At 36.1% G+C, this 251,184-nt stretch overlaps 1 long non-coding RNA gene across 1 annotated transcript; it reads left to right on the plus strand.

The window, feature by feature from the left end:
• The first annotated feature begins 45,659 nt into the window (after window positions 1–45,659).
• LOC141278899 (uncharacterized) lies at window positions 45,660–242,003 on the plus strand. The gene is made up of 4 exons (XR_012332300.1): window positions 45,660–45,776; window positions 207,106–207,179; window positions 219,019–219,105; window positions 239,829–242,003. It is a non-coding gene; the product is annotated as an uncharacterized lncRNA (long non-coding RNA).
• The last annotated feature ends 9,181 nt before the right edge of the window (window positions 242,004–251,184 follow it).

The following is a 251,184-nucleotide window of genomic DNA, read 5'->3' on the forward strand; positions in this document are numbered from 1 at the left end:
AACCCACTGACTATTGAAAAATATATCTGATAAACCTCTGTAATAATAGATTAGCAAATATGTGAAGTAACAAGGAGGCACAACTAAACTTCTTTTGGAGGTGAGAGAGATCAAGGAAGTATTTTCTGGAGTCCTGTAATGTCTACTGGTGTGGTCATGAAGGGATGGAAGTTGGGGATGGACAGCATCTCCGCAGAAGAGATTACTTATCAAAGTCTTTCAGAATTTTTTTCTAACAAGTACAATATTTTTACTAGTATTTCTAAATTTCCTTTCCCAGTATCAAATGAGATATATCTTATTGTCAAGAGCATGTCCAGTGCAGTGACCGAAACAGATGTTGTAGTTTTATTGAATCCAGCAGATCTAAACAAACTCCTGCACGAGCCTTGCTCAGCTGTGTTTTGCTGCTGGTAGCAGGTGAATTTTAACTGCTTCCTGGCTGTGTACAACAGACCTCTGACCAAATCGTTCCACTTTGGCTTACCAGTTTAGAGACCTTGAGAAACTGATTTAATCTTCCTGAAAATATTTGACTCTGGCATTAATAGTATTACTTAGCACAGAGACTTGATATGTTATTTAAATGAAATATTTAAATCATCTGGAACAGTTCAAGGCACATAGCAGGCACCCAGTAATTAAATACTAATGTTAGTATTATTGTTCTCTAAATATCAAGTCTAGAAAAATACAACTTACAGTAGACATTGACAAATATGTAAATTGTATCATTCTTATTTCTCACTAGCTATTTAAAAGGCAATGTTGGTTAATTTAAGAGTTAATCAAATGTTCTTATATGACTCAGTTGTTTTTTTTTAATGCCCTCCAGAAAACTGTCTGTATTATAAGCAGAAATTCATTTTAACTGAAGACTACATCATAGCTGATCTTTCCTTGTGCACTTTGCAATAGTCTTTGTGCCAAAGCAATAAAATACAACATAGATATGTAAATGAAAATAAATAAATAAAATAAAAAACTAAATGCTAATTAGCCTATCAATAAAAAGTAAGCAACATACAAATACAAACTAACCTATCAATAAAAAGTAAACAAGGGCTTCCCTGGTGGCGCAGTGGTTGAGAGTCCGCCTGCCGATTCAGGGGACATGGGTTCGTGCCCCGGTCCGGGAGGATCCCACATGCCGCGGAGCGGTGGGGCCCGTGAGCCATGGCCGCTGAGCCTGCGCATCCGGAGCCTGTGCTCCCCAACGGGAGAGGCCACAACAGTGAGAGGCCCGCATACCGAGAAAAAAACAAAAATAAATAAATAAAAAGAAAAAGTAAACAAAATACACAAAACTGGAAATAAGGGAGAGGGTATGTGGTATAATGTCCTATAAAGGGCTGAAGAAACACACTCCTAAAACCATGTATTACTAAAGGATGCAAGGTAAAATACAGGATGCCCAGTTAAATTTAAATTTCAGGTAAACAAAAATTTTTTTTGGTAAATGTATATCCAAAATATTAAATGGACATACTTACATTAAAATATCATATTTGTGCTTTACCTGAAAGTATATCTAAAATTATCTACTTAAAATTCAAATTTAACTATATTTTTACTTGCTAAATCTACCAATTCTACATACAGTACAGTACACATACAAAATTGGGTTTATTGGGTGAAAACTTAGAAGTAGAGAAGTGGTAGAGGGTACACAATTTTCTGAAGTTGCATTTATCTATACCTGAAGCCAGGCATAAGTGATCCACATGCACCATTTCCAATATTATAGTGAAATAGTCCTGCCCCTAAATATTCTACATTTATATACCTGTGGGAGGTGGAGAGGTAGGAGCAAAGAAGAGCTATGCCACTCTGTAACAAAGGAAGCTTCCAGATCAGTGAAGTGGCCTTGCTAGGGATAGTGAAATTCCAGGGCTCAGCATGTCTGTAAACCTACTCTTCTAGTGAGATAACTCAGACTTGGTAAGCTACCAAAAACCCGTAAGCCAATTTTGGAATACACACCTTTCCTGCAAAATTCTCTATTGTTTTCCTGGATTTTACTTTATTAATATATAGTTGTATGATTTCCTTATAATTATTTTAATTTTATCTGTAGTTATGTTTTTCCCTCCCAAACAAAAGAAAGACATATCAAAATAACCATGGAGTCTCATTTGTTTCCTCATTTTTGGTATCTTCAATGCAACTGACTTACTACACACAGATCATGAATACTTTTGTGAAAAAAATCCAAAAGAACCTATAGCTAAAGTATTAGAAGTAACTGAATTTAGCAAGGACACTGATACAAGGCCAGTGCGTATAACTATATTGTGTAACTATAGACAAGCAATAAAGCAATAGAAAATAAAAAATTTTTAATGATACCAATTATAGTGACATCAAAAACATAAAATGCCTAGAAATAAATCTGAAAACATGATAGGCAAGACCACAATACTAGAAATTACAAAACAATGAGAGAATTGAAAGAGTAGCTAAATAAATGGAAGGATATACCACTTTCATGGATGCAATATTATAAAGATATCAGGCATCCCCAAATTGATCTTCAGGGTCAATGAAAAACTGATCAGAATCCCAGAATTATTTTGTAGAAGTTGACAAGCTGGTTCCAAAATTGATATGAAAATGCAAGGGGCCAATGATAACCAAGGCAATCTTAATAATAACAAAGCTGGAGAATATATACTAATAGTTATCAAAATATATTACAAAACCATAGTAATTAGGACAGTGTGATATTGACATGTAGACAGATAGACCCATGGCACATTATAGAAACTCTAGAAATAGACAAATGTATATACAACCAATGAACAATTTATGACAAACACATCACTTAAATATAATTTAAAAAATGTTCTTAATAAATAGTGTCATAAATTGAATATACATTTGGAAAACAATGAATATTGACACTACCTCCTAACATATAAAAACTTAAACTTCAGATGAAGTTAATATCAAAATGTGAAAGGTGAAATAATAACATTTTTTGAAGGAAACATGGGTGACTGTCTTCACTACATTGGACTATGCAAAGAAAACATAAATAGGATACAGAAAGCACTAACCATAAAGAACAACCATCAGGAGGTGAAAAGACAAGCCACAAAGTGAAGAAAACATTTTCAGTACATATATCTGATAAAGGATCCATGCCCTTCGCTTCCTGCCTGCCCAGCCTATGGATTTCAGTCTTGCTTGGCCAGCCCCCTCAATTGCATAAGCCACATCCTACTGCTTCTGCTTCTCTGGCTGAACCTTAACTAATACAGATTTAGTTGCCTAATGCTATGTAATATATTACCACAAATGCAGAGGCTTAAGACAACATGCATGTATTTATTATCTCATGATCTCCCTGGGTCAGGGGTTCAGGCACAGCTTAAGTGGGTCTTCTGCTAGGGTCTGACGAGGCTGTAATGAAAGTGTTAGCCAGGCTGCATTCCTTTAGGGAGCTCAAGGTTCTCTTCCAAGCTCATATGGTTGTTGGGAGAATTCCATTCTTTTCAATTGTGAGACTGAGGACCCCATTTCCTTGCTAGCTGTCATCTGGGGCTGCTCTCCATAACTTGAGACCAACCTCAGGTCCTTGCTACCTTGCCGTCTCACAGGTTCTTTCACAACATAGTACCTCGCTTCTTTAAGGCCAATAGGAGAAGCTCTCTGACCTCTAGGCCCTCTTTTAAAGGGATCCCCTGATTAGGTCAGGCCCACCCAGGGTAATCTCCCTTCAGATTAATTTAGAATCAACTGATTGAGAACTTTAATTACATCTCCAAAAATCACTATATAATGTAACCTAATAATTAGGGTGGCATTCATCATAATCACAGGTTCTGCCCACATTCAAAGGAGCCATTTTAGAATTTGCTCTAGCCCCCAGTGATTCACATTCCTCACACATAGAAAATGCATTAATCTCTTCCAAAGGTTCCTAAGTGTCTCATCCAATTTTAGCATCAGCTCAAAGGTCAAAATCTCATCATCTAAATCAACCAGGTGAGCATGAGGCTCCCAAATGTAATCTCTTAAGTACAGTATGTGGGGCTCAATTCCTCTCCATCTGCACACCTATAAAACTAGAGAGACAAGTTATCAACCCCTAGTGGTGAATGTACAATGGTGAGACAGGCATAGTGTAATAGCTATAAACATTCCAGTTTTTTTTTAAAAGGAGGGAAATGGAAGGTAGAAAAGAGTCACTGGTCCACAGCAGTTCTGAAGTCCAGCCAGAGTTCCTTGATTAGGTTTCAAAGCCTTGGAATGATCTCCCATGGTTTTTAGATTCACCCTTGGGACTCTCTGTTCTGCCCACTGAGTTGTTATTCCTTTTATGTGAAAGAACATGTTTTCAACTGAGTGGTTGTATTATCCTGCTTCCTTCCAGCAGAATCTTGGGATTTTGACAGCCTCCTTTTATTGTATAAAATAAAATTTTAGTCCAATTAGTCCTTTTAGTCCAAGCTGGCAGTGTTTCTGCTGAAACAATTTTCTCAAGAACTCTGAGGATCTTGCATGGATTTTCACTGGGTTTCACTCCATTAAATAAAAGCCACACCCACAAATCTTTTTGAGATAGTCCCTTCTCTCTCATTTGCTCCTGCTGAGATGGCTGAGGGTCAAATACTCTTAAATTTCCTAGAGGCCTCTGGTTTGACTGAGGGGATCTGTGAGACACACACTTAATCTCAGTGAAAGGGCCCTTAGTGTGACTGAATATTATGACCTTTTGATCTTTCAGATTTGTACAGTCATACCCACTCAACCTTTTCTGTATGCCACAGGTTCAGCTGACATTTCTGACTTTTACCATCTTTTTATCCATCCACAGAGGCTGAGAATTTTCAAAATAATCTGGCCCTAGCTCCTTTTGTTTAAGAATTGTCCCCTCAACTTATCTTTCCTCTCATATTCTACAGTAAGCCTCAAGAAGATACCAGGCAGCAGCGTCAACACTTTGTTGGGAAATCGTCCTACCTACATAACCAGTTTCATTGTTTACAAGTTATGTTTTCCACATAACTGCAGGAGAAAATTTGGCTAAGTTTTCTGCTACTGCATAACAAGGATCCTCTTTCTTCCATCTTCCAATAACATGTTTCTTGCTTCTCTCTAAACCCTCAGCAGTACTCCTATGGTCTGTAATTCCACTAACAGCCAGTTCAAGTCTATTTACATATTCTCTATCATGCTCTTTAGAACTACTGTAGCTTTCACCCACTGCCTAGTACCAAAGCCACACCCACACTTTAGGTATTTTTTTAATAGCAGTATCTCACTTTCAGTAATAGTTATCTATTGTTGCATAACAAATTACCACAAATTTAGGAGCTTAAAACATATATTTATTACCTCACAGTTCTTATGGGTCAAGTGTCTGAGCGTGGCTTAGTTGGATCTTTTGCTGAGGGTCTCACAAACCTGAACTGAAGATGTCAGCTGGGGCTGTGGTCACATCCAATGTTTGAGGCTTGAGGTCCTCTTCCAAGTTCTTGTGGTTGTTGGCAGAATTCATTTCCTTGCAGCTATAGATCTCATGGCAGCTTGCTTCTTCAAAGCCAGCAACTGAGAGAGAGAAAGAGAATCTGCTATCTCAAGTCTCTTATCTCTCTACACCCTTTTTTAAAGGGCTCACCTGTTATGCTAGGCCCACCCATGATAATCTCCCTTTTGATTAACTTCAAGTCAACTGATTAGTGAGCTTAATCACATCTGTTAAAATTCCTTTCCCTTTGCTATAAAACGTAACCTAATCATGGAAGTAACATCAGTCATATTTGTGTGCTCCATGCTCACTCAAGGGGAGAAAATTATACAGGGTGTGTACCCTGGAGCAGGTTGGGGGTGGATGTGGGGGAACAAGTGGGAATTTTAAGGTCATCTTAGAAGCCTGCCTACAACAGTTTGGGGAGGTGCAATGTTAGGCATGTTAAGAAAATGTTGGATGGTGCTCTTTTCAAGAAAGGAATGAATCTTTCTTCCTATTTTTATTGGTAGTTTGGTAACTATAACCTTGTCTATGGAAGTAATTTGATTTGGATTTTTGATAGGTGGAAAGGATTCTAGTAGGATTCAGTTTTTCATTAATCCGTCATATGTACCCCTCAATACTGGAAGCATCATTCCTGTAACCTTTGTAATATTAAGTCCAGAAAGTCAAAACCAGGCAGTGAGTAGCAGAATTGGAAAATCTCCTTGTAAACATTTTTAAAGACTTGCCAGAGTTTGAACCCTTGTCATTTATAACTTAAAGAATTAGAAACTTGCTCTAAGTTTATATGAAATAATTGTATGCAATTTGAGCTAGGACTGGAGGGCATTGTTAAAATTATTACAATCATTCAACAAACCAAAGAAAGCTCTACAATTTGAGTAGAACTTAAACTCACAGAGGATTATGCTCTAACAACTGCTGGTGGGAACAAGGAGTTCCACATGCATGGAAAGGTCCACTTATGTAACTGACTCCTCATAAACTATTGTACATTACAAATTCCTGTCCTGTTGTGGAGACTAGCATTGCCAAAAGAGAGCAGAGTTAATGAAACTGACCTTAAGAATGATAAAGTTCCAAAAGTATAAGAAGCTGAATTTACAGAAAAAACTGTTAATCATTAAGAATAGTTTCCTTTGCTAAATAGTCTTTCCAACTTCTTAGGCATTCTTAGTTTCCCTGATCAAATTTCTCAATTAAGACATAAACATTTGCTTCAGAACCACTGTTTTTTTTTTTTTTTTTTGTAGATGCCCATGCTCACTCATTTCCACTCTCTGTGTGTGCGTGTGTGTGTGTGTGTATGCAGTAATTTCACTGAATCATCCTATACTTCTCTGTCCTAAAACATTGAAAATGTTGGGGTCATACACTTTTCCACAAAGTTGTCATAGTCTAATTCTAGAGCCCTGGTCAAGCATGGGTTGGGATGTAGCATGATATAAGCCTCCCCAGGCCCCAGAACGCACATTTAATTAGGGAGGAGGAGTAAATCCTTCATCAAGCATGGCACTCTCACAGAAGGCTGACCAGAGGAATTTGGTATAGCGCCCAAGGTGTGGTCCCCAGCAGCTCAGCAAATGGCTGGCTCTGAAACAGAGCCAGAGACAAAACTAATAAATAAGACAGCAATGGGGAATCAAGCTAAATAGTACTCTATGGCCAGGCAGGCAGAATCTGCAATGCCTGACACTAGAAATAATTACATCAACCTTAGTGCTTGGTATTCAGGGATTCGGCAGGGCTCTAATCCCCAGAGTGATACTGGCCTCAGCCAAATCAACTTCCAATTAGAAAATAAGTTGGGAGAACAAGTTAATTTACTAGAACAGGAATTCAAATTAAAGATCAGAGCAAAAACTATACCTTGTGGACTAATAACACTAATCATTGCAAAAACACATTCTAAGTTAAATATTTTCACAGCCATTATTTTATTCAGTCCTCATAAGATAGTTTGTTTGTGGTAGGCAGCTTTTGAAATGGCTCCCAATGACCTTTGTCTCATATTCTCATGGAATCCTCCCCCTTGTGTATGAGCCGGACCTAGTCACTTGCTTCTAACAAATAGAGAATGGCAAAAGGATGGGATGTCAGTTCCAAAATCAGACCATAAAACACTGTGACTTTTATCTTGCTGGTAGTCTCTTTCTGGCTCTTCTCCTGTGCTTTCTCTGATAAAGCAAGATGCCATGTTTTGAGCTGCCCTAGGGGAGGCCATGGGGAAAGGAACTAAAGGTGGATTCCAGCCAATAGCCAGTAAGGAAATGAGTCCTTCAGTCCAACAACCCTTGAGACAGTTAATCCTGTCAAGAATCATGTGAATGAGCTTGGAAACACTTGAGCCTTCACTTGAGACCATGATCTCAACTTGTACTTTTTTACAGTCTTGTGAGAGACTCTGAAGCAGGGGACTCAGTTAAGCCTTGCTCAGATTCCTGACCTGCAGAAACTGTGAGATAATAAATATATGTGGTTTCAAACTGCTAAGTTTTGTGGTGGTTTGTTATGTAGCAATAGATAGCTAATAAATATGAGAGTTTAGAAGGTCAGTGAGGCCCGCCTCCTGCCTAACTTGAGCTGTTATGCTCATGGTTATGGTTTATTACAAAAAAGGATACAGGTCAAAATCGGCAATGGGAAAAGGTACATAGAATAGGTGCCAGGGAAAATCAGGTGCAGGGTTCCACTTCTCATGTTGCAGTGGAGTTCTTTAGACAGAGCTTATTTCTTCCATCAATGATGTGTGACAACAAGAACAGCATATTGCCAACCACAGAGGCTCACACAATTCTTGGTATCTAGAATTTTTCCTGTGGGGAATCCATAGACATGGCTAACTACTTGCTTGGCTGACCTTTAGCCTCCAGCACCTCCAGAGGTCAAGCTGATACTGCTTGACCTAAGGCCTCCACGACAGATCACATCATTAGCATAGACTGTCCAGTGTGGTCCAGGGTCGCCACATAAGCAAAGACACTTATCAGGTAGAACATTGCAAAGGCCTAGAGGTTCCCTCCCAGGAGCTGGGAGCAAAGGCAAAACTTCTCTTTTGGAAGGTTAATCCTTTAGTGTACACAGTATTACCTGTACTCTATATTCTTACTTTAGCTCTAAGTTTATTCCACTTCTCAGTCTTCAGACTTCTGTTAATTTTCAAAATTCACTGCAACCAACCCAGATTTCCAGAGGATAAAAGTTTTTAATGGCCTTTGTGCCAGTTTTCAATGTTTTGCCTCTCAACAACAAATCCATCCTTTACTGCCCTGCTTTGTGATACCAGAGTCAGACCCTGTAAACATTTCTCTTGCCAGCTGGCATGATGTTAAACTTTGTCAGCAGAGCTGGAGGGACACTACAGAGGAAGGGGCTTCTCCTTCTGACCCCACTGTGCTCCTCTTTTCTTGCTGCTACAGTGCTGGTCAGCATGCAGGGCACCCAGGGGTGTTTACCACCCAGGGAGTTTCACTGATACCCCAGAGTCTGTCAGCACCCGAGCTGGATTTCTAGGGAGTTCAATGCAATTCCAGCAGGCATCCTTTTCAGAAAATTCCACCAGCAGTTTCCCAGGAAATTCAGTACAAACTTCACAGTGGGATTCCCTGCAAGTTCCACTGGCGCCACAACTGGTTTCCCAGCCAGTCTTTAAGGTGCCCTAGTGGGCTGCTTGCCTGGATGTTTCAGCAGCACCCCAGAAGGCAGCCTCCTGGAATGTTTTGTGGGCACTCCAGTGGGCAATTTCCTGTTTTCCAGTCTCAGCCTGTGGCACCTCCACTTACCTCTCAACCATCCACAAGGCCACAGCCAGTGTCACTCCTCCAGTGAGATCTAGATCTCAGCCTTGAGTGTGGTGGTGGCCTCTTCTAAATTTTTTCTTCCCTTGAGTATTCTGCATCAGCCCTAAGCGTACTGTCTGCTCCCTGTATCTGCTTTTCCTGTATTTTTTAAGAATTATCTTTAACACATAGTAGTTAATCCCCTATTATTTGGCTAATAATTCTTTAAATGAAATTTCCTATTCAAATTAATCAGTGGTGTCTGTTTCCTGACTGGGCCCCAACTGATACAGTCTTCAATTTAAAAGGATTTAAAAATAATTGTGTTATGTGTCTTCCCCGTGTTTAAAAGAAAAAAAAAAAAACTGAAAATTTTCTTTTATAGAATATTTCCTAACAAATTTGCTGAGGACATGTGAACTTGTTATGCTAAAATTCTCCCTCAAGCACTCATGTAAATTTAAGGGAAAAAAAGATATATAAAAATTCAGTCAGATAAAAAGAAGAAAATAAAACTTTTTTTTTTTTTTTTTTGTGGTACGCGGGCCTCTCACTGCTGTGGCCTCTCCCGTTGCAGAGCACAGGCTCCGGACGCGCAGGCTCAGAGGCCATGGTTCACGGGCCCAGCCGCTCCGTGGCATGTGGGATCCTCCAGAACCGGGGCACGAACCCGTGTGCCCTGCATCTGCAGGCGAACGCTCAACCACTGCGCCACCAGGGAAGCCCAGGTAAAACTTTTATTTTCACTTTAAGGACAGCAGTGGTATAATACATATTAATGTACTTCCTACAAAGAGACAATTTTAAAGTAATTAGGCATGATGCTCCCTTGCTGCAATAATCTTCACCAGGAAGATGTTGAAAGCAAGAGTAAGATTAATTTTAAATCTAGAGAAGAGCAGCCAAAATTTGAGGTAGACTTTAAAATCTTAATTCATTATTTTTCATGCTACCTCAGGGCTATAGTTATTTTTTTTCTAAATTTATTAGGGATGGGATTCAGTGTCTGGCTCCTAGTAGGCACTCAACAAATCTATGTGAACTGCATGCCTGATGCATTTCTATCGTCTATTGGTTAATTTAGTAACTGACATATGAACCAAGATACCAGGAATCTGCTTGTTATGATTTTGACAATTTTATCCTGGCACAGACAGGATTAGAAAAAGAAAAAACACATGGTAGTGCAGAGCGCTGCTTACTGTCAATTGTATCCTGCAAATTCATGTCTCCCATATTTCTATCTCTTCTCCTAGTTTATATTGCTGCTTGGGTAAAAACTGTCCCAGAATCAACACCTATGGATTAATGGGAAGATCCATTCAGTACATACTATGTCCTAGGTGCTTCATTTATTCTCTGATTTTACCCTCATTTCCCCGTGGGTTGACATTATTATCACCACCATTTACAGATGAAAGAAATGAGACTGAGCGAGCTTACATTACTTGCTCAAAGTCACATTCCTAATTAATAACAGAGCTAGGAATTGATGACAGCTTTTCTGACTCAAAATCTGGTACTCTTTTCCATTATACTTCACCGACTCTCTTTAAACCATAGAAATTGGAACCCAAAGCGTTTTGTTTTGTTTGTCCAACCCAACAACTACCTAATAAAGAAGTATTGTCTACAACATTCCTAACTGGCAGCCTCTACTTAAACTTTCTAGTGATGAAGAAGACCATTATTTCACAAGTTCAAATTTTTATACCCTACAAATTATCAGGAAGTTCTTAGGCATATGGGTTTATAATCTTTCTTCTTACTGACTTCCACCCATTGGTTGTAACTGTGCTCTCTCAAGGTTGTAACTGGGCTCTCTGTTTTCTCCCAGAACAAGTACGATTTCTCTTCCACGCAGGCCTTCAATCAGCAGAAAGGGATACTCTTTTTGTGCCTAGAATTTCCCTCTCTCCACTTTTTAAAATTAGAACTCAATCTAGAGTGGACTCTTTCATGTTCTCAATATTTGATAGTACTTATTATTGCTGCTGGGATGTATATAAGCCTTCTAATCTTTATTGCTTATCTGGAAATACTATACATTATATATTTTGGTATATACTCCTATGAATATAGATAATAAATATTGATTTAGTGGAAACCCCCACTCCTAAATTCATTCATCCAGACTCATAAAAATCAGCCTGCTTCTATACAGTTATGCTTTTGGAAAGTGCCAAGAAGATCTTCTGTGAAAATAAGTCATCATGGAACTTTAGCATAAAAGCAAACTATGGGGTGGGGGGGTAGGACGATGATGAGGAAGAGGGACAGTCAGTGTGGGACCCAGGGAGAGAGAGCTGTTGGAGAGAAGTCCAAGCATAGTGCAGAGACAGGGCAACATTTCTAACTCTGGAATTGAAGAGCAGGGACCACATTATAGAAATAGGAATCCCGGTTGCTACTGAATCTTTGAGACTCAAGCAAGTGCCATTCCCACTGAATAAGACTGCTCTCTATAAGGCTAGCGAATAATCGTACAATCCAGTTATGAGGTCTTGGAGAAGTAGAAAGAGTCCAATGCTCTGTCCAAATGCATGGAGTTAAAATGAGAGGTTAGCATTTGTAAAACAAAACTAAACAAAATTGAAGTGTTGGGAAGAAGTTGCTTTCCCATAAGAAGAGAGAAATGTTTTACTTGCTAGCCAAAATCATAGAGGAGAAGCATGTTCGTCAAACCGCAGTGTTTTATCAAGCATTCAAACAGACATAAACCAAATAATTTCACTCATCCTAAGAATTCACTTGGTGAACAATAACACTACACAAATTAGCAAACAATTTCAGTGAAGTAACTGCAAAAGACAGAGGAAACAATCATGTTGGAGTATCAGTAAAATATCTTTGGCACTGTGAAGTGAAAACAAGGCTTATTCTAGACTAAGAACACCACATGAAAATAGGCAGTCTAATACTTTAAGTGTGGTTTTGAAGGGAAATCATAGATATTGCAACAGCCTCTAATCTCTAAACTGAAGTCAATGTGAGTTGATTCTGGGCAAAGGTTATCAAGTTAAACTGAAAGCTGGTTTCCACAGTCAGTAGTGATATGGTTTCCTGTTTGATGAGAGATATACATAAAATAGGAAGGAAAGTGGTTTCAGTAATAAATGTCTGCCAAGCAGTTACCTGAATCTTTACTTCTTCAACTCAATTCCCAGAAGCCTCTGTTCTCCCAGTAGGGATAGATAAATCAGAACATAAAGGGTTAGAGGTCCCTCACCCTACTGTGCCTACTTCATTAGCATCAGGTTTCTAAAAACCGTGACACCAGGGATGTTCCTTCCAAATGCCTCCTCTGTTTCCATAGCTAAAGTTTGTTTCCACTCACCTACCCCCTTTCTTACCATAATAACTAGAAGGAAATCTATAGGATTTCTTAAATCTTTCTCATATCCTTAAAACCAGTCTCTTAGGAAAGTGCTAGCTGGACTCAATGTTAATGTTCTTTCTCCTATAGAGCATGAACTCAGCTGGGTCGTCTCTTTTCATTCCAGTTAACCTTTCCTACTCTATCCTCTGGGCTCCTATTCTCACTAAGACTGCCTGCAGGGGAAATGCTGTCTCTCGTCACATCTTCTTACTTACTGATCTCAAAATAACTACAGAGGCATGTTCATTCTATGGCTTCGTTGATGATCACAGTGGTAAAATGGATTGGGAAAATCAAACAACAAAAATAAGGAAGTGACAAAGTTTTGAGACTTGTATAAGACCAATCATTCAGAATCTCTGAGTTATGGTTTTTGTTCCTCTCTGTGTTGGTAACTGGGACCCCTCATGGTACTGTGCCCTAAGCCTCCCCACCACCCCACCCCCACTGCAGTGTGCCCTAAGCTTTTATTCTTTAAAACCAGGCTTACATTCTGCCATTCGCCTTCTTCCAACTCCTGTCTTTACCTCTTTCCGCTCTTCTTTATGTTCCATCTATGGCTCATTTCTTTTCTCATTCTCCATATTTTCCAAAAAGTACTTATTCGCTCCCATGACCATCCTAGAACCAGATGATTTCCAATTATAAATCTCCAGTCTAGATATGTCTTCTGAGCTGTAGTATCCATGTATCTACTAGACAACTCTACCTTGACATTAGTGCACACGTCAGGCCAAGCCTAGTTCTCTCCTCTCCATGCCCACAACCACTGCCTAATTATCTCTATTCTCTTTTCTCTAATTCAAGTCTCTCCCCCTATAATTCATTCTTCACATGGTAAGCAGACTGATATTGCTTCAACCATGTCTGATACGTCATTAACCTGCCAAGAAATTCTTCATTGGCTCCTATTTGCCTTTAAGATAAAATCCAGACTCTTCAGCCTGATTCACAATGGATGAATTATATGTATTGTTTCACACTTTCTCTCCCCGATCCCTGCCTGTGATGGGCCACGGGGTGTCTATTGTTTGGATAAACATTATTCTGGGTATGTCTGTGAGGGTGTTTCTGGATGAGATTAACATTTGAATCAGTGGACTGAATAAAGCAGATTGCCCTCCCCAGTGTGGATTTGCTTCATGATCCACTGGAGGCCAGGATAGAACAAAAGGAAGAGTAAGGGAGAATTCATTCTTTCTGCCTCTTTTTCGTAGCTGAGGTCTTCTGCACTTGTACTGGAATTTTCACCATCAGCTCTCCTGATTCTCAAGCCTTCAGGCTTGAACTGGAATTTACACCAGTAACTCTCTTGGGTCTCCAGCTTGCAGATGGCAGATTGTGGGATTTCTCAGCCCCCATAACTGTGTGAGGCAGTTTCTTATAATAAATCATATATATATATATATATATATATATATTTACACACACACACACACACACATATATATATATATATATATATATATATATATATATATATATTTTAATCTTACTGGCTCTGTTTCTCTGGAGAACCATGAGATAACTTCCCATTATCAAACTTTAAACTTCAACTAAACTGAACTATTTTCAGTTTCCCCAAAATATCTTATTCTCACACATGTGAGCTTGAACATGTTTTTCTTGCTATTTATGACAGGTTTTCAAATATTCACACACACACACACACACACACACACACACACACACACACAGCCACACATCCCTCCTTGATTAGCTAATATTCTACTTAGTGTCCCCACACTCCCACTCTCCAGAAAAATATAAACCTCAGCTTATTCATTAATCTCCCCTAAGGACTGCAATTTTCTTTTGAATTTAGCATATCTTCAGACTAAATGCCAGGTTGAGTATCAAGTAATTCATGCTTTACTCAACAAATAAGGTAATGATGATGATGTTAACAACGATAACTTCTGTCATTTACTGAGTGCAAGGCTCCCTGCTAAGTAGTCTTTATACATTATTTTAATCTGCCAAGCAATTTGAAGGATATTATCCCCATTTTTTTGGATGTGGAAACTGAGATTTTAAAAGTTTAAATATCTTGCTCAAAATTTTGAAGTTAATAAATGGTAAAGGTGGAACTGAAACCTAAGTCTAGTCTCATTTTAGCTTGTGCTTTGAACCATTTTATGTACTGTCATTTTCCACCCAAAACTAAAATGGCAGCTCTTAAACTTGCCATTTATATGGTAACTCTTGCCTTTCTTTCCATATATATTCTGCTTGAATTTGGAAACAATGATAAATAATACAAAGAAAATTAGTAATCCAATTTATCGGTATGTTTAGGGTAATTTGGGCAGGCACGTGACAGGGTCTGTCATCCATTCAGCATAAGCCCTGTGCAACATCTACTGCAAGACAAAATAGAAAACCTGATCTTATTCTCTTGGAATCCTGTTTCCAGTATGGTTTCCCGTGAGATTCTATCAATGAAAAGCATTTGAGGAAGACTTGGAAGGATAAAGGAGGAGGGACAAAGCATTATCCTCAGGTGGCACCTGCAAGCTGACTGCAGCTTCCCTAGGTTTCCAGGGATTTTCATGAGAATCCTCCATTTCTGTGCTACAAGAAGGTGATATTTTCAGTGGTAGCTTTCCTGAACTCTGCTTCTACAGACCTAAAAATATTGCAAAAACCTCTCCTTCCCTGTTTTAAACCCTTCTCTCAACTCAAAACACTTAGCATGGTATCTGTATTCCCAACTAGCCCCTGATTAATATATTTTTGTGTCAATGACTTATACCTTATTTCATACCTTATTCAATTATCGAAGGAAACATTTGATAAAATTATACAAAGATAGACTCTAATGGTTTGTCTTTAAATTATTTTGTTAACAAAAGGGAAACATATCCAGGTATCCAGTTCTAAAGTCAAGAGTTTAACAGCATTCTTAGATGGGGTACTCCAATTTTTTCCAGGGTCTGAAACATCAGAATGATATGTTATGTCCCAAGGAAACCTCAGCATACTGGTATGTATAGTTGGTGCTTTGTAATTCAGTGAAGCACTCTGTGGAATAAGTATGATTTTCAGCCCCAGACTGCTCCACGTGATGAAGGGAGTTAAGTGGGGCTCAGTGTGGAAGCTGTTTCTTCCATAGTTTTGCCATTCTCTTCTTACCATCTATGTCTTGCACATATTTCTCTTGTACTTACCAGACTTAGTTTGTTTACCTGCCTATTTCTCTTATTAGATGATAAAATACTTGAAGGCAGGGGCCTTGGGTTATTCACTGTTATGCTGCCAGCCTTACCAAGTGTCTGGTGTATAGTAGATAAGAAGTAAGTGTTTGCTAACTTGAACCGAAATCAAGTTTCTGAAAGTCAAAAGTACACACAGAGTAGCAGAAGGGATCCAGATTTTACTTAGACTTCTGATCTGCCTCACAGGCTCCTGGGAATCTTATAATAATCTTAGAATTCTGGAAAACCATCTGGCATAACATGGAACTTTCTAAAGCAGCCTTAGAGACTTCAAACTTTCCTGAGCATCCTAACTAGCAGTTCCCTGGAGTACCTTATCTGGAGATATTCAATATGTTACATACATAAAAATGGAAAGGAACTTAATAAATCAATTGTCCTAATTCATTTTGTAGATACAATGCCTTCTAAGTGGCTAAAGTGTTTTAAGAATCATGAAACAATAAGAGATTTGCTATTTAATCTTTTATATTTATCTGCAGGTAAAAAATTTATTATCAGACTTGGAAAGATATTATGTCTTTTTTGGACTACAGCAGTTAGCTCAATAATTAATTAGTCAGAAGAGTATTCAAGGTACTTAAAACCCCAGAGTACAGTAAGTTTACTCAGTTGTTGGTATATGCAATAAAACATGAGTTCATTATCATAGATAATATACTGCCTAGTGGAAAAATATATAAAAGTACTAGAAAATGAAGCCTATTATATTTCTCTATAGGCATGGGAACACTTATTATAAAGTACAGAAATTTACAAAGTCTCCTACTATATAAGGTTAATTAATTCACAGTTCTGGAGGCATTTTCAGATGATAAAGAATCCTAATAGCTTGGAGACAGTACGAGAAGTAAAAATAGACTAAAGATAGAAATCAAGGGTCCTGAGTAAAGTTACAGTTTGACCATTTACTGTCCTTCTGGTATCTGAATGGACACAATACCTTTAAATGTCATGGAATCATTAGTAAAATAAGGATGTTTAAAAACTACCTGTCTACATTACAATGCTGATGAAAGAATCAAATGAAAAATAGGTATGTGGAAATTCTTTAAAAAATGTGAAATGCCAACAAATATATAGCACCAAGACAATAAAGGAGATTTTGTTGGTACCCATACAATAAATAAAAAAGATGAGTTCTGTCATCCTTAAGTAGTTCTTCTAGAAGATTATACTTGTTTCAATGATGCTTAAAAATTATTAAAATCCCCTGTTAAGTACTTCAGATTCAGACACCTTTCTTTTAGCATTCATAATTTGAAGGTATGCTTAACTTTTGGGCAGTTAGAATATGACTTGGTCAACAATGCAAATTATCAGTTTGGTGATCAATTTTTTAGTAGGAAAAAAAGAAGGATAAATGTAAAATAATGACTTTAGTTAGTGTGTCTTCAAAGACTGTTCCAAAGAAGAAGTCGAAGTCAAAAATTATTTGAGTAATGGAAGCGTCTTTGGATCTCTAACCATTTATTCAAGATACAAATTTTGACATGTGACAATCATCTAAGGATGTAAATTCCAATGTATTTGCTTTAGAGGGTAAAGTATATTATTTGTGCATCATTAAACCTTTCTTGCATAAAACCTTTCTTGGTTTAGAGAAATCAAACTCTCAAAATGAGCAAGATGGAACAGCTGCTGGGAAGATATCATACAGATGGTTATCGTCTTAAATTGAACATCCTTTATATAGCAAAAAACAAACTTAAGACTAAAATAGAAAGAAATGTGATTATTTATATTGCATTAATACCCTTTGATTCACAAGTGAGTAGCTTCTTTAAAGTTCCAGACACTTCAATGTATTTGAATATTAGTCAAATTAACAATATGACAGAAAATAGATACAAATAATGCAATGTTGACTCAGTAATTCAACCTCTGTCATTTATCTTAAAATTACATGCGCAAACATGTCTGACAGAAAAAGTTATAAAAAGCAAAACACATTTATACAATATAAAAATGCTTAAGTAAATTGAACATTTCACATATTGTCATACTCTTTTGTCATAAGAAAATGTTAGTATAAAGATTAATATTTTTGTTAATTATAGAAAAGGCATATATATGTTTTCGGAACCTAGAAGAGGCAAGTGCTCCCTCTGCCTAGGAAAATCAGAAAGGCTTTATGAAAGTAGGTATTTTTAAATGCATTCTTGAAACATGAATTTGCCAGGCAAAGAAAAGAGAGCAACAGAACTGCAAACATGGAGAGAAAAATGTGCATGTGCGGAATTGTGGCAGCAAGAGGGAGCTTAACATTTATGTGAAACGGTGAGCAGTCGGTTTGGTTGGAGAACAGGGTTTATGAAAGGCACAGGGGGATAAATTAAAATAAGACTGAAAGATAGATTTAAATTTGACTTTAAAGGGTCTTGCTCTTTAGCATATGAAATTTGAACGTCACCTTCAGATGAAGCTAGATCTCAAGGTTTTGAAAACAACAAAGCATTTGCTGCTAGCATATTTGTAAATGATGTAGAAAAATATGGATGTAATTGATTGATGCTATATCTTGCTTGATAATGCAAGTGCTTTAATTTGACTTTTTGTTTATCTGTCTCTCATAATTAATTGGAAACTTGAAAATGCATCTTAATGTTCCTGAGATCTGTAGGCTTTGGTACAATACTTGGAATAGAGTTGTATTCAATAGACATTTGAACAATAGGTCAATAATAACTAGAAAGGATGACTCTGGCCCTTTGTCATAGTTTGGTGGTTAGTTAATTAATGTGTCAGGAACTTTGAATACAATAAGAGAATATCAGTTTAATTGTCACATAAGCCCCCAGAGATAAATATTATGTTTACTACTTTGCATATGATCAGACTAAAGATAAAAGCAGTTTGGTAAAACTTCTCTACATTTTACTGATTATAATTTGAGGAGAAGAAATTCTGCTTGACTACAAAATCACAAAACTATGCTGCTGAACTGTTTATCACTTACTTCAATGATAATATAAATGAAATAGCTATGAATTTTATAGATGAAATAAGTTGATGGGAGCAAAGGAAAGAAGAAGACACAGCAGCTAATATAGTGGATGACAAAATCAGGATTTCAAATTATTTTCACAGGCCAGGAAATGCAGCCAAAATCAACAGGATGAGCGTTAAATAGGACATATACATATATATATGCCAGCTTGTAGGTTCAGCAAACTATTTACATAAATTCAATATTTTTTTTAAAAGTCTTCTCCACTAGAACATGAGATGTGTATCACTGGAGTCTCCAATGCCTACCAGAGTACCTAGCACTTAAGATGCTCAAGAAATATTTGGTGAATGCAAGTACAGATGAAACCCATCTCAGGAATTCGCTGGCAGTCCAGTGGTTAGGACTCTGTGCTTTCACCATGAACTCATGGAAAAATAACAACCATTACGTAGATGCCACTATCCCTCTGCAGTTGCTGAGATTATCAGGACCCCATACCCATAATCAGCATTAGCATTACAAATCAAATTTAACAATTATAGTTCCTATACCTGATTGAAAACTTACTTTAAGCATTTAATTGTGGTAATAAATCCAATTAGCTACTATAATTTCACAATTCTTTCTGAATATGACCTCCTTCTCAGAAAGAAAATGTAACAATCAGTAGCTCAAGGGAATGGCATTTGGGCCCATCACTTGATACTCTTGTTAGAATTATCAACTGTTTGGCACTATAGTCCTCCAATTTAATCTTTAATACCATCCATGTCTTTATGTTTGTCAGCAAAGTAATTTCCATGCATCTGAGTAAACCCTTCCTGTAAATTTTTTTTTCCTTCTATAATCTTTTAATTTCTTATTTTTCTTTTTGTTAACATAAAAACCTAAAGGTGTCACCTTTTGAAAAGGAACTATATGTTACTCAACCCTAGGAATTTAATGCTGATATTTTTCTTTCTTGACCTTTTTCTCCCAAGAATATATTTATGAATTCTATATAAAGTCTCCTTTACTATTCTAATATCCATAGAGACAGCAATAGCTGGAGAACTTCAGCATTCATTACCTATGGGATATAGAGTCTGGACTGGGTAGCAGTTTCTTCCCCCTTCTGTGAGCCTTCCCTTGGCCCTCGATGAAGGATATGGTAGTGATGTTATGAAGCCACAGGTTAACGCCACATTCTGATATGGGACCAAGTGATGGCCTTATGGAATAGCCTGGTCCCTTGGAAAGTAAGACATTTTTCTCTGTCTCATTTGAATCCCTGTTGGATGCTGCCTTCTGATGTTTGTAGAATATACTTGTTTTCTGATACAGTTCTTAGTCTGAACAAAACATCTTGCTGCACTACCCAGTGCTGAAAACTGGAGAATATCTTCATCCCAGCGCAATGTATAGAATTACAGTGAATGGACACTGAGACTCCAGATAAAAAGGTTGATAAAAGATTGAGGTTGGCAAATGGGAGATGATTTACACAAGGACAGGCATGTAATGGCATGGTACAGAACCTGTGTGTTGCTATGTGTTTATTTGCCTTTACTTTGGTATTTACCTATAAAAGCATCCAGTTCTGTGCTCTTCCCCTGTACCCCAATCACACCTTCTCAAAAGACTGTGTATGTGTAGTAACTGGGATGGTCATGACATGATTGGCATTACAGAATTTAGGATTAAATTCTCACATAGGTGGCCTAGGTGCCTATTACTCAAGTGTGGGGGTTAGGGTGTTAAAGCTACACACACATTATTCTCAGTAAAACTTTTAAAGTATTTCGACACACAGTTACCAGTTGAGATCCTTAGCGATCAAAACCGTTTATAATACAAAAATTAAATACCAAGAATCATCAGGTGGATATTGGTGCGTGTTTATGACAACAGTTGTTTGGACATTTAAAACTACTAAAACTATTCAAGGGAAGTAACCCAGAGATAGACATAAACTGAATGTACTTTTGTTAACTTGAACCAAATAGGCTGCCAGATATTTCTCCAGCAAAGATGGGTTTATTCGGGATCAGCAGAGAATTGCACTCATGGTCTGCAACCACGGCAAGCCACAAACAAGGGGCTCCCTACATGGCAAGAGGATGAGAATGCTTTTGTAGAGAGGAAAGGAAGGTGGGAGGGCTATAGTAAACACAGAGTTCATGGTTTTCCATTGGCTGAGTCCTTGACAACACTTCCTGTTGTGTTCAGCTATTGTCACAGGGTAGGGAGCTCCTTCTGGTCTCCCAACTTCATTTAGTTTAGGTTTTTCTTTGTTAATTTTTTACACTATTAACCTGAAAAATGTTTAATATTGTTTTTTTAAGTAAGTGCTAGCTTTTCCTTATGAAAAAGAAAAAGCAAATAGGATACTTGAGGAAATCAGTGGGGGTGAGGGCTTGAATGTTGATGAAAGAGTCCTTTCTAAGGGCTCTCAGACATGATGAGAACCAGTATTGCAAGCTGCTGGGTCTACCAGCCAGTGACTCTGTGGTGCTGAAGAACAGGAATGCTGAGCAGAACCTAACAGATAAATATCACTTTCATGATGACTCAGCCTTACCTGAGTACATTCTAAACCAAGAAAAACCATGATAACAGTGTATTTAATCAGTGGTGAACAGCTCAGCCTATAATCTGGATTCTGTCAGTTATACCATTATTCCAAGTCTTAGGTTTGGAGTTAAAAAAAAAAAAAAGTTAAAAAGATTCCAGTGTGGTAGAAAAACAGACTAGGCTAAGTAGCAAACTGAGAGTAATGTTTAGACAAAATATTCATAATCTTCAGTAATGTGTAAACATAACTAATCCCTTATTTCAATCCTATCAACATAGGTATCTATGCTTCTCTATAAGTAGCCAAGGAAAGAAATTGGTGACAGTACTTGATCGCTAGCTATAATTCATAGATAGTTTAGTATGGGCATTTTTTAGATTAAATCTTGCCTCTGTTCTCCCATATTCATATCAATTCATTATCTCCCATAATTTCTGCAATGATAAACTGTTCATCTTATCGTCACTGGACTTACATGAATACCAATAGTGACCATATTGACATCAAACCGTGACCTAGCATCATCACTACAGTCAAGAGATGCCCCAACGTCTATCCTGCTTCTTCCTCACATGAAGGAATGTAACAAAAGTGATCTAGTCATTCCTTTCTAAAGATGACATTCCTGAAACTCAGGTTCCTACATCTAGAATTTATATTGTGATATTAACATTGTTAGAATAACTACAACTTTAACCTAAAAACAAACATTAATGTTTATAGGCATTATATCTTCCAGAGATTCTTCACTATGTCCACACCCAAACATGTAGAATGAGGACTTCAGGGTTGTATTTTGGCGTGTGCTATCCCTAGAACTTGTGTTCTCTAAGGGCATGCTAGCAAAATATCAGAAATGACAACTAAATGTTCTCAAAGTGTTAGTAATTTTTATCATTTTATAAAGAGACTTCTTCCAGTGGCAAGGACATGACATTCACCCTATCGATCATCTATTTCTTTCTTTCTATCTATCATCTATCTCCCTAAAAACCCATCTTAAAAAATAGACAGGGACTTCCCCAGCAGTTCAGTGGTTAAGACTCTGTGCTTCCACTGCAGGGGGCGCGGGTTTGATCCCTGGTCTGGGAAATAAAATCTCATATGCCACACAGCGCAGCAAAAAGTAAAAGTAAAAAAAAAAACACAAAAAACAGAAATATTAAAACAGTGAAATAAAGCCAAAACAAATATATGTGACATCTTAGACAGAATTAGGTGACAAATAATCCTCACAAACTCAAAATATGGATGAACATGATCAATACTCCCCAAGCATCGTGAGCAACTGGACAGTATTAAAAACAGTGAGAACAGGAAGAGGGGAGGAACCCTGGTAAATTTGCAACATTCAACCCTAAAGGAGATCATGTATTGAGTGGGAATCTGAGAACAACTGGGAACATTTGGAAAAAGTCCTTATAAACTCCAAGTGTGGGGAAAACAGAAAAGAATAAGGAGAATCACAAAGGAGATTGTGGGGAGTTCAAACAATGCTATAGCAGTTTAGCTGTCAAAGACCCTAGCATTATTAAACAAATATGCACTTTCAAAAAATAAAATTCACCTTGAAATAAATGATATCCCAAGAGATGATCAGCACACATGTGGAAAATGTGGCCATAAGAAGAGATGAAAACAGTAACCCAAAAGTTAAAATGAACTAAAAGAATTTCAGAAAAGGTCTAAATTTGAAAGATACAGTGGAATTTGTACAGGTCCTAAGGCAATTCTCTCTGCTTTAAAAATTGTATTTTGTTGTTACTGTACTTTCTGAGATAGGCCTCCTCTTTTTCACCCTCACCCTTCACAACTGGTTCTTTTCCTGAAATCTACGACATTCTTCTTCTGTCTTGCTTTCATCAAATTTACCTCAAGGATATAAAACTAGAATAAAACAATTAAAAGTTTTCATATATAAAATAGAAACATGTTAGAAGATATAATGGACTTTAAGAAGATGCTGATTTTAAGAAAAAGTAACATTTTTAAACAACCAGAGAACTTGGAATATGTATTGGGTATTAAATTTTATTAAACATTTTTGTTAATAATTAAGATATGATAAAACCCTATGGATTTGCAAACTGTCCTTTTTCTTGAGAGGCAGATTGAAGAATTTAAGAATGAAGTGCTTCAACATATCTCAGCAAAAGAAAAAAGAGGGAGGAATAAGAAAAATGTGTATAGAAAAATGTTGATAGCTTTTAAAGCTGGGTGATGGTCATGGTACTACTTATTTCCTTATGCGTGGAAATGTTCATAATTAAAAAGTAAAAAAAATGTAAAAGGAATTGCACATGAGTATGTAACAACACAGTCTATTAAACTGTTCATGACTTTGCTAAAATAATTATTTTTATGAAGTATTTCTAGGTAGCTAAGTCCCTATTTCCAACACTTCTGAGAATTTCGCCACATCAAGCACTTTTTCATGTTTCAGGTTTTTATCTTAAAATGTAAATAGAAAATTGCTTTTTTTTTTTTTTTTTTTTTTTTTTTTTGCGGTACGCGGGCCTCTCACTGCTGTGGCCCTTCCCGCCGCGGAGCACAGGCCCCGGACGCGCAGGCCCAGCGGTCACGGCCCACAAGCCAGCCGCTTCGCGGCACGCAGGATCCTCCCGGCCCGGGGCACGAACCCGCGTCCCCCGCATCGGTAGGCGAACTCCCAACCACTGCACTACCAGGGAAGCCCGAAAATTGCATCATTTTAACAGCTAATATAGTTTATCTTATGAGAAATGTCTCAGAAGGCTTCCTTAGGTAGACACAGTAGCCAGCACCAAAACATTAAAGAAGGAGAAAGTTCTTCTCCATTATGAAATATGAAAATTGAGAGCTTACAGGAGGAAAGCAGAGGGTGAGAAGTGGAGTGAGAAAGAGTGGAAACTGTGTCTTACGTGTAGTTACTGGGCCAGAAGGAGTCCTTCCAAACATCCACCTGGTTCTTTAGTAAAGTTTAAGAAACTCACTAAATTCTACCGTGTGATAGGTTATCTTGTGAAAGCCAGTGAAGAGACTGAATTCTGGGTCAAGGTTGATGTAGGAAAGTGCAAGAGGTGAGCAAGCAAGCCTTCTTCCAATTGCCCTGAGTCAGAGACATACCAAATATTTTCTGTGACTTTTAAAAGGCCTAAAAGACTTCTTTATCTACTACCCTTGAAAATTTAGTACCTGGGCACACAGAATTTGCCACTACTCTCATCTATGTCCATTTTACTAAGGTTTTCTAGGGCTAATTTAGTGACAAGTCTGAGAAGATGCCAGAAATTCAGTTCTTCCCAGATGACAAGCTCACCTCTCCCCTCCTCAGACCCTAAGCCTTTTCTTTTGGGCTGAATGAATGGGGCTGGCCAATTTTCACTGAAGTCTGTTTATATCAAAGGCACAAAATGCAGAGGCAAGAGAATCCCAGGAACCCTTTTCTCTTTTGCCTTGAGGAAGAATAATTAACCCCTACACTGGTGGCCACTATAGCTTCTCTTCCCTTCCCTTTATCACTCCTCTTGTATTGTTCAGAGTCACCTTTGAACTCCAGTTTTCTAGTGTCTCTATTTAGTACATCTTTGTATTGAAATCCCATGCTTTGTACAAATATAATGAAAAGTAATTTGTATGAGTCCAAAAAAAAAAAAAAAAAAGAAAAGAAAAGAAACAGGAAATGAAGAAAATAAGTAAATATAGATGTGTTGTAAAAATTATTCATACCATGAATATTATGAAATACATTATCAATTGAGAACAGATAACATGTCACTATTAGGAAGCTTTAGTAAATCTGCATGTATTATAACCCCTCAGAATATAACTGAAAACATGGGATTTAAATGAAATTTAAACAAACTCTTAATCACAATGTTAACATTTTTTTTTTTTTGCATTAAGTCTTGTGCATTTTAACTCAAGGAAATTCTCAAATTCTCAACTCTAACTACGTCTCCCTTACTTTGAAAACAAACAGTGAAGGGGAGCAGAATTTGTCATCCCCAAATATGCCTCTTTGGGATAAGGATTATTTGGGGCTGATTATTTTTAAGAAACAGCAGACACAGGAGAAGCTCTGAAAACCAAGTAGAAGTTACCCTCTTTTTTGTAAGAGAAATTTACATTTATAAGGGAAATCTCCATTTGTAAGAGTGACTCCTCCCTATTAGACAGAAGAGGTTGACTAAATTTCTTGACTCTTATCAATAGAGAAGGCAATAACTGAAATCTGCGTAACAACAACATACCTTTATTTACCTTGCTTTTCCTGATAACCTCCTGTAACTTGCTCCCACCCACCCCTCCAACATCTTTTGTCTTTAACTGGAGATAATATTATAAGGTGGTGGCTTGAACCATTTCAGGAAGTTAGTTTTCCTGGATAATGTAACTCCCATATATACAGGAATTATACATGTTATTAAATATCTGGTTTTCTCTGGTTAATCTGTATTTTATTAGAGGGGCATCTCAGCTGAGAATCTTGAAGGGTAGAGGAATTATTTTTTTTTCCTCCCCTACAACAGCAAGTAGAAAGACTGGGATTGGTGATAAAAGGAGGGAGGAATGTTATGTCCTAAATAGACAAGTGGGAAAGCAGACAATAATTTAGCAGCAGAAAAATTCATTCTGCTCAATATAAAAACACAGCAGACCATTCACTGTAGAGGCAAACAACACTTCACTTCCCATGTAATTCTAAAGGCATTTTTGAATTTAAGCCCACTGGTCTTCATGATAACAATGAGCTATCAAGGAAAAGAGAAAGTAAATATTAAATTCATCTCTAATACACTTTCTTCCAAGTGCTAAAATTAAAGATTTAGATGTCAGGGATATGAAAGAATAAAAATTCATTACCTGGAAATTTGGTTGTATGAAATGTCTAACTGAAACAGGAGGGAAGGGGGCAGGGCACAACCTTTAAAAGAATGACATAGCCCGAGGACACGAAATAAACTGATTAGAACCAAACAGGTCCAAGATGGCGGATGAGTTGACTTCCACTATATACTCATCGTAATGCATCAGCAAGCTAAATGACAAACCCATAGGTGCCATGACAGTTCCAAGGCCGACCATAAAGGTCAAAAGTGGGCAGTGGCCCAATCCCTGGAAATCCCCAGCCCTTCCCCAAAATAGCTAGAATACTCCTCCCACTCATTAGCCTATGAAATTACCCACCCCTATAAAACCTGACAACCCCATACCCTCCTGCCTTTCTCACCTTCTGAGATGGCCCACACTCTGTCTGAGGAGTGTGTTTCTCTCTAAATAAATCCACTTCTTACCTATCACTTTGTCTCTCACTGAATTCTTCCTGTGATGAGACATCAAGAACCTGAGCTTCATCAAGTCCTGAGACCAGGTGTGTGATCTCAGCTAAAAGACCGTGGGTTCAAGTCCCAGTCTGGGTTTTGGCTGGGTTTGAGTCTCAGCTCATGCGTTCAAGTCCCAGTCTGAACTGCACAGTTTCATAACTTCCCAATAAATTCATTAAAATGAAGTTTCTCTGAATATACAAAGATATTAGTACATATAAAATTCTTCCCCCTCCTTTCCTCACATATATTTGAATCCTGACTTTAATAATCTATAACTGTGTGACATTAAGAAAACATATAATCTCTGAGCCTCAGTTTTCTTATCTGTTTATCAGGAGTATGTTTGTCTTTCTCTCTCTACAAGGTTTCTCAACAAGCTATACAATATGCAATATATTTCTAATATTATTTTAACATTTATCTTTTTATCTTATTATTTTAAACATATTTGAGAATATGTGAGACCTATTGTTACCCTCATAAAAATTCCCTCACTCAACAGAATTTTTCAATCATATATTTAAATTTACCTGCAAAATACAAACATATATCATATCTATTCTTCAAAAATAATTATTTTAAAGCACATGTAAGTACATGGAAACCAAGATGGCTAACTATACATGAAGTCAACAAAATAGCCAAAAGAACATCTTTACTTTTAAAAACTTTTCCCTTGGTTAAATACAAACCATTTTAACCTCCATCCTGACTTGGCAAAATCTCCACTTTCACACTTAACAGTGGCCACCAGGTATTCTATCAGCATGGATGGGCAAAGTCAGTACTTCTGCAGTATAGGGTAACCTGCAGTAAATGTAAGGCAAATTTTTTCGTCTTTCATGTTGGCAGGTTGTTTTTACAACTTTGTAAGCTAAAAGATACAGACCTCTGCAGATAAATGCTGCTTGACGCTGAACAGCTTCACTCATTCATCAGAATTTTGATGCTAGTGAACTAAGGTTGAAAATTCAGAGGAGTATTATCAATTCACAGAAACCGTGGATGAGTGGATAGGGATTAGGGAGCATTCATTTTAGCCTGCTGTTATCTTTCCCTTGTCAGGCAGAACTCTGTAACGCTTGACTGTGTTTAAGTGCTAAATGTGATGGTAAAACTTGGTGATGATGACTACTTTAAGAGGATATAAATAATATCTAACAGTATTGCACAGTATGATTTTAAAAGCACTTCCACATTCATTCTCCAATTTCACCCTTACACCAATTTTATCAGAGAGGTAATAACCGTTTTTTTTTTTTCTTTTAAACAAATGCAGAAACTAAGACTCAGGGGTTACAAATAACTTGACAAAGTAAACAATGTCTAAAAATAGAAAGTGAGGTTCAACACACTCTCCAAGTTTGGATTAAAATGAAGGCTCTGAATTTACTGGTTGTGTGACCTTGATCAAGTGAGTGAATGCTTCAGTTGAGTATTTTTCTTGCCTTTCAATTGGGGAAATATTACATTCTACAGGGTAGTTGTTATTACTAGGTAAAATGATTTTAACATGCCCTCACAGTGTATAACATGTGATATATGCTCATCACTTGAGTTTCCTCCCTGTATTTCAAACTCCTTGTTTTTTCACAGTTACATTTAAGTCTGAGTAGAGTTAGCTTCCAGTATAATTTACTTGGCCAACCAAAAAATCATGTGATGATGTTAGAAGTATAGGGGTAGAAATTTTTTTCTTTTACCCTTCTAGGTTCCTTGGCTCGTCTAATAATGAAATTGATATAAGACAGATTAATAGAAGAAAAACAAAAGTTTAATAACATGCCTACCTTCTTCATCCATGGGAGATACCCAGGAAAACTCAGTAACTCCCTGATATGTCTAAAGCCATTACCTTAAATGCCATCTTCAGCTAAGGACAGATGTTGGGGGTTGAGAGTCACTTATGGGAGGTTATCAGGAAGAGCACAGAAAAGAAGGATATGTCATACAGACTGTTATACAGATTTAAGTTGTTGCCTTCCCCACTGATAAGTTCCTAGAGGTTTAGATACCCTCTTTTTTTTGGTACAGCAAGGGAGACACCCTTACATATTGAGATTTCCCTTATAAATGTAAATAGTTTTTACAAAAGTATAACTTCTACTCAGTTTTCAGAGCTTTACTTATGTCTTCTGTTTCTTAAAAATAATCAGCCTAAAATAATAAATATACCAAAGAGACATATTTTGGGGTGTTGGGGTGGTATGTTTTGCTCTTATTCAGCCCCACCTTTGAAACTTTAAAGACGTTTCATAATCCAGAAGCAACATTGATTGCTCCATATCTCATTGAACCTATTCTTAAGAATAGGTCATTTCAGTTAAACAGTTGTGTCTCATTTCAGGAAGCAGGTGATGCCAGTGAGCGCCCAAGATTTGTCCTGAATTGCATAAACCAGGTGGTAATAAGTGGTACTTCTATGGAAACAAAAAACAAAGCAAAACAAAGGTTAATGATTAGAGCAACTTATAAACCCAGGGTCTGAGTCCTGAGAACTACCAGTTGAGGGAAGATTTCTAGATGTCAGGCTCGAAGCATCTTCAGATGGAGGGAGAGCAGGCAGTGGCAATCTGACAGATTTTCCTGGTTTGCAGTTTGAATGTCTCTGATGATGTCATCAGGTAGACTGGTACTTTCTGAGTGGCCCACACAGCAACAGGCACAAAGATTGTCTAAACATGAGCTCTTGTGACAATTTCTCTGAAGTTTATATCAAGTCATATAGCTTCAGTTTGCAGGACTTTAGGGGATTAAAAGGCAATTTTTGGTCTTAGTGATTCCAAGTCAAAAGAATGGGATAAAATTGAAAACATTAGTTTGGAGAGTCATAAACAGATATTTGGAGGAGACAAGAATTTAGGATCCAGACCAGTTTACAAGTAAATAATAAAATCTCAAAGACAATGAACAGTACTGAAATCTAATATCCACAAGTGTGTATTATAGTTTCTACAGGTACATAATTTCTCTCTCCAATATCACTCTCATTTCTACCAAAGAGAGACTAATTTGTTTGAAAAATAAGTCTAGATTCAATAAAGTTGGTCTGGTAATTTACATAAGTGCAGCAAGAATAGCCATTAACCATATAGGCTCTTTTAAATCTGCTTTTCTAGAACTTTTCATAAGGAGCCTCAGATTGAACTTTTAAAAGCCTCTCAAGGCCAGGAGCCATGCCAAGGACTTGCCATCAGACTTTGCCTGCAATACCTATGGATTTGGGTTAATTAATTCTCTCTTCTCAAGGTCCCCAGAATATCCTGAGGTTCTTTTACCTGCCAGGAAGTGACCTCCCTTACTCACCTGGGTAGGCTGCTGGGAACTCTGTAAGCAAGGAACCAGGCCAATATCTTTAAGGGACTTAATTGGCTCTATAATGTCAACCTTAGTTTCTTAAAGCTGTCTGGTCATATCTGAGTCTACACACATTCTCAAATCTGACATTCCAGTCAAAGCCTTGATAATATATCCAATTTTATTATCCAATTGTGTCTTATTACAAAGAGAACAGATTCTTATTGAACGTATGTGAATAACTATATTGCCATGAAAATAAGAATATTCACTAAGAGTTTCTGAATTCTGGAGAGATCAGGTAGGTAGAAAAAAGGATAAATGTTTCATCTTTATTTATAAAAGTATATCTTACCAAATTGCTGTAAGTCATAGATAGCCTAAGAGCAAAGAGAAAAAGTTTCCTTAAATCTGGAAAAATAAAACATTAAAAAAAAAGCAATATTTCAAACAAAAGTCATAAAAATTATAATAATCCTCCTCAGTTTATTCAGTCCATGTTATTAATTCTTGTGCTGCTTGAATCTTGTTTTTTCATTAATTCTGTAAATTCTTACCAGTTAAGTTTTGACACAACTTCTTTACTTAATACCTGCTTAAACATTTTGACTTTCATAATCCTGTCAACCCTTAGACTTTTACATTTTCTAAATCTAATTGTAGCCAGAGTCACAGTTTCAACAATGGGTTTTGGTTACCCAGTTCATGGGGTTCCTGTATCCCCTAATCATTTTACTCACTCTTGTGGAAAAGGCTTTGGATCCCCAGTGAGGGGTCAAGTCAAGGAACCCTGGCCCTTGTATCAATCTTTAACTTGATTAATCTCTCTAACCTTTGCCAACTGGTTGCTGGTCAGGCTTCTCATAGCAACATTTGCCCTTCCAGCTTTTAAATTTCTCCAAACTGGGGTAAATAGAGCAGACTTGTTTGGGCTCCTTATGGTGGAGGATCAGCAGGGGGTCCATTTTGACTCATCCAACCTTTGCTAGTGCTATATTAAGACCTTTGTTTTAACCCTATCAATGTCCATTTTATTCATCCCATTTCTTAATAACCATATAACGATATCCTTTGCTGAGATGAATCCCATGATTCTTTCTTTTCTGTTTCCTCTTTGTTTTGTTCCAATCCATATTCATATTATTCACCTTATTTATTAATATGAGCAGCTATTTTGCCCCTTTTCTGTTTGCTTATTTCTGTTCCCCTTAAACCTTAATTATAAAAATGAGATCACTAGGTAACATTTAATGTAATTCCTAATTTCTGCTCTACTGGATGTGCACAATGCCTTGCTTAACCTGTTGGTTCTTTTTCTGGATTAAAAAGAGTAAGGATGAAGAATTAAGTAGTTAAAGAATGACTGACTAGCTACCCCCAGCTTCCCCCTTTAGCAAATTTGCAGGCAGACCACATTGGCAAGATAGCATCCAAAGGAAGATTAGGAGAAGTCAGAAGGCCTGTATACAATAGAAACATGATGAAGAATCTGACCTCCTATGTTAATAATTAACTGAGATCGTTTGCCATATTTCCCTTTAAAAATTGTCATGGCTGAGCAAAGTCTTTGGAGTTGGTCTTGGGACATGAGTCCAACTTCTCCCTAGATTGCCAGCTTTCTGATTAAAGTAACTTTCCTTTCTACCAACATTTGCCTCTTGATTATTGACTTTTGAGTGGTGAGAAGCCGAACCTGAGTTAGGTAACCTTAATAACTGTTAAGAAAATTTCCACCTTGTTGGGAAGAGTCCCTGATTCTCCTCTTGGCTTATTCCCATTATCTTGTTGATTAACCTAATGTTTTTATTAGCATCTGTAAGACCCTTGAGGGGAAGTTGAAAAGGAAATTTGAGAAGTCTTCCTGAACTATTTTCCAGTTTTGGAACAGTAAGTTTATATAGGGTGCCCATGTGAAATAAGGCTCTTTAATCACAGCATTTACAATGACCTGGGTAGTGACCTGTGGGCTTTGTATCAACCCAAACATTCTCTTTAACTCTGCAGCACTCAAATCTAAAGACATGGCCCTGAAATCAGTTACTCTTATAATCCACTTCAATAAATGGACAGTCTAAGAAAGTAAAAGCCCTTTATTGCTACAGGCAGTAAGAATGGTAGTGTGAAAATAGTGTCTCTAGTTTCCCATAAGAATGTGAGGTGCCTCCAGTTATAGACCCACTAATCTGTAACACCAGGCAGGCACTACTGGGATGGGATTTTTCCAGCACTAAATAATGAAGATTGAGATAACAAAGGACCCTTATGGACTGAAGCGCCTTATGACAAACTCCCTTGAGAGCATTCACAATCAGACAAAGAGAGATTCTGTCACAAGCCACGTTGTTACATGTGCTTCTGACTAACTGGCTTATCAGATCCACAGCCTATTTGGCTGTCCACCAGATCCATGCTGGTACATGTATCCACCAGCTGGCAGAGGCCAGAGAGAATATTATCACTAATCACAAAGTGAAGCTCTTAGAACATAGAACAAGATGGCAGAGAAAAAAGAAAATAATAACCATCTCCGGCAAGAAAAGTATCAATAGAAAACAAGAGTACTCATAGAAAATTTTTACCAAAGTCTCTATACACAATTTGTTTACATGAACAAATTCATGTAAATATTTTCTACTGCTACTCTAAATTTAGAAAAAGAAAAGGACTGTCACCATTTTCACTTCCAAAAGACCCTGCAGGCAGAGATCCAGGAGACTGACATGGTAAGATTCTTACCTTCTGCCAGCTTTTGTCAGAGGTCTCAGGATCTCTCAGCTGCAGCAATCCTGGAGTGAAAAGTGTCCAACTGGTTTATAGTCCCTTTGTGGCTGCCAAAATTGTAGGGGTGGAAAAATTTTCCTCCTACATTTTTAGGTTCTTTGGCTGGTCTTGTTACCAAATGTGAGTTTGTGTGCCTGACACAGAGTGAGGCCAAACAAACTGAAACGTTTGAGTTTGGAGCAGAGGTAAGTTTATTGCAGGGCCAAGCAAAGAGAATGGGTGGCTCATGCTCAGAAAAATCCTTAACTCCCTAATGGTTTGGGGGGAGAAGTTTTTATAGGCAAAATTTGGAGTGAGGGCTGCAGGGTGCGTGACTTTCTTCTGATTGGTTGGTGGGAGGTAAAAGGGCGGTGTTTCAGGAATCTTGTGCTCAGCCTAAAGTTACCATTTTCCACCTAGGTGGGGGAAAAGAAGATGTTAGGGATGGGAAGTCAGTTATGGGAAGTTACTAAGAAAAGCACAGTAAAGAAGGATATGGTTATGCAGATTTAAGTCATTGCCTCTCAATTGATAACAGTTTCTAGAGATTTGGTTGTCTTCCTCTTCCTGGTACAGAGAGGGAGACATGGTTACAAATGCAGATTTCCCTTGTAAATGTAAATGTTTCTTACAAAAGGATAACTTCTATCAGTTTTTCCTATGTCTACTCTTTCTTAAAACTAATTAGCCTAAAATAATCAATATGCCAAAGAGGCATATTTTGGGGTGATATATTTTGCTCCTCTTCAGTAGCAATTTGGATTAATTGATGTGTTGCCTAAATTTTAGTCCTTTCTTTAACAGTAACTTGTTTGTCTTAAGGCAAACTATTAGCCCTCATCTATAAAGTGAAGAAGATGACCTACTAATTCCTAAGGTTTTTCAGCTCTAAAACTCCCAAAGCAATTAAAAAGAGGTAAGTTAACAGTGGTATTTTTGCTCTCCAAACACTATTGTGAGATTACTGAATTAATACTTAAAATATTTATTGATCATGGAAGACAGGACAGGTAGTCACAGTGAAAACAAGGTTAGTAGAATACTAAAATGACAGCATAACTCAAAGAAAACTTCAGACCTCCAGTTAACAGGATATCTGTCTATCTACCCCTGAAATAGACTCTGCTATCTTTCCACTAATATGTGTTTTGCTACCTAGAAACAAATAAAAATTTAAACTTGGGAAAATTCTACTCCAGTATCTGGAAGACAATAACTCTACCCATGAGGCATGTGGAAATGTGCTATTTTTTTCTTTGAATTTTATTTTATTTATTTTTTATATGGAACTATGCTGTTAAAACCATATTCTGGTTTTACCTCAGGGCAACACACTGCACTTAAAAACAGAAATTTTCAGGAAAAATAAAAGGTTGGAGGTCAGTTTGTTTCTTACACATTTTCTGCCTTCTGATTTAGCTACAAAAGCTGTGCTTTAATCAGAAATATGGATAACCATGACTCTGCTAAAAAGGTGATGATTTTGAAGAGATGACAAAATTTCACTGATAAAATTTCTAAATGCTTTCAGAAACAAAAATATACTCACTGCTCCAGAGCAGAATTAGAAATAATATTTAGAATCTCTTTTGGAATAGAATTCCAACAAATTATGGAGATAATAGGAGCAGAAAATATGTGTGTGTTTGTGTGTACGTGTGTGTGTGAGTGTGTGTGTGTGTTATACCTATTAGATCAGAAATTGAGAGAATAAGGCTATGGAAAGAAAATAATTTCAGCTCAGAACAAAAGATTCACTTAAAATGAATAGCTGCTAAAATATGGGAATTAGGCTGGAAACTGTGGATAATAAACATTTCTTCTGCCTTAGATCTGAGAGACAGACTTAACCTTCACCCAAGTAGACATTAGAGGGTGTCCAAGGGCAGTCTATAGGTTCTGAGTCTGTATATTTCCTTCCTCACTCAAAGACAATTAAAGAATACAGAAAAAGAAATAATGAGGCTATGGAAAGAAAATAGAGCAGTAGTTATAGGAAATTTCATCCCACAGACTCAAAAGAACAAATACTTCTAAGAAATCATCTACTAAGGAATCCAGAAAAAAATTTCAAGAACTTGTTAATCTAAATAGGATGAGAGAAGGCACTGATTCAATAGAATAGTAGTAGAAAATAGTAAAGGCAAAAATAGAGAACATTTAATATTAAAATACTAGTAATATAATATTTAGTAATTATATTAAAAATATACTATATACTAATTACATATTAAAACATGTCCATTATTTTCACATTTCTGCTAATCCTGTCTGCTAACAAAGGCATCAGTCTTTGTTATCAATATGCTTAGGGGAATTTTTCTTATCAGTACAAGTGTTTAAAAAGAGAAATAAATAAACTCTATAAACATATCTGTTGTAGTTTTTGAGTTTGTTGTAAGAAGAATGGAATCCAAATATTACTAGAGCTGAATTATTTAGGTTCAAATTCCACCTTTACTCTTCTTTAGCAGAGTGATTCCTTGCAAATCATTTAATCTGTGTTCCAATTTCCTCCACTATTAAATGGGGATAATAATAGTACCTTACTGTATCAGTCAACACTGATAAAACAATGATATGTAACAAAAAAACACAAAATCTCAATGGTGTACAGTATAATAAACATTTACTGTTGACCCTTGAACAATATGGGAGTTAGGGGTGCTGACACCTCCCCCCAACTCACGTAGCCAAAAATCTCCCTCCATACCCACAGTTCTGCGTTCGCAGATTCAACCAACTGTGGATTGTGTAGTGCTATAGTACATATTAATTGAAAAAAAAATCCTTATATAAGTGTACAGGTGCAGCTCAAACCTGCGTCGTTCAAGGGTCAACTGTATTTAGTTCACATTTCTGTGGTCAGCTGGGAATATGGCTGATCAGATGAGACCCAGCTAATGACAGTTCATTTGGAGTATCTCTGTTCCACATATTTATTACCCTCCTCCTGGGATCGCAGACAAGTTCCTTCTGTGTAACAGAAGCACGACAATCATGCAAGAACTTTTCAAGCTTTTGTTCACATTATACCTGCTAACATTCTATTTGTTAAAGCCAGTCACAGCACCAACCTCAAACTCAAGTCAAAAAACAGTAGAATAAATTTCACCAATAGAGGCAGAGTGAGGAGAGTAAATAATTTTCAGTAGTACTTGGGTTATAGAGAAAACTTCATTAGTTAATATGTTAAAACACTTAGTATCTGGCACAGAGAAAGTACTCAATAGTTAACTATTATTACTTTGATTATTTATATTATTTCCTTTTCATGCTAAACTTGGTTGATATAAAGAAAAAAATTATCAAATGAGCCCCAGTAGTTATTTTCCTCAGAAAGCACAAGAGATCTAAAAGATTGAATCTTTAGTCTGGAAAGGTTAGAAGAGGACATATACTTAGTCTACATTTTTTCCAACCTAAGTTTAAAACTATGCAGAATCAGTGACAGAAACCAGACTAGATCCAAAAAAAGGAAGGTGGAAGGTATAGAAATGAGAACATAGAACATAGCTACAATTACTCCTCTTAATAGTTGTCATACACTGAGCTTCTAGTGCACTTTTCTGATTGTAACAGCTTCACACTCTTACTGTTGTATTGTTTTAGAATCTCACATCCTTTCATATATGATGGCTTTGGCATGCAGAGTCACTATTTAGTTGATAAGGCAGGTATAATTATTTGTGATTTATACATGAGGTAATTAAGATTCAGACAGCTTTTACCTTGACAAAGATCTTAGGCTAATTAGCAATGGAGCTGTTATTACAGCCTGGATGTCCTGCTTCTTAAACCAGTTCTTTCCATTAAATGCAGAACAACCTGGATCTGGCTTAATTGTGGAATAAAGTCCATCTAAAGGCCTTGCTGATTAACAAGTTGCCACACAATTTTCATCAGTCTTCCTCACCAATCTGTTCTAGATATATAATTGTCAAGTGTTTATAAGTATTGACTTTTGAGGCAGACATTGTGGACCCAAGTTTAAAGCAAAAGTATTTAATTTTGTGGGTAATCTAGTCCAAAAAATGAGATAAAAAATTATGTTTCTCCTGAATTGTTTTCATAGATAATTAATACAGCATAATTATTTCTCCAGTTTTATAGTTATTCATTTACAGAAAACCTGGCCTAAGATTTCAGTTGGTCTCATAATTATAGTAAAAATCCTCATAGTATTAACTAATTGATCTTTCCTTTGTTCTTTAATTAATGGTGGGTTCACGTAATAGCCAAATCCATTAAGTTAATTACATATTGGATCTACTTGCTGCTCAATTAGAGTGCACGTAAACATGCAATTTGATAATTTAACTTCCAATTATAAATATTAATAAAGTAAGATATGTAACTTAATTTATAGATTAATTTGAAGTACCTTATGAAGGGAGACATTTATGTATTAAAATGTATGATTTCTAAGAGGCTAAACAATAACAATAAAAATGATATCTTTCTACACTGCATCTTTGCCTCACATCTTAAGATCAGAAGATATTTTATTTTTTACTATCTTCTTGAGTTTTCCAGTTTTAGAAACTTCACCTATTCTCTATTTCTGCCTCTCCTTATCACTCCATATTCACAAAGCCCACATATATTTAGTCAATAAATCCCATCAAGTCTGGAAGAGTCTTGCTAATGCTTGGCCTCCATTCCATCCCCATCACTGGTGCTATATTGAATCAACATCATTTCTCACAGTAAAAAGTACAGAAGCAAATATTTCTCTATTCTAGCTTAACTTCAGTGCTATCATTTAATTTTAGTCAAAATTAAATGGGATGGGGGAAAAAAAGCAAAGGGAGGGTAATTCCAAAGCAATGGCACTGTACCGATAGACTTGACATTGGGGAAAATCACAAAATATGTCAGTCTAAATATAAGGTATATTGTTTATTAATATATAATTTGCAATAAAGGAAACATTGGATTGCCTATTGAAAAAAATTAATGGAATGATTTCACTTGCCTCTAATGTCTCATTGCTTACAAATTAAGGTCAGACTCCTTAATATGGTACAAAATCTTCTCCAGAACCAGACAAACTCTCCAGCCCATTCTTCCCCAGAGGAATTCTTTTCTCCAGATATGAATCCATTCATGCCCTATTTAAATTGTTCCTAGAACTCTCTCTTCCTATTTAAGGATACCTCCTCATCTTCTAAGTTACATGCCTAATACCATTACTTCTGCGAACCCTTTTTCAAATCCTCAAGGCATAGCTAGTTAATTCCCTCTATGCAGTCATGTTGTAAATTTATCTATTTTACAACCTATGTTATACTGTTGCTGTTGAAGGGTATCTATGCCCAAGATGTTGAGTTCTTGTTTTTTATTCATGAGCTCCTGACACAGAATCCATCACATAGTAGTGTTTGATAGATAGATGATAGATAGTTAGACAGATATATGAATAAAGTGGTTGAGAAAAGCATATCAGCTAATAAAAATGTCATCAAATCCCCTCAAAGCTCTCACATTTGAGCTGACCTCATACTGTTTCATTTTCAGCCCTGTATTTATGAGATACCGTATACCAAGGATCAATTATATAATAATTTGCAGTACAGTATCCTATATTGAAACTTTTGTGGTTTCCCATGAACCAGAATAGTATTGTGGACAAAGAATGTGATTTGAAGTTAAAGACCATGGATTTCTCTCCACTTTGACATTTTCTTGTATGTGACCTTGTAAAAGGTGACCTTATAACTTCTCTGAGCCTCAGTCCTCTCCTCAGAGAAGAGGATGATAACATGGGCTCTAACTCATGGACATTTTTATAACAGATTGTTGTAACCCCAGGGCAGGTCTGAGTCACTAATGAAGACTTATAACTCTCAGCCCCTTGCTAAGATCTCTGATTTCCTTCCTAACTTGTATGAGGTGATCACATTAAACATGCTTGACATTCAAGCTCTTAAAGCAGAAATTGTGTGGTGGGAACTGGGATGCAGTTATCAAAATTAGAATTATGGTTTATGCTATTGCTAACATCGTCCCCTGCCTTAGGTATGGGAATTCTCACCAGCAAGGCTCTGCAGGAGTCTCTTTAATACAGAAATGGTTAAATGAGATAGCTTGGGGAAAGGTTTATTTTATCCTACATGGGAGTCTATAACTCTTCATCCAGAGGGAGGAAACAAAAACCAAGGTCAAAACTCAATAGCTCAGTGAGTATCTCTGTGATAACCAGAAACTTAGAAAGAGACCCCTTTTATAACCACACATCTCGAGCATCCAAAGAGCTTCACCAACCTGCTTAGCCTTTGTTGCTTCTCTTTTTTCTATCAGATGGGATAGGTTTACTATTGCACAAGTTACAAATCCTCTGACCGTATACCTCTTGAAATTCTGTATGTACCTGGTTAGGCTAGCAAAGTTCTCTATTTTGGGGATGGGGGAGTTGTTGCCTCTCTTTCTCTTGCTCTATCTCTCTTTTTGTATGTCTCTGTGTCTCTGTCTCTTTACCTGTCTCTCTCTTTCTCTTTTTGTCCTTTAAAACAAATTCCCTGTACACAGGCAGTTTGAGCTTAACACTTCTATCCAGCATATGACCTTTGATACAGAAAAAGTTTATAATGACTGGTCGATATTTCCAAACAGTGGGTTCAAATCCTGACCCTGCTCTTTTACATATAACTTGTTATATAACTTGCAGTCAATGAAGTTAGTCACTCTCAAACCACAGGAGCTTACCTGAAAATGGGGGCAATAATAATCTCTTCTTCATATGGTTTTTGTGATGTCTATAAAGCCCTTAGCACAGTGTCTAGTACACAATAAACACTCCAGTAATATTATCTATTATGAATGACACTGCCCCTAATATGTGCCTGCGTACGAGGGTGTGTTGGAGCCAGCTCAATACCGGCTTAAGAGAGCCAATTGGTACATACTCAGAAATTTTACTAACAAATTGTTAAACTGTTGGTAGCTTGAAATTACCCATAGTGTGAGTAAATAGACCAAGGAAACTAGCAACTGTTACAAATCAAGGTTTGTTATTATTATTTTTTTTTTGAGAGCTGGTTACCAACTTATAACTACTTATATATAATATACTGTATGAATTTGACAAAAAAAGTAATAATGTTTAACATTGTTAATATATGACACTGTGTATAAACCCCAAACTACATCTGATAGTAAGCACTTCTCGATATAGATTTCTTCTGTTATAGTTGTAGTGATGATGAAACAAGCAAAATTGTGTAAAAGAACACTGTAAACTCTAAGTTGTAAGAGCATTTCCTATTCTTATATTAGTGACAATTCAAAAAGGCACATGATTATACAATCTAAAAGAAACCAGTGATTACCTCTTTCTTCTTTCATTAGAGTTCCAAAAAAAATTTGTGTTGTGACATTCCTAAGTTTATATTGATCAATGTGCCCACAAGTTTTGTTCAGACGAGGAGGAGATTGAGCAATTGACAAAGAGGCAAGACCACAGGTCTTTCCTCTAAGGAACATGCCTTTATGTTATTTCATTCTACCTTTCCATTGTTGGGACTATGGAAAAAGCTTTTTATTAGCTAATTAGCTCACCAACTGAGACTTCTTATCTTCCTCATTTTTATATGAACCCTATAATTAGCTCACCAGGTTTCTCAGTTACCCAAACTCAGAATAATATTAATTTCCTTGGATAATTTGCATATGGTGATCTCTATCTGAAATGTCCTTTTTCTTGTCCCATCCAGGAAAATTTGCCTCACTCCTTCCCCTTATAAACTCTATAATACCCTGGACCCCTCACTATTGAATGCATTATTACATGAATTTCAATTACTTACACACCTGCTTGTCATTTTGGGGGGAGATTCTGAACACCGTAAATGTTTTAGAACGAATAAATGTTTACGAGTACCCATATTCTCTTTAAGATTCTGCTGATATCTTTCTTTTCTATACTTTATTATATAAGGATTCTAAAGATAATTGTCTTTCTGAGCAAGAACGTTGAATGGAAGGGATACTTTCTGGAAACTATTTTACTAACCCAGAAAGTTACAGTATTAAAGGACAAAAAAATAAAACCACTTGTGAAATCATCTTAGGTTTTACCCAGTTATAAAACATGCCAGTCAGTATAGGCATAATTCCCATCTGCTAATCTCTAAGCACAAAGGATTCATCAGGAATCTTGCCACAGTACCTGAAAATGGTGGGAATATCAGGATAGGTTTAATCTCTACCAGTCAGCTGATGGAGGATGGTGCAAATGAAGCCAATATCCACAGCTGGTTTCCTTTATGATCCAGTTAATTTTGCTTAAGCAATTTGACAGAGAGGTAAGATCTCACACCTTCTGATTTATATTCACTAGATAATTATGATATAGAGGAGGAAAATCAAACCTCTCAGTTAGTTATACTACATCCATTTTCCTTATTGATTACAGTGACATCTCCCATATCACTTTAGCTTTACTAATACTTACATTCATTTTAATCAAAACCACTCATCAACAATCACTCACTGGCAGGAAATGCACAGTTGTGTTACAACCATATCACTGGGCCTTTGACTACTCTTTGAGTATATGGGGTTGGTATCCCCTGAGTTTGTAGAGAGCTGTCCATACCATGTGCATTCCCTTAAATCCCGAGTACCGAGTCTTTTCCTGTCCATCTCCCAAGGTCTCTGACTAACTATATCCTCTTTCTGTTTTTTGGAAAACTGCACCATTGTTATTAGTGCCTGACTGAGTCCTCTAGAGTCCTCTTTGAAGCACCTTTTAGGGGGAATAATTGTCACAGTTGCCACCTCATGCTCCTCTGAACACACACACACACACACAATTCTGCTGTAACATAACACAGCAAAGAGTGGCCAGCAGTTGGGGATCCAGGTTTTCCACAGCCTTGCATAAAAGTACAAAATGTTCTGATAATGGTGATATTGGTTGAACTCTTACACTTCAAAGTGATGCTCTCTCTAGGAATTGCAAAATATAATCAATTTCTCTCTCCTATTTTTGATCAAACTCAGGGCCTTGAAGCAATCCTAAATTTATTTTATTTATATTTTTATTGTTCTTTTTACCTCCAGAATATAAACACACAACATGAGGACAGAAACTTTGCCTATTTTGTTCATTTTCTATGCCTGGTGCCTAGAATAAAGCTTGTAAGTTGTAGGTACTCAACAGTATCTTTTGAGTGAATGAATAAAAGAATGCTATTTAATCCTCAAAACAACACTGAAGGGTAGGTACTGCTATTATCCCCACAGTGAAGATGAGAACACTGAGTCATGGAGAGGCTCCCTAGATAAAAAAAAAAGTTCATATAGCTGGTTGGCTGTCTAGTCAGGATATGAAACCATATCAGCTAGCTGCAGAACCTGTGTTCTTAACAATCTAGAAGTATAACAAATCCTAAAGAATGCAAAGCATGTGAACATGCAAAAATATTTCATATGTATATAAAAATTCATTTCCATACTCAATGATGATTGTGAACAGATAAAGATGAAAATCATATTTTAAAGGATATCATTTTAATAAAAAGGAGAAAAGCAATTATGTTGTATCTGAGATTAAATACAGTTGCTAAGGCAAGCAAACAAAGAAACAATAATGACAAGCATGCTCTGAGCATTATGACAGCCAAGGTCTATGGAAACACAATTGCAATTACATTAGAGGGGAAAAATATTCTCTTTATTTTAATGGGTGAAAGAGTGTTATGTGATGTTAAATTTCACATGTGGAAATATGTGGAAATTCCAGAAAACACTGGAATTATCTGATAGACAACATTACCATGAGAAATATAAAAGTAATATTAAAGTACACATTAAGTATAGTCAACAAAGAATTGATTCTTCAGACTGTTGAGTTAGTGATGCAACCTGCAATTTTGACAGTGGCATAATTCAGATGAAATTTCTATGCAAATGAATAATGTGAAATAAGATGATAAAATAAGGAAAACAAAAGGAAAGCAATAATATGAGTAATCTGATATTATTGGAGTAAGAAAAAAAGATAGAAGGAATAACCAAAAATATAAATGAAAAAGTTCTTGGTCAAAAGAACTATCATAAAAAATGTAAGGAATTGTCATATCCCAGGATAAATCAATTTTAAATAAAGAACTATATTCAGGTAAATACTGGAATAATGCTTGAACCACAAATGAAAGCAGGAAGAGAATGAACACAGATTATCTATAAAAGGACACAAATAAGATTTACTTCTATATTACTTCTCTGCATCACTAAATATGAGACATATATGGAAAAAATATCTCTAATTTTGAAGGAAGAAAATGGGGGAACAAGAATATTAAATGAAATCAAGCTACATTTCACATGTGAAGCCAATAGAACAACTCTACTAGACAAGGAAATATTAAAAATATGCTCATCTTTATATAATTTTTGAAAGAAAAATGAAGATATGAACAGAGAAAGAATAATATGAGCACAAGAATGGGGAATTCATAGATTAAAAGGACTTATGACAAGCACTGAAACCTGGAAAAGTGTGATGTATGTCTATATGAACACATATACACTTACATACATACATAGAGACATATATATACAGATGTATATACAAATTTTTTCAAACTAATAATTAAACTTAATGTAAAGGCACAATTAATCTTGAATGGAACATATATAATATAAAATATATATTTAAATGAATATAAAATTCATATTATATCCAAAGAATATTGAAGTATGTGTGAGGGGAGGAGAGAAAAATGATGTAGGAAAAACAAAAGCCAACATGAACTACTTGTCTTAAAGAAGTGTGATAGAAAGGATACCAGCTCACTCTTGATGCTGACATTTAGAGAAACAGAGTAGAGAATACATGGTGGCATCCAGTTCAGGGCAAAAAAAAGGCAGATCAATGAAACAAGATAGAAAATACAAAAACTACTTGAGAATATAATAAACAGCTTATGATAAAGGTGACATATTATATCACATTGGAGAAAATGATGGATGTTTTAATGAATGCTTTGGGGACAAATAGCCATTTGGAAAGAAAAGTAACATTAGATTCACATTTCACATCCTACATAATAGTAAGTGCCAGATAAATTAAAACTTTAAATATAACAAATGAAACCACTTCTGGAAGAAAATGTTAGTGAAAAGAAATCTAATCTTGGTATAGTACAGCATGTCTAAGCATGACACCAGAGAGGCAAAGAAAACAAAACACCAAGTTAAATAGACCAACACTAGGTAAATTTTAAAATGTTTTATCACCAAAAAATGTACCATCAACAAAATGCAAGCTCAACCTGTAAACATATTTGCAACATATATGACAGAAGATTATGTCTCAAAATGTGTAAGTTCTTACATTTGAATAAACATACCCAGATTGAGCAATGGACAAAATCTTGAGAAAATTGTCACAAAAGGAGGAATACAAACGTCCAAAAAGCCCAGAGAAAGGTTTTTAATTTCATAAGCAATTAAGAAACAATGACCTTTGATACTGGATTATAAGAAGAGTCATGTAATATCTAATTTCCAGTTTTTAGGAATTTTTTCCTCTTTAGATTTATAACCACCTTCAATTGTTTCCATAATTTCTTAATATCTATTACCTCAGAGAAACTTGTAAGCTTGGTGCTATGGGAAATAAGGAATTCTGAAACCATTCCTCATCCACTGGCCTGGCTATACTAAACAGAAGTAAGCAAGTCCAGGTGTCTGGAATTTGAACTGCCCCCAAGTGAAGTGAATTAAAAAAAATGAGGTTCACTGTAGTTGTTAGTCATCAAACCTCTTTCATCTTCAAACGAAACAGAGGACATGCTTTTAAATGGGAGTGAACTATTTATTCCCTTTTATTTGAGCGCCCCATCCAGACCTCAGCCATATACTTACAGAATTAAAATGTAACAAAGGAGAATAAAGACAAAAAGAACTCAACTCACATAGCACCTTCCATCATTGAATTGTCAAATATGGTAGCTATTAGCCACATGTGGCTCCTTAAATTTAAATGTACATTAACTAAGAGTAAATGAAATTAAAATTTCAGTTTTTCTGTCATGATAGCACATGTCAAATGCTCAGTTGTCAAATGTGGCTACCTTACTGGCCAACACAGAGAATCTCATCATTGCAGAAAGTTGTATTGAATGGCACCGCTATTATATAAAGCCTTTTTTGGCCTCAGGTCCAGGTGGAATTAATCACGGTAACACAAGGCTGCACTGGACCTTGGATAAATCTGTCATTTATTGAACCTACTTGTGTACATGTCTGTCTTCCTCACTAGATTCCAAGCTTCTGAAGGCAAGGGGATGTCTGATTTCTCATTATAAACCACAAGAACCATTTCTTGAAAGGTGTTTAATAAATATTTGTTGACATAGATGTTTTCAGGAAGATTAGAGCACCAAATATCCTTTTAAGAGGGAATAAATAAGGAGGAAATGAATGAGCCCTTTGCCTCTTCACCATCCTCTTAATCTTCTATTTTTACCAATCCAGAGAGTACTAATTGACTTTGAAACACCTCTACAGTGGGAAAATAATCTCTTCAGAAATATGTAAATGGACTCTAAGAACATTCCTTCATTTCCCCTCAATCCCTCATTCTAATTCAAAGCAGGAAAAGGGCATTTCCTCTGTCTTCATACCTCTAATTTCTATGTTACGATGGAAGCACCAATCTTTGTGTCCCATGCAAAATAAGGGTAAAAAAGGCATTAAGTGCATGATTACATACCAATTATTCTTTATGGTCTATATAATCAAATACCATCTGGCAATTTGGAAAAAATTCAATCACAGTAGCAAAAGTTGAGTTGCAGAGTCAAATTCTTACCAATCCAGCAGTGCAATCAGGCCACATCCAGGCCTCTCTACAGATCCCGTGAAACGCCAAGTGATTTGAAAAAGAAAGTAAAGCTGGCCTTTATTCACTGACCCACGTGCAAATCATTTTTACCTGTGGGATAAATTCTGCCCTCGCAATGATCAAAAACACTGAAAGGCAAGAGGACCAATTTCAGCTCAAGGACAGCAAAGAAACTGATAAAATGAGGTGAGTTAAATACAAATACCTACCGAATTTGTTATGATAACTGTCTACTGATCTTAATTAAAACGTTCTCAAGATTTTGCAAAGAAATACTCCAATGACAAACAGAAAATATTCTCTGGAGAATCTGAGGGCATAACCCAAGCCAGCTGGCCTATCTCATATTTTCTTTTTTAAAAATCATGCAGACTTTCCCTTGGCTTCATATTATATATGTGCTGTTTGATTATCAAAGTAATGCTTTACATTACTTACCACAGGGGAAAATGACTTACCTGTCTCAGTTAATATAACAAGAACGTTGCATACTGTCTTTTCAATTTTAAGAAGTTGTGCTGAATTAAAGGGAGCTAACACTCTCTATCAGATTTAACATGCAGACAATTTATCTGTTCTGTTTTGGCATCTATATTTTGAGAACTCAGACACACGCAAATATGTGGATATAAATAGTAGCATTTTAAACACTGCTTTATAAGCCATAGCAGGAAAATTAGCTAAAGAAAGGAGATGCTGCTATGGAGATGTAATATATTAAAATGCTTTTATGTTACCATTAGTGGAAATGTTGGTGTTTGCACTGACTGCTTTAGAGGTCAAATTCCTTGTGTCATATGATGAGATGAAGGGATCTCAGATCCAGTGTTGTCTGTTTTTTGGGTTTTTTTGTAACAATATTTGAACCACAAAGAAAGAAAAATATAAAGTAAACATGCAGCAAAACATTTCTTGTCTACAAAATAACACAAGTCAGGTTTATTTGTGTTTTCTCAACTGTATCACTAACTGAAAGAAATAAATGGAAAAGTGTCTATTATTTTGAGGGGAAAAAGTCTGAACCAAGAATGAAAGTTATTGATGATGGCACTCTTTATAGTTCCACAAATGCTATAAATTTTAACCCTGGCTAATTAATTGAATTCCATTAATAGTCCCTAAGAGCAGATCTCTCCTTGCAGTTCTAAAGTTTCATTTTCAGTTTGTAGAACAATGTCTGGCACATAATAGGTCTCAATAAATGTTTTAAATGTGTGAATAATAGAAGTTCTGATATGTGCAATAACAATATCTATGGTTTGTTAAATTATTTACTGTTTAGTCTCAAATAGTATGTGCTAAATAAGCCAACGTTGGGAACAATGCTATACTGACTCCGCCTTGGTTTTTACTCTCAGCTGATGCGTTTTGCTTGTTCTTGACGGACAATAACAATTCAATCCTGTGTCCAAGACATTGGCTTGTATGTTACCCTAGACAAGAAAATTTACACTGATCTAGAACAAGCTTTTAATATCATTTCTCATTTCACCTGTTCCCAATTTAACCATCCTGTTACTCATACTTTAAAAGAAAGAACAGATTCTTTCTATGTGTGGTGGATCTGATTTGAGTACCAATCCCAGCATTGGACCTGTCAAGGGTAGGGACCATCAGTGCATACATTTCATATCTTATTTTTCCTAGAGTGATAATGTGTCCTTCCCAAAACCCACATGCCTACTGTCTGTCTGTCTGTCTGTCTGTCTCTATCTATCTATCATCATCTATCTATCTTTGTCAATCATCAAGTGCTTTGGAAATTAACATCATAAATATAAGATCCTGAACAAGTAACTGGTCATTTTGAGCTTAATTTTTTTTTTGTAAAGTGAATGCTCTTTTTTTCCCCTCTTAGCTGCTTTCTTTTTAATCAAGACATATTTTGCACAGTTAGGAGATTTACCAAATGCCCCACATTTCATTCCATAAAGCAAATCTGAAAATGACTTTTAAGGAAACTTTTTAAAAAAGTCCAGGCCCCCCAAATAACTTATTTTTCTAGGGAACTCCTACTAATGAAAATGTCAGTTTAATGTATAATAGTAAAAGTATTGAACTTTAAAAATTAAAATAAGAATAACACTAAAAATCACACAAACTCACCAAAAAATTTATGGAATTTATGGAAAATTCTTAAGCAGAAAGTGATTGCATGTTTAACTTAATTTTTTAAATTTAAGCAGGTTATTGAACTAATTTCTGGGAAACAATTTTTTTTTTTGCATGTCAGTGGAATTAAAAAAAACAACAGTAGCTCATAAGTAGACAAACTCATTTTTTAAAACAACAAACTGTGCTGGCTGCCACAGGAACTAGGAGCAATTATAATTCCAAATTTCCTGCCTTAGCTGGCCAGCACTAACTGAGCCATCTAGTGACATTATCATGTTCTTGCTAAGGTACTGTGCTGCATTTATATAAACATAACTGTGCCAATAATGACATGAGTTATCTGTTAATACAATGAGCAAATTTTCCAGTTACTGCACATAATTTATTTTTTCCTACTTTTGAGGAAACCATAACCCTTCCTGAGACTGGCCTACATCATCATAATTTTGTTCAACTTAGATAAATGTTCATAAATTTCCCTAATTTCGTATCAGTGTTTGAGGAAGTTGACCCCCAGGAAATTATAAGCATATAACCTGGTGATTTGACTTGTTCCATAGCTCACCAACAAGTAGGGTAGTTAACCTCAGCTTGAGACTTAAACTAATTTAGGAGCTTTTCCTCCCAGACTTGGAAGAACATAGAAAATATACAGTTTTTTCTACTGATAAATTGTTATATATATCTTAATCTTCCTTTCATCTGCTCTTCTCAACCTCAGTGGTTATCTGTTTTAATGGCTTTTGCAGAATATTTTTAGTAAAATACAAATTAAGATCTTAATTCAAGCTATTTTAACCCTTTAACTCAAAGATAATTAAAATAAAATATATCTAAAATCTAACTTATCCTGTTAAAGAGTAGATGAGGAGTATTTGTCTTGTCTAAGGACTACCTGGTTGAAAGGGGCATTTGGTAAATCCCCAGGCTGAAATTTCAGAGCTAGAGTTTCCTCCTATTTAACATTGATAGAGTCCTTTAAGTCTGCAATAACTGACCTTTAATATATACCAGCAGTAATTCATGGACTGTGCAAGACAGAAAAGCAAGACATAAATGTAACTTCTCTCCTAAGCCTTTCTGGAATTTACAAATCTATAATGTCCTAGAAAAAGCCTTTTTTTCCTAGTATGTAGTTTGTGGATTCAAGTTGTTTTCGTATATCAAGCCTTATGTAACATGAATGTCAAAGTAATTGAGATTGAGTGCACATTTCCTCAGATTTTAGCAAGACTCACCCCCTCACTTTTTGAAATTTCTGTTTCATGTTTCTGCTCAAATAGCACCTTCTTAGAACTTCTGTAGTTACACATTAGCTGCCCCTGGCGTTATATCTTTTTACTCTTTTGGTGATCATTAGTACTTGATTAGTTTTCTAGGGCCACTATAACAAAGCACCCACAAATTAGGTGGCTTAAAACAACGGAAATATGTTGTCTCTCACTTTCAGAGACTAGAGGTGTGAATTCAAGGTACCTTCAGCGTCGTTTCTTTCTGAGGGCTCTGAGGGAGACTCTGTTCCATGTCTCTCTCTTAGCCTCTGCTGATAGCTGGCAATCCTTGGCGTTCCTTGGTTTATAAATGTATCACTGCAGTATCTGCCACCATCTTCATGTGGCATTCTCCCTGTGTCTCTGTGTCCAAATAACTCTCTTCTTACAAGAACACCAGTCATATTGGATTAGGGTTCATCCTTATGGTTTTTATCTTGATTATATCTGCAAAGGCTCCATTTCCAAACAAGGTCACATTCACAAGTACCAGGGGTTAGGGTTTCAATTCACCTTTTAGGGGTACACAATTCAGCTCACAATGGTGCTATTCAGAAAAAATTTCCAATTCTTCCCATTCCCATTATTTGAAGCATTGTATTTCCTGGAACCTTGTTTTGGAGATATATGAACTTCTGGCCAATGTGTTATGAAATTAATATATTTACTTTCAGGACAGAAGATTTAGTTGCATTTTTAAGACATTTCTAGAACTCTCTTTTCCCTTGAACATTTTATACACCAGTGTTTGAGGTGGTGGCTGTGCAGTTGTTCTGGATTCTAACTGTAGAGGGCAGAGCTTTCCTGGTTACATGTGAGGGGCTTGTAGTATGAGCAAGAAATAATTATTTGGGTTTTGAGCTACTATGGTTTTACTAGTACTTTATTACTGTTGTTGATACACTTGCTTGATTTTTCTTCTTAGGTCCTATATAGAGGTTAATATTAAGCACTTCTTTTATTATCTTTATTTTCTGATTCCTCTACCAGAACACAATCTCAATGTGACAAAGAATTTGTCTATCTTATTCTCTATTTCATCCTAATGCTTAGAAGAGAGGTCACAGTAATAGTTAATCAACTAAAATTTGTTAGCTGGATGAATGAGTAGATAAAAGAATGAGTAGGTATGTAGTACTGAATTATAGTCTTCCTTTCTCTGTCTTTAGCATTGTACTTATGGGGTTTTATTTAATCTTTTAGCTATGTTATAGTAATAATTGAATTTTAATTTTATAAAAGTCACAAACTGAGGATCAGCCTTGATAAAGCATGGATTTAGATGAAAGTCAGTCTTAGAATTGTCATACTTTTTACTTAAAAGCTGCATAACTTTGGGAAAGGTTTGATTCACTGTAAACCATGTTCCTCCTTAGTAAGATGAAACTCACTAAATTGCCAATTATTTAAAAATTGAGTAAAACAATCTAAGTATTTAATAAACTTTATTTTTTCTTCCTTACACTCCATTGTGCTTCTCTTTCCTTTCAAAATGCCAGAATAATGAACAGCATATAAAAATAACTAAGAATATATTTATTTCTTGGTTGCAATTATCAATAAGAAATAATACTATTTTAAAATGTTTAATTTCCTTTGAGTTATAGTTTAAATTAAACTCATTATTATAATTTCAAAAATTGTAATTCCCCATTACACAGTTTCTTCATGAGAAACTATCAGTAAAAATGAATTATTTTGTAAATTGCATTCTAACTGACAAGTCTGTCTCACAGACACATGTCACACAGACACACATCAAACGCCCACTCCTTTTATCCCTTTGTACTTAGGATTTCAGGAATGGATTTCTAAGTAGTTTGTGGCATGTTCAGTTGCTTTATAAAGAAACAGCAAACCAAAGGCAAATAAGTGATTCCCTGAACCATATTTTCTTAGTTCTTTTTGTGTGTTAATGAATGTTTTACCCTAAAATGTGTGACGGAGCAAAGATAGCTGATCTTAAAAAATTAGAATTATAATTTTTTCAATGGGATCAAGATTCTTATGTGTTTAAAACATGGAGAGAGAGATGGCTAGGAGTTCAAATTCTGAATCTTCAACCAGCAACCTACTACCAATTCAGATTCCAAAGGGAAATATGTAGCAGGAAAACACACAAATGTTATTTCTACTATTTTATTTATTACTATAGTCTCAAAAACTTTATGTGGAATGTAGACATAGTGAGTTAGGCCAGATTATATGCAGTACCAAGTGTTACTTTTTTTAAAAAAATTGAAGTATAGTTGACTTACAATATTACCTTAGTTTCAGGTGTACAACATAGTTATTCTATTGTTATAGATTACACATCATACAAAGTTATTATGAAATATTCTGTATTCCCTGTGCTGTATATTACCTCCCTGTGAAGTATTTATTTTATAACTGTTAGTTTGTACCTCTTAATCCCCTTTATCTATTTTGTACCTCCCCCTTACTCTCCCCCCTCACACCACTAGTTTGTTCTCTGTATCTGTGAGTCTGCTTCTTATTTTTACTTTTAACCCTTTTTCATAACACTAGACTAGGAGCTTAGTAAATAGCCTTCTTGAAACCTTCTCCCAGACTCTTATCCTTATCCCTAGAGTTCTTATCTATCAGATTGTGAGAAATAACACACACACACACACACACACACACACACACACATTCAAGGAAAAAAGTGCCAAAAGAAAGAGACCCAGTCACTCTAAAATCTAGAGTAAAACTAGCCTAAATATACATTTTTCAAAATGAACAGTGTATTAGTTTTCCATTGCTACCATAGCATATTACTACAAACTTAGTGGCATAAAACAACACAAATTTATTATCTCACAGTTCTGTAAGTCAGAAGTCCACGTGGGCTCTGTTCTGGGTTTCTCAAGGCTGAACTCAAAATGCCATCTTGCCTGGACTCTTATCAGGAGACTCTGGAAAGAGTCTGCTTCCAAGCACATTTAAGTTACTGGCAGATTCAGTTCTTTGTGGTTTCAAGGCTGAGGTCCTTTTCTCCTTGCTGGCTTTTAGCCAGAAGCCTCTTTTAGCTGTTTAAAATCACCTGCATTTCTCATTATATTGTGTCCTCCATTTTCACACTGGCAACCACAAACCAGATCCTTCTCATGATTTTAATCCCTCTGACTTCTCCTTATGCTGCATCTCTTCTGACTCCATCCTGAGAAAGTTTTTTGCTTTCAAGGGCTCATGTAATTAGATTGAGCCCAGCTAGAAAAATCCATGGTCGTCTCCTTTTCTTAAGGTCTGTAACCTTAATTACATCTGGAAAGTCCTTTTTGCCATGTCAAGTAACATATTCAAAGGTTCTGGGAATTATGGCATGGGCATTTTTGAGGAAGGCATTATTCAGCCTATAACACAGTTTAAAAATTACAAAATGAGCATTAATTTTTTGTCACATTCATATCATTCTGTTCTAGAACACTGGCTCAAATATTACTTTGGCCTTAGTCAATGTCAGCCTTCCTTATCTTTAGAACTGGAGCTGGGGCAAAGCTTTTATTTCACTTTACTCGTTAAGTTTGTTAAGGTGTCAACATCCTATAGACTTTGGCAAAGGTAACCCCTAGAAGAACAATGACAGAATTTACAAACAGAGTAATAAGGCTACCATTAATACAGGCTGAGTTTGAATGATGAATTGGTGATGAAGAGTTCTATGAGATCAGAAACATATAGTAGCCAAATAAATTTGTATTTTCATTCATCATGTCCCTGTGGATTAAGGAAACAGAGGCCTTTTGTAAAAATTCATTATTAGACAACTTCAACTTCTTTCTTTTTTTTTTTTTATGGTACGCAGGCCTCTCACTGTTGTGGCCTCTCCCGTTGTGGAGCACAGGCTCCGGACGTGCAGGCTCGGCGGCCATGGCTCACGGGCCTAGCCGCTCCGCAGCACGTGGGATCTTCCCGGACCAGGGCACGAACCCGTGTCCCCTGCATCGACAGGCGGACTCTCAACCACTGTGCCACCAGGGAAACCCCAACTTCTTTCTTATATGATAATTTAAAAGTATTCTATCAAAAGTTTAAAATTCATCTATCCATTTAGTTATCATTTCATTTGTTCAATATTTTTAACATTTACTCTGTGCCAAGCTCTAGGTATAAAAAATACAATATATACCAGGAGCATATAGTCTATACGTAGATATGCTTAATAGTTAAGAGAAGTAAAATTTAAAACAATTTAATTTTTTTCTTTATCTTCCTCACCTATTTCTCTCTTATATAATTCTCTAGTGCATAAATAGAACTGACTTATGCAATCATAAAATACTGAAACTATGCATTAGGGCCAAGAGAAACTGTCTCAATGAAGCTATCAAACCAGTACCCTTTAATTACAAAAATAATTTAATATCCGAATAGGAAACAAAGATTGGTATAAATTTTAATATGAAGAAAACACAGTGCTAACCCTGAAAGTTATCCATGGCTAACTAGTCTAACCATTACAGTTTTTAATCCCAATTTCTCTTCATCCTAAGAGTTTCTTTCACATCAACTCCTCCATTTTCCAGAATGATACTGTTATTCTTTATTATTGTAAATGCAGAGTTTAATTTTTTATTTGCCTTTTTTAATCCTCTTGCTTAGCCTCCAGCTACTGAACCATTTTAGGTTATTGTTTCTCTTTGATCTTAATAGATTCTTATACAGTTGCCCTTTATTTCAGACTATTCTTCCATTATTTCTGTTTATTAAGTGAGAAAATGTATGTAAAGCACTTGGCACAGTTCCCGATCCATAATAAATTGAAGTTTGTCATGATTGCTCTTATTTTTAATGTTATTTTAAAGGCCTGTCTTCTTGCCTTCTTTAGGAAATACTGAATGACTTACTGAGTTTTTCTTCTAGTTTCTATATTAAATACTTTACAGAAGTATGTTTTCTGGATACTGATGATGTTCCACTGTCTATTGTCACTGTCTCCTGAGATGTTTATTGGTTGTCATTTCGAAGACAGGCTTATTCACATTACTCTCCATCTTAACATCCACTATCTAAAAATCATCAATATTATTCTGCTTTTCTATATTTATATAGCATTCTCTTTTCTTTTTTGCTGCCTATTTCTTTTTCTGACAAGTGATCTGATACAAAAGTGAAACATTATATTCCTAAAAGATATTCCCAATTTAGGAATGTATTTTAGGGAATTAACTTCCAGGTAACATTGCCAGTTCCCATCTCCCATCATATATACTTTTATTTCTGATTGTTTGCTTGGAGTTGTTATTTCTCAAAAGACAGAAAAAGATAGAAATAAGAGAAGTAGAACTGTCATAACCTCCAAAAAAATGTTCGTGAAATAAAGGGATGACTTGAGTTGCTTGATGAATACACAGCTTAAATGTCTGATATAAGAGAAGAGCAACAAGAAAGGAAAAAGAATTCTTTATTTTCCATCAATCAAGACTACTTCATTTTATGAGCACAGGTACACTATTAGGCAACTAATTATTTATCTCAATCTTGCTCTTTTGTCTTAAAATATCCTGAAAATTTTCCCCAGGTTCTGGTAAAGTATTTCTTCTTGGATTTCTGAACTGTTTCCTGTATTGTTCTAACTTTTTATATTCGTCCAGTATCTTTATAAGATTTTTTTCTCCGATGAAATTTGGCAAGAAAACATACACACACATTAAGGACCACTAATGCAATGTCACATGATTTGATTGTGAATTTCCTGTTTCAAAATGCATTTTGACAATACACTTAAGCTATTAAATTATTAAACAACTTAATTATAAAAATATTCTGTTAGAAATCTGAAAAGGCTATTTGTAGAGACAGTAACATAGCTTTTTGTCCAGACTTTCTTCTAGAGCATGTGGAAGCTTAAAGTTTGTCACCCAGATGCTGAGATGGGATAGAAATGGATCACATTGTACTACAGAGATTGAAAGCCCAGGGTGTTTTAAAAGACAGCTGTTAGGGTCAAAGCCAGAGCAAATACAACAAGATAGACCATTCAGGTAAGACTCAGATCTAGAGGGGATAGAGAGGCTAAATCCAGGCATTCAGCACAAAGGAAGAAACGACTTATACCACATCACTTTAAGAATGTACAGAAGGCACAGTAAGAGGTCATGCATGGAGACCCTGTTGCAGGACCTTTTGAATTGTGAAAGTGTGTGGAGACGTAGAAGCTGAGAACCTCAAACTAGCTCAGAGGAGATCAAAACTTTGAACTTATCCTTTAGTTAAATATAATCAGTATGTCTAATCTGTATATTTAAGCTATTTTCACACCCAGTGATAGTTTTAAATATTTATAGCTGGGATAATAATCGTAATATAGAACAAAGTTGTGTATCTGATTTTTCAAATGTTACCTGTCTTTATTAATTTCTCTAAGTCTCCAGTCAGGCCTTATCCAAACGAACATTTTTTCTCCAGTCAGACCTTATCCAAACGAACGTTTCTCATATAACTCTTGGTTTATGATTTCTTATGGTGTGACTTAAGTTATCTCAGTATTGATTAGGGTAAATACAATGTATGTTAATATCTATTTAAGATATTAAATATTCTTCTATTCAGGAACTACAGACTTTAGAATAGACTGTGATTGCCCCCAAGATCAGGAGTCTGTCATCCATACTTCTGCAACCTTTAAAGTAACCATTACTTTTAAAACATGACTGCCCCTCTTGAACCATGGAAATAAATTAAACAATTATTTATGAAGTATATAGAACTTTGAACGTGCTTATTCAAATATAATCTCTTTTAATCCTAACTATAGTAATTATTACAGTCTCCATTCTATGAGTAGGAAAACTGAACCCTAAGATCACAATTTTGTTATCATTAATTATGAGTATTTATAAACATATACAAAAATAGAGGAATCACTCTTCATTTAACCATTATCCATATTCCACATTTGAAAATTGATAGTCTTACTTGCTTCAGTGTCCCTTTGTTTCTTAAGTTATTGTTAAAACATATTATTTCATAACCCCTACAAAATTAGAACAAATTTCTAAAAAAGGTGACCATTTTCTTACAGAACCAATATGTTTTTGTCACAACTAGCAAATTAAAAATAATTCACTGATATCATTATATACCCAGTCCTTAGTAAAATTTTCATGATTATCTTTTTATAGTTGGTTTGTTTGAATCAGGATATATCATTTCTCTGATACAGTGTTTGTTCTACTATATACAGAGACCTTCAAATCAATTAACCAGAAAAAACTTAATGATATGCCTATTCAGAAAAAATATTTTACATTTCAACTCTTATGTGTAACACTTTGCTAGAGAAGTAACATGGCTCTACCCTGCCAAACCTTTTACCACTAATTCTATATTCATGAAATTGCGTTGACAGCCATACCAGAGGAATAGTTCAAATGTCGCACTGCTTCTAAAAATATCACTGTAGATAATGAGACAAAAAGACATACTCCAATGTCATTAAAAACAACTCAAGATAAAGGTGAATCTAAAGAAAACTTTAAAAAAGGAGAAAGTACTTGGAAGACCAAATCAGAACATTCAAAAAAATCAAAACATTGTAAAGAATGATTTATAATATTAAAATTATTTATCTGATTAAATAAATATTAAATAATTTTTAAATGTTAAGTAGTTTTTATCTGATTGAACAAACATTAAGTAGTTAACTATCTTGATCTACTCATGAAGATATTAAGAGCATAGGTTTTGAAGACAGGCTTAAGACTATACTTGGCCCAAAACTAGCTTTGTGACTTTGGGCAAGATTATTAACCTCTAGAAACCTCGGGATTTTGTTCTTTTGTATTCCTTTTGTTTTGTTTTCAGAGGTTTTTTTTAGTTTTAATAATGGAGAAAATAACAATACTTAACTCACACAGTTTTTGATGAGAGTTGCGTGCCAAAATATCTGTAAAAGTGATGAATAGAGCTCCTGGAATAAATTCTATGCTCACTAAACTCTAGCTATTATTATGATAGTAGTAGTATTTTATGCTCTGTATTATAAATTAATCTATAAAATAAAATAAATAACCATCCAAACCAAAGACATCACAAGAAAACTGCAGACCAACATTCCTTATGATTATGAATGCTAAAATCCTCAAAATACTAGCAAGCCAAATCTGTCAACATTTAAAGGGAATTATACACCATAGCCAAGTGGGATTTATTCCAGGGGTGCAATGTTGGTTTAACATCTCAAGATCAATTAATGTAATACATAATATCAATAGAATAAAAAATAAATATCACATGATAATCTTAAAAGATGTAGGAAAAAAATTGGCAAAATTCAATATCCTTTTGTTATAAAACACTCAACAAACTAGGAATAGAGGTGAGTGCCTTCAATACAATAAATGGTGTCTATGAAGAACTTACTGCTAACATCTTACTTAATGGTGAAAGAGTAGATGCTTTTCCTTTAAGATCAGGAATAAGAGAAGGATGTCTGCTCTTGCCACTTATATATATTCAATATAATACTGGAGGCACAATATATAATACTTATATATTCAATATAATACTGGAGGCACAATAAAGTTGTGCCAAAGAATTAAGTTGGACCCTTACCTCACATCACATACAAAAATTAACCAAAGACTTAAATTTTAGAACAAAAACTATAAAACTCTTAAAGGAAAACATAGGAGTAAGTCTTCATGACCTAGGATTTGACATTCTTATATGACACCAAAAGCAACAGAAGAAAAAAGCAGATAAATTGGACTTCATCAAAATTAAAAACTTTTGTGCTTCAAATGACACCATACATGTTTACTCTTAGTGGACATGTATGTTTTTCCAAATTCACTTTTTGGCTTTTCAAGAATGCTGATACAAACAGCCTTGTGAATGTACAATTTTATGTATACCTGAAAGTACCTCTGTAGATAGATTCATGAAACTGATGTATCTCTGAGTCAGAGTATGTGCATCTTCGCTGATGTGTGCTGCAAAATTTCTCTCTAATTGGCTGTACCTGTTTCATTTCCAAATAGTTTTTTCAACTATGCATGATGATCCTACTCTTGGCAACACAAATATTTTTGTGGTCAAACTCACATTTTAATTTACATTTTTCTGATTACAGTGAGGATGGACATCATTTTTTGTTTGTTTTATTCATCTGAATTGCTTCTATTAAATTTCACATCTTTTAAAAATTTTAATGAGTTTGAATTTCTAAAGTAAAATGTAGAATGTAATACATATGTATGTGTGTGTTTTTGTGCATCTCTTATATTAAACGAGAAATTCAGGAAGGAAATATACCAAACTGTTAAACATAGTTACTTCTGAAGAAGCTAGTAGGATCTGCACACAGTAAAGTGTTAAGTGAGATGGCCGTGTTTTAAAATTTTTTAAAAAAGATTTTTAAAGTAAATATTGATACCAAAATATTAAAAGAATAAATTTCACCAGAATGTTTCTAGAAATAAATTTTTTAAAGTATTGTTGCCTATTATTATTTTATTTGCATTTAAAGGACTCTTACATAAAGAGACTTAAGTCTTAAGTTCTGAGAAATTTTATTATTTTACCTATTTTATTATCTGCTTCTCCCACCCCATACTCCCACTTTTTCTTTGTTCTCTCTTTCTGGTTCTCCTACTACATAGTTATTAGAACTCCTGGACCTATTTCCTTGTCTCTTAACTTTTTCTACTTTGTGCCTTTATAACTGTGTTTGGAAAGAATACCTTGGCTCAATGTTCCAGTCCACTAACTCATTTTTCAGTATTTCCATTCTACTAGTCATCCCATCTATTAAGGTGAGGTTTCTTTCAGTAAATATGGTTTTAATGTCAAAAAGAGATCTAATTGCTTATTTTGTCCTCAGCAATCTGTTCCTTTCTTATCCATTAATTTCTTCCCTGATGATATTAATTATACTTATTTCAAAGTTTACCTTCTGTTTACCCTTGGGGTTAGTTCTGTTTATTGTTTTTGTTTTACTCAAATATTTGGTGATTCTTGATCATCTATTCATGTTTATAGATGAAAGTAGAGGTTCATCAGTCTAGCTGGTTGGAATATATTTTTTCAATCTGAATGATAATTCCTGTGCTGCTGACAATCAATGCAATTTTTATTACAGGGTCCCTGACTTTGGTGTTCTTCCAGAATGCTAGAAAGTCCATCTTAGCAGATTTTCCATAGGTTATGCAAATGGTTTGTTTTCTGGCTGCATGAGTTCTCAGTCCTGGTAGTGTTGTATATAGTTCCCTCAGGGGCACATTTTTGGACTGTTGTTTCTGACAATCAGCTTCGTCTGCTATTTGATTTCAGGGATGGATGCTTCAAAATTGCTATATATTGATTGAAGAAAATACTCTTTCTAGACTTATTGTGAATGCACACACACACACACACGCACATACACACACACTTCTTCGGAATGACAGAAAAATATGACAGAATATTCACCCAATTCCATACAGATGAATATATATATACATGTATATATATATGAAATAAAACCACAAGTGTTCACTTCTCATCTGGACTCAATCCCTTTAAATATTCACCATTTTCATAAACATTAGTTATTATAATTGAATATATGTGCTAAAATATAAATTTCCTTTTATAGATAAAACATGTTCAAATGCTTGCTGTTTCCTTTCATTTGGTGTAAAAGGAAATGTTCTTTCCTTCCTTTGTTTTTTTCTCTTCCTTTATTTGTTTTCCATTTTTCCTTCTTTCTTCCTTTGTTGTCTATTCATCTCCCACAGAGAAAAAAGGGGGAAATATTTGCATTTTAAATTTAAGCAAAAATGGTGACTTGAAAATGATCCTTGTTCTCTATGTCAAATTCTTTTGTTTTGAGCAGAAATTTAAGGAACTTTCTTGGTCTCTTTGAGTTTTGTTTTCCTAAAAGGAAAGTTATGATAGAAAAGTTTTTTAGTCATAATTGTGGAATTGATAAGATTTTGTTATCCCCTCTGAATACAGTATCAAATAATAGCTTTAGATATAGCTTCATATTTTTAAAATTTTATTTATTTTTTTATATAGCAGGTTCTCATTAATTATCTATTTTATACATATTAGTGTATATATGTCAATCCCAATCTCCCAATTCATCCCACCACCATCACCCCCACTCCAATTTCCCCCTTTGGTGTCTATATGTTTGTTCTCTACATCTGTGTCTCTATTTATGCCTTGCAAACCGGTTCATCTGTAACATTTTTCTAGATTCCACGTATATGCGTTAATATACGATATTTGCTTTTCTCTTTTGGACTTACTTCACTCTGTATGACAGTCTCTAGGTCCATCCATATCTCTATAAATGACCCAGTTTTGTTCCTTTTTATGGCTGAGTAATATTCCATTGTATATATGTACAATATCTTCTTTATCCATTCGCCCATTGATGGGCATTTAGGTTGCTTCTATGACCTGACTATTGTAAGTAGTGCTGCAATGAACACTGAGGTGCATGTGTGTTTTTTTTGTTTTTTTGTTTGTGTGTGTGTGTGTTTTTGAATTATGGATTTCTCTGGGTAAATGCCCAGTAGTGGGATTGCTTGGTCATATGGTAATTCTATTTTTAGTGTTTTAAGGAACCTCCATACTGTTCTCCATAGTGGCTGTATGAATTTACATTCCCACCAACAGTGCAAGAGTGTTCCCTTTTCTCCACACCCTCTCCAGCACTTATTGTTTGTAGACATTTTGATGATGGCCATTCTGACAGGTGTGAGGTGACACCTCATTGTAGTTTTGATTTGCATTTTTCTAATGATTAGTGATGTTGAGCATCCTTTCATGTGTTTGTTGGCAATCTGTATATCTTTTTTGGAGAAATGTCTATTTAGGTCTTCTGCCCATTTTTTGATAGGCTTGTTTGTTTTTTTAATATTGAGCTGCATGAGCTGTTTATATATTTTGGAGATTAATCCTTTGTCCATTGATTCGTTTGCAAATATTTTCTCCCATTCTGAGTGTTGTCTTTTTGTCTTGTTTATGGTTTCCTTTGCTATGCAAAAGCTTTTAAGTTTAATTAAGTCCCATTTGTTTATTTTTAAAAAGATCTTGCTGTGGTTTATGTCAAAGGGTGTTTTTCCTATGTTTTCCTCTAATATTTTTATCATGTCTGGTCTTACATTTAGGTCATTAATCCATTTGGAGTTTATTTTTGTGCATTGTGTTAGGGAGTGTTCTAATTTCGTTCTTTTACATGTAGCTGTCCAGTTTTCCCAGCACCACTTATTGAAGAGACTATCTTTTCTCCTTTGTGTATCCTTGCCTTCTTTGTCATAGATTAGTTGACCATAAGTGCGTGGTTTATCTCTGGGCTTTCTGTCCTGTTACATTGATCTATATTTCTGTTTTTATGCCAGTACCATGTTGTCTTGATTACTATAGCTTTGTAGTGTAGTCTGAAGTCAGGGGATCTTATTCCTCCAGCTCCATTTTTTTCCCTCAAGATTGCGGTGGCTATTCGGGGTCTTCTGTGTCTCCATACAAATTTTCAGATTTTTTGTTCTAGTTCTGTAAAAAATGCCATTGGTAATTTGATAGGGATTGCATTGAGTCTGTAGATTGCTTTGGGTAGTATAGTCATTTTCACGATATTGATTCTTCCAATCCAAGAACATGGTATATCTCTCCATCTGCTTGTGTTATCTTTGATTTCTTTCATCAGTGTCTTATATTTTCAAATCTGTTTCAAACCTTTGATGTAAAACTAACTGTACCTTTAGATCTGTAGTATTGTACATCATGATTTTAAAAGCTTAGCTTAAAGCAGAATTACAGGGACTTTATAGGATGCTTCTCTCTTCATTCTCTTCTCTCCCGGTTTGCCTTAGTAGCAGAGTTTGAGCACATTTCAGCTGTAATCAGAAGTGTAGGAACAAACAGCCAATAAAATGTTTCCAATTTGCTCATCAGAGAACTTTGAGAACCAAGAGCTTAAAATCTTCCAAAGCCTCAGGAGTTTTTAATTCTTAAAATTAATATTTCCCCTGGCATACTGAAACACGTACATCTGCTAGACTGCATATTTTAATGAGCTAATGTCTACCATATGCCATCTGCAATCTGCACTCACCCTCCCTGTTTTGGTGTCTGTAATATTAATGGCTTAAGCAGACATTACCTTCAGCAGTCACAATCGTAAACATGTAGTTTGCTATGCAGCTCCCATTTGTCACATTGTCACTTAGGAAAGGAAAGTGATTTCCCTCTCCCCTCAGCTCTGGCAACTGGTAAAACTTATTAAAATGGCCAGAACATTTTTACTGTTCTACAGTTCCTGAGTTTCTCAGCCAATAATATTTGTATGAATACCTGCCACAATACTTGACACTTCTTGATACTTCTCACATCCATTCTTTTATCTCTGGCTCCACCGCTGCTACCTTATTTCAGGTAACCATCAACTGTCACTTGGATCACTGCAACAGTCTCCTAATTCCTCTGCCTCCAGTCTCACCTCGTTCCATTTATCCCCCACGTTGCTATCAGAGCATTCTTTATAATGCAACAATCTTATTATTGCTACTTGATCCAACTCTTCCACTGGCCTCAGAATAAGTTTGTAATTCCTCAGCATGGCATCCATGACCCTTGTCATTGAAGCATTTTGTTCTCCAACTTCATCCCTCATTATTCCCTACTTACTCTCTTCAGATTCTAAATATGCAAATCCATAAGTAGTCTCCCTCTCAAAATACTCTGTCTGATCTCTAAATCCTTGTATATGCTGCTGCTTCTGCCAAGAATTCTCTCCCCAAATTCCCACTTTTACCAAGAAATCCTGTAATCTTCAATTGATACCTTATGTGAATCCAAAGCACCCTGCATTCACCACACTTTGCTGTAATTGTCTGCTTATATTCTCTTCTTCTATAATCCAAGGTAAACTGTTTATAAGTCAGTATTAAGCATTATTCGCCATTATTTCTCAGTCCTTAGTATAGTTTTGACTTACAGAAGGTGTTCAATAAATGTGTCAACAGGATGCTAGAGTTAAGCATATTTCTAGAGTTGTACCGTCCTTGAAAACCATCTGAATAGCTACTAAAGATTTCCTACCCAAATGCATTTCTTTACATTTTATGAATGTATTCAGTCACAAAAATATTCTTCATGATCTTATAAGACCCTATATTTTGGTCTGATATAAATAACTCCATTTTATGGAAATAATATAACATTTAACAAATGGATAAGCATCATGTGCTAATATAAAAAAATGAATATTTGAAGAACTATTGGTATCATAGTAGTGAATTTATACTATCTTCCAGGGAATGTGCTCAGTACTGGAGCTACAAACATAAATAAAAGATGGTCTTTATTCATTAATGAGTCCAGGCCAGCATGGAGATCTTTACTCACAAAATAGTCCTGATAAGTAAAATAGTGATACTGATTACAATAATGATAATTATGGTAGCTAACCTGTAATGAGGCCTCACTATGGACCAAGATCTCCTCTAAGTGTATTAGTTTACTGTATTGACTCAACATTCACAACAACCCTACAAGTTAAGTTCTATTACTTTACCCATTTCAATGACTTTTGCTACATTGGAGTGGTTTAAGGAAAGTTGTGAAATGAAAAGGTGTCTATTCAACTCTTTGAGTAAGGTTTGCTGTTAGGAATTGCAGAGAAATACAATGTTAAGCAGAAGGAGATGTGGGAATAAGGTGAGCGGCGTAATAAACTAGATGAGCTAGTAACATAGAAAACGTCTGTCTGGAAATGGGATGAATAAAATTGATTTTTGGAGGCAGTGTTATTATTTTAGATGAATGATAATTGTCAAGTAATTGGGTAGTGACTGATGCACACAAAGAGAGATACGATTATTTGTAGGAAACTGGGGTGAATACTCTTGTACTACTTGTCATAAGGCCTTACATGGCATAGAAACAGATAACTGTTCTGTTCAAAGGATATTTTTTTTATAAAGTTAGCTTTTCCAACTTTTAAAAAAAATTAATTAGTTAATTTTTGGCTGTGTTGGGTCTTCGTTGCTGTGCATGGGCTTTCCTTAATTGTGGCAAGTGGGGGCTACTCTTCGTTGCAGTGTGCGGGCTTCTCATTGCAGTGGCTTCTCTTGTTGCAGAGCACGGGCTCTAGGTGTGTGGTCTTCAGTAGTTGCAGCAAGCGGGCTCAGTAGTTGTGGCATGTGGGCTTAGTTGCTCAGCGGCATGTGGGATCTTCCTGGACCAGGGATCAAACCTGTGTCCCCTGCATTGGCAGGTGGATTCTTAACCACTGCGCCACCAGGGAAGTCCCCCAAAGGATATTTTAAAACAACATTTTATCTAAATGTAGGCCTATGTGAATAATAAAACTTTGACATTTGTCCTTGAAAGTGAAATATTAATATGCGTTTATCAATTCATGACACATTTATATGCATATATACACATTAATATCTCTAAACAATATCTCCATTTTAGAATGAGTTTTCTTACATTTTGCTTTGTTAAGTAATTTCTCAGTATTGTAAAGTAAAACATATGCACACACTCACAACCATTTGAAAAAGACTGTCTGATTTCTCCTTAAATTTTCTAGCACATTTTTTAGAGGTAAGAAAGACCTAGGGAGTTTCCATGACTTGCTTGAAATGTCGGTTTGTGGTAAATTTGAATCCCCTCCAGTTTTTCACACACTAGCGTGTACCTTAACCTTTTCTCAACCATGAGTTCTCTTATTGGAAATTAAAAATATATGTGGATTCATTTATGTATACGTTGTCCTTAACAGTAAGACTTTTAAATAGAGTAAATGTGAGGCAGTCTGAGTTACTGACTAAACGAGTCATTGTTCTGCAGACTTATGAAATGGGGTGTACCTCTGAGTCACTTTCGTTTTCACCTTTGTTCTTCTGTCTGTGATATGCTAGCAATCAGTCGCATTCACTCTCCCTCATGAAAATATATTGTTGTTGCCCTTCAGCTCTCTCCTCATAGCCTGGAAGCCCCAGGAGACATTTAAAAGACAAAGATCAATCTGCTTTTAGAATGTTAGAAGATTGCATTACCCATGACACACATTGGTATCACAGCAGGATATAACGGACCTCTAAATCCTAAGGCTTAGAAGTTGGCTTTTTTCAAGAACATATGACCCAAGTCACCCTATCCATTCCCATAACAGCCTCTCTCACATAATAATCAATTTCAACCCACTGAGCATCCAAGTGAATCCACAGATATGCAATCTGTAAGTTACACCATAGAAAAGAATCTACTTGTGTCATGCTTCTGTAACCACACAGTTACACATCTTCCTGCAATTATACCCTCTTCATGGAACTAGATCGTACAGCACTGTAACTCCAGATAAGTTCAGTGGGACAAAAAATTTAAAAAATAAAAATTTCAGCAAAACAGAATCAGGTTCCCCTGGTACAAATTTATATTATTCAACTCATAACTAGTTACATATATCCTCTTGAAAAATAATAGCAAGTTTACACAGAATTTATACAGTGTAAATACATAGTTCTGCAGTGGAAAACCCTCCAGCAGCCCAGTTGCCAAAAATATAGGCTATATTGGAAAATAGGTTTGAAAGATTCAGGAGTGTCCTTAGAATACATTTTAAAGCACTAAGGCTAGCCATAGTTCATTCCAAATGTTTCTTTAAGGCCCTATCAATATAATAACTCAAAAGATGAATAAATAAAAAGTATTACATAAGTGAATAAAAATCATGTTTTAGTTGAAAAAGTTTTCTGTGAAAGAGAAAGCTAAAAAGCAATGAACTCCCTGTTCCACAAAAACAATTTTTTTTATGTGTAGTCATGTGGTGCTCAGGTAGCCCACACAATATTGAGCATGAAGTAAATAAACATTCAAGCTGCTGCTGTCCAAAAGACAGAAAATACCATAATGCTACATATGATGTTCAGATTCCAAGAAATAACTCATAATGATATAAGCATGCATGTTATAAAGAGAGCTGCAGTATCACTCAGCCATTTCTATTCATTTGAAATGCAAGCAGAGAGAATATGCCAAGCAATTTACAGGGAAGTGAGCCCTTTTCTAGAAAGCAGTTTATTTACTGTATCGTACCACCTTAATATTTTGCTTTAACAATGTCCACAAACTCTTTTGGCTGCTGATGTGACAAACAAGAAACTTAGAGTTAAGGCATATGTTAAAGATACAGTTTCCAGAATGAACAAAAACTACTCCATATACAGCATACAGGTGATGTATTATCACCAATTTGTCAGAGAGGAGGAGCTGCAGACAGATACTAATATCTTTCATATGTCTTTTAGTCATCTATTTCGTAGGTTAATACTATCAAAAGTGTGTATCGTTTTTAATGTTTTAAAATTCATCTCTAAAGATCCTTTTGTGGTCTTTATAATGATCCCAAATAAAGAAACCAAGAATACTTTGAAATATTGAATTTCTGGATTCTCTGGACCATTTTTGATATTAGTGCCCAGAATAAGCACAAGTATAGAAGAGCAGCAACATTCTCAGAGTGCTGGCTTATTATAAAAGTCACACACGCCCATGGTAGAAATTTTTTAAAAAATATGTAAACATAATTAAGAAATTAATAGTGATCTGTATTCTCTCCATCTGGAGATGTTGGTATAAATCTTTCCCATCTTTTTTGTTATGAATATATACATTTCTATTAATTTAAAACATTAACAAAATATACTTATGACTGCACCATTCCCTTCATTAAATGCAAATATTATATATTGATGCTATTTATTTCTCAACAATATACAATCACATATATCATCTAAATTTTAAAAAATAACATGTTTATAAATGACTGTCTCCAGGCATGTGAGCAAGAAAATGGGAGATGAAGACATAGAAATTGCCAAGTATGATACCCTTGAAATATATACGCATATATTTTCCTCATATGTATATCTATGAGAAAGAGAATCTCTGACTAGATTGTTTGCAATAAAGAGAATAATGCTTTTAGAAAGCTATGTGGGATTAATAAAATTATGTCATGCAATAAAGATTTTAGATCTAATATTATAAGTGATAAAATAAAAGTGCATCTATGTATGTCTCAATGATAGAAAATGGCAAGAGGTAGAAAATATTTGGATAAAGTAATAGACTGAAAATTCCACTTAGTATACATATAATCTGCAACTAGAAAAATAGATGTATAGAGTTCATTAAAACTTCAGGAGGCATCAATGTTCCAAAATTTCTAGGAGGGAAGTGGTGACTTGAAATTGTTAGCAAGTGCAAAAAAATGTGAAATAGAGGAGGAAACATCAACATATCTTGCTGCTGCATGAAAGAATACTGAATACTTGTGAAGATAATTAAGAATACGTGTTATTTTCCTGAATAGGTCTTCAACACTGATGAGATTGGTCTATTATAAAACTCCTTGTTGATTGTATATTGATTTGAAAGGTGTGTGCAGGGGGTGGGAGGAATAGCTTTAAAGCAGCAAAACTCTATTTTTGGAGTTAATGCTTCAGTAGACTTTAAGAAAAATCCTATAATTCTCTAGAATTCTAAACATTTTTCTTTTGTGATGAAAGGAAATTAATCTACCACTCCTTGAGTTAAATTTTTTAAAAAACAAATATCTTTACCTAGTTGAATATATAATTAAAATATGTTTAATTTATTAAGTTGAACATGATTTAACAGACAAGTTGCACCAAAAGTTTTGCTAAATCTGTACAATGCTCTTATTCACTTATTGTCGTGCTATGTTTATCTTATGTTTGAGATCTTGTTTCTTTCAAGCAAGATTTTATTCCTTCAATTTATAGACCATAAGATGGTCAAAGCATTTAAGAGCTACCAAAGAAGGGTATCTGCTTAACCATATAGCAGATTTAATTAATAAATGATCCTCAATTCATACTTAAAGAATTTTTGCCTTAACAAAAATTAAATGATTTATGAATAAATTAATCAATGCACTCTTGATTAAACATATTAGAAACTATGGAATGAAGCCACATTTAGTGTTTAAGCTTTTTCTTCAGCAGCAACAGATTAAAACATTGAAACATCCACATAACTTCGGGGTTGTGCTTTAAGTCAGTTCAAATTCCTTACCTACTAGACACTTGCTCTCAGGAATCATCAGAGGAGTACTTCAAAGCATGGCTGGCATCACTGAATGATGATGTGGTGTAAAAGAAAGTTATGGGAATAAATATGAGGCTGACTCCGAAACACTTAGGTTGAGTGATTCCTTATTCCAGGCTTCAAACCTCCCTGATGAAGCAGTGGAAATCAATCATTTCCTCAGCACGATGCTTGACCTTCAGAAAAGGGTTGAATGATTTTCTGCAACTTTATAAAGAGGTGCAAAGAGACCTTCATTATCAGTCTGCTCAGCTTATAAGTCATGTTTTTACCTAAAGTGATCTTGAAAGAACCTTCAGAGGAACAGAGATGAGAATCTGATTAAAATAGCATCTGATTAGCCATCCTTGACTCAGTCTTCCCCAAATTTCCAAAAAATATACCAGTGAAGACACAGAAAGGGATAAAATCTCATCAAAACACTAAGAAATAATACTAAGTTTTTCACTAGATTCTTTAAGGAAATTCCACTAAATACATGAATGACCTATAGAGTTGAATAATGAAGCACAACTCTAGGAAATTCATGATTTAGTGCCTATCAGAGAGCAAACCTGTCCCCCTTGGGCCTCCCACTATATGAATCCTGATTCAAAGGCTCAGTACAGCCTTTTCTCTATATTACACCCCAAATTATCCACTGAATTATATTTAAACATACATTCCTGAGCCCAGTAAAAGAAGTTTTAAATAAAGGTGTATAAACTTTATATATATATATATATATATATATACACTCCTTATACATTTTAATAAGCATCCTAGGTGATTCTTTGGCACACTAAAGTTTGAAAACCACTACTCTATATCATAAGAATTCTTCTTTAAAAAATAAAAGTTAAAAAATAGTAGTATACAGGTAATACAAACTCTGACCACAGGAATATGGCAGGAGTAACATTTCTTTGAATTTTCCCTATTTGCCACCACCATTTAGCCCTCAGATTCTGTTTATATATAGCTTTCATGAAGACTTTCTCTATTAATGTTGACATGGAGATTCAATAAGGAATCTTCTTATTTTTCAGTACTTCTAGATAAAGCCCCATCAATCTGTCATTCAAGTCCCAAGAAACAATTAGCTTTATATTAGCTTACAGAGAATAAATAAAGATTAAAAAATCATCAGAAAGCATATGCTTTGACAGAAGATATAAATTTGTCAGAGATCCAGTTTAAGATCAGGCGTAGCAATTTCTTAATATGCAAGCTAGAAAGTGAGTTTAGTGTTGGTTCTGCTCAGATTAACAAAATTAGAAGAGCCAGTTATCCCTTAACTTTGTAAAAAGCTTATTTCTCCCATTTTAGTCATGGAAAAAATATATAAAACTTCTGTATGATCCAATAGGCTTTTAAAACTATGATCTCCTATAGTCATATAATGTAAAGTCTCATCAAAAGAGCTAAGACCTTGTGCTATTCATCTGAAGACCATATCTGTATGTTAAAGAAAATAACACTTTCAAATACAGGTGCTATTTTCTTCTCACTGAAAGCATATATCAGAAAGTTCATCAAATGCAAAATACTCAGTATGACTAAGCATCAGCTAAACTGAAGATCATGTTTGCATAGCTCACCTACAACTTATCGATGCAGTCCTAATTAAATCATGCCAAACCAGTTCATAGAAATAAGGGCATCTGTAGGGACTCTGGAAAAAAATGTTACTAGGGCAATCCTCAGGGCTAAATCACCCTGAAAAGGATGAGGTGCTGAATTATTTGGGAGGAAATTTCAGTAGTTAATGACGTGGAGTGGTCAGAATGACATTGTTCAGGTTAGCTCGAAGGAACACCAGTTTGTGGACAGGAAATGTAGTCAGGATAATTCAATGACAGGTTGTGCTATTCTTGATGAGAGCAACATCTCCCCTGCTTCCTCCTTCCTTTGGTTGGCACTGAAACCAAGAGGACCAGTAGGAGATCTAGAAGGAATAAATAGATGAATAAATGTAAAGCCCAACGAACAGTAATGAAAACCAAACACCAAAACCAAAACTGTGGTAACATCATTGAAGAAATATATCAGTTTAATTCTACTTATTGTGATGTGAATATTTTTAACAAGCATCTCCAATAGCATCTTTGGATCGATCCAACTAATCATTGGAGAATCAGAACTTTTAAAATTTCTGATTTTAAAACTGGTTCACTGGGTAAGAAGATTTGTATTCATGAAAGACATGTAACTTAGATGAATTATATGTTTTCTCAGACTGGTTCAAGCGTTGTCTGAATTTAAAGCAGGCTCAAAATTGGTGCCTCTTAAATGTGAGTTGGGTTCTCTTTTACTATAGAAAGACCTCATAAATCTATGTGTGTGTGAGATTAGTAACTGGGAGTGCATAATAAGTACCTGAATGAATAAAAAGGAAATATAATCCATGGGGAGTAGGCAGAAAGGGCAGGAATACTTGTGAGCTATTAGGACAATGAAATGTGTTTAAAACAGCACAACCTTTTCACACCCCTTCAACTGTAGCTGTAACCTACAATGCACCAAAAAAACGAGGTTAAGTGGAAAGCTGTGTTTAAAAGCAAGATTCATCACTATAAATGCTTTGAATGCTCTTAAATACATTTTGATGCATTTGAAGCTCCAGAGTCTGTGTGAAATGCATTACTGTGGATTTAAATTAAAGATATATGTGCATATGATAACTATTTGCTCAAGGGCTAATTACCTTTGATTTTTTAATCTTTTAATTGATGAGATCAGGAAAGCTTTCCTGGAGGTATTACAGTTGATATTTCTCTTGAAAAATCAGTAAAATTTCAACATATAGAATTGACAAATTTTAGAATATGGAAAAAAAATGCAAGCAAAGCCATGGATAAAGAATGTGGAGCTTAGAAAAGCAATTCTGAACAGGGAGGAATGTGAGGTAAGGCTAAAAATATGTATTAAGGCTTTTCTGTAAAGTGACTTAATTCAGTTAGGCAAAATAATCAAAGTTTGAGGCCACTGGAGGCATCTAGGTAACCTTCACAGATCACAGATCACAGGTACTGGCTGCCCACAGAAGGCAGTCAGCCAAACACTGTGTGATCAGGAAAACCTACCAGCCTAGTCACCTGAATGGCTTAAATGGAAGAACTCTGTAATATAGATACAGAGTTAAGAGTAGTCAAGACAGGAGGAAAAGCATCAGCACCAGAGTGAAAAGTGATATGGTACAGATTGGAAGGGGAGACTGAGAGAAGGTCCTCAGGAAATAAGCCAGCTAGAAAAGGTCAAATTAAAACGGTGACACCACCTCTCTTCTCGCTCCATCTTCTACAGCTCAATGTAGCTCTGCTTAAAGATTCTTACTTAGCAAGATTCTGTGAAATAACCATGTTTATTTTTCTATTAGTAAAAAATTTTAGTGGCCCTCTATATAATTATTTTGTCATATCCATAAGCACTCCGGAATTAGAGTTACTATGAATTAATGATGGTTATAATACAATAATATCTGTAGTATTGGACTGACTTGATTTCTGAACACAAGTGTTGGTTTTAATTATTTTGTAAAAATTTAAAGCAATTCAATCCTTGATTATAAGCCAAATACATCTAATCAATTTGAGCCTGGGGATAGCAATCTGGGTAGGATTCTTTTTTTTTTTTTAATTAATTAATTTTTGGTTGCATTGGGTCTTCATTGCTGCGCATGGGCTTTCTCTACTTGCGGTGAGCAGGGGCTAGTCTTCGTTGCAGTGAGTGGGCTTCTCATTGTGGTGGCTTCTCTTGCTGTGGAGCACGGGCTCTAGGCGCACAGGCTTCACTAGTTGTGGCTCGTGGGCTCAGTAGTTGTGGCACGTGGGCTCAGTAGTTGTGGCGTACAGGCTTAGTTGCTCCGTGGCATGTGGGATCTTCCCGGACCAGGGCTCGAACCCATGTCCCCTGCATTGGCAGGTGGATCCTTAACCATTGCGCCACCAAGGAAGCCCTGGGTAGGATTCTTAAGTTTCTTTTATCTCAAGAACACTTTCTTGACCTTCAGATCCCCCAAATTTTACAACTTTCTTTCCTCTCCCTCACAGGGATAATTCTGCAATGGTTTGTCTGCGTATTATATCATTCTCCAGTTTCAATCAATCACAAAAAGTCTATCTATTCTATTTCTCAACCCTCTTTTCCAACCTTACATATCTCTCTATCCTCCACCTATGTCCATAATATGGGCCATTAGCTTTTCTGCTCTTGGATTATTGTAATAGCTTCCTAACTGGTTTTACCTGTCTTCAGATTTGCTCGCCTCTAATCCAGTCTTGAAACTACAGCAAGAATTTTTTTTTCCCTAAAATTTAAATCTGATTATCCATCACCTGTTTAAAATTTGTAATAGTTTAAAGGTCTCAATATACCACAGTATACTCTGACCCCTGCATTTCTCGGGCCATACCTCTCACCGCTACCCTTTCACACTCTATCTTCCAGGCACATTTATCATTTTCACTTATCAGAGCAAGCCATGCTCTCTCACATCTCTAGGCCCTTCAAAATTTGAAGCCCTTCAGTCCTTGCTGCTCTGCCTAACTCCATCTTATTATATAGGATTCATTTAGACAACATCCTGCACCCTTATGACACTCTGTACTTTCCACATTACAAATCTCGCCACTCTTTGTTGTAAATTGCCTCTTTGGATCTCCACTAGACTCTTAATTCCAAGAGGGCAGGATCTGTCTTATTCACTAGGGAAGTTTCATCTCCTAAACCAGTTCTTGATACATAGTAGCACTCAATAAATGTTTCTTAATTAAATTAACAAATGAGTGGGAAAACAGAAAAGTCCTTAAGGTATCCAGCGACTGTGCTGTGTTCATCATTAATCAAAATAAGTATGGGTTCCAAGAATGAGATGAAATTTCAGAATACAATGGCCTTAAGGGATAGAACACCTAGAAGATATTTAAAACACACATATACACACATACCACAGAGTAAACGACTTCAAACTGCAACAAATGCCTGAATTGCATTTGTTTGCTTCAAGTAAATTTAAAGACCTTTCAAATCTGACTATAGCTATTACATGATATTCTAAATATTAAGTGAAAGATCTAAGAAAAAGGAGGCTGAAATAACTGAATGTGAATAAGAACAAACACTATCAAACGTCCTCATTAAAAAGTCTCCTTTAAAGGTTAGCCTTGCTCTTTGCTTTAATTTTCTTTGGATTTAACAAGCCAAACATTGCAAGCTGTTGCTCAGAAAGTAAAAGCAATCACTCAAAACTCAAAATCCGTTTAAGAAGATTAAAATATTACACTTTCACCATGTATCAAAAACACCACTACTGGGTTTCCCTGGTGGCGCAGTGGTTGAGAATCCGCCTGCCGATGCAGGGGACACGGGTTCTTGCCCCGGTCCGGGAAGATCCCGCATGCCGTGGAGCGGCTGGGCCCGTGAGCCATGGCCGCTAAGCCTGCGCGTCCAGAGCCTGTGCTCCGCAACGCAAGAGGCCACGGCAGTGAGAGGCTCGCGTACCGCAAAAAAAACCCCACTACTACTACTGCTGCTGCTGCTACTACTACTACTACTGCTACCACCTCCACCATCACCATGGATCCTCCCCTGATAACTTGTCTTTGTGTCTCCAAGTCCTCATCAGTAAAGTTCTAACATGGAAGATACCAATATAATAGGTTATTTCATCAGGAATCTTGGATAGATGAGGAATTAGGAAGCTGCTCACCAATTAAAGAGTTTACACAAATTATTCCTGATACAGTATAATGAATGTTTGGCTCTGACAGCCCGTGCACATTCACCTAGATTTTCAGTGAGTCTGCTGCTACAATCATTCAGATGTTACACTCACATATTCATATTTTGCTCACTCACTTTCAAAAATTGCCATTCATTTCACATATATTTCAGTAGGCATTACCACTCAGAAGGACTGAAAACAAATCTACAGTTCTAGAAACTTAATTTTCTCCTAAAATCATCATTAAGAACCTTTTCTAATACTAGCCTTTTTATATCATCTGGTCCCACACCATGAGGATGACAGCAGGTCTGTACTGTGCATGTTAAATAATACCAGACATTATACATGTCATTTGGTTAAAACATTATGTAATCCAGGGAACAATCTCAACCTTTACCTTGTGTTTTTGAAAGCTAGTGTGTCATGTCTAGATCTTTAGTCTCTCAAAATTCCATGGGTATTATACAACAACCTGCTGTTTATGCTAATTTGAGGTCATTGCTTCTGCTAGCTATAATTTACACTTATTAGCAACTACATTCAGTTGTCTCCTAGGTGTTTGATTTGTAGTTAAACATTTTTCATACATTATGGTTACAGTAAAAGATAGTGACCTTAGAACCAGGTGAATTTGACCTGTGATAGAGGAAGTTATTTATTCCTAGATTAAGCAGGCATAATTTTTAAAAGCATGACAATAGAACATTACAGAATAGTTTGAAGCTTTGGGGAATGAAGGCAAGAGGGTTTTAAATCTCTGTATTTAAATAAAGGTCTCATGGCTTCTGCACTCTGATTAAATTAAGTCAATGCCTGTAAAACATACTTGCATGCTTAGCATTATCAATGTACTTTCTATTTGGCACACTATGAAATGTATCATATCAAAAACTGGCAAAATTCTAATTAACTTTGACCCATGTCAACTATGGATTAGCAATTTTGCTTCAATGACTGCATCATGAGTGGGAATGCCTAATTGCTATAATTTTTATTTTAAAATAGGTTACAGCTAAAATAACCCAGCTAAAACTAGCAAACTGTCCTTTGGAATGAGCCCTTATTTACTTAACTATTTACAAAAGCAAGCTAGAAAACAATGTGGAAATAGGTAAGACAACTGGATTCAGATTCAGAATTCAAAAACTAACTAGATTTGCTATGAACTTACATGGTCTTAAACGAGACAATTTGTATTTCAAGGCCTCAATTTCCACATCTTTAAAATAAGAGTTGGATTGAACTACCCTTAAAGTCCTTTATAGCCCTAAAATGCCCTGACTTTTAATCATTACTAAGATTGCATTTTTTAATTCAACAAGGAAATCACAATATATTCTGTTTCTTGAACATGGTTTATTTCTGCTAGAAGCTGTGCATTTGCTCAAATATTTGTCATTTTGATCTTATTTTTATGTAAATTTTATGTGCATATAGCGATTATTTTAATACAAATAAATACCTTGGGGATAAGATTCAATTGGTTTATCACATTTTTTAAAAAAATTTGTTTGAATTTAACATCCCTAAAGTTATTGCTAATCAAATGGCGTCCAGTTGACAAATTTCTAACACCTAATCCAAATAACTATCTGCCGAGGAAATTTTATTCAGAAGCAGGTTTGGAGGTTTCGTTATTGTTTTTCTTGTTGTTTTGACAATTTTTGTTGGCATGGCAATAGAAGTGCTTTTGTTTCAGGGTGACATTGACACAAATCTGCTTACATAAATTAGCATTCCAATATCACATTGACATTTGGTTGGAATAACAAGTTCATATGTCATTGTGAACTGACCCAAATAATTTCACTAAAGTCCGTGAAAAATACAAGGTACATTGTTATGTATGTTTGCCACTCAAACGGAGTAGTGCTGGATTGACATCTATTGCCCTACATCTGATCTTGTGTTTGTGCATGTGTTGAATATTAATAGCATAGAGAGCATAGAGCAAAAACATAGGTAAAGAGAAGGAACGCAAGTTGTGTTTTATTATTTATGAAGATATGATAACTGGTACTTTTTCGAAAAGCTATCTTCAGTGGAGTTTTTACAGGATAAATATAAATCCTTTTACCTAGTTTACAAGGCCATTCCTGCCTGACCCTCGTCCGACTCTTCAACCTTTTTGTCTGCTGTTTCTTCATTTCTCATCTTATTTCAGCCACACTGATCTATTTTATTTATAGTTTTCTGAATATGTCTTGCTTTCATGCCACTGGAACTACTTACTGTCTCCTCTGCCTACTGTGCCCTCCCTTTCTTGTTTGCAGGCAAACTCCTATTCCTCTCACAATCTCAGCTCCAATACGACTTCACTCATCCACTTCTATTTAAGCAATATTTACCAAGTACCTTCATGTACAAGAGTCTGGTGTAGATGCTGGGCATTGTCTTGAAAGCTTATGATTAAATGAAATAAGCCAGCAATCACAAGTAGTGTAAGAGTTCTATGAAGGGGAAATATAGTGTGTTATAAGGAGGCACAAGTAACCCGAATGGGTAGAGGCAGGGAAGGAGCGATGGATGCCGTGGTGTGCCACCAAGATATACCCATCAGGACTGAGACAGCAATCTGCTGGGAGTGTTGGCAACCAACAGCTCACAGCTGAGAGCATTTTGCGGACTTGCCCTTGGCCAAAGGGAGCTTTCTTTTCCAAATTTATATGTCCTTCCCTGGAGCAGTTCAATGTAGAGTAGAAGGGTATGAAAACCTGTCCTCTTTGCATCAGTCTCTGGCCATTGCAAGTTTCTGTAGAATTATCTGAGGCCTCTGACACAATGATATCACCGCACAATTTGTATCCAATCCTGCTTTCCCCATACTTTTTCAGATTTTGATCCTGAGAGCACTTCCTAATAAACCTCCACATGCAAATTTCCATGTCAGAGTGTTTTTACCTGGGAACCTGACCTAAGACAGAGGGAAGGGTTATGGGAGGAAATTAACATCTGGAATAAAGGTTAAAGGATGAGTTGTAGTTAACCAGGTGGAAAAAGTGGGGGAGAATTCTGTATAAAGAGAGCAGCCTGTGCAAATGCCCAGATGACAAAGGGAAAACATGTTTTATTTTGTTTGCTTCTTTGACCATGAAGCTTTAATTACTTATAGTGTAAGGTGAGTAGCAAAGAGAGGTGAGGCTAGATATGATAGCAAAATCTGAATCCTGAAAGGCAACCATATAAGTCAGTTGTACCTTAGACTGACTCTGTCTGAAGTTTGAGTGCAATATTATGCAGGATTTTGTTCATCTTTACATTTCTCATATAGAATCTAGATACCCCCCACCAAAAAAAAAAAAATCCCACAACTTATCAAAGAATGCAGATTTTGCTGAGTATATTATAGGTTCAAGAAGGGCTTTTCATTGCATACTGCATAACAAACAGAATCACAAATCCTTCTTTGACATGTTCCCACCTGTGACAGTTTTTAAGATATATCCACAGATTCATTGGCATTCCTCCCAGCCATAGGTGAAGCTAATTTCCCTCCTCTTGAATGTGGAGGTAGTGATTTCCGTAATAATAACAGAATGTGTCAGAAGTTACACTATTTGACTTCTGAGGCTAGGGTGAAGAGCTTCTAAGTGGCAATCTGGCTAGTAGTTAAAAGGATAGCTTCTGCTTTGCTCTCCCTCTTGGATCATTTGTTGCAAGTGATCCATGTTTTGAGGATACTCAGTGAGCCCCGTAGAGAGGCCCAGCTAGAGAGGATTCACTGTGCTGGTTCCGACCTGCCTGCCATGTGAACCACCTTGGAAGCAGATACTCTAGGCTCACTCCAGCCTTTAGATGATTCCAGTTTCTCTCCCTTTCCCACCCCTCTCTATTGCCAGCCTTCAAGTCTTCCAACTAATGCTCTAGATACTATGGAGCAGAAATAAGCTCTCTCCACAGTGTGCCTGTCTGAATTCCTGATTCACAGAAACCATAAGATAATAAATGATTGTTGTTGTTTTTAAAGTGCTAAGTTTTAGGCTCTTTTGTTTCACAGTAGTAAACTGATGCACCCTCCCAAGTCCCTCTAGTCATTCAAACAATTAACTAAAAGTGCTCTTTGTTCTTGTTTGGATCTACTAAGCAGTCCTCAGTCTAGCTCCTTTAAAGACACATTCTTATTCTCATTACCCCTCTTGGCAAGGAATCTTTCAATTTACCATACTCAATTGCCATGGCAATACTCTTAGGATACTCTTAGTCGTTATGCTATGCTCCTTCCCCCACCCTGGAGAATGAAGTGCAGTTAGAGAACTTTAAGCAGAGGAATGACTATTTTTATTCAACATTGTACTGAATAGGCTAGTCAGTGACATTAGATGAAAATAAATGAGGTATACAAAAATTAAAGAAAGAGAAAAAGTGACCTTGTGTGGAGATGTAAAGCATGTCTACATAGACACTTAGAGTTTCAGTTTCAAAACCGACAATAACAATTTCTAAAATCCATTGGTAAGCAGGGTTATGAGAAGAAAGAGCTATTATTATCTTGACTCCTTTCCTTTTATGTTTCTTAAAATATTAGGACAAACAGTGAATTCTTTTTAGGTAATCTTAGCTGTTGTTAGGAAATACAGGGCTAGTAGTGCCCTTTAGACTGATTTAGGAAGGAATATATGCAGAGATGGCCCTGTTCAATGAGATGAGAGTCTCTATGAGGCCTGCCGAGGACCAGCCCCAGCTGAACAGGATTCACCCAAAGGAGAAGACGGAGTCGGCGTGGACAGAACTCAAGACACCTCAAAGGATGCAAGGATCTGACAAATTTATTTTTAAGATTCCAAAAGCTTTTATACTATAAAGTGATCTCATTTTCAAATTTAACATTTTCATTTCCACGCCAAAAACTCCCCCACATAGGCCACAAAACAAAGGTAATTTACATCAGCAGATTGATTAAAACAGGTTAGGTAATTTTCCCATCGCCCAGAGTCTCTTTCTTCTCCTGTGGTTAGTCACATGTTGGTCACATCTACGTCAGGAACACAGTCTGCGGTTTCATCATCTTCCTTAGAAAATTAAATGTTCTTGTACCTATATATTTTTGTTCAATCAGCCAACTATTTAAAGCACAAACTCAAGCACATTATTCTTTTAACAATTGTAAATATTTATAGACTATTTTCTTCTACCTTTATAATCAAAACAATACACATTATTTTTTATACTTCTAAAAAACCATGGGAGCGGACATTGTACCGTAAACTCATTGATTAAACCCACTGTTGCATAAAACCTTGCCACCATACCCAGGTATTTCCCAGCATGTTTATAACTCCACTGGGAGGCCATAACTCTTGCAATTTTTCTTTTAAAGTACAAAGCTGCTGCAGAAATGTTCCCACCATTATATTTCCCCAACAAATATAATCATTAAAGGAGCCAAAGTAGCTATAATCCTTCTCTTGATTTTTACCCTAAATTGGGGTCTTTCCTAAACCCCTGCATTAAAACTATACATTTTTCCCAACACCAAAAGCAATCCTATAAAAATCACCTTAGGCAAAGGCAGGGGAAAACAAGGGGAGCCACACAGAGGAAAGCTTTGCTTCCACACAGAGAAAAGCTGTGGTTCACGGAGGAAATGGGAAACAAAGCCCTGCTGCGGTGGAAGAGCAGTTGCCATTGGCCAGGTCTCTGGTCTGCTACCTGGGTTCCCATCTGAGCTGGGCGTGGGAAGCGAAGCAGCCATGGGGACAAGAGACCTCTCTCAAAAGGGGTGAGGGTTCAGGCTCCTGCAAAGTTGGGGGGGTGAGGGTCTATGCCCCACCTCTGTTGGCCCCCAAGTTCTCTCCTGATGGCCCCTCTGCGACTGTGCCTGTCTTAGGTTGTTCCTTCCCTGAGGAATCTTACCCGTCTCTGGCTAACCAGCCATCCTCCGGGGCCAAGCAGGGAGATGTGAGGTGTGCGAGTGAGCGAGGTGCAGCGCCCCCAGAGAAGGTCAGTTCTCTGTCACCTTGGTAGCCTATGCCCCCGTGGCCTCCACGCCCAGCACCTGCCCTGGGATTCCCTCGCCAACTGGCGGGGCCCCGGCTCTGATCACATGTCTTCGGGAACCCAGGTTTCTCCTCCAGAGAGGGCCCAGCTTACAGCACTGGGCAAGAGAGGCCAATTGCACGGCACCAGCCACCAGGAGGCCTCAACCTCAGTGTGGGCAGGAAAGCCCAGGCACCAGCCCTGGGCAAGGAGAAGAGAGCGCCTCTTGGCAAAAGGGCAAGAGGGGCCGTTGCAGGACAGAGGAAGGAAGAACTTTCATCAGCAGGAAGTCCCAGGGAGGAAGGGCTTTCTCTGCCCAGGGATACCAGGCTCTTGGCTCAAAGCAACTCCATGTATGGGGCATGATATAAAGATATGCCCCCTGGCCACAGTAAAAAAGGGAGCTGCTCTTCATGGAACAACAGGGTAGGGGGAATGTAAAAAACCCTGTGTTCAGGAAGCTTTGCAAACGAGAACTTTGCTTTTCCATATTTATACCTGACAGCACCAGCTTTGCTGACACTAAGGGTCTCGTCCGTGCTGAGACTCAAAGGCACTTCCTATGTGGCTCCCGGCAAGGCCCTTGTTTAATGAGATGACAGTCTTTTGTTTATATATTTTCTATATGAACCCCACTCACCTGTATTAATTCTACCCTTGGCTGATGGCAGTAAAAGCCCCTTCCCACTGAAAGCATTTCCATTGACTTTTGGATCAAGCAACATAGAAATTTAAATTAACATGGTCACCTTCCCTCTCTAACACAAAGAAATATTGGATAGAATATAAATACAACAATAAAAATAAAGAGAAATACATAACTGAGTTTAAAAAGAGAGAGAAAAGAAATTCTCTTTAATTTTTGTTTTGAACTCACTATGTACTTTTTTGTTTGTTATCATTGACAAAAATGAAAATGAAACCAAGTTGATGTTGTAGCCACTCACAGGGAATTTAGTTAGAAGAGGCCCTTACCATTGCATGAGGTTTTAACGTTCATCTGAGGACAAGAAAGTTGTCCATGGAGCCATTTGAGGCAATGACCTGCAGCTGAGAATTTTGCATAACCCAGAAGCTTAAAAGGTCTGCCAATTCACTGACAAACAGAACTAAATCAACCACCCACCCATAAGCCAGGGAAATGACAAGGAGATGTGTCTCTACCTAGAAAAAGTTGGGTTTAGGGGAGGGGGGACCAGCCTGCACTTAAGAATAGGTGTAATGATTATATTTAGATAATTACATCGTTCAGGAATTAACTAAGAAATTAATGTAAAAATAATACCTGCATCATTGCAACCCTTAGGGAACCCAGCACAAAGAAAAATGTAAAACTATTTTTAAAATAATGATTTCTCAATGAGGGGTACACCAAAAAGGGAAATAACCATCCTAGGGCAGATTTTCCCAACACACAAATAAAAGGATTTGTGTCTTTAGAAAAACTAAGTTGAAAGAAAATTTGAGACTATGAAATAAGTATTTCAAAATTTAGGTGGCTAAAACTGGAATTGATACAAGGGAAATGAATAGACAGATGTGCAAAAGTACATCTAAAACTGAATGCTTTATATTTCTTAAAATTAAAAATTCAGTGAAAGATTTAAGTAGATAAGGCATGGTTAACTTGTGAACTGGAAAAAAAGAGGTCTGAGGACAACACACAAATAAAGAGCAAAACACAATATCCTGAAAGAGATGTCTGACAGTACTAAGCTGGATTTTAGATTGAGGCATTAACTTCTGTACAACAGAGAAGTTTTTTAGGTTATATACATCTGGTAGTTGATATTATAGTTCAGAAATTCCAAGGCAGTTAATGTAGCTTGACCTACAACCACAGGGCATGGAAAATAGACCCTACATCAGATGTACTAGGCAACTATATGAAAAATAAAATGAATGGGCATGAATACTTTTTAGGTTTTGGTATTGAAAGGATTTAGTAGCAGCTTATTACGTACAATAGTAGCTCAAGTTAAAGAAATGCATTAAACATTCTGTGCCTAACTAAAATCTGACATTTGAACAACAGTTGCTAGAAAACCTGAGACTAATTTGTCTTAATATATCAATCTTCATCAAAAGAAAAGGCTATTCTGATGCAGATGTGAGAAGTAAATTAAAATAACCATGTTATACAAACGAGTATCAGTGTATAATGCAAAATCAAGAAGCATAAAAGTAAACACAAGAAGAAGAATGGTACCACTTACTGCATTTGCCCCCAAATTTCTTATTTAAAAAAATTTTTAATTTTATATTAGGGTATAGTTGATTTACAATATTGTGTTAGTTTCAGGCGTACAGCAAAATGATTCAGATATATCTATCTATCTGTATCTATCTATCTATATATATCTACTTCATATTCTTTTACCATATAGGCTATTACAGAATATTGAGTAGAGTTCCCTGTGCTACACAATAGGTCCTTGTTGATTATTTTTTTCTATATAATAATGTGTATATGTTAATCCCAGCTCCTAATTTACCACCCACAACCTTTTCCCTTTGGTAACCATAAGTTTGTTTTTTATGACTGTGAGTCTGTTCCTGTTTTGTAAATAAGTTCACTTGTATCATTTTTTTTTAAGATTCCACATATAAGTGATATCCTATGATATTTACCTTTCTCTGTATGACTTACTTCACTTAGTATGATAATCTCTAGGTAAATCCATGTTGCTGCAAATGGCATTCATTCTTTTTATGGCTGAGTAATATTCCATTGTATATATGTACCAAAACTTCTTTATCCATTCAGCTGTTGATGGACATTTAGGTTGCTTTGATGTCTTGGCTACTGTAAATAGTGCTACTATGAACATTGGGGTACATGTATCTTTTCGAGTTATAGTTTTCTCTGGATATACGCCCAGGAGTGGGATTGCAGGATCATATGGTAGCTCTATTTTTAGTTTTGTAAGGAACCTCCATACTGTTCTCCATAGTGGTGTACCAATTCACATTCCCACCAACAGTGTAGGAGGGTTCCCTTTTCTCCACACCCTCTCCAGCATTTATTGTTTGTATACATTTTGATGATCCCCATTCTGACTGGTGTGAGGTGGTACCTCATTGTAGTTTTGATTTGCATTTCTCTAATAATTAGCAATGTTGAGCATTTTTCATGTGCCTGTTGGCCATCTGTATGTTTTCTTTGGAGAGATGTCTCTTTAGATCTTCTGCCCAATTTTTGATTCCTTTTTTTTTTATATACATATTGAGCTGCATGTTGAGGATTTTTGCATCTATGTTCATCAGTGTATTGGCCTGTAATTTTCTTTTTTTGTGATATCTTTGTCTGGTTTTGGTATCAGGGTGATGGTGGCCTCATAGAATGAGCATGGGAGTGTTCCTCCCTCTGCAATTTTTTGGAAGAATTTGAGAAGGACAGGGCTTAGCTCTTCTCTAATTGTTTGATAGAATTTGCCTGTGAAGCCATCTGGTCCTGGATTTTTGTTGGTTGGAAGTTTTTTAATCACAGTTTTAATTTCAGTACTTGTGATCAGTCTGTTGATATTTTCTATTTCTTCCTGGTTCAGTCTTGGAAGATGGTACCTTTCTAAGATTTTGTCCATTTCTTCTAGGTTGTCGATTTTAGTGGCATATTGTTGCTTGTAGTAATCTCTTATGATCCATTGTATTTCTGTGGTGTTGGTTGTAACTTCTCATTTTTCACTTCTAATTTTATTGATTTGTGTCCTCTCCCTTTTTCTCTTGATGAGTCTGGCTAAATGTTTATCAATTTTGTTTGTCTTTTCAAAGAACCAGTTTTTAGTTTAATTGATCTTTTCTATTATTTCCTTCATCTCTATTTCATTTATTTCTGCTCTGATCTTTATGATTTCTTTCCTTCTACTCACTTTGGGTTTTGGCTGTTGTTCTTTCTCTAGCTGCTTTTGGTTTTAGGTTGTTTATTTGATTTTTCTTGTTTCCTAAGGTAAGATTTTATTGCTATAAACCTCCCTCTTAGAACTGCTTTTGCTGTGTCCCATAGGTTTTGGATTGTCGTGTTTTCATTTACATTTGTCTCTAGGTATTTTTTGATTTCCTCTTTGATTTCTTCAGTGATCCATTGGTTGTTTAGTTGCATATTGTTTAGCCTCCACATGCTTGTGTTTTTTTACAATTTTTTTCTTGTATTTGATTTCTAATCTCATAGCCTTGTGGTAGAAAAAGATGCTTGATATGATTTCAATTTTCTTAAATTTATCAAGGCTTGTTTTATGGCTGAGCATGTGATCTATCCTGGAGAATGTTCCATATGCACTTGAAAAGAATATGTATTCTGCTGCTTTTGGATGGAATGCTCTATAACTATCAATTAAGTCCATCTGATCTAATGTGTCTTTATTTTTTTTTTTTGGCCATGCCAAGTGGCATGTGGGATCTTAGTTCCCTGACCAGGGATCAAACCTGCACCCTCTGCAGTGGAAGCATGGAGTCTTAACCACTGGACCACTGGGGAAGTCCCTCTAATGTGTTTCTTAAGGCCTGTGTTTCCCTCTTGATTTTCTGTCTGGATGTTCTGTCCATTGATGTAAGTGGGGGTATTAAAGTCCCCCATTATTATTGTGTTACCATCAATTTCCCCTTTTATGGCTGTTAGCATTTGCCTTATATGTTGAGGTGCTTCTATGTTGGGTGCATATATATTTACAATTGTTATATCTTCTTCTTGGATTGATCCCTTGATCATTATGTAGTGTCATTTTTTGTCCCAAAAAAAGGTGTCAGTGAAAGCAAGGTGAATGCACTGCACAAAGGATGGAACAGTTAAGCTTAATGCAGATTTTTGTAAGCTTTAATGGACTTAGTCATTTCTACCTGTATCCATGCTCACTCTAACTCCATGTACCTCCATCAACTGTATAGATGCCTTATATGGCCTTATAGAAATAAATAATATTTGTATCCACTATTTGCCATGTGCTTTCCTTATGCAATTATCTATTTTACTATGTTTTAATTTAAAAAAATAGATACCTCCTGATATTTCAAAGTCACTAAGGGAGAATAGATAGTATCCATTAGTGCAAATTTGCAGCTATTCCATAAGGGTGGTCCTCATATATTTTCTTAATTTGGTTCTGTCTGGTTTGCAGACTGCAGACTCTTCCAGGTCCTGGATTTGCAATGTTATTGATACCTAGTTCTTATACACTTCAGCAATGTAATACCTATATCTAAGGCATTATCATATAGGGAATTTTTTGTGTATTTTCAATTGTTGTGATACACCAGATTTATAAAAATCAATCTAAACTCTAGCATTATATTTACTAAAGATATACCAGATTTATAAAAATCAATCTAAACTCTACCATATTTACTAAATTTCCCACGATAGCCACTCACCTTCACTAGCTAAATATGTGCAAAACAGTAAGTATGAAATGATAAGCCATTCCATTAAATTATCTTTGAGGAGATAATTATCTTTAATTATTTTTATAGAAAACCATCTGTGGTTTGACTCCATTTGACAATTGAGGACAATGGCTTTGGTATTTAGGTGGAATAATGGATTAAATATTTCAAAAAAAAATAAAGAGTATCCCAAATAAAGTGGGAAAGTAAAAAATTGTTTTACATTTCAGGACCATCTGGAGTATACCTGTGGGTAGTTTATCCTCTGAACTCTTTCCAGGTATTATGCTTAAACTGCCTCTGGGCATCTTGGTTCCTCCATGTGAAACCGAAAATTACTTTCACACTTGTATTATCTACTTTCTCCACAGTTTCTTACCCCCATCCATGATATTTGTTGAAGTTTTGAGTCTCCAGTAAAATGTCATTGACTTTTTAATTATGCTCTGACACCATGATTATTATCCCTATTTTACAGATCAGGAAACTAAGCCTCAAAATGCTAAATTGTTTGAGATCACAGTTTACAAATGAGTAACATGATCTAAAAAGAGCAAGAGTCAGACGTTTGGATTCTAACTTTGGCTCTTCCGTTGTGGAGCTTTGGACAAGTCACTGATTCTCTCTGGGCTTTTTTCAGTTATCTGTGAAATAAGGTTCTGGACTCTCAGAAATATTTATATGGTTTCTTCAAGTCCTAAAATATTATGAAGGTCCTTAAAGAATAATATGAATAGTGGAAATTTCAGTCATCTGAAAATGGACTTATTAATGATAGGAAGGGAGCAAGGAGCATTTAGAATTTGTAAAAGCCCTTTATTTTCATTCCCTATATTTTCACAGTTTGTCTCAGTTTCATGCAATTTTATATATTTTACTGAAGGCTACTTATTAAAAGTGTTACTAAGCAGGTGTTTTTTGTTTTGATTTGTTTTGTTTTGTTTTGTTTTTGCGGTACGCGGGCCTCTCACTGTTGTGGCCTCTCCCGTTGCGGAGCACAGGCTCCAGACGCGCAGGCTCAGCAGCCATGGCTCACAGGCCCAGCCGCTCCGCGGCATGTGGGATCTTCCCAGACCGGGGCACAAACCCGTGTCCCCTGCATCGGCAGCCAGACTCTCAACCACTGCGCCACCAGGGAAGCCCTAAGCAGGTCTTTTAAAATAATTATATAACACTATTCATACTTTTTAGAATGTGCAAACTCTGAAACATTTTTCTGTCAGATAATTAGTTATAATTTTGGTCAGGAAATGTGGTCTCTGTAACTAGCCATGTATAATTCTGGGCCTGTGTGAAAATGAAAGTGTAAAGATAAATAAGTATCTGTAGAATTGTATGTTGAGTTTGATCAACCTGTGTCTCTCAGTCCGTCTGTGTAGTACATGAAGTTTTCTTCAAGTAAGGAAATTAACAGGGCTAAGTATCTCAAAAACAAAACAGGATGATTAACAGAGTACTCAGAGAGTAGGGACCGTAGTCCCTAAATACTGCAGCACCCTTCCAACACAGGAAAATACACATATTTTACCCACCTTTTTTCATAGAACAAAAGAGAAAATATTGAAGAGTAAGCACAGAATAACAGCCAAAATACCACACTGCATTAGATACATGAGTTCTTACTCTACTTTCACATCACTCCAGTTTTAATGAAATATAGTGTTCTCATGCAGTGTGATGTGTGTTGAAAGCAAAGTGAAGAAATATATGTAAATTATACACACACACATACACACACACATACAGTTGTGTGGGATTGTGTGATAGGTGGAGCGAGTCAAATTCTTTATGGGGGAGCCTGGGCAGAGGGGTACCCAGGTGTTTCTCATCACAGGACTCCCCTACGGACCGCAGTAGAGCTCCTGAAATCCTGCAAGATCAGGCTTCCTCCTGGAAGTGTGCATCCTTCTGCAGCACCTTGGGGTCCGATTCAGCCTTCCCTGAGCTGCCTCTAATGCTCAGTGCAGGCCAGGCCATCCTCTCCCTGTCTCCATCAGGACCCATACTTACTACCCACATACCCAAAGTAACCTAGTGCACCCTGCAGGGCTTCAACTGCCACCTGCTTGCTTTCCTGGGAACCCCACACTCTGCTCACTGGGACTAGGTCCAAGCCTTTCCTGCACGCATCCTCCATGGTCTTCAAAAGAAAGAAAGAGAGAGAAAAATATATACGTGTGTGTATATATTCATATATGAATATATATATATATATTTCATATTCCTGGCAATTATTTGGCTATCTCCTTGTTTTCATCACCTAGAAACAGTTTCTTGTTTCTGCTTCCAAGAGCACTAGAAATCCAACATAGAAACCAGTAGACATTCATGATTATATCTATATAATGATGGGTAAGTTGCATGATATCTCTGTACCTCATCTTTCTCTTATGTAAAGTGGAGATAACAATAGTAACTTCCGCATAGGTAGGGTCATTTTGAAAATTAAAAGGAACCATACTGATGTCTTGGATGAATATCATTCAACCACTGCGTTGGGAAAACAATATCAATGTATGGACAAGATAAGATGTAGTGAAAATTTTCTATAACTTTGGAGATAGAAAAGGTAGCCTAAAAAAGACATTTTCCTAATATTTAAACTTCTTTCCATTTCTTGGATAAATTGACATTGATATGTAAATTGTTTTTCTGTAATTTTGGGTATGACTTTCTATTTGCTTACTTAGAGTTTTCCCATTTACTATCATAATTGACAATCATCTATAGTTTAATATGGAGATTTTTTCAGGATTTTTCTATCAGATTTACATTATCATTATAAATCATTAGATAGTTTTCTGTATTTCTTCATGCTCTGGAAGGACAATTATAGAATTAGAAATACTCTATTAAACTTAGAAACTTAAATTAATGTATTACCTAAACTACTTGCTCAGATACAATATCTTAATATTTCCTTAGATTAGTTCTCTATATGTATCATCTATATTTCTTTGAGCCAATTCATACAAGTATTTTGAATACAATTCACAATTTTAGATACTTATTGTATTAGGGTTCTACAGAGAAACAAACAATAGAGTGGTGTGTGTGTGCGTGTGTGTGTGAAAAGATTTATTTAAAAAAACCTGGCTCAGATGATTGTGAGGGTGGGAAATCTCAAAATCTGTAGGATAGGTTGGCAGGCTAGAAAGTCAGCAGGATTTCTATGTCATAGTGTTGACTCATAATTCTGGGAAACCTCAATTTTTGCTCTTAAGGACTTCAAGTGATTGGGTGAGGGTCACCCACATCATCAAAGTAATTTCCTTTCCTAAGAGTCAACTTATTGTAGATGTTAAACACATCTACAGAATACCTTCACAGCAACATCACAACATTTAGATTACTGTTTGACTGAACAGCTGGGCACCATAGCCTAGCCAAATCGACACATAAAATTTAGCCAAGATACTTACACCTTGCTTTTTAGAGTCAAGTTGATACAACTCTTCTTGAGGACTGTATCTGTTAGTTTAGCCTTGGTTATGCTGGTAATAAATGTTCTGGGATCTGAGAGACTGATAAAACACGTGTTTATTCCTCACATATCCTACCCATTTTTGGGGGTTGTCTACAGCTCTGCTCCATATTGTCTTCCTTTTATGACACAGGCTGATGAAGCAACTTCTAGCTAGAACACTGCCAGTCTCAAGGCAGAAGGAAAAGAGAGATGATGAATCCTATGCTGGCTCTTAAAGTTACTACTTATGTCACTTGTATTTATAATTCATTAGCCACAGAAAGTCACTTGGCCAAGCCTATAACTTGGGGGTGGTGTGTGGATATACAATTCCCAGCCAGGCAGAGCATGGCAAGTCACATGGTTAAGTCTGACACCAATGAGACAGTGATGTATAATCCTCCCATAGGAAGGGGATGTTGTTTATGATAAGGGTAATTTTCAATATGTTATAAAAATTGTTTTCAAATGTTTAAATAGTTTGAACTTTCTATAAAATTATCCTCAGTGAATATTCACTATGCAAACAAGGACTTATAGAAAGTAATGTTAACTTCAGTGTATTTATAGTAGACTAAGATTTTTTTTAATGTTCTTTTTTTAAGGTGTGAAAGTAGTTAGTAGTTTTAAATTGGTTCTCCTACTTAATTGTTTATATACTCTGATTAATTCTATAATTAGTGAGTTTAGTAAATATGGTTTTATGGAATATAAACTATTCAAGATAAATATGTCAAATAATTATAGGTGTTGCATTCTTTCCAGCTCCCCTCCCACCTGATCCTTAGTAATTATGATAGAAATGAGCATGGAGATGTAAAAATAAGGGAAAATCTGCTTTACTACTGAAAGCTAGGGAAAGTTTCCACTGAAATTTTAGAAAATGTGCTATTTCTAATTTGGACATTTTAGGATATAACCTTGTGGGCAGCTTGGTACTCACCTTCCAAGTAAACAGTATATTCTCTTTGGAGATAAGTAAAAGGGGAACCTGTACTCCAAGGATATTTCCACAATTTTGGATGCATGAGAATTGTAGATAAGGAGAGGATATGAGAAATGTAAACAATGTTTTACTTGAGGACACTTTTGTTGCTGTAGAATATAGAATTCGAGGATATCTGAGCTGATTGAGACAAGGACTGGATCCATGTTCTCACACACAAAGCCTGTAATCATGGTTATCCTTATGTGACAAAGGAATATCTACTAATAGCATAAGAAAGAAGGTAGGAATAATTTTAGGAATTACTAACTGTTCTAGGAAGACTAAAGTCTAAAAAGCTATATCTAGAAGGATGACAGGTATGACAGTAGACAGTCTTCTTCCTGCAGTAGCAAAAGGTAAAATTGAAAAAAAAAAAGATGTAAACTTTATGACAGGCAATTATATACATTGCATGCCTCCTATATTTCCTGCTAAAGGATGTCACACAGACAGACAGACAGACACACACACACACACACGCACACACACACACACACCCCATAGGAAACACCTCAAGGTAGCAACAGCCCTTGTTATGGCCCTAAAGGAAGCTGGGATCTGAATCACTGACTTGTCTCAGAGTTCAATCTTGGATCTAATGGTGCAATTCTGTTTAGACCCAGTTTCTGGTCTCATAGCCATAAATCTATTTCCACTCTTACCAGACTAGGCAGCTCATTTCTGGTGTCTGTCTAGGCAGTGGAAAGACATATTTTGGGCCCCATTCAGTATAGTCTTGCTCTCTACTTCAAGACCAGTGCCCACCTGCAATCTCAGTTTATGTGTGTTTCTTTGCTGAAGGCCCTAACCCACATGTGTTTAAAGACCTCAAGCCCAAAGGCCTGCCTTTTATGTTCCTAGCTCCCCCTGTGTTATGCACCTTCAGTTCCCATTTACTACCTTGGGTCCTCTGTCTCAGTTACATGATGATTTCCCTTTCTTGACTGCAGAAACTACTATGTATGTGTATGTTTGTGTATTAAAATACAAAATCATTGAGTATGATGCAAGAGGGGAACATTTTAAAGTATCCAGTACTCTTTATATACAGGGAGCTGCCTTTATAGAGGAAGTGTTGTGTTTCTCTCCTATTTTATTCTCTCTAATAAGTGAGCCAAAGATGACCTCTGTGAACTGGACCCGGGATTGTTTATTTCTTCACTGTAGACTGAGACCTGTTAGCTCAAATGTCTGCCAGTGCAAAACACAAAATTTTTCCCATCCAATTATTTAAAAAATAGTTCAAATGAGCAGATTTTTCCTTTGGAGTTTTCTGGCACAACGACTCTGTGCCATGCTGCAGAGTGACATCACCTAGATGAGTACACCCCTCTCTGATATCCCTCTCCCTAGGAAGTTCCATTACCCCCCTCCCCTTTTGAGTTGGGACCCAATACTGAAGACTTTGGACAGACTCCTGCTTGTGAGACTTTCTCTCTTATGCAACTATATTCAAGTGTCTCCCAAAAGTGCTTACTGTATGTTTCTGCCTCTTGTGGTCGTACCTTTTCCCTTGATCATCCCCAAATTCTTTGAACCCCTCCCATTGTATATGAGGTTCCAATTTGATGCTTTTACTTTCAGATCCAAGTTTCTGTTTCCATCGTTGATTCCAGGATTTTTAAGTTGACTCCATTTGTAAGGCCCTTTCTCATTTTTTTTCCAGATAGACATTTTGTACATTTTAAGCATGTTCATGTGGTTTCATCCAAAACCAAAACAAAATGAGAGTAGATACCTATTGAAAATGTGTTATGAAGAAAAAGCATGAGGAAAGCAATCGAGTTTTATTAATAACCAAATACGATTTAAATAGCAATCTCTGATAGTAGCTGCTTGCAAATCAAATCAGTAGAACAAAATTTATTCTGGTGAAATAACTCCACATAGAGACACAAAGTTAAACTTCTCCTTTCCCTTATCCATGCAAAACACAAATTGTTAGAATTTACGTGTATAGGAATTTAATTATATGTTCAAATAAATATACATCTTTTTTTAAAAAAAGACTTCAGGCAGCACCAGATTTCTTTCCCTCCAAACAGCTGTTCAATTTTGGGGGTACAGAGCTTGTGTATTGCTTCATTATAATAAAAAGGAAATCTCAAAGAACAACTTTTAAATACTTTTGATCCCAAGATAGCACATCAAGCACAAAGCATTCTGATAATACTATAGTTCATACCATAGTTTTTACAAGCACTTGTTGCCAAGGAACAAAATTATCTTATGAAAATTTTATTAAACTGAGATTTCTACATATTAAAGGAGTGATTAGAATTATTTCTCAGGGTCATTATGGAGCTCAAATTTTATACATTATTATCTTTTTTATCTTTAGTGTCTTTTTATGACAAACACAAAATAAAATTGAGCACTTACCATGCTATGAAACATTAAATAGCATACAATCTGATAATAGAACTTCTGATTACATAGAAATAATTTGCATAAACTGTAAACTTACCATTTGGAAAGAGTATCTTAGGTTTTATATTGTAATGATAATTCAGTTTTAAAGCTTGCATCAGGGGATGTTAATTCAAATGCTTTCAGCAGGCAAGCAGGTAATATAAATGCATAAGACATTAGAGATAAATGACAATTGACTGAGGTAGTGACCATGATCAAGAATAGAGTGCATGCCTGACCTAACGGCATTAAAATTCTTTTTTTATTAGTTAATAGTGTCCTAATCCTCAAATCATCTGATATTATCATTGGCATCAGTTTGCCCCCAACATTTTCAAAATTATTTCACATAAATTATCTCAATTGAATCTTACAATCTTATAATATGCAGTTTACCCCCCATTCTCTAATAATAGACTAGAAATTTAGGTCTAGACATGTTGACTAACTTTCTATGAACTCCCTCTGAAATTATGTACATAGACCAAGTCACAGACAATATAGATACGGTTCTGAGAGACACTAGTCAGCACTAGCCTGGCAACATGAACCACACCAACATCCCTCATGGAATCAACTCTACTACTGTTAGGCCATTACCATTTTATTCAGGTTGGAAGGGAATGTGACAGTAAAATCAAAATGGAGCCAGTATTGCTAAGAGAGCTCTCTAAAATGGAGACAGGAGACCACTGAGGAAGTGTGACTTATGCACATCACAGACCGGATGGAATCTGACTTCTTGACCACTTATATTCCTAACAAAGACACCCAGAACATCTGCCAGAAACTCAAGATATTTATCAGACCCTTACCCTAAAATAACTTGTGACAGACCCTACCATACGACAACCCATGATTCCCTAAGGACAAATATTTTCTGAAGAGTCAAACACAATTTTCTGTGAGCAACTTTAACAACCTTGTGGCTTTTAGTCTTTATAAGCCCCTGACTCTTTCTCTTCCCTGGGACGCTCTTGACTTTACCCAAGTCTGTGTCTTGCAAATTGCAATTCTTAAGACCTCAAATAAAGCTCTTTTGTTCTTTACACTCTCGATGATGCTGATTATTGTTCAACAGAAAGCAAACCTAGACAGAGAAAGAAAAAAAGATAGGATGAATGGAAATTTACTCTCAAAATTTCTGTTACCAAAGCATACAGTGAGGAAACACTCCTCTGGCACACATAAATTCTGACCATGTGGAGAAGGATAAAGACATTAATATAGTTATGTTGTAACTGGCGCTGGGATTCAGAGGTCCAGAGTTTGATGATACATCTCCTCTGACCTAAGCTCCATAGAATTCTGTTGAATCCTGTTCAAGTCAATGTCTTGCCATGGATTTAGAGGTCACAACAAAGCTAATATTACATTAACTCTGAAAACTAAGGGAATGGGAATCCCAGTGAATAGGATCCAGGACCTGGGGCAGAAGCAATCCAAAGAACCACATGGCTCTGCTCCACCAATCACCTGGCACTTTTCAAGAGATCAGCTACATTAAATGAATGGGTTATGTTTTTCCTCTTAGAGGGTAACATGTAGAATGTGTAGCTTTTAATTCAAAATTTTAATGAGAAAATATTTATCAGTCCTCTTATTTCAAGTCAGTGAGCATATTCCAAAGACATTCACTGTTGTTTCTTTTCTTTTAACAATTAGGGCATATGAGAGGAAAGACAGTAACACGAACTCATGTATTCAAAAGTAAATTATAAAAATAATTTTAATTATTATGACCACTGAAAATCCCAAAACATATAATTCAACAGCAATACCCTGTTAAACCAATAACAAGAGATTTCCTATCCCACTCTGTCTTTCATAGGCAATATGTCGATTTGGCTAACAATCTTGTAAGCCCCCACAGAACACAACTTAACATAAACATTAAGAATTGATGCAATTACCACAAACCTCTCTGAGTAGACATAGTCTAAAAGAAAAATGGGATTTCTCCAGAATATGCCTTTTGCATTCACTATTGTTAATTTATTTGCTTTGTATTTTTATCTATCATAAATGTATTTAAGAACAAATAAAATCAATAAATATAACAAATTCAAATATTTCATCAGCAAGTTGTGTACATATGATGAATCAAGGAGACTTCATTTTCCATTTCAGTTGTATGGTTTGATGGTTAATAAGTAAAAGATATCTTTTTCATAGGGAAATGAGTATGATCATTGAGGAAAAAATATATGTCTATATAAAAATCACTTCATTAACATAGCATTTTCAACAGGCAATACTAAAAAACTGTTAACAATATATAAATAAATATTCATTTTTATAAATAAGCATGAGAAACATTTAGTAAAAATGTTAATTTGATTCTCTTACTACTTTCAGCCAATGGTAGGAAAAAACATGAATCTCTCTAAGCAATTTAATAATGTAAAGGTAGTTTAATAAAAACAAAAATTTCCATGAATGCATTATGCCCTATTAGTGCTAAATTTCATCTAAGTTAGTGAAATATATGTCCCAAGGAAATTCAGCAAGAATTTCTCAAATATGTAAATATTTATCATTTGTTTAAGTCCAGATAATTTCAGGAATAAAATTTCTCCTCCAATAACTTACTTTTTAAGAAAATAAAAATATTTACAAAGTAATATTTTCCAAATTGTGTTCCAAAGATCTCAGGGGCTCCGGTCAATACAGTATAATCATATACACACACAAAAATGAATTGTGAGAAGGATATGTACAAATTCATATAATACATGTATATTTTTAGTTTTTCTGTTATTTATAATATTGACCATTCCCCTACATATTTGTATTTTTTCTTTTATATGTATTAATACCTATGTTCTTATAATTGATTTTTCATAATTGTTAATTCTCTCTTCAATGTCTTGAATGAACTAGCTCTCAGTTATCTCTTTTGGCCAAGAACAAACTCATGGATAAATTTGTTTATAAAGTCTAGATTTTATTTTTTTTTCTGGTTGTTTGCTTTTTTACGCTTTTGACTAGTTGATCCCTTCTCTTTCCTAACCTTAGGCTAGCTTTGAATTTTTAAAGTTGAGAGACTTCCAAAACATAAATTTGCTCTGGTTTTTATTATTTTTCTTTAGAGAATTAAGTAATAATTTCAAAAACAAAAATCTAAGAGTACTAAAGTTTATAAATTAGAAATAAAACCCCACAGCTCTAACCTAATCTCACATCCCAAATGTAAATGCTCTTAGTATCATGTGTATCCTTCCAAAACTTCCCCTCCCCTCCATTATGTTTCTGGGAGAAATGTTTACATACTATTTGTATGTGTGTATATGTGTGTGTATGTGTGTAATTAAAGCATCATAGCATGTATCACTATATTTGCATATATATTGTTGTTACACTCAAAAATATACTTTGGACAGCCTTTCCATATTTAGTTCATACTAATCTAATTATTTTAATGGCACCATTGTTACTTTATGCAATTGTTGGACCTGGGTTAGAATTCTATGGAAAGTTTTCCATAGTATGGAATTTCATTAGTATGAAAACAATCCCTTGGAAAGGGTTGATAAAGAATCAGTATGGTGAAGTCCCCAAGAAGGTAAGAGGAGATGGAATATGGAGCACAAGTTAGAAGATAAAAAGCAGGAAAAGTGAAAAGGAATTGTGGATGGATTTGCATACAGGTACTTTTGTATGTGTGAAAGTAGAACATTCTGTCAGTTTTTGTCTAATGTCTTCTTTTTGCTCTCTAAAGTAGAAGACATACTTTGCTACAGACAGTGATAGAAGAGTTGGTGTGATGGATCTGGATTTGTTGCTGTGTCAATTTAGCTAAGCTGGAAGTAATTTCCCAGAATTTCTTCCATTTAAGGTTTTGAGTTAAGGTTGGTTTCAAGAGAAATTTGCATGAGATTTGGAAAGTGGAAGGTAAGTGGCTGCCATTGTTCTCTGAGGGTTGGTGTTAGATATGAGGCTCTGCTGCAACTTATATGCATTGTAGTTCATTTGCTAGATTACCTTGGTTGGGCAGCAGCCAGCCTGCAACTCCTTCATCTCCTACTGGATCTCCTATTTCATCCTTCAGTTTCTCCAGGTCCTGGGAGAAGTATGTGTGCAACTCTATGGTGAAGGTTATCATTTCCTGCAGATCACCATGTCATTATTGTGGGAAACAGTGAGAGACAGATATGGGTTCTATTTTTTGCTCTGGACTTGCAGTTTGTCCTTGTTATTTCCCACTGCCCCTTCCTGTGCAGCTTTACTTCCAATTACTGACCTAGAGAAGTACAATATCTTCAGGCCCTTACCAGACTCAGAGCAAAAACCTGTAGAATTCTACACTAGGTTCAACAATTGCATGATCATAGAATCACTATAACAAGTTCCTTATTCTATATTACTCATTATGGCTCTGATTCATTCTTGAATCAAATTCTGTCAGTATAATTGGTATGCTTTGATATTTCGAGGGTGTTTTAGTTTTAACTCTTAGCAATAAGTGAGAGAAGGCCAATTCAAAATAGTTTGAAGAAGAAAAAGAGATACGTCTGGCTAACTTAACTGGGAAATGCAAAGTTGATATGACTTTAATCACATCTGGCACAAAAGATGTTAACAGATCTCTCCATTTCTTGTTTCAGTTTCCTCTTTACATTGACTACATTTTCATGCTAATTTTCTTTGTGAATGATACTTGGAATGTCTAGGTTTGTGTTGTATCAGACTAGCAACTATAGCAAGAAGCAGAGGTATTTCTTTTCCAATAGTTTCAGCAAAATTATTAGGTTTGACTTCATTGGGCCAGCTTGAGTCATGAGTTCTTCCCTAAATCAATCACTGACAGTGCTATGGAATGTATTGATTGGGTAAGCCTGGGTCATGTGCTCATCTCTGAAATTCTGAAGTGGGTCAGACCAAAAGCAATGATGTAATCTGAAAGTGGGAGGAAAGTAGTTTTCTAATGGAAAAATAAATGTAAAATTCTCAGAAAATGGGGGAACAGATACTAGGTAGGCAAAATCAACAGTATCCACTACAAGAGAATTGACAAGATTTGACATGCCAGTTTGGAGAATGGGAAATAAAACTTAGTAAGTACACAGAGAAGGCTTTATAAAACACATTAAGGGTCCAGTTACAATTGGAATCTTTAGTGTATAGTGATTTTGACTTTCAGGACCTTGGTTAGCAGCCAAGGGTTGAGGTATAAGTTCAGAGAAGGAAGATGGGCTCTAGATGAGAATCCATTTCCTTGCTTTCGTCAACATCTCCAGGCCATTTGTATTCCTTGGCTCAGGACTCCCTTCTCTCATCTTTAAAGACAGCACTGTTTCATCTCTCTGACGCTTCTTCCCCCGTCACATCTCCTCTCTCTATTTACAGCCCTGAAAGATTCTTCACTTTTGAAGATTTATATAATTAGATTGGTCCCACCAAGGTAATCTAGGATAATCTCCTCATCTGAAGGTTCATACTCTTAACTATATCTGGAAAGTTCCCTTTGACATGTAAAATAATATGTTCATAGTTTCTGGGGATTCAGATGTAAACCTCTTTGGCGGGGGCTTTATTTGGTCTATCACAACTGTCATTTCTCAATCATTTTGTTTTAGCTGGATCTCTGATAAATTGCATATACTATGGAGATTCTTTACTGACTCTAATGTGAGAGACTTTTCTTTCAATAGTTTATTCATTTAATATTTATGAGATATTGGATCTTACATCTGTCATTTTAGGTTTTCTTCTTCAGGTAAGTTTATAATCAAACAATATCTAATAAATAAACTAGAATATATCTTCAAATGTTTGTGATTTTCAATACTGTAATTGTTATGTCCAAGTTTCCCTTTCTCTCATTTTAAAATTTAAGTAAGATAACTAGGTGACATACCAATATATTATGCCCTAGTGTACTAAGGAATATATTTCTGCTACCTTTGCCTGTATATTAATATGACTGGTGGGGAATTCTTATATCACAGCTTTCTCCTTAAAACTTGGTACAAATTTTTACATTGTATTCTGGCTTCTAATATTAAAGAGAATACATCTAAAACCTATATCAATTTCATATTACATTTGACATGTTTCTTTTACTGCAGTGTTTGTATGATTCCTTGTCTTTAAAATTCAGTATTTTTTCCAAAATAAACATCCACTTGATGGCTTTTCATTGTGTGTATCTATCACAAATAATTTTATATGTAGACATTAGTCTTCCTTCAGGAATTGTTTTTCCTTCAATTTTAATTAATTTTTTAGATATATTTGCTTTTTTCCTTTAATTATACTAATTATTAATATCAATTATATATAAATTATGCTTTTTTTCTGATCACTTTTATCTCTGTTCCTTTTCTCTGTTTTCCAGAACATTTTCATTCAACTATGCTCCACATCAATTATTTTGTTTTCAGCAGTTTCAATTTTGTATTATACTGCTTCTAATTTAGTTTTAGGGTCTATATTGATAGTCTCTGTTCTCTTAAGTTCATTTCTTAGAAATGCCAGGAACTTTTTCATCTCAATATATTTTATTATCAGCATATTTTTTATCTCTTATTTTACAGAACTTATATTTTAATTTCCTGAAGAATACAAGTTTATGCTGCCTCAAATGTTCTGATAATAGTCTATTTCCTGAAGTAAATCATCCAACGTGTGCTTTTAAAGCTAACTTTTGCATGTTTGTCAGGATAATATGTAGATGATTAATTGTGGCAGGTCAGTAACTTGACTCAACAAGTGAAATGTTTTGTATTCTTTCATCAACCGTTACCCAACAAATTAGTGAGAGATTTTAGGGGTATTTTAGGAGTTTACTGAAAGATCTTTCTATAATTTCCTGTAACACCACACTATTCTCTAGAAAGAGGAATTGTGCACGTTCTCCTAGTGCCTGCCTTTGATTTGGGTCAGTCTGAATTATCTGGAGTCTGTGGTTGGCACCATTCCATAATTTCAGCTCTGGTGAAGGTTTTTAATTTTTCTTTCTTTTCTTTCTTTTTAGTTGTTTTGATCAGTTTCTTCTATGTCATCTATTATACTGTGATCTTTCCCAGAATTCCCTCCTTCATGTTTTTTCATAATTAAAATATTTTTATATAGCCTACCAAGACAACTCTGGGAAAACAAGCAGTCCTAGAGGAAAGAGATTGGCAAGCTGCCTTAGCAACAGCATCTGGCAATAGCAGCCACCTGGGGCCTACACTGCTCCGGTAGAGAACACATCAATGCAAACTTCACAAAGCTGAGAGTACAGTGGCTCCCTCAGCCTGGGCCTCTGGCAGTTTTTCTGAATCCCATGTTACTTCAGTGTCCTGGTAAGCCAGAATGTACTTGAAAAAGTTGTACTTACCACATCATCACATAGAAAAACCTTAGGGGCAAGAGACATACCTCTGCCCAGGAAAAAAACAAGCTGGCAGATATGCCATCAACCTTGGGTGAAGTCATTTTAAACCTACAGGGGCAACCCAGAGCAATAAACTGTGTTCCTAATCATTTACCATCCTGCTATAATCACCTTTGCAGTGATCTATAAAACAATAAATCAGCAGAACTGGCTAAGGCAGCCACTCCTGGGGTAAGACAAGATTAATACAGAGCTTCACAAGTAAGTGGACTCATTCACAGGATGGAGACAACCCTCCTTACACACTTGAGAACATTGGACATGTAAGAAATAAGAGAGCTATACAAGTCTTGGCATAGAGCAACTAGCTGACATTACAAAAAAACAAAACAAGACAATTTTTTTTTTTTTAAGAGAGAAAACCATATTCAATCTCTCTGTTCACTTTCTAAGGGAATATAGTATCTTTTTACCTAGGAAGCAGGACAAAAAGTGTCAAAGTGAAACTTTTATGCTGAAATTTAAACAGTTTAAACTCAAACTGGAGAAAATTTTAGCTTTTGCTGAAAATTAGATTTTATGCAGCTCTGTATAAAATTCCTATGCCTATATTCAGGCTATTGAATGCTTTTTCCATGAAATTAGCTACTGCAATAGACTTTACCATATAGGGAGATAGATTACAAATTAATCTTGGTTTTCCTGAGTAAATCGTAAAATTAGATTATGATTGTTGAAACTTTTTAGTATATTCAGTTAAATCTAGGGCATAATTTTCTTAATTTATTTATCAGCTGAAAAATATTTATTGAGTATCTACTCTACAGTAAGAACTCTGTTAAGAGTTTGAGATAGAGAGTTGAATAAGAAATTGTTACAATAGATGGAGGTAACTGCCATAAGCTAATAATTACAAGAGAATGGAGCAATTACAAGAGAATGGAGTGGCTGGCTACCCCAGACTTTTAAGAGGGGCCTTACAAAGATAACATATGGGCTGGATATAGAAGGATACTTTGTAGTTCATGTGCAGAAAGTCATTTCAGGTTTCAAGCCAGAAAGAATAGAATGAGCAAAGGAATCGATATATAAAAGGCTATGATGAGCTCAGGGAACAGTGAATTCTTCAATGATACTGAAATGTAGAGTACATGAGGAGAAATGCTATGAAATTAAAATGAAAAGGAATCTCATGCCTAATAACGGACAACTCTGTGCATCATACTAAGGAGTGTTAATTTTGTCTGGCAGGAAAATGGTGAAAATTGAATTTTTTTAAGCTAAAGACTGTCATGAGCAGATCTTCATTTTATAGTAATGTAAAAAGGACAATAGAATACAGCGAGATTAAATTTTGGGAGAAAAATTCGTGTAATTTAAATCTCTAAACACATATTAAAATTTTTTATCACTAGAGTCATACTTACTTAAAAATTTTGTTTTGTTTTTCAAATTCAAAAAATAATACCCCATCTTTCTATTTAATTAAATAATCTTCAAAGTGAGTTAATCATTCTATGCCCAGAGCCAACTCTAAAGCATACAGGTCAATAGAGTGTTTCAGAATGTTTCACTGTTTTAACTTGATAACCCTGATTGTTGATTCCTGTTTGTATTAGAATATTTTATAGTCCCCTTTGATGATTAAGTGTTTTGTTAAGTGTCTGGGGAAGGACTAATTTGTTTTGTGCAATTAAACTACAGAGAGTTTCCTACTTTTGAGTCCATTGGTTAAAACTTGAAAGCATACGAATGGTTCTAAAGATAAAGATAATCATCTCATCAGATGGACTCCAAGAAAACAAATCCCTTAGAAATAGTGTATTTTTAGATTTGCTACCCTTACCCCTTCTGTTGATAATTTTCCTCTAACTCTATCTGTTTTTCATGTTTTTCCCAAGTAGTCTTTCAAACTGTAAGAAGTAATACATAATCATTATAACAATGCAAAAAAATTACACAAACCAAAAAAAATAGTCTTGTCTTACCCACCTTTAATGCCACCCCTCTGAAAATTAATGTCAACAGTTGATATCTGCCCAGTGTTTTGATATATTTTCCAATTTGCTCAGAAATGTTAGTTGAAGCATCAAAGCTGAAAACAATAGATGGAAACTACCTCTTTTTTGAAAAAAAAAAAAAAAAGAAGACAAGAAAAAGAAAGCAAGAGGAAAGAGAAGAAATAAAAATTGCTAAGTGGATCTGAGCTGGATAATATGATCTTCACCTCATGTAAACAGATAGGAAGGCTTTAAAGGAGAATGTTCTTCTGAGCAGTGAGTTGTCTTTGGTGGGGAGTGCTATATTGTTTCCACTCACTTCCCCTTGTGAGAGGGCAGAGAGCTGCTTCCCTACCCTTCAAGCCAAGAGGAGAGGGCTCCTAGAGAGATTGGCAGTCCCTGTGAGAAGGGGAGCTTGGTCCAGGTCTCCCACTGGCTGCCTGATAAACTGCAGAAACAGGCCCTCACCGTCATACCAGATGGAACTCAGTGAAAGTCCTTGAGTGAGCAAGATATACATCTCCTGGAATTTAGAAGTACCCAGTCCCTGAACATCAAGAAATTGCCTCTGTCCTTCCTGGGGAATCCTTCAGGCAAAGCCTGGCTGGAACAGCTACATAATGGCAGGACAAAGGAAGAGGGCAATAGTGGAAGCAGCTTGACTCCCATCATTTGGAAGTTTACATGGACCAAGTAGTCTCTGAGAAACATAGCCTGGCTTGAGCTATCTTTACAATTGTTAAAATAAAATAAAATAGATACCAAGCCTAAGAATCCCCTGAGCAGGTAAAACTATTTATGTCACATAAACAAAATAAATCTAGCTTATTTCATGAACGTAAGTGAAATTTAACTTAGGTTATTTCTTGTGATGCCTCTGATAATCATAAAAGAAACAAGTCATCTTCCTAAAATAGTATAACATAATCAGTTTTAACTATTTGCCTGCTGTCTGGAAACCCCCATTTTAATAACCAGCCACTGTAAAGGTTAAACAATGTCCTCTTTTTCACTTTATAAGCCATTTTATAACATCACGCCTCTAAGCTTCACGTAGATTTTGGATTTGAAGACTCCAAGTTTGCAAACAGCAAACCCTTACTAGATACTATTTTAATGATCTGATTTTAATTACTATTTCTGGAGTTTTGACAAAAGCATCCACCCAAGAAACAGTCTTATCGTTTGAGAACCTCAGAAGTATGACACCATGATTGTACCATCAAGAGTAGAAGCTGATACAGATGTTCTAGGGAGGTGACAAAAGATCACCCAGTGATTACTTCATCTGTGTCAGAAAACTGTGCTGTGCTGTGGCAACTACAGTACTTCCAAAGAAGCTACACATCCGTGCTCAATGCAGACCCATGGTTGAATCTTCATAATACAATATGTTTCAAAAACCAAGACCCAGAAGACTAAATTCACATGAGTCCCTTTTATGAAATTCAAAATCGAGCAAAACTAAACAATATGTTGATTAGCCATACATATATATGTGATAACTCTTTTTTTTTAAAAAAAAAAAAGCAAAACAATGGCAAACATAAAATTGATATCATTATCACCTCTAGGAGAGAGGCCAGGAGACAAATAGAGGAAGTAAGTTCTATTCTACAAATAGGTAGAAGTAAGTTTATGTTACTATTATTATTATTTTTTGGCTTGGGTGGTGAGTTTGAGTGTATTCATTATATTACTAAAAATAAATAAATACAAGATCACATGAATAAAAAGGCCTTTGCACAGGCCAGTTATGTCACTATATCATAAATCAAGGATTATGATTACAGTAAGTCCTCTACATATGAATGAATTCCAATCAGAGAGCACGTTTGTAAGTCTAATTTTTTTGTAAGTCCAACGAAGTTAGCCTGGTACCCAACTAACACATTCGGCTATATAGTACTGTAGTGTAATACTGTATAAGAACGAGCAATGTCTACAACCTTTTGTCTTGCTCCACTCTCTCAATTATTTTCACTTTTGTTTCCAACGTTATTGCTTGGCGCTTCTTGGTAGTACCAGCTACATCACTGCTGCTTTTATGCTTGCTTCTGGACATCCTGGGCTTGAAATAAAGATACTGTACTACTGTACTCTATACAGTTCTGTACAGTAAAGCACACAAAAGCACAGCCACTTGTAGAGGATGCACACACATGAAAATATACGCCAGATACATGAACTAACTTACGTGTTTGGACATACAAACACACGTTCGCATCTTTGAAAGTTAGCAACTTGAAGGTTTGTATGTAGGGGACTTACTGTAATCCATTTTTGTTTGTTGGAGATTCATAGTTAGATAGAGGGGAAAGAATCTTGCTGTAGTATCTATGTCTTCCTTTGCAGCATATATATATATATATATTTTTTTTTAACATCTTTATTGGAGTATAATTGCTTTACAATGGTGTGTTAGTTTCTGCTTTATAACAAAGTGAATCAGTTATGCATATATATATGTTCCCATATCTCTTCCCTCTTGCGTCTCCCTCCCTCCCACCCTCCCTATCCCACCCCTCCAGGTGGTCCCAAAGCACCGAGCTGATCTCCCTGTGCTATGCTGCTGCTTCCCACTAGATATCTACCTTACGTTTGGTAGTGTATATATGTCCATGCCTCTCTCTCACTTTGTCACAGCTTACCCTTCCCCCTCCCCATATCCTCAAGTCCATTCTCCAGTAGGTCTGTGTCTTTATTCCTGTCTTACCCCAGGTTTTTCATGACATTGTTTTTTCTTAAATTCCATATATATGTGTTAGCATACGGTATTTGTCTTTCTCTTTCTGACTTACTTCACTCTTTATGACAGACTCTAGGTCTATCCACCTCATTACAAATAGCTCAATTCGTTTCTTTTTATGGCTGAGTAATATTCCATTGAATGTATGTGCCACATCTTCTTTATCCATTCATCTGTCGATGGACACTTAGGTTGTTTCCATCTCCGGGCTATTATAAATAGAGCTGCAATGAACATTTTGGTACATGACTCTTTTTGAATTATGGTTTTCTCAAGGTATATGCCCAGTAGTGGGATTGCTGGGTCATATTGTAGTTCTATTTGTAGTTTTTTAACGAACCTCCATACTGTTCTCCACAGTGGCTGTATCAATTTACCTTCCCACCAACAGTGCAAGAGGGTTCCCTTTTCTCCACACCCTCTCCAGCATTTATTGTTTGTAGATTTTTTGATGATGGCCATTCTGACTGGTGTGAGATGATATCTCATTGTAGTTTTGATTTGCATTTCTCTAATGATTAATGATGTTGAGCATTCTTTTATGTGTTTGTTGGCAGTCCGTATATCTTCTTTGGAGAAATGTCTATGTAGGTCTTCTGCCCATTTTTTGGATTGGGTTGTTTGTTTTTTTGTTATTGAGCTGCATGAGCTGCTTGTACATTTTGGAGATTAATCCTTTGTCAGTTGCTTCATTTGCAAATATTTTCTCCCATTCTGAGGGTTGTCTTTTGGTCTTGTTTATGGTTTCCTTTGCTGTGCAAAAGCTTTGAAGTTTCATTAGGTCCCATTTGTTTATTTTTGTTTTTACTTCCATTTCTCTGGGAGGTGGGTCAGAAAGGATCTTGCTGTGATTTATGTAATAGAGTGTTCTGCCTATGTTTTCCTCTAAGAGTTTGATAGTTTCTGGCCTTACATTTAGGTCTTTAATCCATTTTGAGCTTATTTTTGTGTATGGTGTTAGGGAGTGATCTAATCTCATACTTTTACATGTACCTGTCCAGTTATCCCAGCACCACTTATTGAAGAGGCTGTCCTTTCTCCACTGTACATTCCTGCCTCCTTTATCAAAGATAAGATGAGCATATGTGCGTGGGTTTATCTCTGGGCTTTCTATCCTGTTCCATTGATCTATCTGTTTTTGTGCCAGTACCATACTGTCTTGATTACGGTAGCTTTGTAGTATAGTCTGAAGTCAGGGAGCCTGATTCCTCCAGCTCCATTTTTCGTTCTCAAAATTGCTTTGGCTATTCAGAGTCTTTTGTGTTTCCATACAAATTGTGAAATTTTTTGTTCTAGTTCTGTGAAAAATACCAGTGGTAGTTTGATAGGGATTGCATCGAATCCGTAGATTGCTTTGGGTAGTAGAGTCATTTTCACAATGTTGATTCTTCCAATCCAAGAACATGGTATATCTCTCCATCTATTTGTATCATCTTTAATTTCTTTTATCAGGGTCTTATAATTTACTGCATACAGGTCTTTTGTTTCCTTAGGTAGGTTTATTCCTAGATATTTTATTCTTTTTGTTGCAATGGTATTCTAGGTATTTTTTGATTTCGTTTTTGATTTCTTCAGTGATTACTTCGTTATTAAGTAGTGTATTGTTTAGCCTCCATGTGTTTGTATTTTTTACAGATCTTTTCTGTAATTGATATCTAGTCTCATAGTGTTGTGGTTGGAAAAGATACTTGATACAATTTCAATTTTCTTAAATTTACCAAGGCTTGACTTGTGACCCAAGATATGATCTGTCCTGGAGAATGTTCCATGAGCACTTCAGAAGAATGTGTATTCTGTTGTTTTCAGATGGAATGTCCTATAAATATCAATTAAGTCCATCTTGTTTAATGTATCATTTAAAGCTTGTGTTTCCTTATTTATTTTCATTTTGAATGATCTGTCCATTGGTGAAAGTGGGGTGTTAAAATCCCCTACTATGAATGTGTTACTGTCGATTTCCCCTTTTATGGCTGTTAGTATTTGCCTTATGTATTGAGGTGCTCCTATGTTGGGTGCATAAATATTTACAATTGTTATATCTTCTTCTTGGATCGATCCCTTGATCATTATGTAGTATCCTTCTTTGTCTCTTCTAATAGTCTTTATTTTAAAGTCTATTTTGTCTGATATGAGAATTGCTACTCCAGCTTTCTTTCAGTTTCCGTTTACACGAAATATCTTTTTCCATCCCCTTACTTTCAGTCTGTATGTGTCTCTAGGTCTGAAGTGGGTCTCTTGTAGACAGCAAATATATGGGTCTTGTTTTTGTATCCATTCAGCCAATCTGTGTCTTTTGGTGGGAGCATTTAGTCCATTTACATTTAAGGTAATTATCCATATGTATGTTCCTATTCCCATTTTCTTAATTGTATTGGGTTCATTGTTGTAGGTCTTTTCCTTCTCTTGTGTTTCTTGCCTAGAGAAGTTCCTTTAGCAGTTGTTGTAAAGCTGGTTTGGTGGTGCTGAACTCTCTCAGCTTTTGCTTGTCTGTAAAGGTTTTAATTTCTCCATCAAATCTGAATGAGATCCTTGCTGGGTAGAGTAATCTTGGTTGCAGGTTTTTCTCCTTCAACACTTTAAATATGTCCTGCCAGTCCCTTCTGGCTTGCAGAGTTTCTGCTGAAAGATCAGCGGTTAACCTTATGGGGATTCCCTTGTGTGTTATTTGTTGTTTTTCCCTTGCTGCTTTTAATATGTTTTCTTTGTATTTAATTTTTGACAGTTTGATTAATATGTGTCTTGGCATATTTCTCCTTGGAGTTATCCTGTATGGGACTCTCTGTGCTTCCTGGACTTTGTTAACTATTTCCTTTCCCGTATTAGGGAAGTTTTCAACTATAATCTCTTCAAATATTTTCTCAGTCCCTTTCTTTTCCTCTTCTTCTTCTGGAACCCCTATAATTCGAATGTTGGTGTGTTTAATGTTGTCCCAGAGGTCTCTGAGACTGTCCTCAGTTCTTTTCATTCTTTTTTCTTTATTCTGCTCTGCAGTAGTTATTTCCACTATTTTATCTTCCAGGTCACTTATCCGTTCTTCTGCCTCAGTTATTCTGCTATTGATCCCTTTTAGAGTATTTTTAATTTCATTTATTGTGTTGTTCATTGTTGCTTGTTTCCTCTTTAGTTCTTCTAGGTCCTTGTTGAATGTTTCTTGCATTTTCTCTATTCTATTTCCCAGATTTTGGATCATCTTTACTATCATTATTCTGAATTCTTTTTCAGGTAGACTGCCTATTTCCTCTTCATTCGTTAGATCTGGTGGGTTTTTATCTTGCTCCTTTATCTGCTGTGTGTTTTTCTGTCTTCTCATTTTGCTTATCTTACTGTGTTTGGGGTCTCCTTTTTGCAGGCTGCAGGTTCGTAGTTCCCATTGTTTTTGGTGTCTGTCTCCAGTGGCTAAGGTTGGTTCAGTGGGTTGTGTAGGCTTCCTGTGGAGGGGACTAGTGCCTGTGTTCTGGTGGATGAGGCTGGATCTTGTCTTTCTGGTGGGCAGGTCCATGTCTGGTGGTGTGTTTTGTGGTGTCTGTGGACTTATTATGATTTTAGGCAGCCTCTCTGCTAATGTGTGGGATTGTGTTCCTGTCTTGCTAGTTGTTTGCCATAGGATGTCCAGCACTGTAGCTTGCTGGTCGTTGAGTGAAGCTGGGTGGTGGTGTTGAGATGGAGATCTCTGGGAGATTTTCGCCATTTGGTATTATGTGGAGCTGGGAGGTCTCTTGTGGACCAGTGTCCTGAAGTTGGTTCTCCCACCTCAGAGACACAGCCCTGACTCCTGGCTGCAGCACCAAGAGCGTTTCATCCACATGGCTCAGATTAAAAGGCAGAAAAAGTAGAAAGAAAGAATTAGTAGAAGTAGAAAGAAAGAAAGGAGGGAGGGAGGGAGGAAGGAAGGAGGGAAGGAAGGAAAAAAAGAAAGAAAGAAAGAAGATAAAGTAAAATAAAGTAAGATAAAATATAATAAAGTTATTAAAATAAAAAAAATAATTATTAAGAAAAAACAAAATAAAAAAACGGACGGATAGAACCCTAGGACAAATGGTGGAAGCAAAGCTATACAGATAAAATCTCACACAGAGGCATACACATACACACTCACAAAAAGAGGAGGAGGGGAAAAAATCATAAATCTTGCTCTCAAAGCCCACCTCCTCAATTTGGGATGATTCGTTGTCTATTCATGTATTCACAGATGTAGGGTGCATCAAGTTGATTGTGGAGCTTTAATCCGCTGCTTCTGAGGCTGCTGGGAGAGATTTCCCTTTCTCTTCTTTGTTCTCACAGCTCCCAGGGGCTCAGCTTTGGATTTGGCCCCGCCTCTGCGTGTAGGTCGCAGGAGGGCGTCTGTTCGTCGCTCAGACAGGATGGGGTTAAAGGAGCCGCTGATTCGGGGGCTCTGGCTCACTCAGGCCGTGGGGAGGGAGGGGCACGGAGTGCGGGGCGAGCCTGCGGCTGCAGAGGCCCGCGTGACGTTGCACCAGCCTGAGGCGCGCCGTGCGTTCTCCCGGGGGAGTTGTCCCTGGATCCCGGGACCCTGGCAGTGGCGGGCTGCACAGGCTCCAGGGAAGGGAGGTGTGGATAGTGTCCTGTGCTCGCACACAGGCGTCTTGGTGGCGGCAGCAACAGTCTTAGCGTCTTATGCCCGTCTCTGGGTCCACGCTTTTAGCCGTGGCTCGCGCCCATCTCTGGAGCTCCTTCAAGCAGTGCTCTTAATCCCCTCTCCTCGCGCACCAGGAAACAAAGAGGGAAGAAAAAGTCTCTTGCCTCTTCAGCAGGTCCAGACTTTTCCCTGGACTCCCTGCTGGCTAGCCGTGGTGCACTAACCCCCTGCAGGCTGTGTTCACGCCGCCAACCCCAGTCCTCTCCCAGCGCTCCGACCGATGCCCGAGCCTCAACTCCCTGCCCCGTCCACCCTGGCGGGTGAGCAGACAAGCCTCTCGAGCTGGTGAGTGCCGGTTGGCCCTGATCCTCTGTGCGGGAATCTCTCCGCTTTGTCCTCCGCACCCCTGTTGCTGTGCTGTCCTCCGCGGCTCCGAAGCTTCCCCCCTTCACCACCCGCAGTCTCTGCCCACGAAGGGGCTTCTAGTGTGTGGAAACCTTTCCTCCTTCACAGCTCCCTCCCACTGGTGCAGGTCCCGTCCCTATTCTTTTGTCTCTGTTTATTTGTTTTTCTTTTGCCCTACCCAGGTACGTGGTGGGGGGGGGGGGGGTTTCTTTCCTTTTGGGAGGACTGAGGTCTTCTGCCAGCGTTCAGTAGGTGTTCTGTAGGAGTTGTTCCACGTGTAGATATATTTCTGCTGTATCTCCATTGCAGTATTTTAAAAATTAATAACAGTTGCCAGTATATTCCAGATGTATTTTAGCAGATAGTGGTTAATAAACTTTTATATGTCTGTATCAGATATAACTAGAGACTGTGCATTGAAACACTCAGGTTCTGTGCTGCCTACCAGCTGCCCCTCAGTCAGCCTTTGCCCTCAACTTCTGCTGCTCTGAACTCAGGATTGTAGCTGGAATGCACTACTTTCACTTACTTGCCTCATCAGTTTTCCATTTGGTGCCTCATATGAGTCAAACGACTCTTCCTTCAAACCATTCTTGCTTGATCTAAGTTTTCCAGAGTTTCCTTATAAACCCTTCACTCGTTTCCAGGCTGACACAGATGTCTTCTTATTTCTTCGATCATTTATCCACATTTTGGAAAGCGGGGCAAGTGGAAACCACTGGCTAAAATCACCATATTTGTAGCAGAAGTCATTTCAATGTACTCTATTAATTTTAAAGTTTTCTTTTTTCATAAATGTGTAACTTTATAGATCCAAGAACTAATCAATTATTATTGAATTATTATTGAATAGAAGTAAGAAATATTCTGTCCTCTTTCTTCTTTGACTAAATCTATGCAAAGAGGTTTATTGAACTAAAGATATGAACTGTTCTTCTGATGTTACTGCTGTTGTCTATTCCATGGCCCTATAATTATGGAGGGTTAGCAGGCTTCCCCTAGACTCTTCTCCAATTACTTGCATTGCTTTGGGGTGGACAAGGGAAGTAGAGTCATCAGTCTGTCCTTTTGTTTACACTCAATGTGAGCCATGGTATTAATATATGAGAAAACCTTCAAATTACATTCACTTAGGGCCTTACGTTACCTGTTCCCTCTGCACTTCCCCCAGTTATTTGTTTGTCTAACTCCCTCTCCTCTTTTAAATCTTTGCTCCATTTTTACCTTCTCAATGAAATCTACTCTGGCCTCCCTATTTAACACCACAAATTGCCTTTTCATTTCCAAGGCTTACAACATCCCTTACCCTGCTTGAGTTTCCCTTTCTCCAAAGGATTTAATCACTTTCTAACATACTATATTATTTACTTATTTTTATGTTTACCATTAGTTTCTGAATCCTCCAACTAAAATGTAAGCTCCATAAAGGTAGGGATCTTTGTGTCTTTTATTCACTATCACAAGCACTTAGTTAACACCTAATAAATCACAGTAAAATAAATACATGAAGTTTGCAACATGTTCATGGCACCTTTTCCAGTTTCTAGTGATGCTTATTTTCCTTTTAATATTTTATAGTGAATACTCATTTCAGTAGCACCCTGGAGTCGGAAAGTTAGACCTTTTCGACAGATTTTTCATTTCTATGTGACCAAAATGAGTTTAAATTACCATCTTACCAAAGTGCCTCATAATTTTATTATTTCCAAGCTGGACCTAAATGATCTACAGGCCTGATAATTGTCTTTCCTTTCCATTGAAAACATACAGATTAAGCAAATTTATTGTCAAAATAGGATGTCATCTTGTTAGCGTAGATACAGAGCAAGAGATGTAAGTTGGAGGACTTTAATTGCCTGTGACCTCAAATAATAGTAGCCTGATGTTTTCAACCTTTCTCAAAAAGAGACACACAAATAAATATTTGTGCTGGTTCATTAGGGAAACCTCTTCTAGGCAGAATATTTGAAATACACTGTGGTATTCTGCTCACTGGACTCTGCATATACAAATTTCTTGAAGACCCCCACCTTGTTATCACAGAGCCTGCTTAGTTTAAGATGGCGTTGCAATCATGCATTCTAGGGTGTGTAGACAGGACATTCTTGATGACATTTTTAGTATTTTTGAATGTCTTCGCTAATGTATATAGAGGCGACCTCATGCATGGTGTCATTTCCGCTGTAGGACCATCTCCACAATTTCATTTTGGGAGGGTAATCTTAGCTTTAATTTGGGAGAGGAATCATACTATAGCATTCATATTCTTATGATATTTACCTACCTTAAAGAGCTGGTTTGAGTGTCGTATCACCTAAGCATCATAAGTACTCTAAAAATTGATCACCTAAATATAATGTTGCATTTTAATTTGGGGTTATTAACTCTATACCTAACTTATATGAGAGGAATTTTCTACCCACCATATAAGTTGGCAAATATTTGGAGAGTCTTGATTCACTTGGTCATACCAACTCCATATCATCTATTTGAATACCTTCAGTAAACAAAATTAAATTAGTGTTTATCATTCTGAGTATATCATTAAATATAAGAAATATTTTATCAAAGAAGATTTTTATCTTATAATCATGTATCTGATGTTAACCTAGGATTTTTCTGAGCAGATGAAGTAAACGTTAATAGCTCTTAAACTTTCCCTTTTTTAAACCCAAGAGCTGTCCAAATTATTTTTAATTTCTAGTTACTAAAAACAAGTTCAAATCTCTCTATATTTTAATATTTTTCATAGCATTTACTGCTTCCCATTGTGGTTTTTATAGAATTCAGGTCTCAGCTAATCTAAATGATGATTTAGAATTCATATATGAGGGTTAGGCATGGGGTACAAGAATAACTGCAGTTTCATGTGTAAATTTATGAATGAACTTTTCATGGATATTAGAGATTTAAAGTAAAAATAAAAACCCTGCAGTGACAAAATGGAGTATTTTGTTCTTGTTTAGGAAACTGAAATCCCTAAGGCTTTCTGAAGTAAGGACATTGAAAGTTTCCCAAACAGTTAAAAAATAACTTGAAAAATCAAGAATCATTTATGAAATTGAGTGGTAAGATCTAAACCAGGAGAAATGATGTAAGCACAGTATTTCTCCAAAACTGGAAATATGTAAAAGTGATCAAAGATACTTAGCAAATTACTTTTGCAATATGAACTGTGGACCTCAATAACATGACCTGAGTTATAAAAAGTGCCATGAGCAATATTATCTCTACCCCAGTGAATAAGCTGGCATCAAAGATGTCTCTAAGGTTTTGATCCCTTACTGAAAGCAGTTTCCTTAACTGCTGCACTGTGCTGCTGCTTTAGGTCAGACAGCCTGAACTTCTTGCTTTCAGATATTCTAGAGTGTGAAGTCATTAATAAAAATGTAGAAAGTTATTCTCATCACGTTCCCAGTCAAACCTCATAAGAATATTATGTACAAATAAAAAATGCTTCCTGCTATTAAAGTGAAGTTGTGCATGCAACTTTTCCTATTATCATAACGTCTTATAGCAGGCTTCACATGTGGGATTATGTGCCTGTGCGCACATCTATACACGCAAAGTGTCAGAAGAGTCTGACCCAAGTTCCGAGAGTGCATGACGCCATTATTTCTAGCCTGAGTGGAGTGGTAGGAGGTAATATATGCCCAGGGAAAAACCAGTTTAACTACCTTTTGTTGCCTTTCAGATAAATCAAACCTAAGTTGCTGAGTCTGACTGTCTTATGAGTACCTTCTAAAAATTGCGAATAATATCCTGTAGTTGAACAGGACAAACCTGGAACATGCAATTGCCTTTATGCACTGTCTAGCCTTAAACACATAGGAACAAATCATGTGTGATTTTGTGTGACTGGCTGGCAAGGGGCAGGGGTGGTTTATTTAAACTCAAATTTCCTAGATATATGCATATTTTGAGTCACATCACTGAATAATTTTTCTTGGTCTCTTTGGCCTGATTTGCTTCTGTGTAATTCTAGCCTTAAATTTAAAGTGAAGAAATAAGTTTAGCTGTTGATATAGAGTCCAGTTAGGTCAAGGAATTAGAAATAAGAAATTCTGGAGAAGTGGATTGAATCTCACTTCTGCAATAATTAGTTGTTTGAAAAACAGGTTACTGAAATGAACTTCACCAATCCTCACATATGGTAAAATAATACGAAGTGTGAAAAGACTTTGAAACCCTAAATACAAGATTATTTTTTAATTCATCAAACTCTTAGCATTTCAATATTCATATGTTTTTCTCTTAATATTTTTCCTGTAGCCAACAAAGGTCATTAAAGGATTTTATAAAATATAATTAATTGTTGAGAAAGATGACTAGCACACCAAAAAGTAAAATCAAAATTTTTCTGACAACTACAATAGATTCTCTTAAAGGGTAAAATGGTTACAGAATGAAGTTTTTGAAAACTGAATCTCCTTTTGCTCACGCAGGCTTGACCCATTGCTTATGAGTTGTTTCAGGCCTTCTGAGTAAATGTGAGAAGTGATAGGAAAATGGAGGGAATCCAGTGAGAAAGAGCTGGCAGAAACAAAGTGGGGGTAGTGTCATTCTGCAGAGTTATATTTTCTACGAAGTTGGGGAGTGAAATTAAAGCTATTGAAAAACAAGCCCATTTGCCAATGCCCCTCTAGTCCTACTGCCTAAAGATACAGCAACAAGACCTGCAATGCATATTTCTTATGACAGAGTATAGCATTTGGTACTGCTTGTGGATAACTGTAAACCCTCAGATGTCTGTGCTATCCAGACAACATTCAGGTACCAAAGTAGCAGAATTTAATTACCAACCTGAACTTTGTATGCTCAGCTTCAATAACCCTGGCTGGATAATTGATTTTTACCAGCACTCCTGCATTCTGTTATGGTGCTATAGACAGCCCACACTTATACTTTCCTTTTTTCGCCATCAGTTTTTTTTAAAAGCATTAATATCAGCTACTTCCATCATTCCACTGTCAATTCATCAAAGTTTAAACTAAACATTCAGGTCAGAAAATTTCTTTTATGTTTATGGTGGAAACACTGAATTATTTTGTAGTGATTGAAGGGGGTTCCTGTTCTTCCATGGAACCATTATAACTGAGGCTACATTTGGGATTGCAATGTATAGTATTTTTTTAAAAGGAGACATCATTGCATAGTAGAAGTGCATGGTGGTAGAGCTGGAGAGACTTGTGTTTGTATCCCAGTCTCTCTCTTAGTGGTTGTCCCTTATTATTCCACTACTATAGCTTCATTAAAATGGATATATTATTCCAAATGATTTTCAGGCCTGTAAGAATCTAAAAATGAGGGCAGATTAAAAGTTTTTGTAAAAAAAAAAAAAAAGAAAATACTATTTTGAAATACTACTTATTTATCTCTAGTTCATTTTGAAAATAATCTTTATTGACTCATTGATACTGTACAACATTGTATGCCAAATGCATCATTTTTAACTTTTAAGACTGACCCAAATGCAGCCAACTAAAATACATATTTATTATTTCAAATAATGTGAGGAAGGTGTTTTTTACATCTCACCACTGGTGGCAACAGACCTTGAATCCAGACCTTCCAAAGCCAAGATGGTTTTCTTCACTTAGAACACTGCACTTCCCCAGTGGTTCAGTTTTACTGGCTGTTTTAGACAGGTATGGAATAGAAACTGAGCCAGTGTTGAGGCCAAAGACATGCCAGTCTCCAGGTCCAGAAACAGGCCAAAGAAGTTAGATACTCTAACCCTGTAGAATAAGAATAAGAGTTGACCCATATCTGATGGAAAACTACAGCTAGTCACATTATAACAAGCTGAGGGAAGAGAAAAATTTCTCTAAAATGGGCTTGTAGAAAACTGGGAAGAAACAGGGCTGGCCTTACCTCTGTAACTGAGCCTACCTGACCACAGCCCATTGACTCCTGAACTGAGTCAATAATACTAATCCTAGTTTTTGTTTAGTGGCTTCAGAATGCAAGGTCAAAATCCAAAAATCAATGGGTAGAGTAGTTTCACTTCCTCTTGACAATGTAGGAAATTAGAAATTCTAGCAATAAGAAAAAGCCAGATAATCTATAGAATCATAACTATTCTTGAACTCATCAGATAGCTGAGGTCTCAAGACATCCAAGTGGCCTGAAATCTAGGAAGAGACCATTTCCTCCAAAGAAACAGAGAGCATTGGCTTCCTTGTAGCAGAGCATATAAGCTGTATGTCAAGTGCCATTCAAGCAGATAAGAATATTTTAGCTAAAATGCTTAACAATTGCTAAAGGCTGAATGCTGGGCAGGGACATTGAGAAATTGAAGTCAGTGGTACCTGGAAGGTATCCACAGTAGCAATATAAAAACAAACCCAGTTCAACTCCTGATTCGATTGGTTCACTCCACGTACAAAAGACCTAACAAAAGAAAAACATTGTTAGGTTAAAAGTAAAATAATGAAAAAACTATATCTCAAGCAAACATTAATCAAGAGGAAGCTGGAGTATCAAAGTAGACTTCAGTATCAAAGACTTAGTATCAAAGACTTTAGTATCTAAGTAGACTTAGTATCAAAGTAGACTTCAGAACAAGGAAAAAAAGGAAAAAATTATATAAAGGGGATCATTTTAATAAGGAGACATAAAAATCCTAAAAGTGAATTCACTGAACATTGCATCTTGAAAACACATAAAACAAAATTAACAGAAGTGAAAGTGGAAGTAAACAAACCCCACAATTATTTTTGGAGATATTAACACTCCTCTCAGTAACAGATAGAACAAGCAAAGAGAAAATCTATAAGAATATAGACCTGAAAAACACAATCAACCAATTCACCTTATTGACATTTACAGAATTCTCCACTGAAAAAAGCCAACTATGTATTCTTTTTAAGTGTACATGAAATATCCACCAGGTTTGAACGTAACTAGGTCAGAAAACAACCCTTAAGTTTTTAAAAAATTAAACCATGAAAAGTATGATCTCTGACAACAATAGTATTGATATTAAACTAAAAACCAATAAAAGAAAAATATCTGTAAATTTTTCATATATTTAAAATTTAAATAGCATACTTACAAATAACCCATGAGTAAAAGAAAAAGCAGCATAAGGAAATTAGAATTTTAATTGAGTAGAAATGAAAACACAGGTTATCAAAATTTGTGGGACTTAAAGCTGTGCTTAACAGAAAAATTATGGCATTAAATGCTTAAAAATATTTTTGATTGAATTATATTTGATTTATGATGTTGTGTTAGTTTCAGGCATACAGCAAAGCAATTCAGTTATATGTACATATATTCATTTTCAGATTCTTTTCCCATATAGGTTATTACAAAATATTGAGAATAGTTCCCTGTGCTATATAGTAGGTCCTTGTTATTTACCTATTTTATATATAATCCTATGTATACATTACTCGCAAATTCCTAATTTATCCCTCCACCCGACCTTTCCCTTTGGTAACCATAAGTTTGTTTTATGTCTGTGAGTCTGTTTCTATTTGTAAATACGTTCATTTGTATTATATTTTTAGATTCCACATATAAGTGATATCATATAGTATTTGTCTTTCTCTGACTTACTTCACTTAGTATGATAATCTCTAGGTCCATCCATGTTGCTGCAAATGGCATTATTTCATTATTTTTTATGGCTGAGTAATATTCCATTGAATATATATACCACACCTTCTTTATCCATTCAATTGTCGATGGACATTTAGGTTGCTTTCATGTCTTGGCTATTGTAAATAGTGCTGCTATGAACATTGGGGTGCATGTATCTTTTCCAATTATGGTTTTCTCTGGATATATGCCCAGAAGTGGGATTGCAGGATCATATGATAGCTCTATTTTTAGTTTATTAAGGAACCTCCACACTGTTCTCCATAGTGGCTGCACCAATTTACATGCCCACCAACACCCTCTTCAGCACTTATTATTTGTAGACTTTTTAATGATGGCCATTCTGACTGGTGTGAGGTGATACCTCATTGTAGTTTTGATTGGCATTTCTCTAATAATTAGCGATGTTGAGCATCTTTTCATTTGCCTGTTGGCCATCTTGATGTCTTCTTTGAAGAAATGCCTATTTAGATCTTCTCCCCATTTTTCGATTGTGTTGTTTGCTTTTGTGATATGGAGCTGTATGAGCTGTTTGTATATTTTAGAGATTAATCCCTTGTCAGTTACATCATATGCAAATATTTCCTCCCATTCTGTAGGTTGTCTTTTTGTTTTGTTTATGGTTGCTTTGCTGGGCAAAACCTTTTAAGTTTAATTTGATCACATTTGTTTATTTTTGTTTTTATTTCCATTACTCTAGGAGGTGGGTCAAAAAAGATCTTGCTGTGATTTATGACAAAGAGTGTTCTTCCTATGTTTTCCTCTAAGAGTTTTATAGTGTATGGTCTTACATTTAGATCTTTAATCCATTTTGAGATTATTTTTGTATATGGTGTTAGAGAATGTTCTAATTTCATTCTTTTACATGTAGTTGTCCAGTTTTCCCAACATCACTTATTGAAGAGACTGTCTTTTCTCCATTGTATATTCTTACCTCCTTTGTTGTAGATTAATTGACCATAGATGTGTGGGTTTATTTCTGGGCTTTCTATCCTTTTCCATTGGTCTATATTTTTGTTTTTGTGCCAGTACTATCCTGTTTCGATGACTGTAGCTTTGTAATATAGTTTGAAGTCAAGGAGACTGATTTGTTTTTCTTTCTCAAGATTGCTTTGGCTATTTAGGGTCTTTTGTGTTTCCATACAAATTTAAATTCTTTTTGTTCTATTTGTGTGAAAAATGCCATTGGTAATTTGATAGGGCTTGCATTGAATCTGTAGATTGCCTTGGGTAGTAAGTCATTTTGACAATATTGATTCTTCCAATCCAAGAATATGGTATCTTTCCATCTGTTTGTGTCATCTTTGATTGCTTTCATCAACATCTTATAGTTTTTGTAGTACAGGTCTTTTGTCTCCTTACGTGGGTTTAGTCCTAGGTATTGTATTCTTCTTGATGCAATGACAAATGGGATTGTTTCCTTAATTTCCCTTTCTGATCTTTTGTTGTTAGTGTATAGAATGCAACAGATTTCTGTGTATTAATTTTGCATCCTGCAACTTTACTGAATTCATTGATGAGCTCTAGTAGTTTTGTGGTAGTGATTTTAGGATTTGCTATGTATAGTAGGTTTTTCTATGTATAATAAAGACCAAATATGACAAACCCACAGCTAACATCATGCTCAATGATGAAAAGCTGAAAGCATTTCCTCTAAGATTAGGAAAAAGACAAGAATGTCCACTCTCACCACTTTTATTAAACATAGTTTTGGAAGTAATAGCCACAGCAATCAGAGAAGAAGATGAAATAGAAGGAATCCAAATTGAAAGGAAAAAGTAAAGCTGTCACTATTTGCAGATGACATGATACTATACATAAATGCTTTAATAGAAAAGAAGACATGTCTAAAATCAGTGAGCTTCTACATTTAGAAACTAGACTTTCAAAAGCATATTAGTACCCAACCCACTGATAAAAGAGAACAAAATCCCTCTCACACAGATAAATGTGTAACAACATGTCAAAGTAGATGAGTAAAACTAATGCTAAGAAAAACAAGGAAAATTAATTTACTTCTGATGAAATATAAATGATAGACCAATCTGAAATGAGTATGAACACAAACCCTATCTTTTTTAAAAAAGAGCTATGATTGGAGTGAAGATATATATGAAATGCAACCATTAAAATTAAAAAAAACAAATGGCAGGATTTCCTTCTCTGAATAATATTCCATTGTATGTATATGACACATCCTAGAAGATATAAAGTGAAGTAAAATAAACCAAACAGAGACAGACAAATATTGTATCATCTCACTTAAATGTGGAATCTAAAGTAGTCAAATTCATAGAAGCAGAGAATAGAATGTAGACAGGGGGAAATGGAGAGGTGACAGTCAAAAGATACAAAGTTTCAGTGAAAGATAAATAATTTCCAGAGAACATATATAAATATATTCACAGTAGTATACAGAATAGTGCCTGTACCTTATAATACTGTGTTGTATACTTTAAATTTTCTAAGAGGGTAGATCTTATGTTAAAGATTCTAATAATAATAATAATAATAGTAATAGTAACAACAGTAATAGGGGCCAAAGGAAACTTTGGGAGGTTATGGATATGTCTATGGCCTTGATGTGGTGATGGTTTCACTGGTGTATATATATCCCCACACTTATTGTAAACATTTTACATGTCAGTCATACCTCAATAAAATGATTTTAAAAATTTCTTTCAATAAATGTGATAAATTGTAGCCTGGACAGAATCAAAGGGTATTTAGTGAATTTAAAGATAGTATTCAACCAGAACCAAAAAAGAAATGACAAATAGCAGATGTCTCATATGCTATAAAGAAACAAGAAGAAAATGGAATAATATTTTCAATGTCTTGAGGAAGTATGTTAACTGGAACATGACACACAGCTTAATCACTGTTTAATAATTGGACAAAATAAACACATTTTCAGATGTATCAAATTAACAGTATTTCAGTATTTAAGAAAAGGTACCAAGATAGAAGGTGTATGATGCACTAAAAACAGACAAAAAAAAAAAAAAACAAAGAGATTGCATTAGCCAGTGATAGTAAGCAAATAAGTATATAAATTAATAAATACATTTATTTTTGTTAATTTTAATAGGTAAAACCAAAATTTTAGACAATAAAAATAAGAATGAGGGAGTTCAGTTATTATATTTTAGTGGTAGTTTTTGCTTTATTATGAAGAGGAAAGATATACTGGAAATCTGTAAACTTTGGTCAAAAATTCAGTCAAACATGCTAAAAATTTACAGCAAGAAGAGAAATTCAAGCTGTTGCTTCCAAATTGTGAAAAGGGAAACCTTTAAAACTTCAGAAGGATCCAATAGATTTCAGAGAAAGATGAAAAATGCAGAGAAAAATGAGTGTAAATATTGATAAAATAAAAAGATAACTACAGAATATGAAAAAATATTTGTAAATTTTATCTGATAAAGGACTTATATCCTTTCATATAAAAAGAGCCCTTAAAACCAATAATAAAAAGATAACCCAACTTTTAAAGAATCAAAGATTTGAATTATTTACTGAAGAATATACACAAATAACCAATAATCACATGAAAAGATGCTCAACATCATTAGTTGGTGGACAAAGCATAGATTATACTGAAATTATTTTTATGCATGTGGTGGTTCACAAAGAAAATTCAAGAGCATATATAGACTAGCAAATGGAAAGAGTAAAAATTCAGGAAAATTGTTCTTATATTTTAGTCTTCTGTTTGGTCTCTTTGCTGTTGTGTTCTACTTTCTGATACTTTAGCTCAATTTATATTCCAACCCATTTACTGGAATCTTAACATTTTGCATATATTTTTCATAGTTTTCAAGAGTTGTTTCTCATTTTATTACAAAACATTTGTCACAGAATTCAGATCTTGTTTTATGGATACATCACTCTGAGAATATTACTAATTGTTTTCTTTGGCTTCATTTATCTCACTCTGAGCAATTATTATTATAACAATTAGTATTAGTATTATTGGTTGTATCTTTTTCACGTTGAAACTATGCCTCAAATTCTTTGTGAACATTTTCTCGCCTTTTTCACTTAAGAATAAACCAATAAAAGTACATAATGTGAGGTTGTCAGTTGGTGGGCTTTAGAGTAAACAAATACGTCAACCTTTTCACCATGAGACTGCCGATTCAGCATGTGAAGATCTTTCCTCTCAAGATATTCCTTCAGGTGCACATCTTCCAATTTCCTGTTGATATGTGTTGGGCATGGAAGAAATCAGTACCTCCGCACTGTCAAGAGCCCAGTGGGAGTGAAGGCCACACAATTCAGAATAAAAAGATTAATTTAATCCCATTGTCTTCAGCTCCTCCCTTTGGCCCTGCTCTCTGCTATGCATTAGTTTCCTCAGATATAGCTCCTTGCATTCAAATTCTCCTGAGGAAAAAAGTAGGAAGCAACATAGCAATGCTATTAAGAGAATGGAGACAGACTGGCTGGGTTTGAATCCATGGCACCATTACCTACTGTCTGGTTGAACTTGAGCAATTTAACCTTTCTGTGCCTCAGTTTCCTTATGTATAAAAAGATAATGTTAATACTCTACTCTTAGGTGTCTTATAGAAATAAAAATATATGTTTTGTAAAGCTACAAGAAGAGTGCCTAACACACAGTGAGTGGTATGTGAGTACCATAGTAAGTGCTGTATAAGTAACCACTCTAGACAAACTTTCAACCAGTCCCCCAGTTTTCTGGCTCATACAGGAGACCTCTCACCCAAAGGCTGTGGGTGCTGCCATGACAGAGCTTATAGAGATGCTTATTTTCATCAGTTTTCTCAGAGCTGGAATTTGTTCACCTAGTCCATACTCAACAGATTTTAACTACTTTTAATATGATTCTTAGGTAAACTCCTCTTCAGGCTTTTAAGTTGTAGCTTTTTTGGGGGGGAGGATTTCTAGGTTCAGTTGCCACTTCTCCATCTCTCCATCTGCTTTTTGTCTTCCAAAAATCTGTGGAAGTATTTTGTCTGTAGTTGTCCTCTCTCTCATTCTCACTGGGGATCAATACAATTTTTATTCATGTGCTTTCTATTAGTAGCAGCAATTAAATATTTAATCAGAAATCAGTATTATTTTTCCTTCTTTGACAAAAGCTTCTCAACATCAAGTAGGAACGATTAAGTATTTTTTCAATTTAGTAGTAGTGATTAAATATTTAATAAGAAATCAGTATTATTTTTCCTTCTTTAACAAAAGCTTCTCAACATCAAGTAGGAGCAATGGGATCTGTTTGTTCAGACATGTATGGTATGTGTGTGCTCATGTGTATGTATTTGTGGGTTTTATGTCAACTGGGAAGTCTTAGGAGTTCCATTAGAGATGAACATCAGGGATGAGGAAACCTCAGTGATGGGTTCACTGGGCTCCGAAGCTCTTCTCCTCTCCTCAAATAGAGGTGCTCCTTTTTTATTGGTTTTAGATATCACTTTTCACATAAGATTATATTTGAAGAAAAAGTTATTTGAGGAAATCACTAGTTTTAACCTTTGTGGTTAACAAAAGAACACGAATAATATAAAAATACAATTTTGAGTAAAGATAGTAATGGGATATTTCCCTAGGACATAGGAAACATATATAGGGTTTATCCATGTGGAAAATACACTGGGGGTCCCCAGGAATGCAAACTACTTACTTGATGTAATTGGATACTTAAATGGGGACAAGTTCAAACCTATCAATCCATTACAGTTGATATTCAGGATGAATAAATAAAACACAGAGAGAGCAATACAGAAAAGAACCAGGATCTGAGGGAGGAGAAGGTTGGGTGTATTCTACTCTTCAAAATAGAAAGGAAGACCAGAGAACTATTTGAAACCTTCTTGTTCCCGTTAAGAAACCTAGAATAATGCCTTTAAGTACTGGTAATAGTCCTTAAAGTATTGTCATGTTGCCATATTTATAATTTTAATATGTTATACCCAGTCTATCTTCTTAGTAAAGCTTTTTATTAAAAACTTCTGGCAGCCAGTTTGGGGAATGTTACATGACACAGTGAGTGGTGGTACAAATAAAGAAAAAAGGAAGATAGATTTAGGTGCTAAAACTTGTAGTAAGAAAGGATAGGAGAGCAATTCATGCTGGTCTTGGCATGCTTTAAGAAATGAACTAAGCTCAGGATGCTTAGAACTGTGCAAATCTCCAACAGAAACTCACACTTTCCAAGAATGAGGAACCCTTTTCTCTACTATGTCAGCAAAAATAAAACAGCTGCTAGGACAAATGATCAGTAGATATTATTAAAATATTTAAAATACAAGTTTTTATTCCACTCTCTCCCTGAAAATATTGAGTCAGCATTGAATAGTAATGTGCACAGGTCAGCAGGTGCGCCTTAGATTTTAATGGATTCATTTGCAAGAGAAAACTGCACAGTGTCTGAAATTAGTTTAGCATATAACTATCCTTTTCCTCTGAGTTCTCCAGATGAAAAAGAAGAGTAAACAATAACTTGCACCTGCTGGGCCCAATAGATCCAAATTTTAAAAGCTCTTACTCATCATTTGTCATGTGATTGCTTCTATCACACTTTAGTAAGGGCAAAGAAAAGATAGATCATGGGTGGCATGTGATGTCACTGACTGCTAAGGTACTAATGTACTTGCCACATATTTTTACTGTGAAAAAAGAAAATATGAAAATTTACATGGTAGGGAAAAATTAGATTATCAGTAAAAGTTTTCTTTAGTGAAGTGTTTTTCAAATTAGAGTTCACACTCAGTAGCTCAATAACAAAAAAACAAAGAACCCAATCCAAAAATGGGTAGAAGACCTAAATAGATATTTCTCCAAAGAAGATATACAGATTGCCAACAAACACATACAAGGATGCTCAACATCACTAATCATTAGAGAAATGCAAATCAAAATTACAATGAGGTATCACCTCACACTGGTCAGAATGGCCATCATCAAAAAGTCTACAAACAACAAATGCTGGAGAGGGTGTGGAGAAAAGGGAACCCTCTTGCACAGTTAGTGAGAATGTAAATTGATACAGCACTGTGGAGAACAGTATGGAGGTTCCTTAAAAAACTAAAAATAGGACCCAACAGTCCCACTAGTGGGTATATACACTGAGAAAACCATAATTCAAAAAGAGTCATGTACCAAAATGTTCATTGCAGCTCTATTTACAATAGCCAGGACATGGAAGCAACCTAAGCGTCCACTGACAGATGAATGGATAAAGAAGATGTGGCACATATATACAATGGAATATTACTCAGCCATAAAAAGAAACGAAATTGAGTTATTTGTAGTGAGGTGGATGGACCTATAGATTGTCATACAGAGTGAAGTAAGTCAGAGAGAGAAAAACAAATACTGTATGCTAACACATATATATGGAATCTAAAAGGAAAAAAAAATGGTTCTGAAGAACCTAGGGGCAGGACAGGAATAAAGACGCAGACATAGAGAATGGACTTGAGGACACTGGGTGGGGGGGGAAGGGTAAGCTGGGACAAAGTGAGAGAGTAGCATTGACATACATACACTACCAAATGTAAAATAGATAGCTAGTGGGAAGCAGCCACATAGCACAGGAAGATCAGCTTGGTGCTTTGTGACCACCTAGAGGGGTGGGATAGGGAGGGTGGGAGGGAGACGCAAGAGGGAGAAGATATGGGGGTATACGTATAGCTGATTCAATTTGTTATAAAGCAGAAACTAACACACCATTGTTAAGCAATTATACTCCAATAAAGATGTTAAACAAAAGAAATAAAGAAATGACATGAAGCCATAGAAAGACACAGAGGAAACTTAAATGTATATTGCTAAGTGAAAGCAGTAAATCTGAACAAGCTGCATGCCATATGATTCCTATTATATGACTTTCAGAAAAGGAAAAACTTCAGAGACAGTAAATAGATCAGTGCTTGCCAGGGGTCTGAGAAGAGTGAGGAGGTGTTGCATAAGCACAGGAGATTTTTATGGTGGTGAAACTATTCGTTATGATACTGTTATGTTGGATACATACCATTGTACTGTCATCAAAATCCATAAAATGTACAATACAAAAATTGTACCCTATTACAAATATTGGACTTTAGTTAATATATTTGTTCATCAATTGTGATAAACATGAATCTTAGCTCTATGTGTATGTTAATAATGAACAATATTTCCAATAGCACTCATTAAGAATTTCACAAGGATTTAAGAGAACATCAGCTTTTCTGTGTATATGTTTTTCCAAGTGTGCTGGATAGGAAAGGGGTATTTCTAAGTGACCTGGTAGCTTTACATTAGCGGATATAGGGATCTCCTCCAACGTAAACAACTGGTATAACATAGCCAGGCTTCAGACTAAAAATACTTGATGGCCACAGTAGTATCTGGCTGAAGGTTAGGCTGCCTTTTTCCTCTACTTACTTTGGTAGTAACAAACCCTACGTTATATTCAGGCTAGGAGTTAAAAGGTGAAAGAAATAATGGGAAAAAAAGTTGATCATTAAACCTGGGCATGGGAGGAAGAGTATTTCAGTAGAATCCAGATGGATCACAAGCACACTGTTTTCTAGCATAAACGTACTCAAAATGTTAACTGCCTTCTAGAATTGTTATGGCTATATTGATTGCGATACACGGGCCTCTCACTGTTGTGGCCTCTCCCGTTGCGGAGCACAGGCTCTGGACGCGCAGGCTCTGCGGCCATGGCTCACGGGCCCAGCCGCTCCACGGCATGTGGGATCTTCTCGGACCGGGGCACGAACCCGTGTCCCCTGCATCGGCAGGCGGACTCTCAACCTCTGCGCCACCAGGAAAGCAGGGCTATATTGATTTTAAAATAGAGCCACTTGAAAACACAAATAACATGCCTGAAATAAAAGCAAGATAAATTTTTTTCTTTATCTTGTCATGCCCTGCAGCCTTAAAACTACCAAATCAGAATCCCTTGAGAGGACGATTTTAAGAGTAAAATAGGGAGAATGAAGCCTAAATATCACAAGAAAAAGAGATATTAAAAAATCTGAGCTAACTTTTCTGAAAAATTTTAGATGTACTCTGTTTTATTATATTCACACTTACAAATTAACATCTCAGGTCATATGTCTCATTTTCACCTTTTCTGTATTTCCATGAGGAATATCTGGCATTTTGTCTCATTAATATTCATGAGTCGACGTGGAAGAATGGGATTTTGAGTTGCCCATCACTGTTAATAGTAACATTGAGGGAGGGCATTTTCCATGGCTAATGATGTCAGCTTACTTATTTTTTGGAAGACATGATTTCTAGTGTTTATGTAAGAAGAAAGTTTCTTTGAAAAATAATTTTATTGGGTTAATGTTAAAATTCCTTCTACAGTGAACTATCAGATTTCTCCCAATGCCCCAAATCAGAATTAATCACTGTGTGCCCTATAACATTTTGGTCATACTTCTCTCAGGGCACTTAAAGCTCTATTTACAATGGTCTAACTTTATTCTAGTTTCTCATGAGCATACCTGTCTTACCCACTAGATTATAACTTACATAAAGGTAAGAATGAATCTTATACATCTTTTTCCATTACACGGCAGTAAGTACCTGAAATAAATATCTTTGAATGAATGAAAAATAAGTTTAATAAGAATTACATAGTATTTTACAAGACTCTATGGGGGAAAATACAGTAATATATAGAATTTATTTGTCTTACCATCCTAACATATGCACATATATAGAGCATGAAGGGATTCAGTACACTATGGAATTAGAAGATATTGACCCTCAGAGATGTAAAAAAGTTGATGTACAACTGGAATATTAAATATCAGATCATGAATCTTGTTTTCCCTAAGCTAATATGAACCAAACCACGTGCAAGGAATATAACAGAAACATTAAATGTAATGATGTTGAGGACCAAGAGCATATGAAATAAAGTCATGGGTAATTGCCTTAGACTGAGAGCTATGTAGTTTTTTTCTATCTGAAAATCAGAAAATGAGTACCCAGGAGAGAAAACTTTGGAGTCCCGGGATAGATAACTGCTAGAGGGCCTAGAACCCATGAATAAATCAGTCACCAAGATTTGAACCAGCATGATCATAATTCAGCAGAGATGGAATAAATCTGACTTCCTCTGGGAAATGGGGCTAGGAGAAGGAAAGGGAGCAAAATACCATGATGCATATGACAATATCCATCGTCTCCTGGGGTGTCTCTAAATCACAAGGACCTTCAAAAAAACACTTTATTGCACCCTTAATATACAGTATGGTGATTAGGGATAAGGTGACTGGAAAAAATCCCAAAACATGAGCTGAGAGTGCTAGCCTTTTTCCACAGGTGCATATAGATAGAAAATCAAGGACCATTTGCTATCAAGATCATGTGGAGTCCTCAGCTGTTGCATAAATGGGTATGGTGTGGCTGGACTGCAAATTTATGTTGACATTACCTAGTACTTTTTAGAAAAACAAATTAGCAATAATATTCTCATTAACAAGCCCAATTAAGGAATGATCTTTCAAGTCTGGAGGTGGAACTTTTATCAGTGCATAAGATTTGAAAACACTTTTTCACACAATTAATATTAGCTAGGTGATTCATGCAATGCTTTCATTTCTAGAAAGCGTTTGCACTTGATGAATGAGATCTCCCCCACTTCACCTCTGAGAACACATAAGTTAATAGTATGTAAAATCAAAACAGTCATTCAAAGCACAACTATGCAAAATTTACCTCAAAAGAGAATTGCACTAAACCCAGCTAAACTTAATAGCAAAATTAAAGGTTTGTGTTGGAGGATGGGTAGAAGTGAGCATTGAAAACATAAGTAGGGAACAAATATAGAGGCAAACTTTAACATTGTCTATCCATTCTTTTTATAAATTCCTATGCTGATATATCCTGAGCAACTTCTAAATCTATTAGTTATGAGATGGACACACTGGATATCAAGTTGGATGTCATTAAACCAAACATCTCAAATAAGTAGCCTGATTTGACCTGAAAACCCCATGCAGTTTTAAAAATTGAATTTATATTTATAAATGGATTTTTCACCAAAATCTGAACTTCGGGCTTCTCTTGAAATATCAGACTGGCAACACTGGGACAGCTTCTTGCATGATACGACACTATTCTTAAGAGTTATCTGCAGGGTTGTTGACCTTTTGAGATGGGGCATCCAGGTTCCAGTTTGCAAATCCCAGCATTCATGCACAAGGTCAACTTCATTCATTTACATTAACTTGGCCCATTAAGCACTGAATTTCAAATCCCTTGGACCAATCTGAACTCCTAGAGACTTTTGTGTAGTTCCTATGAACAAGGACCAATTACCAGCAATTTTATTTCCATTTAAAATTTGATTTTAATTCAGGTACATAGTGGACAGTTATTGTGTTGAAAGTGTAAAATAGTTGATGAACAATAATCCTAAGTAATTACTCCTCTAATAATAACTTCTCACTTTGTATAGCTGTGGATTGAGTTTTATGGCAATTGTAGTCTGCTATCAACCACCCTACTGAAAATGGCACAGCAAATGGAAACACAATTTTCTACCATTAAGTACAAATATATCCCCTTCTCTCACCTCTGCTTCCCCAACTCCATTTCCTAGAGAGTGAGGGAGTGGCATTATACCTATTCTGACATTCTGTGATCAGTAGCATCCCAATAATGGATTAACAAAATGTTCCAGGATTAACAAAATGTTCCAAACCTCTGTGTCCTCCCCAAATTAAACATCTACATATCAAAAAATAAATAAATAAAATAAATCTTACATGCCAAAAAATAGAGCCATACACTTATAGAATGTTAGGGAATGTTAGCCATACACTTATAGAATGTTAACATACTTTAAAAAGTATGTTAGGGAAGGTGATCCAAGGTAATGTAGAAAAGCAATTAATTGGACAGGAGGAGAGAATTGTGTAATACCTGAGACTCATCACTCTGACGATGGATCCTCAGAGAACTAAGGCATTGTTCAAATGCTAAGATCTACATTCTCATATCAATTATATTGAATAGTTGCCAAAATTTTCACTTATGTGTACCTGGGGTCTCCATTCCCCAGATGATCAAATTAAACATGAAATTGTATCCCAGATATCATGGTTTTGCAACCAGAACCGCTAGAATGCAACAGAGCAAAAACTTAAGAACATAAACATATGAGCATTTAAAAAAGTAACTTGTGTTCATCAAAACTTGAATACAAAGCACTCATTCAATTTATACCTGAAATATTTATGCTAATATCATTATTAAATATAATTGCTTTAGGGAAATATTTTCTTTTCAGAATTTTTTTTTTTTTGCGGTATGCGGGCCTCTCCCGTTGCAGAGCACAGGCTCCGGGTGCGCAGGCTCAGCAGCCATTGGCTCACAGGCCTAGCCACTCCGGGGCATGTGGGATCTTCCCGGACCGGGACACGAACCTGTGTCCCCTGCATCGGCAGGCGGATTCTCAACTGCTGCACCACCAGGGAAGCCTAGGGAAATATTTTCATTTAGATCCTATAAATGGTTAACTAGTTTATTTTTTTAAGTTTCTATGTTTAGTGGTACTACATAGCATTTATTTATGATCAGTCTTAAAGCATGCTACACAGTTGACATGTTCCATTATTTGAAAACTCATCCTTACCTTTTAAACTGAGTAAGCCAATCATGCAGCCTATTGCACACAACAGTCTTCCAAGGAATTTTGTCTTGCTCAAGGGAACAGCCACTTCGTATACCACGTTACCCTGCTTGCTTGTCATACATGATTCCATGAGGGGGAAGACATCTGGCTCAAGAGTCATGAATCTACAGTTTGACAAAATCCAGATGTAAATGAAGTGAGCTCACCTAGAGCAAGGCTGTTTTCAAAACATATTATACTGCTAAAATTGTCTAATCAGATTCTCTCTGGAATGTGAAATAGAAATAGAACCAGAGAATTGTTAACTGGAGAAAAGTTGAAAAAGATTCAGAGAAGCAATGAGACAGCAAGGACCATGAGGGCCCATGTGTAAAGAGTAGTTTTAACTAACTTCTTTGTACTTTTTTCTCCATCTATAAAAAAGGTGAATATGATAACAATATGCCTGCTTTACAGATCCCTTTTGGTAATTGACTAGGTAATACTTGTAAAGCTCTTAGCAAAGAGTGTGACATATTTTAAGTGCCCATAAAAGTTAAATGCTGCTCGCATCACATTACAGTACAAAAATAATTTTAACTCTCTGTCTCTACCGCTAGGCTACGAGCTTTATGAAAGCAGGGACGGTCTTATTCGTCTTTGTATCCTCAGTTACTAGCACAGGACCTAGCACCGTGCTTAGCACATTGCAGGTACTTCAGCAAATGTTAATTAGATAAATGAAGTAAAGATTTTTTTGCTTCCTTAACCCATCTACCTCACTTTTCCCTTTACGCCCACCCATCCGCCTCATCATATTTGAGGAACCTAGGCAAACTGGTGTATTCAAAAACAAACTGAAGTCTAGTTCAGTTTTTAGATGGCCTAAGAATCAACCTTTGACTTATTTTCTATACTACAATTACATGCACTTCAAGTAGCCCCAACCTAATCTCACCATTAATATTGTTGGGTCAGATACTCAGAGTGTGGAGGACAGATGGGGATGGGCAAGGCCTGGTGTTAATGAGACGAGAAAGAATAATCCCTACCTATCAGCTAGATTTCCAGTAAAGATTTAACAAAATGCGAAATTTCAGAATTTTAGTACTAGAAAGATCTTTAGAATTCGTCTAGTTCATGACTTTGGCTTTATAGATGGGGAAACTGAGATCTGGATAGGAGAAATAATTTACAAGACATCAGAGAACTTGAGACTTACATATGTGACTCTTGATGGCTATAATGGTCCTTCCTCTGCACCACACTGCAGAGCAGTAAATGATGCATGTTCTTAGTATAAACTAATGTGATATATTTAGGCTGTTATAATAGTAGGACAAAGTATAAACTCATGGCCTTAGATTTTACTTTATTAGAGGTAAGCAGCTGCCTAGTATATCCTTTGGGAGAAAATTATCCCAGCATTAATGATGCTCTCTTTATCATTGTCTGTAAATATACTAAAGTATTTACTAACAAATATCACAGATGTCAACCAGAACGGAAAACTAATAGCTTATATTGCTTTAATTTATTTGATTTACACATATTGTCAGAGACAACCTTTATGGGGAACATATAATAGCACTTGTCAGAATGGCTAAATGTCACTATAAAATAAACTAGCAATCCAAGTCTCTTGGGACAGTTTTGATATGTCCTAGTTCTAAGAAAGGAGGTTTTTGAAGCACCGTATTTGCAAAATGTAGCCAGTGTGGTAGGTTAATAGAATCAACAGAATTCATGTATGGAGCTAAGACTAACGGGCTAGGCAAAAATCCAAGGTAGTTATTGGAAATAAGTAACCAGATTTTAGGAACAATATGGATAAGAATGGATATTTTAGTGAAGTGTCAAAACCATAGTTACGTGATAGAATAAAAAAATCCTTTCCTTCCCCTACTCCCTCCTTTGGTTTTCATTTCTACCCCCCTCTGTTTTTCTTTTTCTTTTCCCATTTTTTGTGTGTCTTCATTTTTCACAAGAACTCCAAGAATTGTCTAGCCATCTGTGGTACTTTATGCACTCTCTGGTGTCTCTTCCCTTTGTGCATCTCACAACCAACCCTATTAGAAGATCACTAATTTTTTAAAAGAAAAATGTTTCTTTGTAACAATTTTTAATCATTTTATCATTTATGTTATGTTTTAACCCACTTGAAAGCTTTGCTCAAAGAGGCTCAGTAGTTAATTTTCTCTAGTTCTAGGGCTATTCATGAATTTTCAGAGATTGATTCTTAGATGGAACGTACCAGAGAGAAAAAGTCTGAGTCTTCCTGTGGATAATGTCTATCTCTGTTAAGATATAACAGTGATGTAATGCTGCTGTGTTTCACACTACAATTAATCATTTCTTTTTAAATGCTTGAGGTTACAGTAATTTAAGTTTTATTCTCTCCTCTTTGCTTTTTATTATGTAACTCTGTAAAAATAAATTAACAGATGAGTTAAAAGGGATTCTGCTTCTAGCCATGATGGAGTAACTGGCAGTTGTCATTCTCTTTCCACAAACAACTATAAATTTGGACAAAATATATGAGACAATGGTTTCTAAACACTGTACAACAGATATGGTAGGATAATAATCCTTGAGAGAAGGGAAACATATGAAGTAAACCCCAAGTTTATCCTCTGTTTCTGTATGAAGTAACCTTTCAAGCTATGATCCAGGGAGTCAAGCCCAACTGAAACCTTGTATCTCACTGAAGCTGCAGAGTTTGGAATAGCTGAACGTTTCAGGGCATGAAGTCATAGATGAGGAACCTGCAGGGGGTTACAAGAGGGACAAAGTCTGAATGGGTTGTTTCTAAACGTTCATGGCCAATGGCTGGGCTGCCTACATACAGAGTTAGGCTCCATGAGGCCTATCAGAGAACTCCCTGTAGGTTCACAGCTGTGGAGCTGTGAGGTAAATGGAGATAACAGAGGTTGTGGGTTCTGAGACATATTAAAATTACAGTCAAGTCATAGCGAAATAACCTCACTGAAAACATCAGGCTTCAGTTGAGACTGAAGAAAAGACATACTTTAAAAATAAGTACCATATTTTAAATAAATGGCCATAAGACTAAGGATAAAACTGAAAAAAACACTGCCATAATGAAGAATAAACCCAAGCCTGCCAGATCAAGAGCAATTTATTTGTCTGCCAGAAAAATCTAATACCTATTTAACTAAGTCAACATAACCTAAACTCGCAGCAACATATTATTTATAATATCCAGTGTACAATAAAATAATTAGTAGACAAACAAGCCAAAAAATGTGACAATCAGGAAGAACACTAGTCAACAGAAACTGATCCTATGATGATTCCAGAAATTATAATTATCAGAATATAACTTTACATCAGCTTTTATAAATATGTTCAAATATTTTAAAGAAAGATAATGAGTGAAGAGATAGGGCACATCACATTAGAATTGGAATTAATATAAATTAAAATGGAAATTTAAGTAGAGTGTAATATCTACAAACTAACATTTATAATTCTACTGAATATAAAATAATGGATTTTTCTTCTGCAGAGATCATGATGAATAAAAGGATATTTATGACTGTAACTTCTAACCTTATACTGATACCCTAGCCACTGTATTAAGAAACATAAAGAAAAATCAGAAAGATTAGGAAGGAAGAAGTAAAATTGTCTTTTTAGCAGATGTCACGGTCATTTACATAGACAATCCCAAGGAATAGACATTAAAATCCTGCTAGAATAAGTCACTTCAAAGAGATCAAGGGATACAATAGAAATATATTAAAATTAGATGTATTTCTACATTTGTAACAATTAGCAATTGAAATTTAAAAAGTCAATATCTTTTACAGCAGCATCTGAAAACATGAAATACATGATAATCCTAACAAAATATGCACAGTATCTATTCACTGAAACTACAGAAATTCTGAGAACTTTAAAAATAAATGTAGAGATGTACCATGCTTATAGAATGAAAGACAATATTGTTAAAATATAAGCTCTTCAATTTGAAATGCCCTCCCAAACAAAATTTCAGTAAGTTTTTTGAAAAAATTGATAAGTTCACTCTAAAATGTATATGGAAGTTCACAATGAACTTCTACCTTTACTATAAGGCTGCAGAAATCTATACAGTGTGGTATTGGCAATTGTATAAACAAATATATCAATGGAAAAAAAATAGAAAAATAGACTCTATATATATATGATCAACTGATTTCTGTTACTCATATTGGCATGTTTAATAATTTTTGATGTTTTTAAAAATTAATAAAAATAATCTTTTAGGCAAAATTTAACTTTTAGAATAAAGAAACAAAATTTAACCTTAGATAAGGCCATTCTCAGGAAATGTTCCATTTCCCTCCTCTTAACATTATTTTTCAAAAGTCAATTCTTTTTCAAATCTTTAAAAGCAATAAAACATCTTAAGAATTGTCTACCCATTTCAAAGCCTACTTTATGGAGTTTATGTAGACATTATAAACAGTGCAAAATGGAAAAGTAAAGCAACATCAAGTGTGGCACTACGTATGCAATTGGTTAAGTCAAATATCAGCTAAAGATTTAGATTAAGTCAAAACACTGTGCTTGCTGATAAATTCCATCATTAAAAGAAGAAAATAACTCAGTTTGGGTCAACCTCTGATGTAAAATTCCAAAACAAACTAAACTTTCCGGAAATGGAATATCTACCTGAAAGATAACTCCAGGAACGAGTCTCTACCAACACAGCATCTAAAATCTAATTTCTGGACTTCCCTGGTGGTGCAGTGGTTAAGAATCCACCTGCTAATGCAGGGGACTTGGGTTCAAGTCCTGGTCTAGGAAGATCCCACATGCTGCAGAGGAACGAAGCCCGTGCACCACCACTACTGAGCTTGCGCTCTAGAGCCCACAAGCCACAACTACTGAGTCCCCACGCCACAACTACTGAAGCCCGCACACCTAGAGCCGGTGCTCGGTAACAAGAGAAGACACCGCATTGAGAAGCTCCTGCACTGCAATGAAGAGTAGCCCCCGCTCGCTGCAATTAGAGAAAGCCCCCATGCAGCAACGAAGACCCAATGCGGCCAAAAATAAATTTAAAAAAATTAAAATAAAATCTAATTTCTACTCTCCAGAAAAAATAAAGTATCACAGTGTGATGAGTCCTATTGAATATTCATCACCACCCCAATGCCTAATATAATGATCCAAAGTGGGCCTATTTTCCCTACACTAGCATATGGTTCATATGTACTACCAGGTAAAGTTGGTAGGCTTATTGTTTGGTGCTACATGCAGCTTCTGGTCCAGTGCTAGAGCAGAGTTCTTTTCATATAATATAGAAAACAAAGTTACGCTGTCCACGCCACACAAATTTTTGCTTGAGTATTGGAATGAGGGCATCCCTGTCTGCAATTATTTTTGCTTATTACTTTATTTAAACTTTAAAGGAAATTCTAGCTCAATGTGACTTCTTGAAGAAGGTATATCTAGAGTCAGAAACAGGCCCTCTCCAAGGCAGTACTGAGGAAAAATAAACGATAACTGGAGTTCTCTGACCAGGTACTTTGCCAATTCTGGGACACTAGATGCAACAGAGTTGTGGGCTAATTAAATTCTAACACCTCATGGCTTATGAGAAAGTGCATGAAGCTCTGCACAGTGAAGCAATTATATGAAGCAGCCAAGAACAATACCCAGATCCTGAGATATGGGCTATATTCCTCCTGTGTGGCTGAGTCATTTCCTACAGGTCATCTCCATTCTACTGTGGAGCCCATACAGTGAGATTTTGTTTTCATTATATAGTTTTTAGGTATATAATTTCCATTTCTTTCTTTTTTATAAATTCTGTTTATTTGATGATGTTTTCTACCGTATCATTTGTTGTAAGTGAATTTTCAACTGATTTTTGAACCATTTTTATGATGGCTACTTCAAAATTTGTACTAAATATTTCCAACATCTGATTCATCTTGATGTTGGTGTCTGTTGATTGTCTTCTCTCATTCAAGTTGTACTTTGTTTCCTGGAAATTTTGGATATTATACTACAAGATTATGGATACATGAGAAATAAAAATACACATGTATACAAATAACATGTACACAATTTTTTTTTTTTTTTTTCCGGTACGTGGGCCTCTCACTGTTGTGGCCTCTCCCGTTACGGAGCACAGGCTCCGGATGTGCAGGCTCAACGGCCATGGCTCACGGGCCCAGCCGCTCCGCGGCACGTGGGATCTTCCTGAACCGGGGCACGAACCCGTGTCCCCTGCATCGGCAGGCGGACTCTCAACCACTGCACCACCAGGGAAGCCCTGTACACAAATTTTATAGCAACTTTATTCATAATAGTCCAAAAATGAAAATCACAAGATGTTTTCCATGAAGATAAGAATGATCAAATGTGTTATATTCATATAATGGAAAAATAATTAGCAATAAATAGAAGTGAATTACAGATACTTCCTGCAACATGGATGCATCTCAAATTACTACATTGAATGAAAAAAGGTACAAAAGAGGGCATACTGTATGATTCCATTTATATAAAGTTCAAGAACTATATAACATATGGTAATAGAAATCAGAAACATGGTTGACTACGTGGATGAGAGTTGACTAAAATGGGCACAAAGGATCTTTCTGGAGTGATGGATATGTTATACATTTTTATGGAGATGCTAATTGCTTTAGTATAGATATTTGTCAAAACACATTGACTTGTACACTTAAATTCTGTTTATTTCATTGCAGGTAAATTTTCCATCAGTTAAAAAAACTGCAAAAATAAATAAAAATAATAACTGGTGTACTAGGGAAACTATTTCATTAAAAAAAATCTTATGTAAAGGAATACTTTGTAATCCATGGAAGCATTATGTCAGGCATAAGTTCCTCCTTTTCTTAGCATAGGTTTATTTTTTCATAGTGTTAATATCAGAAACCTAAAAACAAGCAAGCAAAGAAAACACGATGTTGTCTCAGTCTCCAACTCCCCATCACTACCTCCTGTTTGCACCTACCTCTGGATTTTTCCATATATTCTTTAAGAAATTCATAAAATGGTATTGCAGAGGAGGTCATAGAGGTTGCGTTATGTATTCAATAGCAACACAAGCTCATTTTGATGATTAAGTTAAAAATTCAGTGTAATAAAAGAATGATATTAGATAGATACAAAGAGGCAACTAAAGGCAGCAGTGTCCCTAGGCCAAACTGCAGTCTTTTGTAAAATGTTTAAATAGTACTGCGTAGAGAATGATATTCACATGTATAAAAGAAGAATATATCAACAAAAAGACAAAAGAGAATATGGTTCATTTCACCTTCTACTAAACTGCTGTTTTTTTCTGCCTGGGTGAGCAATGCCAGTCAGAAGTATAACAAGGAGCATAACAGGTATTATTGTATCTGTCAGGCCACCTCAGAAATCCCTTAGCTATTCCAGACTGATTGTAGCTCTATTCTATGGCCCAATCTTCATCATTTAAGGTGGAAGTCAAAAGGTAGATTTCAGATCCTCTACCTATTCACAAGGTAGGTTATGCTCCTGACTATTAACCTCAAACATTACCATTTATTGTTAATCATACCCAGTCCCAAGAAATAAATTGCCTTCCTACAGAGGGAAAATAGAACATTTAAGATGAAAACATCTTGGGCAACTTCCACAATGCAATTGCAATAGTCATTTATAGTGATAAATCCTATGTAAAGCCAGTCAGTATAATAAATCCAGATATTGGAGGTATTATTGCTGTCATAATCACAGAATTAAGAGATAAAAGGTATATTGAGTTATCTGAAGAAAATCATCCTTGTGTAAATAACAGCAGCTGTTCAAAGCCCTATGGTGACAAAATTTTTAGGCCGTAGCTCACCAGTCTTTAGACTAATATACTTTTTGTTTTGATGATTATTTTTTCAGTAAGGCTGAAAATTTACATCATTTTCAGGATCAGGTACGTAAATGGCTAGAATTGTTAAAGCTTATATTACAGAACAAGCCAAGAAATACTTCATTAAACTTAAAATAGACCACTGAAGAAGAGAGATAAGGAAACAGACTTAGACTTTGATCTTCATGCTGACTGCATAAAGAGGTGTCAGGAAATGGTGTAACCTGATTCTCTCAGTAAGCATATTTTGTGTAAATTCTGTGGGTATCCCAGGCTTACTCAACATGTTACCTGTCCTTGTGCAAAGAATATTTTGTGGGCCCTGGAATTATACCAGATTTACTATATACTGATAATGTACCATTTGATACACAAAGTTTCACCAGAATCAAGCAGTTATTTGGAAATTGGGTGACCTTGATAATAGCAAATCTCTTTGATCTGAAGCTAGTACACATTCCAGTGATAGTTCTGTCTCCTCTGGATGGAGAGCTCAGTCCTAGATCCTAAGAAATAAATATTGAAATAGTGATAGAATTGTTTATTATTGGAGGTATATATTTTAGCACCCTCAATGCTGTCACTCTACGACATAATCATCAGAGAGGGCCACTGCAAGCTTGAATGGTGGAAGGGCAGATTGGTGTTAAAGAAGAAATCTATTCATTTTGCATAGTTGGCCTGGAGAAGGAAAAATAATTTTTTTCTCTATCATCTCCTAATCCTGCCACAAAAGCATTTATTTTTTAATATGCTTACTACTTTTTTTGTATAAAATTGCTACTGCCAAAGCTTTAAACTTAAATCTATCTATATAAACATATATAGATAGATAGATAAACACATAGATAAGCAAACAATTGAATAAGTAAATAAGTGCAGTTTTTATTTGGAAGACCTTTCCTGAATGTCGCATATAAGAGTGATATCCCTAAGTTTACTAGTGTTAGTGCTTCAGCAAAAGAATATGTTTGGGGCCATCCCTAGAAAGTACGCTAACACTGACATGGTCAATGTTAGTACATCTATATTGGACCTGTACTCAACTAAGACCTACAGAATGAGGAAGGCCAATGTAATGATGCCTTCTAGTCACTGCATCATATCATCCTGATTTCTTAGATAATTTTCATTACCTGTTTTTTTCATGTTTATGTATTACCTGCCATTTACAATAGAGCAGACGCTTGCATTTTTCACCATGATGCCATACTCAAAAGATTGCTGACACATAAACACTCATTAAACATTTGTGAAGGGAAAGGGTTGTCAATGCTCAGTCAGCTCTGGAGAGGAATGGTGGGTGGGTGAGGAGAAATAGAGATAGGATATCTGTATCTATGAGATATAGAGAGCCCTTAGCCACCCATAATTGCCTAAATATAACTTATTTATATTATTATAAGTAACGTAACTTGCCCCTCTTCCTCACCAACTGCGAGCTACAAAATCTCTGGACATATTTAGAGATTTCTCGGTCAAGAGAGATTGCAGTGATGGAGGAGACGACTGTCTGTTGAAGTCCCTTGGCTGGATTTATGCAGAAGTCTAGTGAAACGGTCTTGTTTTAGAGTCAGTTCTTCTTCCTGAACTCTCTCCATACTGTAATGTACAAGTCTGATTTTTCTGGAAAAGTAGAACCGAGCATGACTACTTGAACCATAGTTAATTCTATAAGTTAATGCCATCCCGTGGAATAACTGAGGACAACTAGCTGATCTTCCCTGACAGCAACCTTCATTTATAGTAATAATGGTTGTCGCACTGTATTAAAGCTCACTTCAGAAACCAATTGCTCTTAAGTCAGCTGAATATAAGCCTACTAAAAATAACTTAAAATCCTTTTTTCCTCTAAAAACATAGTGTAATAGGGCTCTCTGGTAAAACAGACCAGTATATATGTGTGTACACACGTACATGTACACACATATATATTGCATATGTATTTATTGTATATTATATGCACATACCTATATACATATAAATATATACATTTAAATTTTAAGTGGTCTTTGATTATAATTTTTAATAGTTTTATAATGGCTTTTGAGGAAAGTAAAAATTTTACCAAATTAAACATACATACCAATACTGAGAAACACCTATTTTCAGGAATTGAGTCTTACAATTAAGGTAGTTTCTTGTTGCTGCAACATAGAACGTGTTGGGGATATAGCTTGAATGGCCATCTCAAGCAGAAGCTTATAGGAACTGAAATTATTAGACTCTTGAAACATAGGAGTAAATCTTCATGACCAAAAAGAAACAACATACCTGTTAGCAGTCACTCCTGATTCCTCCCTTCCCCCAGCATCTGGCAATCACTAATCTACTTCTGTCTCTATGGTTTTGTTTATCTATTCATCAGTTCATAGGCATATGAGTTGTTTCCACTTTTTGGCTATTATAAATAATGCTGCTGTGAATATTTGTGCACAAGTTTTTCTGTGGACACGTATTTTCAGTTTTCTTGGGTATATGCTGAAGAGTAGAAAAGCTGAGTCATATGGTAAATCCAACTTTAAATTTTTGAGGAACTGCTAAACTTTCCTCCAAAGTGCTCAAAACATTTTACAGTACCACCAGCAATATGAGGGTTCCAATTTTGCCACATCTAATCAACACTTGTGATTGTCTCTTTTTGAATTTTTAAAAATTTGTAGCCGTCCTGGTGAGCGTGAAGTGTTATCTTATTGTCGTTTTGATTTATATTTGTCCCAACAAATAATAATGTTTAGCATCTTTTCATGCATTTATTGGCTATTGTATATCTTATTTAGAGAAATGCCTATTGAAATCTTTTGCCCAATTTTTGATTGTGCTGTCTTTTTATCGTTCAGTTGTAATTGTTCTTTGCATATTTTTGATGCAAGTCCTTTATCAGATATATAATTGTCAAATATTTTCATCCAGTGGGTGTGTTGTCTTTTTACTTTCTTGAGTGCCCTTTGAAACATAGAGCTTTTAATTTGATGACAGGTGGGTCAGTGAAGACACATCTAGAATATGGTCCACTGTGGGAAAGCATGAGCAATGAAAGCACCTGATACAAAGTCTAGTTAAGAAAGGCCTACTTTCACTCTTCTTCCTTTAATCATCCCAGTGTGGCATATTGCATATCTGTGCCACTAGCTTGAAGCTATTTTTAATCCATTCACCATCTTTTCTCACCTCTATAATGTCTGCTAGTAATTGGTAATACCATGTTTGACACTTTTTATATAGCTAGCTTCTGGAAATAATATGTTATGAATAAAGAAATGTATATATTCTCAGAAATTTCTAAACAACACCTTCATTGACTGATGCTGGGATGCAAGTATACGAATTTACTTAGTTTAGTTCTTCTCTAAAATTCACAAAAAGTAAATTGTTTTACTGCTAAGGGGGTAAAATAGGATATAGGCCCACTCCTAATTCTATATAATATAAAGATTACAGTATTAGCATTCCTCTTTGTATAGTGCTTCCAGAGTTCAACACAGTATCTGGCACAGAGTGGACTTTCATCAATATGTTTGTTCTAGTGAATATGATTATATATACATTTGTAAGTATATAAATAGTATTGGGAACCTTGGACAGTATGTTTTTGAGAGTCCCCCTGAAAATATAATTTGGAATATACTGAGCATGCTATAAAATTTTAAAATTTGTAGTTTTGCAAAAATCCAATCAAAGCAAAATGAAAACCTAAGGGTCCAGCAAGAGAGAACTTTCAAACAAAGTATAGTACATCCCAGAATAAAAAACTGTGTAAATTAACTTTTAAAAACTCTATATTTGGTTACTTCAAAACTTATTTACGAAACTCCGTGAAACCAATAACAAAAATACAAAAATGCTAGAAAAGCCATGAGAAAAATATTAAGTAATCTTAGAATGATAAGCCTTTTTGAAATATGACATGAAACTCAGAAACCTTAAATTTAATTACATAAAAATTCAATAATTTATACAAAAAAAATAGAATTCCTCCATGGGAAAGCCCAACATAAGCATTTCAAAAACAAAAATGACAAACTGGGGAGAATATTTGCAGATTTTATTAGACACAGGGATAATTTTCCATTTGTGTAAATAACTTCTTCATGTCAACAAGATACAAACAACCTACAAGAAAAAAGACAAAAGATGTGTTAAGTTCAAGGAAGAAAATATACAAATGCATCTTTTCAGAGAGGAAAATCAATATTCTCTTTAATCTTCTAGGTTTTTGGCTGTGTTGACCTGAAACAAATAGACTGCCAGAATTTCTCCAGCAAGGATGGGTTTATTTGGGATCAGCAGAGAATTGCAATTTGGTGTCTGCAACCATGGCGAGTTACGTGCAAGTCTCCACACGATAAGGGAAAGAGAACACTTTTAGGAAGATAGGAGGGCTATAGCAAACCAAGAGCCCATGGCTTTTCGTTGGCTGAGTCTTTGCCAGGAAAGGAGTCTTTCTTCTTCCTTTTGGGCTCTGCTATTGTCACAGGGCATAAGAGCTCCCTCTTCTGGTCTCTCAACTCTATTAGAGATTTCTGTTTATTAATTTTTACATTTCCTCCTTTTGATCAAGATCTTTTTCTGAAAATATCACTAATCAAGAGTCAGGTTTTCTAGTTTCAGCAGCTTTTTGTCCCTCAGAGTCAGGAAGGACCTTTCCTGGGTGTAGTGTCTCACATCCCAGGCAAAGTGCACAGATTGGAGACCTATTGAGGTCACATGCAAGTAACAAGGAGGGGTAGGAGGGAGAAATCTTGGGCACTTTTCATCTAAAGTTCATGTGTTATTAATATCATAGACATATGAGATCATCTGAAGCATATGTCATCATCAAAATTTTGGCAAAATCTTCCAACAGGCCTGGTCTGGATATCTCGGGAATGCTGTCTTATCAGATGTTGCCTGCTTCAGTTCTGATAAATCTTTACTTTCAGGACACCAGATGATGTGCAGGTCCAGTCAAGGTTTGGCACTTCCTTGAAGCATGTCATGTAATCCAAGGGTTTATTCCTTGGACTTTGGCAGCATAAGGTTTGGTTAGCAATACTTGATAGGGGCCTTTCCAGTGAGGTTTAAGAGAGTTCTTCTGGAGGTAACTTTTCCAATAGACAAAATCTTCAGGTTGAAAGGTGTAATGCTGAAAGTCTATATCTCCTGAGGGCACACTGTGAAAAGATGGCTCTACCAAAACATGGTTATTTTTAATAGAAGCAATTAGACCTTTGAAATATTGAAGTATCTCTCCTTTTTTCAGTTGTGGGTGCATTGAGCCAAGTGCATTGTGCATTCTGTGACTATCTCAAAGGGTGAGAGTTTATGAGTTCCAAAAGGAGTGAACCTGAGATTTAGAAGGATGAACTGCAGTGCTTTTGGCCAAGGTATCTGGAGGGCCTCTACAAGTTTTGCCAGTTGGGTCTTTTTTATTTTTTAATTTTTATTGGACTATAGTTGATTTACAATGTTGTGTTAGTTTCTGCTATACAGCAGAGTGAATCAGTTATACATAAACATATACCCAGTGTTTTTTAGATTCTTTTCCCATATAGGTCATTACAGAGTATTGAATAGAGTTCCCTGTGCTATACAGCAGGTTCTTATTTGTTATCTATTTTATATATAGTAGTGTATATATGTCAATCCCAATCTCCCAGTTTATCCCTCCCCCCCTTCCCCCTGGTAACCAAAAGATTGTTTTCTACATCTGTGGCTCTGTTTCTGTTTTGTAAATAGGTTCATTTGTACCATTTTTTTAGATTCCACATATAAACGATATCATATATTTGTCTTTCTCTGTCTGACTTACTTTACTCAATATGACAGTCTCTAGGTCCACCCATCTTGCTGCACATGGCATTATTTCATTCATTTTTAATGGCTGAGTAATATTCCATTGTATTTATGTACCACATGTTCTTTATCCGTTCCTCTGTCCATGGGCATTTAGGTTGCTTCCATGTCCTGAGTATAAGTCTTAATAATACCATTAGTGCATTTGACTAAACTAGAGGATTAAAGATGGTAAGCCCAGTGGAAGTGTTGTAGAATCAGCCAAATGACACAGACCTCTTGAAGCACCTGGCCAGTAAAATAGGTTCCTCGATCACTAGGAAGATCAAGTGGAGTTCCCCAGGTAGGGATAATCTTTTCCTAAAGGACTTTAGCCACAGAAGAGGCAGTAGCCTCTCTTCCAGGGAAGTCAGCAGTACAATGTTAAAACATGCATACCATGACTAAAACATATTTATATCCAATAGAGGAGAAAGTTGTATGAAATCCATTTGCTAGACCTCAAGTTGTCCATTAGGCAGTTTAAAATGCCTAGGAGCGGTCCAGTCAGGCTTCCCTGGATTGTACTTTACACAAGTAGGACAAGTGAGGTGGGCACTCTTTGTGGTCTTATTAATGTTTCTCACCAATGTTGATAAATGAATACTATCATTTCGTCTGTAGACCAGTGGTTTAATGCATGTGCAGTGGTGAGGAATGGGAACTTTAGAGTCTCTGGTAGGACTGGGTTGTTATTTGGTCCAAACCAGAGCTTTCTCTTTTTATCAAGCCCACAATTGTTGAATTTCCAATCTTTTTTTTTCCTTTTCTGACATCAGTTGTTGGGCTTCTTTAGCCAGTTTTTCTAAATTATCATTTGAGGAAATATCCCTTTGGACCGTGCAGAGGTTTGGCTGTTGTTGGTCCCTTCAAGAGTGGCATTCCTTGAAGAAATATCAACATGATGATTTCCTTTAGCTTCCAGAAGGTCAAATTTAGAATGCCCTGGAATCTTAATAATAGCTACAGAGGCAGGTAAAAGTATTTCTTTCAATAATTCTGGAACATAGGAGCCATTTTAAATTTTATTTCCTCTGGGATTAAGGAAGCCACATTGCTTCCACACTATTCCAAAATCATGAGCTATGCCAAAAGCATATCTAATATCAGTAAAAATATTTGCAGTTTTGACCTTGGCCAAAGTACAAATCCTTGTCAGAGTGTATAATTCAGCCTGTTGGGCTGAGTAGCTATAGGTAAAGATGTTGCCTCAACAGCATCAAAAGGTCCTGTAATTGCATGCCCAGCACAATATTTGCCATTGCCCCTTTTAATTAAAAGCCATCAGTGAATAATGAGATATTAGCCTTACCCAGTGGAATTTCCTGTAGATCATCCCACAGTCGGGAGATGGTTGCCAGTGTTAAGCAGTCATGAGGTGCTTTGTCAGTGATGGAGGGGAGAAGAGTAGCAGGGTTAAGGTTATTACAACGTAAGAGTTATGTGAGGGGCAATTAACAAAAGGACTTCATAGGAGGTGAAGCAGCTGGCTGAGAAATGTTGAATGCGATGAGAAAACAAGTGAACTTCTAATGCAAGAGGTAAAAAATGGTTAAAGGGGATCCCACAACTTTCTCAGTGACCCTTCACCAGGAGGGCACTGGCCATAATGGCTCTAAGATAAGGGGTAATTCCATGCCACAGGGTCCAGTTGCTGGCTATTATACCCTGTGGGTCAGTGGTGGTCCCTGTGTTTTGGGGTGAGTACCCCAGGAGCATTTCCTTCCTTTCATATACAGAAAGTAAAAAGGGAATCTGATAATTGGGTTGCCCAAGGGTAGTTGGGTTCATCAAACTTGAAGGCTATGTTGTCTGGTTCTCCCCATAAAATTGAGTTGGGGTTGTTATTGTTGAGTAAAATATATAGAGGTTTGTCCATAAGAGAGAAATTTAGAATCCAATTTTGACAATAACCAACTAGCCTGAAAAAGCTTCGCACTTGGTGCTTAGTTTGGGGTTTTGGGAAACTTAGGACACCATGAAGTCTATCTGGATCTAGGTATAGCTCTTGTTCTGATATCATATGCCCCAAATATCAAACCTGGGTTAGGGAAAACTTCAGTTTTTCTTTGGTGATCTTATGTCGCTTTAAAGCTAAAAGCTTTAGAAGTAGATGCTGTTTTCCTATGAGGAGGCTTGATTGAGAAGGAAAGCAAAAAGCAAATTATCCACAAATTGCAACAATGTAGAAACCCTCAGGAACTTTTTATCATCTAGATCAACCTTCAGGATTGGTGAAAAATAAGGTCTTTCTGTATAACCCTGAGGCATTACTGTCCAGGTGAATTGTTTCCCAAGGGAAGGCAAAGCGGTATTGGCTAGCTTCGTCAACTGGAGTACTGAATAATGCACTGTATAAATCAATTACAGTAAACAATTTACTTCCAGTGGGAATGCATGTTAGTAACGTGTGAAGGTTAGGAACAACAGGGTGTCAAGGGATAACAGTGTTGTTTATTGCTTGGAAATCCTGGACAAACCTCCGACATTAGCCATTAGGTTTCCTCACTCCTAAAATGGGAGTGATACAGGTGCAAGGAGTAATGAGGCCTTGAACCTGTAATCTTCTATTATGGGCTTTCTGTCTCGAAGGGCTTCTTTACTTATAGTGTACTGATTAATTCTCAGAAGAGGTTTTTGAGAGGTCTGTTAGAATCTTGATGGGAGGTACGCTGTGAATTTTGCCAACATCAGTTGGAGATTTTGCCCATAAGTAAGGTGGTAGCTGATTCAATAGGGACAAATGATCTGTATTTCCAAAATCTGCTCTAGTACCATCGGTGATAGAACAAATAAAAGATGTCAAAGGGTCATTTAATTCACTTGGTAGGTTACTTTGATATTGTCAGTTTCTAGATTTGTATCCTCCTGTTTGGAGAAAGTCCAGCATGATACTTCTCTAAGGGGTCTCAGCCTAATAAATGGATGGGACAGAGGAACTGAGGAGAAAAGGGTGTGCATCTCTCAAAGAGCCTAAATAAAAGGGAGTAGATTTAGAGACAGAAACCTCTTGAGGTACATTAGAGATCCCCACTATTTGAACTGTTTTAGTATGCCAAGGAAGGGGCTGTTTTATAGTAGTGAGGTTGAGCATGAAGAATGTGGGAAAAGATTTACCCCCAATATTGAGGAACGTTTCTCCAAGCCAATTAACAGGGAAGATTGAGAAGAATCCCTGTAGGTCTTAGTAGCCCTGTCATTGAGAATTGGGAGGACATTGGAAAGACTGATTAGAGGGCAGAAGTTGCCTAAAGTGCTGAAATTTGTAATAATCTCTTTTCCAATATTTTGGCCCTTTGCAATAATAGCAGAAACTAGGAGGATTTTGGTTTCATTTAGGAAACTTTATTTTCTGGAGTTGAAGATTAAGAATGTTGGCAGTCTTTGAGGTGACTCATTTGGAGTGTGAGAGCTGGTTTGCAGATTGACTAAATCTGGAGCGGACATAGTTTCCCATTCCATGCTGGTCCTTTTTACTAGACGGAAAATGTCCTGGTTCAGCTCATTAATAAACATAGATTAAAAGCTACTCAGGTGGAATCAACATCTTAAGCAAGACCAGAATTTTCTTTAAAAATAATCTGAAGTTGATTGTTATAGTCATGAACAGGTTTGTCAGATATTCGTGTGCAAATCTGAAATTTCTTCCAATCAGTAGGCTTTGGAAAATCCCTAGGAATTGTTCAGTGAAGTTGGCTATGTTTGCCTGAGCCTGATCATATAATAAGGTAGTGGGCTGGTCTCCTGGTTGTAATTCTAGAGACCTTTCAGGACTTTCCCAATTAGTGGTTTTCATTCAATGCTGGGCCTACCCTTTGGCCACAAGCATATGAACTAGCTGATATACATCAGAGAAACCAGGTTGATGAGTTTGAATGACTATATTAAATTCCTCACCAAATCTATGAGGATCGTCGGGTGCTGTGGGAAAATCTTTGACTATGGCTCACAGTTCAGCTTTAATACAGGGAGTATAAGAAATTAAGAGTTTAGGCTCTGGATTCTCAGAAGGCTTTATTTTAAAGAGACAGGTTCTGACAATTCAGAGGAAAATGGAGTGGGGAGAGTTTTGGAGAAAAGTGGGAGTTTGGCAATAAAATTTTTGTGGAGGAACTGAGGGTCTAGTGGCGACATGGGCTACACAGACAAGAAATAGGAAGATGGTGCCGGAGGCAGAATCAGGCTACAAGGAGCCAAGGGAGAGACCAGAGAGCATCAGAGGCAGAGCCTGAGGCTTCAGGAGCCATTTTATCTTTCTTCAATCATTTGTTTGCCTTAATTAATCTTAAAGTCTTACTGTGCAGAGAGGCAATTTTAAACTGCTGGTAACTTTGGGAAGCTTCAAAATACCAATCAAAATAAGCATTGCACTCAGTTTTGGAAATTTTTGAGCTATTATAGTCCAATTCGGTTTTAGGGAAATTAGTCTGGGAATTTCAAAAGTTCTCCATAATGGCCATTGATATTCTAAATAGCCTTTGGTCAGGTTGGTCCATTTTGTTAGAAATGAGCATGAGAAAAACCTTGATTTTTAAACATAAAATCAAATCCACCATAGACGCTATGGGGGACAGCCTCAAAATATTTCCATAACGGGGATCCCACTTTTTAGAGGATTTTCCCCTAGAGTAAAGAACAATTTTCAAACAGTTTAAACAGCTTACAGCACAAGTACCTCAATTCAAACAGCTTGCAAGCCAATCCCACCCAGTCTTAAGAGGATAGCTTGGTCCCAGAAGAGTCAGGCCAAAGCCTTTTTTTTTTGGCCAGTCTCCAGAAGACAGCCCTTCCAAAGACATCAGCTGAAGGCTGAAAAACCCAGCACGGTTTCAAAGAAACAACCCCTCTTCCTAAGGAATGGGTCAAGGTTAGTCAGCTTCATTAAAACTGTCTGATCTCAAAATCAGACCAAAGTGCCAACGAATACTGTCATACAGAATAAGGCCTTAACCAAAAGATGAAGCCTTTAAATAGATCCTGAATAAAGCCTGGAGACTTTTTTGTTTTCAAACACAAAAAGGGCATAATCTCAGATCCAGAAGAAAACATACCTTCAAACTCCAGGGTTAGTGACGGAAGCAGAGAACAACAATAGGCTCCATTGTGGGTACCTCACCTGTTTTGCTCAAGAGCCCTGGAGCTTCTCTAGTCCCTGTACAGGCCACTGAGATGTTGATATAAAACAAATAGACGGCCAGATATTTCTCCAGAAAAAAAATGGGCTTAATTCTGGATCAGCAGAGAATTTGGGGTCTGCAAACATACCAAGCCATGTACAAGTCCCTGCAAGGGGAGGAGAACACCTTTATGAAGGGAAAAGGAAGTTGGGAGGGCTGCCGTCCACAAAGAGCCTGTGGCTTTTCACTAGCTGAGTTCTTGCCACAAATGAAGAGGAGTCTGTCTTCTTCCTGTTGGGCTCTGCTGTCATCACAATGCATGGGAGCTCCCCTTTCTGGTCTCCCAACTCTAATTAACTGAGGTTTTTGTTTATTAATTTTTTACAACTGAGACCCCCACTCTTGTAATAAAAGACAGATTAGCAGGAGAAAAACAAACAGAAGTTTATTAACATGTATACCATCTGTACTCCCAGAAATGGCCCAAACCACCACCTTAAATACCATCTCCAGCTAAAGACAAAAGAAGATGTTGGTGGGGGGTAGCCAGTTATGGGAGGTTATCAAGAAAAGCACAGTAAACAAGGCTATGGGTTGTTATGCAGATATGTCTTTGCCTTCTCCATTGATAAGTTTCTAAAGATTTAGTCATTCTCCTCTTCTTGGTACAGAGAGGGAGATACCCACACAAAAGGAGTTTTCCATTATAAATATAAATTTCTCTTACAAAAGGGTAACTTTTAATTGATTTTCAGAGCTTCTTGTGGATCTGCACTTCTGTAAAAATAACCAACCCAAAATAATCTTATATCAAAGAGACATTTTGGGGGGTGCAAATTCTGCTCCCCTTCAATCTTAAACATGATAAAAAAACGTTTAAGCTTATTTATATTAAGAGAAATGTAAATAAAAACTACACTGAGATGCAATTTTTCAGTTTGGCAAAAATAAAAATTTTGGAAGTATACTAATGTATTAGTGACAGTGTGAAGAAACAGAAATTCTCCAAAGATCATTGAAAGCATATAAATTGTTAAACATTTGTAGAAAATAATAATATCTATTAAGATGATAAGTATAAATACCATTTGACCTAATAATTTTGTTTCTAAAAAATTTATCCTAAAATACTTAATAAGATCAGGAAGCTCATGAAAAAGCAGATTATAAAAAAGTAGTATTATATCATGATTCCATTTTAAAAATAATTATTTCTGCTCATAAAAATAAAAAAAACATACCTTAAAATGTTAAAAAAAAAAGAATTTATTCTACAGATATTTTCAGCCATGTAAGAAATTATGTATGTACAAAATTTTATATTGCAGCATTGATTATAATAATAAAAGAATAGAAGCAATATAAATATTTATTAATAGAAGATTACTTAAATAAATTATTGTACATATATCCATACAATGAATATCAATGTAGCCATTAAAAAGGCTGAGGAAGTTCTTCATAAACAGATCTGCAAAACTCTCTAAGATATATTGTTGGGTGGAAAAAAATCAAGGCACAGGACAGTGTGTATAGTATGCTGCCTTTATATGCAAGTATATTAGGGGAAGAATACATATACGTTTATTCATAGAATACCACTGGGAGCAAATACAAATATTATAACATTGGTTGTCTTTAAGGGAGAAGATATGTGTGGCTGACAAAAGAGATTTGACTTTTAGATCATATGAATGTATTATATTTAAAAGTGAGTAGATAAGATTTAGCTGCAGTAGAAGTTTACACAAGATTATCTGAAGTATAATTTCAATTTTTACCAAACAAAATGAATAATATAAATTATCTAACTTGGTAAGCTGAGAAGCCTAAATTGATGCCAGTAACAAAGAACATTCCCAATGTCCATATATTGGTTTCCAGATTCCATTCCCCAATAAAATGGAAATAGGTTTGCTTGGAAAAATAGCCAATTCTAGGACTGGCCCAGGGAAAATAAAAGATGGGTGTAGGTCATCTTGTAGTACGAGAAGGGCTAAAAAAAAAAAAAAAAGAATAGAGACATATCACAGGAGTACAGGATTCAACCTGGAAGAGCACCTAATGGCCAAAATGGAATAATTAACAATGAAATAAACAATATAATGTTGGATGATAGCACAAAATATAAAATAAATATCTATGAATCTATATGACATAAACAAATGATTGAATAAATAAATAAGTGGAGAAGAGATGACTCTTCCTTACAAAAGAATTCCAAAATAATATATGTGGGAGTTCCCTGGTGGCACAGTGGTTAAGAATCCGCCTGCCAATGCAGGGGACACGGGTTCGATCCCTGGTCCAGGAAGATCCCACATGCCGCAGAGCAACTAAGCCCGTGCGCCACAACTACTGAGCCTGTGCTCTAGAGCCTGTGACCACAACTGCTGAGCCCACACGCCACAACTACTGAAGCCTGCACACTTAGAACCCATGCTCCACAACAAGAAAAGCCACTGCAATTAGAAGCTCGCTCACACCACAAAGAAGAGGGGCCCCCACTTGCCGCAACTAGAGAAAGCCGGTGTGCAGCAACGAAGACCAAATGCAGCCAAAAATAATAATAATAATATATGTATCAATAGATATTCCCTCTTCCAAGAGTGGAACTTAAATCTCACCCTTACCCCCAAGAGTGGGCTAGATTTCCAAAAGGTGGATGTCTTCCAAAAGAACAGAATAGAGAAAGAAGAAATAACAACTTTTCAGTGGAGAAACCTGACAAACACAAATACTTGATGATTTAACCAAGTCATCAAGGTTGACATCATCGGTGAAGTCACACAGATATGTACTCCCTGATATCATATATAGAAGAACACTACATCTCTGGGGTATTTTTTCCCAAATTCTTTTTTTTTCCGTACGCGGGCCTCTCACTGTTGTGGCCTCTCCCGTTGCAGAGCACAGGCTCCGGACGCGCAGGCTCAGCAGCCATGGCTCACGGGCGCTCCGCGGCATGTGGGATCTTCCCAGACCGGGGCACAAACCCGCGTCCCCTGCATCGGCAGGCGGACTCCCAATGACTGCGCCACCAGGGAAGCCCCCAAATTCTTAACTCAAGTCTAATCATGAGAAAAGTATCAGACAAATACAGACTAGGGGACATTCAACTAGATGCTACTAAGCTTCAAGACTGTGAAAGTCACAAAAACCAGGAAAGAGAGAAACTCTCATATAATAGAGGAGACTGGGAAAACATGCAACGTGGTACCCTGAATTGGATTCTGAAACATAAAGTGGACATTAATGGAATATCTGGTGAAATACAAATAATGTCTGGAGTTCAGTTCATAGTAATCCACCAATTTTGGTTATTTCAAATGGAAAAAGAGGCTCAGAAGCTTCAGTTTGTATATTTCAATAGATTATTTCCTAGTCACAATTATGCCTGGACACAACAAGGAAAAAGACCCTGATATTAGTCTTCTTTTTTCATTGCCTTCCTTTTATCCACCATTTCCACCAATTCTTCCATAGTGGCTTCCATGACTCATTTCTTTAGATGAGATGAATTGAGAAATAAGGACAGCATTGTTCAGAGGGGGCAATTCAGGGTCTTTGAATGAAAAAAATTGCGTGGAGGAAGAAAACACTTATCCTGATCAAATGTAGTGAAAATTGAGAAGTTCCTTCACCATTGGCTCCTTCCCTGTAATATCCATTCATAGATAGATAGGCATTCATATATAGATGAATTAATGCATGAGAAAGCGAAAAAATGGCCAAAATGCACTTTTAAGAAGCAGGTCACATCCATAACTATTTCTATAGGTAACATATAGGTAAAGCAAATAACATAATATACTTTAAAAATAGATAAAAAGTCCAAACCAGAAAGCCAACATTATAAAGGAATTTATATTTAAAAAAATTTAATTTTCTTTAAAGAGAATTAGTGAAATACTGAAAATTCTACATTAGGTTTATGTATACAAAGCAAATCCTCAGTGCTCTCAATCTGCTATTAGAAATAAGCCTAATGAAATTTTCATTTGAGGATTAGCTATATTATGCATGAAGTATAATACTTTCCTCAACTGTTAATATTCCATCTATGAAAAAGTGAATTAAAATATCTCAATCTACTGATATCTTTCATATAACCTTTTCCTTGCATTATTTTTTTATGTCTTTAAAAGCATAATTACAGCCAGCTTAACACAACCAAACTATATATATATATATGAAACTTTGGTAATATGTTTGTTTACATCAAATAACCTGGTCTTATTAGTGGCTATAAATGTAATGCAGCTATAAACACTTGTATGAATGGAATTTGTACTTCTGATAAATTAGTCACATGCACATACACAGTCACTGCACTTCCATTTTTATGCATAAACGGTTCATTAAAAGGTAAATATTTTTCTCTTTCTTTCTCTCAGGATTTCTACTCTAAAATTCAGTCATGGTTGATAAGATGGTAACTAACACAAATTGGTTTTTTTTCTCTTCTGAAAATAAACTTTCAAGCTGCCTCAGACAGAGTGGTGAGTAGATGGATGCAAGAAACTGAGAAAGAAGGAGAAAAAAACCCAAAATGATCTGTGATAGCTGACAACTGTTAGCTGGCCTGGCAACCAACAGCCAGGTTGTAGTGTTCCTTCCTGAACATGGACAATTTCACAGAATATAAACAGCAGATAAGGTTATTTTGTGATCCTGATGGAACAAGACAAAAACAAGGACCCTGTGCAACCACCTTCTCGTCTCAAAACTAATGTGGGTGACTAACGCTTCTTTACCAGTGACAGCACTGCTTTATTTCTCCCACCTCCGAAATTTAAATTATTAATATATTCAGTGACCAAATAGCCTCCTTTTTGAAAATCTAGTCAAAAACAGACCCTTAAATCACCCAGTGTAAACCCAAACTCTATACAAAACTATCCTAGTTCCATCTCACTAGGATTATTATTCCCGTAGGATTCAGTTTTCCTTGCTACAGCAAGTTAGTAAACCTAAACGTTTTTGACTACAAGTGTGCTCTTGGTGGCCTTTGGGCACCAGGCTTTAATAAAACAAACACAAAAACTATGGGAAAATTATTGGTACACAGAAGTTCTTGTTGCTGTTGTTTGGTGGGATGGGGTGGGTTGGGAGGTAATGTGTGTGTGTTGGCCATGGTAGGAAGAAAAGCAGAAGAAAGTTATGTGCAATGGGTGAAGGACAGTGAGAGGCTGAGAGGCTTTGCTTTTGCTAGTTTTGCTCTATTTTTCTTACTCGTGTTGGTATTGTCCTGATCTTCATATGGCCCCTATTTCCAATATAGCCCCTTCCTTCTGCCTTCACTGTGAATCAGAAAAAAAAAAAAAAAATAGCATCAGCACTGTTGACTGTTGTTTAGGTCCTTTAATAACACCCCTTTCTTCACCATCTAATTTCAAATCAGTTGAGAAGTAGACACAAAAGTAAGACATTTGGATATCAAAATAGGACTTTTATTACTGATAAAGGCTAGATTAGAGGTTGTGACTAAAGGGTATGACCAGACTGACTTACTAATGCTCTCTGCTCACTCTCCCAGACTAGACCTTGGGACACCTTAAATGAGGAAAAGTTTGGTTTTCAGGGCAGACATAACTACTGAGGATTTCTTCCTTGTACTGGTACAAAATTTTAAAATGAAGAAGAGAGACCAGATTCCCAGTGCTTACAAATAGTCTCCACTCAGTTGGGAAATGTGGACCATTGATGTCACCCAATAATCTAATAGCTTATTCCAGAAGAGTTTCTTCAGAACAGGTCCCAACACATGGAAAATATGTATAATATATTATAGTGCATCCCCCTAAAACTCTTCAGTGATTTTTCTTCATCTAATCTATTGAGTTTATTCATGAAACCTGCGATACATGCCTGGCTATCTTCCTTGGTAGGGATAAGGAAAGCCTTGTTTCCACCTTCATGTAGCCAATTCTCCAGTATCAACCATTGCTCTTTTGTGGATATTCTTTATACCTCTTATGGCCAGTATAGATTTTGCCTCCCAGAAGGCACTAAAATGGATGAGAACATAATAATTAACTTCAATATCTTGCTGTATTTGAAGTTGAAAATTCACTCTCTACTCTAATTATGTCCAGCCACACTGTCTTATAAAAGTTATCAGGCTCTGCAGTGATATAAAATGACAATATACTCCAATAATAAAATATAACAACATTAAGATGTCCCAAGGTTGAATATAAACTCCTCTCATTATTAAGTTTCTGGGAACATTTAAATTCAAATATAATGCCTCTGTGGTTAAGTGCACAGATCCTGAACCAGACTGCCTGACTTCAAATCTCAGTTCTTATACTAACTAGGTTTGTGATCCTGGCAAATTTAACTAACCTCCGTTTGCCTCAGTTTTCTCATCTGACAAATGGGAATAATAATAATATTTACTCACAGAATTGTTCTGAGAATTAAGTTAATTAATATTTATAAAGCTTTTAAAGATATCTCTGGCAGCTAAGAAGTGCTTTATAAAAATTAATTATTATTTATCATTGTACTTGTAAAGTCCCAAATTTACATTTAAGGAGAAAAAAACCCACTCCTTCCTCCACCCCCATCCCCCCGACCCCACCAATTTCTTATTCTGCTCAGTGTCAGCTAACATGGTTTTCAATCTTTAGGTGCTTGAGGAGGTCCATTTAGTGACCTCATCCTAGACATTTTTATTGGGAAGGCTTTTGCTTCTGGCTTACAGGGCTTTAGTACCTTTGAAGTTAATTCGTTCCAGCCCAGAGTCTCTGCTGTACCTCACTTTTGTCGCTTTATTGAACTATAATTTACAAACAACAAAACTCACCAATTTTAAGTGTATAATTTGATGAGTCTTGTAACCACCACCACGACAATGAAATAGTCATTTCCATCACACCAAAAAGTACCCCCATGCCTCTTTGTAGTCAGTATCTTTTGCCCAACCTCTGGGTCCTGGCAGCTGCCAATCTCCTTTCTATCACTATAGTTTTGCCTATTCTAGAATTGTATTATTAAGTCGTAATTCATTGTACGGATGTACCAACCTTTTTCACATCATTAATAAAAAGGCAAATCATAAAGCTTTCTCAGGCAATTGGGATAAAAGGACAAAGATATTCAGAAATCCTGTCTGGCTGTTCTGAGAGCTGAGGAAATCAATATCTTGTCATACCTATAACCTATAACCCTTTTGTGAAGATAAATACCTTGTCCATAATGTCTACATTTCTGCCTGTGTTCAAAGACACCCTGATCCTGTATTGTATGCCTGTCTTCTACTACTTATTCAAAAGCATTCTGCCTTGACACCTCACTGAACCGACTACGGATGCCTCCAAATATCCTTTTTTCTACAGACGCAGCTCCATTTGTCAGGAATTCCCTCCCCTCCATTGTCAGTCTGTCAAACTCCTTCCTGCTTTTCCTTTACAGCTCAGCTGAGATATCGCATTCCCTGTCCTATCTTTCCCGATCTCTCTAAGCAGAATTAATTACTTTTGTCTTGGTGTCCTCAAAGCACCTTGTATATAACTCTACTGTATCACTCATTTAATAACAATTTATGACCAAATTCAGGTACATCTCTATTATGCAAAAAGATAGTGTTGTTCAAGTTTGTTTCCCCACCTGTAAGTTCATTGATCAATACCAAAGTAGACAGTCAATAAACGTGTGTTTAATGAAAGAAAGAAAATAAATAAATGAATGAATGAAAGTGCCCTCCTGTTGATATGCACCCACCGTAAATAATACATGAATACAACTCATTGCTCTAATTGCCCGGAAATCTACTTCTTTGCACCCCATCAGTTTTTGGTAGGACAGAGAAATCTGGTAATGCTCTGATAAATCTTGCTGAATTTTAAGAAAACAACTGCTATCCACTGAAAAGTACACTTAATTATTCACAGTTCATGGAGGTTCCTGTGAGGTGACTAGCAACAAGCTCCTGGCCGTCAGACAGGAAGGATGCATTCATAATTAAAATGTGACCCATGCTGTCTCCTGCTGCCAGATTTCCTTGAGTAGTCACTAGAGATGAAATTCTAATTATGACATTTGAAGAAATAAAATTCTCTAGGGAAAGTAGCTTCCAAAGACAGACTGTGTGTTGACAGCTGTTGTGGAAATTACTTATTTTAACCTTTGCCATAAAAATTGTAAAACTGATCCAGTTCCTTCTCTGTGGCAGACGTTTGGGGAGATGAATTTGTAGGTGTGTTTGGGGGATTAGCCTAAAGCCAAAACAGCATAATTTTGTAACAGAAGTTCCATTAAAGTTTCTTAAATTTCAGTGAACTTCTGTTCAGGAAGTCCTTTTAAATTCTGATGAGCTGACTTTTGAATGTTTCTGTAGCAGATGGCTATTAGCTAAAAGAAATACACAATATTTTATTCTCACTAGATAAAACCAAATTTGAAGATGATAAGATTTTTTTTTTTTTTTTTTTTTTTTTGCGGTACGCGGACCTCTCACTGTTGTGGCCTCTCCCGTTGCGGAACACAGGCTCCGGACGTGCAGGCTCAGCGGCCATGGCTCACGGGCCCAGCTGCTCCACAGCATGTGGGATCCTCCCGGACCGGGGCACGAACCAGTGTCCCCTGCATCGGCAGGCGGACTCTCAACCACTATGCCACCAGGGAAGCCCAGATTTTTTAAATTAAAACCTTAGAAGCTTGGGTCATAGATTTCATATATTAAAAAAATGGAAATTCAAACTGACCTGGACTTAAAATCAAGTTTCTAGGTATAATGGTTTTTGGCTTAAAACATGCCAACAGAAGCAAGATTCTCCAAGAAACCTATATTATAGCCATTCAGAACATATTTTAAAATATTACATTTAATCAAGTCCTGTTTACTAATTATCTACATAATAATGGCACAATAAACTGAGAGTAGATGTATCCATCAATTATTCTTCTATAAATCTCTATTCAAGGATCTCTTTTTCTAGTAGGTAGCTAGTCTATGCTGAATATTCTACATTCTGAAAAAGATTTAGAAGAAGAATTTGTCAGGGTGCCTGACCTACAGGGATTTCACAACCCTGGTGGAAAGATAAAGTTAATACACACAGAGAATCACATATAGCTAAAACAGAAAAGAAACGTTTAAAAAAATACCTTGCCAAATCTCAGTATTTACAGATGATGACTCAGGATGAAGATTTTAAGTTCTTTACCCAAAGATACACCTAATTAGTAGCAAGGTTTAAGATGTGTTTCTATAAGTTCTTCTCGTTGTGTTGTAATGCTTTATATAGTCTGTTGCTTCTGCTTTTCTGACTGAACTCCGACTGATACAGAATCCAAGTTTTTATAACAGTGCAGCCTACACTCCTTCTAAAAATGCTTTTTTTCTATTTTATTGTTTTACCATATTAATAAAAGGGTAGACTTGAGTATACTAAAGAACTTAAAGTTCTCCCTTTCAAAATGACCTTCTCACCAAAATAGAGAGCCAAGATGCCTCATAAGCCTCTGCCTTGTTCAACTGTATTATCATCAACCACTAATAAATAACTCCAGACAAGTAAAGTGCTAGCTGTTTCAGAGCTTAATGAATAGCTTTATGGGCCCTTCTCGCAGCTGTCATCATTCTGACAGTTTGATTGAATACAACTCTTGCACCACACCAAGGGGAGCTGCCCACAAAGGGCACCACATGTTTCTGAGTGCTTCTGGTTGCATGCTTCCAGGACAACGCTGCAGTAAAAGCGACAGCAACCTGTTACTCTAAGGGGAAAGTAAACTCTGATCTCCTAGAACCTAATGTAAATCTTCTATAAAAGATTCACATATCAAAACTCATCTCTTCGAACCGCATGCCTATATAGCCCTATAGAATTAGATCATGTTCATCCTCTAAAATCTAATCACCAAATAGTTATTGAGCAATGTTTGAATTCATTCCTATGAAGCAATTAAAAATTTAAGAAGGGGACTACAGCATTAAACAACAGCTTCCTTTCAATTCAAAAGGTTATCTGTCAATCTTGTCTTGTTTTTCTCTGCATCTGTATCAGGTCTTCATCGCTCAATCTACTGGTGTCCCCACGTGCCTGCAGACTCTTTTCTGTTGCAATTTCTGTGCTAATCCTGACGTATGTAAGAAGTAGATCAGTACCCTCAATCTCCCACCATCCCTTTCCTGGTCTGCTCTGTTGTAGCTTGAATTTAACACTCACTGAGAGTCAGAATTCAATGTGCCAGCCAAGGTTGCTGGCTTACCACATTGCTCTTTAGGTATTTTCACTAGCAATGAAATTTAGGATGAATGTCCCCCCAGGTAACCCCTGAGATCTTATTTGCCCTCTAAGACAGAGCTCTCTTTTCCTTTTGTTGCTTTAATTACGAGCCTAAAGTTCTGCCCTAGTCCTTCCTCCTAATTTCAAGCTAAGTACTCTAAGCTGAATAATTTCCAGCTATATACTGCCTGCTGCTCTAATTACTCTCTCTAAGACTATATGTTCTGCCGTACCCAGACACATACCTTTTCAAGATGCTGTCCATTCCAATGTCCCAGCCTCCACATTGGGTCATGGTGAGAATGGACTCATGCACATAAACTTCTTAAATCTCAAGTACTGATCCCACCTTTATTCTCTGCTATAGTGCTTTCTCCCAACAGTACTACAGGTGCTGGATTTGTATCTGAGAATTTTATGACAATTTAGACATTCGTAATCAGCTAACCATTGCCTCCAGTCACTATTCCTGTGTAGCTATGTACTCATGTTTTGAACTGACTCAGTCCATGACTTCATTCTACAATTGAATGGCTAAACTACTTTTTTTTTTTAATTTTTAAAAAAATTTTAAAAGATTTTGCTGCGTTGGGTCCTCGTTGCTGCGCACAGGCTTTCTAGTCTTGGCGACTGGGGGCTACTCTTCATTGCAGTGTGTAGGCTTCTCATTGCGGTGGCTACTCTTGTTGCGGAGCACAAGCTCTAGGCGCACGGGCTTCAGTAGTTGTGGCATGCAGGCTCAGGAGTTGTGGCTCACGGGCTCTAGAGCTCAGGCTCAGTAGTTGTGGTGCACAGGTTTAGTTGCTCTGTGGCATGTGGGATCATCCTGGACCAGGGATGGAACCCGTGTCCCCTGCATTGGCAGGAGGATTCTTAACCACTGCACCACCAGGGAAGTCCCTAAACTACTTTTAAAAGACACAGGAGGAAGACAGGTATGTAAGAAATCGACAACTTGAGGTGGGTATAATCCATACAACAATACAGCACTATATTCCCCTTTTTGACTACCTATGCACAGTGCTAGGATCCACATCTGACAGAGGAGACATCCATATAGCCTATAAAGATACAAAGTTCATATTTCCCAATCCATAGCAACCTAAAGTATAAATAGGGTCATGTTACCAAAACTATTTCTCTGGCTTCATCACCATCTGCTCCATGGGAATCTAATCTACACTAAAACACTTACCTTGTGGTTCAGGAAGTCCCAGTAATCTTCTTGTTAACTGCAGTAACATGTACTGTTTCCTCCTCTTATCTAGCTGACCGTGGTGCTATGCCCTGTCAATAATGATTCAAAAGGCATGAGCCCCGTTACTGACGTCTGCTGATACCAATGCCAACAAAAGTTCTAGATGTTTGTCTTGAGGTAGCCAGTGACAGAAGTTAAGAGCCTGTGTGTTGAGGATAAAAATGTCACAGGCTGTTTTGTGCTTGCTCTGGTGGTTCTTGTGTCTGCTCATCAACGCTTTCTTTTTGTTTTGGAAACATTCTCTTCCACAAAGAAATGCTCCTCCCCCAGAACTAAACATGAGTTCTGAAAGATTACATATTCTTAAAAGCATCCCTATTTCCCCATACCCCAACCGCCATCTACGTGATTAGCTTGGCATTGGGTACCAACTCAAGTTAATGTTCTACCTGGATTTTACAACTTGACACTAGATTAAGCAAGGGTCAGCTTTTCCCAAGAAATAGATGATGAGGCCCCAAAGATTTCAACAGCATATTGTCTGCCATGTGGAAGATTTCCAATTTCCAGCAGTAGAGAATGATGTAATAATAAAGAGGAGGACAGAAGAGATGTAGAGAGATCTCTGGCCTCATTAAACTTCTTTGGCAAGTGTCCAGCTTCACTTCTGCCTTTCTTGCAATTACTTAATTCTTCACTGGGATCATTTGATTAACTTTCCTATGATAATTCAAATTGGGTTTGTTTCTCTTTCATCAGCAAAAAAGGAAGGAAGGAAGGTAGAGAGAAAGAAAGAAAGAGGGAGGGGAGGGAGGGAGGGAAACATGCAAAGGGTTACATGTTTCTTCTGATGTCAGGAGAAGGCAGTATCAAATCTGAGCCTCTTGTTGCTGGATGTAGAACACACGAATATCTGAACCATGGGCTCTATATCCTGAATTTATTTCATTAATGAAAACTTGGTATTGATACTGTTAAACAGTAGGCTCTCATTTTAGAGCTACTTTTTTCCCTAAACATTCTCACTCAGGTATTTTAATCCTCACCCTAGGTTTTAATTATGAATCCTTGCAAGCTGTGACATATTCAGAATCATGTACTCTATTTTCTACCATCCAAAACTGGCCCAGTGACTCAGACCAAATTTCTGTACCTTCATTCTCTCTTACCTGTCTCTCAGAAAGCTTTTCAGCTTCTAATAAAAATTCCTAGAATCTCAATTTTCTCAGTAAAAGCTGGGTTATCTGATCAGCAATATAGAACTACATGGAGTAGAATAGAATCAGGTAGGGCTTCACAGAAGAGGTGGTAGTGGAGATAGTTCATGAAGAATGAATTTAATTTTGTGCCCACAGATAAAATATGAGATTTACTAGTTGAAAAAAAGAGTTTAAACTGTGTACACTCCTTCAGTGTGTCTCAGAATCCCTCCCTAGAAGAACAAAAAAATATATTTTAATCCTGACTGGCTAGACAAGATTCAATAAAACTTGCATCATTTCATTCACTTTGTTTGAGGTTTGTCCTAGTTTTGCAACAATAAGTTTTGCCAGGAAAAATAATAACAAAATAAAAACTCTCAATCGTCTGATTTCTGCTAAATATGTAGTTTTATTAGCATTATAGATTTCCTGTAACATTCTCTGCATATGCCGTTTCACTGTATCTTTATTTCATTTGCTAGAGCATAAAGTGGAATATATATCTGCCTGTAGCTCCAGGAATGGATGGACAAGTGAAAATAATCTGTCATTGTGTCCTTTTGTGAATGAAACATTGATATAAAACAGACAAAGTCCCCCAAAAGTAATGTGCAAATTGGGTCAGTTTACAAAATGTATTGCAAAAGAGACATCCAATGCCTTTTTGGGAAAAGAATCAAGAAATGGAAATAAGAGGATTTCATTTTTCCATCTGAGTGCAGACAATCGTAATTAGTCATCTCTCCAATGTCTTCACCTTCTTACTTGATGTCATCTGATATTCTAAATGTTTTGTCTTATTTTTCCCTAAGGGAAGTATTAAAAACATGTTAATGGAGGTGGAGTCAAGATGGTGGTGTGGGAAGACGCAGAGTTAGCATCTCCCCACAACTAGGGCACCTGCCAGCAGCTGGTGGGGGACTCTGACACCCAAGGAGACAGGAGGAACCCCAAAGTGAACTGGTAGGACGTACGGGGACTCATGGCAGAGGAGAAGTGGAGGCCAGACAGGATCAGTGCACCTGAGGCCAGGGAGGTCAGGAGAGGCAGGCAGCAGGGACTCTCCAGGAAGAATGGGAGAGGAGTGGTGGGCAATTGCCTGGCCCACTCAGGCTGGGAAACCTGCTGAGCTCCCAGGCTGGTTCCCCACTCCAAAGCCCCATCCAGCCCACATGGGTCCTGCGGGCATGAGAGGGAGTCCGGGGAGATCAGGTGAGGCAGGTGGGAGGGCCCTCACAGGCCAGAGGAGCAGGAGAGGAGAGGAGGGTGTTTGCCCCACCCACTCGAGACTAGGAAGCCTCCTGGGCTCCCAGGTGATGTCCCTGCCCTCTGAGACCAGGGGTGGGGGCCACACCTGGGCCCCTTCTGTTCCTTGAGCTTAAGCCCCACCCCCCAGATCACCCAGGGCCTTTTCCAGCCCTATGGGTCCTAAGCATTGGCCCTACCCGCTGCCCAAACCTCACCTTTGCTTAGGCCCTGCCCTCCACAGCCAAGGCCTTCCCCCCCCTCCTTTTTTTTCTTCTTTTTGCTCCTCTTTTTTACTATTGTGGTACCAATGTACCTTCCGGTTGTTGATTCGTCTATATTTTTATATTCTTTCTAACATATCTGTTAGTTCCCTGGTCTAATTTTACTTTTTAGTTTGTTATTATTATTATTATTTTTTGCCACCCCACGCAGCTTGCAGGATCTTTGTTCACAAGCTGGGGGTTGGGCTGGAGCTCCTGCAGTGGGAGCTCTGAGTCCGAACCACTGCATTAACAGAGAACCTCAGACCCAAGGAATATTCATTGGAGTGAGGTCTTACTGAGTTCCTCATCTCAGCACCAAGACCCAGCTCTACCCAGTAACCTACAAACTCCAGTGTTGTAAGCCTCAGGCCAAACAACCAGTAAAACAGGAACACAATCCCACTCATAAAAATAATAACAATACAGCAGCAAAAACTGTATCACAGATGAAAGAGCAGGGTAAAAACCTACAAGGCCAAATAAATGAAGAAGAAACAGGCAAACCACCTGAAAAAGAATTCAGAGTACTGATAGTAAAGATGATCCAGAATCTCAGAAATAGGATGGAGGCAAAGATTCAGAAAATACAAGAAATGTTTAACAAAGATCTAGAACTAAAGAACAAACAGAGATGAACAACACAATAACTGAAATGAAAAATACACTAGAAGGAATCAATAACAGAATAAATGAGGGAGAAGAATGAATAAGTGAGATGGAAGACAAAATGGTGGAAATAACTGCTGAGGAGCAGTATAAAGAAAAAAAGAATGAAAAGAATTGAAGGCAATCTCAGAGACCTCTGGGACAACACTAAACTCACCAACATTTGAATTGTAGGGGTCCCAGAAGAAGAAGAGAAAGGAGAAAGGGTCTGAGAAAATATTTGAAGAGATTATGGTTGAAAACTTCCCCAAAATGGGAAAGGAAATAGTCACCCAAGTCCAGGAAGCACAGAGAGTCCCATACAGGATAAACCTTAGGAAAAACACACCAAGACACATATTAATCAAAATAACAAAAATTAAATTCAAAGATAAAATATTAAAAGCATCAAGGGAAAAACAAAAATTAACATACAAAGGAATCCCCATAAGCTTATCAGCTGATTTTTCAGCAGAAACTCCTCAGGCAAGTAGGGAGTGGCAGGATATACTTCAGATGATGAAAGAGAAAAACCTACAACCAAGATTATTCTACCCAGCAAGGATTTCATTCAGATTCCATGGAGAAGTCAAAAGCTTTTCAGACAAGCAAACCTAAAAGAATTCAGCACCACCAAACCAGCTTTACAACAAATGCTAAACAAACTTCTTTAGGTGGGAAACACAAGAGAAGAAAAAGATCCCCCAAAACAAACCCAAAACAATTAAGAAAATGGTAATAGGAACATACATAACAATAATAACCGTGAATGTAAATGGATTAAATGCCCCAACCAAAAGACACAGACTGACTGAATGGATACAAAAACAAGACCCATATATATGCTGTCTACAAGAGAGCCATTTCAGACATAGGGGCACATACAGACTGAAAATGAAGGGATGGACAAAGATATTCCATGCAAATGGAAATCAAAAGAAACCTGGAGTAGCAATACTTGTATCAGATAAAATAGACTTTAAAATAAAGACTGTTACAAGAGATAAGGAGGGACACTACATAATGACCAAAGGATCAATCCAAGAAGAAGATATAACAATTACAAATGTTTGTGCAACCAATATAGGAGCACCTCAATACATAAGGCAAATGCTAACAACCATGAAAGGAGAAATCAACAGTAACACAGTAACAGTAGGGGATTTTAACACCCCATTTACACCAATGGACAGAGCATCCAAACAGAAAATAAATAAGGAAACAACAGCTTTAAATGACACAATAGACTAGATAGATTTAATTGATATTTATAGAACATTCCACACAAAAGTGGCAGAATACACTTTCGTCTCAAGTGCACATGGAACATTCTCCAGGATACATCACATCTTGGGTCACAAATCAAGCCTCGGAAAATTTAAGAAAATTGAAATTCTATCAAACATCTTTTCTGAACACAACGCTATGAGATTGGAAATAAATTACAGGAAAAAAAATTGTCAAAAACACAAATACATGGAGGCTAAACAGTGTGCTACTAAATAACCAAGAGATCACTGAAGAAATCAAAGAGGAAATCAAAAAATACCAAGAAACAAATGACAATGAAAACACAACAACCCAAAACCTATGGGATGCAGCAAAAGCAGTTCTAAGAGGGAAGTTTATAACAATACTACCTACCTCAAGAAACAAGAAACATCTCAAATAAACAACCTAACCTTACACCTAAAGCAATTAGAGAAAGAAGAACGAAAACAAACCCTCAAAGTTAGCAGAAGGAAAGAAATCATAAAGATCAGAGCAGAAATAAATGAAATAGAAACAAAGAAACAATAGCAAAGATCAATAAAACTAAAAGCTGGTTCTTTGAGAAGATGAACAATATTGATAAACCATTAGCCAGACTCATCAAGAAAAAAAGGCAGACGTCTCAAATCAATTGAATTAGAAATGAAAAAGGAGAAGTAACAACTGACACTGCAGAAATGCAAAGGATCATGAGATATTACTACAAGCAACTATATACCAATAAAATGGAAAAGCTAGAAGAAATGGACAAATGCTTAGAAAAGCACAACCTTCCGAGACAGAACCAGGAAGAAATAGAACATATAAATAGACCAATCACAAGCACTGGAATTGAAACTGTGATTAAAAATCTTCCAACAAACAAAAGTCCAGGACAGGATGGCTTCACAGGTGAATTCTATCAAACATTTAGAGAAGAGCTAACACCTCTCCTTCTCAAACTCTTCCAAAAAATTTCAGAGGGAGAAACACCCCCAAATTCATTCTACAAAGCCAGCATCACCCTGACACCAAAACCAGAAAAAGATATTACAAAAAAAGAATATTATAGAACAATATCACTGATGAATATAGATGCAAAAATCCTCAACAAAATACTAACAAACAGAATCCAACAACACATTAAAAGGATCATACACTATGATCAAGTGGGATTTATCCCAGGGATGCAAGGATTCTTCAATATATGCAAATTAATCAATATGATACACCACATTAACAAATTAAGGAATAAAAACCATATGATCATCTCAACAGATGAAGAAAAAGCTTTTGACAAAATTCAACACCCAGTTACGATAAAAACTCTCCAGAAAATGGGCATAGAGGGAACCTACCTCAATATATAAAGGCCATATATGACAAACCCACAGCAAGCATCATACTCAATGGTGAAAAACTGAAAGCATTTCCACTAAGATCAGGAAGAAGACAAGGATGTCCACTCTCACCACTCCTATTCAATATAGTTTTGGAAGTCCTAGCCACAGCCATCAGAGAAGAAAAAGAAATAAAAGAAATACAAATTGGAAAAGAAGAAATAAAACTGTCACTCTTTGCAGATGACATAATACTATACATAGAAACTCCTAAAGATGCCACCAGAAAACTATGGTAATTAACCAATGATTTTGGTAAGGTTGCAGGATAAAAAATTAATACACAGAAATCTCTGGCATTCCTATACACCAACATTGAAAAATCAGAAAGAGAAATTAAGGAAACACTCCCATATACCAATGCAACAAAAAGAATAAAATACCTAGGAATAAGCTTGCCTAGGGAGGCAAAAGACTTGTACTCAGAAAACTATAACACACTAGTGAAAGAAATCAAAGATGACATAAATAGATGGAGAAATATACCATGTTCTTGGATTGGAAGAATCAATATTGTGAAAATGACTATACTACCCAAAGTAATCTACAGATTCAATGCAATCCCTATCAAACTACCTATGGCATTCTTCACAGAATTAGAAGAAAAAATTTTACAATTTGTATGGAATCACAAAAGACCCTGAATAGCCAAAGCAATCTTGAGAAAGAAAAATGGAGTTCAAAGAATCAGGCTCTCAGACTTCAAACTATACCACAAAACTACAGTAATCAAGACAGAATGGTACTGGCACAAAAACAGAAATATAGATCAATGGTACAGGATAGAATGCCCAGAGATAAACCCACATACATATGGGCACCTAATTTATGATAAAGGAGGCAAGAACATACAATGGAGAAAAGACAGCCTCTTCAACAAGTGGTGCTGGGAAAACTGGACACGTACATGTAAAAGAATGCAATTAGAACACTACTTAACACCATACACAAAAATAAACTCTAAATGCATTAAAGACTTAAATGTAACACCAGACACTATAAAACTCTTAGAGGAAAACATAGCAAAAACACTCTTTGACATAAACCACAGCAAGATCTTTTTTGACCCACCTCCTGGAGTAACGGAAATAAAAACAAAAATAAACAAATGGGACTTAATTAAACTTAAAAGCTTTTGCACAGCAAAGGAAACCATAAACAAGACAAAAAGACAATGCTCAGACTGGGAGAAAATATTTGCAAATGAAACAACAGACAAAAGATTAATCTCCAAAATATGCAAAGAGCTCATGGAGCTCAATACCAAAAAAACAAACAATCCGGTTAAAAAATGGGCAGAAGACCTAAATAGACATTTCACCAAGGAAGATATACAGATGGCCAAGGGGCACATGAAAAGCTGCTAAACATTACTAATTATTAGAGAAATGCAAATCAAAACTACAATGAGGTATCACCTCATGCCAGTTAGAATGACCGTTATCAAAAAATCTAGAAACAATAAATGCTGGAAAGGGTGTGGTGGAAAGGGAACCCTCCTGCACTGTTGGTGGGAATGTAAATTGATACAACCACTATGGAAAACAGTATGGAGGTTCCTTAAAAAACTAAAAATAGAACTACCATAAGACCCAACAATCCCACTACTGGGCATATATCCTGAGGAAACCATAATTCAAAACGGGACATGTACCACAATGTTCATTGAAGCAATATTTACAATAGCCAGGACATGGAAGCAACCTAAGTGTCCATTAACGGTTGTATGGATAAAGATGTGGCACATATATACAGTGGAATATTACTCAGCCATAAAAAGAAATGAAACTGAGTTGTTTGTAGTGAGGTGGATGGACCTAGAGTCTGTCATACAGAGTGAAGTATGTCAGAAAGAGAAAAACAAATACCATATGCTAATGCATATATATGGAATCTAAAAAAAAAAATGGTACTGATGAACTAGTTGCAGGGCAGGAATAAAGAGTTAGACATAGAGAATGGACTTGAGGACATGGGGTGGGAGGGGGAAGCTGGGGCAAAGTGAGAGAGTAGCATCTACATATATACACTATGGAATGTAAAATAGTTGGATGGTGAGAAGCAGCAGCATATCACAGGGAGTTCAGCTTGGTTCTCTGCAATGACCTAGGGGGTTGGATATGGATGATGGAAGAGAGGCTCAAGAGGGAGGGGATATGGGGACATGTGTATGCATATGGCTGATTCTCTTTGTTGTGCAACAGAAACTAACACAGTATTGTGAAGCAATTATACTCCAATAAAGATCTATTAAAATTAAAAGAAACATGTTAATGAAACAAAACAGATAGATATTGAGGTATATGCTACTTCCCTGGTTAAAAATAAACTCTAATGGAATTCCCTCATTTGTATAGGATCATGTTTCCTCCTTAGAATGGCATATACAGTCCTTTCCAAGCTGGGCCTGTCTTCATTTTCAGCCTTTTTTCTGCTTTCAGTTCCCCAATGCACATTTTATATTTCCATGATTTGCACTTTCTCTGTTTTCTTATCCCCAGAATGCCTTTCTCCACTTTCCCTTCTAAGAAACTCTGCATTATCTTTCAGACTCCACTCATGCCTTACTTCTTCTGCATAGTCTTCCTGATGTCTCCCCCAAGGAGGTAAAGTTTAACACCCATTCTGTCTGTGTTCTCACTGCACGTTGATCATACCTCTACTGCAGAATTCATGAAAATGCCTGTGGGCATCTCTCAATCATCAGCCTTTATGCTGTTTCAAGGCTGAGAAAATGTCCTCCGTTCAATCAATTCTAAATATTTCTAACCCCTATTTCAACATGTGAAATGTCCTCAGATCCTCTGGTTTGTCGGAATCAACTTGTCCTTGTTACCTTAAATAAAATCGGTGCTCTACAATGAAAAACTAAAGTCAGCATCTCCCTGGAAGGATTTTTGGGGTGGGGGTAGAGCTTATCTGTCTTCTTAGCATCTGTTCTGATTTTCTCTTTGCCTTGAGTTCTCCATCTCTTTTCTACCTTTCTCCTCCAGTTCATGCTTCCCAGTTGCAGCACTACACCCTACTAGACACTGCTCTGGCCACTTTACTCCCCAAAGCATAGTTTCAAGTCTATATGCAGTCACTTCACCAAATAATTGGGGAAAGGAATATTATATGGATTTACCACAAATGTTAACACGTCAATATTTTAGAAAACAAATTCTTCACAGTCCCTGGATCACTCCCACTGCTTCTACAGAATTTCCACTGGTCATCCTTTCCAGTGAGGTCCAACCTCTTGCCTTAATATTGTGTGTCCTCTCTTGATTTCATTATTTATCCTCCCTGGTCGAAGCACCCTCCAAGCCCCAAAACTTTTGCTGATATAGCTCTTTGGCTTCCTCCTAACTATATCGTTAGAACTATCATGCTACTGTTACAATTGTCATCAAGGTATTTTATGAAATAAAAATCTCTATGTAGTTGTTCTAAAATGAGCTTCCATATAATTTTATTACCCCAACAACAAATGTAATGAGTATCAGATGCTGTGCTAGACTCAAGGAATGTGATAGTAAATAAAACAATGATACTCCTCACAATGATTTGATAACCTTTCAGAGTTCTGTTCATTTTTGATAACTATAGTAACTGGCACATAGTAGGAGAATAATAAAAGACAGTATAGGAAGTAAGAAATGGAGTCCTCTTTTCAGGTGGTTAAAAGTAACATGGATTTTATCTGGAATCGTGTGAAATATGACTAAAGGCAGAATAGTATGGTTAATGAACTTTACAAGTCCCATCCTAACGTCCAGTTATCTGATTCTTTTATTCACCAATTCTCCTAGACAAAAATGCAACCTGATGAATATACAGCAGCTTCGGAATTAGAGGTATTTTCAGTAGTGAATTACACATTAATACAATGGAACTATGGAAAAGACAGTGTCTTTAAGAAGCATTTTAAACGTCTTATTAAACAATTACTGAAATCATTATTTATTTATTTATTTTTGGCGCGTTTGGTCTTCGTTGCTGCGAGTGGGGGCGGCTCTTCGTTGCGGTGCGCGGGCTTCTCGTTGCAGTGGCTTCTCTTGTTGCAGAGCTCGGGCTCTAGGTGCACGGGCTTCAGCAGTTGTGGCACACGGGCTTAGTTACTCCGCAGCAGTAACTGCGGAGTGGGATCTTCCTGGACCAGGGATCGAACCGGTGTGTCCCGCATTGGCAGGCGGATTCTTAACCACTGCGCCACCAGGGAAGTCCCTGAAATCATTTTAAAAATTACTTTCTTTTAAGGAATTAAAAAGCACAGATAAAACTGCCTTATAAAAAGGTCATGAAAGATGGCCATATAAAACTTAAGCTGATACTTATCTAATCATAGTGTAAATCATTCCCTGAAAGCCTTTATATTTTTGAAAAGAGACCTTACTGAAAATGAATTACGTATTAAATCAACTGAGTTGATTTAAGATATTTAATAATTTCTAGTGCAGTTATATCTTTGAGAAAACACACGTAGCTTTCCGTTCTATGTGTTTTGTTAAGAGTTTTCATTATTACTGTCATCATACTAACTGGCTTTTTAGTATCTGGCAAGCTTTATAATGATTTGGGATTTTTATTTGAAACTGCAGGTATGCCTTTGTCCTTGCTGTTATTGTTCATCCAAGGGATATGGCATCAAGCTTTCCTAATGCTCCTTCATCTGAAATGTTATCATAGGACACAGGGTCAACCTACAAAAAGTTAATGAAACTTAAACCTCAGGTCCCCTCAGGTAAAGGCGTCCTTCAAGGGTCCTAGCATTGGATTCATATGGTCATGTATCTTTTGCAAATTTTGCAAAAGCAGGATATTCTAACCTACTTATACCTACAGATAATAAGTCCAGTTCAAGTGCTCTTTCTTTCCATTCCAAACGTCCCTGTCTCTGGAATAACCAGAAAAATTGTAGAGTTTGGCTAAAAGGAGTTGAATCAGAGATATATTTAGTTTGGATTTGTTGGTATATATAAGTAATTCAGAGCCACTTCTGTTTATAGTTAAGGTATTACTAGCTGTTTTGTGTAGAAACGGAATCCAGAAATATTCCTACTGTCCACTGTGTCAGCTAATCCAGGTTGTATCATGAAGATCCAGGATCAAAATGATATTGCAGTATGAATATAACCTATGGTACCCAGCATCAAAGTACATGGGAGTAGAGAAAGAAAGATGGATTTAAAGGTGTGGAGCATCTGTGCAGTTGGGAGGTAGATTGTTGTTGCTTTTTTTTTTTTTTTTCCCTGTGTCAGGCAATTTTTCATAGATGATGTATAATATGCCTTAGGCAAGCTGTGTGTGTATGATGTACTCACTTCTATGTTTGGTACAAGCATGCACCCAATGGGCAACAGGGGTAGCACCGAACTGATTGGCCTCTTCTTTGCGGGTTACAGCAACTGGTCGGTAAATATTTGTTATAGGAAGAACATTTTGATTGGAATGAGCCGCTCTGAGAGTCCCCAAATTAAATAATCTCGGAAGAGATAGTCAAGGACTTCCTAGTATGGTAAATGAATTCCAAGTTTTGACCATCAGTTTTGTTGTCTGACTTATAGTGAGAAGTTGAGAGACAGGAAGATACATTTGAATTGTAATAAAGAATTTCAGAAGAAAATGCCCTGAATTATGGACTCAGTAACATATTATGGAGGACAATATTTTGGAACACATGGACCTTCTAGCAAATGTCCCCTCATACTTAAGGTTATCTGTAGAAAAGATATGATTTTCCAGAACCTTTCAGTGAGTTATAATATGAGGTCTGTGAATAGGGGAATCACTCAAATAAGTAAATATGTGTATAGTAAATCTCATTTTGCTCACCGTGGTGCTTTATGTCCTGACTGCTGACAGTGCAGTATTTTGTTGGTACATGCCCTTCTAGGAAAAGAAAAAAATAAAGTTCAACCATTAGGCTATAAATTCAAAATTAATAGAAAAATGAATTATTCATCCATATTTATAGCCTGTGTATAAGTATCTGGCCTTTGCCATTGTAACTGTTTTTCTTATGTGAATTAATAATGGATAAAAACCTACTTGCTTTCAAATGCCAGACCCTTTTGATTGGGTTTTTTTTAACTTTAGATTTTAAAAAAAGTATTAATAAGGCTGGTGTACCATACATCACTTCTGATACCCTCAGGCTGTAAGATCACAAAACTTTCATCTTTAATGCCATTAGGCTGCAACATTACTAACTCTGTAAGGTAGATTTCAGTGCAATGTCTTCCTCCTGACCAGAAGTGGTCACTGAACATAAGATTTATAGGAATATACGTTTATAGGGATATAAAATTCCCTGAAAGTTACTACTAAAAACAAACAAAAAAACAATTTTAAGATTTTTATTTTTAATACTTTATAATGGAGAGCTTTGGCTCCATCGTGCAATGGATACCACATTAGACTTCTATAATGGAGAGCTTTGTACAGTGAAATAGCTCAGGATTCATTAACACCTCATCCTTAGGAATTCAAATCAGTATTTTAAAATAATAAAATAGTTGCAAAATTCTTCATCTGGTTAATTGCATCTGCCCCTTTATCTACCTAATAGACAAGGTGTAAAGGAAGGAGTTTGTGTTTTGGATCTGGCTAGATCCGTTTAAATCTTGGCTCTCTCACTAATTAGATGTATGGTTATGGTCAAGTAATGTCATCTCTAATACAATTTTTATCAACTGAAAAATGTGGATTATAATGGAGAACCTGGAAATAATTTATACAGATTATATATAATATAGCAATAAATTGATTATTACTAAAGACTCAGCTCAGTTCCCTCTTTTTTTAAGAGTCTACTCTATTCTTTCCAATTTTATCTCTGCCAAATAGGGGTACATACCTCCTCTCAGCCCCCTTGTAAAAGTGTTATGACTTTGTGACATTAGTTTATATTGAAGGAACTTCATAAAAATAGTTCATCATTGTTATCACAACATGTACTGATCAGTTGTTATTGAGAACACTCCTCAACAGATTACCCATATGCTCTCTATGAGGACCAATAAGAGAAATTCATTTCTGATTTCTCCTCCAGAAAGAGATTCATCCTAAACGTTTGGATGGTTTTTTTTTTTTTTTTTTATCTTATGGACACTATGAGTTATAGTATTAATAGTGGTTCACTAATTTAAAGTCATCCATTTTTAGCAAATATGTGTAAATTTACGGTATATACACTGAATACTAATGTCATCTTCAAATCTATTTTATTTCCAAGCCTTAAGTCTCATCTGTTACTTAAATATTTTTATATTTCTTTATTTACTTAATCCTAGCCATTCTAAATCCTTTTCATAACAAAGTAGAATATAAAAAATAAATTAACAAATATGACCTTGTCTAGTTCAGAGTTGCTGTCAAGATTAAGAAACAGTGCATCTGGTGGCCCTATGTTTTGTTACTTGTCAAAAGTTAAATACTTGGTAATATATACTTTAATAGTATTTGTGTTTTTATATGCACTCAATTCATTCAACTTTTCACAGGTGATTTTGCTCATTTGCTTCACTAAGTTTTGTCTGAGGGAGACTCAGTGACTTTTTAAATTCCTCTTAGAATTTAGCACACTTGTGTATTTTTAAATAGGTAAAATGGACCAATCCAAGATGACAAAAATTTAACTAAATTGTAGGTAACAAACTTATAGTCAACCAGACGTATTCAAAGTTGGATGTACTAAAGAGACAAAAACAAAACGAAATTTTAAATGCCCTTGCGTAGGGAATGTGAAAATGTACTCTCCATGATGCCAGAATCTCCATCATTTTTTTTTAATCTTAAATCTGGCTTGATTCACATATTTATGTTATCTGTTGGCCCTTAAGGGCTCTTTATATTGGCAATCTATAATATTATCGCTAACCACAGAATAAAGCTATATATAAACACATCACTTTAAAGGAGGTCATATTTTTTGATCTTCCCTCATGTGCCAATCTATTTATCTCTGGCCTCCACTCCACTGTTGTGGTTTCCATGAAGAGAGCAGGGTTTTGACATATAAAAGAGAACTGGAAAGACTCTGCTGCACTGATGTGGGTAAAGGGAGAAAAAAGGAGTGGGACAAAAAGATAGAGCCACAACTGGAGTTCCTTTCAGGGAACAGCATGGAAATTTTGAGGGTGGGGACCAGTCTCTAAGAGAAGCCTCATACATGAAATGAAGTAGCACATGAATGATGGAGGAAGATGACTAGAGAGATGAATTGCAGGTATCTTTCAAGGAGTTAATCAATGAACCCATGTGGCCCTGGAGCTTTCTGTGTGTGTGTGTGTGTGTGTGTGTGTGTGTGTGTGTGTGTGTGTGTGTGTGTGTGTGTTCTTTCTTTAGTAACAAATTCAATTATTTTAATCAACATAGAGCCATTCAGTTTTTCTATTCCATCTTGTGTCAGTTATGGTAAGTTGTGCTTTACAAAGTATTCGTTCATTTTTTTTAATATGTCCTTTTATTTTAATTACATTTGTTAACATATAGTCGTTCATAATGTTACCTTTTAATCTTTTAACATCTATTGGATCTCTAATAATATCTGCTTTTTAATTTCTCATATTGGCAATTTTTGCCCTTCCTCATTTTTCTTGATCAATGTAGTAGAGGGTTATGAATTTTGTTGATCTTTTTTTAAAGATCCAAATTTTCACTTTGTCAATTTTCTCCATTGTTTTATATTTCACAGATTTCTGCTCTCATCTTTACTATTTCTGTTCTTCGACTTTGATTTTACTTAGCTCTTCTTTTTCTAGCTTCTTAAAATAGAACTTTAGGTCATGGCTGAGTAAAATTTTCATTTTCATTAAAATAGTAAATATTTTAAGCCTTGAAGACTGAGGATAATTTCATCATCATTAATTTTGAAATTTGTTAAATTACCTTTTGATTCCTCCTTTCACCATGGTTTCTCTTGAAGTTCTAAAATTTCCAAATATCTAGGGGAGGTTCTAGATATATCATTCTTATTGATTTTAAGTTCATGTGATCACAGATGCACTGTCTCAGTTTTCAATCTTTTATAACTTTTTGAGATTGTTTCTATGGCCTAGCATATGTCATAATCTTGTTGAATGTATGCTTCTAAAGAATGTCAATTTGGTCAAAATGGTTAAAGATGTTCTGTGCCTTTACCGATATTTTATCTGACTGTTCTCTCAATTACTGAAAGAAGTGAATTAATATCCTAAAATATGATGTGCATTTATCTATTTTTTCTCTTTATATTTGTCAGTATTTACTTTATATATTTTGAACCTGTGTTTTTAGGTACATACACATTTTTTATTGTTTTTCTGCTGAATTAATCTGTTTATCATTTAGAAATATCTCTCTTTATCTCTAGTAATAGATTTTATCTTCATCATCTGATATTATCCTTATTATTTACTTGATATTTCTTTTTGCCTCCTCTTAATTTCAATCTCTGTGTGTCTTTATACTTAAAGTACATAACTTCTAAACAGTGTATATTAGTCCTTGCTGGGTTTGTTTTTCCTTTCTACTCATATCTACCTGATAATTATAGTAAATAGTGCATTTACATTTATGTAATTATAGATATGAATAGATTTATATAATTATAGATATGGTTGTATTTATGTTTCCCATTATAATAATTGTTTTCTGTTTGTACTATCTTTTTGTTCCTCTGTGACTCATTTCTAACTTTCTTTCATGTTAATTGAATTTTTTTTAGAATTTCCTTTTAAGTTACCTTTTCACTCTTTGCTATTAATTTTTAGTGATTTCTTTCTATAATGTTTCCCAAAGTAATTAAGGTTAACATTAGACCTCTTCATATAAAATGAAAGAACCTTGAAATCACCCACTTTGTGCTATGGTTACTATATGTATTACATCTACGTATGTTACTAAACACATAATATGTTATAATGTTGTTTTAAATAATCATATATATTTTAATTAAATAAATAGAAAAATAGTCCTTTATGTTAACCTATATATTTACCATTTATGTTACTATTCCTTCCTGAAGAGCAAATTTTTATCTGGTATTATTTCCCTACAGCCTGAAAAACTTTCTTGAGCATTTCTTGTAAAGTAGATCTGCTGATGGCAAATTCTGTTAATTTTAATTTATCTGAAAATGTATTTATTTTACATTTGTTCTTGAAAGATATTTCACAGTGTATAAAATTCTGTCTTCTGGCTGCAACTGTTTCCCATGACAAATCAGAGGTCATTTTTATTGTTATTTCCCTATATATAAGATCTGCTCTTTAGATTTTGTGTTTATCTTTGGTTTTCAGCAATTTGTCTTTCACGTGACTGGGTGGTGTAGTTTTCTTCCTTTGTACTGCTTATGGTTTAAAGTTTATATTAAATCTGTGAATTAATGTTTTTCATTAACTGGGAAAATTTGGGCCATTATTTTTCTAAATATTTTCCCTATCCTCTCTTTCCTATTTCTAGGGCTTCAATTATACATACGTTAGGCATTTGATACTGTCCCACAGATCACTGAAAATTCACTCCTTTCCCACTCTTTTAGCTCTCTCTTGTTCTGTTTGTATAATTTCTACTGATTTATTTTCAACTTCACTGACTCTTACTTCTGTAATCCCCAATCTTATGTTAAGACCTCCAAGTTTACTTCTGTTTTTTTCAGGTATTACTTTTTAGGTCTAGAATTTTAATTTGGTTATATTTTATGGTTTCTATTTCTGTGTTGAGATTGTCTGCATTTTCACTCATTACAAGCATATTTTCCTTTGCATTCTTATATGTAGTTATAGGAGCTGATATTTAAATCTTTATATGCTAGTTCCAACATCCTATGTCACACCAAGGTTGGTTTCCATTGATTGCCTTTACTTTTGAATATAGGCCATGATTTTTCATTTTTGTTTAAATGAATTGCTATTTATCCCAGCATCTTTTATTGGCTAAAATATTCTTTCTCTAGTGCGGGGATATATTATTATCATAGCATAAATTCATAGCTATAACAAGGTTCATCACAGGTATATAACTGCCAAAAAACTTGGAACTTATGTATTTCATATTTTAAAAATAAGTAAAATTAAACTACATCAATCAGATAACAAGATTTAGATTCACTTCTCTGAGAATTCATTTTAACATATTTGAGATCTAGTTCATTTGCTTAATCTCCTATGGAAATCTTTTTATTCTTTTGATCATTGGACCTAAATCTCAAAGCATTTTAAAGATTTATTTTCTCTTCAGCACTGACCTCAATCCTTTGTTTCATACTTGAATAATATTTTCTATTCAACTCCAAAATGATATCTTTCTTACAAATACATTTACAGCTTCTAGTACAATGCAGGGTTTAGGGGAGAGAGGAAGCAAAGACCATGAAGTAAACTCGGTACTATCCTTTTTATGGAAAGAAAATTATATTATGTGTCTTTCATTTTACACATGAGTAAAATTAAGTTGTTAGCTCTGATGGTGATGGTAAGAGGTAACACTCATAGAAAACTTACCATATTTGAGGTACTTCTCTAAACATATCATATTCATTAATTCATTTAAAATGTTCAACAACTGTGTGAAGTTGGTACTATAATTATCATCTCTATTTTACTGTTGATGAAACTGAGTCTTAGAAATATTAAATAATGTGGAGAAACAAAGATTTGAAATGAGGTAGTCTGAATCACCACTCTATCATTACCTAATTGCCAAGAAGAAGAGGAGGAAATGGAGAGGGAGGAAGAGAGGAAATTATTCAAAGTAGAAACAGAACTGTAGCACCAGTCTTTACAGTGTGTATTTAATTGTGCCCAAGTGCTTCCCCAAGCTGCAAAATAATTCACATGCCAGAGTGAAGGGATGGCTGATGACAAAAAGTTCAGCAAGACCATGAACATGGATATGTGGTTCACATGGGAGATAAATCTCTATGCTAGAGATTGAACCTCATATAGTCTTAAAATCAATAACTCATTCTACTTGCTATAAACCCTCACTTAGCAAGCAAATTTCTAAATGTAATATTTTCTTCTCTCTAATAATTAAGAAGAGTAAAAAAGCGTAACTTTCTAACTAAACACCTAAATTTTATATCACAAAATAATTACCACTTATTTAAATATTTTTAAATTGTGTGTGTGTTTGTATATGTGTGTATGTGTGTACGTGGGTTTGACCAAAACACTTTGCTCAGTGCTTCCATGAAAAAAACACCATAGAGGTCCTATAGTATAATAATTTGGAAAGAAAAATTATAACAACTGGGCTCTCTTTAATCCATAAACAAATGGGTAGACATTTAATGCACATTTTAAACAGTTTTTCTCTAATATGTTGACAAAATTAACATGTATTGTCCAATTATATAATCAAAGCCTTAAAAGAGTAAAGGAAATTTCTTCTACAAAAGAATATCGCTTATGTTTTACCATAATATGTTTTTCTCCAAAGCTGTTTCCAATTTGTAATACAATGTGGTATTTTGTTTATGTGCATGAAATTGAAATTAAAAACTCATTTTAGTTTTAAATGAATAATTTTATCTTTAATTCTAGCCTTGCTGCTGGTCAAATATTTGATAATAAAATTTACTTATTTCTAGGGACAGAGCAGATAGTATATCTCCCTGATGATTTATCTTAAGTTTTCTGAATCCATAAGTATTAATTATCTATGAAAAGAGCTGATTTTTCTGAGAAAATGTGTTCATCAATTTCACACATTTATTCTTCCCTGTAGAAATATTCACTATGGACTTTGGTTAGCCTGAGAGAAATAAAAAGGTTGAATTTCCCCACTTACGAACACCACAAGAAGGTCATTTTCACCTACCTATCTCAGAACATCTCTACAGAAACTTAAAAATGCTTAGTCCAGAAAAAACAAAAATCGAAAACAACTGATAAATTGTTATTCCTTTAAGGCAATCAACGACTTAATCTTGGAGAGTAAAAAGAAATTCTGATTTAATTTATTATGAAATCCCTACATTTGTTAGAAAGATGTAGGCCAGACCAATGTTTATGAATGTCTATTTGGAGAATACATTTAGAAATTGCCTAAATCAGTAGAAATATATTAACTTTGATCAACAAATTTTTATCAGTTCAATATTATTAAGCATAGTCAAAAATGTACTGAAGATTAATCTAATCTGCAAAACAACTGTGAAAGACAATGCTATCCATGAAAACATTAAGGAATAGTATGAGTAAGATGCTGAGTTACTCTATTCTCCTGATTTCTAGTGTACTAGGATTTGCTATTTTAGTCCAGAAGAAAACCTTACGGCCTTTTGGTATTTGACTGAACTGTAGATACTAAATCTACTCTGGCATTGCTGAGACAGTCTGTTCAATCTGCATTCTCAAAGCCGTGTCTATATTAGAACAAAGAAAAGCTAAAATACATGATTAAAAAATTAAAAGGTCTGTTCCTGCCCTCGTCCGTCACGCTTACTAATGTAATGTTAAATTCAAACCTCTGAATTTGTAATTTGCCTGATTAAACAGAGAATGTCTTAAGGTTGGCAATACCTATGAAAAGATCTGCAAAACAGACCAATTATTTTAACACAATTACTAAGATAAGTGTTCAAATTATTATACTTAAGAAATAAAGTTATTTTCAAACTTTCTAAACCATATACTTTTAAAAATTGAGATATAATTGACATTTAATATTATATTAGTTTCAGCTGTTCAACATAATGATCTGATATTTGCATATATTGCAAAATGATCACCACAGTAAGTCTAATTAACATCAATCACCACATATAGAGATTTTTTTCTTATAGAACTTTTAAGGTTTACTCTCTTAGCAATGTTAAAGTGTACAATACAGATTTATTTCCCCCACTCTCTTCAGTGAAGTTATGTCATATATCTGTAACAGATTCTTTAAATTTAAAAAAATTTTTAATAAATTTATGACCTCTTCACTCACTTCTACCATTCCTCCACCTCCCACCTCTGGCAACCACCAATCTGTTCTCTGTATCTATGAGCTTGCTTTTGTGGGGTTTTTGTTGTTGTTTGTTTTTTGGTTTTTGTTTTTTAACGTCCACGTATAAGTGAGATATGGTATTTGCCTTTCTCTGACTTATTTCACTTGGCATAATGCCCTCAAAGTCCATCTATGTTGTTGCAAATGGCAAGACTATGTTCTTTTTTATAGCTGAAAAATATTCTGTCATATATAATATATATATATTATACATACATCTTACACTTTATCCATTCATTCATTGATGGACACGTAGGTAGTTTCCATATTTTGGCTATTATAAATAATGCTATAATGAACATGTGAGTAATTTTATCTTTTCAAGTTAGTATTTTCGTTTTCTTCAGGAATACCCAGAAGTGGAATTGCTGGATCATATGATAGTTCTGTTTTTAATTTTTTGAGGAAACTCCTTACTCTCTTCTATAGTGGCTGCACCAATTTACATTGATACCAATAGTGCACAGGGTTCCTTTTTCTCCACATACTCATCAACAATTGTTATTTCTTGTTTTCTTTGGTAATAGCCATTCTAACAGGTATGAGGTGATATCTCATTGTAGTTTTGATTAATAATGGTGATTAATAATGTAGAGCATCTTTTCATGTACTTGTTGGCCACCTTTACAATGTCTTCTTTGGAAAAATGCCTACTCAGATCTTCTGTCTGTTCATTAATCAGATTGTTTGTTTTTTACTGTTGAGTTGTATGAATTCTTTGTATATTTTGGATATTAGCCCTTTATCAGATGTATGATTTGCAAATATTTTCTCCCATTCAGTAGGTTGGCTTTTCATTTTGTTGACAGTTTCCTTTGCTGTGCAGAAGTTTTTTTGTATGATGCAATCCCACATTTCTTTTTGCTTTAGTTGCTCTTCTTTTTGGTGTCAGATTAAAGAAATCATCATCAAGACCTATGTCAAAGAACTTACCACCTATGTTTTCTTCTAGACGTTTTATGGTTTCAGGTATTAGTGTTCAAGTCTTTAATCCATTTTAAGTTAGTTTTTGTGTATGGGGTAAGATGGTGGTACAGTTTCATTCTTTTGCATGTGGCTGTCCAGTTTTCCCAACACCATTTATTGAAGAGACTCTCCTTTCCCCATTGTATATTTTTGGCTCCTTTGTCATATATTAATAGACCATATATATGTGGATTTATTTCTGGGTTTTCTATTCTGTTCCATTGATCTATGTCTGTCTTTATGCCAATACCATACTCTTTTAATTAGTATAGCTATGTAATAAAACTTGAAATCAGTGAGTGTGATGCCTCCAGCTTTGTTGTTCTTTCTCAAGATCACTTGGGATATTTGTGTGTTCTTTTTTGTGGTTCCATACAAATTTTAGGATTATTTGCTCCATTTCTTTGAAAAATTCCATTGGAATTTTGATAGAGATGGCATTGTACCTGTATATTGGTTTGGGTAGTATGGACATTTTAACAATGTTGATTCTTCCAATCCATGAGCACAGTTATCTTTCCATTTATTTGTGTCTAATTCCTTTCTTAATGTCTTATAGTTTTCAATATAGAGGACTTTTACTTCCTTGGTTAAATTTATTTCTAGGTATTTCATTCTTTTTGAAGGAATTGTAAATGGGATTTTAAGAATTTCCCTTCTGATAGTTCACCATTAGTATATAGAAATGCAACAGAATTTTGTGTATTGATTTTGTATCCTGCAACTTTACTGAATTCATTTATTAGTTGCAACAGTTTTTGATAGAGTTTTAGGGTTTACAATATGTAATTTTATGTCATCTGCAAATTTACTTCTTTTTTTCCAATTTGGATGCCTTTTCTTCCTTTACTTGCCTTATTGCTCTGGCTAGGACTTCCAATACTATGTTGAGTAGAAGTGGGGAGAGTGGACATCCTTGTCTTTTTGTGACCTTAGAGGAAAGACTTTCGTCTCTTCATCAATGAGTATGATGTTAGTTGTGAGCTTATTATATATGGTTTTAATTATGTGGAGGTACATTCCCTCTATACCCACTTTGTGGAGAGTTTGTATCATGGATGTTGAATTTTGTCACTGCCTTTTCTGCACTTACTGAGGTAATCATATAATTTTTTCCTTCATTTTGTCAATGTGGTGTATCACATCTTTGATCCATTGATTATTCAGTAGCATATTGCTAATATCCACATATTTGTGAATTTTACAGTTTTCTTTGTGCAATTAATTTTGAGTTTCATTACATTGTCATCAGAAAAGATCTATGACATTATTTCAATCCTCTTACATTTATTAAGACTTGTTTTGTGGCTTAATGTATAATCTATCTTGGAAAATGTTCCATGTGCGCTTGAGAAGAATGTGTTTTCTGTTGCTTATGGATGGAATTATCTGTAAACAACTGTTAAGCCCATCAGATCTGATGTGTCATTTAAGGCTAATGTTTTCTTATTGATTTTCTGTCTAAATGATCTATCCATTGATGTAAGTGGAGCATTAAAATATGCTAGTCTTTTTGTATTGCTGTCTATTTCTTCTTTTAGGTCTGTTAATATTTGTTTGATATATTTAGGTGCTCCTATATTGGGTGCATAAATACTTACAAATACTGTATCCTCTCATTGGACTGACTCTTTTTTCACTATATAACACCCATTTTTGTCTCTTGTTACAGTCTTTGTTTTAAAGTCTATTTTGTCTGATATAAATATAGCTGCTCCAGTTTTCTTTTGTTTTTTGTTTACATGGAATATCTTTCTCCATCTCTCAATTTTCAGTCTGTCTGTGTCCTTACATCTAAAGTGAGCCTCCTGTAGGCAGCATAGAGATGGGTCTTGGTTTTTTATTCATTCAGGCACACTATGCCTTTTGATGGTAGAATTTAGTCCATTTACATTTAAAGTAATTATTGATAGGCATATACTTATTTCCATTTTGTTAATTGTTTTTTGGCTATTTTTGTGTTTCCTCTCCATTCTTTTCTTCTTCTCTTGTTCTTTTCCTTTGTGATTTTATGACTTTCTTTCATGGTATATTGATATTCTTTTCTCTTTACCTTGTGTGTATTTTCTATAGGTTTTGCTTTGTGGTTGTCATGAGGTTTACATAAAACAACTTACTTCTATAACAGTCTATTTTAAGTTGGTAACAACTTAACTTTGATCCCTTTCTAAAGCTCAACATTTTTACTCTCCCCTCAATATTTTATCTTTTTGGTGTAATATTTTACTTTTGTATCCCTTAACCAGTTATTGTAGTCATAGTTATTTTTATGACTTTTTTCTTTTAATTTCATAATAGCTTTATAAGTGATTAATCTACCACCTTTAGCGTATATTTGCCTTTCCAGATTTATTACTTCCCTGGACACAATCTTGCCATAAATCCTGTCTCCACCAAATGATCCATAATTGGGAGAAAACAAAACCCAGAGCCTCTCCCTGAGGAACAGAAGGTTCAAACTACACAGGAGACACTTCAACTTTTGGGACCTGCACCTCAGGATTGAGCCCCAAATCATATAACTTGAAAATGAATGGGGCTTTCATTCCAAGACCAGTAAGATTGTAGTGACCTGTGAGACAGTTCTTAAGTGCTCATGTGCTCAGACTTATCCACCCCAGATCCCATCTCAGAGGTAGCCCATTGCACCTAGAATTAAAATGAAGAAGACTCAGCTGCTTGTATTAAAGTGGCAGCCTAAAGGGCAGGCAACCTATTTAACACACACATCTAGGAGGGTTCTGGAACACTCTCTGGAGACAGAGACTGGCAAGGGCCATTTTCACATTCACCCTTGGCCCTCCTCCAGAACACCAGTATCTCTCAGAAGGGAACTTTTATATGCATCTTGAGCCTTATCTCTGCAGCTGCCATCCAGGGGATGCCTCTTGAGTGCCTGGTTCTGGAGACCAGGGGAGTTTGCATTCCTGGTCCCATGGGACTGTAATAATAGTTGTCACCCAGAAAGGAGCTTGTACCCCTGTCTGGTGCCCCGATTTTTAAAGTTACTACCAGGGGACACCTCTATATTGCCTGGGTCTCATGGCCAGTGGGGCTTACGCCCATGGGTTCCACAGGACTGTAATCAATGGAGAAGAGTTCTTAAATAGCTACCACCCCCAGGGTACAGCAAAAGGCAACAGGTTGAGGAGACAGGTCTTCCTGTGTAGGAAGCTGAATAGCTAATCAGCATGACTGTGGCCTGGGGGGCAGGCTTCTAAAATTAAAGTTATATCTATAGGATAACTATAATCCTTTCCAGAGATCTTGGAGTGTGAGTGGTATCTTCACCCTCTCCCTCTGCTATGTTCTAGTGTGCCAGTGTCTCCTGGAGGGGAGTTTTACACGTGGTTGGTACCCTGGTTTTTACATCTTGCTCCCCAGTATTTTCAAATGTTGACCAGGGGACACCCCTTCGTCACCTGGCAAACCAGGAGGGCTTACACTCCTGGGTCCTATGGAATTCTGGCAATTGAAGAGACAGTCTTTGGCAGGCTGCCACCCCCATGGCACTTTGCAGACAGCAGATGAGGCACATCCCCCATTCTCTCTGTGAAGGAGGCCTCTCGACTTGCCCTGGAGCTTCAGCAGGAGGGGAAGACTTCAGGTCTATGATACATCTAAGGGACTACAGAGCTGCTCTCAAGAAAGTTAGGCTGTGGATGCCATCTTGGCTCTTGCTCCAGCTTGCCAGTAGCTCCCAAAAAAAGAGCTATACACTCATCTGGAGCCTCAATTTTTGCAGCTGCCACCCAGGGAATACCGCCAGATTGCCCTGGCGAGCAGGGTTTATGTTTGTGGACTAACAGGACTGTATATACTTGTATACTTTAAAAAGATGCTGCCTGAGGGTCTGGCTTCCAAACAGCCTGAATTTAGGTCCTGAGATCCTCCCCTTAGGAACACAGACAGGTCTTGACACATCCTCAACTACTGGGAGCTATTAACAATATAATAGGCTGCTTGGACAAGCACAGCTTGGTCAAGTACCTTTGACCAGCAACATATACTTTATATACTTCCTATACCATATATTTTTGCATGTAAGTTATAATTGCCAATCAATCAACTTGTCTAAAATATTTATTTCCTTCCTTGTAAGACTGATGTTCACACATAGGTAAGGATAGAAATACTACCAGGAAAAAAAAAAAAAAAGAAATACTACCAGGAAGTACAGTAATACTGTATACTGTAATACTATATATACATAATTACTGAAGCCAAATTTTTAACAAAATGATTAAATTAGTTTAAAATATTCCCATGATATTATGTTCATTAGAGATGATAGTACTCAGGCCAAAAAAAGTATTTAATTCAATGCATTCATACTTTGCTCATGTCAGTATAAATTAATGTAATGTAATACTTCTGAAAGGAATATGATAATATGTTGCAAAAAGCAAAGACTTTCATGAGTTTTGCTACAGTAATTCCTCACTAGGAAATTTCTCCTAAGGGAATAATTCAACAAAAGCAAGAAGGTATGTGCTCAAAGAATATTCAGTGCAGCATTATCTATAATAGAATAAATGTTCAATAATAGGGAAAGGCTTACTAAATTATGGTACATTAACACAATGGGATATTACACAGCTATGAAAAATGACGATTATAAAAACAAAGAGAATACAACTGTTTGTAATACAATTTCAAGTTGCAAAAAAGAAACCATAGGTTGTAATTTATATTTGACATCAATTATGTAAAATAAGCTATTTGCAAATAACAACAGGAAAATAATAAGCAATAATGAAAAACACCTGCTACATTAGGATAGAAAGAGGGTAATTGCTTTTCATTTTTTCATTGCATTTTATTATTAGTAACAATCGTGGTCACAGCAATGAAAATATAAACAGCAATAATACATCCAAGGTGAAAAGCCACATCACATTCAGAAAGCTGAAACACTTTCAAAGATTTTTAAAAATAAACTTTATTTTTTAGAGCAGCTTAAGGTTCACAGCAAAACTGAGCAGAAAGTACAGAGAGTTCTCTTATACCTATACCCTCTGCCCCCACATTTGCAGTCTCCCCCAGTATCAACATTTCCTACCAGAGTGGTACATTTATTATAATCTGTGAACCTACATTAACACATCATTATCACCCAAAGTCCATAGTTTACATTGGGGTTCACTCTTCGTGCTATATATTCTATGAATTTTAACAAATGTATAATGACATGTTTCCACCAATAAAACATTATACAGAATAGTTTCAGTGCCCCTCACATTATGCGTTCTGCATATTCAATCCTCCCCACCCCCACACCCTGCCCATCTAAGCTCTGGCAGCCATCAATCTTTTTTTCTTTTCTTTTACACTGACCAGTTTATTATGAAGGATACAACTCAGGAACAGCCAATGGAAGAGATGCATAAGATAAAGCCGCAACCACAAAAACTCTGATCGTTTCAGTGTCTCCATGCTTTTGCCTTTTCCAGAATTTCAAATAGTTGGAATCATACTGTATATAGCCTTTTCATATTGGCTACTTTCACTTAGTAATATGCATTTAATGTTCCTCTATGCCTTTTCATGGTTTTATAGCTCATTTCTTTTAGCAATGAATAATATTCCATTGTATGAATGTACCACAATTTATCTATCTATTCACTTACTGAGGGACACCTTGGTTGCTTCTAAGTTTGGGCAATTATGAATAAAGCTGCTATAAATATCCATGTGCAGGTTTTTGTGTGGATATAAGTTTTCAGCTCTTTGGGGTAAATATCAAGGAGCATGATTGTTGGATCATATGGTAAGAGTATGTTTAGTTTTGTAAGAAACCACCAAACTGTTTTCCAAAGTGTATGTACCATTTTGCATTACCACCAGCAATGAAAGAGAGTTCTTGTTGCTTCACATTCTAACCAGCATTTGGTTTTGTCAGTGTTCTGGATTTTGGCCATTCGAAGAGGTGTGAGGTGGCATCTCATTGTTTTAATGTGCAATTCCCTTAAGTCATGTGATGTGGGACATTTTTTCATATGATTATCTGCCATCTGTATGTCTCCTTTGTGAGGTGCCTGTTAAGGCCTTTGGTCCATTTTTCAATTGGATTGTTCACATTCTTGTTGAGTTTTAAGAGTTATTTGTATATTTTGGATAACAGCCCTTTACCAGATATGGCTTTTGCAAGTATTTTCCCCTAGCCTGTGGTGCATATTTTCATTCTCTTGGACAGTGTCTCTCACAGGCAAGAAATCTTTAATTTTGATGGAGTCCAAATTATCAGTTCTTTCTTTCATGGATCATGACTTTGGCATTGTATCTAAAAGGCATTGCCGGGCTTCCCAGGTGGCGCAGTGGTTGAGAGTCCGCTTGCCGATGCAGGGGACGCGGGTTAGTGCCCCGGTCCGGGAAGATCCCACTTGCCGCGGAGTGGCTGGGCCCGTGAGCCATGGCCGCTGAGCCTGCGCGTCCGGAGCCTGTGCTCTGCAACGGGAGAGGCCACAGCAGTGAGAGGCCCGCATACCGAAAAAAAATTAAAAAATAAAAAATAAATATATAAAAGTCATTGCCAAACCCAAGGTCATATATATTTTCTCCTATGTTATCTTATAGGAGTTTGGATTCTATAAATCACTATGAGTTAATTTTTGTAATGTGTATAAGGTCTGTGTCTGGATTCATTTGTGTGTGTGTTATGTCCAGTTGTTCTGGCACCATTTGTTGAAAAGATTATCTTTGCTCCATTGTATTTCCTTTGTTCCTTTGTCAAAGATCACTTGACTGTATTTGTGTAGGTCTATTTCTGGGCTCTATTCTGTTCCAATGGTCAGTTTGTTTATTCTTTGCCAATACCACACTGTCTTAATTACTGTAGCTTTACAGTGAGTCTTGAAGTCAAATAGGGTCAGTCCTCCAACTTTGTTCTTCTCCTTCAATGTTGTGTTGGCCATTCTGGATCTTTTGCCTCTCCATATGAAGTTTAGGATCAGTTGGTTGATGTTCACAAAATAACTTAGTGGGATTTTCACTGAGATTTCATTGAGTCTATAGATCAATTTGGGAAGAACTGACATCTTGACCCTATTGAGTCTTCCTATCCATGAGCATGAAATATCTTTCCATTCATTAGTTATTGATTTCTTTCATCAGAGTTTTGTAGTGTTCCTCATACAGATTTTGTACATATTTTATTAGCTTTACACTTAAGTATTTCATTTTTTGGAGTGCTACTGTCAATGACATTGCATTTTTCATTCCAAATTGTACTTGTTCATTGCTGGTATACAGGCAAAGCATTTGGCTTTTGTATGTTAGTCTTATATCCTCCAACCTTGCTATAATTGCTTATTAGTTCCAGGACTTTTGTTGTTGTTGTTGTTGATTCTTTGGGACTTTCTACATAAATGATCATGTTATTTGAAAACAAAGACAGTTTTATTTCTTCCTTCCCAATTTGTATTCCTTATATTTTCTTTTCTTGTCTTACTGCATTTTCTAGAACTTGTAGTACAATGTTGAAAAGCAGTGGTGAGAGGGGACATATTTGCCTTCTTCCTGATCTTACAGGGAAATATTCAAGCTTTTCATCTTTAAGTATGATGTTAGCTGTCTTTCTGTAGATATTCTTTATCAAGTTAAGGAAATTCCCTCTATTCCTAGTTTACTGGGAGTTTTTAATCATGAATAGTGTTGGAATTTGTAAAAATCTTTTTGTACATCTATTGATACAATCATGTGATTTTTCTTATTGATTGATGGATCACATGAATTGATTTTTAAATGTTGAAATAGATTTGCATATCTGGGATAAATCCCACTTAGACATGGTGTATCATTCTTTTTGTACATTGTTGGATTCAGTTTGCTAATACTTTGTTGAGGATGTTTGCATGCATGTTCATGAGAGATATTTGTCTGTAGTTTTTTTGTAATGTCTTTGTCTGGTTTTAGTATTTGGGTAATGCTGGCCTCCTAGAACAACTTAGGAAGTATTCCCTCAACTATCTTCTGAAAAAGATTGTAGAGAGTTGGTATAATTCTTTTCTTAAGCGTATTTTAGAATTTATCAGTGAGCACCTGGACCTGGTGCTTTCTATTTATAAAGTTATTAATTATTGATTCAATTCTTTATTAGATATAGGTCTATTCAGATTGTATATTTCTTCTTTTGTGTGAGGTTTGGTAGATTTTGTCTTTATAGGAATTGGTCTGTTCATCTGGGTTATAAAGAGCATAAAGCTGTTCACAGTTTGCCCATTTTTCAAATGGGTTGTTCATTTTCTTACTTTTGAGTTTAAGAGTTCTTTGTATATTTGGGATAACAGCCTTTTACTTTTAAACACTTTGAGCCAGATGTGAGCATGTGCCTTTTGCTAAATTAACCTCTGAAAGAATGTATTCACTATGGTTATCTGCTAAAGTAGTTGCCTATAGGGGAATTCCCTGGCAGTCCAATGGTTAGGGCTCCACACTTCCACTGCAGGGGCCACGGGTTAAATCCTTGGTCGGGGAACTAAGACCCCCACATGCTGCATGGCATCACCAAATAAATAAAAAGTAGTTGCCTATAGAAAGGGGGCAGTTAGAAGACATGGGTTATATTACCAGTTCTGACCTAACTTAGTTGGTGAGTTTTCATAAGTCACTTACATCTGAATCAATCCCATACATGTGTGAGTTCAATTGATGGTAAGGATCACTCTAACCCACAAATTTAATAAAAGTTACAATCTAGTGAAAAATAGTTTATGGGACTCAATATTTGGCAAATGATATGTGGCGTTGCTTTCCAAGTCTTCCCTAGTTTGCCGCACCACACATGGAGATGGTTACAATGACTGTATGCCTATCAAGGGTGAAATTCTGACAGATGTTAGAAACCCAGTAGGGGCCTTAAATCTTCTTATACTGATAGCCACATATGCCTGAAGTCTCAAAACAATAATTTTATATTTTTAGTATTTCACATCAGTTTTCTACTATCAAGGTTTTAAGTATGATTTCTTAAGAAATCACTAAAGTAATATTACTACACTGGCCATAGGTTATGCAGTAATGAAGAATTAATGATAAGTAATGAATAATCATCACATATACACAATTGTTTACTACTATGTAATGGGGACCAATCTGAGAGCAAATCAATCACTAGTTCCTTATTTCACAGTGCCTAAAAAGGATTGATCAGGGCTTCCCTGGTGGCACAGTGGTTGAGAGTCCACCTGCTGATGCAGGGGACACAGGTTCGTGCCCCAGTCTGGGAATATCCCGCATGCCACGGAGTGGCTGGGCCCATGGGCCGTGGCCACTGAGCCTGTGTGTCTGGAGCCTGTTCTCCGCAACGGGAGAGGCCACAACAGTGAGAGGCCTGCGTACCACAAAAAAAAAAAAAAAAAAGGATTGATCATAACAGGCTGTACAGAGCCTAATGCATCACATATAAAAGTTTTAATACTTATAAATATAAAAATTTTAATAAAATAAAGAGTTTTGATGAAATAGTACCTTTTAGAGTTAATATCAAATCAAATCCTTATTTTAAATTCAGACTAGTTAACTAATTAATGTGGCCTAGCGTGTATGTGATCTTTCCTGGAGAATGTTTCATGTGCACTTGAAAAAAATGTGTACATTGCATGGAATGTTCTATATATATCTCTTAAGTCAATCTGGTGCAATGCGTCAATTAAGTCCAGTGTTCCTTACTGATTTTCTGTCTGGGTAATCTGTCCATTGATGTAAATGAGGTGTTAAAATACTCTACTGTTATTTTATTACTGTTAATTTCTCCCTTTTTTCTGTTAACATTTAGGTTATATATTTAGGTTATATATAGGTTAGGTGCAAATGTTTATAAATGTTATATCCTCTTTTTGGATTGATACCTTTATCATTAAGTAATGTCCTTCTTTGTCTTTTTTATAGACTATGTTTTAAAGTCTATTTTGTCTGACAGGAGTATTGATGCCCAAGCTTTCTTTTTGTTTGCATTTGCATGGAATATCTTTTTTGATCCCTTCGCTTTCAGTCCCTAAGTTGTTAGCTCTGAAGGGAGTCTCTTATAGGCAGCATATAGATGGGTCTTATTGTTTTCACTCGTTCAACTATCCTATATCTTTTGATTGGGCATTTAGTCCATCTCCATTTAAAATGATTATTGATAGGTATGTACTTATTGCCATTTTGTTACTGGTTTTTCTGGTTGTTTTTATAGTTCTCTGTGACCTTCCTCTTCTTTTAGTCTCTTTCCTGGTATTTTGGTGATTTTCTTTAGTATTATATTCACGTTTTTTCTTTTTGCTTTTTGAGTATATATTGTAGGATTTTGGTGTTTGGCTACCATGAGCTAGATTTTATATATATATATGTATATATATATGTGTGTGTGTGTGTGTGTGTGTGTGTGTGTGTGCGCGTAGATATACATATCTATATATACACATATATATTAGTTTTAAGCTGATAGTCATTTTTAAGTTCAAACACATTCTAAAAGCTCTTCACTTTTTACTCCTCTCTCCACATTTTATGTTTATGTTTATATTTATGTTTATGATGTCTTATTTTGCATCTTTATGTGTATCCTTTAACTGTTTATTGTAGTTATACTTGATTTTATGACTTTTGTCTTTTAACTTTCCTACTAGCTCTTTACAGTAGTCAATCTACTGCCTTTAACATATATTTGCCTTTAATCAGTGAGAATTTTTCCTTCATATATTTTCTTATTCCTTGTTACAACCTTTTCTTTTTCACTTAAAGAAGACCCTTTAACATTTCTTGTAAAACTGGTTTAGTAGTGATGAACTTTTAAACTTTTTGTTGGTCTCAGATATTCTTTATTTCTCCTTAAATTCTAAATGATAACCTTGCCAGGTAGAGTATCCTTGGTTGTAGAGGGTTTTTTTCTGCACTTTAAATATATCATGCCATCTCCTTATAGCCTGCAAAGTTTCTGCTGAAAAATCAGCTGATAGCCTTGTGGAGGGGTGCTCCCTTGTATGTGACTCTTTGTTTTTTATTTTTGTTTGTTTTTGGTGCCTTCACAATTCTCTCTTTAACTTTTACTATTTTGATTATGATATGTCTTGGTGTAGATCTCTTTGGCATCTTATTTGTGATTCTCTGTGCTTCCTGGGCCTAAATATCTGTTTCCCCAGGTTAAGGGGCTTTTCAGCCATTATTTCATCAAATATGTTTTTGAACCCTTCCTCAGCATCATTTATTTATTTTTTAAAAATTTATTTATTTATTTTTCTTGGCTGCTTTGGGTCTTCATTGCTGCACACAGGCTTCCTCTCATTGTGGCGAATGGGGGCTACTCTTCATTGCAGTGTGTAGGCTTCTCATTGCGGTGGCTTCTCTTGTTGTGGAGCACAGGCTTTAGGCATGCAGGCTTCAGTAGTTGCAGCAAGTGGGCTCAGTAGTTGTGGCATGCAGGCCCTAGACCATGCAGGCTTCAGTAGTTGCAACGTGTGGGGTCAGTAGTTGTGGCTCACAGGCTCTAGGGTACATGGGCTTCAGTAGTTGTGGCACACAGGCTCAACAGTTTTGGCTCACAGGCTCTAGAGCGCAGGCTCAGTAGTCATGGCGGATGGGCTTAGTTGCTCCGCGGCATGTGGGATCTTCCTGGACCAGGGATCGAGCCTGTGTCCTCTGCATTGGCGGGTGGATTCTTAACCACTATATCACCAGGGAAGTCCCTCAACATCATTTATTGAAGAGACTGTCCTTTCCCCATTGTATGTTCTTGGTATCTTTGTCAAAGATTAATTGACCGTAAAGGCAGGGATTTATTTCTGGCATCACTGGTGTGTTCCATTGGCCTATATATGTCTATTTTTATGCCAGTACTATGCTGTTTTTATTACAATAGCTTTGTAGTACATTTTGAAATCAGGTAGTGTGATGCCTCAAGCTTTGTTCTTTTTGTTCAAGAGTGCTCTGGCTATTCAGAGTCTTCACTGTTTCCACATGAATTTTAGGATCGTTTTTTCTATTTCTGTGAAAAATGCCACTGGAATTTTGATAGGGATTGCATTCAGTCTGTAAACTGCTTTGAGTAGTATGGACATTCATCATTAAATTACTGAAACTAGTATGATAATTCTATGAACAACTTTATCCATTAAGCTTTAAAATTGATGAGATAGGCAACTTCCTTGAGATACACATTACTAAAACTAATTCAGGAGGAAATTAAAAACTTTAATAGTTACACTGCCACTGAAAGTAATGAAAAAATAATCACTTTTCCACAGAGAAAACCTCAAGCTTAGATGGCTTTACTGGTCAGGCCTATCAAATACTCAAGAAATTATTTCAGTCATATATGATATAGTCCAGATGATAGAAAATTCCAGAGTGTTATTCCCTAAAACAATATATTTAACATGACCTCTAATGCCCAAACCAGACAAAAACAATGAGAGAAAAGAAAATTACAAGGCTACCTCACTTATAAATACCAATACAAAAACATTTAAACAAAATATTAGCACATTGAATTCAGTAATATAAAAATTAATAGTAGATCATTAGCATGACCAAGTTGAAAATTATATGACAGTAAGAAAACAACATAATTCATGGGGAAACGTAAACTTGGAAATTAAAACTGAAGAGAATGGATTATCTTAATGTGATAACAGGTATTTGGAAAACCTAGATTAAACATTATATTTAACAGTAATGTAATAGAAATTTTCCTTTAAATTTTGGAGATAAAAATATTTTCTTTTACTGATTCTATTTAATATTATTCTGGAGGTTCTTTCCAGTGTAATAAGCAAAGAAAAATAAATAAAAGGTATAAAAACTTGGAAGGGAGTAGACAGAACTGTCATTTTCAGATGATAGAATTTATAGAAAGAAAATATAAAAGAATCTACTAAGAAATTATTCAAATTAATAATACTATGTAGAAGTTTGTGGATCAAAATCAGCATGAAAAAACAATTGTATTTCTATATACCAGCAACAAACATAAGATAAAAATTTTAAATGTGGCTTATTTACAATAGAATCAAAAATATTGAATACTTGGGAATATATCTGATAAAAAGGTGCATAAAATCTTTGAAAAAATTATAAAACTTTATTGTGAAGCATAAATAAATAGAGATAATATTTTCATAGGAGATTTAGTATTTTAAAGATGTCTCCTCTCCAAATTGGTCTATAGAATTAAGACACTTCCAATTAAAACACCCACAGTAATTTGTGAAACATAACAAACTGATTCTAATTTTATATGGAAATATAAAGAGCCCAAAATAGTTAAGAATATTTAGTGGATAATGTTGGAATCCCTTAGGATCCTTTTTTCTATTTTTGTGAATCCCTTGGTTCCTCAAGTTCACTTTCATTTCCACTAGCCAGCAACTGCAATTCTTAGAAGACTTTTCTTGTCCCAGTACCCATAGAACAAGAGAGTCAGGGCAGCCATTAAGCAGTGACAAAAACTGTAGTAGCATGAAAGACCAGATTCATTGCCAATGCTGACATCCATAAGACACAGTAGGCACAGTGCCAAGGGCCCACAATAATTTTAGGGGTCTGCAAAAATGTTTTAATTTCATTTTAAAATCAGAAGAATAACATTAATATAATTATATGAATATGTAATAATAAATCTGGCCTGGACTGTATTCATCTTTCTACTAATGCAGCCATAAAAATATAAATTTAAACAATTTTTAATAGAGAAAGGGGTTTATGGTGGTAAAAGTACCTAAGGCTCACAGTCATAATGTGACCTTGTTTTTTGCCCTGGGTCCCCAAAATTCTGAAGAATAAATTTTAATGCAAAGTTTTACCCTGTGTTTTCAGACTAAAGCTATCTTCTATGCACCTCTCCTTCCCCATTTTTTTCTTGTTCTGTTTCCTTACTCCTATGCCAGTTTCCCAGTCCACTTCTTCTGAACTCTAAGGCAACACTCTTTAGAAAGAAAAATCAAATGGAAACACTTGCTCTAAAAGATAACAATACAGATAAGTATAAACAATAGACTAATAAGAAAAAAACTAGAGTCCAAAGACTGACTAACATATGTGGACATGTTTTTTAATAAAGGAGGCACTGAGAGCAGTAAGTCTATTTAATGAATATTGATAGAAATATTATGTATTTATACTTGGCCAAAGCAACCTAAAAATTATATTCAAGAGCACCAAGACTTTCCTAAAGAAGAAGAACAATGTGTGAAATTTATGCTATCAGATATCAAGACTTATTAGACTGTAGTCAGTGAGACAATATTGCATAGGCATATTGCACAGTCACGCACATAAGAAAATACGGTGTCTAATGTATCTGGCACTGCAAATCAGTAGTAAAAATATGCAGTATTCAATATGTTGTTATAATTTGGTAATTAAAATGTGAAAAAATGAAACAGAATTATTGCTTCATGCCAGATTCAAGGACAATATTTTTAAAACTTGTGACAAAAGTATAGGAGAGATGTTTATGACTAGTATAGGGAAGAATTATAAAAGCTCAGTAAGTATAAACAATAAATAAAATTTGACTGCAGTAACAAATTTAAAACTTCCTACTCATAAAATAATACAACAGAGGAAATTTTAAAAAGGCAAATCTCAAAGTAGTAGCCAATAATTACAACTATTATTACTGACAGAATTGTGACCAATATATATATGAGGATATTAAAAACCATAACCTGATCATCACTTTTCTCTTCTTTTTATGGCCAATATTTAAGTTTAATCTTTTTTTGAAGCTGCATAAATTGGTTATTATTATTGTTTTGCAAACCAATTTTTGTTAGATTTTGTTTCCCATATAAGAAAATATATCAAAAGGAAAAAATCAAATAAGCTATTTGAAAAAGAGGAGGTAGGATCAAGGTTGTAAAAAAATACATATTTTACAAATGAAGCAAACAGGCATATGCAAGTGTGTATGGTTATTGCTAAATACACAATCACAAATCAAAAGCACAGTAAAATATCATTATATTTTATATTTCACTGGTAAAAAGTAAAAAGTTTGACTATACCAAGAAGTAAAGTTTTGATGCATGGAGACACTTATACACTACTAGCTGGACTTCATATTGTAAACCACTTTGGAAAACCCTTTGGCATTACCTAGTAAAGTCGAAAGTATGCATATTAAATGAAATTTTAATTGTAGGTATATTCCCTTGAGAAATTCCTCCACATTTACCAAGAAGCCATGCATTGGGAACATTGTTGATTATAACAAAACACAGAAACAAATCCACAGACGGAAGAAAAAAATTGTGGTATATTTATATAATAGAATAGGATACAGCATTTAAGATGAATATACCTAAACTATATCTCAACATGGATAAATTCACAAATATAAATACTATTTTTTTAAAAAAAATCAAGTCATAGAAGGATGTACCAATTTCCTTGACTGAACACCAGTTTCCTTAATGGAAAATAGACATAATAATACCTATCTAATAGAGTCATTGAGATTAAATGAGACTTTATTTTCAAGGCACAACATATGCTTTCAAAAGCTTATATATTTTAACTTCATATTATCAAAGGTGTAAAATATGAGAAATATTTCTATTTAAACTAATTTTAAAATTGTATTGAAGAAATGTAATAACTTTAGAATCACTTTAGAAGCATCTGCTCGTAGGTATGATTGATATGGTAATTTTTTAAATTTCTTATTCTCAGATTAATACAATCTTCTAAGTACCTATACTTTTCAAATAAGTAAGTGTACTTGAAAGAAATAAAACCATATTTCCTTTAGCAATATAACAAATATCAAACATTTTACTTATCCATGTAGATCTACTCTTTTTTTAGTCCAAATTATGTCTCACTAAATCTTAAAGGCTACTACACACATAGTGAGTATAGGTTATGATAAAATCAGAAAATTATTATGAGTGCATCATAGTATATAAAATTTGGGAAATATAGAAAAATCTCTTTATTTAACCGTATAAAGATTTGGAGAGAAGGAGTAGGTATTCATCTTCCTGTGATGATTTATGGAAAATATTGTACACATTGGAATGACTTCAAGGAATTTAGTTTTGAAAACAAAAACAGAGTTATCTGTACCACTGGAATCATGGAAAGTAGTACACATAGAAATTGCAAATCTTTTATTTTTCCTTTATTAAAAAATTTTTTATGTTGTTTTTTACAATTATGTATGTGATGCCTATAGGGGTAATCTTCTAGAGCAGTTAAGGGCATGGGCTTTGCAAGTAGAGAGGCTTGCATTTAAATCTGACTCTAGTCTCAAAACTAGAATGACTTTGAACTAGTTATCTGAATAAGTTTCTGACTTTGGAAAATAATGCTGGAGGGAAGAGGAGTTAGCATGACACCAAGCACATCATTGGTTTTTAGGCAATGATAGATATTTTTAAAAATTAAAGAAATAATTAGTCTATCTAATAATAACAGCTATATTTTCTTTGTTTATTTTCAAATTACTTAAACAAAAACAAATATAAAAAGAGTTTACCCATTTTTCACATACACCCACCCCCTGCCTCTGATAACCGCCAATCAGTTCTCTGTTATCTATAAGCTTGGTTATTTATGTACTTCTTTCTTTTTTTTTTTTCCCGGTACGTGGGCCTCTCACTGTTGTGGCCTCTCCCGTTGCGGAGCACAGGCTCCGGACGCGCAGGCCCAGCGGCCATGGCGGCCATGGCTCATGGGCCCAGCCACTCCACGGCATGTGGGATCTTCCCGGACCGGGGCACGAACCCGTGTCCCCTGCATTGGCAGGCGGACTCTCAACCACTGTGCCACCAGGGAAGCCCTCTTTCTTTCTTTCTTTTCCACATAACAAGAGAGATCATTGAATATTTGTCTTTCTCAGTCTGGCATATTTCACTTAGCATAAGGCCTTCAAGCTCCATCCAAGTTGTCACAAATGGCAAGATTACATACTATTTTATGGCTGAATAATATTGCATTGTATATATATACATCACATTTTCTTTACCCATTCATCCATTGACAGACATATTGGTTGTGTCCATATCTTGGCTATTGTAAATAATGCTGCAGTGAACAAGGGGGTGCATATATCATTTCAAGTTAGTGTTTTTGTTTTCTTTGGATAAATACCCAGAAGAGGAATTACTGAATCATATGATAGTTCTATTCTTAATCTTTTGAGTAACCTCCATGCTGTTTTCCATATTGTTTGCACCAGTTTACATTCTCACCAACAGTACACAAGGGTTCCCTTTTCTTCACATTCTCAACAAGACCTGTTATTTCTTGTCTTTTTAATAATAGCCATTCTGACAGGAGTGAGATGATATCTCATTGTGATTTTGATTTGCATTTCCCTGATGATTAATAATGGAAAGCATCTTTTCATGTACCTGTTGCCCATCTGTATGTCTTCTTTGGAAAAATGTCTATTCAGATCTCCTGCCCATTTTAAAATTGGAACGTTTAGGGGTTTTTTGCTATTGAGTTGTATGAGTTCTTTATGTATTTTGGACATAGCTCCTTACCAGATACATGATTTGCAAATATTTTCTCCCATTCAGTAGGTTACTTTTTCATTTTTTTGATGATTTCCTTTGCTGTGCAGAAACTTTTTAGAACTTTGTAATTCCACTTAATTATTTTTGCTTTTCTTGCTTGTGTTTTGGGGTCAGATCAAAAAAGCTCATCATCAAGCTAAATGTCAAGGAGCTTACTACCTATGTTTTCTTCTAGGATTTTATGGTTTCTGATCTTAACATTGAAATCTTTAATCAGTTTTGAGTTAATTTCTGTGTATGGGGTAAGATAGTGGTCTAGTTCCATTCTTTTGCATATGGCTATCCCATTTTCCCAACACCATGTATTGAAGAGACTATCCTTTTCCCATTGTATATTCTTGGCTCCTTTGTCAAAAATTAATTGACCATCTATGCATGGATTTATTTCTGGGCTTTCTATTCTGTCCCATTGATCTATGTGTCTGTTTTTATGTCAATACCATACTGTTTTAATTACTATAGCTTTGTAATATGGTTTGAAATCAGGAGTGTGATGCCTCCAGCTTTGTTGTTTTTTCTCAAGATTTCTTTGGCTATTTGGGTCTTATATGGTTCCATACAAATTTTAGGATTGTTTGTTCTATTTATGTGAGAAATGCTATTGGAATTTTGATAAGGATTGTATTGAACCTGTAGATTGCTTTGGGTAGTATGGACATTTTAACAATATTCATTATTCCAATCCATAAGGATGGAATATCAGTCTATTTATTTGTGCCTTCTTTAATTTCTTTCATTAATGTCGTGTAGTTTTCACTACACCTTTCTTTAACCTCCTTGGTTAAATGTATTCCTAGATATTTTATTATTTTTGAAGCAATTGTAAATGTTATTTTTAAATTTTTATTTATTTATTTATTTTAATTTATTTTTTAAATAATTTATCATTAGTATATAGAAATTCAACATGTTTTTGCATATTGATTTTGTATCTTGCAACTTTACTTAATTTTTAGTTGTAACAGTTTTTTGATGGAGTCTTTAGGGCTTTCTATATATACTATCATGTCATCTGCAAATAGTTTCAATTTTACTTCTTTCTTCTTATTTGGATGCATTTTATTTCAATTTCTTGCCTAATTGCTCTGGCTAGGACTTTCAATACTATGTTGAAAAGAAGTGAAGAGAGTGGCCATCCTTGTCCTGTTTATGATCTTACTGGAGAGGAAGGGCTTTCAGGTTTTCACACTAAGTTTAATGTTGGCTGTGGGCTTGTCAAATATGTTCTTTATTATATTGAAAAATATTACCTCTATGCTCACTTTCTTGACAGTTTTCATCATAAATAAGTGTTGAATTTGTCAAATGCTTTTTCTGCATTGATTGAGAAAATGATATGATTTTTATCCTTCATTTTGTTAACGCAGTGTATCTCATTGACTAATTTATGAATGTTGAACAATTTTGGCATCCCTGGATTAATACCACTTGATCATGGTGTATGATCTTTTTAATGTATTATTGAATTCAGTGTGCTAATATTTTGTTGAGGATTTTTGCATCTGTGTTTATTAGGGATAATGTCATTTAATTTTCTGTTCTTGTGGTGTCCTTGTCTCTTTTGGTAACAGGATGATGCTGGACTCATAAAATGAGTTTGAAAGAGTTCCATCCTCTTCTATTATTTGGAAGAGTTTGAAAAGGATTGGTATTAATTCTTCTTTGAATGTTTGGTAGAATTCATCAGCGAAGCAATCTGATCCTGGACTTTTGTTTGTTGGGAGGTTTGGGACTACCCATTCAGTCTCCTTAATAGTAATTGGTCTATTCAGATTTTCTATTTCATTATGATCCAGTCTTGGTAAGTTGTATCTTTCTAGGAATTTATTCATTCTCCTGAGTTTCCAATTTGTTCTCATATAAATGTTCATAGTAGTCTCATAATCTTTTGTATTTCTGTGGTATCAGTCCTAATACCTCCTCTTTCATTTCTGATTTTATTTATTTGAGTTCTCTCTCTTTTGCTCTCACTCTCACTCTTGCTCTTTTATTTGGTGAATCTAGCTAAAGGCTTGTCAATTATGTTTAGTTTTTCAAAGAACCAGATCTTAGGTTCACTGATCTTCTATTCTCTTTTTAGTCTCTATTTCATTTATTTCTGCTCTAATATTTATTATTTCCTTCCTTCTACTAACTTTGAGCTTCATTTGTTCTTCTTTTTCTAATTCCTTCTGGTGTAAAATAAGGTTGTTTGAGACTTTCTGTTTCTTGAGATAGGCTTTACACTATGAATTTCCCTCTAAGAACTGCTCTTGTTATATCCCATAGATTTCGGTATGTTACATTTCCATTTTCATTTGTCTTAAGGTGTTTTGTATTTGTTTTTTGATCCATTGGTTGTTCAGTAGCACATTACTAATCTCCATGTATTTGTGAATTTTCCAGTTTTCTCCATGTAATTAATTTCTAGTTTCATAACTTTGTTGTCAGAAAAGTTCCTTGATATTATTTCAGTCCTCTTAAATTTATTAAGACTTGTTTTGTGGTCTAATATATGATCTATCTTGGAAAAGGTTCCATGTGCACTTGAGAAGAATGTATATTTTGTTGCTTGTGGATGGAATATTCTGTAAATATCTGTTATGCCCGTCAGGTTTTATGTGTCATTTAAGGGAAATGTTTTCTTATTGATTTTCTGTCTGGATGATCTATTTATTGATGTAAGTGGAGTATTAAAGTCTTCTACTGTTATCATATTGCTATTAATATTTGCTTTATATATGCAGGTACTCCTATGTTGGATGCATACATTTTTACTAATGTTATATCCTCTCGTTGGATTGACTCCTTTATCATTATGTAATGCCCTTCTTTATCTCTTGTTACAGTCTTTGTTTTAAAGTCTATTTTGTCTGATATAAGTATAGCTACTCCAGCTTTCTTTTAGTTTCTATTTCCATGGAATATCTTTAGCCATCCCTTCACTTTCAGTCTGCTTGTGTCCTTACATCTAAAGTGAGTTTCTTGTAGGTGGTATATAGATGGGTCTTGTTTTTTATTTAATCTATTCATGTACATTATGTCTTTTGATGGGAGAATTTAGTCCATTTACATTTAAAGTAATTATTGATAGGCATATACTTATTTCTGTTTTATTAATTATTTTTTGGCTATTTTTGTAGTTCTCTGTTCCTTTCTTCTCTTGCTCTCTTCCTCTGTGATTTTATGACTTTTTTTTAGTTATATGCTTATATTTCTTTTTCCTTTCTTTTGTTTATATAATATAGGTTTTGCTTTGTGGTTACCATGAGGCTCACATATAACAACTTATATCTATAACAGTCTATTTTAAGTTAATAACAACTTAATTTAGATCCCATTGTAAAGCTCCACATTATTAATCTCACCCCAATAGCTATTTCTAGTGACACATTTACTATGCATAAGTCACTGTGATGAGCAATTTGTGTCCATTATCTCACTAAGTCTTGGGGAAAAAAACTGTATCAGAAAGCTACATTTATTATTTCTATTTTACAGAGACACAAAAACAAGTCTTAGATAATATTGTTAAATAAAAAACTAATTAAAAGAGCTTTCTCTCCCAAATATAATCATTCATAATATTTCAAAGTAGTTTCTTCAAAACTTCTGCTTTTCACTAAATATTTTCATGTATACATTTTTAATGTTAATTGAGTCTTCTAAATATTTTAAAATTACTTAAACTTCTTAATAATGGATATTTAAGGTTTTTGAATATTCTAGTCTCTAGAAATAATGTTGCAATGACCATCTTTGTGAATAAAACCTTATCTTTAACTCTATCAGATGATGCCCTTAGGATAATTAATGAGAGGAGTTATATTTTTCATTTTTTAAGATTTTTTATTCAAATGGACAATTCTTTTGTCTGGAAAGTTTGTACCAATATATAATATTTAATGTATATATGTTAGAATATACATATAGGTGTATATGGAAATAGATATATAATTTTAAATTAGCTCAACATATTTGTAGTATTTATTTTTTGAGATGAGATTTGTAGACACAAGCCAATCTGGTATATGTGAATGAAAATTTCAGAAATCACTGCTAACATCACCCTACAGAAAATAAGCTTTCAAATCTCTGTTGCGATAAAAACCACTGAAGCAAATAAAATTTCTCCTTTCATAGATTAGGGAAGTAAACTGGTCCAAACAGATAAACAAAAAGCATCTAAGCTAATGAAAGAGACAGATGCCAGATAAGAAGGTGAGAGTATTGAATTTAAGACTAATGTTTTTAGGCTTTAAGAAACAGATGACTAGAAATTATAAGACTTCTTTTTCAGGGCTGTCGGGGTGAAAGTGCTTATAAATAATCATTTTCTCTATTGTTAAATTAGAAACTGGGGATTACTTTGACTGACAGCCAAAGAAAAGAAAGGATACCGAAGAAAAGGGAAGTATATTGATACTAGGAAATGACTAAAAAAAAAAAAAAGGCTAATTTTTGAGAAAACTGTTTAAACTTCATGAAAATTAAGTAACAAGGAATAATTAATTAATCTATTGACTAAAGAATAAAGATTAAGAGCCAGCAAAGGTTATGACCACGCATAAAGCAGCACATCATTTTCTTTATTCAGTACACTAAATATTTTTTGATTACCTAATGGATGCTGAGCAGTGAATTAGACCACATTCTTCCTAAGCCATTGTATTGTAGAGTACCCTATTCCTTCTTAAGGAACCCAGAGTGAATTCTTGTACTACCTGTGGAGAACACTGTGGGGTTTTTCACTGTATGATGCATTTCCTCTATGAATCTGGGTACAAGAGTTAAGGAGAAATATCTTCTCAGATACTGGAGGACTGTTTTTTTCATTCTTGGGTGGTAAGTGTCTGAGTAGATAAACTTTTCTGCCTCTTCCAAATAGACACTGAAGGCCCACTATCCTCATTTTACAGATGTGAAAACTGAGATCTAGGGTTAGTTTGGTGGTTGCTTAAAAAGAAAATCATTAATTAGAGATAGAACTGGATCAAAGGCCAAGGTTTTGACATCCAAGTCTGTATTATTCTTAGTAAACTAAACCAGTACTTTTAAAGCCCTATCTGTAAAAAAAAAAAAAAAGCTATTTGAATCACTTATAGTAGATAAGCACACGGCTTTTTTTCTGGGGAAGTCATCTGGAATGAGATAGGCAGGTATAAATATCAAAAACAAATAGACCTGTTTTCATGTAGAGGGGAAATCCAAAGCAGGAGTCCATCTGTGAAATGAGTCAATGTGGTATGTGAAACCAAGAATGGGAGATACTGCAACACTGACAGCTCAGATGGACTGGAATTTCATCCATGGCACACTGCATACTGAGTCTGCAAGAATCAACATAAATTCCAGGACTGGGTAGATGGTGAAGTAGAGGTGGTTGACTTAACCAACTTGACCTCAGATTACAGTTGAGTTTAGAGGCGCAAGGTAACAAGTGATACCTTAACTATAAGACTGGGAAAGGCAATGGATGACTATGCACCATTAACAAGGAGAAGAATAAAAAATAATTTTTTGAACAAGCATACAGTTTGCATTTAAGGATTTTTTCAAAGATTCTTTTAATGCGTGAAGAATATTCAAATACATGCATATAATTTTCCTGTAGTTCATCAACAATACTGATCACTAGGGCTTCTTCAGAAGATTCTGATTGGCTATTCACTTGGCCTGAATAGCAAAATATATGAAATGGCATTGCCTAAGGGCTTTATACAGAGAAAAATTTAAAACATATGCAGCTGCCAGATGGAAGATGTGCTTGAAGAGCTCAGAAAACTGCTGCAGAGCAAACACTGCTGAACAATAGCAACTGGGGCCTGCCTTGGCACTAGTTATCTATTTGCATTAAACAGGGCACAGAAGAGATATTGCTATGGTCTGCTAAATGTTAGTGCTGGATTAAGACCTATCGTAAGTTATGAAAAACACTACAGCACAAGCAACTATAATGATTTAAGAAAATATGACTGCTGCTGTTGTTTCATCTAGGAGGATGGCACTTATAAAAATACAAATTACTTCATAAAACTGATTTCTGATCTACATGGAATCATACAACCGCATCATGCTATCATGTTTTGCAATGATATATACTACTATCGTTGGCCAGGTTTATGGAAGTAGTCTCAGAAATTATCTTTCCTCAAGGTATCAATATGTAAGAAGACAGGACCTTGGTTTGTGCTTAATTTGCCTAATCAGCTTGGATTAATCTATGTTACCAAGGGTTATTTCTGAAGTCAATTTATACAGATGCTTTGTGTGATATGGGAGATATAAAAAGAATGTCTCCAAAGTAAGATATGTAGAAGAGAAACACAGAAGTTGAAGTCAGATGAAGGAAAGTTTTTTACCACTCTACCTCATATTTATTGATCTATGAAAACTGATAATATGTAGTTCACATAGTTGATGGGATAATTTAATTAAACACCATAAAAGAAGGCTCTGATCATAATCTGGTTTATAACAAGGTAGCAATCATGACAAGAAATATTTGATTGTTGTTAACAGTTTCCTTTTAGACCTAGAAATATAAACTATGAGGAAGGAATGATGGTCTCTCCACCAGGATACCCACAGAGGGAAGCTGGCTACTCTTTACCACTCTCCAACCTCTACCCCATATCACCCGCATATCTCAGCATTAAGTTATGGCTTATTTAACCCCATCTGGGGAATGATTTATGCACCCCTGCAGGCTAAACCCCAACTAGTATGGACACTAGTCAAAAATGTATTAATAGTTTCCTTCCTAGCAAGTGGAATATGGAAATAGTTCACAGCTGCCATCAATGCCTGATGAATGAGTTTCTGGAGGTGTCCAGAACCCCAGATGCCTGTGAGAGCATCGTGCTGAAACTTTTTGACCTACACCAATGCTGTGCAGTATCTCCACTTGACTAACTACAAACTAAACTCCCTCTGATAGGCTGGGAATACTGAGTCTCTGACCTTAGTTTGCGGTCATTCCCCATCCTTCTCACAAATGTCTCCTCTGTTGTTCTCAAATTCATAAGGTCACACAAAATGCCTGCCCTGTTTAGAACAGAATTTTTTGGAACTGATGTCTACCTAGATTAGATTTGAGTTTAGCCAGTGTCCCTGAGTTTTATGATACTGGATTTACACAGCCATTCACTCCTTCCTCACCTTATGCTTGCACCTTGTCTTGGTTGTACTCTCAAATCCACATAAACTGTTTCCAGCTCACATCCATCTGGTTACTGGCTTTCCATTCTTGGAAGAGCTCCTCGTGTCAATAATGCAGCCCAGGCCTACAGTTTAAGTCACTCTTGGTTGCTTTATAACAGCTCATTTAGCATAAAATTCATGCAATGGGGGAAGTTGTGGCTTCTACTTCTTATGAAGTAGTTTGCTTAGGTTAACAAACTGGTTTTCCACTGAGACTAATTTCTTCACTTCTATCTTATGCTCCATATTCAGCAAATAAAAGATTTTAGATGAAAAGAACCACAGTGTTCTCCACATGTAGTACAAGAATTCACCCTGGGTTCCGTAAGAAGGAATAGGGTACTCTACAATACAGTGGCTTAGGAAGAATGTGAAAACATGTATATGTAAGACAACAAAGAATGAATGTCTGACCCTCCTGTGTCCAGAAAAATAGAAGGCCCAGAAGTGGAATATTATGCTGCATTATAGAACATTATTGAAAAGTCTAAACTGTTCTTTAGAAAAGTTTTATTTTCCAAGTTATTTGTACCTATTCATTTAGATTTCCTAACAAAACCTGTTGGGCCACACACTATTCACCTGCATAAATTTACTTGTTAGAAGCATCCAAATTAGGCATCATTAGGCAGATTACACTTTTAGAGTTTAAGACACTTGAAAATATTATTTAAAAATAACTAGTAATAATTTTTAAGATATCTCTATTATATGGGAATGTGTAAAAGAAGTAGAAAGAGGTAAATATCTCAATTTTCTAAAAAGATAATGGATAGATCCCAGTAGTGTGGACCTAAATAGATATATATTAGTTATAATGAAACAAAAACTAAAATACTACATAAGTGGTCTAGGAAAAGTCAAAAAGAATGAACCTCAATTAATTGTAGAATAGATTAGTAAATATTAATTATAACTCATTGTGTCACATTCTGGGGGTACCAATCTGGTCTCGCCCCAAGCATTGCTCAATAGATTATTGGATAGGAATGGGCAAAGGACTTGAATAGACATTTCTACAAAGAAGATATACAGATAGCTAATAAGCACATGAAAAATGCTCAACATCACTAATTATTAGGAAAATTCAAATCAAAACCACTTCACACCCATTAGAAAGACTATTATAAAAAATAATAATAAAAAGGAAATAACAAGTGTTGATGGGGATGTAGAGAAATTGGAACCCTTGCACATTGGGAATATAAAAAACCACTGTGGAAAACAAAAATTACCACATGCACCAGCAATTGGTCTTCTGGGTATATAACCAAAAGAATTGAAGTCAGAGACTCAAACAGATATTGGTACACAAATGTTTATAGCAGCATTATTCATAAGAACTGAAAAGTATAAACAGCCAAGTGTCCACTGACTGTCATCAGTGGGTAAACAAAATGTGAAATATACACACACTGTACTATTATTCAGCCTTAAGAAAGAATTAAGTTTTGGCACCTGCTATAACGTGGATGCACCCTGAAGACATTACACTAAGTCAAGTAAGCCAAACACAAAAGGACAAACGTTGTATGAATCTGTTTCTCTGAGGTAGCTGGAGTGGTCAAATTCACAGAGACACAAAGTAGAATGGTGGATTCCAGGGGCTGGGGGGGAGGGAAAAATGGAGAGTTATTGTTTAATGTGTATAGAGTTTCAGTTTGGGAAGATGAAAACGTTCTGGGGATGGATGGTAGTGATGGTTGCACAACAATGTGAATGTATTTAACGCCACTGAACTGTACACTTAAAGATGGTTAAGACGGTCAGTTTTATGTTATGTATATTTTACAATAAAACAACAACAAAAGCAACAACAAATAGATTATTGGGTAGGAAGCGTTATCTCTGCAAAGAAGGAGTATGCCTTATCTGCAAAATGAGTGAAGTGACCAGTCATGTCCTTGTATTTGTCCCCTATACCCTGATTATTCTCATTACCTTTCTTCTTTTTGTCCATATTTGTAGCTGAAATCATGCTGCCTGGGAACAATAAGGAGTCACAACCTATTTCCATGATGAAAAGAACAAGGAGGGAAAAGGTAATTCGTCATAGTTTTTCTTTTTCCTCATTCCTCTTTGTTGTTACATACTTCCCATAGTGTTTTCCCTCTCCTTTTATTATTTATTTTGTCTTCATTTTCTTCTCCATCTACCTACTCCTCCTCTTCTTGATCATTTCCTTTCAATCAACGTCATCAATACCTCTTCTTTTCTTTTTCCATTTCTTTTCTTCTCCTAAATAATGGCAAAAGTATGTATCAATCATTAACAAGCTTGGAGCAAGTATTCAGCATCTTCATAGGATTCATAGGTCAAGATATCAAAAGCCCACCACTAGGAATATTTTAAAGTCTTTGTGAATAAACATTGTCAGCTCCCTCACAAGACCACCAAAGAAACTGTTAACCCAACTGAGTTCATCAAGCTTATTGAAGCACGGGAGATCACCACCTTAATAGTTTCAATAATGTCTTAAAGGGGAGAAATTAGGGAAGGTTTTGGTCTTTGGAGTCTGAGCTAAAGTAATTTAAGGAAATTAACTGGGGTTGGGAAAAGTTTGTGACATATCATTTAAAACTGTTGCAACAGCAGGTTGAAGATCTTAAAGCAAATCTTGATAATCAAACTATTGCTCTGATAAGCAAGCTGTGTGTCTATGTAAATGAACTGTCGTGAAAATCATTCACTCAGATATGTACTTTAGTCTGTAAAAATTTATTCAAGCAAAAAAATGAAATTATTTACTGATTTGCCAGTTTATCTTTCTGGTGAAAAATTTCCTGAGCAAACAGTTAAATCATATTGACACAGATGGTCTCAGTTGCTAGTCCCAATAGTTAAATTATGTGGAGGCAATGGTCTTAGCTCTTACACAAGGAATGGTCTTAGGTCAACACAAAGAGACTGGATTTCAGAGAAGTAGTGGGTAAAGACTCCTCTGATATACTCTGGAAAGAAGGTAAAATATAGGCTGGATAGTTCTCAATCAGGGAAGGTCTTGTATACTGGGGGCATTTGGAAATAGGTATAGGGAGTGCTATTTGCATTTAGAGAGTTGTGTCAAGGGATGGTAAATGAACTGCAATATGCAAGGCAGTCCCACACAACAAAGAATTGTGGAAACTAAAATACCAGTAGAGCCCATATTAAAAAGTCAATGGCTGGATAATAGTAATTTTAGGTAGAGTTGCAGTTGTTTAAAAACCACACTAGAAGACAGCAACTTGTCACTTTACATTAGTCATCTCCATTAACATGTCAGCAAATACTGTATATTTTTCAGCATTCTGAAAAAGACATTAAGGAAGAACTAGGAAAAATGAAATAAAGTTGGAAGGGATAGCTAGTATTACAGGTGACACAATAACATTCAAATTTTTCTCAAAGAATAAAGGAAATGGGAAACTTAACAGAGATAACATATAGATTCAGTATATACCCACCAAAATGAAATTAAGTCAGCTTCTAAAGACCATGCTTAGAAGCAGTTTAAGCAGGGAAGATTTAAAGATTTTGGCAGATTACAAAATCAATATGATTGGAGCACAAATTTCAAAGCATATTAGGAGAATTGTATTGAATTGTGTACATTATATTTTAAGAGAGAGATTAGCAAAACAGGGTGAAGCCAGGAGAAAATAACCAAGATGATGAAGGATGTGATGAAGGGTGTGGAGACCACAGCATATCCAAACTGTATGAGAAATTACTAAAGTAATCAAAGACTTTTAGCTTGGTGATTAGAGAAATAGAAGTTAAGGAGAAATTGTTGTCTTCAATAATATATTAAGAACCATCATCTTAAAAAGAAATGTTTGACATTATTCGAGTCTTGCGACTCAATGTGTGGTCCACCTACCAGAAGAATTGGCATCACCTGAGAGCTCCTTAGAAATGCAGAATCTCAGGTCTCATCCCAGACTCATTAAACCAGAATCTGCATTTTAACAAGATCCCCAGATGATTCTTTGTGTCTGAGAAGTGATTAGAGAAGTGTTTCCCAAACTTATCTGAGAGCAATAATCACCTGATATATGTGATAAAATACAGATTCCCAGAACCAAACTCAGACTTTCTGGTTCAGAATTTCCCAAGGGAAAAGGCCAGGTAATTTATAGGTTTAGCAAGTGCAAAGGGTGATATTAATCACACAAATTTGGGAAACTCTATTCCCATTCACAGAACTAGACCTAGAAAGACTACCAAAATCAGATTTTGACCACAATTTCTGAAACTCTGTCCTATCATAAGAATAAGCTGCTTTGGGAGGTAATAAGCCCTGCTCATAGAGCTTTTATAAGCAGAGGCTGACCATCTTTCAGAAATGACAAAGGAGGGAAGCTTATTCTTTGTGGGAGGTAGAACTTAATGAGTATATGTTTCCTTCCAAATATAAAATCTAGATTCTTCTAAATCCAGCTGTGATTTCTCAATTTGTAGAGACACACTTAGTAATAAAAGCCAGAGGCAAATCCAAGAATAAAAAAGAGTTGACCCCCATTTCTGTAGTGCATTCCCACTGATGCCTTTCATGAGCATTTGCTGGTAATTCATCTAAACTGTGATCCCAATGACACCAGGAACTGAAAATAGATCCACAGGTTCCAGGAAGTAATTAAGGGTTTTTCTTCTGAGCTCAGCTTGAATTAACTTCATGGGGTCTTGCAGCTGCTTAGATTTTTCACACCAAGTTATGTCATGGTACATAATTTGATGCTGTAATTTATTCACAGTTAATTCTTATTAAATGGAGCCCAGTGGCAGTTTTACTGTAATAAGGAAGAAAGTACCGCTTGTTTTATTGCCAGAAAAATGTTCACTGAGGTGAAAAATCGACTCACCTATGATCAGCTAATATACAGGTAATTGTTATGTGGAGTTCTCAAATTGAGCAGCTACAAGAGTTCTCAAATTGAACTTCTATGAAATTCCACCCTTATTTCTCTTTTATTACTCTGGTTATTTGAAGATTAGATTCAATTAGCGTTTTGCCCTTCTGTTTCAAATTCTAGCACCAAGTTACACTGCTCACTCGGAATTTTGCAGCAGATACTATAACAAAATCAGACAGCCATCATTTCAGTCAGCCATGCTCTCTCTCTTTTTTATGTACGAAAGCTATTATAGAGGAAAAAATAGTTGCTCTGAGTAAGGAAGGAGAGTGGAGCAAAAGGGAGAGGATCTGATGGGTGTGAAAATTGGCTTTGCCAGTCTAAAGTGTGGACCTTAAATGCACAACCCATTATTCCATGCAAGTACACATCACTTGTGTGAGTATGAGATTTGTGTTGGAGGTATGGCTATGACTTGACAGAAGTATAAAGAGGGGAGAGGAATTATATGAGGTTCTGTGGTGTTCAAAGTCATTTGCTGATAACTTCTTTTTAAGGAACAGTCTTTTTCTTAAGTTTGAATCTAAGAAGTAACACTCAATTCGGTCTCATTGCATGGCATTACCACTCATCAAACATTTCATGCTAGAAATCTCCAAATCGTGCTCAGCGCTTCTTCTTCCCCACCCCATATTCAAATGCTCACCACATCCTCATTATTTCACCTATTAAAATGCCCTTTAAAACAGTACATTAACACATTTCTGAGCACCAGGTATGTGTTGCACATAGTCTCACACTAAAGACTAAGGTCGCCCCTAATCAGCTAGCCCCAAAATTATATAACAAGCCTTTATTTCCTCTCCCTCATTTAAATCTTTCTTTTCCTCAAGAAATGAATTTCTACCAGGATGATCTTTATGAAAGATCTGACTCTTATAAAGTCTAAATGACTCCCAACCGGCTGAAAAACAAAAAGTTTCCCATGTGAGTAATCATGAAAATTGCCTGAGTTCTTTTGAAAGACAGAGAAAAAGGAAGGAAGGAAGGGAGAGTTTTACTCAGGCTGCTATAACAAATTACTATAACAAATTACCATAGACTGGTTGGCTTAAACAACAAATATTTGTTCTCACAGTTCTGGAGGCTGGGATGTCCAAGATCAAGGTGCTAGCAGATTTGGTTCCTAGTGACAAACCTATTCCTGGTTTGCAGGTGGCCATCTTCTCATCGTGTCCTTACATGGCAGAGAATGAGAGAAGCAAGCTCTCTCTTCTTACGAGGGCACTAATCCCATCATGAACACTATCTCTCAAAGACCCCCATCTCCAAATAACATTACATTGGGGATTAGGGTTTCAACATATAAATATGGTGGGGGGAGGAACACAAACATGCAGTTTATAACAGAAAAAAGAAAGGAAGGAAGGAAGGAAAGAAAGAGGGAGAGAGGGAGGGAAGGGAGGACGGGAGGAAGAGAAATCTCCAGGCCCCTCCCTTGTCAATTCTTATTTGGTAGGTTTGGAGTGGGGTCAAGAAAGCTGATTTTTTACCAGTATCCTTGGAATTCTTATAATTAGGCATGTTTAGGAAACAATAAAGAATACAGCCAAAATATATACCTTGGCATTCAAAATTTCCAATCCACCCTGACTCACCATCTACATAGTACTTCACATTCTTTAAGGTACTTTTTCTTCCAGTCCAGTCATTCACAATTTTGTCTGCAAACCAAAATAACTGTGAGGCTTTGTAAATAACCCACACATGTATCCCTTATCCCTGTATCCCTGGAGTACATGATTCTGTAGGTCTAGTGTGTAGCCCACGAACAGCCTAACAGGTGATTTTGATCACAAACCAAGATTGAAACCTGCTGCTCTAACCACATCACATTAGACTACCAGCCTTCACTCAAATAGCTAGTCCCTTTCCTTTCACCATGATGATATTTTCTTCTGGCTGGGATACTCTACTTTTCTCCTTTTTCCAACCTGGGAAACTAATTTTCAAAACTCTCTTTAAATTTTCACCTCCTCTTTGAAGACTTTTGTTTCCCCCATCTCAGTCTACAAAAGATTCCCTCTTTTGAGTTTTCTTAATTTGCTCAGATTGCCAGCCTCTTAGTGCATGGTCTCATATCCATTAGAATAAAATTGCCTCTTCTAATAGATTGTGAGAGCCCTCTTTCCAGAGATGGTGACATTTCTTCCTTATATGCCTTGTATACTAGCAACACATCTGGAAAAGGGATGGAAAGTAGAATGGAAGGAACGGGGCAGTCATTGAGAGGGGGTGCAATGGGGGGCATTTGGGGTGCTGGCACTATTCTTTTGATTTGTGTTCATTTGTTTATATATGTTTTACCTCAATGAGAAATTTAAAAGAGAGAGAGAGATGGAATAAAATTGTCCACCATAATGAAGACGAACCTGTGGTTCAGACTCAGAAAGGAGGCTGCCTGGTTACTTGTCTCTCTTCTGTATTACACTTTGCCTGACATCACCTTTAGAGAAGTTGAGGTCTGTGTTTCCCTACCTACTGGTTGCCTCTTTTACTGATTAGAGGCATGGAATTTATTACATAGTTTTTGCCAGTCTGGTGTGTCTTTTAACTTAGAGTCAGATTACTATTAAATAATTATTTAACTGAATCAAAAATTTGGAATATGATCAAATTCTGAGTCAAAAATTCTGATTTCTATGCCTTTCATGCCTCCACAACAATTTAGTAGTTGTGAACTTCAAATATGTTCTTCTGTTTCTGAGGCCAAGGTTTCCATAGGATGAAATTGATTTTCATTCATTAAATGTACTATATGATAAACTCTAGTACTATATGCTAGACTCAAGGTTCAACACTGGAGATCAGACAAGCTTGCTGCTCTTAAAATCCTTACAGACTATTAGAGGAAAGAATTATTACAATATAGAGTAAGAAGTATTACAAAAGCCCCCTTGGGAGTGTGCATGTGCCTCAGGAAAGATTATTATCTCCTGTCCAACCCACCTCACATCAGAGTCCTGTTGTGCACTTCTAAAGAGATATGTACTCTTTGGTCTCATCTGGGTGGCAGGAGAGGAAGAGGGACAAATCATAGAATGGAAAGCACATTGTAAAATTTAAAGCCTTGGGAAAGATATGCTGTTCCTCTTGTAATGTTGTCTCTTGATTGACTTTCGACTGGTGGTTGCCTATTACATTGGCCATTCACTACTTCAACTAATTTTTACTGAATCCCAATCATTTGCAAGGCACTATGTTAAAGACTAAGAATAAAGCAGAATAAAGACAGTTTGTCTCTGCCTTTGGAAGATCACAGGAAGAACAGACAACCAGGAAATCAAAATAATGTGGAAAGTGCTATGATAGGGAAGTAGAGATTGCATGTTCATTTCTGAGAGAAACTGACCTAAACTTGGTAAGGTGGGAAAGTCTTTATCTGAAGGATAAAGCGGAACTAACCAAGAAAGGAGGGGAGTATGAAGTTCTGGGACAGTGATTTGGCCAGAGGGAATAGCACAGGCGAGGATCCAAAGGAAAAGAATGTGACAAATTCAGGGAACTGAGAAAAGTTTAGAATGTATGTGAGGAGATAAATTGTAACTTTGGAGGCTGCAGAGGCAGGCATGAACCTGTTTGTGATGGACCATCAAAAGCTTTGTAAACTTGGTTTCAGAGTTTTGACTTATATTCTGGAGGTAAACAGAGATAGCAGAACCCCTTTTAAGTATTTTAAGCAGCAGAGTGATATTATAAGAATTATAATTAAGAGAAAAAAATCACTTTAATTGCAGTTTGAGAAGTTCACTGTGGTTAGGGCCAGATTGGGGCAGGAGGGTAAACCAGGCTTCTCAGCAGGATATATTCACCACCTAGCAGATGGTGTGCTAGGGTATGAGTGAAGGCACCGGATAAGCATTCTTTTTAAAATTTTTGTTGTAGTATAGTTGATTTACAATGTTGTGTTAGTTTCAGGTGTACAGCAAAGTGAATCAGTAGATACATATATCTACTCTTTTTATAGAGTCTTTTCCCATATATGCCATTAGAGTATTGAGTAGAGTTCCCTGTGATACACAGTAGGTTCTTATTTGTTATCTGTTATATATATTGTAGTGTATATTGTCAATCCCAATCTCCCAATTTGTCCCTCCCCCGCTTATTCCCTGGTAAACATAAATTTGTTTTCTACGTCTGTGTAGCATGGTATGTTTTCAAGAAGTAAACATTTTACTTAGAATTTGGGATAAAATAAGTTTTGTGTTCTGTATTCCTAAGAAGTTTCACCACACACCTGTGCATACAAGTCAGCAGAACCTTGCTCTTCTCGGTCAGCCAAGCTTATATTTTCATCATGAAAGTTTGGAAAGTAGGACATTTTATTTGTAGCAACAGATTAGAAAACTTGCCATTTTTGTCTAGTCCCTGAGGCTTCCCACAAAATAACAAAAAACCCAAAAACAAAACAAAAACTTGAAAGCAAAGATGATATTACTTCTCAGCCAGGATTAGTGACTCGGTACTAAGCAACAGTCATCAACATAAAAAAACACAGGATATACTGAGATATTTATTTAAAGTATAGGCTTTATTATTGGGGAGATGCAAATTAGACAATTCCAGGATCTGTTGTGTGAAAAAAAGAAACTGAACAATTACTGCAGGAAACACTTTTCCAGCAACATTTAAAAGCCAAGCATGCAAATTTTGAAGGAAAAATCATCAGCAATTTTGGAGCTAAAAAGAAATGTCTTGACTAGGAGCAAAACAAAAAAACCTGATCAAACAAACAAATGAAAAATTGTCTGATACTGCCTTCAAGATCAGTTTCAAAACCTTCTTGGAAAAAAATCTCTCATATTTAGAAGTACATTTAGAAAAGTGCTGTGCTGCAGATATGGCCAAATCTATCTGAGTCAAAAAGGGGAAACCAAATAGTTCCCTTAGAGATCTCACCAACCAACACTTTTTAATATATTCTAAACATAAGAACAATTTGATAAGAGACTGAGGTAAACCTATTTACTTTTGCAACTGCTTGAAAGAACATACCATAATGATTTGGCTGTTTCACTGGTTGGAAAACTAAGTAATTGAAAAGAACTTGTTAGTGAAGTAATTATTATTGTAAAGACATTTTCCACAATTTGATGAGTTTTCTAGTAAAAATGAGTTTTAGATTATATGTAGAAATTTCCTGGGTGAATATAAGATTATTTATGACTTCTGATTTTTCTGTGAGCCAAGAGTTGTCCCAGAATACTCGGTGTCATCAACACAGTCTGCAACTATTCCTGTTGTTCCTTCTCTTCTTATCTTAAGCATCTTAAAGACCTCTAGACATTAAATAAGTAAAACACATAAACCCTACAGATAGAAATAATTTAACACTTTCTAACATAAACCTAAGTAATTATGTTTCTTTCTCATGCATCTGCAGAACCACTCCAACAATTAGTGCTATGATAGCAGCAATCAACACAGGGCGTGGGTATTACACTAGAGGTAAGCTATACCAGGGCAGGGACAATGTTATTACAAGAAGACTTAACTCTGAAGAGGGCTAATGAGAGAAGGCACAAAAGTGACAGAATAACTTATGTATATGCTTTAAAAGTTTATAAGTGATTTGGACTCTAAAAGTGTCCAGATGCAAATTTTAATTCATGAGGATGAGGTTAACCACTCCTCTTCCACCCCACTCCCACCCAGTCAAGCGAATTCTCTGACATCAACTGAGTGTCCTACAATTCAACTCAATTCTGACACTATCTACCCAAAGATAGTGTCAGATTCCACAGGTTAAGGGTTCAGTCCTACAAGACTGCCCTCCCTCCCCTGCTTCCGATGTCAGTTATAAATCCAGGATGTTACCTATACTTCTGACCAACTGGCTATAAATCAGAGGGTCCCAAGACTCCCTCCTTGGGTTCAACTAATTTGCTAGAGTGGCTCACAGAGCTCAGGAAACCCATTTACTCACTAGATTGCTTGTTTATTATAAAAGGATATAACTCAGACACAGTGAGATGAAAGAGATGTATCAAGCAAGGGATGGGTAAAGGGCATGGAGCTTCCAAGTTCTCTCTGAGCATGCCACTATCTCCAAATCTCCAAGTGTTTACCAACCCAGAAACTCTCCAAACCCTGTCCTTTGGGGGTTCTATGGAGGGCTCATTACATAGGCATTATCCATTAAACCACTGGCCATTGGCAATTGAACTCAATCTCCAGTCTCTCTTCCCTCCGCAGAGATGACCAAAAGTTCCAACCCTCTAATCACTGGTTGGTTCTTCTAGCAGTCAGATCCCCCCATCCCTAGAGTACCTAAGGGCTTTCCAGAAGTCACCTTATTAACGTAACAAAAGACATCTTTATTGCTCTTATCACAGCAAATTTCAAGGAATTTAGAAACAGTGAGAAATATATTTTGGTCATCTGAATGACCAATATATGTTTCTTATAAATCACAATATCACAAATTCATAGAGGTTTTGTTTAGTTTTGTTTTTTTGGTTGTGTTTTACTTGTATAATGTCTAGATGTATATAGGAGTCTTAAGAAAATGAAGGCACTCAGCATTGACATGGCTCTGAGGACTTCCACATATTGTGGAGTTAAAAAAGCACCCGTTTTGGAACACTAGGGACATGGTATTTCTATCAGTTTCTTTTATTTTCAGTATAAGCCTATTTTCCTCTTTAAGCCAGTGTGCCAAGGGACCCTTGAGCAATTGAATGCACAGGCCCTGGTGACCTTTTGGCCATTTGCCACATAACTCCTTTTTCAACTACAAAGCTACACCACAAAATTGTAACTAGAAGAACATGGTATCCCCGGGTTTGGGCAATTCCATTTCAAGAAATAATTTATGTAATTAACAATAAGGAAAAAAACAAAAAATGTGAGATATTGTACAGTTCTGTATCCAAAAAAGTTTTTGAATGCCTTTTACTTCATAGTATTTCTATTAGAGACTAGTGGGAGCCTGACTGTCAGTGCCTCAACTAAGAAAATTTGTAAATTAACTTGCTTGTAGACAAATCTTTTTTTTAACCCCTCCTTTCTTAAAGCAAAAGGAAGTCTTTACTGCTCATATGTAATATCTGATTATGCTATATTAGGTGTAGCTTTTGACAAGTTCATTTGATTAATGTATATCTCTGGAATTCTGAATCTTCTCTCACTACCTTATTTTTTTTTTTTAAATGAACCATCTAATTCATTTAGTACTTAGCAAAGGTAAAATTTCCTCTCCTGTGATCTTGTCTGTTTAAGCCACTAGACTATTATTTGAAGGCAGGTACTTGAAGGCATGTGTATACAGTTGACTCTTGAACAACAAGAGTTTGAAATGCATGGGTCCACTTATACACAGATTTTTTTCAAAGAATATGTACTACAGTACTACTACACAGTTGGTTGAATCTACAGACACAGAAGGGCATATACTGAGGACCAACTGTAAAGTTATACTTGGATTTTCAACTGTGCAGTGCCCCTAATCCCTGCATTGTTTAAGGGTCAACCGTGTATACATGTATATACAGTTTTATATATATATATATATATATATATATATATATATATATAAAATATATGTATAAAATATATTTATAAAATCTCCCAGCAGAGGTCTCACACAGAATGGCTGTGCCAATAAATTTTGATGAACGAATAAATGAAACAGGAAAAATTAATAAATGTCTAAAGTATTGCTGAGCTCATGATACATACGAAAAAGTTATTTGATATGCAAATTAGTGATTATAAGGCACATTACAAAGAATACCTAGGACGCTGTTTTGTTCCAGTGGTTGATACAATTTTGTCTTCTATGAAATCATCCTGAAAAAATAAATTGTGATTATTATTTCTAAATGACTCAAAAAATGGGAACCCCATAGACATTACTGGGGGGCAGGGGGAGATGAAAGAAGTTTCACAGAAATAAGAATAAACAAACAAAGCTCAAAATTATGATTCAAGAAAATTATGGTGGTAGTAGAATGTCTGAAACAAATTATCAACTTTGTCTTGACTGCTGATGCTAAGGAATCTATATGTCAGTATACACAGTAATTTGTACATACAAGGCATTTCTTTCTCTGTCAAGCAGATTATGGAGTTCTTAAAGAATTTAAAAATGCAATCAAATTGTTTGGGTTCTGCTGTCAAAAAAATATATTTATGAGAATGAGAAAACATGCTCCCAAATTGCCCCGAGCTTCCATTTCTGATATCATTCTACATCACAACTTTCTTCTTCCCTGTAGGTATCTCCTCCACTAGAACATAGACTCTAGTGGAAACTATGCCTGATTTTAATTTGTATCACCAGCAACCAGCTAATGCCCAGCTCATAAGGGGTTAAGTCAGTAGATATCTATGGAATTAATAAGTGAAAGAATGAATGGGCAAAACATGCCTCTGTAATATCTGTAGAGTTCAATTTCAAGTTTATGCACTGGCAGATGAAGCAAGACTACCGGAATTAATCAGAAATGAAAACTATATTCTACTATACCGCCAGAATGCAAGACATTTGCTGTGATTCACGTGGACCTGAGCTTTACTGTCTCATTTCCCCTGCTATTGGGATTTCAACATGGTGAAGGAAAATTGAACACTTACAAGAAAAATTACTAGGAGACCAAATATGTGCAATAATATAACCACAAAATGAAGAGTAAAAATTTAGGCTACCTTATCTGAAATTATTATAAATAAACATTTTGATTAAATAGCAATGCTTTTATCAAATGGGAAAAAATGACCCACACAAGCTTTATAATTTTCCAGCACTTTTCAATTAGTAAATCATCTTTTAAAATTAAAATTAGCAAGCATATATTTGATGCATAGAGAGATTCCACATATAGTGCTATATATAGAGATTTTATTATATATTGATTAAAATGAATATCAGATAAATATCATTTGAAGTTCATAATACCTTTTGAGATAGCTGAGTCAGAAATATTATTATATTTACAGGTCAGGAAAATGAGTGTTAAGTTAAATTACTTGCTCACCTATGCAGGACCGAGATTCAAGCATTGATCCTGTCACTACTCGTGTGAGAAGAAGCAGCTTGCCTGACCATCAATTTCCAGAGACCTTATAAAAGGTATGTGGGAGGGAAACAGCATTTAGGTCTGACCTTCACCCAGACCTCTTTCCCGTGTGCTTGCTTGACTTGCCTATGTCTCCATGGCTTCCGATCCACCGAGGGCACCCGTTCTCTCACTCTTTGCATACCCAGTTATCTGCTTTGGTCATACCCTCCCCCAGCCTCAAACGCAGCCCTGAATTAATTATACTAATCCTTTTGCTTCCAACTGGGAAAAGGAATCAGATATTCTCCTGAGATGCTGGCATCCTGGACTGTCACTGGGATCAGGTGTAGCATATTCAAGAGCAGTCCGGATGCTAAGTTGTTTGCTGTTCCAGGGTGGAATCCTGGCACTGAACCTAGCTGTCTGCCCTCTGAGTTTAGGCACCAAAGAGGGAAGCAAGCATTCCACTGGCACATCTGTGCTCATTTCTGAGAGTCTCAGGAAAGGGCATGATGCTACTCAGCTTCCTTCTGCAGAAAGAGAAGCATGGACTTCAAGATATCCATTCAATATTCATCAGGGACACAAACCATGTAGGTGTTATCCTCCTATAGCCTGGAAACCACAGAGACTATGCCGGCTTCCTACCTCCCCAAGGATAGTCTTGCCTACTAAAATATTTAAAAACAGACTCACAATGTTTGTCAAGGAGGTAGAATCATCGTGAACCATAACAACTAGATTTGCTCCACTGCCCATCCCCAGGGCTTTGCCCCACCACTTAATCAGTGCCTTAACTTGTCCTACTTGCCTCCCTACCACCTCCTTCCAACACCATGGACCTCAGCCCAGAAGGCTTCTTTCTATGGTACCTTGTACTAAGGACCAGAAGCACCTCCCCTACAGCCAGACCATGGGAACCTCAAGCAGCAGCTCCTTGTAAAAAAATTTGTCTCACTTCATCCTTAAAGAACCTGTAGTGAATTTTCAATACAAAAGTTAGAATTCTCAAGATTTCACAGATGAGAAAGTGAGCTTCAGAAAAATTGGAAAGAATGTCACAAAACTATTTTAAGTCAGAGCCTGAACTTAAATGTAGACAGTCTGATTTCCAGCTCTGGGGCAAGGGAAGGGGAGTAGGGGGGCCAGGGGTTACAGAGAATAGAGGCTTTACCTCCACAAGGTGATGCTCTGATACTCACCGGCCTAGGCAGTGACAAACACTGAGGAGGTCTTTATTGTCATAGGGATTAAAGTTCAGTAATGCTGAATTAGAGGTGACCCACTGGTAATGGCAAAAAGCACCAAGACAACATTTGGACAGTTTTTAATCCTGGTTGTTTTAGTCTCGGTGGACTGTTAGTGGAACCACACAGGGAGCAACCACAGATCAAAGGGCTTCAGAACCAGGACATATTGGAGAAATTCTGGTTTTCCCTCCAACAGCCTCCTTTCTTAGGAAAAACTCTCAAACCTTTTGTGACAAGGATTTTTGCAGAAAATGGAGCATATTCAGTGCCTCCCAATTACCCAAGAGCCCAGTTCCCAAACATGGCTTCCAAGGCCTTTGTGCTCTGCCTCTGCTCACTTCTCTACCTCATCTTTCACCTCCAGCTCCACACTGCAGTATGAACTGCCTGCAGTTCCACAAAAGGCTTGTGTTCTCTCTTATTTCCAGGTCCTTGGTCAAACTTTCATTTCTGTGTGGAACATTCTTTTCCATTCTCTTTCTTCTTGTGTCGTCTTTCACAAATAAGCCTAGTCATTATTATGTTTGGAAAACCCTTCTGAATTCCCCTAATAACACATTAGTTACCCTGATGTGTCTTTCTCTTATCATACACTGTACTATACCCTCTTTGTAATGACATCACTCACTCAAAGGAAAGCTCCGGAAGAACAGAGATCATTTTCAGCTGCTAGAAATATGTCTGGCATGTAGTATGCATTCTAAAAGTATTTATTGATTTAATGTTGCTGTTAAAGAGAATTTTAGCTCCAGAATTATCTACATTTATAAAAATTGGAATAGTAGCAAATAGGAATGCAAATAGAAGGATAGAACCAGAATACATGGCAAGTTAATATAGAGTAGATTGGAAGTGGCCCTTGTGCTGGATATTCTGTTTGACCCCTTCCCAATGCACACTCCACCTTAATCAACCCTGCTCTGGGTTCCAGGAGGCCAAATTTTGGGGACCATATATATACCATGTTCTCTTACCATCTGACTTCCTATTAGGTTCTGCCAGTGGATGCAGCAGAAGATTATGAGGCAGCAGGAGTGATTGATAAATTGAGACATTTGTCTCCTTGGCTCCCTACTTTCCAGGCTGCATCCCAGCCATTTAACTACCAAAGTGACCATCTCCTACAGGTGCATGTCTCTCCCAATTCAGGGACAGAGGCTAAGGCTTAACCACCAAGTGTGAATTCCTCCTTCCCCTCCCCCCCCCCACACCTTTGTAAACAGTTTCTTTTCAGTGTACCATCTTCCTACAAGGACCCTAATCCATAGAGCCTTATATTTTGTGAGATTTGGACTTAACTCTGCAGGAAGTGAGAACCAAAAGCTTTTAGAATATAAAGATATCCATACAGTTCGAATATTAGCAGAAGAAAATAACCTATTACACTACAGGTTCCTCAGGAACAGAGCCTTTGCCTTATTTGAGTCCATAACCAGTGCCTAGAAGAATGTATGATATACATGGCCTACAATACATACTTATTAAATAAGTAACCTCAAAAACAATTGATCAAATCTGTGTAGCCTAAAGCTTGAATTATAATCAAGTGCAGACAAAGCGCCACTAGTAGTAACAAAACAGGTAGATTCCAGAGAAATCCTATAAACTAAAATCAGGCCATCTAAATGAGTGCTTCCCTGAGAGAGCAGGACCTGAAAAGGACCTCTTCCCATATAGGTGTTGTTCCAGCCCTTATACAGCCATCTTACCATGTCCACAGATAATTCCTTCTCGGTGATTAACTACACTAGGACAGTGCTGCAGTGAGCAGTTATTGCTTTACAATCCATAAGGACAGACTTGGAATTGAAGGCAGCATTGTCAGCAAGGCACCACTTACCTCATCCTGCAGATATCACTCTGATATCGAAAGGTGGTGGACTTCGATAAACTATCCAAGTATAGAGCCTATAAGGGTATTTTTAGAATCAGGAAGCCTGAAAGACAGGTACAAGATGCCAAACAGAGCTGAGGAAGTGAGGGGGAAAATAAGGAGGAGAAATTAAACAAAGAAAAACACTGCTGGATCTCCCGAGCAAGTTCTTCTACCTCCCCCTTGTGGCCAAATTTTCCTAGAACTAGGTATTTTTTTCCCCCCCCTCAAAATAACATTTATTAGTATTTAGGTCACATTATAAAAATGAAACTTGTTTATTGCAAACAGAATAGAAAATTCACTGGAGTGGATAGGTAGAATACCATGTGAAAATGTGTAAATTCTGCAACCGAGTTTTAAAAATGAATTAATGTTTCAACAAAGGCTTAACCAAGAACAAAGAGATTCATCCAGAGTTTGACTGGTACAGAGTGGCGAACTTCATCTTCATAGAAACTCATGTAATTCTCATGATAACCCTTAACAGTAAATATAATTGTCCCCAAATTAGTAATCTAAGAGTGGATATGAAAGCTTTGACATATTTGGTGCCTACTGTGTTCTAGCATGTGTAAGAATTCTGCATAAACTCATTTAGTTCTTAAAATATCCCTATGGGATTAGGTAAGAATAGCAATTTTTATTAAACTTCCTAAGGTAATGTAGTTTATACATTACACAGATGGGACTTTAATTCTCCCGTATTTCCGCTATTCCATGTTGTTTCATCATATTCTTTCTGAATTCCCCTTTTAACTTTCTACCAGTATTTCTTAAAGTTGGACTTGCACACCTCCAGAAGGGACACGTATGACCTCTAGGAGATTCTCCTACCTTTATACTCTTCTATACATCTTATACCTGCCAAAGATGAGGTAGAGACTCTCCTCTTGACCTTATGCATTAATTACACATTCATGTTAATAATTAGTGCAATAATCAGAATTAGAAAGTACACTTTGTTCTCTTTAACACTCCCCCCGCCGCCCAACTCCTAGAGTAGGGAACACTCTATGGAGATAATGGTGCAGAATTATTCCCTTTAAAATTATAATAGACACATTTGGATTCAGTAAACAGTGGGAGTTATCAAATTTTCTAAGTTCAAAGTGGAATAATAGAGAAGTGAAGAACTTGTGAATTACTGAGTTTGAGGGCATACTTGAAAAAAACTACAAAATCACATATAGCTATTCAAAACACTATATAATAAAGAGGGGATAAAGGAATGTATTATCTGCTAGTTTATCTCTTTTATCCACACCAGAGAATCTTAATTCTCATTTTCTAGGACTTCTGGGTGTGTTTAAGTCTGCCAAATTAACTCATAAACTTTAAATGATAACTATATATTAATTATCATTTTAAAAATATGTTATGCAGTTTATTGGAAGAGTTGTTATAGGCTAGGTGGATGGTAGTAAAAGTAAAAGACACGGGAGAGGTTATTATCAAATTTCCAAATGTTTAATAATTTATTTCTTCAGTGCAACAGATCACCCAGTAATGCATAAGAGTCCAATTCTGCTTGGGTTTCGTTCCTGGCTTTGCAACTCACAAGATTGTGACCTTGAGCAAGTTATTTATCCTAGCTAAGCCTCTTATCCCACATTTGTAGTGATGACAACAAAAATCTATTGTGAGGAGGCTCAAATAAATGAGCAACGCCCTTAAGCACTTTAGTATAAGGAAGTTTCGACTGATGTTTGCTCTTTGTATTTGAGCTTGAAAATTACTTCACCCAAAATTTACCTTCAAGAGAGCATCTACTAACCACTGGCTAACAGTGGTTATACCATGGCTGGGATCAAAGCCAGGAACACTCTGGATAGCAGTATTTCTTTGGTGGATTTTCTGCTAATGAGACTCCTTTTCATGCTTTCAAACCTTGATAATATATCTTGTATTTGTATAACAATTACATATTTTCAAATACAATGGTATACATTTTCTTATTTGGTTTGACAACCAACACTTCAGCTTCATGGCTACTCTGCTGTTTCTGTGGCCAGTCCTGCCACTGCACTCTGAAGCTTTAAGTACACGTTTACCCAGTACATGAAGTTGGATCCTAGGCTGGAATTTGGAAAATTACCAAAAGTACACATGGCACCTCCCTGACTTTTGCCTCTAAACACCCATATATTTGCTAAATACTTGCTGGGCTATGAGATAACCTCCAAGAGGTTGCAAATTAAGTGTGTGACACTAATATTCATTGTGTAAGTTAAAAAATAAACTAATATTATAGCATTTGTCTGATTACAAAAGCAAAGCAACTATAGACATATAGAAAAGAAAAGAAAACAATCCTTTTGTTGGTGAGAGTAGATAGATCCTGTTAACATTTTAATGCATTTCATTTTACTATTTTTCTATGAATATTTGTGGGTTTGCTTTCTTTTAAACAGGGGGATTAAAACACATAGAGAATTTTCAATCAATCAATAAGTAAAAATATACGTATCTTGTTACAGAGTCTTTTCAGACAGTGGATGTGATTATCTGAAGTTGCAAATTCAAATATAAATTGTTCTTACAAATGACCATAGTACTGAGGACCCTCCTACCCACCCCCATCAGCACTATGAAGACCAAAACATAGTTATGTTAGTTTCCTCCTCTGTGTCCTCACAGTATTTTTGTCATGTATTCCTAACAGTAACAAATCTGTCTCTCTGAAACTACACTGTGAGCTCTTTGAGGACAGAATAGATGGGTGGTTTATCTTGGGGAGATAATTCAGTGTAATAGTTAAGAGAGAGAATTCTGTAAGATTGCTTGGGCTGGTTTGTTAACTCAGCTATTTGACACTTGGAGAGTTACTCAGCTTCCTCGTTGGAAACTCCAAAGGCTTGTTTCAAGAATAAGATGAGATAATCCACATATGAAGAAGTTAGTCCATAGTAAATGTTCAGTAAACATAATGTTGTAGATCCAGAACCTGACATTGAGCATAGCATGGAGAAGATTCCAAAAACTTGTTGAAACAGATATTTTCAGCGTGAGCAATAATTATGAAGCTGACATCTAAAAGGTCTGATCCAGGCCTGTCACTGACTAGTTATGGGATTTTGTACAAGTCAGTGTCTCTGGGTTTTGTCTTTCTCATCTGTAACATGGGAATAATGAGCGTTTAAAAAAATCGAACTATAACAAGTGTTTCACAAAGACATTATGCTTGAACACCGTGAATAGATTTTCCTGAGAATGAATTCTCAGAAGTGATACTAATGAATCAGAGACTATAAATGCTTTTGAATTTGGTGTGGGGAGGTACATTTTACCTCTCTCCTTTCCAGAAGGGCTATGCCAATTAGCAAACTCAGTAGCATTGTAACAGAATTCATATTTTACTCTCACCAAAAAGAGGACTGTTATTTTTTAAATGATTTGACCAGTGTGATGTCTTCTTTGGTTCTTGCCATTTTAATAGATGCTTTTTTGTTGCTGTTGTTACTGTTGAGGTTCAGCTTTTCAGGTTTTTACAGATGTATTGACAATTTATATTTTTGACTTGTTTGTGCACTTTCTCTTTATATCTTTTGTCTATTTTTCTATAGAACCATTCAACACTTCCTTGTCAATGTGTAATATCTCATGACATACTAAGAATGTTAACGCGGTGTTATATTTTCTAATCATTTCTTTCGAGATACTGACATAAAAATGTTTACAAAATAGAACAGAAGAAAACACTAAACCATAAAGCTCTTAACAAACATTAGCTTTTAAAAAATAATCTCAAAACCCTAAGTACAAACCAAATTTAGACTTCTAAAACTCATTTCTATTAGTCCTTATATCCCAGAGTTTATGGCCTTCTATTTATAAACATTATCTCATTAGGAAAATCCAAAATTTCTGGGGCACCCATGAAAAACTATGTGAAAAAGAGCTTTAAATTTGTCAAATTTTAAAGTTGTCACATTACCTTAAAATAGCCTGCTTTTGCAGTTAAAAGCTTGAGTGAGTTCTCACCGATTAAAGTTAAGAACCTCTTAAAAAATTTAATGAACCAAAACAGTTGTTCTAATATTAAACATTTAGTAAATCTTAGAGGTTTAGTACTGAACCAGAATAACCTTTTTTTTTCTAAATTCAACCATTTATTTTAATGCATATTAAAAGATTTTGAAACATTTTGGCAAAATAGGATTAGTTTTCTTTTTCCTCAGGGTTACCCCCCAGACCAGAAACCCCCAAACAAAAAACCCAAACCAAAACAAAAAACCCTTAACTTATAAAGAGAACACTTGGCTTTTATTTTTTAAAATAAACCAGTTAGTAATTGGGTTTCTCTCCTGAAAAGTCATCTTTCTGTTAATGGATTTTTTTGTAGCCCTTAGTTCAGTGTCATTAGCGACAGTTTTATTCACCTTCCTTTCTCTGTTGCCAGAATGCCTGTGTTTATGTGTTTATGATCCCATGAACTAATCTTGGGTTGGGAAGAAGTGTTGGTTTTTGTATTCCTAGAGCCAGCGCAGGACTTGGTCCATTACAGATACTAAGTAATGTTTTATTGAACTGGGTAATGGTAAAAACACATACAAGGTCCAAGGTATGAACTTACCTTCTGCCTTCCATAATCTTCTGAGGCAGATAAAAATGATTTTAAAAATGTTTAGCCAACATTTTCCAAATTGAGATTCCATGGAGTAGTGTTACAGGAGATTTTTGTAGGTCTCCACATGTTCAGCAAAAAGAAAATTAAGTATTTGGGAAACATTGCTTACTTTAGGAGATGCATTATGCACCCATGTACCTATGAAGCCTCTGAAGGGATACTGTGGCATAAAAAAGGGGACTATTTCATACACACCTCTTTCAGTTTCTAACATAAAAAGATGTTTGATTGGTTCATTTTAAAAGCTGCAAGAAGATATTGCCTTATGAAAGAAGAACTGAGAGCTCAAAGTGAGGGTCAGTAGAGAGAAGTATAGGTTAAGAAGCAAAGTGAACTCATTAAATTAATTAATAAGTAATAGAATTGACTTACAGAAAAAAAAATCAGTAATATGGAAAATAAACTGGATAAACAAGAATGCAAGCTAAGAAGATAGATAAATATGATGAGATAAACATTATGATAAACATTTTGAGCAGAACGAAGATTTAACCTATGACTCAAATGTGCTACTCTTGAAAATTAAGACCAAGATATAATTTAAATACTTCTGGGAGAAAAATGAATAAAAAACTGGAAATTACACATTAAATGACTTACCAGGTTATGTGAAAAACACATCAAATAAATCACACCCAGATTTATCCTGGGTCTTGGAATTTTAACTACTTATTTTGGAAATGTACAAACATACGCAAAAATAAAGTGAACAATATAAGGAAACTTCAGGTATCCATTACCCAGCTTCAGCAATTATAAACATTATTTTAGTTTTTCTCTAATTGTATCCTCTTTTCCTTTTGGGGGAAATATTCCATACAGTTTGTCTATAAATATTCAATACACACCTTCAATAAATAAGAACAGATTTTTTTATATAACCACCATAATATTGTCATATCTAGCCATGTTAATAGTAAACTCAGTTTCCCTTTGGCCTGATCAGAGGCCCTGTATATTATAAAAATACAGGGAGGTTAGACAACCATCTAACTGATTTCAGTTAAAATATCTTACCTTTGAAAAAACAAAACAAAGAAAATAGAAAATACCTTGTATACACATTCTTAAGACCCATCTTAAAGTATTAGAAGGGACTGTGAAAGTGAGGGTCCCTGAAGCCCAACCTTCTTTACCTTCATGGTAAATTTACCCTTGGCTGGAATCTATGTGCCACTCTACAGCACCCTGTTAAGAGGCGGCAAGATTCCACAGGCTGTGTGATTATTCCAAGAGAGGTAGAGAACAGAAAATCTGTCTTGTTACTGCTTTTTCCTCAATATCTAAGATGATGCTTCATACTAAAGGATACTTAATAGATATTAAATGAATGAACAATGGCAGTAGAAACCCCCCAGACTCAACAAAGATTTCTATGCCTCAAATATCTCAGAACTACTGGATCTGAAGCAGCAGTGCTGGGAAGAACTAGGAACTTCTCAGTAGTAACTAGTAAGGACCAAGACCTAAAACAAGACAAGAGCCTGCTCCAATTCTTTGGCACAGCATAGGACCCAGACACTTTAGTATCACACCAGAAAGACTGAGCCCAAATCATGAAACAGACTGAACTTCTTATGGCTGGCAAGGCAGGATGAGGGTTTAAATTCTGATTATCTAGATTAAAAGGAAATAAATATTATTTTTTACCACACAATTGAGGAGTCAGGCTAAGATTCCTAACTTCTTCTTTTAGATTGAGTGCTTCAGTTATGTTAGTCAATGTCCCATATATTATTCCATTTACTGTTATTGTGACCTTCTGATCCTAGTGCATAGGGGTTGCAGTCTCAGGTTTTGACCTCAGACAGACCTAATCAAATACTGACTCTTCCATTTATTAGTGTATGACATAAGGGAAGATTTATAACAGCCATAATCATCAGTTTCCTAGTCTTCAAAATATGAATATTGCTACTATCTGTATCACTGGCTTATTGCTCTGAAGGTGAAATAAGATGGCACATAGTAAATTTCAACATGTCTTAGCTAAAGTTATCAAATATGTATATATAGAGAAAAAATGATAGAGAAAATAACTTACCAAGGACATCAAGGTAGTAAATATACAGAAAAAATTTAAGCACAGGTTTTTTGGTCCAATGGCTAGTTCTCTTTCCAAAGTCGTTAAAAATAAACTCCAGAGGACCTTCAAGATGGCAGAAGAGTAAGACGTGGAGATCACCTTCCTCCCCACAAATACATCTACGTGTGGAACAACTCCTACAGAACACCTACCGAACGCTGGCAGAAGACCCCAGACCTCCCAAAAGGCAAGAAACTCCCCACGTACCTGGGTAGGGCAAAAGAAAAAAGAAAAAACGGAGACAAAAGAATAGGGCTGGGACCTGCACCAGTGGGAGGGAGCTGTGAAGGAGGAAAGTTTTCCACACACACGGAAGCCCCTTCGTGGGCGGAGACTGTGGGTGGCAGTGGGGAAGCATCGGAGCCCGGGAGGAGAGCGCAGCAACAGGGGTGCGGATGGCAAAGCGGATAGATTCCCGCACAGAGGATCGGGGCTGACCAGCACTCACCGGCCCGAGAGGCTTGTCTGCTCACCCGCTGGGGCGGGCGGGGCTGGGAGCTGAGGCTCTGGCTTCGGTCAGAGCGCAGGGAGAGGACAGGGGTTGGCGGCGTGAACACAGCCTGAAGGGGGCTAGTGCGCCACGGCTAGCCGGGAGGGAGTCCGGGAAAATGTCTGGAGCTGCCGAAGAGGCAAGAGACTTTTTCTTGCCTTTGTTTCCTGGTGCGCGAGGAGAGGGCATTAAGAGCGCTGCTTAAAGGAGCTCCAGAAACGGGCGGGAGCTGCGGCTATCAGCGCGCGGACCCTGGAGATGGGCATGAGACGCTAAGGCGGCTGCTGCCGCCACCAAGAAGCCTGTGTGCGAGCACAGGTCACTGTCCACACCTCCTCTCCTGGGAGCCTGTGCAGCCCGCCACTGCCAGGGTCCCGTGATCCAGGAACAACTTCCCCGGGAGAACACACGGCGCGCCTCAGGTCAGTGCAACGTCATGTTGGCCTCCGCTGCCGCAGGCTCGCCACGCACTCCCTGCCCCTCCCTCCCCCTGGCCTGAGTGAGCCAGATTCCCCGAAGCAGCTGCTCCTATAACCCCGTCCTGTCTGAACGAAGGACAGACGCCCTCAGGCGACCTACACGCGGAGGCGGGTCCAAATCCAAAGCTGAACCCTGGGAGCTGTGCGAACAAAGAAGAGAAAGGGAAATCTCTCCCAGCAGCCTCAGGAGCAGCGGATTAAAGCTCCACAATCAACTTGATGCACCCTGCATCTGTGGAATACATGAATAGACAACAAATCATCCCAAATTGAGGAGGTGGATTTGGGAGCAACAATACATATATTTTTTCCACTTTTTCTCTTTTTGTGAGTGTGTATGTGTATGCTTCTGTGTGAGATTTTGTCTGTATAGCTTTGCTTTTACCATTTGTCCTAGGGTTCTGTCTCTTGTTTTTTTTTGTTTTTCATTACTTAAAAAATGTTTTTTCTTAATAATTATCTTTTATTTGAATAACTTTATTTTATTTTACTTTATTTTATTTTATCTTATTCTTTCTTTCTTTCTTTTTTCCTCCCTTTTATTCTGAGCCGTGTAGAGGACAGGCTTTTGGTGCTCCAGCCAGGCATCAGGGCTGTGCCACTAAGGTGGGAGAGCCACGTTCAGGACACTGGTCCACAAGAGACCTAGTTCCATGTAATAACAAACGGCAAAAATCTCCCAGAGATCTCCATCTCAACGACAAGACCCAGCTCCACTCAACGACCAGCAAGCTACAGTGCAGGACGACCTATGCCAAACAGCTAGCAAGACAGGAACACAACCCTATCCATTAGCACCTAAAATCATAATAAGGCCACAGACACCCCAAAACACACCACCAGACGTGGACCTGCCCAACAGAAAGACAAGATCCAGCCTCATCCACCAGAACACAGGCACTAGTCCCCTCCACCAGGAAGCCTATACAACCCACTGAACCAACCTTAGCCACGGGGGGTAGACACCAAAAACAACGGGAACTACAAACTTGCAGCCTGCGAAAAGGAGACCCCAAACACAGTAAGTTAAGCAAAATGAGAAGACAGAGAAACACAAAACAGATGAAGGAGCAAGGCAAAAACCCACCACACCTAACAAATGAAGAGAAAATAGGCAGTCTACCTGAAAAAGAATTCAGAGTAATGATAGTAAAGATGATCCAACATCTTGGAAATAGAATGGAGAAAATACAAGAAACGTTTAACAAGGACTTAGAAGAACAAAAGAGCAAACAAACAGTGATGAACAACACAATAAATGAAATTAAAAATTCTCTAGAAGGGATCAATAGCAGAATAACTGAGGCAGAAGAACAGATAAGTGACCTGGAAGATAAAATAGTGGAAATAACTACTGCAGAGCAGAATAAAGAAAAAAGAATGAAAAGAATTGAGGACAGCCTCAGAGACCTCTGGGACAACATTAAAAACACCAACATTCGAATTATAGGGGTCCCAGAAGAAGAATAGAAAAAGAAAGGGATTGAGAAAATATTTGAACAGATTATAGTTGAAAACTTCCCTAATATGGGAAAGGAAATAGTTAATCAAGTCCAGGAAGCACAGAGAGTCCCATACAAGATAAATCCAAGGAGAAACACGCCAAGACACATATTAATCAAACTATCAAAAATTAAATACAAAGAAAACATATTAAAAGCAGCAAGGGAAAAACAACAAATAACACATAAGGGAATCCCCATAAGGTTAACAGCTGATCCTTCAGCAGAAACTCTGCAAGCCAGAAGGGAGTGGCAGGACATATTTAAAGTGATGAAGGAGGAAAAACCTACAATCAAGATTACTCTACCCAGCAAGGATCTCATTCAGATTTGACAGAGAAATTAAAGCCTTTGCAGACAAGCAAAAGCTAAGAGAATTCAGCACCACCAAACCAGCTTTACAACAACTGCTAAAGGAACTTCTCTAGGCAGGAAACACAAGAGAAGGAAAACACCTACAATAATAAACCCAAAACAATTAAGAAAGTGGTAATAGGAACATACATATCGATATAACTTAAATGTAAATGGATTAAATGCTCCAACCAAAAGACATAGACTGGCTGAATGGATACAAAAACAAAACCCGTATATATGCTGTCTACGAGAGACCCACTTCAGACCTAGGAACACATACAGACTGAAAGTGAGGGGATGGAAAAAGATATTCCATGCAAATGGAAATCAAAAGAAAGCTGGAGTAGCAATTCTCATATCAGACAGAATAGACTTTAAAACACAGACTATTACAAGAGACAAAGAAGGACACTACATAATGATCAAGGGATCAAGCCAAGAAGAAGATATAACAATTGTAAATATTTATGCACCCAACATAGGAGCACCTCAATACATAGGCAAATACTAACAGCCATAAAGGGGAAATAGACAGTAACACAATCATAGTAGGGGACTTTAACACCCCACTTTCACCAATGGACAGATCATCCAAAATGAAAATAAATAAGGAAACACAAGTTTTAAATGATACATTAAACAAGATGAACTTAATTGATATTTATAGGACATTCCATCTAAAAACAACAGAATACACATTCTTCTGAAGTGCTCATGGAACATTCTCCAGGATAAATCATATCTTGGGTCACAAATCAAGCCTTGGTAAATTTAAGAAAATTGAAATCTTATCAAGTATCTTTTCTGACCACAATGCCATGAGACTAGATATCAATGACAGGAAAATATCTGTAAGAAATACAAACACATGGAGGCTAAAAAACACACTACTTAATAACCAAGAGATCACTGAAGAAATCAAAGAGGAAATCAAAATATACCTAGAAACAAATCACAATGAAAACATGATGATGCAAAGCCTATGGGATGCAGCAAAAGCAGTTCTAAGAGGGAAGTTTATAGCAATACAATCCTACCTTAAGAAACAAGAAACATCTCAAGTAAACAACCTAACCTTACACCTAAAGCAATTAGAGAAAGAAGAACAAAAAAACCCCAAAGTTAACAGGCGGAAAGACATCATAAAGATCAGATCAGAAATAAATGAAAAAGAAATGAAGGAAATGATGGCAAAGATCAATAAAACTAAAAGCTGTTTCTTTGAGAAGATAAACAAAGTTGATAAACCATTAGCCAGACTTATCAAGAAAAAAAGGGAGAAGACTCAAATCAATAGTTAGAAATGAAAAAGGAGACGTAACAACTGACACTGCAGAAATACAAAGGATCATGAGAGATTACTACAAGCAATTCTATGCCAATAAAATGGACAACCTGGAATAAATGGACAAATTCTTAGAAATGCACAACCTGCCTAGACTGAACCAGGAAGAAATAGAAAATATGAACAGACAAGTCACAGGCACTGAAATTGAAACTGTGATTTAAATTCTTCCAACAAACAAAAGCCCAGGACCAGATGGCTTCACAGGCGAATTCTACCAAACATTTAGAGAAGAGCTAACACCTATCCTCAAACTCTTCCAACATATAGCAGAGGGAGGAACACTCCCAAACTCATCTACAAGGCCACCATCACTCTAATATCAAAACCAGACAAAGATGTCACAAAGAAAGAAAACTACAGGCCAATATCACCGATGAACATAGATGCAAAAATCCTAAACAAAATACTAGCAAACAGAATCCCACAGCACATTAGAAGGATCATACAGTATGATCAAGTGGGGTTTATCCCAGGAATGCAAGGATTCTTCAGTATATGCAAATCAATCAACATGATACACCACATTAAAAAATTGAAGGAGAAAAACCATATGATCATCTCAATAGATGCAGGAAAAGCTTTTGACAAAATTCAACACCCATTTATGATAAAAACCCTCTAGAAAGTAGGCATAGAGAGAACTTTCCTCAACATAATAAAGGCCATATATGACAAACCCACAGCCAACACTGTCCTCAATGGTGAAAAACTGAAACCATTTCCACTAAGATCAGGAAGAAGACAAGGTTGCCCACTCTTACCACTCTTATTCAACATAGTTTTGGAAGTTTTAGCCACAGCAATCAGAGAAGAAGAAGAAATAAAAGAAATCCAAATTGGAAAAGATGTAAAGCTGTCACTGTTTGCAGATGACATGATACTACACATAGAGAATCCTAAAGATGCTACCAGAAAACTACCAGAGCTAATCAATGAATTTGGTAAACTAGCAGGATACAAAATTAATGCACAGAGGGCCTCCCTTGTGGCGCAGCGGTTGAGTGTCCATCTGCTGATGCAGGGGACTCGGGTTCATGCCCCGGTCCGGGAGGATCCCACATGCCGCGGAGCGGCTGGGCCCGTGAGCCATGGCCGCTGAGCCTGCGCATCCAGAGCCTGTGCTCCGCAACAGGAGAGGCCACAACAGTGAGAGGTCCACATGCCGAAAAAAAAAAAAATTAATGCATAGAAATCTCTTGCATTCCTATATACTAATGCTGAAAAATCTGAAAGTGAAATTAAGAAAACACTCCCATTTACCATTGCAACAAAAAGAATAAAATATCTAGGAATAAACCTACCTAAGGAGACAAAGACCTGTATGCAGAAAATTATAAGACACTGATGAAAGAAACTAAAGGTGATACAAATAGATGGAGAGAGATACCATGTTCTTGGATTGGAAGAATCAACATTGTGAAAATGACTCTACTACCCGAAGCAATCTACGGATTCAATGCAATCCCTATCAAACTACCACTGGTATTTTGCACAGAAATAGAACAAAAAATTTCACAATTTGTATGGAAACACAAAAGACCCCGAATAGCCAAAGCAATATTGAGAAAGAAAAACAGAGCTGATGGAATCAGGCTCCCTGACTTCAGGCTATACTACAAAGCTATAGTAATCAAGACAGTATGGTACTGGCACAGAAACAGAAATATAGATCAATGGAACAGGATAGAAAGCCCAGAGATAAACCCACACACATATGGTCACCTTATCGTTCATAAACGAGGCAAGAATATACAATGGAGAAAATATAGCCTCTTCAGTAAGTGGTGCTGGGTTAACTGGACAGCTACATGTAAAAGTATGAAATTAGCACACTCCCTAACACCATACACAAAAAATAAACTCAAAATGGATTAAAGACCTAAATGTAAGCCCAGACACTATCAAACTCTTAGAGGAAAACATAGGCAGAACACTCTAGGACATAAATCACAGCATGATCCTTTTTGACTCACCTCCTAGAGAAATGGAAATAAAAGCAAAAATAGGCAAATGGGACCTAATGAAACTTCAAAGCTTTTGCACAGGAAAGGAAACCATAGACAAGACGAAAAGACAACCCTCAGAATGGGAGAAAATATTTGCAAATGAAGCAACTGACAAAGTATTAGTCTCCAAAATTTACAAGCAGCTCAGGCAGCTCAATATTAAAAAAACAAACAACTCAGTCCAAAAATGGGCAGAAGACCTAAGTAGACCTTTCTCCAAAGAAGATATACAGACTGCCAGCAGACACATGAAAGATTTCTCAACATCACTAATCATTAGAGAAATGCAAATCCAAACTACAATGAGATATCATCTCACACTGGTCAGAATGGCCATCATCAAAAAATCTACAAACAGTAAATGCTGGAGAGGGTGTGGAGAAAAGGGAACCCTCTTGCACTGTTGGTGGGAATGTAAATTGATACAGCCACTATGGAGAACAGTATGGAGGTTCCTTAAAAAACTAAAAATAGAACTACCATACGATCCAGCAATCCCACTACTGTGCATATACCCTGAGAAAACAATAATTCAAAAAGAGTCATGGGGCTTCTCTGGTGACGCAGTGGTTAGGAATCTGCCTGCCAATGCAGGGGAAATGGGTTCGAGCCCTGATCCGGGAGGATCCCACATGCCGCAGAGCAACTAAGCCTGTGCACCACAACTACTGAACCTGCGCTCTAGAGCCCACAAGCCACAATTTCTTAGCCTGTGAGCCACAACTACTGAAGCCCATGAGCCTAGAGCCCATGGTCCGCAACAAGAGAAGCCACCGCAATGAGAGGCCCGTGCACCGCAACGAAGAGTAACCCCCGCTCGCCACAACTAGAGAAAGCCCGCGTGCAGCAATGAAGACCCAATGCAGCCAAAAATAAATAAAATAAATTAAAAAAATAAATAGAGTCATGTACCAAAATGTTCATTGCAGCTCTATTTACAATAGCCCGGAGATGGAAACAACCTAGGTGTCCATCATCGGATGAATGGATAAAGAAGATGTGGCACATATATACAATGGAATATTACTCAGCCATAAAAAGAAAGAAAACTGAGTTATTTGTAGTGAGGTGGATGGACCTAGAGTCTGTCATACAGAGTGAAGTAAGTCAGAAAGAGAAAAACAAATACTGTATGCTAACACATATATATGGAATCTAAAAAAAAAAAAAAATGGTCATGAAGAACCTAGGGGTAAGATGGGAATAAAGATGCATACCTACTAGAGAATGGACTTGAGGGTATGGGGAGGGGGAAGGGTAAGCTGTGACAAAGTGAGAGAGTGGCATGGCCATATATACACTATCAAACGTAAAATAGATAGCTAGTGGGAAGCAACCGCATAGCACAGGGAGATCAGTTCAGTGCTTTGTGACCACCTAGAGGGGTGGGATAGGGAGGGTGGGAGGGAGGGAGATGCAAGAGGGAAGAGATTTGGGGACATATGTATATGTATAACTGATTCACTTTATTATAAGGCAGAAACTAACACACCATTGTAAAGCAATTATACTCCAATAGAGATGTTAAAAATAAAATAAATAAATAAATAAATAAATTTCTGTTGTTTAAGCCGTGGAAAAAAAAAAAACCTTTATTGCTAAAACTGCCAACCACCATCTGAGCTTTCAGCAAGTTGTAATATTTCTGCAATAGAAACAGAGATAACTGATCACAGATCCCTATAACATATAATAATGATGAAAAAGGTTGAAATATCACCAGAATTACCAAAATTTGACACAGAGACAAGAACTGAGCAAATGCTCTTGGAAAAATGGCACCAGTGGACTTGCTTGATGCAGGGTGGCCACAAATCTTCAATTTGTTTAAAAAGAAGAAAAAAACGCAATATCTACTAAGTGCAATAAAGTGAAGCTCAATAAATGAGGTGTGCCTGTATATACAGTGGAATATTATTCAGCCACACAAAAAGAATGAAATCTTACACTTGCTACAACATGGATGGACCTTGAGGGCACTATGCTAAGTGAAATAAATCAGAAACACAGATAATGTGTGATCTCACTTTTACATGGGAGAGTCTAAAAACAACAAACAAACAACAACCCTCCTCAAAGAAAACAAGCTCAGAACTGATTGGTGGTTTGCAGAGGTAGGAGGTAGGAGAAATGGGTGAAGGGGGTCAAGGGTGCAAACTTAAGTCATGGGGATGTGTAATGTACAGTATGGTGACTACAGTTAATAGTACTATTGAAAGTACTAATAGTACTAATTTGAAAGTTGCTAAGAGAGTAGATATTTAAAATTCTCATAAGAAAAAAAATGTTTCGTATGGTGATGGATGTTAGGTAGACTTATTGTGGTGATCATTTCGCAATGTATACAAATATCAAATCATTATGTTGTACACCTGAAACTAATATAATGTATATCAATTATACCTCAATTTTAAAAAAAGAGAGAAAAGGAGGTTCTTTGGGGTTCATGCTGTAGTTTGGAAATAGATGAGAACATCCTTTTTCCTTAAAAAAAAAAAAAAACTCCAGTTTAACAGTTGCCATCTTAAGACATCTAAATACTGCCAGTATTTGATATTTCTAATTCTCTAAATTTTTAATAGTCCTATTATTTTATCATCTTTCCAAATATAACCACTGAGGTAAATTTTCTCACAGACCAAATTTCCAAAGCCATGCCTCATCGAAGTGTTGAGTATTTTGTCTTGCTGGTTTCTCTAATTGCTTTAGGAGATAAAATAAAATCATTGTGAATAGATTTTCTGGAAATCAAGCCTGGAGAGTGGAGCTGTTCAACAGTGTTTTTCACGGTCAATATATACTGTCATACTTTATTTTTCCACGAAGCAATCACCACATTGGTTTCTGGCTCACCTTACCCTTCCCAAATCAGATTTCAAAAAGATTAAACTCAAATGATCTGTTCTGAACATTTTATTTCATCACCCAAATAGGTTGGTGTTTCTTAAGAGATTAGGTTCAAGTTTTAATGTATCTTCATAAAGGAGATGTCTTCAAGTTAACTACACTTTCAGAAATACTTCCTAGGCTTTTTAGCATTCCTCATAGTTTATCTGTTGAAACAGCTGGCTGAGAGTTGCAAACCTGTTTGCTAAGAAAATAATCAGATCCATTAAAGTATTTAATAGCAAGTAGTTGGTTCCTATGAACTACGTTCAAGTATTCTTGAGAATTCTCAAGAATTTAAAGTACCTTAAAATGTGCATACTTATCTGAAACAACGTGGTGCCCCTTACAAGTTTCTTCCAATACCCAAAAGAGTCCACTTGGGATCCTAGCAGGCAATACAGAATCAGAGGTCCCATTCCAACTGTAATGTATCAGTGCTCCTGGTAACATTTTTACACATAACTTATTAAGTCTCACTCTAAACCACAGGACATTTTTCAAGTGTTAACTATATAAACCTCCTTTCAGATCCCATTTGCCCAGAGTGTCTAAGATTTCTCTTCCATTCCTTAAAATATGATAATTCTGTGTCCCTTCACTCTCTTTTAACTTTCTGCATGCATCTTGAGGTCTATCTGAAACTTTTCTTGTTTATTTCCTGCCTCTCCCTTCACCTAAAATTAAACTCCATGAAAAAGCAGGAAATCTGTTTGTTTTGCTGTTGCTTTTTGTGCCACGCCTTAAGCAGTGCTTGATCCTTAGAGGGTGCTTAATAAATATTAAATGAATGAACCTGTAAGTACGGTCCTCTGACTCTCCCTAAATGTCTGTGACAGAGGTTAGCTGCTCTAGTAAATCATTAATAGACAGAGATCATGCCTATTTGGGTAATAATTGATTTTCAAAATAAGTTGTTCTGCCAAAAATAAACCTGCTGAAAGATAAACTGAGGCATATTAAAACTTTTAAGAGGTCATCTGGGCATTTAGTCATTCCGATTGGTGGTGTCAAGCCGGAAGTGGTTAGGGGCGCTCCATCTACAAGCCCCAGGGTAGAGACTTATAAAGTGCAGAAGCATAGAAAGGAAGTTATTTGATGGGCTATAACTTAAAGCCTAGCTGGCTATTTGTGATTTGTTTTCCTTAACATTTTGATTTCATAATCTTGAGCTATTTACAGGCTTAGAGTTTGGTTTGCTTATGTAGGTCATCATGGCATTAGAGCCACATTAGTCTAATAGCCTCCTTGTTTAATTAATTTAACATTGCATAATTAAAAATGAATTATAAAAACAATCTTTTCCATGAGGAAAGGAGGAATATGAGCTAGATAGTTTCAGAGTCACGATGAAAATATTTTTCTGACAGGTATTTCAATAAGGGTGTTTTTATAAGTGAAAGTATTGATATATAATTTAGGTATCTCAGATTAAATTCTCTCAGGGTAAACTGGGGTCACAATATACAAAGAATTTTAAGCAATGTAAAGGGTTTAGGTTTTCTGCCTGCAATGGCAGCAGTTGAATTTTACGAAGGGATAAAACTGTATGGTTTAGCATTTTTAAAATAAGTCCACCATGGATCCACCCTGATTAAGGAAGGAAGAGTAAGTGTATAAGAACCCAGATTGGAAGTTTAGTGAAGAAGCAAAAGTGAGAGATGATGGCGGGTTTGTTCTGCTTCTGTGCTTACCGAGCATTCTTCAGATTTTGATTTGCCTGCTGACTTAATGAACACATTCTAGAAATGCCAGTATAAGAATGCTACTTTATTTTAAAGTTTAACTTTTCTTTTAAAATTAATGTTAGAATTCTGATTTTATAATCAGTATGATGAATTTAATTACTGTGATTCTACTTGTGTTGGAAAATAACATAAAATTCAGGTTTCTGAGATCAGAAGAATGATGATCACCCTTTGGACATTGACAAATTCAACAGGATAATGATAATGGCACCTTATAAAGGCTTGTGGGACTTCTCAGCCTCCATAATTGTGTGAGCTAATTCCTTATAATAAGTTATATATATATATATATATCTCCTATTAGTTCTATTTCTCTGGAGAACCCTGATTAATACACTATTTTACTTTGATGGACATTTGGATATGAAGAATGCTGCTCTGGACATTCTTAAATATGATTGTGGTTCAGAGGTTCCCCAGATTCTTGGAGTAGAACCTCTAGGAGTGGATTTCCAGGTAAAAGAGTATGAATATGTTCAGTTGATTACACAGGTTAAAACCCTTTTCAGACAATCAATTTACATACTTACCAGTAGTGGATGTGAATTCCCATTGCTCCACATCCTTGCCAACACAAGGCATTGTCAGTTTATTTTAGCATTTCTGATTAATTGTCATAGAATCAAGATCTTAGAAGTTTTAGTTTTCATTTCTTATGAAACTTTTGTTTTTTTCACATTACTTCTTCTGCATTCCTTTGCAGAAATAGAGATAATGTCCACCGCCCTCCTTTTATTTTAATGTTTTGCCTCAGGGTTAGAAGATATTTTATCAATAAATTTCTTTCACCTTTACTTTTCATTCCTCCTGTGACACCACCCCTTTATGGGATATTGACTATAAGCCTTTGTAGTGCTTAATCAATATACACAATGACAAGAAGACATACTGCAATATTTAGGGTTGTCCCTCCCCCTGGATTTCTGTTAAGAGCTTCTTTGGATGGTTCTTTTTTCACTTAAGACATGCTTTCTCTCATCAGGACAGTAACAAAGACCAAGAAATAATCTTCATAACTAAATACACAGAACTCATGGAACTCCCTCCACATCTCCAGTGGCTCAAGTTCCAGCCAAGTACACCTGTTCCTTTAGAAATGTGTAGCCAGTACTTCTTACACAGTGATTGCCATACTTCAGCTTATCACTTTCCATTGTTCCAATGGTGTGATTTTTTGAAATGTATGGTCTGATCATTTGAAAAATCATTTTAGAGCAATTCCCAGATAAGTAATATTATTGATACAAAGAAGCAGAAAATTTCAAGGTCAATAAGAGAATTTAGAAATATTTTACTATTGACTTTTTAAAATACATTTGACCTCATGTTACATGTTTATGCACTAAATAGAAATTTATATTGCCTTTTCCATTTAACATTTTGAGAACAGCCTTTCTCATGCCACTAAAAATTCTTCCTAAATATTATTTTAATTCATTATATCAATATATATCACCATATATTTAATCATTCCATTTTTATGGGAGATTTAATTTTCTCTACTATATACAATACTGTAATAATAATCTTTGTGGATAAATTTAACATTTAATATCATTTTATTGGAACTAGAAAACCTGGTCAAATGGTATAAACAATTTAAAACATTTGGTACATGATGCTGAAAGCTTTTCCCTAAGTTTTATAGCCTTGATGTTTCCCTTAGTATAAAAGTATCTGTCTCATGCCATCCTTCCCAAAATTCAGTACATTAGAAATAGAAATGTATTTTGGTTTGCATTATGTACTTTTAACAATGAATATTTTCTGTTGTTAAATGTATAATGCCCTTTACCATTTACTCTATTGAGAATTATCTGTAGCACTGTACTGACGAACCCTCTCCTAAGCTGGATTCTGGAAGGCAGGACTGTGGTGGAATAGACTGGTATAAATGTAGGCTGTATCGTCTGGAGGCAAAAGACACCTAAAAGGCAGCTTTTAGGAATGAAGCTTAGGTTAAGAAGTCAGATGAACTATAAATCTAAGAGAGGCCAGGCAAAGAGTTGTGCTTTATTGTGTGTTCTCTTGGATCACTTGTTTTGGGAGAAGCCAACTGCCATGTTGTGAGATCATGAAAAAAATCCCATGGAGAGGTCCATGTGATGAGGAACTTAGATCTCCTACCAACAGCCACATGAATGAGCCATCTTGGAAGCAGATTCTCCAGCTACAAACAAGTCTTTAGATGATGACAGCCCTGATCAATATCTCAACTGAAATCTCATGAAAGACCCTGAGTCGGAACCACCCTGCTAAGCAGTGCCTGTATTCCTGCCTCACAGAAACTGGGAGAAAATAAATATGAGTTGTTCTAAGCTACTAAGTGTTGGGAGTTTGTTATGCAGTAATAAATATCTATTTTACCTGCTTTACATTCCTCCATAGCACTTATTACTATCATACTATATATATTTATTTTGATTGTTGTATAACTTATCATTTGTAGAGCATAAACATATGGAGAGAGAATTCCATCTGTTTTTCCTACTGATAAATCTTCAGCATCTACAATTACAGCAATAATATTGACAGTACTAATAACATAATGAACATTTATTTGATAAATAAGATGTCTATTAGGCATCTAAGTAGTGATTTCAAATAGGCAATTAGATACACAAATCCAGAATTACTAGAGGAAGTTATGGCTTGGATAAAGGTTTGGGAGTCCAAAGAACACTGAGAATGTTCTTGGAAATGAATGATGCCACTAGCACTATAGGTAGAAAGCAAAAGCTGTCCCAGGTCACACCTCTATAGTACTCTAACAGTTAGCAAAAAAGAGATGACCAAAAAAAAAAAAAAAAAAAGAGCAGCCAGTGGTGAAGAAGAGAAAATTATCAATTATCAGAAAGTGACAGCAAGGAATAAAAAGAAAACAATAGTTATAGAATGTCTGCTATTTGCCAATCTAGGCACTTTAAATACTTAACTTCAACCAGTTTTCAAAAGGACTCTGTGAGGTAGGTTTTATTACTCACAGTTTGTAGGAGGAAACCACTTGGAGGCTCAGTACTTGCCCTTGCTCACATTTCCAAGAAGTAGTGGCACTAGGAGTTGAATCCAGATCAGAATATCATGTCTCTGCACTAAATCATTCCTGAGATTGGTATTTAATATCCATCTATTCTGAATATGTGACACTGTGTTATCCTTTTAACAATCACAGCGAAATTTTTTTCAGTTACTATGATACAATCACATATAGAAAAGTACCAGGCAGCTCAAGGTTACAAGCAAAACGTGAAATGTTACACCTCAAGAAATATCAGGTTTCCCAGAGGAACACTTTGAAGACAGGAGATACTTGACTTTCTCACTTACCTTGGCACATTCTGTGACTTTACCTGCATGCTGGAGTTCACCTGAGTAAACATCATAAATTTTATTTGGTGAAGGTCATACTAAAAGTGTAGTCAAGCGTGATGTTTTTTGGATGACTAGCAATTGAAATTATTAATCATTTAATTGAAGGATTCACTTCAGAGAAACTCGTGAACAGAGCTCATGCTAATATTGTCCTGAAGGTTGTTGAGCCCATTCTTGAGCCCACCCAGATATTCCTTTTCATCATATTCCAAGATGTCAATAACAGCGAGATCGACTTTTAGTATAAAATGCTGTGATATTTTCAACGTAGCAATTTGCAACCAAACAGACTTCAAATGTCCATGCATGAGTGATTTTTCAAGTGGGTGACAGAATGACTAAATATGTTAGAAATATCTCTTCAGCATTCCCAAAATTTATATGGCTGACCCTGAAGCTATTCTTGAGCCCATCCAGCTATCCAGATGTAGCTTCCCAAGGAACCCAGATATGCCTCTATTTTGAAAACACTACATATATGTATAGTACATATATAAAATGGGAGAAAGTAAGTCTCTGCTTAAAAATTATATTATATATAATACTTATATATTATAAACATATAGTATGAATTTTATACACACACACACACACACACACACACACACACACACACACACATATATATATATATATATATATATATATATATATATATATATATATATATAAATACTAAATTCCTAAATTCTATTTCTGACCTAATTTATTTCTGAAAGAGACTCCTAACAGGTTTCTGGTCACATTCCCCTCAAATTTACCAAGTGCATGGCTGCCAAAATTTGTTTTCAAAAATGCAAATATGGCTATCCACAGTATCTATTCAAAACCCTTCAACACTTCCCTTTTGACTCCAGGATAAAATTCAGGTCCCTAATGTAGCGTAAACCATTCATTATGCATCCCCTGCCTTGTGTTCCAGCTGCATCTCTCATTACTTTCACTCTACCTTGCACTGTATGCTCCAACAATTTCACACTATTAACAATTTTCTACTCAAACAAGCCTGTGCATTTACTCATGCTTCTTCCTCTACCTAGAGCAGCTTCTAATTATCTTCCCCTACCTGACATTTGCTTATCCTTTAAGATTCAACTCAGGCATCACACAATCCTGGAATCCTTCCTGAGCTTTCCAGAACTGGTTGCAGCAAAATACAATTTGCACATCCTTATCACTTTTAGTGATGCTGCAACTATTTATTTAGGCATTTATATCCCTTACTAGAAGTTGACCTCCCAGAGCTCATGATAAATAATGTTTTTTCTCTATATTCCCTGCCTAGTGTTAGAAATTTGGGATGTGGTTTTGGTGCTGGAATACGAATACTTATTCTTCCTCCCTTTAGGGAGTTTCTGCCAACAGAGCTAAGTATGAAAGTGGTAATACCATAAAAAATAATGAAGAATAAGTTTGTTAATGTAAGGTAATTTTTTATTCTTCCAAGTGCAGGGGTTATCTGGTAAATGCTGTTGATGTGAAAGGATTAAGCCTTGAAGAATATATGACACTTCCTTTGCTCTGTTTTTCTGAATCTGAAGTGGCCATCACTGTGGATGAGGATGGTACCTACTTTATCTACTTAGCCAATGGCAGAACACAGGGAACCAGATGACGGCTGGGCCTCCTGAGGTAAGCCTTGCCTGGGACTCTAACCAAATAGATTCAGGGAGTACCAGAGGGGAAGTAGAACTTAAGACCCTGTATTTTATGTATAGTAATCCCACACTCCAATTGAATGAGTCCCAGTGAACATCTCAGGCTTTGAACAGTGTAATTCCTTGTCCCTTGTGAAGGCTCTAGAAAGCTGGTTAGACAAAGTGACCATGTTTGTTCCTTCTTGCTTTCTCTTCTATAATTCCTTATTTGTGTGCTCCCTATTAATAATACATCCTTATATTTTTATAACAATTTATAATATTCAAAGTTTCCCATACAGTATATCATATAATCTTCAACAAAACTCAGTTGTTAAACATTAATGTCTCTTTTTGCAGGTAGGAAATTTGAGGATGATAAATGTAAAATAATTAGCCCTGGTTATAAAGCTAATGAGCAGCAGAACCAAGAAAGTTCCCAGGTCTTCTGAATGTGAAACTATGATATATTCAACCTGGTAATGTGCAACAAAGCATGCTTGCAATGCCTATGCATGAGTGTTTCTCAACTCTAGTGACAATAGACTAAACATGTTAGAAATACCTCTACAGTGTTCCTAAATTTCAGGTAGCTGTCCCTGGTGCCATTTTTCAGCCCCTCCAGTTATCTGGTTCCAGCCACCCCCCAAAACTATAATGTCTCTGTTTTGAAAACTCCTCATATGCATAGTACACATATAATATGGAAGAAAAAGAATGTAAGTGAAAACAAATAGTCTCTTGAGACTCTTTATTTATGAAAGCATTTAAGCCAAGAATCCCATGTGTAGCCTAGTTATTTCAACATAGATTTCAGACAAGTTCCTACTGGCCTGTGGGACTAAAAGTTTGGATCTAAAATGCTGTTTACAGGAGAGACTGAGAATTCCTTTAAAACATCTCAGAAAAGGGAAATCTCAGTTTCCTAAGGACTGAAATTTCCCTAGGGAATCTCATTCTGAGAAAAGAGAAAGTACAAACAGGTTTAGAGTTCAAGGAGAAGGTCTTGCTACTTTTGCGGACCTTGGGATTCAACTTCAGAAGAGAAGGAAAAGTAGGATCTGGGGGTTCCTTCACGTTGTTAATCCTAACCCACCAGGGCATGAAAGAAGCCAGAAACTTAGAACAGGAGCTCTGTCCATGAATAAAAGCTGTAGTTGAAGTGAGAATCTTCCTACACCAGTGGTGTTTCAGGGACGTGAGTTAGTAAACAAGATGTAGGATAATAAGAACCCTCCTCACTTGATAAGAACCCCCAAGTCATCTTATCAAAGATTTAAAAAATTCAAGCACAAACGGTTTAGAAAGTCATTGAAATGTGTAATGTTATTTTGATATATTTTCACCAAAAATGAGTAAAAACATTTTTAACTGTCACTTAAAAGGAATTATTACATGTGGTGGGAAACATGTTTTGTGAAACACCTAATTCTGTGATATACCAGAAAAACAAGTATAAGAATAATAAGAAAAGATCTTGAATACCCTCCATCTCAGGTCTTTGATACTGAGATCTGCTTGGTCATCATTGTGACATAAATATACGTTGAAGATCTTGAGAAACATGTAGGCCCATTAAAAACAATTGTGAACTGACAATCTTCTAGCCTAATTATAAGACTGTGTTTCCCCTAGAATCTATGGCTTTCATCAAGTATTCACCTCTTTGTTTGCCAGGGTGTGCTTTTTGCTTTTTCTCAACCTACTGATAGAGATATGTAATAATTTATAGTAAAAAATGTATAAAATCATAAATTGGTATAAAACAAATGGAAAACATAATAGACAAGAGCTACAATTTACAGTAAATCAGCAAACTAAGAATTAGAGACAGTGGAAGAACCAACCAAATAAATAGTCATAGTTCTTTTTCTGTAGAATAAGCTATCACCTACCTATCAGGAAAAAAATAGACCAATGAAAAAAAGCATAAAAATTATAAGAGTCATAGGAATGCAGGGGAGGGAAGTTTGGGAGGGTTGTAAAGAAATGGTTACTTTAAAATTAGATGTTTTAATTAAGGCTATCTTAAACTTTCTAGAGCTCCAGAGTTCTTTGCTAAAAAATATGTGACAGGATTACATCCCATAGTGTTAATCTTGTGAGATTTTTTTCTCTTCTTTCTTAATAGAACATTGGGTGTCATTCTCCTCCAGCATACTCCAAAACAGAAATAAATATTCACTGCTCATAGACTTACTTGCAGAGTTGTCTTTTCCCCCACAGAAACTATGTAAGGTTAGGCCTAACAGACATCAGAGAGGAGGAGAAATAGCAACTTAAGTGGGAAGAGAGGTTCATAAGAAAATTGAGAGGAACAGGAGTGGGAGGATGAAGAAGAAACTTCTATAGCAGAATTTCTTAAGTAGGGTTCTCTGGAAACCTAGGACTCCACAAGATGTCACTAGGGATTCCTTGAAAGATTGTTATCAAGTGTTCCATCTTTACAGGACCAGTTACACTGAACGGACTCACAGAACTAACAGTCCTACTGTAAACCTACCTTTGGCAGGATTCCATTTATTACCTGGTCCCTGTAGGCCCCCACTCTAACAGGGTCTGTGACGATACTTTGAGACTCCGGGTAGCAATGTCAACTCAGACCCTGCATCTGATAACCTTCACATTGTCTGGATATTACTATATCCCTGCATCAGTCACCTGAGTAAATGGCTATAGGTATCTTTGGGGAAAACATTATAGTCTATACCTGCCATGGTTTTGCATGGTCCTTCCTCCTGGGGATTTTACTAACTATTCAATTAAAATATTCTGGGTCTGAAAACTGGCTCAAGTTGAGAATCTTTGCAAAAGAACATGACTTCCAATTAAGGTGGCCTATCCACAATCTTGCATATGTATATTCATTTTCTTTTGATTGTACATATTAAGCAACACACTTGTTGATTGCTAATCTATATTACCACCAGGGATACTATATTCTATTAATCATCTCCCAAGCCTCCTTGACTGTCCTTCTGAACTTATCAGTTATTACAGCAATTGCAGTCTTCTTGCTGCAGCCTTGGGACCCTCTCATCCCTGTTGTTATTAACTAGATAAGCTTGTGACCATCGACCAGGGATGGTGGTGCCCATCCATCTAGTCATTCCTGAAGGCCTTGGTGAATGGTATATTCCCTAAAGTTTCCCACTAGAACCTGTGATAGATCTTCTGGCCTCACATAATTTTTCTGCCCCAACGTGTCCACATCCCTGAGCCTTTTAATCCCTTTCAACACTGTTGGCCACACATACCTCCAACTGACTTCCTGGAAGACAACTTTCTTGATGTAATAGACAATCAGAGGGAAATTTTCATTATAAAAAAGAAATTTTTACATTCCAAAACTTAACTGTCCTCCTGCTGTTTTGCTGTTGTTATAACTAAATAAACCAATGCAAAACAAATTGCATAGGTTAAAAGTGAATTGCATTATGATGACTGTTTTTATTGTTTCATTATTTATTATACACTTTAAAAAATATTTTATTAATGTTTGTATATTACAAACAAGCCTGATGGTCCAGTGTGACAGTTTTTGAAGACAGTATGTGAGAGGAAAGAGAGAGATTCTAGAGTTAGACCTATGAACAATTCCCATATGGTTAGTGATGAAGAATTACAATCTTCTTGGTTATTTCACTGCACCAGTACATCAAGGGAGACAAAAAGAAGTCCTTTCACTACAAAGGAAGCTATTTACCCATGGATTTTCATGCGCTGGTAATGCAAGTTGTATTGATGCAATGGATATTATCTGTGGTAGGCAAGTTAAAATGCAGCAGTGCCTCCAGAAAACTTGGAAAGACACTTAACTACAAATCACATGTATTTGACAAGAAAAGGTGCTGATTATTTTAAACATCTATTGGAATTTCAAAACAGAGTGAAGCTTTTGTCAGGAAAAGGTCACATTCGTGGAAAGTCTCAAAATCAAGTTACTGAGCAACAAAACATATTGCTTAGAAGAAGTTACACAGTTGGTGAGAAACTAAAAATGCCAGCACATAGTGAGTAAAATAAGGTCCAGTAGGAGAAATTGAAAAGGTTCCACTCTCAAAAATACGTGTCAATACAGCGATGACATGTCACATAATATTGAATAGTTTTTGTGTAATGAACAGAAAAACAAGAGCTTTTCTATCCAGGTTGATGAGAGAAAAGGATTTCACCAATAAAGATCATGCTACAGCATTTGTAAGATTGGTGAATATTGGAGGAATTCAAGAAAGATTTCACTGCTGCAAGAAGTTGCTCAAGCTAACAAAGGTCAAAATACATTTAATGTTTTCTTTTCACAGTTGGAAAAAAATACAGATTTATGTTGGAGAAATTACGTTGGCATTTGCCCTGATGGTGTCCCATCAATGGTTGGCTCCATGAGAAGGTTTCTCTAATTGTTAAAAAAGAAAATGCAAACATTGTCTCAACACACTGATTTCTGCAGAGAGGTGAAGATGAAATAAATTACATTCTGCTTGATGCTGCAGAAATCAGGCTTTATTAAGCAAAAACAAGTTTACTTGCAAATGTTTTAAAAACTGTAAAAACCTGGGGAAAGAGCATGTAATTTTCCTCTAAATGCAGACATCTGTTGGCTTAGCAGAGTTCTCAGTATGATATTTGAACTAAAATATGTATTGTAGGGTTGCTAGTACTTTAAAAAAATAGTTGCTGGATTTTGCTGAGTGCTTTGAAGAAGAAGAATGCTTCAGAAACTAGCCTACTTAAGAGATATTTTGCTCCACATGAACTAGTTGAACACAAGTGAAAAATTCTTGGGCTTAAAAGGAAACTGAATTTTGGGGGGTGAAAGGTGGAAACTTCATGTGGTAGAAGAAAATGTTGTAATGTTTCCACTGCTGCTGGGGTTTGAAAATGTAGGAAGGGAATCAAGTTATATTGAAAAACACCTAGGAAAATTGCAGGAAAAATATGAACAGTTTTTTCCTTCCTGTAACACATACGTATGACTGAATATGGTACTTTCTCTGAACCTTCTGCTCAGCCTGATGACTTGACTTTGAGAGAAAAAAGAAGAACTTTGTGAGCTGCAGACTGATCTGATATTCAAGAGGATATTTATTCACTTGCTTTAGACAAGTTCTAGATTTCTGTGAATAAAGAGCACCCTGCCATTCATTGGAAAGCAATGAACATCGTGCTAAAGTTTTCAGATTTTGACATGTGTGATCCAGTTTATTCATTTAGCAGTCCTCAAGAGGACAGAAATTATCTTATTTCTATTGAAAATGAAATCTGTGTGTGCTCATCTCAAGTTTCATTCAGAACGGAGAATTTCTGCAGTAAAAATGAAGCACAGATTCCACATTAAAAGATAAAAGCAGGGCTTCCCTGGTGGTGCAGTGGTTGAGAGTCCGCCTGCCGATGCAGGGGACACGGGGTCGTGCCCCGGTCCGGGAAGATCCCACATGATGTGGAGCGGCTGGGCCCGTGAGCCATGGCTGCTGAGCCTCCGCATCCAGAGCCTGTTGCTCCGCAACGGGAGAGGCCACAACAGTGAGAGGCCCGCGTACCACAAAAAAAAAAAAAAAAAAGAAAAAAAGATAAAAGCTGGCTTTATTTCTAGTTTCTAAAATAACACTTCTATGTATATAAACTTATAAAAGAGAATAAGAAACCAATACATACATATATATAATTTTGCAACTGCTAGAATTAAAATAAAGCTAGGGTTAAAATTGACATAATCACATGTCACTCAGTTTTAAAAAAGAAATGATCAAAGCCTTGCATGAAATTGTATTTAGGATATATATTTTATCACATTATCTTGTCTTATGGTTTTAGTAACTTTACTATATTCAACATTGTCAATAAATTTTCCCGTTGTAACTTGCATTACTTAACATTATCTTTATTTAAATTAAATTTACAAATCTACCTTTAGAAAATTAAATCTTATTTTGACTTAAGCCACTTATTTAACATAGGCAAACTACAGCCCACAGGCCAAATCTGGCCTGCATGAAAACATGTTTTCACAAATAAAGTTTTTATTGAAACACAGCCATGTCCTTTATGTTTATGTTTATTGAAACACAGCCATGTTCTTTATGTATTATCCATGGCTGCTTTTCCTCTGAAACAGCAGAAATGAACAGTTGTACAGAAACTATAAGACTTGCTAAGGCTAAAATATTTATCATCTAGCCCTTTACAGGAAGAGGTTGTTGGTCCGTTTTTAAGAGAAGCTTACTATGTTTGCCTTATGAGTTTTTAAATCTTTGAAAAATAAAGAAAAATCTAAGCTAGGCTTAAAAATCTAGTTGGATTTTTTTTCCCAAGAGGTTTGGCTATAAAGTCATTCTTGATTTAAACAGAGAAAGGCCGAATTAGCAGCTTGTATAATAGAAATTTGTGCAAAGACTTTTAAGGCTATTTAGATAAAATTTTTGAAAATCAAGTAAGAAATTTAAGAAAAGGAAAACCTGAACTTTTCTTTATCAATGCTACTGACTT

This window comes from Tursiops truncatus, chromosome 6 (genome assembly GCF_011762595.2).
Source record: "Tursiops truncatus isolate mTurTru1 chromosome 6, mTurTru1.mat.Y, whole genome shotgun sequence".
Classification (NCBI taxonomy): domain Eukaryota; kingdom Metazoa; phylum Chordata; class Mammalia; order Artiodactyla; family Delphinidae; genus Tursiops; species Tursiops truncatus.